Here is a 228678-nt window from a genome sequence, read left to right on the forward strand (position 1 = left end):
ATCTGTGAAATGAGGATGAAGATAGCAGACTTCCTTACCCTCATTTTACCGATAAGGAGAATTAGGTTCCAAGAGGCACCAGACTTGCTGGAGGTGCCCAGTCCCAACTTGTGCTGTCCTACTGTCCCTGCCCCACACTCTCAGAGGCGTGGCCTTTCCTGTGTGGGAATCCTGACTCCCTCTCTGGGATGGGAACTTCCCCAGCCATCCCAAATGGCTGGGTCACATGGTCTTTTCCCCCTCTGCCTGCCACCCTGGCTCTCTTCTCTCCACCTGCTAAACTCATCCAGGGGAGTCAGGCCCCTGGCCAGCCCCAGTGCCCCCACTTGTAGGCATGGTGACTCTGAGCAAGCCACCTACCCTCTCTGGGCCCCCATTTCTTCATCCACGTAACGGGGACAACAGTTCCCACCTCATATGCTTGGCACACCCAATCCCTGACCCACTGTGAGCACACAGGCAATGTCAGCTGTCTTTGTCTTCACCCAGCTCAAATTTGGACTTCTTAGGGGGCTGCCTGGGTGCCTCCCTAGGACTAAGTTTCTCTGGGCTCCTACAGCCCAGTCCCTACAGCTTATCACTTTAGGTCCTAACTGTCGGCCACCATGTCTCTATCCCACACTATCGTAGACTCTTGTGTACTAGCCTTTGTGACATCTGCTGTGTCTGTCAGAGACTGCTATACATCAGGTGCTCAGTTAAGGACTGGTGAACGAATGAATGAATGAATGACGCCTCTGTTGTGCTGAATTTATTGGCTGTACTTTCCACCCTATCAGGCTAGGAGGAATCCAGGTGCTGTTCCTGCTGTGATTTCTTCCACCAGCTCTGTACACAGCTCCCATTTATTGAGCACTTACTATGTGCCAGGCATCGAGATAAGCATTTCCCAGCGCTATCTTGCTCATACCTTTCGGTCACCCTCTAGGGTGGGTTTTCTGTTGGAATCACCATTTCACAAATAAGGAATCAGGCTCTACTGGAGGAGGGGGAGCACCTATATTGGCTGGTCCAAGGTCCACAGCCTTTCCACCCAGGTGAGGGTGGCTGGGTAGAGCCCAGAAGAGTAGGAAACTGTCACCCCTTCTGGAATTTGCCTCTGTCCAGTCCCTCCTTGCAGAACTTCTCTCCTCCCTGGAAGACCCAGAACCTCTCTCATACTCCTCAGTCACCTTTTTAAGTTCTGCCAACTTATAGACGTTAGAGTTCTGAGTTCCGCTCTCAAGCCTTGGACTGAACTGAGTGGGGTTGTAGTTTATTGAGCCTATCTGTCATATTTCCAACCCCTCTCATTTCCCGTCCATGAGGGCTAACCCATCACGGGCTCCCGCATGCTGGGAAGGGCAAGGAGGCCAACCAGGATGCCACATTCTCCTGGGTACAATGACTGGGCTGGGGCATGTGATGCTGGCTGGATCAATCGGAGCCCTTCCTGGGACCATCAATACAGCTAGTAGGGACCACTGGCCTTTCCTTCTGGAGAGCGAGTTGACAGAATGTGAACCTGTGAGCATCTTTCCTGGGGCTGGAGATGGTCCACCTGCCATGGGAGAGAAGGAGGTCCATTCTTTTTTTTTTTTTTTTTTAAGATTTTATTTATTTATTTGATAGAAATTACAAGTAAGCAGAGAGGCAGGCAGAGAGAGGAGGAAGCAGGCTCCCTGCTGAGCAGAGAGCCCGATGCGGGACTCGATCCCAGGACCCTGAGATCATGACCTGAGCCGAAGGCAGCGGCTTAACCCACTGAGCCACCCAGGCGCCCAAGGAGGTCCATTCTTCAAGACAGACAGAAACAAACAAAACTGACTGATGGGGTGCGACATCATTAGGAACCCAGGATCCAACAGTGCCTGAAACTGACACACGCTTTGAAACTTAAAGGTAAAGGACCCACTTCATTCTCAATCTCTCCTTTTCCTTTAAAATTTTCCCCCTTGGGACGCCTGGGTGGCTCAGTTGGTTAAGCAGCTGCCTTCGGCTCAGGTCATGACCCCAGCGTCCTGGGATCGAGTCCCACGTTGGGCTCCTTGCTCAGCAAGGGAGCCTGCTTCCCTCAGCCTCTGCCTGCCATTCTGTCTGCCTGTGCTCGTGCTCTCTCTCGCGCGCGCTCTCTCTCTCAGACAAATAAATAAATCTTAAAAAAAAAAAAATTTCCCCCTTAACTTGGTTTGAATTGAGTTTGGGTCACTTAGAACCAAAGATTCTTAATACAGTATTCTCTTCTCTCTCTCTAATTTCTCATGGATGATGTTGGATTTTATCTACTCCCACATCTGGGGGTCTGGCACAGATGGCTCTTGAAGAAATGGATGTCTCACATGTACCCTAAAAGTGACCTCCCCCTGCTCCTTTCCTAGGTTCCAGAGACAGAAAATCCAGTTGTCCTTACCTTCTCTCCTTCAAATTGTTCTGCCCTACGTCCTGCTGTTCTGCTTCGGAAAGTTCCTTGCCATCCGTCCCCCTCTCCTGCCCCCTTGCCCTTGCCTTGGTTCACATCACCTTTAACTCACTGCAACAGCTTCAATCCATCCTCTCTTTCCTCTTCGTTTTATCCATCCTCCATCCTTGTTGCCACAGTGATCTCACTGTGAACCCACAGAACCCACAGCTGACCACACGACTCCCCGGCTTCGAACCCTGCAAGCCTCCCCATCAACCCCAGTACAAGGTCAAGCTCCCTGCAGTGACATTGGAAGCCCTGCCCAATTATCTTCACCCTGCACCCCTCTCTTCTCCCCATCCAGCACTTCTGACACATTTCATGCCCTTCCCTGAACACGTTACATCCTTTCTTGTCCCCAGATTTTCTCCTGGAACTGTCTCTGCTTGGAATGTGCCTCCCCTTCTCCCCACCGGAACTACAACCATTCTTCAGAGAGTCTTCTCAAGACCGACTCCCCTGAGAAGTCCTCTTCCCTGTATCCTTCCCAGGGGGTGGGAGGTCCACTCCCCCCACCTTCAGAGCCCCCATGACTCCTTTACCTCTTGGCTAACTAGACCATGAACTAGACCATGAACCGCCTGAGGGTGGATCTCTCTCCTTCTCATCTCGCTGATGAGGCAGGATGCGGTGCCCTCTGCCAGAGAAGGTGAATGCCAGGTGGCCCTTCTCTTGCGGATCCTTGGAAGCTCACTGGCTAAATCTAGTTTGGTTCTTGATTAATCCTTGACCCTTTAGGACAAAGAGGCACCTGGAAAAAATCATAATTTCAGTTCTTTTCACGTGGACAGCACTTCAGAATTTACAAAGTGTTTCTGGGTTTCTCATTTGGTCTTTACATCCCTATGGAGTGTCGGGGGAGGTGCTATTAACCCCATTTCACAATGGAAAACTTGATTTAGTTAAGGACAGAACCCACCCCCAGTCTTGGGCAAGTCTGAGGGCCTCTTAGGGTCTCTCAGACCCTCAGACTTTCCCATCCAAGCCCTCCCCGACCTCCCCATTTCCCAGATGAGGGCTGTGAAGCACGGAAGGCCAGCGTCCCTGGGTAAGAAGAGAGAATGCGGCTTCTGTATAGGGCTAACAACACCAAGGACCACGACGACAGGTACTGTCCTTATTGTGCACAAGTGTTCTAGGCGCTTCGCTAGCATTACGGGCTCATGAGGAAGAGTTCATCATTCTCATTTTATAAACGAGGAAACTGAGGCACGGAGCAGTTGAGAATTGCCTCTCTTAGGGTCTTCCTGAGGTCCGGGTATTTGGTCCAGCGCTTACTTTCACATCACTTTCCCCGTCTCACCAGCCCGACGCCAGGAGGGCACAAGGCCTTCCGACTCCCCTAAGCGCGGGCCAGGAGCGCAGCTAGAGCAGGAGGGGCGCGGGGGAGGCGCGCGGTGGGGAGGCGAGATGGGGCCGCGAGTGCGCGTGCGCGCCACCTCCCCCGCGGGCCGCGCGGGCCCCGCTTCCCGCAGCGGAACGCGCCAGGTGCGCGCCGGTGGCCGCGGCGCGGCGGCTGTGCCCGCGTGGGCGCGGGCGAGGGACCCGGGCGGGTGGCGCCCCACGCCCATCCTCCCTCCCGCCCGCCCTTTCTCCCGTGGCTGGTGGCAGGTGAGTGGGTGTCGAGGAACCGCCAGGCAGCCGAGAAAACAGGACGCCGCAGAAATCAGATTACTCACCTGCAGCTGCGACTACCCCGCGCTAATAAAAGCTGAGCTTCCTGTTGTTTCTTTATTACCACCCTCTGCCTTCCCCAGCCCCAGCCCAGCTCCCAGCTGCAGCCAGGGCCCTAACCGATGGCCAGAAACCAGTAGCTTCAGGGTCCAGGACCACTCGGCTGCCTGAAATTCCACCGTGTGCGCGGCGCGTGGTTGGTTTAAGGGTTGCCCCCAGAGAGGCCCTTGGTCACCTGCGCGAATCACCTGGGATGCTGGTTCACCAAACAGGTCCCCAGACACTGCTTTGCACCTGCTGATTCTGAATCTCTGCAGTTAGGGCCCAAGAGTCTGCAAATTCGTACTAGTCTCTGGTGATCTGTTTGAGGGCTCAAGTCTGAGACCCACACAGATCAATGTCATAGGTTCACGTGTCCTGGGTTTTTCTTGACTACCACCCGCAAGTTAGGGATGAATCCTATCCCCTGTATTGGCTAAGGAAGTCCCTGACCCCAGGGCCTCTGCTCATCTGTTACATGGGTATGAAAATAATACCGACTTCTTGGACTGAAACAGGCTCAAATGAGATACTATGCTTTGCAGGATTCCTGGTGGTGGTTCCTGAAGTTTACAGTCCCAGCAGGAATAAAAACTGATCTAATATGCTGAGGACCTGGATGGGGGGGGGGGCAGGGAAAACGGGAGCTCTAGAGGAGACATGGGAAGGGCCATAATTCACTCCAGGTACATTGGGAAAGAAAAGCACTTCATTGTGGAGCTCCTCCAAAGTTGCATCCTACCGTGCTGGGAAAATGTTCCTGCCCACAGCACTGACAACCCCTGATGGCTAGATCTGGTGGCTTCTTGGGTGCCTCTCTGTGATCTCTGACTTCGGGGTTGGCCACACCCTTCTTCAATCCCTCGCCTCGCTCAGCTTCAGGAAAACCCCGTGTTCCTACTGTTCTCCCACCTCACCCTCAGCTCTTCTCCTCTCTCCCCAGCTCCTCCTCCTCCTGCCCCTAGGATCACGAGCACCTTGCACTACTGCGTGCCCTCCATACTCTTCCTGGATAACCTCACCCACTCCCAGTTACCTTCTCCACGCTGAGCTCTGCTTGAGCGCCCAGGTGCAGTAAATGCTGTATATCCTCACGTCTCCACTTAGTGCCCCCTCTACACCCCAAATCAACTCAACCAACTCTGGAGGCATCATCTTGCTTTTCCCTCCGACCTCCTTGGCCTTCTGGGTTCCTGTCTCAGGGTATCACATCTGGATATTATCCCAGGTGAGTTCTCTCCTTTGCCCCCATACACGGTCTTCCAGTCCAATTAGGTTTGCCTTCCCAGTTGTTCTAGAATATGTCCTTTCCCCTCCTCCTGTCCCTGTGCACTCCAGACCTGCTAGTTCAGGACTCTATAATAATCTCTCACCTGGATTATTTTAACAGCCTCTTAAACAGACTTCCCGGTTCTGGTCTAAGCCCCTCACTTTAGCCCAGATGGATCTTTCGGAGACAAGAATGCAGTCTCTGCCTTGCCTCCAACTTTCTGTCACCCATGGGAGCTGTCAATAGTCAGTGCAAACTTCTCCTCCCATTCAATGCTCCGGGGGCAGAGTGAAACACTCCTCTCCACTCAGCGATTTGTACAAACAGGGATATTTACTGAGCTCTTGCTAAGTGCTCAGTACCAAGGCGAGCCGCCTATCTCTAGAGCTTTAACTGAGCCTCATAGCATTGCCAAGAGTGTTATTCCTGGATTTACAGATGAGAAAACTGAGGACAAGAGAGGTTGGGTAACTTGCCCAGTAGCTGGGCATTCATACCCAGGCCTTTCTGGTTCCAAAGAGCTGGTCCTCTTCACTGCTCTGCCTTGAGCTACCTCTTCCTAATTGGATCATGTTCTCTCTTTTTGCGTCTTCTCTTGTGTCTGAGAGGGTGCCTGGCATATGGCAGATGCCCGTGGAATGAATGAACAACTCTATCAACATTTCCATTTGATCCATATAACAACTTTAGGAACTACAGAAGTTCTCAATTTTTGTTACTATGTAATATTTGATGATTACAAAAAAAAATGTGTGTTGAGTGTCTGGTTTATGAATATAAGCATCTGTGGACCCACTGCCCAACTTAAGAATTAGCACTTCACCAGCACCTTTGAGGCCCCCTGTTCTGTTCTCCTAGTTCTGTTCCCTGCCTCCCTCCAGAAGTGAACACAGTATGGAATTTTGTGGTCACAGTTCACTTGCTTTGAAAAAAAAAAATAGTGTCCTCATATGGGGGTGGATCCTATACAACATACTGTTTCGTTTGCTTTTTTACCTTTATGTGAATAGTACAACCCATAGGCATTTCTCTGTGGCTTGATTTTTTTCAAGGTCACTGTGTTTCTCAATATATGACCTTGCATTTCAGCTGTCATTGATTCATTTTTCTCCACTGCCTAGTACTCCATCATCTACATGGATTTCCATTACTTCATCTACCCTCTAGTCAATGGGCATGTAGGGTGCCTCTTGTTTTCTAATATGTATCTCCTGGTGCAGGCACACCTGAGTTTCTCTAGCCTTCATGCCTAAGATTTAAATCGTGGGTCATCAAGTATGCACGTTATTAGCTTTACAACTGCTGCCAAATTGTTTTCCTAAGTGCTGGTCCCAATGAACACTCTTCCCTTTATCTACACAGTGAAGGAGAGTTCCAGTTGCTCCACATCCTCACCAATACCCACGATTAGACTCCTTCGTTGTTCCTAATAGGTCAGTCTTCATTTGCATTTCCCTAATCAGATGAAACATTTTTTATTTGTTCATTTTTCATCCTGGCTTCTTTTTCAGTAAATTGCCTGTTCAAGCCTTTTGCCCACTTTCCAACTAGGTTGTTAGGTTTTTCTTTGTACTTTGAGGCATTCTTAGGGAGATTTTGTGTTTCTGTTTCTTTTCTTTTTTCTTTAAATAAACTCCATGCCCAATGTGGGGCTCAAACTTGCAACTCTGAGATCAAGAGTTGCATGCTGTACTGATCGAGCCAGCCAGACACTTGTGTTTTTATTTCATAATAGAGTTAGGATCGGTGACCCAAGTTCACAGGAGACAGAGCTGGATCCCAAACCCACATTCCAAGGGCCTTTGTACCAATCCCTCTACCTCTTCTTCCTTCATTCATTCCTGAAATGTCCACTGATGCTCTTCTCAGTAAATACTGAAGAGGGAGCAGAGTCGTGGTTCAGAGTGTAGACTCTGGAGCTCCCCTGGCTGGATTTTAATATTTTCTCTGCCACTCACTAACTGTGTCTTTCGGTAAATTTCTAACCAGTCTGTTCCTTAGTTTCTTCATCTATAAATTAAGAATGATACTAATACTACCTCTTCTATAGGGTTGATGTGTGGGGATTGAGTGAATTAATTTAAATGAAAGTTTTTAGGACAATGTCCGGCACAGTCAGTACTGAATAAATAACCAGAACATGCCATGCACTATGCTAGCAGCGTACTTGTTCTGGGGACATGAGGGTGGAATGACAGACAAGGATCCTGCCCTCATGGAACCCACTGTTCCACAGAAGGAAATGGACACAAAATAAATAACGTAATGTGTCTTGTGATAAGGGCAAGGAAGAAAACCACAAGGTGACAAAACCAAGTGACCACGTACTGAGTCAGCTGGGTGGTCATGCAGGGAAAGCCCCCCTGTAGGAGGTGACACTTAGGATGAGGCACAGAGGATGAGAAAGAGGTCATGCAGGGAAAGCCCCCTGTAGGAGGTAACACTTAGGACGAAGCATGGAGGATAAGAAAGTCACCCAGGCAAAGAGCAGAGAGGAGAGTAGTCCAGCAGCTGGAAGGGCACATGCAAATGCCCTGAGGCAGGAAGCACTTGGCATGCTCAAGAGACTGCAAGGAGAGAAGCAAGGCTGGACCCAAATAAGCAAGTTGCTGATGGGCAGGAGAAAAGGGCAGGAAAACCACCCAGGGGCAGAGTCTGGATTTTACTCTAAGTATAGAGGAAGGTTTTAAACAGTGAAGTGTTATGATATGATTTATGTTTTTAAAAGATCACTACAACTGTTGTGTGAAGATCAACTATCTATGAATTCATCTAAATACTTCTTGTAGCCACTAGTATTTTTAGCCAGTACCCCCTCTGTGCAAAGCAAAACTTCCCCTTATTGGTCTTAAATTTACTGCTCTCGGGTTTCAAGGGGAGCCCCCTTCTGCCTTGTCTCATAGGGTTACCAGCCCCAGTCAGTCTCTGCTCAAGATATTTTACAGAAGGGGTGAGAGGATGGTCCCCCAGGTGGCATCTTACCTGTGCTGTGATGTTTGCCTACCTGTCCAATGAGAGTGGCCACTCAGAGAGGCTGGAAGGAGGAAGTGAGAGGTAGCTTGGCAGCACTGTGAGGCCAGTGCAGGCTGTGGCTACTAAGATGATGATGGCAGGGGCGATGGGATTTCTGCTGCTTGATCTTGGGTGAGTCATTGAACGTCTCTACCCTGAGCTGGGAAATAAGATGAAATAATGATGTTGTGAAGTAAACTTGTGAAATAAGAGTGTTACACCAGATGATGCCACCGTATGCACGAATCACTATTAGGGATTTACACTCCCATCCTGCTCTGTAGGCACAGATACCTTGACAGGGACATGACCTCACAGGACCTGCCCCCAGTTGGCCCCAGATCCCCCACTCCAAGCAGAGTGTGGGCTCTCACCATGCCCAGTGTGATCCAGGCTTTCAAAGGTGTTTCAGAGTGTGTGGCCCTAAATACAAGCCAACATAATCATCTGGTGGTCTACAGAAGCCACGGCTATCTGCGCAACCCCGGGGAAAGAACCTGCGCTATCCACTGTCCACCGAAGGATGACCCTGCTACCTTTTGCATTGGGAAAACAGAAGCAATCAGAAGGAAACTTCCCCTGGCTCCCACCTCACCCTGTGCTCACCTGCCAGTGTCTGGGCCAGTTCTCTGCCTCTCCCTGTTGCAAGGAGCCCTCTTGTATGCTTCCAAGACCACCCCTACCGCAAGGGCACCATACTGCCTCCTCTCTTGCCTCCAGAGCTCATCCAGCAATTCCTCCTGCATCTCCTGCAGCAACAGGTTTCCTTCTCTCCTGCTGGCTCTTTCCCATCAGCACATAATCATGCTGTCATTCTCCCAGTCTTAACATGCGCGCGCGCACACAGGCACACACACAGTGGCTCTTTGGCTTTCCCTCTACAGTAGAAGTTCTCCAAGAGTTTTCCGATTGACAATCTTAATTGCTTGTCCCCTTCTTTCTTCAGTACCTTTTAGTTAGGCTTTCATCCACTCTGACCCATTGAAAGTGCTCTTGTCAAGGTCATTGATGATTTCATGCTGCCCGATGCAATGGTCAATGCCCAGTCCTCATCAGCAGCATCTGACGAGGTGACTGAGCTCTCCTAGTTGAACACATCCTCCCTGAATCTTGACCTTCCTCTCTCAGTTCCCCTTGCATCTCTTGGGACCCATTTCCATTCTCCTTCTCCTTCATCTTCCCAATCTCCATGTACTGGCATTCCCTGGAAGTTGGCCCTTGGTCCTCTCCACTTCCCCAGCTCATTCCAGGGTGTTCCCCTCTGGTCCTGAGGCTTTATACACATCCTGATGATGATGATTGTTGATTTGTTTCTCCAACCCAGACCTTCCCAATCAACTCTAGAATCACACATCCCTGCTCAGCTATTTAACAAGAAACCCAAACTCAATATAGCCCAACAGAAGTCTTAATTTTTACCCCCAAACCTGATCCTCTCTTGGTCTTCCCACCTCAGCGAAAGGCAACTCCATCCCTCCTATGGCTTGGGGTGGGTCATCTCTGACCCCTCTCTCTCACACTCACACCTGACCTGGCACAAATACCTCCAGCCCTACCTTCAACAGGTGTTCAGAATCTGATGCTCTCTGCCTTGATGCTACCACTCTGAGTCACCATCTTCTCTTGCCCGGATCTGTGTAAAGCCTTCTGGTGGGATTCCTTTCTTTTGCCCTTGTTCCCCGCTTCACCTTCTATTCTCCATACAGTAGCCAGCAGGATCTTTTAAAAACATAAGTCAAACTACTTCCATCCTCTTTTCAAATGAATGCTCCAATGGCTCCCTTGTCACTTTAAGAGCATCTGGGCACCTTCCCATGACCTAGGAGGTGCTACCTGAGCTGGGCATGTCCCTCCTCACCTACTCTCCTCCTGCTTTTCTTTCCCTCCCTTCAGCCACTCTGGCATCCCTGCTGATCTTGGAGGAGCCAAATATAATCATGCCTCAGGGCTTTTGCACTTGCTCTCCCCTCTGCTAAAGGAGACTACTCTGGATCCATCTGCAGGGTTCACTTCTGCTCATCATTAAGGAGGTTTCCCTGGCCACTCCCCAAAAAGAAGCACCCCATTCTCCCTCTGTCACTTTTGCCACTTTCTAGACCCTCTTCTGCTTTCCTTTACTTCCTGGCATTCATCACCATCAAAGGACATTCTGAGCATTGTTAAAAATTTGCTTATCATATCTCCCCATTAGAATGTCAGTTTCCACAAAGGCAGGGACTTTGTTTCACACTCTACTGTATTACCCAGAACAGTTCCTGCACCATAGTAGGTGCTGAGGAAATATACATGAAATGCATTCAAGTGTTCGAATAACTGAGAAGTTATTTTTTTATATCCACGGTGGCATCTTCCCTAAAGGATTTTCAAGCATTTGCTGATTCAACAAACATTTTATGGGGTATTTTATCTATGTGTCCACTTTAAAGCCTACCCTGCCTGCTAAGATGAATTTCCCCTAAATTCTCTGTACCGTGCCCTTCCCTAGGCTCAGCCATAAGATGCAACAGTCATACATTCCACATTTGTTTGTTGAGCATCTATTATGTGTCAGCTATTGTGCTAGGTTCTAAAATTCAAAAAGTTGGATCAAAATAAGATAATCTTTAGAGAGATGAAAATAAATAACTTAAATACACAATTCCCCTAAGAGTAAAAGTATTGGTGAGGATGTGGTAATTGGAGAGTCTGGTGCCTTATCCATTGTAAATGGGCACAACCTTTGTGGATGGCTTGTCATTTTGCTACTGAATCTCCGGTCTAGGAATTACCTTCAGAATGTTACCACCCAAAGACAGAAAGACACAGGGATTGTCACTGAACTTTTTTTTCCCCGTGATCGTGAAAAATTGGAAACACCAATGCCCCATCATAGGAGGCTGGTTATGAAAAGAATGATAGATTCATCTAACTGATACTAAGGGACCATTAAATATGATTCTGTGCAAGGATATTTAGTAAAACTTGGAAAGATATTTGCAATATATGATCATTATAAGTGAAAAACTTTAAAAAACCAGATTGCAGAACAACATGTAAAGTGTGACGTCATTCTTATATATACACATTTGTATCTGTTTAGATCACAAAGAAGCTCAGAAATAGGGCCCCCACATGTTTAAAATGTGGTGGTTTCAATTGCTGAATTGAGGTGATGGGTGTATGGGTGTTTACATGCTACTCTTTCAACTTTTTTGTCTGTTTGAAAAAAATCTTACACTATAAAGTTGAAAGAAAATGTGGTTATTTTTGAGTAGAGTAATTTGGGGAGGGTTTTTTAAAAATTTCTTTGTACTTTATGTATTTAATTTAAATTCCTATAATGAGCCTCTACCCTTTTTTTTTTTAAGTAGGCTCTATGCCCAGCATGAAGCCCATTGTGGGGCTTGAACCCACAACCCTGAGATCAAGGCCTGAGCTGAGATCAAGAGTCAGATGCCTAACTGCCGGAGCCAGGCACCCTAACGACCACTTTTACAAAAATAATTAAGTGATTTCAAATTAAAATAGAGCCCTTGTTACACAAAATGTTTAAATCAGTTTTGTTGGGGCTCCTGGGTGGCTTAGTCATTAAGTGCCTGCCTTCGGCTCAGGTCATGGTACTGGGGTCCTGGGATCAAGTTCCGCATCGGACTCCCTGCTCAGTGGGGCACCTGCTTCTCCCTCTCCCTCTCACCCTACTCCTGCTCTCTCTCTCTCAAATAAAATAAATAAAATCTTAAAAAAAAAAAAAAAAGAATAGTTGCCCTGAGAGATTATAAAAAAGGGCAGGGGGAGGAAGACAATGCAGACGCCTGGGAATGGAGAATTGGGTACATTAATTGTGGTAGTCATACAAATACTGTGCTACTGTTTAAAAAGGTGATACAGAAAAGATATTTGTAGTACTTTGATAAGTTAAAAAACAGGCCATAAAACAGTTTATACAGTATTAACCTGTTTTTGAAAAAAAACAGCATATAATTCCCGCCCCTAGAAAAAACTGGAAACATCCACGCCAAAATGTAGCAGTGGTTTTCCTTGGGAAATGGCATTGCAGGTGGTTTCCTCCTTCCTTTTGCTTATTTGTATGTCATAAATCAGTTTTGTCCAATAGAACGTTCCGCAGTGATGGAAATGATCTGTATCTGTTCTGTCTAGTAGGGCAGCGCCTAGCCACATGTGGCTCCGGAGCACTTGCAATGTGGCTAGCGAGTCTGAAGAGTGGAATTTTACATTTTACTTAACTGTGTTTATTTATTTTTAAACAATTTTTTTTTTAAGATTTGATTTATTTATTTGACAGAGGGAGAGAGATCACAAGTAGGCAGAGCAGCAGGCAGAGAGAGACAGGGAAGCAGGCTCCCCGCTGAGTAGAGCGCCCCCATGTGGGGCTCTGATCCCAGGACCCTGAGATCATGACCTGAGCGGAAGGCAGAGGCTTAACTGAGCCACCCAGGCGCCCCAATCATGTTTAATATAAATGTGAATGGCCGTGTGTACAAAGTAGTTACTTACTGCATTGAGCATTGAGGTTTGAATTGTTTACAGAGAACACACAGTGGCTTTGCAAAGAGGGGGGGAAAAAAGAGCTTTTCTTTCTTTTTTCTTGTTTGTTTATTTATTCTGCTACTTGTCGAACTCCTTGGAGATCTCCAGAAGAGGCGCACGGAGCGTCAGGGCTTTGCAAACTGTGAAGTGCTGTACTCAGGAGTGCTGCCGTCGGCGACTCTTCTTATCCAGCCCCTTTTTCGCCCTTCCCTCCTGGGCTCTGAGATGGAGCTCAGGCTAGAGACAGCATCTCTGGGTGGTCTCTGGAATCGGGGAGGGTGTCTGGGGTCTGTTTGCCCCCCCCCCCCCCGCCAGGAAGAAAGCATTCATTCACACATTCATACATTCAACAGTCATTGGGAGCCCTCCCTCTCCTGGCCAGGCACCACTCTAGCACAGGGGACAGTGGCACAATGACACATGCATCTGCTCCTGTGGAGATGGCGTGGGACAGGCGGGGGAGATACGGAGTGAAAAATCACGGGGCTGGGACAGGGAGGCCTGCCTGGCTTTGTGCCCTCCGCTCGGCCTCCTCGGGGCACAGCACTTAATCTCCCTAAGCCTTCACTTCTCTTCTATAAAAGCCAGAAAAGAGGGACACTGCCCTGCGGAAGCACAGTGTTGACCAGAGCTGGGAAAGAGCATTACAAAGGCTTGCAGAGATGTTCATGGCCAGAGAATGTGCTTTCCTGGGGAAACAACTGGATAGTGAGAGCCAGTCCGATGCCTACCACAGATATTATTTTGGATTCTTTAAGCATAGTTAATGTATCGGGCGCCTGGGTGGCTCAGTGGTTAAGCCGCTGCCTTCGGCTCAGGTCATGATCTCAGGGTCCTGGGATCGAGTCCCGCATCGGGCTCTCTGCTCAGCAGGGAGCCTGCTTCCTCCTCTCTCTCTCTCTCTGCCTGCCTCTCTGCCTACTTGTGATTTCTCTCTGTCAAATAAATAAATAAAATCTTTAAAAAAAAAAAAAAGCATAGTTAATGTATCAACCTTAGGGGCGCCTGGGTGACTCATTTGGTTAAGCGTCTGCCTTTGGCTCAGGTCGTCATCCCAGGGTCCTGGGATCAAGTCTCGTATTGGGATCCCTTGCTCAGCCTGCTTCTGCTTCTGCCTCTGCCTCCCACTCCCCCTGCTCATGCTCTCTCTCTCTGACAAATAAATAAAATCTTAAAAAAAAAAAATAGGGGTGCCTGGGTGGCTCAGTGGGTTAAAGCCTCTGCCTTTGGCTCGAGTCATGATCTCAGGGTCCTGGGATTGAGCCCCACATCGGGCTTTTTGCTCAGCTGGGACCCTACCTCCCCTCTCTCTCTGCCTGCCTCTCAGTCTGTGTGATCTCTCTCTGTCAAATAAATACATAAAATCTTAAAAAAAAAAAAAGAAAAAGAAAAAAGAAAAACCTATCAACCTTAGGAAGAACAGAAGAAGATGTAGTCATCCACCCATGAGATGTCTGCTCCAGGTCAAGCGGGAATCGGGGTTCTGTCTGGAAACACAGACCTGTATTACCATCCTCCCCTTGGGATCTTGGCAAGAGAGCAGAGGGGACACATAAGGAAACAGGCAAACTCCACTCGGCCGTCCCACTGGTATATGCTGGGTCACTAGGGACACAATGGAACAAGACAGCCTCTGCTCTCAGGAAGCTTCCAAAGGAAGCCAGGAGGCAGCTGTTCATCAAATAGCCACTCAAATATATAATTACAAACTGTGATAAGGGTTACGGGGAGGAAGCAGAGTGCTAGGAAGGCATGTCATGGGACATCTTGATTTAATGGGAGTAGGAGGGTCAGAGATGCTGTCTCGGAGGAGAGCAGGCTCTGAAGGGGCTTCATAGGGGGTGACGGGGTGGGGACAGAGGGCTTGGGTGGGAGGCAGATGAGCACTCCTGAGGCCAGTGTGGCTGGAACCCATAGGCAGAAGGAACGGGGTCTGCCACACGGCTGGGTCCGCCAGACCAAGCTCGGACCGATGAACCGTGGCAGGGGAGGGGCGGGGAGCACAGTTGTTCATTCTGGGATGAATGCTGAAGGGGCAGGATGGAGGTGGGGAGGGCACAATGCTGCTGAAGTAAGGGGGTGGCAGCGGGAGGCAGAGACGGGGGAGAGATTTGGGAGCTGTTTGGAGACTTGGCATTGGATTCGCCCCGGGGACGTGGCAAGAGGGGTCCCAGTGTGGTGAGTTCTGTGAAGGAGGTCTGATTAAAACTGACTCGAGGGGTGCATCTCTGCGGGGCTGTGCAAGGGGCTGCAGCGCCCCCGGTGGAGACAAAGGGGAAAGACAGTCTCCGCAGTCAGTCTCCGCTAAGACCGTCCTCTGTGTGCCTGGGGAGCTCGCAGAGAAATGGAACTGAGATTTGTTGAGCCCTGGCTGTGTGCCAGGCCCTATTCCAAGGGCTGCACCTTCATCGCCTGATTTAATCCCCACAACAATCCTAGGACATAGGTGCTATTACAACTCCCATTTTACAGAGGAGGAAACTGAGGGTCAAAGAGGCATTGAGGCTGTGAGGTGAATCCCAGCCAGGCTGAGCCCAGTCCCGCCTTTTCGCCGTGGTGTCATACTCTTGTGTCATGCTCTTGTGGTTTGCAGTGACAAGAGCCCGGAGGAGCTGGAAAAGGTGGGAGGGGTGAGGCGGAGGCTGGAGAGATGGGTTCCCCGAACACTGATGGATGATGGGCTGCCCTCGTCAGGTTAGGGGGTCTGGACTTGGCTGTGGCAGAATGAGTAGCACACTCTTAGGGTGGAGGTGATGAGGTCAGATAGGCTTTTTTTGGAGAACTCACTCTGGGACCAGGGAGACCAGATGGGGGGATGGAATTCCAGAGGGGATGAGACTAAGGCAGGGCATGGGGGCGCCCAGGGAAGGGGCCACCGCAACAGTGAGGGGCAGGCTGTGAGACGAACAGCGGGGCTCCGCGCGGCAGGGATGGACTCCAGCCAGACAGGGTGGCTGGCCGGCAGGATTTGAGGGACGAGGATTCAAACTTGGGTCACAGGAGGATGTTGTGTATTTTATTCGTGCATAGAGCAAACTTTTACCAAGTACCTACTAAACGCCAGGTTCAGAGCAAAGTACTGAGAACCCAGAGAAAAAAGATGAAATTGGTAGGAAGCCAAGAAGGGAGGGGGGAAATGCAAGAAGAGAAGAAGGGAGGAGGGGGAGACAATGATGACTTTGGTTGGGGAGGTACTGAGTTGGAGGGGTGGGGGACAGCTATGGGACAACATCCAAGGGGCATTGGGTCAGGGGTCTGGGCCTCGGGAGAGAGGCGCATTTGAGATACAGGATTTAGAAAATCAAGTCTTGAGGACAATTTGTTAAATTTACTGAACATCATTGATCTGTACACTTAAAATGAGCTGATTTTTATTGCATGAATTATATCCCAATTAAGTTAAAAAATGCAACTAGGAAAAAAGCCCAACAAGTCTCAAAAGTCATGAAAACAGGGAGGGGGTGAACATTCCAGAAGGAAGGCAGAGGGCAGGAGTGAAGGCCTGGGGACAGGATGGGGCAGGGGTGGGGTGAGGGGTGTAACATGGTGTGACTGAATTCGGGCAGCTGTGAAGGAAGTGCCTTGCTCACAGGCTACTGAGCACTGGCCCCCTGCAGGTGGTGCGGGAGCCTCTACTTCTTAGACTGAATCAATCCTCTGGATAACCCCAGAAACATGATGCCATCCTCATTTTACAGTTGGGGAAACTAAGGTTCAGAGAGGTTAAACAAGTTACCCAAAGTCACCTTGCCTTCCTTAAAGGAGTAGAATCTGTTCAGTCCAGGTCTGTTGGTTCCGAAGTTTGGGCTTTTAATTAACTCTGGACTAAGTTTTGCCACATAGAACAAATGCCCCATCGGAGAAGACGCAGGTAGTGGGGCTGGATCCTGGGAGCCCGCTGCCAAGAGACCTGGGGTCGAGACACAGGCGCTACAATGGCGCCATCTGCTGGTCCAGGTGTGGAGCTTGGCCGGCGATGGGCAGTGCTCATTCCCCAACTTGGCACAATTCTCTTTTTCTTCCCCTCTCAACACTGCTTCCTCCCACTAGGCCTGAGAGCTAGTAGACAGCGATTATTGTCTGGCCTCAATTTACCAATGAGGACACCAAGGCTGAGAGAGGAGAAGATGACTAGAGAAGTAGAGGAGAACCCAGGATTCAAGTCCATGTCCATGAGATGCTCTCCACATCCTAGGGAGAGCCCCACAGTGTCCCCGAGGGCATCCGGGGGCATCTAGGTCAAGTCCCTCTCTTCCTGCTTTACTGATGGGAAGACAGCTTCAGGCAGTTGCCTGACCTATCAAGGTGTGTCTCTGTGTGGGGGTTTGGCTTACAGAGGTTACTTCTGGATCGACAGGTGATGTCCTAGGTTCTCAGGCTGGGCAGAAGCCCTGTCCCCTCTTTCCCCCGGGAACCTAAGCCAGGCAACATTGCTCTTTGGAGAAATGATTGTCCTTTCTCCTTCCATAACCCCTCAGGTATTGTGAGTCTCAGGTTCAAGAAGGAGGGGGGGGAAGGGGAAAAAAAAAAAAAAAGAGGCCCAGGGAGAAGGGAGGACAATGAGTTGGGAGACAGAGAGGCAGGACCCCTGCAAAAGGGGAGAGAGAGTGGGGCCAGAGCAAGGCCAAGATGGGTGATAAGGACAGACACGATCCTAAGCTGAGTCACCACCACTGAGGGACAGGCACTGAGGCACGTACTTCACAGAGCTAGGACCCTTAACTGTCTCAATGATTCCGACAGACAGGAAGGATTATTACCCTCGTTTACAGGTGAGGAGCAAAATGAGGGAATTTGAATAATGTACTCAAGGTCACATGCAAGTAGATATGAAACTGGCATCTAAACCCAGGAAGCAAGACTCCCAGGAGAGAGGGAATGATGGAAAGCAGAGAGAAAGGGGCAACAAGGTATTGGAACAGAGATCAGACTGGGTGTGGGGCTGCAGCAAAGGGGTCCTGCTGCCGGGGGGGGGGGTCTTGTCCTTGAGTATATGTGTGTGTGTGTGTGTGTGTGTATGTGTCATGGGGAGGGAGAGGGTCTGAGAATCTCTTGTCATGTCTTGGTAACAGCCATGGTAAATTGCTGGGCTGTGGCTGAGCAGACCAGGGTTGGTGAGGGGCCTTTCTTGTGCCCCACATTTCTGGGTTGACTCAGAGTCATCCTTCCTGACTCGGCTGAGAAGTCACCTCCCCTGGGAAGCTGCCCAGGGGATGGTTCAGGCCTGCCTCTCTCTGTCCCTCAGTGGCCCTGGCTCAGACAGGAATCAGGTAAGTCTGGTTTTCTGACCCCTTCTCCTGGATCTCCTGGGAGGTGGGCACTGAGCCCAGACCAAGGGGACAGGAAGGAAGAAGACAGGCAGCGTGTCCCCCCACCTCCTCCAACTGCTGTCCCACGTGGTTGGGCTCCTCTTGTCCCACTGTCTCCTTCTCCAGGAGCCAAGGGGGGTAAGTAAACCATCCCAGGACAGCCAGGCCAGACCACCCCACCAGGCACCTGGCTAGGCCCTGCCACTGGACACCCCCCTCAACACCGTCACCCTCAGCATCCCCGGGAACAGGGCTAGCAGAAATAGGAAACTCCCCCACAGCTCCCCTACCCCCATCCGCAGGCCTCATCCAGAAGCAGGGCTTGGAAATAGTGACACAGGGGAAGAGGGCATGGGAGCGCCTCAGGAGGACTCTGCTACTTACCCGGCAGAGATATGTGAGGCTCAGCATCCTCATACGGAAAGGTGGTAATACTAGTAGCTATTCCAGAATTTTCTGTGAAAGTTACACAAAGTTCTGGAATGTAGTTGAGTGTCTAGGAAATGGTAGATGCCACCACTACCAGTACAAAACAGTGAAGAGTCCGCCTTCATATTTCATCCCTCGCTAACATCTATACTGCATGTTTACTGAGCACTTACTATACGCCAGATCGCGTTCATAGCCCTTCACCTGCACCAAGTCATTTAAGCCCTACTACCCTCTTGTGCCTGACTGAGAGCAAAGATAGGGGGTCCCAGGCACGGCCGGGAAGGGGTGGAGCTGGGGTTTGACCCAGACTTCTGGCTCTGGAGTCGGTATTCCTCGCCACTCTGCCACATACTTGTATCGTCGGGCTGTCAGCAGTTTTCATGTGACTCTGTCATTGGGAATGATCATCATTCTCACCTCGTTGTTATTTGTCCGGTTCAGCATTTGCTGGTCACTCACTGGTGCCAGACCCTGTGGTGGGATAGAAAAGGAGGCAGCAGAGAGCTCCCTGTCTGGTTCTGGCAGAGGACAGACACTTTAAGAAAACCCACCCTAGCAAGTGATTGGTTCTATGGTAGGGCCTCCATGAGGCACAGAAGAGGGAGAGGTAAACCCTAGAACGGATGACCAAAAGCAGAAGGATCAGCTGAAAGAGAATGAATGTTTGCAAGCTGAACAGGGTCTTGAAGGATGAATAGGAGTTTGACAGGCAAAGAGGGAGAAAGAGCATTCCAGAGGGAAGGAGCAGCAGGTGCTTCTCCCTCTGTCTGCCACTCCCCTTGCTTGCTCTGTCTGTCTCCCAAATAAATTTTTAAATTTTTTTTAAAAAGTTATTAATAACTTCAGGACAGTGACAACAAGACATTAAATAGGCACTGAGCCCTTCTGAGTATGGAATGGGGCAGGTCACCTGCCCAGAAAGCTGACCCTACAACCACCCATTATCCACACTGGAAACCCGACTGCTGTCTTTGCCTCTTCTTCCCCACGACCCCATACATGGAGTCCTGTGGATTCAAGCTCATTAAATGGCTGCCCCTTCTTCACCCCAAATGCCATGCCTCTGATCTAGGCAGCACTTCTCACCCCTGGACAACAGCTGATCCAGCTTCCAGACTTGCCTGCTCTCGCCCATTTTCCCCTTTGCAGCCAGACAGAGCTTCCTGCAGGCCAACCCGACCCCAGCACCTCCCAGCCACCTCCAATGGCACCTGCAATGGATTGAACTGTGTTTCTCCCCAAGTTCACGTGGTAAAGCCCTAAGCCCCAATGTGACTGTATTTGGAAATAGGGCCTTGAAGAGGTAATTGAGATTAAATGAGGTCACAGGGTGGAGTCCTGATCTGATTGGACTTGTGTCCTTATAGGAAGAGAAAACAGTGACCTGGCCCCGCCCTCTGCCCAACGCAGGCACAGAGGACACAACACCATGTGAGGACCCAGGACAAAGGTGACCATCTACGGGCCAGGAAGAAACCATCACCAGAAACTGAATCTGTTGCCACCTTGACCTTGGGCTTTTGGCCTCCAGAACTCTAAGACAATTAATTTCTGTTTTTTAAGCTATGGAACTGGTGGTATTTTGTTATAGCAGCCTGAGTGGACCAATATTGTTCCCCACTCCCTGAGCTCTGTCCCTGGTCGTTGTGGCCCTGTGTGGTTGGGACCTATCTCTCTGGGTATTGCCAGAACATCTTTCCTGTCTCTGGTGCTCCCCAAGCTCTCTCTCCCTTGGCTCTTCCACACGTTCTTCTCCTGCCTGGGGACTGTCCTCTCCACGTCTTCAACTGGCCAACTCCAGTCCAGCTTGGAAATGAAACCTCCCTGACATTCCCCATGCCTGCACAATCAAGGTAGGGCCCCTCTTCCCTGCCCTCACAGCCCCTCCAGGCTCCCTCTCTCGTCTGTTGCACTTGTTCCTCAGGTCATTGTACATTTTGGGCTTCTCTTACCTGTTGTTCAGGAGCTCCGTGAGGACAGGGACCGTATTCCCCAGCAACTGCTGTTCCCACAACTTCTTATCCCTGACATCCCTCCCAGAAAACTTGAAGCCAAAGAACAGGGCTAAAGGAGCAGGGCCAAGGGTGCCAGGAGAGAGTTCGGTTAACTTTGCACTCTCCCTCTTCCCAGGGAGAATTTCAACCGTGTCTTTTTGGACTGGGTAATTCATTTACTCACTCAACAAACAACCACTGCTCTCCCAGGAAGGGCGGGGCCCGGGGTGGGGTGCTGGATGCTGCAGAGAAGGTGCGTGGGTCCCTACCAGGAGACACACAGACACAGACATCACACTATACTGAAAGAGGGTCTCCCTGGTAAGTCAGGAGAAAGAAAGGACTCCGATCAGACAAGCCTGTATTTGCATCCAGGCTTCGGTCTTCATTAGTCGGCGATCCTGGGCAATCCACATGCCCCACTTTTTTTTTTTTTACCTTGAAAATGACCCTGACATCCACCTGTATGGATGAGCCGTTCTCAGACTTCCTGAGACTCCTGTACACTGTTGAGCATTATTGAAGCCCCTACAGATCTTTTGTTTATGTGCGTTATTTCAGTATTTACCATACTGAAAATGAGAACTAAGACATGCTAAAACCCTGAGAACACACATACATTCCATTTCCCATCAGAGTAATGACATAATCTTGCCCCAGGACCTGTGCTCGACCAGAAGAGTTAGAAACAAAATCCTAGATCCCAGCTCCAACTTTATGAAGAAGCAGAAACCACCTTTAAAAAAAAAAAAAAAATTAGGGGCGCCTGGGTGGCTCGGTGGGTTAAGCCGCTGCCTTCGGCTCAGGTCATGATCTCAGGGTCCTGGGATCGAGTCCCGCATCGGGCTCTCTGCTCAGCAGGGAGCCCGCTTCCCTCTCTCTCTCTCTCTCTCTGCCTGCCTCTCTGCCTACTTGTGATCTCTCTCTGTCAAATAAATAAATAAAATCTTTAAAAAAAAATTAGAGGGGTGCCTGGGAGGGTGTCATTTGAGTGTCTAACTCTTGATTTCAGCTCAGGTCACAGTCTCAGGGTTCTGAGATGGAGCCCTGAGTAGGGCTCTGAGCCCAGCACGGAGTCTGCCTGTCCCTCTCCCTCTGCTCCTCCTCTCGCTTGTGCTCTTTCTCCCTCTCTCTCTCAAATAAATATATCAAATCTTTTTTTTAAAGATTTTTATTTATTTATTTTACAGAGAGAGAGAGAGAGAGAGAGAGATCACAAGTAGGCAGAGAGGAAGGCAGAGAGAAAAGGGGAAGCAGGCTCCCTGCTGAGCAGAGAGTCCGATGCGGGGCTCCATCCCAGGAACCTGCTGAGATCATGACCCAAGCCAAAGGCAGTGGCCCAACCCACTGAGCCACCCAGGTGCCCCAATATCAAATCTTTAAAAAAAATTGTTTTAGGGGCACCTGACTGGCTCAGTCAGTAGAGCCCGCATCTCTCTCTCTTTTTTTAAAATATATTTTACTTAAATGTAAAATTTACTTGACTTAACATATAGTATATTATTAGTTTCAGAGGTAGAGTTCAGTGACTCATCAGGAATATATAACAAACAGTGTTCATTACCCTACATGCCCTACTTAGTGCCAGTCACCCAGTTACCGCCCCTCCAGCACCCCCCCCCCCCATCAACCCTTGAGCCTGTGACTCTTGCCTTAGGGTTGTAACTCAAGCCCCACAGCAGGCAAAGAGACTATTAAAAAAAATTTTTTTTAATCAGCATTACAGGGGCACCTGGGTGGCTCAGTCGTTAAGCGTCTGCCTTTGGCTCAGGTCATGATCCCAGGGTCCTGGTATGGAGCCCCGCATCGGGCTCCCTGCTTGGTGGGGAACCTGCTTCTCTCCCTCTGCTACTGCCCCTGCTTGTGTTTCCTCTCTCGCTGTGTCTCTCTCTGTCAAATAAATAAATAAAAATCTTTAAAAAACAAAATAAAGCCAGCATTACAGATAGACGGGATGGTGTACAACTGATAAACTGTGGGAATAATTTCTCCTTTAGTTGATACGTAACAGCCGCCCTAAACCCTGCAAGTGTCCCCAGCATCCCTGTAGCATCAGCCCACCACCGAGACCCTCTCATTGTCATAAATAATTCTAGAAAGAATACCCCCATAATTGTACCACCTTTTGGTAAATACGTAGAATTGAATTGAATAAAAAGAATGCATATTCTAAGGTTTCAGATTCAGATTTTCAAAATGCCCTGTAGAAAGTATATGTTGACTGAAACTCACAGCAACGAAGTATGAAAGTGGCCATTTTTCCATGTCTTCTCCAACGTTTTTGTTTTTGTTTTTGTTTTTTAATTTATTTGACAGAGATCACAAGTAGGCAGAGAGAGAGAGAGAGGAGGAAGCAGGCTCCCTGCAGAGCAGAGAGCCCAATGCGGGACTCGATCCCAGGACCCTGGGATCATGACCCGAGCCGAGGGCAGAGGCTTTAACCCACTGAGCCACCCAGGTGCCCCTTCAACATTTTTTTTGTAGTTTTTGTTGTTTTTGCTCAAAAACCTGAAAGGTAAAAAATGGTACATTGCTTCAATGTGCTTTTCTTTCATTCCTCAAAATGCTGAATGTTCTTTTTTGGTTTATTGGCTATTTGCCTATTTGTGCTTTGGTAGGGCCTCTTTTTCCTGTTTTATAACAGACCTTTGAATATGAAGGTGATGGAAATGCAAAGGAAACATTTGGATTCCAGAACGGGTCTGGGGACTGTTTTTCCCTCTCCTATTCCCTTTAATGCTTTCCACGGAGTTAAGAATGATTTTTACTCATTCTGGAAAGGCTTTTCATAAGAGAAATCTTAAGACAGAGAACAGAAGATGCTGAGATTACAAGGGCTTTTTATTGTAGAGGATTTTCCTCTCCAATCTACCCTTTCCCGCTTCGAGCTGTAGAAAGGTTGCTGTGTTCTTTGTAGCCAGAAAAACTGAATCATACCTCATGTGATCTTTCTGGCTTGCTTTACTCTCTGGGCCAAGTAGGTCCCCACCCAGGAAACCTCCTCACTCACAAGCTGTGCTTCTGCAGAGAAGACCCCACTTATTGTCATCTTACAAACCCTGATGCACCATGTCTCTGCCACTCACCAGCTGTGTGTCCTTGCATGATCCCCTAACCTCTCTGTGCCTCAGCTCCCTCTGAAATGGGGAAAGCATTACCTCTCAAGCGTTTTTGTGAAGATTAGATAAAGTAATCTCTGTAAGGCATTGGCCGCGGTATAGGTGCTCAAGAAGCATCCATCACACTAATAACTGATGATGGTTTTCCTTTCAGTTTGTTATTGGTGTCTATGTGTGAGGGGTGTCCTTGTTTAGCTTTTGCTTTCAGCTGAAAACTCACTCAACTTTTCAGAACAATAATAAACCAAGCTCTTTTGCCTTAACCCACATGGGTTTGAAGCTTTTGACGACAAGCAATAGAAATTAACTAGAGCTCAGGCACCTGGGTGGCTCAGTTGTTTGGGCGACTGCTTTCAGCTCGGGTCCTGATCCCATGGTCCTGGGGTTGGGCCTGCACTGGGATCCCTGCTTGGCAGAGGGCCTGCTTCTCCCTCTCCCACTCTCCCTGCTTGTGTTTCTTCTCTCACTGTGTGTGTCTCTCTCTGTCAATTAATAAATAAAATCTTGAAAAAAAAAAAGAAATTAACTAGAGGTTAACAGAAAAGAAGGAGGGGCACCCTCCTCCTGGGTGGCTCAGTCATTAAGTGTCTACCTTCAGCTCAGGTCATGATCCCAGCGTCCTGGGATCGCCCCACACCAGGCTCCTCACTGATCAGGGAGCCTGATTTTCCCTCTTTTCCCTCTCCCTCTGCTACTCCCTCTGCTAGTGCTCTCTCTCTCTCTGTCAAATAAATAGAATTAAAAAAAAACACATAAAAGAGGGAAGTGGGGAGAATTTCTTACAAAGACTCAGTGGCGTCTCAAAGATTCCAAGAGCTGCTGAAATGGGGATTTTTCTCCCTGTTTCTCCCCGAAGGTCTGATGTGTTTCCCTCTCCTTGTCTCCCTGTCTTGCTCTAGACTGGCTTTCTCCCCCAGTATAGCCATCACCAAATGCTTCTCTCCGTTATAGTCTCTACCGCAGGTAGAGACCCACTAACTGACCCTAGATCCTCAAACCAGGATCTGGTTAGAAAGATTTTGATTGGCCCAGATTTGGCCACATCCAATCAGATGCTGTCCCTTAAATACATAGTAAGTAACTGCCAGAGGGCCAATGAGTTCACCAAAGTTCCTCTTTATAGCAGAGCCAGCTCAGAAGCTTAGGCTTTGAGAGGGATTAGGAGAGAGGTGACCAGAAATTGAATCCAGAGCTCCCAGAATTGCCCCCAGAAGGTCAGACCTTAAAAGACCTTCATGCGGGACGCCTGGGTGGCTCAGTTGGTTAAGCAGCTGCCCTCGGCTCAGGTCATGATCCCAGCGTCCTGGGATCGAGTCCCATATCGGGCTCCTTACTCCACAGGGAGCCTGCTTCTCTGTCTGACTCTGCCTTCCACTCTGTCTGCCTGTGCTCGCTCTCGCTTGCTGTCTCTGACAAATAAATAAAATCTTTAAAAAAAAAAAAAAAGACCTTCATGCATTACCTTGTTTAACCTTTGTCCACATTTTATAGAGAAGGAACAAGGCCCAGAGGTATGTGTTTGTCTGAGGCAGTCCAGCAGTGACTGAGCTGGAACCAGAGCTCCTGGCACTAGGGCCCCATCTCTAGGTTTCAGAAGACCAGACTTGATTTCTCCAAGAGCAGTGCTGTCTGGTAGAAATTTCTGTAATAATGGAAATGTTTCATGTCCATGCTGTTCAAAATGGCCGCTCTTGAGCTTGTCACTTGTGGACATTGAAGTTGAGGAACTGAATTTTAAGTTTTATTTAATTTTAATTAATCTATATTTAAACCACCACATGTGGGTAGTGACTCCTGTATTGGACAGGATAGTCCTACAACCTGAAGTCTTCTGATCTCTCGGGAAAGGAGTAGACATCAAATCCCCACTAGTTGAAGAATCAAAAGATAACAACAGAGAATTCATGTGAGAAGATACATGGAGAAAACTATTACTTTGTAAAAGTATATAGTAATTATGGAAATCTAAAACAAAATTGCCTTAAGCTCTCTCCTTTTTGCCTGTCAAACTGGTGAAAATAATTAACAGCTGTAAATTATACCATCTAATCTCCCAACAACCTTGTGAAATAATAATTTTGAGTGTTCTCAGAATGCCTGGGCCAATCATGCCTCCGCCCTTTATGACCTGTGTGTTCCCGAATAAACAACTTAGCCTTCATTTCCTTGTCTGTTACTAATATGACTATCTACATGAGAGAGTGTTTTCTAGGGGCAAATGGACAACTGCATGCAGAGGGCTCAGCACAGTACCTGGCACGTGATACATACTCAGTACATGTGAGCAGGGATTGTTATCTCCATTTTACATGTGGCTCAGGGAGGGCAACCAGCTTGCTCCAAATTGCCCACCTGTTAAGGGTTGAGGCCAAGATTCACACTGAGGGGTCTCTGTCTCCAAAGCCTTCCTCTGGGCTGTTTCTTTACATGGCTCAGGATCCATTAGCACTCTCCCTTCTGCCCCCACTCATCCCTTTCTTATTCCCCTGCCTCTAGAATGCTGGTGACTCTGTGGGGTCTCTAGATTCTGGTTGTCTCTCAGACCGAGCTCCCGAGCACCCCTCCATGCATTGGGAACCTCCTGAACTATACACACTGGGGAGGGGGCGGCTGCTGCAGACCTGCTGGTGTGGGGAGGGAGCTCCCTCCTTCCATCCTGCAAGAAGAGGCTGGCCTGGTGAGAAAGAAGAGGAGGCAGAAGCCAGGGGAACGAACCATGAACTGGCAGAGCTGAATCACCAGGTCTTTGGATCCTGAAACCAGTTTCCTTCCCAACGCTCCACAGATACTCAGAATCAGAAGCTGAACGACCAGGGATGGTGATAAACACAACGATCCCAAGGGCCTCACTTTACCTCTTATAACTTGTGGGACTTACAGCTAAGGAAGTATCAACACACCCAGATGCCAAATAATGAGTGACAAACAAAGCTTAGACGAAGGTGAAATTAGCTTCAGGATCCCACCACTCACAGATCATTTCTCTGCCACCACCTGTGTCGGAAGAGGGAGGGCCAGGGGTGGGGCAGTGGGATCAGCTCAGTGCTGTGCTAATAGCCCCCCAGCTGCCCCCCTGTCCCACCTAACTGTTGCCCAGGTTCTAAGAGCAGGTTACCCTGTGGTTTGTGGTTAGAGCGCCCCCGTGTGTTTCCACTGTGTCATAAGTTCTTGGAAGGAGCCTTTATCAGTATCATCGAGATTTACCAGTGAGGGGCTTATCTCCTTGAATCACCACCACAACAAGAAGCTGGTGGACATCCACACCCGGAGGGGCTAAAGGACCACTGAATGAATGGGAGTGGCGTGGCCAGGACTCTGATCCGATTGGGTCAGCCTTCTCAGAAGCCCGCTCTTTCCGCCACCTTCCCTTTCACCGAACGGGTCTCCAGGCACAGGGTTCCAGAACCTCTGGAGGCTGCCAGGACGGTACTGGCCTCAGTCCAGTAGCTTGTCCTCAGTTCTGGGGCCAGCCCTTCCCTGTGGGAGACTGCCCGCCCTCCAGTCCCTGCTCATCTTCTTCCCAGGTCCTACCCTAAATATTCATTTAGCAAGCCAGGGCTGGAGGCTGGGACCACGGAGATGAGTAGGGTCGGACTTACAGCCTTCCCTCAGGCATGAGTTCACTGAGAGGCAGCGCTGGGCTCTGGTGGAGACTCTGGGGTCAGACAACTTGAGTCCTGCTACTTTCTCCCCAGCGGACCTGCTCCAGACCCTCAACGCCCTCATCGCTCAGGTGGAATTAGCGGTCGCATAAAGGTGACAGTAGTACAGGAGTTGGGCCCTGAAGGCGGTAGCAGTCATTCTGCATCATTCACCAAACTCAGGGTTTGCCATGGGTCAGGCCGTATGCAGGCGGCTGGAGACAGGGATAAATCCATGCGGTCTGTGATGCCCAGGCAGGACCAAGAGGCACCGATGTGAAAGGCTAGAGCTCTGACCCCCTTGCTCCATCTCTCCCAACCCTTTCCTAGACGCCTCCCTCCCACAAACACACACAGGCCCGAATACCCAGGGACAGCAAGTCTGGGGACCACCTCCCACCCCAGGCCCATCTTTGACCCTTCCTAATGGTCACTTAGGGCCACCCTTCCTAGGGCCACTTCCTAATGCCCAGCCTGGTACTAGGGGTGGTGGTGGGGTATCAATCAGCATCTGAAAGCCCAAAGGAGCCTCATTTCGGTGGGCAGCAGGCTCACCCTCCTCCCAGGCTGGAGGGGGAGAGTCCACCCCCTGTGAGATGGGTGCTGGGTTCTTCCCATGCATCCCAGGGCCAGCAGGCCAACAGGAACAAGGGACCTAAGGGGCGGGCTGGAAAACTTGTCTGTAAAAGGGGGTGGGGCGCAGTGCTGTGTTGGTCTGTTCTAGGTGGGAGGAGGTACGGAGGAGCTTCTCCTGGCTCTGGAGGTAGGCACATTCTCCTTGGGGCTGTCGGAGGGACCAGAGCATCCGCAGGTGTGAGGTGTTGAAGAGACCCCCCTCTCCGCCCTCCTGGCCACCTGTTTTCTTCTCTTGCCTCACCCTCTGCTGTTTGGGCTGACCCAGTCCCAAGGAAGAGAAGTGATAGTGGGCAATTCATGCCCCAAGAATGCCTGTCCTCTCTCTGAGCAACTCCCAGCATGGGCAAAGAGAAGACCCACATCAACATTATGGTCATCGACCACGTGGATTCGAGCAAGTCCACCAAGACAGGGCATCTCATCTACAAATGTGATGGCATTGACAAGAGGACCGTCGACAGGTTTGAGAAGGAGACTTCAGAGGTGAGGCTGCTCTGCCTGCGCCTCCCCACCCCTCCTTCCTAGCCTTGGATTCCCTCGGAGGGACTCCTCCTGGTGGGGGTGGTGAACGCTTACCTCCGCTGAGCACCTGCTGGGCTGGTAGGCGCTTTCCCTCTCAATCGTGCCAGGCAGGTGCTGTGGTTGCCATCTTCTAGGTGAGACAAATGAGGCTCAGAAGGGTTAAGTAACTTACCTGAGGATGGTGCCAAGATTTAAATCCCAGTGTGACACAGATGCCATGCCATATCTCAGGAGCTAAAGCTGCCATTTAGAAGCAGGGAAAGGATTTATTTTCCATGCATCTACCATGGACCTTAGGGTAGCCCCCATGGATACAGGGTTAAAGGCAAGCCTTGCCCCCAGAAACTCCTGGCCACGCACCCTTCCATCACACAGTAAGCTCTGTAACAGCATGGGTGTTGTAGGAGCCCAGGTCATGGACAATGAGCATGTTTAGAGAAGCCTTGAAGGACTCCCAAAGGAAGGGATCTCTTCTGAGCCTTGGGGAAATGGGGTAGGTGTCTGTGACCACAAGGCGATTGGAACAGCAGGTGTTGAGCATCTGAGATAGAGTCATTGCCTGGTAGGACAGGAGACGTGGGCCTTGAATGTCCTGCCAAAGAGCCTGGTCACTTTCCCTGCAGCAACTAAAGGGTTTTAGGCATGGGAGTGATGGGAATCAGGCAAGATCTTTTTAGGAAGAGCACACTGCTGCAGCATGGGGAGAACAGGCTAAATGGCCCAATGCTAGGGGCTGGGAAGCAGGTCAGGAGGTTGTTGCCATCGACCACAGGAGTGAGGACGGTGGCCTGGGCTCAGGCAGCAGCAATGGGCATGGAGAGTAATGGGTGGAACCCAAGGATGTGGAGGTGGGGAATCCACAGAACTTAGGAGTTAGCTGTAGAGGAGGGGGTAAGGGAAGAAGAAGAGTTGAGGGTGGCTTCCAAGTTTCCAGCTTTGGCAATTGGAAAGTCAGTGACTACCAGCGGCAGAGCTGATCTGGAGTCCGAACAGGTCTGCTCTAGACGTGGGAAATCTGAGGTGTCCACGGGGCTTTCTGTGCTCACATCCAGGAGGGCAGCTGAATATTGAAGTCTGGAGCTCAAGACGGAAACCCAGGCTAGAGACTAAACCATGGGAGTGAGCTGGAAAGAATGAGGGACAGAGCCCTGGGATGGGCAGAGCAAGAGCCCATGCAGGGGAAGGAGGAGGGAGAGCCAGGGAGGGGAGTGAGAGATCTTAGAGTTGGTGAACCATCAGACAAGACCGGAGTAGTCTGTAGAACCAGCTGCTGCAGAGATAGAAATAGGACAGAGGAGAAAAAGCAACAGGTCATAAATCAGTGCCATCAGCTGGCTTCCTCGGATACAGTCAGAATTGTTGTGGGGGCGCTTATGTGGCAGGGGCTGCCAAGGAAATCGTTAGAACCGTGAGAAAGAGACTGGTCCCTAGCCAATGTGGTAGAAGCCTAGCCATTTGCTATGGAAAAACAAATGAATTGATGTGGTTCTCAAACTTTCGGGTCTCAGGAACCCTCTGCATTCTTAAAGGCACCCCAATGAGTTTGTTTATGTAAATTAGATCTATATATTTATGATATTCAAAATTGAAACTGAGGTTTAAAAATGCTTCATTCGTTTAAAAATAGTAGTAATAAACTTCTTGTATTAATGTAAATGTGACACTTTTTTATGTATGAAAAATAACTGTTTTTCAAAACAAAGAATCTTGGGAGGGTGACGTTTTTGCTGATATCTTTAATGTCTGGCTTAATAGAAGACAGCTGGATTCTCATCTGTTTCTGCAATCAACCTGTTGTGATTTCACTTGTCATTTAGCCTCTAGAAAACACCATTGCATAAAGATGAGAAAATGAGAGAGGGAAAAGGCAAATAATGTCTTAGCATTATTAAAACAGCTTTGACCATGCAAACCCTAAAAGGTTTTGGCGTCCCTGACCACTCTTTGATAGCTGCTTATCTAATGGACTTCATAAAATAGAAGTTCCTACAGTAGCATAAGTTAGGACATGTGGGTTCTATTTCTATCTTTCAAACTAATTAGTTTTCTTAAGGAAGCCACCTGGTCTCCAGTCTTTCCTTTTCTCCACTCTTCCCTCTAATTAGAGCCAAAATGAACAGAACCTCAGGACCCCGGAGCTGGCAAGTGGTAGAGTATACCCGAGACCAGCATGTTAACTTGAATATGCTACCAGCTTCTGGTAGCCTTTTACCAGGGCTGAAAGCAGCTCAAATTCCCCAGGCTGCCATGGTTAATTATCAGTCATAGATACCACTTAACTAACATAGGGTAGGGGTTAAGATTTTTGAACTTGAGTCTGATGCTTTGCGGTTCAAATCCTGACGCCGCCGTTGTTTATTAATCCTATGATCTTGGGTGAGTCAGTTAATTTCTCTGTTTCTTCATCTGCAAGATAAGGGTAATACTTCACTAAGTTGTTGTGAGATTAAATGAGCTAACCCACGTTAAGTGCTTAAAACAGCTCCAAGTTCAGGGTCAGCATTACTTACGTGTTTGCGATTACTGATGTGAGGGCTTGCTGACCTTGTGCCAGGTCCGCATGCCTGCCTAGGCACTTTATCATTTGGCCCTGGGTCGCTGTGACTCTCAAACCAGCTCTGAAAGAGAAACTTAATTATACAAGTAATAAATTCTATTGTTTGAAAAATTCAAAGGTCTCTCCGTACACTGCCCTGTTCCCATCCCTTTGACTCTCAACTCATTTTGGAACTTCCTTCTTGGTTGATGGGGCAGCTTTGGATCTAGGGGTGACCCTAGGCCTTTCCCTCTTATTCCAGGCCCAGGTGGGAAAGGCTCTTTCAAGTATGCCTGGGTGCTGGACAAGCTGAAGGCAGAGTGGGGACGTGGCAACACCATTGACATCTCCCGTGGAAGTTTGAGACCAGAAAATTCTACATCACCATCATCAATGCCCAAGGTCACTGTGACTCCATCAAGAACATGATCACAGGCACCTCTGTCATCTTGGCTCTGAGTCGTCTTGGCTGTGCTTCAGGGATGGGCAGTGTCATCTTGGCTCTGCTTTGGGGGTGGGCAGTGGGTGTCCCACCAGAGACATCTTGGCTCTGCTTCGGGGGTGGGCAGTGGGTGTCCCTGGCCAAGTCTGAGTTGGGCCTTCTCCCCTCTGTCACTTGGGCCAGGCAGACTGCGCTGTGCTGATTATGGCAAGCAGTGTAGGTGGATTTGAGTCTGACATTTCCAAGAATGGGCAGACCCATGAGCATGTACTCCTGGCTTACAAGCTGAGTGTGAAGCAGCTCATTGTGGCAGTCAATAAGATGGACATCATGGAGCCTCCTTATAGTAGCGCACGCTTTAAGGAGATCAACAAGGAGGTGAACGCCTATATCAAGAAGATCGGTTACAACTCTGAAGCTGTCACCTTTGTGCCCATCTCAGGCTGGTATGGGGACAACATGATAGAACCCAGCACCAAGGTGAGAACTGACTGGGATGGGATTAATCAAATGCAACCTTCCCAAATCTTTGAATGTCTTTGAGAATTTATAGCATGCTAATGGGCCAATCACCGTGAATTATCCCCATTTTACAGATGAACAGAGGTTACTCAAGACTACACAACTAGTAAGCATAGAGCTGCATTGTGCAATGTGGCATTTAGTTACATGGGGTTATTAAGTTTTTTTTTTTAAGATTTTATTTATTTATTTGAGAGTGAGTGAGAGAACACAAGTGGGGGAGGGGAGGGATGGAGGAGAGGGAGAAGCAGACTCCCCACTGAGCAGGGAGACTGATGCAGGGCTTGATCCCAGGACCTTGGAATTATGACCTGAGCTGAAGGCAGACAATTAACTGAGCCACCCAGATATTAACTTTAATAATTTAAGTAGCATAAAATCATTTCAGTTCCTTAGTTGTATTAGCTATATTTCAAGGGCAGCACAACCACATGTGGCTGCCATATTGGACAGTGAAGTTACAAAATATTTCCATCATTGCAGAAAGTTCTGTTGAGCAGTCCTGGCAAAGTATGGAATTCTAGTCCATGCTCACAGCATCTACTTCTCTAGTCAAGTTGGGAAGTGTCAGGGCAATATAAGTGTGTCTAAGATAGAGTCACTGTGCTCATGGATCCCAGAGTCTAGCAGGGTTTAAAATTATTAAATGAGTGTCTCCCTACAAAGGAAGTCTATCTCCGGCATCAGACCTGGGGTCAAACCCCAGCTTTCTCCCTTGCCCACAATAAGGAATTAATATTCTTAATATTAATTCCTAATGGACTCACTTCATGGGACTGTGAGAATTAAATGAGATCAGCTCATGCATACAGTTAGTGCTCAAATACTAGCTGCTATCCCTTCCTACTTTACTGCCTAAAGCCTACCTTTTCCACAACTGTCTTGAGGGTTCTTAGCTTTTTCTTCCACGTTTACATAGCATAATCTTTTTCTGAAGATAAAAGTAATGTCTAACATTTTTACAATGACCCTTTCATGCAGATATGAAGCATAAACTTCATGGCTTATAGATAACCTAGTTTTCATGCAGTTCTTTCTAGATATCCACAGCTGGACTAAAACTGTATGTAATTTTCTATAAAACTCCTTATTTTTTAAAATTTCCTTTTCCATTTAAACATGTTGAGTACTTAGTGGGTGTTTTATGTTGTAGATCACAGAGGTGCATTAGACTGTGTGGTCATACCCTTTATTAAGGGAAAATGGTATTGAGAGATTACTATGTGCCACACACCAGACTAAACACTTTACATGCACATAACCCTGTAAAGAAGGCATTTTATTCCTATGTAAAATAAGAGAACTTGGACACAGTGTAGTTAACTAGTAGCCCAAGGTCACCAGCTTCTAAGAATATTGTTTCTAGTTTCATTAAAAACTGCCATAAGCATCTTCATAAATAAATCCTTGCATGTGTCCTCAACTTAATTAGAATAAGTTTCAAGTGAAACAAAGGGTAGGCATTATCTTCAAGTCTTCTGACACATACTGCCCAATTGTCCTTAGGAGAGATTAGAGTTATCACTGGGCAGTGTGTTTCTTTGGGTGGTACGGTGGTATTTGCATACTGGACACTGTCCTTGGTGCTGAAGGTGTGGTCGCAAACAAGATGACACGGTGCTGGGACACTAAAGGTCTTCTGGGGATGGTGGTAATGCAGTGGATGATGACAAGTGCTAAGAAAAAGGTAAGGGTGAGGGAGGCATGGTATGATCTGTTCCTCTATATTGGGTGGTGAAGGGGGCGGTGGGGGGCTCTTCTAAGCAACAGTAGAACTGAAACCTGAAGCTCTGATGCCCATTTCCTCATTTCCTACGTATTACCACATAGTTCAGCTAGTGAAATAGGGGATTTCATTCTTTGTACCTTTGGGTATTTATTAGGCATCTAGTATGTTCTAAAGGATTTTATTTATTCATCTGACAGAGAGAGAGACTGTACGTGCTTAGGCACGGGGAGAGGCAGAGGGAGAAGGAGAAGTAAGCTCCCCCCTAGAACAGGAAGCCTGATGTGGAGCTTGATCCCAGGGTCATGACTGAACTGAAGGCAGATACTCAAACCGACTGAGCCACCCAGGCGCCATATCTAGTATGTTCTAGATGCTAAAAGAACAAAATATGCAGTCAGTGGACTGCATAGTAGATTTAGGGTTTAGCCTCCACTTCCAAGAAATACCTGTGACATCAGAGACCTCAGTTTTCCCATTTTTAAGATGGGGATAATGCTGACCTCATAGACTTAGTTAGGCCTCTGAGTTGGCATAGAGCCAAGTTAGTTGTTAAGTTCCTCAAACTAACAGAAGAGCTTATCTTCATCAATGAGGCTGGTGTTTGAGCGGGAAGTTGGCCCATAGAAAGGTGTCAACTGGAATCCCAGTTAATCCATATCTGAAGGCAAAGATGATATCTCTGGTGAGCTTTGGCCAAGGTTTTTAGAGAAGCAAATATGGTATCTACTTAAAAGGCCTGTATACAATGCACTGTCATCCTTAAGGTCATCCTTCTAGAAGGACTTATGCTCAATAATGTTGCCCTTGCCTAAGATGTTGGGGAATAACTAGTCTTTAGAAGGTATAAATGTTAGAGTATTTGAGTCTTGTTTGTATTCTCATTCCTGAGTCTTACTTAACTGTACTGCATGTTTTCTCTGCTCCTCCTGTATAACGAGCAGATGAAATGAGACCCAAGGGCTAATCAGATTCAAGGAATCTCTGCTTCCTAAAAATATTGGCTCCAGTGAGGAGCAAAACCTGTAAGATTTAGAGTAACGGCCACCATTTAGTGGGTGTATAGTACATGTCGAACATTGTGCTTGGTGGATTGTGTGTGGTCTTTTGTGCCTTTACTTGAGCCTGCAAGGTAAGTGGTGATATCTGTTTCATAGATGAGGAAGCTGAAGCTCAGAATGTATTAAAAATTGCTTGAGGTCCCATGTTTAATACACGTTGGCACCTGGAACAGGTTCCCTCAAGCTAAGCAAGCTGCACATTTGGTGGCTTTTTCAGATGTCCTGGTTTAAAGGCTGGAAGATCATCAGGAAGGAAGGAAACATGGTGGGCATGACACTGCTAGAAACACTGGACTCCATCATGGCCCCTGCCCAGCCTACAGATAAGCCCCTGTGGCTGCCTCTGTAGGATGTATACAAGATTGGGGGTGAGTATATGTTATATGGGGGTGCTTGGGGTTGGGAGCTCACTGAAGTCTGGCTGCTGACAGCTCTGGTTGCTTTGTCCCCCTGACCCCCAGGCATCAGCACCTTGCCCATGGTGTGGGTGGAAACAGGCTTCCTCAAGCCAGGCATGGTGGTGACCTTTGCCCTCTGCAATATCACCACAGAGGTCAAGTGTGTAAAGATGCACCACGAGGCCCTGGCTGAGGTCCTGCCTGGAGATAATGTGGGCTTCAATGTGAGGAATGTGTCAGTGAAGGACATCGGGCAGGGCTACGTTGTGTGAGACAGTAAGAATGACCCACCCTTGGAAGTAATGAGGCTCATCTCCCAGGTGAGGAGGCCCATTTAAGGGGTGTCACCTGAGATAGTCACACTGTCCTATGAGCAGAATGATTCACTGGGTCATTCAGGAAGTGAGCACTGACCAGCAGTGTAGGTAGAGTCAGACTGTCCAGGTTAGAATCCTGACTATAACTTCTTTGTCACTTTGCCCTTAAACAAAACAATGCAGTTCAATTTCTTGTTTATTTCCACAGTATGGTCTTAAAGACTTAAAGTAGTCAATTTCAAATCAGGTGGATTAGAATCACCTGGGATGCAACTCAAAAATGCAGATTCCTAACATTTTCCCCAGTGGTTCCGGGGAGTGATTTAGTAGACATGGGTGGAAACTGGGAATCTGTATGTTAGAGCTCTCGGGTGTTTCTTTGGCCCAGAGTTAGAATGTGGAGGCTGTCCTGAATGCAACGCCTGGCACATTCTTGCTTCTGAAGGTGGAGGTTGGCACTATCTCGCAGTGACTTTGGGAGCATTACACGAGGTGATGATAGGTAAAACAGCTGACCTCGGGCCAACAGGTCACCTAACAAGTTAGTTAGTTGCTACTGTAATGCATTTTTCTAAATGGCCGGGAAAAGTAGTACATAAATAACATGTATGTGTGTGGGTTTCAGTATCACTCATCCCCAGCTCTGCCACTTCCTGCTATTTCATCATGGGTAAATTATCCAGGCCCTGTGCTAAGCCAATTAAATTAGAATGCATGAGACACGCTTAGCACAGAACTTGGTATACTCTACAAATGTTCAAATGCTCACTGTAATTTAAAGTGTGTCCAAGATGGGACACCTGGGTGGCTCAGTCAGTTGAGCATCTGCCTTCAGCTCAGGTCATGATACCAGGGTCCTGGGGTCTAGAGTCCCATATCAGCAGGAAGCCTGCTTCTCTCTCTGCCTGCCTCTTCTCCTGCTGGTGCACTTTTTCACTTTCTCATAGATAGATAGATACATACATACATACATACATACATACATACATACATACATAGTGTTCCAGGTGCCTGACCTCTTAGCTGGTTAGGACTACCTCGCCTGGAGGATGCTGGGCTGACACCCTCCCGGCTCCCATCCCACCATGGGTTCCAGATGATCACTCTCAACCACCCTGAGAGCATGGCAGCTGGCTGCTCACCAGTTCTGGACTGCCACATGGCTCACATTTGCAGACCTAAGGGAGAAGACTGCCGGTGCTCGGGCAAGAAGCTGGAAGACAATCCCAAAGCCCTGAAGTCTGGAGACTCGGCCATCATTCAGGTGATTCCAGGAAAGCCCATGTGTGTGGAAAGCTTCTCAGAGTACCTGCCCCTTGGTAAGCACCTTGGACAGCACTTGGACCCTAGGAGCTGCCTCTTCCTCCTCCTGGAGCCAGGGAACCAACGTGTCACTCCCAAGCCAGGTTGCAGAACCTGGTCAGAAGGACCAGAGTTCCAGATTAGAAGGGGGAAAAAAATAAAGAAAAAAGAAAAAAAAAAAAAAGGAAAGTGGCTTGCCTAGGGTGACACAGCAAGGCAGGGCCACTTTAGAGACTTGTTACTCAAAGTGTGGTGGGTGGACCAGCAGCACGGGCATCCCCTGGGAGGGGGTTAGAAGTGGAGAACCTCAGGCACCATCCAGACCTGCTGAATTCAAATCTTCAGCTTCACAAGATCCCCAGGTAACTGGGATGCACATCAGTTTGAGAAACCCTGATTTAGAGGAAGTTAATAAAGCAGAAATTAGGAAGGATTTTCCTTTTTCCTTCTTATTCAGTGTAGTGGTTTTCAAACCTGGGGGATAATCAGAACCACTGATGGACCCTATTAAACCCAGAGGCTCAGACCCTGAGAGATTCAGCTGGTCAAGGCTGCAGCCTACGAGTCTGTTTCAAGTATATTATGCGTGGCTAGGTTTGAACAATTAACTTAGAATGTTCTGAATTCAAATATATAGAGAGTAGGCAATTTTACCTAGTGCCTGCTCTGTGCTAGAAGATATTTGTAAACAAACAAGTCCTTGCCATCAGGGCCTCCCAGTTAATGGGGAAGGGGGTGAATTTCAAAAGGCTAATTTTAGAGGCGGGCCACAGAAGTTGCCACATGAATCTTGCAAAGCTGGTTTAGTTCTTTCTACTTCTGCCAAAAATACTATGAGGTTGAAGCCAGATGCCAAAGCCTTGCCCTCCATAACCTGAAATCAGAGGAGCATTCAGGAACCTCTAGGAGAAGCAATTGCCAGGTTCACAGTTGAATGCATATGAGATCCATCATATGGGTGGTTGTGATGGTCACAGAGAAGGTGCTAGCAGCTTGGAGGCTGGGAGTATTAGTATTAGCATGTGGTGGGTGCACTAAAAGCAGTTTTCCCTGTGACCTTTACATATGGAAGTAGGACAGTCCAGTGGCTAAAAATGCAAGTACTGGTGTGAGACTTTCTGGGTTTTCAACCATCACAGCAAAGTGACCTTCTACTTCTTTGCCCCAGTTTCCCCAAGTGTAAAATAGATATAATGAGATCTACGAGTTGCTGAAGTTAATGCACTCCTATGTGTAATTCAGAGTATCACTCACTTGACCTCCTGTGCCAGTGTCCTATAGCTCATGTGCTGGTAGTATTCTCCACCTGTTTTTTCATGCCCTGTGTCCTAGGTCGCTTCCCTGTGCATGACATGAGGCAAACAGTGGCTGTTGGGGTCATCAAGGCTGTGGAGAAAAAAGCAGTGACTGGTGGTAAAGTCACCAAATCTGCTATGAAAGCGGCCAGGAAGTGAGCAGTGAGCCACAGCTGGAAAAGAACAGCTCAAGGAGAAGCCTTAGACTTACTCTTCTCTTGCCTGAATGGTCTTAAATCTGCCTTGTTAATGCACTTTTCTTTTTGCTGATGAGTTTGAGGCATGGGAATAAAGCACAGCAAGACTTTTTGCTTCTGCCTCTGCTGACCTTGATGTTGTAAGCAAGGAGGAAGAAGGTGGGGTACTCAGTCTAATGCTACCCCTCATCTTCCTTCTGGTGCCTGACTGGTGCAAGAACCAGAGAGCTAGGGTCACAGGAAGGAACAGGTGTAAAGGGGAAAGTCTAGGGCAGCTTTTGGCCCAGGCCAAGTTCATCAGTTCCTAGATGAACACCAAGACTCTGGTGTTAAACTGCCTAATTTAAATAGTATCTATAAAAGTTACTGATCCTTTTGTGTGCTATGCTTATCTTTAAAACAGGAAAACAACAGTATCTTCCTCCACAGGGATGCTGAAGTTTGAGTGAACTGGCACCAGCTGGGCATGGTAATCAGCTACTCTCATTCACATGGTGTGGACACTAGAGGCAAGTGAGCATTATTACAGGAAATTTCCGTTGCAGAAAAGTTGAGAGGAAGGGAATGAGCCTGAGATTTATAGGATGAGCTGTTTTATATTTCCTAGGTATATATTTCCCTCATAACTTCAGTTTAACAATTTGAGTCACAAAGTTGCAAGAGGCCATTTCACCCAGATTCCCCAAATCTTATTTACCACTTTTTCCCTGATTTGAAAGTAAGCTGAAGACACGATGGCCATTTACAACAAACACTGTAAATCCAACAATATTCTCTGATATAACCAAGGTCAAGTAATTAGAATGAAGATACTAAATTAACATGGGTACACCTCTGAAATCTGCAGACTTGATTCAGACTTTGTCAATTATTCCAAAAACATGCTTTATAGCAAAAGAAAATCCAGGATCGTGTGTTGTATTCAGCAGTCTTGTCTCTTTCTTCCAAGTTTTGGGGCAGCCCCTCCCTTGGCTCTGTTCCTCCCAGAGGTTTGTTTGAGGCCTGAGATCTCGACCCTGGCTAGTGACTGGCTGCCTGATGGAGGAAGCTCGAAGGTGCAGGTTGGGAGAAGGTGGATATCTCTTTGCTCTCCTCCACCAGCCCAGCTTTCCAGAAGTTCCTTGCATCCCTACTGGATGAAACCAGAAGAGCCTGAGGGGCTTTTACCTCCCCTGTAGCAGTGGGAGAAGGGAATTATGGCAGAAGCGAGAGGCTTGCCTCCTTTTCCACCAAAGCCCTTTGCCCATTTATTCTTGTTAGAGAAACTGGCAGATTCAATACCAAGTTCTCCCCGGGATGAGGGTCCTGCTGCTGAGGATTAGCATAAACCAGAAAGCCCTATTATTGTTTGCCACTGGAGCCTGACAGAAACTAATCTGCAAGCCATTTCTGTGCGTGCAGGATGACTGTTGATTATAAACCATATCTAACACTTTTTGGCGGGGTGGAGGTAAAGGGTTGCTTGAATACAGTGAGTTTATATTTAGAGTAACCCTTCTTGTGGGCGTCTGGGTGGCTCAGTGGGTTAAAGCCTCTGTCTTCGGCTCAGGTCATGATCTCAGGGTCCTGGGATCCAGCCAGATCCTGCTGGCTCTGCTCAGCAGGGAGTCTGCCTCCTTCTCTCTCTGCCTCTCTGCCTAAAAAAAAAAAAAAAAAAAAGTAACCCTTCTTGCGAGCTTAACTTTGTACTCTACACAATTTTCACCACAATCTTCTATAATATAGGTACCCATATTAAAGCCGAGAAAAACCGAGGCTGAACGAGGTCTAATTAGTAATCTGCTCTGGGTCGTGTAGCCAAGACATGAGCAAACTGTCTCCACAGCTCAGGCCTCTTAAGCCAACCCTGTTCTCACTGTATAAATTCCATTTATTTACAATGTTACTGAATAAATTATATGCATTACAGTTTGCACAACTGACTTCACGTAGTCCTGGAAGTCTCATCACTCCAAGAACCACAAGGTTCGGAGACTGTGGGAAGGAAGGGCGCCCACGAGACCGAAGTTCAAGGAAAAGCCGGCTCAGGGAGCTTTAAAAGAGAATTTTTGGAAAGCCGGGGTCCCGGTGGTCCGCGAGGGTGGCTCGCGGTCGTGGGCGGCTGCCACCAGACCGAGTCCTACAGTACGCCGCGCCGCTCCCGCCCCTCTTCCTCCGCCGCAGCTCTCCGGGTATCCGGGGGAAAGAGCCCGCCTCCCGACCCATAAGGCCCTGGGCCGGAAGCTTCACTTTCTCTTCCTGTTCTCCACCATGGCGGTGAGTAGCTGAGGCCTGGGTTTGCTTCCCTTCATCCGCCTTCATCCGCGGCGGACCGAGGCCGCGGGAGCTGCCTCGTCCGCGGCCTGAGAAGAAGGGAGCCCGTAGGGCTGGCCGTGCCGAAACTGGCAGAGCCGTGCGGGCCGAGGGCGCGGAGCTGAACCCTGTGGTTTCCCCTCCCTCCCTCTTAGGAGCGGGCTCAGGGCAGCCGCTGGGAGGGCTCAGAAGCTCGGCCCGTCGGCTGCAGGACGGGCCAGGGGAGCGAACGAAGTGGCTGGCGCACGGTGTGCAGACCTGTTAACGGTCCCGGGAACTTGAGACGTGCCGGGTGCTAGGGAGCCTCAGCCTGTTGCCTCAGGTTGGGGAAGGCGCTAGCCTCCTGCCGCGGCCGGCCGGCTGCTTCGGGATGGAATGGGGGAGGTCGCACAACCACGTGTTTCCTGTTTCCCCGGAGTTTAAACTCTGTTTGCGCCCGGGTCGGCCGGATAGTGCGGACGCGCTCCGACACCCTACACGCTGAGCTCCTTGGGGTTCCTCTTCTCCCTGTAGCTTTAACTCCCGATACCTATCCTAAGTTTTTGTTAGCCCGTTCTGTGCATGAAGGAGGGAAGCCAGTCCCGAGCTGACTTCTGCCGTGGTGCCTCCCACACGGACACCGTGATACTTTCTAAACTCTTAGGGCTTTGGAAGTAGGTATGCTGTGTATACAGACGCTGGGCGCGCGGCCGTCCGGGGTCGGGTGGTGTGTTGACTGCCCCGCTTCCCTTGTTGCAGCAGGATCAAGGTGAAAAGGAGAACCCCATGCGGGAACTTCGCATCCGCAAGCTCTGCCTCAACATCTGCGTGGGGGAGAGTGGAGACAGACTGACCCGGGCAGCCAAGGTGTTGGAGCAGCTCACAGGCCAGACCCCCGTGTTCTCCAAAGGTGAGTGGTGACAGCTGGGGGAGAGGACCGGAGTCTCGGTATGCCTGCATGTTTACTGATTGACCTGGCGTCCAGCCGCTTTAGTGCCCATTTTGAAAGTGACAGTTGGTGTCCCTTAAAAGCATCAGGATGGGGTTTGTTGTTGGAATACCAGGTTTTTAAGTTAGTAGAAATTAAGGGAGGACTAGTCCCAAGTAGAGATTCTTCCAAGGAAAGTTGGAAAAGTTAGAAAGGTTGGGAATGTCGTAAATAGTATTTGGCTTGATATACATTTGGAATTTATAAGCTCCATTAAGGACAGAGCTGTGTACCTCCACAGGCTGCGTGCAGATCCTGGCTCCATCATTTGCTGGTCTGACTTTGGCCTTTCTGGGTCTTACCTTCCTTATTTATCTAGAGGGGATGATAACACGTAATAAGATTGTGAAGGATCAAACGGATTCTTTGAAGTGCCTGCCATATACAAATTCAGTGTAGACATTAGCGTTGTTTTGTTGCTTTTTTGGTTTTTTGAAGTTCTGTTGCTTTATGGTAGTGGAATACGGCAAGTTCTTGGGTTCAGATCCTGTCTTTTATTACCAACTGTGATTTGGGGCAAGTTAACCTCCCAGAACCTCATATCTGTAATATGAGGACAACCTTAGAATAACGCTTTAGAGAATCTTAGGTGTTTTCATTCATGTTTTATTTTCTTTAGAACACAGTCATCCTGTTTCTTTCTAGAGGCCTGTTCTGGCTGTGAACTTGGCCCATCCTGAGACTTAGACATTATGACTTCAAGCATTTTTTTATTTTTTAAGATTTTATTTATTTATTTGACAGAGCACAAGCAGGGAGAGTGCAGGGAGAGGGAGAAGCAGGCTCCCCGCCGAGCAGGGAGCCCAAAGCAGGACTCTGTCCCAGGACCCTGGGATCATGACCTGAGCCAAAGGTAGAAAGAGCTTGACTGACAGGCACCCAAGCGTTTCCTTTGAGCTCTTAATTGCCTAAGTATGACTGAGGAATTGGGAGTTGAAAAATATGTTTTCTGTGTTATGGAAGAAACAAGATGTGGGTGACACTGGTTGGAATGCCATCACTTGGGATGTGGGTAGATATTTAATGTTTCTTGGGAGTTATGGAGATGATGTTCCAGGGAAGAGGTGAGTGCAGTTGGAGTGTGATACCTGACTCCTTGTTTCCCCCTGCCTGCAGCTAGATACACGGTTAGATCCTTTGGTATCAGGAGAAATGAAAAGATTGCTGTCCACTGCACAGTCCGTGGGGCCAAGGCAGAAGAAATCCTGGAGAAAGGTCTAAAGGTGAGGCTGATCTCATCCTGGGATAATAATAGAGTGTTGACTTAACAAGTAGATAGTTATGGTGGTGGTGGTTATACTTTATGTACTGTCTTTGGTGCCTTGGCTTTTTAATTTTTATTTTATTATTTTTTAATCTCTAAAGGGTGTTTCCTGCACTCAGCAAGATTTAAACTGTTTTTCATGATTTCTCTGGATTTTTCCATGGCTTTTAGATGTTTGGAAAGTTCTATGACATCCATCGTTGGGATGTGATTTGGTGTCTTGGGGAAATGATGAGATTCTGTTTAGGATCCATTATACTAAATTGCATCTCTGGGGTCCTGAGTGTTGAGGTCTAAGCTAGTAATGTGGGTTTATTTGAGATGACAATGAGTGTGATTGCTGCATTTTTCTCCTTAGGTTCGAGAGTATGAGTTAAGAAAAAATAACTTCTCTGATACTGGAAACTTTGGCTTTGGGATCCAGGAGCACATCGATCTGGGTATCAAGTATGACCCAAGCATTGGGATCTACGGCCTGGACTTCTATGTGGTACGAATATTTAGTCTTCTCTACTCCTGATCTGTGAGGAGAGTGGGATCTGCTACTCCTTTATTTTGTGCGTGCTGCCTTGATGTTGGATCGAAGCCTGGAGTGTTGTCTGCCTTTGTGTTCTGCCCCTTGGGAAGATGTGCCTCATTTGTGGCAGGTGGCAGGATGCAGCACTGAGTAGATAAGCAAGATCCTGCTATCACGAAGCTTATGTCTGGGATCTAGCAAGCACCAGTGTGGCTAAGAGGTGGAAGGAAGAACTGTTCCACCCACTGAATTGAAAATTGGAGAGTTTGGTGCTGTATGTGGCGTGTGGATTGGCTGTACGGAGGCTGCTCCTTTCCCAGCTCCTTCCCTTAGACCTTGGGGGTAGCGTGTGTTCCATCCAGAGGACGTAGATGTGAGTTGGGTGAGGTGTCTGTCTGCTCAGTCAGGATAGGGATTTCAATGTAGAAATGACCATTTGTGTTACTGCATCATGTTTGCCCAGTTGTAAAGCCATGCAGCAAAAACCGGAAGTCCTGGCTAGTGTGGAACCGAGTCATGGCAGCACCCTCACATAGGGTTTGAGAACAGCAAGCCTTTAAGAAGCACTTTTGAGCTGAAGCAGAAGAGAAGAATAACTATTTCTTTGTGCTTCTCAGAATCTTAAGTTTTCTGTAATGCACATATTACAGTAAGCCCCCCCCCTTTTAAAATGTTACTTTTATAATGTGCTTTGGAGACTGGGGAGCAGTGATGGAGACTCCTCAGCTCCTGTCGGAAGTTGGGCAGGGAAGTGGGGGGTACTGCAAGTTCCAGCCTCCAAAGCAGACCTCTAGTGTTGTATGTTGTCCAGGATGCTGGTAACTGGTTTATTAGACCCTGAGATCATGGGTCTCTTGTTCCGGAAATCATTGGGCCACCAGGTGACTCTTGATGATCAATCTCCAATGTGTGAGTCTTGTCCGTCTACTCTTGACTGTGAGCTGGCTAGGTGACTGTTGGTTATTCCTGGGACAGGTGCTGGGTAGGCCAGGTTTCAGCATCGCAGACAAGAAGCGCAGGACAGGCTGCATTGGGGCCAAACACAGAATCAGCAAAGAGGAGGCCATGCGCTGGTTCCAGCAGAAGGTAAAGCTGATTTATCTCAGGTGAACTGGTGGAATGTGGTGTTGGTGAATGGAGTTGGGATTTGGGGGTGCAAAATCTAGCACCATTTGGTGGGTAGTTTCTTTAAAGATAAAGTATTTGGGCACCTTGGCAAATGTGGGCTTCCAGGGTTGGCGGTTCGGACACCCCAAATCAGGGTTTCTCCCCACCCCCACATATATAGATATCTGGAAGGGGAGGAATAGGTCTTTAATAGGAGCCCCCTTTCTTCAAGGTGTGGTGCAGTTTAGCACAGTGTAGCAGTTGTTAAAACTGGCCAGTTTCCTGCTTAGTTCAGAAGGGATGTGGGGTTCAGAGCTGAATTTATGTATCAGATGTGAGTTCTCAAATGTTAGCCATTGATGCCATCTTTGCTGTTGCCTCCTGTTGTGAAAAAATAAAATTTCTTCTCTTTCAGTATGATGGGATCATCCTTCCTGGCAAATAAATTCCCGTTTCTATCCAAAAGGCCAATAAAAACTTTTCAGTGAAATGTATATTACTGTTGTGTGTTCTGTGAAAGGAGCCTGGCCATATTCAAGTCCCTGGACCTCCAGCCACTTAAAGCTTCGATGGGAATAGCTGGTAACGACCCTGTTGTCCTCTGGATGCCAGTGTTTCCTGGCAGATCGAAGCGTGAGCTTCGCAGCGTTTCCTGTGCTCCCCACACTCTTGTCGTTAGGCTGTGGCGGTGCGGTAGTCACATGGAAACTGATTGTAGAGGAGGGGAGGGTATGGATATAGTGCTGGGGTTTGAATGTAGCGCTTTGGTTAAAGGTGGGGTACAGTGTTCCCATGTTGCAGGAGGCTCCCTTCTATTTAGTAATTCTGTTCTTCACTAGAGATTATACCAGCACTTGTGTCTGAGGAAGGGAATTTTACAGGCTTCAGCGTGTCATGTTTGGGATTAAATTTTGATTTAACTGTTCAGATTCCGTTTTCCTTTAAAATGAGAATGTATAGGATTGTTGAAGCAAAAATAAGCTTAGAAGAGCATGCTGTTTGAGGCAGATTTCCTGGATTTGATTCCTGTCCTCTTTATCTGCTGTGCTACCTTAAGCAAGTCCATCTCTGCCCCAGTTTCTCATCTGTATCATGGAGACTAGTGATAGCCCTCAGAAGGTTAAATAGTTTAATACTTACAGAATTCTTAGACTTGTGCCAGGCATGTAGGGCTCAAAAGGGGCTAATTTTGTGGGCTAATTTAGTATATGAGAAATGTTACCCTTAATAGTTAGCTCTTCCTCTGGTGTGAAAGTAAAACTTCTTGTCTTTTCCTTGTCACTGAACCAGTGACATTCAAAAGTCACCATTTCTCTGGCCATTGGACACAGTGCTTGGCTGATGGTTCATAGTTTTCCATTTAGGGTTTACATTTTGAACACCTTTTAATTCAGTTCAATAATTTACTCACTTGTGACTAATGAGTTCAGTTTTTCTCAAGCGGCCTTTTCACTGCCATTAAATGGTTCTCTAATTTCTTGCCTGCCTTTGTAGTTACTTTAAAACCCAGAAATCTCTTTGGTGTGCCTTCATTGTTATGGAAATATGACATTTCTGTCTTTGTGATAATGAAGTCTTACCCAGAGAGGTCAGATACAGTTGGTTAAAGGGGAGAATTATAAAATGTATTACCATATACTTTGTGTTTCACTTAAAATATTAGCATGCATTCACTTTCCAGTCTGACTGTAGGGCCAGCACTATCACATTATAAACAGAGTGAAACTTGTGTGGGAGTGATTCTTGTGGTTCAGCTTCATGGCAGGAGGGGGTACTTGACTTGTCTTAACTTCTGTAATTACAGTAACAACTACAACTGGAATATACACGTGAGAACAAATTGTTGGTGAATATATATAACTTCTGCCGGCAGGTGCTAGCTGCCTTGGGGAGTCAGTATATTGTGCAGAGCAGGTAGCATTATGCTCATTTTGTTTAAAGCATTTCAGAAGTAAGTGTAGAAAGTGAATGACCCTTTACTACTGCTGCAGCCATTTGTTGTTATCTGTATCTTTTTCTGTTTGGGTTCCTATTTAATATGAACCTCCCTATCCTTCATTTGGTCCTGCCATGTCATGTATTCAGTTGAGTTGACTCCCCTCCCCCACCTTTAAAAAATATTTTATTTATTTATTTGACAGAGACCGCAAGAACAAGAGCACAAGCAGGGTGAGTGGGAGAGGGAAAGCAGGCTTCCTGCGGAGCAGGGAGCCCAGTGTGTGGCTCAATCCCAGGACCCTGGGATCATGACCTGAGCTGAAGGCAGATGCTTAAAGACTGAGCCACCCAGGTGCCCCTGACTCCCCATTTTTAAAAATTAAACTCCCTGGGCTCCTGGCCTAGTAGAAAAAGGAACTCTTGGGAGTTTGGTGATCTGACTGGGTTTCAGCCCTACCTCTCAGTGATAGTCTGGGTGAGTCCTGAAACATGTTGGAGCCTGGAACAAATGGGAGACTTCCCTAACCACTTCAGAGGGGTCAGGGCCAGGAAAGCTTGCCTCCTGTCCTGGTTAGAAGCATGACTTCCAAACATTTCACATTGGTTTCTAAAGGACATTCGTTTTGAGTTTACATCCATTCACTTGCTGCTAAGTGGATACAGTCCCCTGGGGTTTAGCTAAAATTCTTGGGCCTCACCTCAGGTCTACTGAATTAGAATCTGCCTTTCTAATGAGATCCATAGGTAATTGTGTGCACACACTAATGCCTAAAAACTACCTACATACTAGTGCTAAAACAGGGAGGGAAGACCTAATACCCATGGAGATTTCTTTAATAAATTTAGTTTTGTGAAGTTCTTGCTGTGTGGCTGTTTTTCTCATTACTTCAGCATTATCCATGAAAAAACTTAGATCAGTGTTAGGTCACCCTCTGCCCCCATGTCACATGGTTGTCTTCAGAATACAGTAGTGCTCCAGCAGGCATCTATTCCAGTACCAGGCCCAGAAAATACTGGATGCTACTTTGCTGAGTGAATGTTCTAGTTCCTCAACTATCCTCTATGACAGTGTTCTCAGTCTGGGGCAATAATCTGTCCCGATCCTGGGGTATTTAAAATTTTTTTTGTGATGTCTTTCAATTTTTTCTTTAACTAGGGCTGCTGTTTGTATTAGTGCCTATAGGTCAGGGGTGTCAAACATTTTAGGATTCAGGATAATAACGCAAGTAGTGAGTCGCTGTGTGCGTGGGTACAGGATGGTCACTGATACTCGAGCAGGTAATGAGATGGGGCCAGCTAGCTGTGCGAAGGCTTGGAGGGAACCAGTGTGGTTGACAAACGGCCAGGAGATTATAACTGGAGAGCAAGGGTGGAAGTCCAGAGTAGATCAGATCAGGCTAGTGAGAGGCCACATCACAACCTGCCATTACTGCTTCTGCAGTAAGATAGATTTTTAAAGGAAATGGGGAAACTACTTAAGTTGTACCAGGTGCTTGGCATTTTCACCCGCAGAGGATGGGCAAAGGGGAGATCAATCCAGGTAAGAGTAGTCTAGGGTTCTTTTTAAAGATGGGATCCAATATTTTTCAGAATAGTGTGTGTACATGGATATGTTACTATTTTGAGCTGGTTGGTAGGAAATACCAATCCGTAGGACTGTGTGCCCAGTAACTAAGATACGTGATGATCGCAGGTGTAGGGACAGTAGGTGCTCCTCCTCTATGAGAAACACTAGTTAGCAAACAGAGCTGTACTTTGTAGGCTTTTTTTTTTTTTTTAAGATTTTATTTATTTGACAGATTACAAGTAGGCAGAAAGGCAGGTAGAGAGAGAGGAAGGGAAGCAAACTCCCTGCCAAGCAGAGTCCGATGAGGGACTTGATCCCAGGACCCTGGGTTCATGACCTGAGCCGAAGGCAGGGGCTTTAACCCACTGAGCCACCCAGGCACCCCCAAGATATAATTTTAATTTGTGTTTTTTTCCTCTTAAGTATATTCTCGTGTCATTATGGCGGCTTTATAATACACCATCTTTTAGAGGTATGGGATATACTGCGTTATCTGTGTGGCCAGCACTGAATATCCGAGTGAGTTCTGTAGTACTGCCTCGTGCCCCAATACAAGCTCTTGTTTTGGCCCTCTGTGCAGTATCTGTGAGGTCCTTGCATACTATCTTGAAGTTATCTGATGGTGTGGTGTTGAAAGAACACTAAGCTGGAGAGACGTCATCTGTGTTCTGTTTTCTGCTTTGCTTGCCTTGTTAGCATCATGACCCAAAGACAAGAACAAAAAAAATTGCAAGCCATCTGGCCCTCCAGAGCAGACTGACCTGCTAGATTTTGTCTGAGACTTTATGAACTTTTTATCTTCTGATTTTGTGCTTTTGCCTTTTGGTGCAGTTTAACCACCTGCTAGGTACAGTCTGTTAAAGTCCACATGTTGGTTGAGGTGCTCCAGCCAACTCGTAGGTGAGGACAACAGTGAGTAGTAGGCTGCCAGTGGCTGAGTCCTAAGGGGTTAAGGCCCAGGCTTTCCAGGTGAGTGACCAGGTCAGGGCCCAGGAACCACCCACGGATAGTTTAAGCTGCCATTCACTAGGGACCTAACTGGTGCCTGGGGGTAGAGAACCACTTGCAAGCAGCTTGTTATGGAAACCACAGTGTGTGGTTGTCAGGGGGGAATCCAGAGTAACGCGCCTGGGGCACCACCAGGAGGACGGAACTTCACTCTGCTCCAGGTGCAGGAAGGCTCAGGAAATAGATGCAGAGGTTTGTGTTTTCACAAATCCGAACAAAAATGAGGAGTTGTGATTGTATCAGTTGAGGACCTTATATAATTTGATTTTAAGGTGTTACATAATTGTATGTATCACTATTAATTTAATTGGCTTTTAGATAAATTATGTCCACAGTTAACCTGGGGTGTGAAAGTAGCTTGGAAGGCAAAGGCATTCAAAGTGCTGTTCTAGACCTCCCTCAGTTACCCTGTTGAATGTGCTTTGATAGCAAGACTTTTAACCCTTTAATACCATGGTGACTGCCTCTGAAAGTGTTTTCCTATAGTGTATTTCTGGTTTTTTGCTTTTAGAGATTGGTTCTGCTTAAACGTGGTATATCATGGTGTGTAAGGGCACAGAATTTGGAATTAAAGCATCTCAGCTGTTGTTTTTGTTTTTGTTTTTAGATTTGTATTTATTTGAGAGAGAATGAGCAAGCACAAGTGGGTGGAGTGGCAGAGGGAGAAACAGACTCCCTCCTGGGATCATGACCCGAGCCACAGGCAGATGCTTAATGAACTGAGCCACCCTGGTGCCCCTAAGCATCTCCAATACCATGTAGGTCCCTGATGTATAGCATAGGCTCCTTTCCCATGAAGAACCCCACTAGCTGCCAGCTGGTGTCTCCTCTACCTCTACTGATAGCAGATAGATTACACAATGGTTGTTGGGCCCATGAGAGGTCATGGAGGCAAACTCCAGGGGAGGGTTCTGCTTTCTTGGATGTCAGTCAGGATTCTTTCTGACAGGCACCGATTAACTTATTTCATTTTCATGGCACTGTGAGGTGCTAACAGTGATTAAGACACAGAGAAAGGCACAGAGGAGGAAATGAATTGTCCAAAGTCACGGTGGTGGTAATGGAGCCATTCTTCAAAGGCAGGGCTGTGGGTTTGAGCCCATGTTGGGTGTAGAGATTACTTAAAAAGAAAAATTTAGGGGCGCCTGGGTGGCTCAGTGGGTTAAAGCCTCTGCCTTCGGCTCAGGTCATGATCCCAGGGTCCTGGGATCGAGCCCCACATCGGGCTCTCTGCTCCGCGGGGAGCCTGCTTCCTCCTCTTCTCTGCCTGCCTCAGCCTACTTGTAATCTCTGCCTGTCAAATAAATAAATAAAATCTGGAAAAAAAAAAAAAAGAAGAAAAATTAAAAAAAAGAAGAACTGGGTTTTGGGAGTGATGGCAACTTGGAGAGGGACCACTTACAGTTTCCTGTTTGTTCAGTTCAGGATTTCTGTCTCTTGACATTCATTCAACATGTGCTTGAGCGCTTACCTAAAAAAGCACAGCCTTGAACCAAACAGATACAGTCTGCTGCTAAGTGGACAAAAAGTCCCATGTCCCTCCTACCTCCCCAGCTTCTCAGGTAGAAAAGAAATCCACTGCCCTGTTATAAATAGCAAAATAGGATTCCTGCCCAATATGACAGAGTGATGCTAACTGTGCTTTTCCAGGTCATCCCCTACTGCCACCACAAAAAGGAGGGTTGGATTTGTTCCTCCTGAGGGCATTCCATACTGTACCCTAGCCCCCAATATTGAAAAGCTCTGGGGGAGTTGGGTCTTGTGGACAGGTTTGAGTTCACAGAACACAGTAGTCCACATGTGGTCTAGGGCCATCTGCATCAGTTACCTGTTAAAAATACATATTCCTGAACTGTACTCGGAAACTTGAACTTATTGGGGCTCAGAAATTCACATTTTTATTACATAGAAAGTTAAGGTTCATTTTTCTCTCAACAGCAGTGGCTTGCCAATATTTTTTAACCACAGTCCTCTTAAGAACTAAATGTATTTTGTGTTACCACTGTACATGCACTCACCATTGAAAAAATGGTTTAAGGAATGATAACCCTTACTGTACGCCATGCATCCGCATTTTTAGTCTGTGTGTAATTTTTTCCTAATGCTGGTTCTAACCCATTAAATCTGCGGTCTGAAAAACATTGTTCTGCGATGTAGTCAGTCATGTCTCAATAACAAAGCTAGAACTTCTTAGTTAGGAGAGCCCTCAGAGGGGCACCTGGGTGGCTCAGTGGGTTAAGCCTCTGCCTTCTGCTCAGGTCATGATCTCAGGGTCCTGGGATCAAGCCCCCCATTGGGCTCTCTGCTCAGTGGGGAGCCTGCTTCCCCCTCTCTCTCTGCTTGCGTCTCTGCCTACTTGTGATCTCTCTCTCTTTGTCAAATAAATAAAATATTGGAGGGAGGGAAAGCCCCCAGGTCATCTGATCCAGTAGTCCCTAAGACTTAATCCTTCACCCATACTGGACTGTTAAAATCACCTGAGACGTTCATTTAAAGTATAGAGTCTGGGCCCCAAACCCAGAAAGCTTAGAGAACCCAAGAATCTACTTTTGGCAAGTTTCCTAGATGATTTGTATGCACGGCCAGATCTGAAGAGTCTAGGATACAATTCTTGTTCTCGAAGTCCCTCTGGTGTCCCTCTGGCAAAGGATTTGAATTTGCCTGTCTGTGCTGTATAGAGGGCAAATTTGTCTGTCTCTGCTGTATATAGTATCTTCAGGTTACTTGGGAAATCCTCTTATTTGGGACTCCTGGGTGGCTCAGGACCAGTTAAGGCTCAGGTTGGTTAATAAGAGTCTGCCTTCGGCTCAGGTCATGATCCAGGGTCTGGGATCAAGCCCTGGGTCAGGCTCCCTGCTCAGCAGAGAGTTGGCTTCTCCCTCTGCCCCTCCCAGGCCACCTCCCCAACTTGTTCATGCTCCCTCTCTTTCTGTCTAATAAAATCATTTTTTTTTAAAAGGAAATACTATTTAATACAGGTCCTGAAAGAACCTGTTGCTACTGACCCTACAGGCTTGCACGCTTATTATATTACTTTCTAGTGTGCTAAAATAAATCCGTAACTGTCTAAAAAAAGTGCCCTTCTAAAGTCATTTATTTTTTTTTAAAGATTTTATTTATTTGACAGAGATTACAATTAGACAGAGAGAGAAGAGGAAGCAGGCTCCCTGCTGAGTGGAGAGCCCGATGTGGGGCTCGATCCCAGGACTCTGGGATCATGACAGAAGGCAGGCTTTAACCCACTGAGCCACCCAGGTGCCCCTAAAGTCATTTATTGAATAATTTTTTGAGTGCCTCCTCTGTGCTCGGCACTGTTTAAGGTTCTTAGGATACATTAATGAACAGAGACAAAGATCCCTGCCTTTGTGCTTACATTCTAAAGGAGAGATGGACAATAAACAAGACATGGGTTGCGATGTGGCTCAGCCTCTGTGTAGGCAGCGCTGTGTACCCTGCAGCAAAGAGGGAAAGCCATTTGTTTTCAATATCTTCATCCAGTGTAGGGGTGCCTAGGTGGTTCAGTTGTTAAGCAGCTGCCTTTGGTTCAGGTCATGATCCCAGGGTCCTGGGATCAAGCTCTGCATGGGGCTCCCTGCTCTGCAGGAAGCCTACCTCTCCCTCTCCCACTCCCTCTGCTTGTGTTCCCGCTCTCACTATGTCTCTCACTGTCAAATAAATTAACAAAATCTTCAAAAAAATTTTTAATCCAGTGTAAAAATCACACATCTGAGGAGATGGAACAGGTCAAGTGAAAGTTGGAGAGTTTCCTAGCTTTACAAAGCACCGTAGCCCTGGATTTACATGATCAGCAGTTATCTGACGGTCCTTTTTCCCAGTACACTTTATTTCATGTTTTGGAGGCAGTTACGTAGAAGTATACATTTGGAGAATTCTCAAAAGTCTTCTATCCCTCCAGAATATCAGGAGTTCTCTATAGATATGATAGGCTTTGTTCTATAATTTTTAAGGCTATATTTTTCTCATGTTATCAAAGTGGAAACAACAAATGAAGTCATCGAGTGTAGTTCTGAAAAGCAGTTACAGGCCAGGGAGCTTAGCTTGAGACACATTAACCTAGTACCCTGGTCTAGTCTTTCAAAGCATTTGCCACTGATTAGAGAATATTTGGAAGACGAGTCAGTTTGAGGGTTTATATTTTAAGAGAGAAGTTGACATATTAGAGTAAGATCCAAGGAGGGTCTCCAGGTAAAAAGTATAAAAGGTGTCTAGACCATCTGAAATCTTAAATAAGCCTCATTCACCTAAACTAGAGACACATAATTGTACAGACTGGTGGCTTCTGCCAAGACTGACTCCTACTGGGCTGTAATAGCAGTTAGAACTAAGATAAAGTGACCTTAAATTCAGACCTGCCATGTACTGTTGAACTTGAGCTTATGCATTGACCTCTTTGAGCTTCAGTTTTCTTGTCCAAAAAAGTGGAGAAAATACTGTTGCACAAGATCATTGAGAACTAAATAAGACCATTCCTGTATAGTGTCTGCCATATAGTAGGTCCCCAACAAGTATCAGCAACTTTTTTTTTTAAGGTAAACATTTTTTAAAAGATTTTATGTGTGTATGTGTGTATGTATGTATGTATTTGAGAGAACAGGCACACACGAATAAAGGGGAGGAGGAGAGGGGAGAGGGAGAAGCAGACTCCCTGCTGAGCAGGGAACCTTATGCAAGGCTCCATCCCAGAACCCCCAGATCATGACCTGAGCCAAAAGCAGACAGTTAACAGACTGAGCCACCCAGGCGCCCTGCATCAGCAACTTCTAAACAACCTTTGTTTAGAACCAAATTCAATCAAATAGAACGGAGCAGATATCATCAGTCTCGTTACTCGTCTCACAAATGTTTGTCAAAGGCTGCTATGTTTCAGGCACTGTTTAATCTCTGGGTGTACATACTCTTGTGGAGCTTACATTTAGTAAACAAATGTATAACATCAAACAACCATGAAGTGGTATGAAATGTAACTCGGTAGAGAATGATGGAAGGTGTTCGGAAGTTAGGGGAGTTACATTCCAGCGGAAGAAGGACGAGAAGGAGGCAGCCTTGTGAATCTCCAAGGGCAGCGCTAATTCTCGATTGGGTAACTAACAGAGATCTTGCCATGAGAAAGGACTTGGCTGCTTTGAGAAACAGCAAGAAGGCCAGTATGCTAAGCACAGCAAGAGAGTGAGAGAAAGGAAGGAAAAGAGGCTGTGGTTGAAAAGACTTCAGAGGGCACTGGGGTGACTCAGTCAGTTAAGCGTCTGCCTTCATTCAGCTCAGGTCATGATGCCGGGATCCTGGGATTGAGCACTATGGCAGGCTCCCTGCTCAGCAGGGAACCTACTTCTGCCTCTGCCTCTGCCTGCCGCGCTCCTTCTGTTTGTGCTGCCTGTCAAGTAAATAAATAAAATCTTAAAAAAAAAAAAGAAAGAAAAGACAAGACTTTGGATTTGTTGTGTGGCGGAAGGGTGGCAGAGGGTGGTCTGGAAAGGGGATTGAAGAAGTCTGATGTAGGTTCCCCTGCTGTGGCGTTTCATCAGCTACCTTTTTTCTTTAACTTTTTATTACTGATTTAAGTTTATTTATTTTAGCAAGCTCTTCCCCCAAGGGGGACCTTGAACTCACAGCCCGAAACCAAGAGCTGTGTGCTCCTTTATCTGAGTCTGCCAGGCACCCCTTTAACTTTTTATTTTGGAATAATTTTAGACTTACAGAGTTGCAAAAAGTAGAAGTCATACACATACAAATAAGTTCGACAAAAATGAGGAGGATGTATCAATGTTAGAATCCTGATGTGATGTAATACTATAATTTTGCAAACCATTTCCACTGGGGAAAGCTGGGAAAAATATACATTTTCTTATGACTGTGTGTGAGTCTGCAATTAACTCCATAGAATTTTCAATTAAAAAATAGTAGAGGGATGCCTGGGTGGCTCAGTGGGTTAAGACTCTGTGTTCTGCTCAGGTCATGATCTCAGGGTCCTGGGATCGAGCCCCGCATCGGGCTCTCTGCTCAGCAAGGAGCCTGCTTCCCCCACTCTCTCTGCCTGCCTCTCTGCCCACTTGTGATCTCTCTCTCTGTCAAATTTAAAAAAAAAAAAAGAGAGAGAGAGCAGTGCTACTTAGTGATTGAGTTGGTTAAGCATCCGACTCTAGATTTCGGCTCAGGTCAGGATCTCAGGGTCTCTAGATTGAGCCAATCGTCATGATGCATGTTTTTCCAAGATTAGCAGTGAGGACCGCAGGCTTTGAGGGCAGAGGATGGATTGGAGACCCTTCAGCGAGTGTGAGGGACTTCAGCTTGGTAGTGGTGCAGCTGTGGTGAGTAGGGAAGGATTCTAGGTGTTTCATTCTGCATCTACCTGAAGATGATTGACAGGATTTGTTGATGAATCAGATTGGATAAAGGGACCCTGGAGAGAGGATGACATCAAGATTGGCACCTAGGTTCTTGGTTTAAACAGTTGGGTGACTGCCGAGCCAGTTCCCAGTGAAGGCCTACAAAAGGAGCAGGTGTAAAGAGAGAAATCAAGAGTTTGGTTTTAGACACATTATATTTGAGATGTCTATATGAAGATGTCAGGTAAGCAGTTACAAGTGGAGGAAGTTAGTATAAAGTTGGGAGTTACCAGAATACAAAATGAATTCATTTATGCATTGTGCATAGCAAAGCGCTTCTCACACCATTAGCAGGCTTGCAAATTTCCTAGCGCTTATAAAACATGGATCCCGGACCTCCCAAGGATTCTGATTCAGTAGATTTGCCGTGGGGTTGAGAATCTGCATTTCACAGGTGATGGTCTTCCAAACATACTCTGAGTAGAACTTGATGTCCTTTCCCCCTGTGTATTCAGTTTTTCCTTCCTGTCTCTCAAAGAAGCAAAATACCATGCATTGTAGGACAAATGATTGAAAGTCATATGCCTCAGTAATGATCATTTCTGAGCTGGGTCTCATTTACTTGATCTTGCCTAAAATCACAACATGAATGAAGGGCAGAGTCGGAATTTGAACCCAGATCTTTTGAATGCTTTTCATTATAACCCACTGCCATATGCAGCCTTTGTAACCTGAGACAACTCCTCCAGCTCTCCATCTGCTTCCTGCCAGGCTTGAAAGAGAACCTGTGAGGAAGTGCCACGCAAAGTCCAGCATGGCGCATCCTTGAGGTGTTCTTGTCGTCATCGTTTCAGATGTGTTCAGTGTTTGTCAGCGTGCCTAACATTTTTGACCTGAGAATAGTAAGGACCAGTTCACCTCTAATTGTGGGCTCAGCCTCCGTGGAGAGAACACATGGTGTATAATGAGCTCCTCTGTGCCAGAATACGTTCCTTTGGTCTCTGTTTTAGAAGTTGCCTCATGGTGATCAAAACCATAAAGGCTTTCAAATAGGGCTTATCATGCCGGCCAGCTGAGCACACATGATGTGTGTAGTGGCTCTTAGAAAAGGAGATAAGGGAGAACCAGCATTGACAGCACCTCCTTTGTTCCAGGCTGTTTACATATTTGAGATAATCTTTAAAATTGCACTATGAATTGTATAATATTCCCATTTTACAGATGACGAAAGACAGGCTCAGAGTCACTACCAGGAAGCGGGGGAGCCTGAATTCTAAGCTCATTCCTCTGACTCAAAAAACAGCTTTCACATTATGCCCTGTTGCCTCAAGAAGAAAAGAGAGGCTAAGATACTTGAACTCCCTTTTATATGATTCCTTCTAAAAGCTTTAAGACCAGAGGGAGGGTGAGCCCCACAAAAAGGCATGGAAGCTTTAAAAAAATAAAAACAAAAACTGGAACAAAACGGACCCCCTTGTGGGCACCGTCTTTGGTGTGGCGCCCTCTGGGACAGAAAACCTGTCAGGGACCTCTGCCCCTTATCTTCTGTTTCCATCTGCTTCAGGCTTCCCCTGCCCCCAAATCAGCCAAGTTGCCTTTTGTTCATTCACTGAACAAACACTGATTGAAGCACCGGCTCATGCTGGTCCCAGAAGACAGACATGGTCCCTCTCCTCAAGGGGCTAAAGGCTGTGGCGGAGGAAGGGAGCCAGGAGAGTAGAAGAACAGGATAAAAAAAACAACCTATATTAATCATAGAATTACCATTTGATCCAGCAATTCCACTTCCACATATAGATACAGAAAAATTGAAAGCAAGGGAACAGAACTCTTCACGCCCATGTTCGTGGCAGCACTATCCACAATCGTTAACAGGTGGTAGCAGCCCAAGTACCCATCGACGGATGAGTATATAAACACATGTCGCACATCCACAGCGACAGAACAGTATTCAGCCTTAAGAGGGAGCGAGAAAATAAGATAAAGCAAAATTCTGACACGTTACAAGTTGGAGGAACGTTGAAGGCATTGTGCCATGTGAAACAAGCTGGTGACAAAAGGACAAGTATTGTATGATTCCACGTATATGAGGTCCCTAGTCAGATTCACAGAGACAGTAGGACATTGTCCCCAGGAGCTGAGGGGAGGGCACAATGGGGACTTACTGTCTCATGGGTGTTGCGTTTCAGTTTGGGATGGTGGAAAAGTCCTGGAGATGGCTAGAGGTGCTGGTCCCTTGACCATGAATGTACTTAATGCCACTGAACTGGACCCTTAAAAATGGCGAAAATGGTTAATTTTATGTTGTGTCTATTTTGCCAGGAGAAAGGTAAAAAAAAAAAAACAGTAAAAATAAAAAGTAATACATTTGGGACTCTGTCTTTTTTTTTTTTAAGATTTTATTTATTTATTTGACAGAGAGAGATCACAGTAGGCAGAGAGGCAGGCAGAGAGAGGGGAAGGGAAGCAGGCTCCCTGCTGAGCATGGACCCTGAGATCTCAGGACCCTGAGATCATGACCTGAGCCGAAGGCAGCGGCTTAACCCACTGAGCCACCCAGGCGCCCTTGGGACTCTGTCTTGAAAAAAATGAAAAGTTACAAAAATAGATTCATCTTCTGTTAACCACAAAAAGTCACCCAGATGGTCATATGATGGTTATCATGGTAAGGGCCAGAGAGGGCTACCTGGACCTGGAAGAGAAGATAGCAGGTAAAGCTGCTCTAGTTAGTGGGGTGGGGGAAACAGAAGGGCTTCCTCAAGAGAATGGTATTTAAACTAAGCCCTAAAAGAGATTGGTGGTAGAGGGGTGGGTATGTGTGGAGGACACACCCTTGCAGACAGAAGGAACAGCAAGGGAAGGCCAGGCAGGAGCAGGGAAGGCCCTTGGTGCAGTTGGGGACTCCCAAGGTCTGTGCAGAGGAGCACAGGAGGAGGCGGAGTGGGGAGGGCACATTGGGTTTGCAGGGCCTTGCAAAGCATGTTAGGTTCCTCCCAGGAGCAGATGAAGTCCCCTGAAAAGTTTGAGCATGGGGTTTCTATTTCTAATTTGCAAGCCCACGACTCAGTTGAGATTAAGCAGGAGGGGAAGTAAATTAATGTTATCAAGGGATTCCTCCGTATCTGCTAGCTGCTTGACCTACCATTCAGCTGTCGCTAAGCGTAACACGTGGCACAGAGGAGGTACTCAGTAATGATCTGAATGGTTGGCTTTACAGATGAGACTTGGGGAGGCAAAACCATTTGACCCATGACAGTGCTGTGTGTGAGCTCTTGGGCTCTGTGCGTTACAGGGTCCTTCCCTGGACCCCCTTTAGGAGCTGTGTACCTCCCTACAGGGTGAGAAAGCCAAGTGGTCCAGAAATTGTGCCAACCCAGAGCCCATACCTCTTCCAGACCATACTCTAAGTGCCAAAAAGCCACCTTTCCTTGCTCAAATAGCCTCAGCCCTCTTCCAGAGTCTCCTCTGTGTGTCTTTCCTCCCAAGAACGCTAGTTTGTGTCCCCCTGGGCCCAAGGGGTACCAAAGGGGCAGTTGTTTGGGGGAGTGTGACTTTGGTTTTGTGGCTGAAATGGCCCCACAGGTGAGCCTGAGGCCCTCGTGCAGGACAGAGCCTCAGGCAATGTACTAGTCTCCTAGTGTTACTGTAAAAAATTATCACAGAGGTAACCACATTTCTGGGGGTCAGAACACTGAAGTGGGGCTCAGTGGGCTGCCATCCAGGTGCTGGCAGAGCTCTGCCCCTTCCCGAAGGCTCTATAGAAGAGTCCATATACTTGCCTTTTCCAGTGATTTCTTTTGCCTCAGCTCTCTCCCTTGTTAGGATCCTTGTGATGGCATTGGGCCGACCCAGATAACCCAGGACCATCTCCCTATCTCCAGGTTGGGTGATTAGCAATCTTAATTCCTCTTTGCTGTGTGAAATAACAGATTCATAGTCCTCAGGGCTTTGGCTGTGGATACCTTGGGCAAAGGGCACGTTATCCTGCCTACCACAGGTGGGAAGAGAAGTGGCTAGGTTAGGGACTAATTTTCTTTGCGCCATCATAATCCCAACAACTCGGAGAAGTCCAGATTTAAACCTAGCCTTCCAGGTCATTATGAAGGTAAATTTTATTAAAGTAGCAGAATAGAATAGAAGCTATATGTAATGGTTTGTTAGTTTATAATTTTTAGCTCTTCGGACATACGGAGTATGGGCCTCCATTTGTCCCTGCATATAGTAGGGGAGCCCTAACCCAAAGTCACATAATAAGTGTATGAGTTAGAACACAGACTTCACCACGCAAGAAGGAAGGTAACAGGTTGCTACCACTGCTCTACTCTGTTGTTGTTGTTTTAGCAATTTGTTTATTTGAGAAAGAGAGCACAAGCAAGGGCAGTGGGAGAGGGACAAGCAGACTCCCCACCGAGCAGGGAGCTCTCAATTCCAGGACCCTGGAATCATGATCCGAGCCAAAGGCAGATGCTTAACCGACTGAGCCACCCAGGTGCGCCTGTTTTTCTCAGTTGTAATACTGTGTTTCTCTCCCTGCCTCCCTGGTGGTCACAGGGCTGCCTGTTTTTGAAACTCCCATCCCGAATTCGGCTTCACGAAGCTTCTGAGGCTGCAATTCTCCTCTAACTCATTTCCATTCTGCTCATCCCTTGCTCATACCATTTATTGCCCCCCTGGGAGTACATCTTCTACAGACCCAAGAGTTGGTACCTCCATGGGGCATCGGGAGATGATTTAGTCACTCTCCCTGTCCCCAAGGAGCTCTCAGGATAGTGAGGGCACCAGACAGTGAAATGGACAGCAATGACAGTAGGTACAGTGGCAAGTGTGATGATCATCAGGGCAGATCCAGGGCTGGGGTTAGGTCAAGCCTTTTCAGAGGAAGTGGTTCTCAAGCTGAGTCTTAAGTAGGCCAGGAGGCTGAGGGGTGGAATTTGGGTTGAGACAATGGCATGTTCATAGGCTGCAGAAGTGCAAGTTTCAGGTCATGATCACAGAACAGAGTGAGAGGTAAGAGGAGGCAGAAATAAGGCTCAGAATACTAAGAGCTGGATTGCCCTTGATAAACCATAGGCCTAAGTGTTACTCTTCGCTTAGCGTCTGTGCCAGCAGATTCTCTGGTACATGGCAGGTGCTTAATATTTGCTGAGGGCTGCCTGGGTGGCTCAGTCAGTTAAGTGTCTGCTTTTGGCTCAGGTCATGATCCAGAGTCTGATGGAGTCCCACATGGGGCTCCTTGCTCAGGGGGGGAGTCTGCTTCTCCCTCTGCCTGCCACTCCCTCTCTGTCTGTGCTCTCTGACAAATAAATAAATAAAATCTTCTTTATATATATTTTATTTATTTATTTGAGAGAGTGAGTGAGAGCGCACAAGCAGGGGGAGCAGCAGAGGGGGAGGGAGAAGCAGGCTCCCCACCAACCAGGGAGACAGATATGGGGCTCAGTCCCCAGACCCTGGGATCATGACCTGAGCTAAAGGCAGACGCTTAACCAACTGAGCCATCCAGATGCCCCATAAATAAAATCTTAAAAAAAAAAAAAATACATATGTGCTGAAAGATTGAATGACATGGAGTCCCTGAAAACCATGGGAAGGAAGCTGTGATCTATACCATGGATCCCGGTGGTTCTCAACCCTGGCTGCACGTTAGAATCACCTGGGAGGAGGTTTTACAAAACTAAAAATCTGGACCCACCCCAAACCAGTTTAGTCTGAGTCTCAGCATATGGGGACTTGGTTCCTTGGGGTCATCTGAAAAACTCCCTAGGTGATTCTAATGTGTAGCCGGGACCGAGAATCAGGACTGCAGGCCATAGGGAAGGGTTTTACCCAAAACCAGATTTGTATGTTAAAATTGCTCTGAAATGACAGCTCTATGGGAAATGAATGGGGCTGGGGGCCAAGGTGGTGGTTGTTGAGAGGTTATTTTGGTGATCCAGGTGAGAGAGGATAAGAGCCTCAACTCAAGGATTTGGAGAGAGGCTAGGAAGATAGAGTCAGCAGGATCTGGTGGCTGGGGGTGGGGGGTTGGGTAAGAATCTAGGACAGGCCACTGACATCAGGCTTGGGCAATTTAGGTGAATAATGTTAAGTGTGATTTAACATTGAGTGACTGTTAAGCTCTAGGCTTTTCCTAATCTCTTTCCTCTTGCCTCAGGCCTTGAGTATAGCTCCAGCCACTTCCTTTTCTTCTTCACCATTGTCACTACCCATCCTGTCCACTTGAGGCGAGGGGATGACACTTCTTCCACAAAATCCTGCTCACAGGGAGCAATCCCTAGCTCCTCTCCTCCATGCCATCCCTAAGACACACTCTGGGCCTCTTTTCTTTAAAAAATTAATAAGGGGGAAGCAAGGGAGAAGTTTTCCCCCTATTGTCATCTAAGCAAACCTCATGCAAGAACATTTGGAAAATACTGGGGAAAAAAGTCTAATCCGTTCAGACCCATGTAATCCAGTCGCCGCCCTTGTTCTGGTGTGTTTCCTGCACCCCTCCCCCGTTTCACTACACATAGATGATTCTGTTTTGCTCCTTTTATAGTTGTAATCATACTGGTGAAACTGAACTGATTACAAAAATGACAAGGCAGCCGTAGGGAGGCAGCTTGAGTGTGGTGCAGAGAAAGCAACGGAGAGCTATACCCGGTGGAGACAGGAGCGTGGGAAGCAGGCTCTCGTATGTTGTTGGTGGGAATGAATGTACGTCGATAGCCTTTCTGGGGGGAAACTTGAGAGCGTCTATCAAAATCTTATATAGGCATGACCTTGACCCCATAATTCTGCTTGGAATTATCCTACAGAAATAAATGTTCAAGTGTACACAAATTCAGGTGAACAGGGTGTTTACTATATCATTTAATAAAATAAGAAGAAACGGGAGACAACCTAAGTGCTTATAAGGAGCTAAGTTAAATAATTCACCGTATTTCCACTGAGATGGACCGATGCCGATATGGAAAGTGCTCCGTGGTGTGTTACGGCAGACAGCCCGCTGCAGGTTGGTATGCGGTGTCCCCTTTTAGTAGTAAAAGCAAACACAAAGTGTTTCTGTCTTGAAAGGCAGGCACTGACCTGTGAGCAGTGGTGATCCCGAAGACTGAACTGGTGAGACTTGGGAGGCAGGGACGTGATCCCCCGAAGCTCCAGAAACCTGCTCATGTAGCCCTGAGATTTGGGCTCTACAGGGAGGCCTTGTGGCTCAGCCCCATTCTTCTTACTAGCTCTGTGACCTTTGACAAGTCATTGCCTTTCTGTGGCTTCATTTTCTCTTAAGTCAAATAAAGATCATGATTGTCCCCATCTTACAGAGTTGAAGTGAGAATTAAATGATGTAATTCTTGCACAGCTCCTAACAGGGTTTAAACCCTAAATCAGATTCCTGAGTTTGCATCCCAGCTTTGCAATTCATTGAGCAATTTTTTCACTTCTCTGAGCCTTGGTTTCCTGCAAAGTTGTAAGGATTTGGGATAATAGTAAGTAAATATCTCGCTGAAGAAGTTGTCTCTGGCTCCAATTCCTGGGCCCGTTGCAGAATTGGTAATCCCAGTTTCTGGATTCTGTCCCCGAGAGTGGATCCCATTAAATCTCCAGTCAAGGGGCAGCACAATTCACTGATTTCAGAGCTCAAAGTAACTGAAGTGGGCCCAGCAGCCCCAGTGCCAGAGGCTGAGGGACTAGTGGGGATGCGGTGAGAAGGCAGACTTCTGCCGCTACTCAGCTCCGGCACATACCTGGTGGAGACTGGCCCAAGACCTGCCAGATTTTACCATTTTTGGAGAGAAGTTGTGAAATTCTCTGATTTTTCCTCTTGGCAAATGTTGATATTGTAAACTCAGTGAGGGCAAACAAAACATGGCGGCCAGTTGTACGTAGCCCTCGAGCTTCCTGTTTGCCATCTCCACTCTAGCTTTCCTGTGTTGGTGCTGGCAAAATAGTGACCGAGTGCCTGCTCTCCCCGTGCTCCTTCGGTGCCTGCTCACGTTCACCGTCCCGTCACCTCAGGTCTGCCAGCCTGCCATTCCCATCAGGTACTGACTCACGTTGGGCTCGAAATAGCATTTCATTGTGGCTTTAATTTGCATTTCCTGGATTACTGCTACGATCGATCATCTTTTTTTATGTATCTGTAGGTGTTTCTTCTTCCTCAGTAGAATTTTTGTTTTGAGTCCTTGGCTTGTCTTCTAGCTGCTGATAGATTCAGAGCTTCCCTCATGGAATTTTTCTTTTGAATAACATCACACCTGCTAGACGGGACTCCTTGTGTAGGTTGGGGTCTGTCTGTCCCTCTTAGGACACCCAGCACCAAACACAGTCGCTGCGGCAGAGTAGGGACTCACTAAAGAGTTGAATGAATCAAGTGCTATTTCTTTTTGTTTGTTTTTTAAGATTTTATTTATTTGTCAGAGAGTGAAAGAGCACAGGCAGGAGCGGCAGAGGGAGAAGCAGGCTCCCTGCTGAGCAAGAAGCCAGATGCGGGACTTGATCCTAGGACCCTGGGATCATGACCTGAGCCAAAGGCAGCTGCCCAATGGACTAACCCACCCAGGCGCCCTCAAGGGCTATTTCAAGAGCATGATATTTCTTTCTTTATTTTGCTGTTCTTGACACAAGTATTATTGATTTAGCTATCAACTTATTCGACAAGTATAACTCCTCTGCTTTGAGGAGAAAACAGACTGAGAAGGACTTATCTGTGTCTTGCCCGTTAAGACCAGAAAGTAAAAAGAGGAACTGACCACCGCTAAGGGAGCTGTGATTCTTTTAGGTGATTAGGGAAGTATCTTTTGAAAGGAGTATTGGCACTTGAGAGAGGACAAGATTGGATCTCTGATAATTATTAGCATAGAAACTATCCTAACAGGAGCCTGAGGATAATAAGGCTGAGAGGTGAGTGCTCCCTCAGGAGTTGGTGTTTCCCATTAACACCCGGAATTGAATGTGCCCCTTTCCCCACCACACAGAGGGTTCTCCCTCCTTCATCGCTCAGGCAGAGTGAAGCCTTGTCTGTGGTGAAGTAGAAAAGACATTGTTTTCACAGCCAGAGACCTGGGTTCCATTGCCAGTGGTTTCTGTTAACTCACCAAGCCTCAGTTTCTTTTTCTGTAAAGTGGGGACAGTAATAACCTGACTCATGAGACTGTCCTTTGAATGAGAAAACAAAACAACAACAACAAAAGAGAAAGCATATAAAGCATTCACTTATGTTAATAATACTATGTCTCGGGGCGCCTGGGTGGCTCAGTGGGTTTAAAGCCTCTGCCTTCGGGTCAGGTCATGATCTTGGGTTCCTGGGATCGAGCCTCGCATCGGGCTCTGTGCTCACTGGGGAGCCTGCTTCCACCTCTCTCTGCCTGCCTCTCTGCCTACTTGTGATCTCTGTCCAATAAATAAATAAATCTTTTAAAAAATAATAATAATACTATGTCTCCCGTTTGATTTTTCCTGGTGTTGTTACTGTAACTAGTATTCCCTCATTCCAGGTCAGCGGGACCTCTTACCTGGCAGGGAGGAATCTAGGCCCATGGGTGACTCTGAATCAGCCAACCTGTCTTAGGCATCTCTGTTCCCCTGAGTGGTCTTCCAATATTTGATTTGCTGATCAAGCCTGGTCTCTGTGGTGGCAGTTTCTCTGATTCTTGGTTACATACATAACAACTTCTCTAGAGAGTACGTTCCTTGAGGGCTGCAGGGCGGTCACGCTGGTTTGAACACAGTGGTTCTGTATGGCTGGAGGTCATGCTGGTTTGAACATGGTGGTTCTGTGTTCTGTGTGGCTGGTTTTGCACCTGTGCTCAGATGACCTGCTTTCTGTTTTTAAGGTAGAAGAATAGGCCCTCTCACAATACCACTGGAAGTAGCCGTGGATGTGTTTATCAATTTCAGGGTGTCTTGGTCAAGATTGAAGCAAAGGGGAAGTACCCCGTGAGCACTGCCTTTTCCCTTGGCTCTCCTTCATTTACTCTCCATGCAAGCCATGCTTCCGTTTCCTCCACTACTGCAGATTCTGTCAGAACCCCAGTGCCTTTATACCTGCTGCTGTCTCTCCGGGAGTGTTCTTCCACTCATTCTCCCCCTGGCAAATTCCTTCCATCTCATCCTTCAAGAGCTAGATTAAATGGTCCCTCTCTGAAGCCTCCTTTGGCCCTCCACTGCAGTTAGCCCTCTCTTCCTGGTCCATATTCATTCATTCCCTTACTCAGTTAACTACAGCTTAGCCGAGGGTCTGTTGTGTGCTAGGGAGAGGCTATTGGACTCAACTAAAAAACAAACAAAAACAAAAACCCCAGTTCTTGCCCCAAAGAAGTTCACAGGCTAGCAGGAGAGACTGATGCAAACATGGGAACAGAGAAGCTGACCGTGTTAGGGAAGGACTGACGAGGAGCACCACAGCAGCCTTGGGGGACCGACGGCAGGGAGGTTTCCTGAAGGTGGCGGCCTGAGCCTTAAGAGTGTGTGGGTGTGCAAGTGGAGGGACTGGCTCGGGCAGAGGCACAGAGAAAAGAAATAGTGTAGAGTCCCGCATCGGGCTCCCTGCTCAGTGGGGAGTCTGCTTCTCCCTCTCCCTCCCCCTGCTCATCCTCTCTCTCTCAAATAAATAAATAAAAGCTTTAAAAAGAAAAAAAAAAGGAAACTTTATGTCAAGATGGAAAAAAAGTATAAATCATTTGACAGAAAAAGAAGCTCTGAAAACAAAACTCTTGCTAGGTCGTTTTGCCTGCCGTGCTCTGCCTAAAAGTTGTCCCCCCCCCCCCCCCAAGAGAGGTCTCTACTGTCGTTAGAGAAGTTTGCCGCTGGAAAGTCTGAGAGAGTGGACATCATTTAAGAGCCCAAGAAAGACCATGGCAGGGATTTTGAGGAGAGGATGGAATTGAGAAACATTTGGGAATGAAAATCACTGTGTTTAATGAGATGTGGTAGGAGAGAAAAGGGGAATCAAGAATGGCTTTCAGGGGCGCCTGGGTGGCTCAGTGGGGTAAAGCCTCTGCCTTTGGCTCAGTTCATGATCTCAAGGTCCTGGGATCGAGCCCCGCATCAGCCTCTCTGCTCAGCGGGGAGTCTGCTTCCCTTCCTCTCTCTCTGCCTGCCTCTCTGCCTGCTTGTGATCTCTGTCTGTCAAATAAATAAATAAAATATATTTTTTTAATGGCTTTCAAATGTCTAGCCTGGAAGACTGAAGGTAGATGGTGGTTCCAGCTGTAGATGTGGTGAAACGCAAATTTAGAAGGGGGTGGGTGGATAAGGTCACTTCTGTACATCTTGCAGTTGAGATACCCAACAACAGCAGGGTGAGGTTTTGGAACAGAGCTATTGGGTACAGACAGTCCTGGAAGCTGACAGTGTAAGCCCTCTGGTAGAGTAGCTAGGGTGGCTGTGCTTTGCTACAGATCCTCCCAGCCCGAGAACAGGTCTCTGCTCTCCCCTGCAGAGGAGTGTTGGAGTTTCCAGGGGGCAATGGTGCTCTTAGTCATCTCTGCCTCAAGCGCTCTTAGGAGGAGAAGGGCGAGGAGGGGAGGTTTAAGGAGAAGATGGCAGTTTCCACCTTGAATCTGCTGAGTCACAGGGCCATGCAGGGGGACATCCAGGAGGAAATGCCCATCCCAACAAATTCAGAACTCCATCCGGGCACTCTAAAGTTTGAGACTAAACCTATAGATTTGAGAATGACCCGCCTATAGAGAGTGGTAGAAACCCTGAGAGAGGTTGAGAACACCCGGACTATAGTATGAAAAAAGTAGCAGGCCCAGTACTACACCCAGAGGAACTACATCATTTAAGGGACAGAAGTGGTGGGAAAGGAGACCATTAAGGAGACAGAGAAGGAACAGAAGCAGGAGAGAGAAGTGTCATGGGAGCCCATAGCGTGGCGTTTCCCAGAGAGGAGAAATCCCCAATGTCAGCTGTATGTAGCAGAGAGGTCCGCCACCAGAACAACAGCTTGCAACTGGGGTTTTACTGGCGACCTTAGAAAAGTTGTTTCCAGTAGAGTGGTGAGAATAGAAACCAGCATTTATACAGCATTGAGGAGAGGAACAAGCCTGGACAAATGTTGACTGTATTTTAGGGGAGGTATAATGTACCTTTCTTACGTATTCATTCAATATTTATTGACTGCTGTGTGCCAGGCACTATTCTAGGTGGTAATGCAGTGAACACAAGACCCTGCTTTTATGGAACTTATATTCTAAGGGTAGAGAAAGAGAAACACTATATACAAGTATACCAGGTGGATGTAAGTTTTTTGAAAATAGTGACAGATGTGTGTGTGCGTCTTTGCATGTGCTATTTTATATAGGGTGATTAGATAAGGTTTCTGATTGAGGGGCTTTTTTTTCCCCCCTAAAGATTTTATTTATTTATTTGGCAGAGAGAGAGAGAGAGAGACCACAAGCAGGGGGAACAGCAGGCAAAGGGAGAGGGAGAAGCAGATTCCTTGCTGAACAGGGAGCCTGATGTGGGGCTCGATCTTGATCTTAGGACCCAGGGATCATGACCTAAGCCAAAGGCAGATACTTAACCAACTGAGCCAACCCGGTGCCCCAATCGAGTGACTTTATTTATTTTTTTGAGTGACTTTTTAAAAAAATATATTTTGTTTATTTATTTGACAAACAGAGATCACAAGTAGGCAGAGAGGCAGGCAGGGGGGCAGGAAGCAGGCTCCCCGCTGAGCAGGGAGCCCGATGGGGGGCTCCATCCCAGGACTCCAGGACCATGACCCAAGCCAAAAGCAGTGGCCTTTACCCACTGAGCCACCCAAGTGCCCCTTGAGTGACTTTTAAAAGGGATTGAGGAGTTTGTTTTAAAGGACAATATCTGATTAATTGTAGTCCTTAACTCTTGGCACATTGTCTACAGTGTTAAAATACTTAATTTATAGGTCTTAACACTCTCCTACCTTGAATCCTCAAAAGGTTACAGTAAAATACAAATTCCTTGCCATGGCCTCTAAGACCTTCCTAATCTGCCTTCCTCATCAAAATGCATCTCCTCCTTCCCATTCCACTCCAGCATACTTACCAAATCTAAATTCATTGATTGAATGAATGAAGTGTGTCAGTTGGATGGTGTCTTCCCAGGTGGCTTCTCTCACAACGGGCAGTGAGGTCAAAGAGCTTGAGCCTTGTTGCAGGACAAACATGGCTTTGACGCCTGACATTGCGGCTTACACGTTCTGTGACCTTTTGTAGGTCTAAATCCATAGTTTTCTCATCTGTGAAATGGAGAGTGCATGAGATCTGTTGTAGGAATAAGGATAAAGTTAATAGTTCATGCAAATTGTTTAGCATAATACCTGGCATTTTGCAAGTGCCAAGAATTTGGATTTTTATCATCATCATCGTTGCCGTCGCTTTGATCAGCTCTCCTCAGTTAACTGATAAGGAACCAGGGCTGGCCAGGGGCAGGGAGTGAGTCAGGGATGGAGGAGAGGTGACCAGCATTAGGTATTCAGACACGTAGGCAGGCCAGGGTAGGCTTTGGAGCTAAGCAGAGCCCATGTGGGGTTTGTCATTTACCACGTTCGAGCTAGTTGCTCAGCCTCTTGGAGCCTTGCCTGCTCCCTCCTGAAGAAGCCTCACAAGATTGCTGGCAGGTGGCGGGTGTAAGAGTAACACAGAGCTGGGCCCACCCACCTAGAAGGCAAGGAGCAGATCTCCCAGCCCCACCCTGCCGTGGCAGCAGTGGTGCTGCCTTCTTAATCTCTACTTAACCCAGTGGGTTTTATTTATTTATAATTTAATCAATCCAGACTTAATCCAGTCAGTGAGTGTTCCTCCTTCCTCACCGCCTGCCCTCCTCCCCTTTCTCTCTGTAGTGTCGGGCCCTGGCAGTTCCAGGCTCACTGCCTTTGGTGTACATATTTTTGAACAACTTCCTTCCAAGGGCATTTTCAGCAAAGACTGCAACCACATTCTGAGTTCCGGGGGCTGAGGGCACAGGTGCACTTACATTTCCTAAGCACCAGTGTCCTCTTCTGTGAAATGTATCGTGAGGATTAATAAAGATGACATTATTGGTCGATAGTTCTCTGCCAGGTATGTTCATACACAATCTCAATCTACAAGACGGTGGTGCTGGGAGGTGAAGCTTGCATGCCGCTCTGTCAGTATTCACTGAGTGCCTACTGTGCTCTAAGTACTGTTTCAGCCACAGCAATGCCTCATGGAATTTACACAATGGGAAGAGATTATAAACACATGAAGCCCTAAATTAGGTAATTTCAAATTGCGATAAATGCTCTAACAAAAATCAAGAGCTAAGAAGAGGCATTTAGGCTACTACCTAGATACAGTTTATATAAATTCATACTGTATAAAAATATCAAACTATATACATGTTAATTTAAATTTTTTAGGGTAGTTTCTTTTCCTGGGAAATACAGAGTCTCCGCGGACTGCTCTCCAAGGCCATTACAGAATGCTGCTCAGCCCTCGTAGACAGAGAGCCTCGGAGAGTTTCTGGGCCTGGTATTCTTACATTGTTAGTGGAGGGTTTAATCCACCTTCAAGGCAGTCTGTGAGAGGTGTGGATTTCCAGTCTTAGACCATTTCCTGGAGGGGGCTCTCCACTTGCATTGCTGTATTTGAGGAAGGCAGATCCAGCCTGTGAAACCAAGAAAGATGCCATCCCGAAGTACATAACCAGCTGAGCATGTTCGAAGGATGTGGAACAAAGATGAATGTAGTCAATTCAGAAAAAAATGAGCCATTGGGGAAGAAAACAGTGGCTACAGCTGTGCAGAATGAAACTGCCCAGATGGAGGGTTTTATATTCTCCTTTATGGCAGAATGCAATATTCTCTTAACCAAAGCAATGAATTTCCCCCAATAATTGCTCCTTTAAAAAAAAGGGGGGGGACCCTACTGTATACCAGTTGCTTAACATAACACATTAATAAACTTCACACGAAATATATAAAGTAGGAGGAAACAGTCTCTGCCAATGTAGGGAACCTGACCGGGAGCCACTGTTAGCACTTCTAGAGTTGGGAACTGGGGCTCAGGTTGTCACCGAGCGTCACCCCTCCATCCTTTACACTCACCATCCAGCCAACCTCAGATGCTGCTTCCCTAGTAAGATAGAGTGGCAGGACCCAGAACAGGAGAGGTGCAAGGGGGAGCCCTCCATCCATCAGTCGTCCTCCCTCAACACACGGTTCAGCCCATGGAACCTCCCCTAACCATTCCATGAAAAGCAAGGACTCCTCTCTGCTGTTGAGGACAAGATATTTGGGTGTTTTTGTTTGTGTATTTGTTTTTCAGTGTTTTAAATGACTCCAGTACCAGTCAGCCCGAAATTGCTCTTTTCCAAAATTAAAATACCTTTAAGTTATTTTCATGATGGGGCACCTGGCTGGCTCAGTTGGTGGAGCATATGACTCTGGATATTGGGGTTGTAAGTTCAAGCCCCACGTTGAGTGTACAGAGGACTTAAAAATAATAAAATCTTTAAAAAAATCTATTTTCATTATAAAAGCAGACCCTACGTGTTGCAAAAACTCAAAGTGTGCCTAGCAGAAGATTCCCATCTTTCTCCCACAGTATAACCTTAAATTGCCTTCTGGGCAGAATAAGATGGGTCTTTTAATTCCTCTCACGGGGGATCTATAGTATAGGTAAGAGAGCTAGGGAGTCCCCCAAAAGTTTTCAGATAATAATCTGGGCTGGTCTTAGTTTAATAATAATTAGTTCAGTTTTCAACAAACCTTCATGGAATGTCACCTGTGTGTTGGGTGTTGCTGATCTAAGATGGACAAAATAGCCTCTGACTTTAGGGAACTCATTCTGGGTTTGTTTGTTTGTTTTTTTTTTTTAAGATTTTATTTATTTATTTGACAGAGATTACAAGTAGGCAGAGAGACAGGCAGAGAGAGAGGAGGAAGCAAGCTCCCTGCTGAGTGGAGAGCTCAATGTGGGGCTCGATCCCAGGACCCTGGGATCAGAACCCAAGCTGAAGGCAGAGGCTTTAACCCACTGAGCCACCCAGGCGCCCCTCATTCTGGTGTTCAACACCCTGTATAAACCAAGGATTGCAATGGTAATCCCTAGTGAACATATGCAGAATACCATTTTTAGGACGGGTTCAAAACTTTCTCTTTAATCAGAATGACACATAATTTACTAACCAGAGAAGTATTGATATATTCAAGCACAAGAGTTCTTTACTTTGCAGGTAAGCCTGGCCTGGGCTGACACAGACGGGGCAGAGGAGTGGGGTGCGCCCTCCCCAGTCATCCCTAGCAGCATGCATTGTTTCTTTTCAGTCTGGTTGTTGAGATCTCCCTAGGTAACATGCGCAAAATGTTCCATGTGCTCCAAGTATATGCCAGGTCGGTTAGTCAGCAATTCTGCTTCAAGAATCGGCCTGGTTTTTTTTTTTTTTTTCGTTACACCAAAGGTACATTTTCAAAATGGAAGGAATTTAAAATATAAAAGCATTTGCTGTGGAAAAGAGGGAGACTCAAGGACCGGGACCAGAATCCAAGTCTCCTCACACCGAATTTGATGTCTTTTCTGTTACACCCCACGATTGAGTCTTAGGGCATCAAGTGGGTGGTCATTAATCTTGTATGGACTTTTTATCCAGTATTGATTATATCATCTCTGTTGTGCTGTGCAGCAGATTTAATACTGAACAGGTTGGTCACTGCACTTGAGAAACAGAAGAATCAGTTGATTCTGAAAGGGGTCAGTTGCAGAGGGAGGGATGCCAGGCTGAGGGGTGGGAGCACAGCTGGGAGGGCTTCTCCGCATAGTGAGTGAATGAAAGCTCATTCGAAGAAACTATATATGTATATATAGAGAGTGCCTACTATATATATATATATTTCCCCCCCCCCCTCCTTTGCCCATAACTAGGATCTGGAAGAATCTCTGGGCTTTTTCCCTCATTGGGCTAGAGGGTGAGAGGTCAGGCTAAGTACATTGCCAAGTTGCTGCTGGAGATTGGATTAGGATCTAATCTGATCTAATTAATCCAGATGTAATCAATGCTGACATTTTTAGTTTTCAACTGTTTCCTTGTTTTTTTACCAGTAATTATAGTATTATTTAATGCTTCTAGGATGATGTCTTGGGCTGGTGTGATTCGGGCCCGAGGAAACAGTCATTCATCTGTTCACTCAAGATGTTTTTATTTGGCACCTATGTACCGACACTATTCTGGGGGAAAGTGAGACACATAGACACAGGCGGTCACTATTATCTCACGCAGCTAGGCTGTTTGACTTTTAACAAATTCCTTTCTCCTTCTGGCCCTCAATATCAGAGATGGGCCAATTCAGAGATGGGCCCTCACAGTGGACCTAAACCATTTAGATTCAAATTCCAAGTTCATCTCTTTCCCGTTGGGTGACCACATACAGGTTAATTGGGGCTCCGGAGCCTGTTTCCTCATCTGTAAGACGGGGACAACAGAACTCATCTCACCCTGCGCTCAGGGTGAAATAAGACAGCCCAGCCACTGGCGCTCCGTGCGCTCCGCCCGGGTGGTCGCTGCGGTTCCCCTCGGCCCGCTCCCTGCGGGCTGGCGGACCCCAGACCCGCTGACAGGTGGGGGGCAGGGCGTGGCGAGGGCAGGACTGATAGAGCCAGTGTCCGGCGCGGGGGCCGCATTCGGTCTTGACCGCGGCGAGGTCCGCTCGGCGTGAGCTCCGAGCGCCGAGGACCGAAGCTGCGCGGTCCGGCGGCGGCTAGCGCGGAGCCGGCGCGCCCGCACCACGCGTCCCAGCTCCTCGCGAGCGGCCGCGGAGAACCCGGTCCCCCACCCTCCGACACCCGCCTCCCCTGGCCCTGGGGGCGGGGCCTGCAGCCGGTCGCCCCCTCCCTCTCCCGCGCCCCGCGCCCCCCGCCCCGCCCCGCCGCCGCCGAGGCCCGGAAGGGGCCAGTCGCTTCCGTCTCCGCCGGGGATGCACGGAGGGCGGAGCTGCGGCCCGAGGACGCGACGCGAGCCCAGTTCCGGCGAGGAGGCCGCGCCAGTGACAGCGATGGCGGCGGAGTCGGCGCTCCAAGTTGTGGAGAAGCTGCAGGCGCGCCTGGCCGCGAACCCGGACCCGAAGAAGGTGAGAGAGTGCGCAGCGCGGAGCGGGCCGGGCGTTGGCCGCGGCGCGGCCCCCTAACGGTCGCGGGCCCGGGCGCGGCCCCTTCCCGACTGGCCGGGGCCGCGGGGGCTCGGACCCGGAGCCAGGCCCCGCCGGGCTGCGGCCTGGGTCGGCAAGTTCGCGGCCATGGGCCGCTGCCCGCGCGGGGCCGGGGGGCGGGGGGCTCCCGGCGGGCCCGGGATGGGGGCGCCCGCGGGCTCCCGGCGGCTGCGGCGCGCCCCGTGCGGACGCGGCGGGCCTCCCGGGCCCCCGGAGCCGCTCCCTCGGCGTCCCGGGCCAGCTGCTTCCCGCGGGCGAGCCCGCTGGAGCTGGTCCTCGCCCTGCGAGCGACGCGCCTGCTGGCTTAGTGTCTTCGGATGTTCGTCCGAGGAGAGGGAGCGGGGTTCTGCTGTGCTCCGGTGGAGTCTAGGCTCGGAGTGCGGTCCTGCGTCTCGGAGAGACGTTTTTAGGGCTTTCCGACTTGATCGCGGAACGTGGACCTTTTCGCTTTCTCAGTAGATCCCTTTCAGAACAAAACAGAATAAACCTCACGTCCCCTAGCTGTACGTACACCTTAAAACTTGGGTTGCAGTCGGAACAACCAAAACAAAAAAGGTTAGAAGTTGCAGTTCGACTTCCTTTCGGCCTTGATAGAAAGGTAAGAGCTACCTTTTCTCGTTGCTGCGAGTGATGGGCAACCATTTTTAATTGTACTCCAATTTTTTTTTTTTTAACTGTTTTTGTTAAGTTGAACGCTTTCCTCTTCCTTCCCGACTTTGTTTTATCCAGCTTCTCGGTGTCTGGATGTTAAGAATTTTTTCTTTTATCGAAATACACTGGTGAAAACACTTAGGTGTTAGACATTCTCTGGGAGCACTCTGGCTCAGTGTGCACTTGGGAGAGAGTTGGATCTCTGAGCCCCAGCGTGCCTTCTGAAGAGGAAGTAATGGAGGGAGCCAGACGAGGTGAAGCGGCGGTGAGATTTGAGTTCTCATCCATTTACCAGACATGGACGTTTTTTTGCTCCATCTGTTTAAACAGCTCACTCACCTCTTCCTAGAACCCAAGTCAGAGGGGGAAGGCCAGGCTTATAGGAAGTGCTCCGTTGATATTAATCACCAATCTTTACAGGGTTTTTGTTTGTTTCCTGAAGGGCTCCTTTCTCTCTTCACCTTGTTCCCAGCCTGTCATAGATGAGGTTTTCCCACTCCACTTCTAAAGGCTGTGCAAAGCATCTCACCATCAGGCCACTTTTTAACTCTTCTCGTGTATAACTAGAGCCACTTCTTCAGGAAGCCATTTTAGTTTTAAATCTGAAAACTTAAATACTTTTCATTCTTTGTTATATATTTCATTGCAGCTCCAGTACCTAGTAGCCAGACACATTTACAAGTTTCTTTTTACAATAACCCTTTGTGGAATCTAATAAATGGTTATTACTTTTTTTCTAAAAGATTTTATTTATCAGAGAGAAAGTGAGAGAGAGAGAAAGCCTGCACAAGCAGGGGGAACAGCAGGCAGAGCAGGCAGAGGAAAAAGCAGGCTCCCTGGAGAGTGAGGAGCCCAATTCAGGACTTGATCCCAGGCCCCTAGGATCATGACCTAAGCTGAAGGCATTCGCTTAAATGACTGAGCCACCCAGCATCCCAGTGGTCATTATTTTTGAGCACTGGTTGGTTTTCCTTAACACTGTAGGTTTGTGACTGATTTTTAAAACCTTAAAGCAGTATTATGTTCTACTCCCTCCCCTACCAGTCTGGTCTTTAATACTATAAGTTAAAAAAAAAAAGAAAAGGATCAGGTAGTATCTATAGTCATTTTCCCATTACAGTTTAAATTTTGAAGTAGTCTTTCTAGTAATTGATGTGCATGAGATTTCAAATTAGGAAAAGGTTCGTTGGGATTTCATCCTACTTGAATTATTAGTGATCATTATGACTGCTTGGGCTTTCACTTGCCAGGGAGCAAATCCTCCTAAACTTCTGGTTTTGCGCTATAAAGATGAGAAAATGTTGGGAGATCGTTTTTGCAAAGAGCACAGTAGTTGACATTCAGAAGTGAGCTAACTGCAGAGGGAAAACTGCAAGCTGGCACACCGGCTTTCTTCTCAGCCTTGTTTTAACCCAACAAGCTCCCACAGGTTGTTCTTGAAATTACAAGATGATTATATGGCAGTAATGAATTTGCAACTAACTCGTGATTTCAAACCATTATTAGCCAAAGGGTTGATTCCAGACCTATGTTTGTGGATTTCCTTGCATTAAGTGTCAGCATTTAACTGTGGCTTTGTTTTAGCTCGAAGTCCATCAATGATCTGGACTTACTTGGGGAAAAGGTATCAGACCAGGGTCACTTGGCTCCTACTCTTTAATTGGAAACCAGTTTTTATGGGTGGTAGAGTTACTTGCCCTGTGTTATATTTTGAATGTGAAAACTAGGAGGAACACAGTTTGATAGCAAGTGGAGAACAAGGGGTCAACATTAGGAACATCTTTTGCTCTTTGGGTTGAAGGAGTGCAAAGGACACGTGAGATTCCTGAGCATGTACCATGCCAGTGTTTGGCATTTCTCAATGAGCTGTTAGCAGTTCTTGCAAACTCTGCAGTTGGTCCCTCGGTTTGATAACAGCAAGTTCCCACTTACCTGAGGATGCGCACAGTGCTTTTACCTTGTTATTGCTTTGTACTTTCTTGAACCTCTTTGAAAATAGAGAGGCTCTGAAGCCCTTTTTCTCTTATGTTGTGCTAAGTCACTTTGAAATCTCTAGGGTTTTAGTTTTGTCTGCTTTCAAGTCCCCCTCACTAACTTAAAGCAAAGTAGAAAGGCAGCATTTATGTTTCCAATTAGTGTTGGGCTTTGAGATGAACACTTCCTCCATGACTTTTGGCCCCTCCTTAAATGCTGGCTTTGTAGAGGTCCTGGGACAGAGTCCCATGGTGACCTCCTTTACTCTGTGGACTCTAAACCATCCAGCAGTGTAATACTGAGGAAGAGCTCCTCTGCTTTGTTTCCAGGCACATGAGCTCCTGTTCTATTTTCTTTTCCTGTTTTCTAAGGATAGTGTTGTGCTGGATGTTTCTCCCATCTTTGTAGTTCATGCTGTTGTGGACACACCTGACTTACTAACTCATTCGTCAAGTTACCAAACCTTACTGGGCTTTTTCAATATCTGAAGTGGGGAGAAAAATATCCACTTTATCGAATTGGCTAATGAGGATGACATAAGGTAACGCATGTAAGTCACAGACACACAGTAGTCACAAATAGTTCACAGACACACAGTAGGTAGTCTATAAATGCCTTCCAGGGAATGGCATTAGCGGAATCAGCCATTTTTAACCTTTACAGTGATCCTAAATTTTCCTCTAAGAAAAGGAATTGGCGTTCATTTTTGCACCCATAGCTTGAGTGACAAGAAACACATACATTTTATCCTGAGTTGGTTGGTGGTGGTGATCAGATTTGAAGTGGAGGATAATTTTCATTCAGCTATGAAGGTGAAACTCCCTGGATATACTACTTGGCTTCTCATTTGTTCCCAGCCAAACGAGATTATCACTTGTGATCCAATTGCTCTGCGTAGAGATGAAGTTCAGTAATTATTGAAGTAGAATGACCAGAAAAACATATTTGCTACTCCACCTAATAGCAATATGGCATACTAATTATAGCCCAGGCTGCACATGGCAAAAGAACAGATCTTGTTATCTAGTGCCTTAAATGTGAAAGTAGTCACAGTTAATCTGTTTTGAACTATTTGTACTTTGCACCACTCCTTGAATGGTAAGTATGTTTCTACACATGTAAACATTTCCTGAAAAGAGGCATAGCCAGTCCATTGGGTAGGAATGGAGTAAGTAGGAATTAGCTGGGGACTGTCTGGGTGATGATCAAGGGTAGACATTTGAAGAGCTCACAGTTGATAAATGAAATGATTAATAATCATGTATTTAAAAAAAAAAAACAGGGGTGCCTGGGTGGCTCAGTGGGTTAAGCCACTGCCTTCGGCTCAGGTCATGATCTCGGGGTCCTGGGATCGAGTCCCACATAGGGCTCTCTGCTTAGCAGGGAGCCTGCTTCCTCCTCTCTCTCTCTCTGCCTGCCTCTCTGCCTACTTGTGATCTCTCTCTGTCAAATAAATAAATAAAATCTTTAAAAAAAAAAAAAAAAAAAAAAACAACTTTAGTGAACTTTTCTAGTGTTCCAGGCACTATGGCCAAGGACTGCACGTGGTTTGTCTCTGAATCCTCACAGCTTGTAAAGTTGTAAAGAGACAGGATCATTTCCTATTTTGCAGATGAAGTAACTGAGGTTCAAGCTGGTTAATGATTTGCACAAAATCACCAGCAGGGAGATGACAGGACCAAACTGAAGCCTGTCTCTGACTCCGGAACTCTGTTTCAACAGCTCTGCACTCCTGATTTTGACCTAGTTTTACGACTCTAGAAAGGAAATGTGGCCAATCCCAGATCACTTTTCTAATCTACCCAGACATTTTGTGTTCACAATTTGTACCAGCAAACCTCTGATTCCGCCAACTTGAAATTGGTCTTGAAATTCCCACTTGTATCAAAAAAATAAAAACAAAAACAAACCCCAATTCTGTTAAACTGTGACTCTTTCTGGAAACAGGACACCCCTTTTCCTAGAGAAACCGCTTCTCCTTTTCACAGGTGATTTCCCTAAATTAACATGTTTCTCAGAAATTCTGTCTCATCTGGAGCAATGATAGTTGTTGATGACTTTTATTAGAGTTGGTAGCTTTGGGTCTCTAAGTCCTACCTCCCCTCACCCCTCACCCTCCATACCCTCCCCGATGTTACATAGTAGTTGAAAGCGGGGAATCTAAAGCCACAGACCTGAGGACCTCTGGCCCTTCTTGCATCCTGGGGCAAGTAACTTAACTTCTCTGAGCCTGTTTTCATGCTTGTAAAATAGAGATAATAATCATACTTATTACTGTACAACACACAGAACCCAGTAAGCACTTAACCATCGTATTATTTGTTCCAGTGAATGATTATGAGGTTATAGAAATTAACATTTATTTTATTCTCTCTGCAGCTCTTGAAATATTTGAAGAAACTCTCCACCTTGCCTATTACAGTAGACATTCTTGCGGTAAGAATTGTTAGATATTATATAACTATATTCCATCCCCCTCCCACTGGAGAGATTGTACAATAAGTTTAAAAGCATGGGCTTTGAAAGCGAAAGAAACCAGACACCAGACAAACCATTGTATGGTTCTATTTAGGTGAAATGTCCAGAATAGGCAGATCCATAGACGGATGGTAAGGGGTGGGGGAAGTGGGGAGGAACAGCATTTCTTTTTAGGGTTATGGAAATGTTCTGGAATTAGTAGTCATCGTTGTGCAATATTGTGTCTTGGAAACCAATAAACTATATACTTTAAAAAGGTTAAAGTGAGCTTTGCACAGTGACGGTATTACAGCCAATGAGGTTTATCTACGGTGTGGTTACTGCTAATTGAAAATAAAATGGTTAAAATGATGAATTTTATCTTAAAATTTTAAAAAAATTTAGCTTTGGCATCAACTAGTCCTGGATTCAGATCCAAGTTCTATGACTTTAGGCTGTTCTTCCATGTCAAACAGACCAGATTCCTGCCTCACAGAGTTACTGTGAGGACTCGTGAGATTTGTATGCAGAAGCTCTCTGATCAGTGCCTGACACCTGCTGGAATCACTCTTGTTATTTATTGTTATAGTTGTAGAAGTGTTTTAGTATACTGTTTTCCACTTCTGAGGTTGGTGTGCTTTGCTACTGTGTGTCATTAGAGGTTTGAGGCGTAAACACAAAGTAATTTTGTACTAAGACTTGCAAGGTATGTTTTAGGAAGGAGTTTCTCCAGGCAAGGGGCCTTATTTCCTTAGAAAGTTGTTGAGTGAAGTTCTACAACCCTGTAACAATTCTTTTGTCAAATCTGCAGGAGACCGGAGTTGGGAAAACAGTAAATAGCTTGCGAAAACACGAGCATGTTGGAAGTTTCGCCAGGGATCTGGTGGCCCAGTGGAAGAAACTGGTTCCTGTGGAACGGTGAGAACAGTATTCTGTAGGTTTGTTCAACTTCATGATTAAATCTGGTACTTGGAGTGTTTATAGACCCTTCTTATTTAAAATATTTATTTTGGGGGTGTCTGGGTGGCTCAGTCCGTTAAGTGTCTGACTCTTGGTTTCGGCTCAGGTCATGCTCTCAGGGTCCTGGGATTGAGCCCCATGTCTTTCCAGCTCTGTGTTCAGCGCGAGTCTGCTGGAGATCATCTCCCTCTCCTCCCTCTGCTCCACCCCTGCTCATGCTCTCTCACTCTCTCTAAAACATAAAATCTTTAAAAACAAATAAATAAAATATTTATTTTGCCTTGATTATAAAAGTAATCAGGGATCATTACAGGATTTTAAAAAATACAAAAAAATAGGAATTAGAATAATAATTTCTTACAGTTCTGCCATCCAAACATAAGCATTATTAACATTTTGATATGTTTCTTTCTACCTTCTTTTTATTTATTTTTAATTAAATTTATTTTTTTAAGATTTTTATTTATTTGAGAGAGCAGAGAGCTGGATTTGGGGCTTGATCTAGAACCCCAGGGATCATGACCTGAGCTGAAGGGAGGCGCTAAATCTACTGAGCCACTCAGGCCCCCTACCCTCTTTGTAAAAGACATTTTTATATAGTTGTGAACAAACTATATAAACAACCACTCCTTTTTTTAGGTAACAAGTTAAATATGTCCCCATGTTGAAATTCTCTTTTTCCAGTTTTTTTAAAAGATTCTATTTATTTGAGAGAGCATGAGCAGGGGCAGAGGGACAAGCAGACTTCTTGCTGAGCAGAGAGCCCCATACAGAGCTTGATACCAGGACCCTGGAATCATGGTCTCAGCCCAAGGCAGACATTTAACTAACTGAGTCACCAAGGCTCCTCTGTGTTGAAAATTTTTTAAACATTTTTCATGTCCTCAAGATATTTGATCTTGGGGCACCTGGGTGGCTCAGTTGTTAAGCATCTGCCTTAGGCTCAAGTCGTGGTCCCAGGGTCCTGGGATCAAGCTCTGCATCGGGCTCCCTGCTTCCCCCTCTCCCACTCCCACTGCTTGTGTTCCCTTTCTCACTGTGTCTGTCTCTGTCAAATAAATAAAATCTTAAGGGGAAAAAAAAAAAAAAAAGATATTCGATCCTTTTGTCCTGCAGTTAAATGCATCATTTTCTGTTTTTTTAATTATTTGAGTTTTCCCAGTCTCAAACCTTAGTTGAGTATCTTTGAGCAGGATCCATTCATCCTCTTCCCAAGACCTTGTTTCTAACTCTGCGTCCTTTTCATCTCTTTTTGTGAGTTCAGGTTCTGTGACTTTGTCCTCTGAACAAGGATTACACCAGACAGATTTATGTCTGCTCTGTTTACTTTTTTTTTTTTTTAATTGTAGAAACACTGAGCCTGATGAACAGGACTTTGAGAAGAGCCATTCCCGAAAGCGCCCCAGGGAAGCAGTTCAGAAGGAGGAAGAGATAGAGGGAGACGACCAGGAAAACTGGAAAGCCTCCAGTAGCCAATCCTATAGCCCTGATCACAGGCAGAAAAAACACAGAAAACTCTCAGAACCCGAGAGAACTCACAAAGTGTCCCACGTTCCAGAGAGGAGAGATGAGAGAAAGAGGTGCCACAGAGTGTCACCGGTTTATTCTTCAGACCACGAATCTTCTGATTATGGCCATGTTCAGTCCCCTCCATCGTCTGCCAGTCCCCATCAGATGACCATGGACCATTACAGATCCTTGGAGGAGGACCACGAGCCCTTTGTTCCACACCAGAAACCTGGGAAAGGCCATAGTAATGCCTTTCAGGACAGACTGGGGATTAGTCAGGACCGACACGTGGGGGATTCCCACGGGAAAGGGGCCGTGAGTCAGAACAAGGAGCACAGATCTTCTAAGGAAAAACGTCCAGTGGATGCTAGGGGAGATGGAAAGTTCTCTTTGAGCAAAGAGAAATCACACAAGGCCGTCTCCAGAGAGGAAAACCGAAGGCCACTCTCCGGGGATAGCACAAAGGAGAAGCCGCCCTCCGGCGGAGGCAAGAAAGAGAAGGAGAAGGAGGGCAGCTCCAAGAAGAAGTTTTTCCCACCCTTGGAAGTTGCCTCAGACAACCACCTGAAAAACAAGCCAAAGCACAAAGATGCTGAGAAAACCAAAACGGACAAAAACAAGCAGAGTCTCGACAGCTTAGACATAGGAAAGGGGGTGGGAGACCCGCTGCCCAAGACGAAAGACCGGATTTCTAACAACCTAAAGACTTCAGAAGGGAAAGTAAAGTCTTCTCATTCAGACAGAAAGTCTGTGGGCTCCCTCGCCAAGGTCGAGGAGGCAGAGATGGAGGATGAATTTGAGCAGCCTACTATGTCTTTTGAGTCATACCTCAGCTATGACCAGCCCCGGAAGAAAAAGAAAAAGATTGTGAAAACTTCAGCCACCACTCCTGGAGAAAAAGGACTAAAAAAAAATGATTCGAAAAGCACGAATAAAAACTTGGACTCAGTTCAGAAATTACCTAAAGTGAATGAAAACAAGTCAGAGAAACTTCAGCCAGCTGGAGCCAATTCAGCCAAGCTGAAAAAGGTAAGCCCTTCGGCCACTTGGGGGCGTCCCAGCTGGAGCATCTGGCCCTGTAGAGCTCCCAGGACCTATCCTGCCTCTGTTCAGCTTGGCTGGCTTTTACGCGGCTTGTTGAATTTCAGTTTCCAGGCCTCTCTGGCAGGGCAGCTAGCCGCCAAGGTGCGTATTTCCTGCATTTGTTCTATCATGCTGGGCCTGTCTCTCCACTTCTGCCTTCCGTGGTATCAGACCTAGTAGGCAGCCCCTCTCCAGCCTGGGTCTGCTTGTGAAGTTGTCTGCCTCGTCTGCACGGCTGGGAATGGGCTGTAAGGCAGAGAGCTGTGCTCTTAAATAGGGGCTGTCCACTCACTGGTCTTGTCTTTGCAGGTCCCCATGGACGCCTTGCCAGTGTTGCCAGACCTCCCATTACCCATGATACAGGCCAATTACCGGCCACTTCCTACCCTGGAACTGATGTCCTCCTTCCCGCCAAAGCGAAAAGGTTAATCTTCTGCATCCTTCTTTAACCGGAAAAAGATTTTAACAATTTATTCACGATATCCTAAGATTTTGGTGCACTTAATAGCCTCCCCGGCTCTGGAGTTTGATGGCTTGGGTTTAAATCCCAGCTCTGGCTTCTACAGGTTCTATGAACTGGGGTAATAATTTCCTTAGACTTCAGTTTCATGTGCTAGGAGTGGGCACGGTAATGGTACCTGCCTCACAAGTCTCTTCAGTGGGTTAAAAGTGATGATGCTGGTAAAGCTCTTAACTTGGGTTTTCCCACATTTGGTAAATCTTAGCTGCACTGTTACTAGCTGCCCTTTATTCTATTACGTTCTGTATGAGCTTTTTATCTTAAAAAAAAAAAAAGTTCTGAGCACAAGAATTAGAAGCCACCTAAGTATGCCTCAGCAAGAGACAATCACTATAGTTCATCCACACAGTGGCCTCCTCTATAGCTGTGATAAGTGTGGACAGACTTTGTCTGATAAAGGATGATTTCTAGAATACGGTAAATGAAAGAACAAGGAGAGTGGGTGTTATTGGTGAAAATGGAATAAAATGCACATTTGTTTATTTTTTCACTGACTTGGAGGAATACACAAAACTGGTAGCATTGGTTGCCTTTGAGAAAGGGCACTGGGAAGCCGTGGAAGGGCGAGAGAGAGAGCTCTCCCTGCAGAGCTCAGTGCCCTTTGTAACGTGCAGTCCTGTCTTCCTTGCCCTGTAGCGCTGTCTTCACCCCAGGAAGAGGAGGAAGCTGGATTCACTGGACGAAGAATGAATTCTAAGATGCAGGTGTATTCTGGCTCCAAATGTGCCTATCTCCCCAAAATGATGACCTTGCACCAGCAATGCATCCGGGTACTTAAGAACAACATCGATTGTAAGTCACCTGCTTTTGTCCTGCTCTTAAATACATTGTGGCACTGGGACCTCACCATTGGGTTGCTTGGCCAATATTCAACACTTTCATCTTTGATTCTCTGCAGCAATCTTTGAAGTGGGTGGTGTCCCGTATTCTGTTCTTGAACCTGTTTTGGAGCGGTGTACGCCTGATCAGCTATACCGCATAGAGGAGTACAACCACGTGAGTATCCTGTTTGGGACAGGGAAGGCCATTTTCTGGCCCGTGTCTCCAGAACTAGCCTCGCCTCCGAGTCTGCAGTGGGTGTAGGGCAGGCAGCAGTGGTGGTTTCACTGTTCTGGGCAGGCTGGTTTGCCTGCGGGCAACATGCATATTTTTAGCACCTGCTCCTGGCATCCAATCAAGATGGGCTTCAAAAGGAGCAGAGAAACACTGCCCACCCTTCCCTTGCTCAGTCACAGAGGGCAGGGGAGAATTTGGGCAGCACAGCCTTGGGAGCCAGGGCAAGGACAGAGCTTTGTGAACCAGGGACAGGCGTCTGGTGAATATAAAAGCACAGGGACACCTGGTGCCTCAGTTGGTTGAGCAGCCGACTCTTAATTGCAGCGCACATTATGATCTCAGGGATGTGAGCTCGAGCCCCATGTCGGGCTCTGTGCTACACATGGAGCCTGCTTGAGATTCTCTATCTGCCTCTGTCCCCTTCCCTCCCAACTTTAAAAAAAAAAGAAGAAAGAAAACACAGATTTGCTAGGAGTCTCCTAGAGACATCCCGGTGTGACCCAATGTCTTTCTGACTGTGCTGGGACACAGTCATTTGGTTGCTTTAGGGGGCTGTCTCCAGTTCTAGGGCTCATTTTGGATGTGTCATCATCTCAGTCCTCCCTGTCATGGTTTCCTAAAGGAATTGTCTTCTCTCACCCCACAGCCCCCAAAAGCAGCCAGTATAGCACCTCACATTTAACAGTTCTTAAATACGGTGATTTTTTTTTTTTTCTAGAACCATGGTTTATTTTAATACAACACTACTACTGTGAAGACCAAAAAACCATGAGGAAGGTGGTCACCCCGAAGTGATTAAGATGGAAAAGGGCTGTGTCAGAGTGCTTGCATATAAATGATGCCCTGGTTCTGATTTTAGGTATTAATTGAAGAAACAGATCAATTATGGAAAGTTCATTGTCACCGAGACTTTAAGGAAGAAAGGCCTGAAGAGTATGAGTCATGGCGGGAGATGTACCTGCGGCTTCAGGATGCCCGGGAGCAGCGGCTGCGAGTGCTGACCAAGAATATCAGATCTGCACATGCCAATAAGCCCAAAGGTGATGGGCGAGGGGACCCTGGCAGGGCGGGGCGGGCTGGTGAAACATGGAGCCCTGGGCTCCTGTTGACCGCGGGGCCTTAGCAGGCCGGGCTGAGGTAGCCTCCAGGTCCTAAATCTGTCTTGCTCGTGCAGAAATAGGGCAGGGATAAGCTGTATTTTCTGCCACCACACATACTATCTAGAGGGATTTTCAGGGTTAATAATCCCCTGGCTTTGGGGGCACCTGAAGAGCCTTTATCTCTTAATAGCATAGATCAGTAAAACCACAGCAGCATCTCCACTCAAAAAGGAGGTACTGATGTCCCTATTTCTCATCAGGCCGACAAGCAAAGATGGCCTTTGTCAACTCTGTGGCCAAACCGCCTCGTGATGTTCGACGGAGACAGGAGAAGTTTGGAACTGGAGGAGCAGCTGTGCCTGAGAAAATTAGGTAAGCTCTTGGCAGCTTTCAAGTTTCTGTGTGCTCGGGGGAAAAGAGCCCAGGACCTTGTCATTCGGCCCTACAAGGCAGTCCACGGGCAGGAAGTGATTCATTTTGGGGGTGAGAGCATGGCCTTGCGGAGTGGATTTTGGAGGCCGACCTTGGCCAGCTCAGCCCTTGACACTGCCCGCCGTCCCCACCTTCCCCCCAACCTCGGCCCACCCCAGGCCTGTGACTGCAGTGTTGGCCAGTAATTATTCCTGCTGCTCAGCGGGTTATGATGAAATGGAGATCAGGACCTGGCTTCTGGGAGACACGCCCTTGGGCTTTCCCTTTCTCCATTTAAACTGGTTGGCTCAGTCATTGGAGCATACGACCCCTGATCTCGGGGTCATGGACTTGGTAGAGATTACTTGAAAACAAAAGTAACAAGAGTAGAGCATGCTGCTGCGAGACTGCATGAGCTCAGTCGCACTAGCACTTTCAGATGGATGCCGCCCTCTCCGTGCCACCATCAGAAGCTGGGGCACGCGGGTTGGCTGCACAAAGCCAGCGGATGGGGTCTTCCTCAGACAGGCCAGCCCCAGGCTGCTGGTGCGGAGGGCAGATTTCTCACACTTGGGCCTAACCCGCTGGTGCTGTGTTGCAGGATCAAGCCGGCCCCGTACCCCTCGGGGAACAGCCATGCCCCGTCGGCCAGCGGCAGCGGCAGCAACTTCAGTACCAGCCCTGAGGAGCCGGCCTACGACGGCCCGAGCACCAGCGGGGCCCACTTGGCTCCCGTGCTCAGCACTGTTTCCTACGATCCTAGGAAGCCGACTGTGAAGAGTAAGTAACTCGGGCTTCATGCTCAGGGATCTCAGAACCGCTGTTTGAGGCTTTTGGGGTCCCGGCCGCTGCATCCTGCTCTGCGTGCTCAACAGGGCGAGGCTCTGCCCGCAGCTTCTCTAAATGGTGGTGCCTCCTTCCCCCGCTCTGTGCCTGATGCACGAGTAGCTTCCCGATAGCGATCTTAGTGAATATTCATTTTGGCACTCTGCCTTTTTTTTTTTTCCTTAAACCAGAACATAAGTCTGTTCACCAGGCAGTAACGTGGGGTTTATAACCACTACTGTTAACTGCTGAACGACCCTCTTTCTGGAGGGTGTATGACCTATAACCCCCAGCTTCCAAATATTTATTTTTTATATCTAGTTGCATGTATTTTGTGTTTTATTAAGTGTGTTATTACCATAGACTATGTCCAGTACTCTAAGGGGGGTTTCCTCCCCTAAAAGCAGGCTTGTGTATTCACACCAGCGTCCCGGGGCGGGTAGAGGTCCTGGCGTGAGCTTTGGCTGTGCTCCGGTGAATCACTTAGGAGGGCATGCCAGCGTCCTTAGGTGGGCTCTACCTTGAGCTCCTCTCGGACCTGTTGTTGCCCTGGGTGGAGGTGACTGAGAGGGCTGCCTTTTGCTGGTTTGGGTGTTGGTGAGGCAGAGTGAAATTATGTCTGAGAACGGCCGTGAGAGTCAGGAGGCAGTGAATCCCAGTTCTGCCGCCTACTGCACAAGCCAGGGCTTGCTGAAGTGGTCGCAGGTAGAGCTGGGGATGGTTTCGGGTCCGGTGGGCGCTCTGGAAGCCGAGCTCTGTGCTGCTCTTCTGCTGTGCTGGGAGAGGAGAACCTCGTACCCCTTGTCCGCTGGTGCAGAGCCGGGAGCGGCAGGGCTTGGCCTTGACAGTGTGTGTCTAAACTATTTCTCTTCTCACAGAAATTGCCCCAATGATGGCCAAGACGATTAAAGCTTTCAAGAACAGGTTCTCTCGACGATAAACTGAGGACTCGCCTGGGAGACGAAACTGGCGGGGAGGAGTACCAGGACAGTGGGGGTTGGGAATGGAACTTCCACAGGAGACCAGGGTCCTTTGCTTGGAGGCACCATTTGGTCTCGGAACCCGGCCCGACCTGCAGGTGTTGCCCCTGTGCGCGCCGCAGCCACTGCCTCCTGGCCTGGAGAACACTTCAGAATTCTGAAGAAGATGTGAAGCCTCAGTCTTACTGAGGATTTTAAGGTCAATTATACTTTTGTTGTTAATTAGCTTCTTTGTAAACTATAAGACATAGTTTTAATTAATAAATATTGCCCCCAGATTGTATTTATATTACCCCAGTATTTTTTTTTCTTTTTTCTTTTTTCTTTTTTTTTTTTTAGATCCTCTACCATACACTTAGCCTTTTATTTTCAGGGTCCTTTATTATTAGATTAAAAACCTAGTGAAAGCCATTCCCCTGTCCCAGATCAGCCTCCCTACGTGGACTCTGGTCCAGAGGGAGGGCTGGGCGTCCTCAGAGCCTGTGTGGTGCCTGCTGCACAGAGGGCCAAGAGTGGGTCCTGGGCTGCCTGTCCTGGAGGGGCGCCTCGATATAGAGACCGGAAGTGTTCAAGGCCGACCCCTCACCTCTGAGGCCCTTCTCAGTGTTGCTTTGAGTTCCTATGCAGGTGCATCTCTTTCTTCTTCATGAAATAGTATTTATTAAAGGAGGTTATTTGTAAAGGTCTAGAGTCTTTTCCCTATCCTTTTTGCCAGTTCCCACTTTTTAGAGGCTCACTAGAGGACACAGAGCCTTGGGGGATCGATTTGCACAGAACCCCAACATTTTTACGATTTACAATTTCTGATTCAAAACTTTAGGGACTTTTTTTTTCCTCCCCTGTTTTTCCTTCTCCCCCCAGCAGGGGGAGCACACATGGCAGGGCTTTCTGTGCCCCTACCCTCCATTCAACTAAGTCTAAGAAGCCAGCACTTTAATCTCCTGTTCCCTGTGAACTGCTAGCAGAAGTGAGTGGTTTTAAAAGTTGTAATGCTGTGTTCAAAATTGGTTTTGTTTTGCCTTTCTTTAAAAGATAAGATCATGTGATGGAAAGAGCACAAGAATTCGCTATGTTTTGCAGAGAACTTTGCAGATGAAGCGCTCTCTACTTTTTAAGTGTTTAAGCCAGAATTTGAGGCGGGGGAACAGCCAGTTTAGGGAAAGTATCTGAGCTATAGTATCAGGACGGGGGAGAACCGCAAGGACACCCACTAGGTTTGGGAAGGGAGGCTCACTTGCAAGCTGACACAGGAGCAAGATCAGCCCTTAGGAGGGCAGCGTCAGTGCCCTTCTCGGCTGGGGATGAGCACCAGTCTCGTAGGAACCCACTTGGTTGTGACCCAGGGGGATAGATGTGCTATATACACTTGAGGTGCCTGTCCTTAAGATGCCTAAGCGGTAGGCGGAGGGCATGGTTCACAGGATGGCCTCAGGAGCTTGGCAGTGAGTCCCTTTGACCAGCTCCCTCACAGCCCAGAACAGGGAGTCCACTGCTTTTAACCGTCCCGCAGACCTCAGGCTGGTTGAAGATTCCAGAGCGAGCAGAGACGCTGTGCGGCCAAAGCTGCAGTGTCGGGTGTGCGTGGTGCACAGGCTGCCTGTCCCAGCAGGACACGAGTAGTGCCGTGTTTTCATCTGCTGTGTTTCTGAATTGGGTAAAACACTCTCTCTCCTGCTTGTCTGTCTTACCATTGACCCCCAGCCCTGGCCCGCTCCGCAAAACTGGTATCAGGAAGCCTCTTCCCTAAAGCCAAGTGAACATCTGAGCCGGGGCCAGACAGCTGTGGCCTGGAATAGCTCCCTGCGGGTGTCCACCAGCTCGAATTTGTCTCTTAGCTGTGTGTTCAAGTCTTTGTCATTGAAACCAGTTTTTCCTACTGCAGATTCAGTTGTGCAGGATCTCATCTCCTTTATTAGGAGTTTTTAGGCAGGGAGGGAAGGAAGGACACATTTGTTCGTGCCACCATCGCCGCCCATTTTTAGCACATACAGGTTTTTTGATCTGCCCTGTTCGCTTAGAGCCAGATCTTTCCCTCCTCCCCCTCCGAGCGTGTCTGCATCAGGGATGTGACTTGGTGAGAAGAGTAAGGAGGGCAGAGGAAAAGCCGAATTTCTGAGCAACCTTCTCACCTGGTTATTGAAGTGGCTGCAGAGCAGACACACAGGACGATGTTGAACCTTTGGTCTCATTTGTGAAAACGTGTGCAATTGTTTTCCTGTGCTACACTACATACAGATCACCAAATGACAAATTAACCCTTTGTGATCCTTGGTGTAATGAGCAGTTTCTTTGGGGCTTTCTCTTTCTGGGAAGTGGGAGGGAAAGGAGCAAGGTATCATCCTGCTCTTCATTTGTATTTTGGTCCCAAAATGTAAATACAATTTTCTATGTTACTTTTTTGTGGTAACTACCAAGATGAATATTTTAATTAGATAAGTTATATGAAAAGGAAGGAAAACTCCATGTCTAAATAAAAAACAAAAACAAAAAACCCCATACTGTGGTTTTTTTCCTTTCTCCCTTACTGTGTCTGCGAATAGCAGTTGGTCACCAAGAGTCTGGTTCCTGAGTTGTGTGGCAGAGAGCTTAATCCCTAGACGGGGCTATGTAAAGGATGTTGGATTTCTGTAGCGAAGTGGGACTGGGGATGGGAGTTCTGGGGTCGGGGGGCGGGGACCCTTGAGCAAAGGGAGGAACCTCAGATGACAAGTACCTCCTGAGACTGAGACATTAACCCTGTATTACAAGCAGAAGCTGGGGCTCGGGGGAGATCATGCAGCCCACCTGCAGCAAAGGAAAAGGCGAGAAACCCAGGTTTCTGGCTGCAGAGTGGGTACCACTCCACCTGTCAGTGCCTCGGGCATGTGAAGGACCAAGGGGAGTCTCCTCTGTCTTCAGGGACTTCCCAATGAGAGCATAATGACAACCGATGCAGAAAGGTCACGTCAGCAAGAACTTCAGGCCCTGCCCATTGGCCCTGGCTAGCAGGACCCTCAGCCTCTGGCTAGTGGAGCCCAGGGCTGGGTGCAGCCTCTGCATACATTGCATCGTATCTTTTTTTCTTTTAAGAGTGAGATCACTAGCCTGGGAGGGGTGGTAGGCGAGAGGGAGGATCTTAAGCAGACTCCATGCTGAGCAGGGAGCCCAACATGGGGCACCATATCACCACCTTGGGATCAGGATTTGAGCCATAACCAAGAGTAGACGCTCAACTGGCGCCCCTGTGTTGGATTGGATCTTCCATCAAACCGACATCATCTCCCAGAAGCACATTTTTATTATCCTTCTCTCCTCAAGAGGGCATTCTTGGGGTATGGCCTTAACTTTCCCCAACCTTTGCTGGATCGAATGCTCACTGTAAGAAGTTACCATGCATTTGAAGTAAATTACGGAACGTGGTATCTGATGGATGATTTTCCCGGAGTTTGTAAGTTAGCACCTTGTTCTTTACTCATTAATTCAACATTTGCTGAGCCAGAACCTGGATGAGACTTGGAGATACAGAGAAGCACACCCGTCCAGCAGGCAGTTAGGTAAGAGTAGCCACCCAACACGTGGCAGATACCCTCAAACTCCCCTACATTGTCTCAGTGATCATAGTGATCTTTCCAGGTAGGTGGTCACGGCCCCATTTTTAAAACAAAACAAGAACGCATGCAAGCTCACAGTTGGTGAGCAAGGTGCTGTGTACTGGCCGGACTCCCAAGCACAGGTGGTCAGTCACATTTAACCATCTATACAATCACACACACCCGCGTTAGGCCAAACCCCAATGCCAAAAAACACCCTAATTGTTGCGAACAGTGATTTCTTCTCTCTGCTGCACGTAACTAATGCCAAGAACAACCCTCTGGCTGGCACATCACCTTGACAGATGCCCCCTTCACAGACACTCTCCCCTCGGGTTCCACATCCACTCGGGTCTCTTGATTCTTTGCCCAAATGGTGAAACGGGCAGTCTGTCTTCACACGCCCCCAGACTTCTCTTTCTGTGATGCCTACTGTCTCAACCCCTTTCAGAATCCTCTATGGAAAGGGCAAGCCACTGAAAATTTTATATAGCTACACCCGTGTTTCTCAAGTATAGAATTTCTGGAGTTGGGGCCCTAACGTGCACATTGAAAAAGATGAAAAATTTAAAAAACCCAAGCAATTCTTAAAATGTACATTAAAAAGTTTGAGAACTGCTCTGGCTCGTTGGCTGCAGATAGTTTATAAGCTCTTTCCAGCTGACCCATGGGTCAGAGCTGGGAAGTTTGCACATTCCATGACACAGCCCACACTTTGCCCCCGTCCTGTGTCACTGAATCAGACAGACAGGGTCCCTGCATTCCTGGAGCTTCCATCTAGCAGAGGAGACAGTAATCAGATTACTGCACCAATCATTGTTTAAGATACAGATTTCTTTTGGGCCCCGCTGCAGAAATCTGTTCACATAGATCAGAGGTTGGATCTGGAAGTAAGTACTTTTCAAGTACTTCCCCAGTGATGAACAGCCTGGTTTGGAAATGTCTAGCATAGTGGAAAAACTATGCATGAGCTTTGAAGAGAGGTCCAGGTTCGAATCCCAACTCTGCCATCCTTTAGCTTTGTGACACCTATTGGACTTTGTTTCCTTGCCTGTAAAATGGGCATAATGACACCTCACGGGAATTCATGTAAGGATTCAATGAGAGAAAGGGAACTCAATATTATTTTTTTATTATTATTATTTTTTAATAAGAACTGGTTTGTTTTTTTGTTTTTGAAGATTTTGTTTATTTATTTGACAGAGACACAGTGAGAGAGGGAACACAAGCAGTGGGAGTGGGAGAGGGAGAAGCAGGCTTCCTGCCAAGCAGGGAGCCCGATGTGGGGCTTGATCCCAGGACCCTGGGATCACAACCCTAGCCGAAGGAGGCTGCTTAATGACTGAGCAACCCAGGTGCCCCTCAATATTATTTTTAAATGTTCTTCCTTCATTCTCTTGAAACGCGGAATGAAAGGAAAAGCTTTATTTCCTATTGATAGAAATTGAAGCTTTAGGGTCACAAGCTGAGCACTAACTTCGAGGTCAGCAAGTCCTTCCTGATAACTGAAACCCTAGTCTGTGCTGCCCCAGAGAGGGTTATTCGACTTTTCTATTTTTGGATTTCTATCTGTTCTTTCAGATCCCTTAAACTATAGCCCCGAACAACCACAGGAACAGCAGAGACTCTTCCTAATTCCTTCTTATCTCAGGAATCACAAACTCATATGCCAGGAGTTTGGTATAAGATAATAGTGGGGGTGAACAGAAACAGGAAGTGAAAGCTATTTACCTAGATCCCCCATTGTCTCAAAGTAGAAGGAAGGCAGGGCCCAGTGCTGTCACATCTTTAGAATTTTTTTTAAAAAGACAGAAATAGGGCACCTGGGTGGCTCAGTGGGTTAAGCCGCTGCCTTCGGCTCGGGTCATGATCTCAGGGTCCTGGGATCGAGTCCCGCGTCAGGCTCTCTGCTCGGCAGGGAGTCTGCTTCCTCCCCTCTCTCTCTCTGCCTGCCTCTGCCTACTTGTGATCGCTCTCTGTAAAATAAATAAATAAAAATCTTTTTAAAAAAAAAAAGACAGAAATATAGAATTCTTTTTTTTTTAAGATTTTATTTATTGGGGCGCCTGTGTGGCTCAGTCATTAAGTGTCTGCCTTCTGAGGTCATGATGCCAGTTTCCTGGGATCGAGCCACATCAGGCTCCCTGCTTGGTGGGAAGCCTGGTTCTCCCTCTCCCACTCCCTCTGCTTGTGTTCCCTTCTCACTCACTCTCCCTCTCTATCAAATAAAAACAATTAAAATTTTAAAAATAATAAAGATTTTATTTATGTGTATGAGACAGAGAGTGTAAGCAGGGGGAGGGGCAGAGGGAGAAGCAGGCTCCCCACTGAGCAGAGAGCCCAACTAGGGGCTCTATCCCAGGACCCTGGGCTGGTGACCTAAGCCGAAGGCAGATTCTAAAGTGACTGGGCCACCCAAGTGCCCCCGGAAATCTAGACTTCTTTGTAAAATTTCCCAGCTCTTAAAGTCCTGGGCCACAAATATATGAAACAGATCAGGAAACCTATATGAAGTGGATAATTCTCTGGGTGTGTGTGTGTGTGTAAACTTGCCAAAATTGGCTCCTAATGAGATGTCAAGTCGAAACAGAGCCGTTACAGAAGAAACAGGGAAAGTAATTGTAGAGCCTCCCAGGTGGATGGTTTCATAGAGAAATTCTTCCCACCTTAAAGTCAGATAATACCAAGGCCACTTAAACTATTCCAAGCCAAACCAAAGGAAGGAAAATGCTATTGAAGTTAGTATAACACCAACATGGAAACTGGATGAAAACTGAACAACAAAAAAATTACAGACCAATCTTATTTAGGAATATTGATGTGACTATCCTAAGTATTAGCAGAATCTAACAGAATATTAAAATAAATAGGGGCCCCTGGGTGGTTCATTCAGTTAAGCGTCTGACTCTTAGCTTCTGCACAGGTCGTGATCGCATGGATCTAGCTCACGTCGGGCTCTGCACTCAGCGTGGACTCTGCTTTGGATTCTCCCTTTCCCTCATGCTCATTCTCTCTCTCTCTCAAATAAATAAATAAAAACTTCAAAATAAATAAACAAATAAAACAAAGAAATCATGCCGAAATGGGGTCTGCTTCAGACTGGCAGGATACTCAGACTGTTAGGCAAGGCTGGAGGTCATTCCCAACTTTTGCCCCTAACAAGACACTTGGCAAAAAAACGTTAAATATCCCACAGCACCAGGACAGCCTCCCAAAGCAAAATATTATCAGCCCCCAAATGTCCATAGTACTGAGGATGGGGAACCCTGGACTTGGTCATGTTGTAGTAACAACTCCCAAATTTCGGTGGCTCCAAATGACAGGGTCTATTTCTCACATTAGGTGTCCTTTGTGGGTCTGATGGGGCTCTGTTTTATCCTTTCTCAGGGACCCAGGCAAAGGAGGACACTACCTGTGCTGCTACGTTTTTCAGGACACGTGAAGAATATTGCACAGGCCGCTAAGCTACGTCCAGAAGTGACAGCCACCATTTCCACCATGTTTCACTGACTGTGCCGAAATTCAAGGAGATAAGGAAGTACAACCCCTCCATGTGCCTGGACATAGAGAACTGGAAATATTTGCTAGCAGCATCAAAGACTCCCAAAGCAATTACAACAGCCCTGGACCCCCAGGTAATCTACAAAGCCACTCAGCTTCAAATCCCACACTTCCTAGCTGTGTGTCCTCAAGCAAGTCCCTTGACCTCTCTGTGTCTCTGTTTCTTCCTCCAAAAATGAGGAAAATACATCAGCCCTGCAGAACTATTATACAACAATGTAATGAGTTAAAACATATAAAGTGCCAAAGACAGTGCCTGGCACATAGAAAGCGCTCAGGACATGTTAGCCAGCATGTTGATGATGAATAAGGTGATGTACCCCACACGGAATGGGCATCTAGTAAAGGACTGTTGTTATGACTGAAGCTTTGAGGGAAATGAATGTCCAAAGTAACCCCACTGGTTAAGTACAGCCTGGTGGTTAAAAGCCTGAGCTCTGGGGTCTCACCTTGGCACTCAGAAATACTCAGTAATGGTAATTACTATTTGGAGAAGGTTCAGTGTGGTTAAGAGTACAGACAGCCTGAGTTTAAGTCCTGGTTCCAATATTCATCAGCTGTGTGACCTTGGGCAAGTGGCTAAGCCTCTCTGAGCTCCAGTTTTATCATCTATAAAATGAGGATCATAATAGGACACCTGCAATTATGAAGTTTAAAACACAATATAAGTAAAGCCCTAGGGACCTTGCGGCCAAGTGTTTGGCATATTATCAGTGCCATGTGGTTATTAGAGATTATTTTACCACATTCTCAGATTGCCACACAGAGGCAACCAAAAGAAAAATGGTTCTCTCCTTCCAGCCTAATTAAGATGGGTGAGAAGGTACAAATTTAGCAGTCCTTGAACCACAGAAATATTCCCAATGAACCAAAGAATGAGAGAAAGAAAAAAATTGGAAACTTTTCCTACCTACACCACAGAGTCCTAGAAGTTAGTGAGAATTTCCATCTGTTCTCAGTCACCCCTGCAGCACAGGAATTCAAGAGAAGGGACAGGTAGAGTAAGCCCAGTAAGCAGAGGCAAAAGGGCATTATTCCCAAATCAGAGCTAAATTACTCTGCAACTGCTGGTTTCGGCCCAAAGCCAGCCCTTTGAAGCAATTGCAGTTTTCCCACTCAACCAGACAGAGGCGCTAAGCCAAAGTCTTGTTCATAGCAACTGTGAGTGACTTTTTAACTTTTTTCCTACTGAGTTCCATTTTCCAAGCATGATCTCACATTACCCTGATAGTAAAACCCTACAGAATTTATTATTATTTATTATTATTATTATTGCCATTTTAGGTATGACAAATCTGAGGAGAGTAACTAAGCAACTTGCCCAGTAGGCCATACCTAATATTTGCAGGACTGGGGTAAAAGTACACACCTTGGAGGCATACTTAAAAAGCTATAAATGGGGGCATCTGGGTGGCTCAGTGGGTTAAGCCTCTGCCTTCGACTCAGGTCATGATCTCAGGGTCCTGGGATGGAGCCCCGCATCGGGCTCTCTGCTCAGCAGGGAGCCTGCTTCCCCCTCTCTCTCTGCCTGACTCTCTGCCTACTTGTGATCTCTCTCTCGATCTCTCTCTGTCAAATTAAAAAAAAAAAATCTTTAAAAAAAGTTATAAATGAGGGGCGCCTGGGTGGCTCAGTCAATTAAGCGTCTGCCTTCAGCTCAGGTCATGATCCCAGGGCGCTCCCTCCTCAGTAAGGAGTCTGCTTCTCCCTCTCCTTCTACCCCTTCCCCTACTGGTGTTCTCAGTCTCTCTCTCAAATAAATAAAATCTTTTTAAAAAGTTACAAATGGATTTCATGAGCTGTTAAATGAAATACAGTCTATTCGGCTACCTTGAAAAATAAACCTTCACAATGACCTGGAAGGCCACATTCAAATTTCTTGGCTTCTCAGAGCTCTGCTCTAGAGGGTGGTGGAAGGAAGAAAAGCAGGACGATAGCCCCATGCCCCCTTTTCTCCATGCCCCTAACTGCATTCCTCTGCAAGGGGCCTTGTGCACAAGTGTGCGGATGTCCTAACCTATATGCTCACTTTCTGTTCTAAGATTCTAAAACTGAAAGGGTCCATCAGGTCTCCAGCACAGTGACTCACAGAAGAGCCACAACAAAGCACAACATCATCACATTTCAGAGGACCAGGGACCAAGAGAAAAGCTTAAAAGCTTCCAGAAAGGGAGCAGGAGGGGGACACCCATGCAAAGAATCAGGAATCAGAATGGCAGTGTACTTCTCAAAGCTAGAAGAAAACAGCAATATCTTCAAATTTCGAGATGAATTTTATCTTCACTTAAATTACGAATTAAGTATAAGAGAAAACGAAAGACATTGTCAATGGTCACTTAGCATGGATGGTAGTGTCGTGGCCAGCCTTTAATGAGTTCTATCTCCTGCTATTTGTACCCTGACACAGGTTCTTCACACTTTGAATATGGCTGAACTGTGGAACCATGCGATATCTGGGAATTGACAATATGTGATTTCTAAGCTAGCACATAAAACACGTGGTTTCTTCCTTTCTCTCTCTGCTTTGGTGAACGCCAGCTATTATGTCCTAAGGACACTCAAGCAGTCCTAGGGAGAGGTGTGTATGACAAACAAAGTGAAGCCTCCAGTCAACAGCCTGAACCAACTTGCCAGCCATGTGAGTGCCCCATCTTGGAAGTGGATCCTCCAGCCCCAGTTAAGCCTTGAAAGACTGTAGGCTTGTGAGAGAACTGGGCCAGAACCACCCAGCTAAACCATTCCCAAATTCCCGGCTCAGAGAGACTGAGATAAATACTAACTTGTTTTGCTGTTATGTGTCGGAGTAATGGGTTACATAACAGAAGATAATTAATACAGATATATTGGGGAGGAGGGGAAAGGAGCCACAGGATTTTGTAGTTCTCTCAGTCAAAAGGTGTAGTCAATACCTCTACCCTTAAGTTTGGATTGGGCCATGAAACTTGTTTCGGCTGATGGCACATTAGCAAAAATTACAGGAGAAGAGGGTTAAAAAGTGCACATGCAATTGGGTCTTCCATCTCTCGTTGCTAGAACTCTGTAACTGCCACCACGTGACTAAGCTCAGGTGGCCTGCTAGAGGCGTATAGCCCCGCTGCCTCAGTGGACAGCCGACATCAACCAGACAGGTGAGTAGGGCCTTTCCAAATTACCCAGTCCAAGCCAAACTTCCCCAGAAAAAAACTGCCCAGGTAATCTACAGAATCATGAGTATAATGCCTGGAACCTAGTACTCAACAAATCAGTAAAGGATGAGAGTGATGAAAATGACAGGAAAGAAGCCAAAAGTGAGTAGTTGTTTTGGGTAAGGCCTGTGTTAGTCCTGCAGTGGGGCATGGTCTTTCCAACGAAAGGCTTCTGTCATCCAATTAAACAAATATTTGCCAAGTGTTTACTATGTGCCAGACTCCTAGCCTGAAACTGCGATTGCAAAGTAGAAATAATCTGTGACATTGTACTGTTCTGAACCAGAACCAAGCTTGCCTATTTCACAAAGAATTGAACTAGGACATCAAAATATTTTAAGTAGGCTCCACGCCTAGTGTGGAGCTGGAACTCAGAACTCTGAGATTAAGAATCGCATGTTCTACTGATTGAGCCAGCCAGGCACCGCAGACATCAAAATATTTTTTAGCAGAACTTAACCAGATGGATATCTTTTTGTTGTATTTTGCCAGCCCCCAGTCTTGTCTGGGCACTCCAGACAAGAGCCAGGCATGAACGGCAACGGGATATCCAGAGTATCCCATAACTCTCTCTACATCCTGGGTCTTTCCCCCTCCCCCCCAGCAGTAAGAACACAGTCTGCTGTGAATCCAAAATCATTTCAATTCTAAACACTGGCTTCCAATTCTTTTGACTTCAACCCACAACATGAAAAACACTTTACATTGCACCTGAGTACACAAACCCCAAACTGGAACCAAAATTCTATAAATTGTGTGATATATTCTGAATTTTTAAGTTATACACTATTTTATTTTTTTTTAATGTTAGTCACAGCAGTCTAAATGGGTTTTAAGACCCATTAATGGGTCACAGTTTTTGAAAAAACTGCTCTGATATGTCACATGGCAAGGGGATTTAAAGGTCATCTAGCCCGATCTTTGCACTTTACAGTGGTAAACTGAGACTCAGAGAGGTTGAGTCACTTGCCAAAGTCCACATGGCTAGGAAATCCGCGGTTCTTAGATTTGAACCAAGATCTGACTCAGCCATTGAAATTTTACCATGTGTCAGCCACTGTGAAGAGTTAAATTCATGATCTCATGTAATACTCACTGTGATCCTATAACATGTTATCATTCCCACTTTACAGACGAGGAAACGAAGTCTCGGGATGGGGAAAATGACTTATTGAGAGCGTCACAGTGTTAGTAGCAGACCCAGGACTTGTCTCCAGATCCGGTCGTCGTTCGTGAAGCCTGCTCTCGACCGCTAAGCCCACTATGAAGAGAGTGGTTATGAGAGTGAGTCTGTGAGCTTTACAAGCCTGCTGGTGCACATGTGAAGCGGCGATAACGTTTTGCTCCCAACCCTCCGAACCTTATCACTGCTCACGCTTTCCTCGACCAACTCCCAACTTTGGTGGCAAAAGAGCACAGACTTTAGCCTAATGAGAGGAGGAACCGAATCCCAACCCCGTCATTTACTCGGAACGGGAGCCTAATCTCTCTGAGCTGCAGTTTCCACACCTGAGCAGCGGGGAGAGCCATACCATCCCCCTCCAGGTCTGACGCTCTGGCACCTGCAAGCGCTTGTCAAGCGTCAAACCTCCTCCGAGTCCCGCCCCCTTTCTCTCCGGGCGCATGCGTCGCACAGGGGCGCCTTTTACGACGCGGCGGCCGCGGCGCGCTTGGCGGCCGGAGCGGAGTGGGGTGAGCGCTGTGCGGGAGGCGGTGGCGGCGGCGGGGCAGAGGGGACGCGCGGGCGGCGGCGTCGCCATGTCGCACGGCCACAGCCACGGCGGGGGCGGCTGTCGCTGCGCCGCCGAGCGGGAAGAGCCGCCCGAACAGCGCGGCCTGGCTTACGGCCTCTACCTGCGCATCGACCTGGAGCGGCTGCAGTGCCTCAACGAGAGTCGGGAGGGCAGCGGCCGCGGTGTCTTCAAGCCGTGGGAGGAGCGGACCGACCGCTCCAAGGTGGGCCTTCCGGGGCCTGGGGCGGGCTGGCGAGGCGGGGACCCGCGCGGGGCCTCCCGTCTTCTCTGTCGGCCTCAGTGCTGCTGTTAAAAATAACGACAGCCCGCTTGCCAAGCGCTTTCCCGTGCCCGTCACCTGCCCTGCCCCTGGGAAGAAAACAGGGTCGAGTCTCCCCATTTTGCAGATAGAGGAACTGAGGCCCAGAGAGGGGAAGGGGCGCTTTGGCTTTACACAGTCAGTATTCTCTTCCAGAGCTTCAGGAGGTGGCGGAGGATGGCCGTGAGGGCGTTTTCCCAACTGTTTTGACTGCTAGTCCCAGTGACTGCCTAATCATATCACCTGATGCAGACCAAAGACAGGCTAGGCGGAAGAAGCGTGCTATCCGTTCTAGAGCATTTACCACTGTGGGGTCACAGAGCCGTTTGAACGCTCTGGCATGGATTTTTACACACGATTTCAGAAGGCTAGTTGGGTCTGGAAGTTCATTCAGGGGTTCCCTATTGAAGAACCCTCCCAGAGGATGGTCTATAGACTATTCACTTACTAGCATCAAGTTAATAAGTGCTGGAACACCCAGGGAGGTTGACTATTGGCCTTGAACTCCAGTCATAGAACAGGGTGGAAGACGCCTGAAATTGTAGGCTCTCAGCAAATATTTGTTGCTTTCTCCTCCCCACTCCCCGTCCCCTCCAGTTTGTTGAAAGTGATGCAGATGAAGAGCTTCTGTTTAATATTCCGTAAGTATCTCCTTGGTGTTTGCCTCAGGCTAGATAGTTTATAACCAGTTGTCTTCTCAGGATTCATTCATTGGTTGTGTCAACGGCACACATCTGTTTCTAGAGATGGGAGAAATTACAGTGTGGTGGGTTTGAGGAGGAAAGCATAAAGATATATCTGTTGAAAGATAACTGAGGAGTCAAGGTAAATATCTTAGAACTGCAGAATGCCAGAGGCAGACAGGATCTTAGAAATGTTCTGGTACAAGTCTGACACATGAGTTAAACTGAAGCCCAGAAAGGGGAAGGGTCTTGTCCAGGGTCACATAGCTACACAAAAGTTCATACCCAGGTTGACAACTTCTTTTGCATTCTGGCAGATTTACAGGCAATGTCAAGCTCAAAGGCATCATTATAATGGGAGAGGACGATGACTCACACCCCTCTGAGATGAGACTGTAAGTGGTGAGGGCTCAGGCCCTCAGGAAGCTCCTAGTTCTCTTTTTTCTCTGGTAGCACTTTATTCCAGAATGACACACTTTTTTCTTTTTACTGGGTTAAATATCTCCCTCCCCCCAAATCTTGGTCTTGTTCTGTATCAGAATACACTTACCTCTTCCTGATTTAACGACTTTTTTAGATTAACCATCTTTAGGGCCAGTAGCTTGTGTACTTGCTGTGACACCATTCATCGAGAGAGCATCCATTAAAGGCCAACTGTTGATGACTTTCCTGTTTTCTTAGTAACCCAGCTGCAGATCTCAATGATCTTTGTGGTTTCTACGCTTGGGCTTAGTTTCCAAATTTACTCGTGTTATTTCACACGGTTAAAATCTTAGCATGTGTTTTCGTTGACACGGAATTACTTCTCCATCTGCATGTGCATGTCCTGTAGTTAGCAAAGTTCTGTAAACCTCTTGTAACACTGGATCTGCTGCTACCAGGGTTAGTACTCCATTTTTGACAGCTTGCCTTAGTCCGGCATAGCCTTCCTAAAAGTAGGGGGAAACATTTTTGACTGGTAGAGAAAGAAATACCAGAAGAACTTTATACATAAAAAATTTTTTTTTCCTGAAAAATTGGTCAATTTAAGTGAGAAATTTAAGAAATTGATACTGTTTTTGAAAGTTAGAAACATGAATTTGAAACCAAACCCACATATTTAATCATTTTAAGGAAACAGTACGTTTGAGTTGATGGTTTTGGAGACGTGTTTACTGGGGAGATGGATAGACTTGAGAAAACTAGAAGTCTGTGTTGCTTTGTGGTGAAGAGTGGGCTCTGGAATAAACTGCTTGGGTTCAAATTCTGGCTGTACCACTGGTGAGCTGCATGACTTTGGGGCATTCCTTCTCTTTATCTCAGTGCTCTCATATGTAAAATGACAGTAGTAATAGTGTGAACCTCTTAAGACTGTGGAGATGATTGATACATAACATGTAAAGAGCTTATATAGTAAGTCCAGAACATAATAAATGTCCAGTTATGGTAGGGCAGGTACAAATACTTAAATAGTCCTTGGTTCTGAGCACTTTACATATATTATACTTTACCAGATCTAAGGTGTCATTCATTGTAATTCTCTTACATGCCATTAATTTTTAAAAATTTGCTTATTCAACTGTGACATGCCACTGACACATCTAGAAAGGTTAAGTTGGTATTTAATGAAATTTAAACACAGACGAGGTGTTAGAGGATTTTAAGGAATTATTGTTAATTGTTAATTTTTGTAAAATGGTATCATTTTAAGAGTGGTATTTTAAGAAGTTCTTACTTTTTGGAAATAAATACTAAAGGGACGCCTGGGTGGCTCAGTCATTGAGCGTCTGCCTTTGGCTTGGGTCGTGGTCCCAGGGTCCTGGGATCGAGCCCCACCTTGGCTCCCTGCTCAGCGGGAAGCCTGCTTCTCCCTCTCCCACTCCCCCTGCTTGTGTTCCCTCTCTTGCTGTGTGTTCTCTCTCTCTCTCTCTTTTTTTAAAGATTTTATTTATTTATTTGACAGAGCTCACAAGTACGCAGAGCAGCAGGCAGAGAGAAGGGGGGAAGCAGATTCCCTGCTAAGCAGAGCACCCAACATGGGGCTCAGTCCCAGGACCCTGAGATCATGATCTGAGCCAAAGGCAGAGGCTCAACCCATTGAGCCACCTAGGCGCCCCAGCTGTGTTTCTCTCTGTCAAATAAATAATAAATAAAATCTTTTAAGAAAAAAAAAAAAAAAGAAATACATGAGTGAAATGTTTGGGATTGCTTTAAATTATCAAGCACAAACAAAATGAGGGTGATAGGAAATAGAGATAATGTTGATTATTGAAGCTGAGTGATAAATAAATGGATATTCATTGTATTTTTCTCTCTGCTTCTGTATATATTTGAAATTTTCCATTGTCAAATTTTAAAGTGTACATATCTTAGAATTTAGTTTAATCTCATCATTGTATGCAATATGTACTATCACTATTCCCACTTTCTAAGTGAGGAAACAGATACAGAGAGGTTAAATCACTTCCCCAAAATTACACAGCTGGTAAGTGACAGAGCCACGCTTTAAACCTAGAAGTCTGGCTCCAGAGACACTGCTTTTAACTACAGTGCTACACTGCCTGTCATAATGCTACTCATAAATGTTCACTGTTATTATTCTGTGCATCATTCTTAGAAACACTTTGAAGCAAACATTTGGTTTCTGAAATTACATGTGTTTTGCTGCCCCTAATGTCTAGGCCCCTCCTGTGTGGGTGTGTTAATAAAACACTGTAGAGATGGTGGGGGTGTGGCTTAGGTCTTTAGAATCTGTGAGTTATGGAGGAGACAGCTGTTTCTTAGATATTTCTTTGAAAAACCTTTTTCTTCACTAGCAGTTTTACTTGACTTTCCAAAGCTCGTTGTGAGTTGGCAGACTTTTGTGCTCTTTCCAAAATGGAAACCCCCAAATTTTATTTTTTTTAAAGAACTGTAAGAGGACTCAATATATAGGGTAATTTTGAACACAAAAATTGCTCGAGGGTTAAGTTACCTGCTCTTACCTCTTAACTTTGTTTAATAGGTTTCTGCCAAAAGTATTTTTTCTCCCATGAGTAAGCTGTTTTATTTAACCTCCTCAGCTTGGTCTGAATATGCTGAGTTGCTGATTCTCTCCATGCATTTGCTGCACGTGACCTGGTTTGAGCCTCCTCTTTGTGTGTTGCTTCTCATGTGATCTTAACCCACTCAAAGATGCCACTGGCTTATGTTGCAGTTCTCAGCTCTTTTCTTGTTGGTTTAAAGATATTTGTGTATAAATGCCAGTAAAATGCCATTCCTAAAATTTGATCTCCTTTTGATAAAACTGAAGGCAGTTGAGTCAATAAGGAGTTTTTGAAAAACTGAAAAATATGCACAGTATGTTAAGGCACGTTTCTTGATTTTTCTTTTCTTCCCTTTTCTTTCTCAGGTACAAAAACATTCCACAGATGTCCTTTGATGATACAGACAGGGAGCCAGATCAGACCTTTAGTCTGAATCGGGATCTTACGGGAGAATTAGAGTATGCTACAAAGTAAGCACTTGGCCTGGCTCCACTCTCTGGCGTCTCCTGAGGAACAGCAGGTGTTCATTTGCAGTGAACATATATGCATTAGCACTTACTGAGCTTACAGTTTAATTTTGGCCTATTTCCTGCTTTCTTAGCATGAGAAATGAGTTCAAACAGTGGAGGAAACTTGATCCTTAGCTTGGTTAATTTTTGGCAGAGATAGAGTGCTATCCATAGACTTGTTAAACTTGTAAGCTGACAGATCTGAGTGATCTCCTCGGGCGGTCTTGGGAAAGATGGTTTCAGAATTCTTCTTTGCATAGTGGGTTTACAGTAGGCCACGTTACCCAAGTCCACCTTACGTCTTCACTGGTTCTTTTTCCTAATGGGAAGGTTGGTGAGATCAACACCGAACTTGGGTTAGAAGCCTTGCCTGGTCAGATAGCATTTCTCATTCCTGCTCCTTGAGGGCAGGGCAGTGTTGACTCATTTTTCTATTCCTATTGCTTGGAGCAGGACTGGTTAAGATGCTCAGGCAGTTTCCACTGAATCATTTCTTGTCCAGAAGAGAAGAATGATACATAAGAGTCCAAATGTTCTCCAACATTTACCTGGGTTTTAACCACAAATTGGAGCTGAAATTGTTGTTTTTGTCCTGGTGGTGAGATAGTCATTGAATTTTAATCTGTGTCTTCTCTATCCATTCCTTTCATACTCTAGAATTTCTCGTTTTTCAAACGTCTATCATCTCTCAATTCATATTTCAAAAAACTTTGGAGCTGATACCACAAAGGTCTTCTATATTGGTCTGAGAGGAGAATGGACTGAGGTAAGAAGGGGTGGGAAGCATACCTAACCTCCCCCCCCCGCCACCCTGCACATATGTACATACATTTGATTACATCTGTTTGCTGTGATATGGACACTCTAAGGAAAGGAAAAAAGAGCAAATGAGATACCACTTGCTCTCAATCTGTGTATAATTTTTCTTGGTTTCGTTTCTGTAAACAGTCCATCTCTTTTGATAGGCCATAGGTATTTTTAAGGGAATTGAATTAATAAAGTTGATATCAATTCATTTTTTTCACTTTGAGATTCTTTTCTTCATTGACATTTTTGATAACTTTTCTTGTTTCAGGTACCCAGAGATAAGATAATAAACAAGATAGATAAGGTCCTCTTCTCTCATGATGGCACTGTAATAGTGGGGGAATAAATCTTTTGAGTTATGGGGTGAATTATTGATAGTGATCTTTGCAGTCTCCCTAGGCTAAAAGTTTCAGAAGGGGAAGAGATGACTTCCAGAAATGAACCTGAATAAGGACTACTCCAGTGTGTGGTCTGGGAAATGACCAGCTGACCCAGACTCCCTTTTCTTGCAGCTTCGCCGACATGAGGTGACCATCTGCAATTACGAAGCATCAGCCAACCCAGCAGACCACAGGGTCCATCAGGTTACCCCACAGACACACTTCATTTCCTAAGACTGGCCAGGGCTCCCACAGAGGCGCTGTGTCGGTGAAGATGTACAGCATCCTGTTGGGGAGGACAGAGAGAGAAGGTTCCAGAGAGAGTTGGTGCCACAGCCTCTGCCAAGCTTTGTCTTTGGGGCTTGCTGCAGAAACCTGGCTGATGGAAGAAGCCCACGCCACCGGAGAGGGTAGTGTGGGTGCTGAGGACAATCGTGGTTCTCTAGGGCCTAGAAATTGAGTCTTGGGCTGATCGGCATCTGGCAGTCTTTGGGTAATGTCTGCCTTTCCAGTCAGTGTGGCCACGGGATCCCAAGTGTCTTGTTGCTTTGTGGCAGGATTTTTGTGTGACTTGTTTTTTTAAAAAATGGAAACTATTTCCTGGGCTCCAGTAAACTTTCTGAAGCCCTCAGCATTGTGTTTCTGTTAGCCATCAGGAGGGTCTCCAGCTAGAAATACTTGTCCCTGCTTGCTCCTTCTTCCTGTCAGTGTTCAGCATTCTTGTCAAGTTGCCCAGCTTGGAGTTGTCTGTCATGTACTAGTGTCCCATGGTTAGAGCTAGAAGAGCAGGAATCGCCTGATGATGCTTAATAGCTTGAGGAGGTCTTTTTCCTTACTGCCTAGGTAAGCAGTCTGGGGAGAGCATGGGCATCATTTCTGTGTGAGTTACCCTGGTTGGATAAGATTGGGACTTAGGTAAGATTCCCCTTGGGACATCCTTAATGTTTATTAGCTTCTAACTAGTGTCGTAAGCGCAATGCCCGATATTGGAGATCTCAGTTCTTCTGTTCATGGGTTTTTATTCACCATAACTAATAAGCTTCCTAATAAATCTTTGCCAGACTTAATGTTTGTATATTCTTTTGATTTCTTGGTAGTACTGATGAAACTTTTACTTTACTGGGAACTTTGACATTTTCTGTTGTTGTTTTGTACTAAGTAGGTTTTAGTGCCACAATTTAAGACTAGATCATTTTCTCCAGGAAAGGTACAGTGGACTAAAAACACTCCTACACCCCACCCCCACTCCCCTACACTTTGTAAAGAGGAAGGTGAGGTTACAAACCATGGTCCAGTTCTCATGAGAGGAAGTAACTTGTGGAGTGACATTTACAAAACAAGGGAGAACAGATTCTGGAGCTCACCAGAAGAAATGAGAGCAAGGAAAGTAAGTGAGCAGCGTTTGCGGACCCGACTGGACTTAAATTTTGTAAGTCAAGACAGCAACTGGAGACAGTTTAAGTATCTAAAATGAGGGGATTTGAGATGGTCAGTATTCTCTTCCTTCGCAGAAAAAGAAACAGTGAATAATGGTAATTAGTGTTGAATCTCATCCTCTTGAGAGAATTCCTCTGAAGTGTTGGCCCACACTATTTCTCCAGCCTGTCCAAGGGAAAGCCTGCCACCACCAAGCTTTGTCAAGCCTCAAGATTTCTAAAACGTAACCTGAAATCAACCAGAGTGCAAATACAATTCTTGATTCTCTAAGGGTCCCATTCCTCAGCCACAGCCTCTTTATTTCAGTTGGATCATTTTGGAGATTAAAAAAAAAATAGACTATGTTTTACAATTTGGAGTAGGAGGAACGTCTTAGAGCAGACTATCCCTTCATTAGTTCCACTAATTAAAGCCTAATTGTAGGCAGGCCCTAGGATTGGGCTTCTGAATTTGAAACTTCACTCTGAAGAATTTGTACGAAGTGCCCCAGGGTCCCAGGCAATTGGGGGTGCAGGAGGAATTGTTTGCTCTTCTATAAGCAGACATAGCAGAGCTCCTGGAGCAGGGGGTGGGTGGCTGGCAATTACGTGGTCTGGGCACACTCATCCTTTTCTGACATCCAGTCTGGTTCTTCGGCTTGTTGCAGTCCTCAGGACTCAAAAGATTTCCTGTTCAAAATCCTGGTATTTTAGGCTCTGTTTTTGTGACCTGTTGAGCAATTCAGACAAACTGCCTCTCAGTCTGGAAAAGTACTTGGAGTTCCCAAGTTTGCTGTTTTCTTTCAGTTCAAGAAAACTACTGTAGGTTACACTGGGAGAGTGAGTCCTAAGCTACCTAGGTAGCAGCATCCCTCATTTCCTGTTTGTAGGTGCCCACATGTTCTCTTAGGGACATAGCCCTTCAACCCAGTTAGCTGCCCTTTCCAGCCTTTCTGTGGCCCCGGAGCCCATTTCCACTTTATCAGTGTATCAAGGGACAAAATGAAGCCCTTTTGTTCTTAACAACGGGAGCTCATTGACGGTATTCTGTGCCTTGTCCACAAGGCATTGCTTGTTGAGGGCAGAGCTAAGACACGCTTCCTGTCCAGCTGTCCTGATGTGATCTCTGTTGTTTTCCCAGGGTTCTTTTTAGTCATTAAGTCCTCAGGCTGTAATTTTACAGTGTATAAAGCATTTCCACTCGGCCTCATTTGAGCCTAACAGTAAAGCTGTGAAGTAGGCAGGGTGGTGTTTATCACCGTGTTACAGGTCAGCAAGCCGGCGCAGACAGGCAGCATTACAGTGTCATCCTGAAATTGCTGTTTTCTTCCCCTCCCTGAGCGTCGGTTTCCTCATCTTTAGAATAAGAGTGGAGGCCGAGATGGCCACTAAGGATGTCTTCAGTGCACGATGCCCTCCATCCAGTGTATGACCCATCCGAAACTATGCCAGTGTAAGCGCTGGCTCTCCTTCCGCATAGCTCTCCTTCAGGAGGCGCATGGGCGGTGGTAGCAGGCGGGAATTACCGACGCGCTGCCTAGAACCTGCCGGGGACTCGGTGGCTTCATTACGGGGAGTGGCCCCACCGTACCCAACATGGCAGCTCCTATCTGGCGGATCGCCGACGCCCACTTCCGGGTTCCGTACCGCTGGCCAGGCTACTTCCGGCAGCGCGATGGCTGGGTTCCCGGGACTCGAACGGAAGTTCCGGCGGGGGCGGCCGAGGGGGAAGAGTGTGTGTCTGTGCAGGAGAAAGAGGAGAATCGCCCGAGAGGTCTCGAAACCCCCAGGGAGTGGAGGTACCCTTGTCCGGGGCCAGCCGACAGAGGGAGGGCGAGGGGAGGAGACCGGACCTCCGCGGGGGTCCTAGCGAGTGGGGAGGCGACCGCGGTTGTGAGGGATGGGGGTGGGGAGTGAAGTGCGAAGAGGCGCTGGCCGGTCTTGGGGACTTTGCGGGTAGAGAGGGGCAAGAAGGCGTCCGGTTAGGATGGGACGGACTTAGGGTCGGAAGTGGAAGATCCCATTGTGGGGCTGGGGCTCCCCGGGGTCAAAAGTAGAACACCCCTTTGTGGGCAGAAGAGAGGGTCCTGGCTCAGGGTAGAAAATGTCACTGTAGGGAGGGAGCGACCGTTGGTCAGAACAGTCGTTCCTAGTGTGGAGAGTGGGAGCCCTTGGCTTAGGGTGGAAGTAGTTACTGTGGGGAGCTCCCTTCCCTGTTCAGGGGAAAAGACATCACTTTGAGAAGGGGGACCCTGGGGTGAGAGGTGGAAGTGTCCCAGCAAGGAAGGAAGGGGATCCCAGCTTAGGGTGAAAGGTGCATCCCTGTGTGGGAAGAAGACCCCAGGGTCAGAGGTGAGGGATCCCACATGGAGAGGCACATTTGGGGTCAGAGATGGAAGGTTGAAGCTGTGGGAAGGGTGGGGGGCTGGACACCACTGGGAAGGTAGGTGCCTAGGGGCAGGCAGCTTCTGGGGACTTTGGAGGATGCTAAGGATGCGGAGAAGCCCACCAGCCTCACATTCTTTTGTGTGCTTGGGAGTCCCGGAGCATGGTCAAACTGGGGGACCTGGTTGGATTCAGTGGGCAGTAGCAGGTAGCACCATTCAGTGGGGCGTGGGGCACCAGTTACGGGGTGGGTAGTGGATGGGAGTCTGTGCCTCGTTCTGGGGACATGGGCAGCCCCGGGGGCTTTAGGAATGGCTGAGCCAGAAAGTGCTTGTGAAGGCCGGGTGGGGGCTGGATGTGGGGGGGGGGGTTGGAGAAAATATGTGTGTGGGGGGATGTTGGAGGTAGGGTCTGAAAGCATACTTTCTGGCATTTTACTCCCCTTCGTTTTCAAATAGGGCTGGGAGTTGGGGAGGAGGGAACCCGGGGCTCTATTAGATGATCAGAGAACAGGAAGGAGGGAGTTAGTGGGGGGACCACGACAGCAGGGGATGCCCTGGCTCCCCTCCCCCACGCCCCTCAGCCCTCCCTCTGCCCCTCTGGATCCCCTGCAAGCTTAGGCTATGTGGTGGGCCAGAACCAGGGGCACTAGGGTGGCTTCTTCTGCTTTTCACCCCTGGAAGGGAGGCAAACTTCCTACTTGCTCTGGCCTGAGACTTTTTGCTTGCCTTGCCTTGCCTGTCTTTTCTTGGTGCACCCTGGAACAGAACCTAGGGTGTTACGGGGCACTGACAGTCTGAGTGGGCCCTTGGTTTGAGGCTCTTCTCCTGTATCAGGAGTCTCTCCCCACTGCCTGGTCCTGCTCTTGACCGCTCCCCTGAATTTGCACAGGCCCCAGCCGTGGAGCCTGCAGTGTATGTGTGGTAACACCATGTCTGTGCCCCTGCTCACCGATGCTGCCACCGTGTCTGGAGCTGAGCGGGAAACGGCTGCGGTAAGGCCCCCCACCCGCAACCGCCCTCAGCAGCCCCCAGCCCGGCTGGGGAAACTGGCTGGAAGGGGTGTGGGGAAAAATGGAGGTGATACAGTTGAGAAGGGAGCAAACTGAAGCCAGGGGTGACGGGTTAATAGCCTGTTTGGCTGCTGCCACAGTTCCCCCCAGGTCCTTGGGGGCGCGGGGGGGGGCGAAGTTGGAGGACTGCGGGGAAATGAGAGCAGGATGGTGACTGCCCTCTTCCACCTCCCCATGTCTGACCCTTTTTCAGGTTATTTTTTTACATGGACTTGGAGACACAGGGTGAGTGACCTGGAGAGGGAGGGGGCACTTCCTTGGGAAGGTGGAGAAGGGCCCAATGGGCAGGATTGGGGGGGGGGTCTGCACCCTCCCTCTCTCCCTCCCCACATCGGTACCGTTTTCCCCTTCCTACAGGCACAGCTGGGCTGACGCCCTCTCCACCATCCGGCTCCCTCACGTCAAGTACATCTGTCCCCATGCGTGAGTGTCACCCCAGCAAGGAAGGAGCTGAGGCTGGGGATCAGCGGGGGGTGGTCCTGTGGTCTCAGGCCTGTTCTCTCCTGCCAGCTGCATCCTGCGGTCTGGGCCCAGGGCAGTTAGAGGTGCCATTCTCAGCCTTCACTCCCATGGAGCTTGGAGCCCCAGCCCCCAGCCCTAGGCCCTCCTAGAGCAGGGATCTCCTAGACCCAGGAGATCCTGGGCCCCTTCCCCAAGTACTCACCCACTGAGCTGGAACCCCCCGTCACACGAATGTCAGGCTCTGCTGCTCTGCTGGTGCCCCAGCCACAGCCTCCAGCCCCACGTGGCAGGTTGCCTGGCAACACCTTAAACACAGGCCTTGCCTGTTGGGAGGGGCCCCCAGGGGCTACTCTGCCCCCTCCTGGCTCTCTGCTGTGGCTTTCTCATCCCTTCTGCACATCATGGCCCTTCTTGCTGCCCCTCCCCAGACCCCGGATTCCTGTGACCCTCAACATGAAGATGGTGATGCCCTCCTGGTGAGTTGGTGGGGGTGTTGTGCGGGGCGCCGGGGAGAAAGGATGGGAGCGGAGAGAGCCGCAGGGGGCTGGCCAGGGCCTTCCAGGAGCCAACACCTCTCTCCTCCCCCAGGTTTGACCTGATGGGGCTGAGTCCAGATGCCCCTGAGGACGAGGCTGGCATCAAGAAGGCAGCAGAGAACAGTAAGGCCCCGGCCCCTCCTCACCACCCGCCCTCCTCTCTCCACACCGCCCCCCCCCAAGAAAGCTTTGGGCAGTGTCCGGCTCCCTTCCTCGGGCCCCCCAGCAGCTTTTCCCCTACCCAGTCATGTCCCCTCCCCCAGTCAAGGCCTTGATTGAGCACGAGATGAAGAATGGGATCCCTGCTAATCGAATCGTCCTGGGAGGCTTTTCACAGGTGAGGGGAGACAGAGGGGGTGGGAGGGGGGAGGGGGGAGGTGGGCTGTGCCCTCATGACCTTTCATTCTCTCCTCCCTCCAGGGTGGGGCCCTGTCCCTCTACACGGCCCTTACCTGTCCCCACCCTCTGGCTGGCATTGTCGCATTGAGCTGTTGGCTGCCTCTGCACCGGGCCTTCCCCCAGGTGAGTGTCTCCACGACCCCACTTCTGACCGTTGAGGCTCCTGTGGCTTGGGAGTTGTGCCGAAGCATTGGCTTTGCCCTGGAGGTCCTGTCTGGCCCACAGGCAGCCAATGGCAGTGCCAAGGACCTGGCCATCCTTCAGTGTCATGGGGAGCTGGACCCCATGGTTCCAGTACGGTTTGGGGCCCTGACGGCTGAGAAGCTCCGGTCTGTTGTCACACCTGCCAGGGTCCAGTTCAAGACTTACCCAGGTGTCATGCACAGCTCTTGTCCTCAGGTCAGTGATGAGGGGCCCCTTCCTGCTCCTAGCCCTCTCTCCCCGCTCCAGCTGGGAGCCTCTCACAATCCCTCCTCACCCCCAGGAGATGGCAGCTGTGAAGGAGTTTCTTGAGAAGCTGCTGCCTCCTGTCTAACCAGAGGCGCTGGCCCCCAGCGCAGTCCCCCAGCTCCTGGGGGGCCCAGCACGCGCAGCACCATCTTGGATCTGAGCCGGTCGAGCCCGTCCCCACCATCCCTGACCTGTCCTCTTTCCATAGGCCTCTGGGGCAGGTGGGCTGAGGCCCGGCCAGGCCTTCCTTCCTGGCCTCAGCCTCCCGGCTCTCTGCAGCAGGGGGTGGGCTGCCCTCTTCTCCCGTGTCCCCGGAGGCAGCCCCCCTCCTGGCAGCAGTATTGGGTAGGGCTGTAGGCAGCGGGAGAAAGGGGCCCAGCCGCTGACCCACTCACTCAGGACCTCACTCACTAGCCCCGCTTTGGGCCCCCTCCTGTGACCTCAGGGTTTGGCCCATGGGGCCCTCCCAGGCCCCACCTACCACTCCACCCCCAAGTGATTCTGCCCAGATAATCGTGCGTCTCCTCCTCCTCTCCAGCTGCTTCTCAATCATGAATGTGTCCGTGGCCCTGGGCCCCTGTGCTGCTCTGGGCTACCTGCCCCTGCGCAGGGGTATTGGTGAGGGGGCAGAGTCCTTTGAAGGGGGCCTTCCCTTAGCCTCCCCAATGTGGGGGCTGGGCCCTGCCCCCCCCTTACCCTGCTCCCCCGCAGGCCTGGAGCCTGCAGGGCTGGACTGAGGCTCAAGGTCTCCCCCAGCTGTCCCACCCCACGTTGTCCCCACTCTAGCGCCGGGGGCCGGTGGGGGAGGAGTTGTGTCTCGTCTTCTGTCTCCATGTGGTTTTGGGTGTTTTTCTTGTTGTGTCCTGGATTCCGATAAAATTAAATTGCTTCAACTCTCAGGCTGGATGGTTCTGTCCGAGGGGTAGGGACTGATTGTGTGTAAGAATCTCAGCGTTAGAAACTTTTATTTTAAATACTTCGGAAAGCTCTTTCAGAGCAGTATAAATTAGTGCCTGCCTTGGGCCCCCTGCTCCCCCATTCACTTCTGGTGGTCCCGATGGGTTCCTGGACCCTGCTGTAGAGAAGAGTTTCGGACCCCCCAAGCTCCTGATCAGTGGAACCCTTGGCCTCATGCCTGGTAGGCTGAGAAGGCCCAGCTGGGGTTTGAGGTAGGGGAGGCTGAGGCCCCTGGGTTCCCACCAGAGGCTGGAGAGCAGGCGCTTGTCCTTTCCCTTCCTGGTGCATGGCAGGGGAGGGTCTCAGGCCTGCGCACCGAAGCCTGAAGGATTCTGCTTCTGCCAGCGCCACAGATCTTCACCTGTGATGGGGGGAGGTGGAGTGAGGGTCCACACTGGAATGCAGGACCCCCCATCTTGGGCAGCCCAGGGTGGGCCTGCTCAGACCCAGGCAGCCCCTGCCCTGCCCCTGACTCCCTCCCAGGGGTCAAGCCAGCACCCAGAGTCAGGGGTCGAGGCAGAAACTCACACATCCTGTCCAGCCCTAAGACTGCTGTCCAGCCCAGCTCCTTGAGGGCCAGGCTGGGGTTGGCGTAACAGGCAGCCACATCGCCTTCCCGCCGTGCCACCACCTTGTACGGGATCTGGGAGAGAGGAGGCAGCTAGAGCTTAGCTGAGCTGGCCCTGGGAAGGGCCTGGGTCGCTCTGGAAGCCGGGGTAGGGGGTGCCAACGTGGGGCTGGAGTACAGCCGGCCTACCTTCCGGCCAGAAGCCTTCTCCATGGCCTGGACCATCTGTAGCACTGAATAGCCCGTGCCTGTGCCCAGGTTGTAGATCTGCCCAGGAGAGAAGGAGTGGTGGAGCGGGTCGGACCAACTGCCCTCTCTGGACCCCGTCTCCCTCTCCAGACGAGCTTCTCCCTTTCTCCCTACCCGACAGCCGCACTGTTCCTTCAGCTTCCTCAAGGCCGCGATGTGGCCCTTGGCCAGATCCACAACATGGATGTAATCCCGGACACCTGCAGAGAGGTGGTTGGGTGTGGGGGGTGTTCAGTACCATGTCTGTCAGCCCTCCCTCTCCCCCCCCCGCTCCCACTCCTGGGTCCTCCTGGTCCTCGGCTCACCTGTACCATCCTCCGTGTTGTAGTCGCTGCCAAAGACATTCAGTACCTCCCGGCGCCCGATCGCCACCTGGAGTGGAGATCAAGTCAGCTAATCCCAGGCCCTGGGCACCAGCTGCACCCTTCAATCCTAGCCCTGCCCCGCCCCCGCCCTTCCCCCTTACCTGGGAGACATAGGGCATGAGGTTGTTGGGGATGCCCTGGGGATCCTCGCCAATGCAGCCCGAGGCATGGGCACCTATGGGGTTGAAGTACCGCAGCAGCACTGCATTCCAGGTCTGCGGGACACAGGTCAGGGGCCGTGTGGGGGCAGAGTGAGGGTGCAGGCCGCGTGCAGGCGCAATCCCAAGCTCTTTACCTGCACCCCCAGCACCCCAGCCATGCCTGATCTCTATCCCTGGAAAGTAGCTGGGTCCACCTGCCCAGGGCCAGGACATGGGGCGAGTCACTGCAGCTCCTGGAGTCCTCCCTCCTGGGTGGGTGATGCTCAGGATCCCACCCTCAGCTTCCCAGGATGCCTGGAGTCCGTGAGTGGAGCCAGGGCTGGGTCAAGGAGGGCCCTCACCTTGTCTGCCCGGCACAGGTCCCGGATCATTTCCTCGATGAAGAACTTAGACTTGCCGTAGGGGTTGGTGCAGCCACCCGTGGGGTGGGCCTCATCCAGGGGCAGGTACTGTGGGTTCCCGTACACGGTGGCCGAGCTGCTGAACACCAGGTTCTTCACCCCGTGGGCCCTCATGACCTGGCCACGGAGGGGAGGTGTCAGTGGCCTTTGCCTGGCACATTATTTCCACCCCACCCCTTCCTCCTTCACAGGGGAGAGGAGAGGGGCTGAGGTTTGGGCATTCCTGTTTACAGATGGTGAAACTGGGGCGGAAAGGTAGGGAGAGGTGGAGAGACCTGTCTAAAATGGTACAGCTTGGGCCCCGCCTGACTGTCCCCTCGAGGCCCCTCATCCAGTGTCTGGTCCTGCCTGCCCGGGTGGGAGCCTGGTTCCTCCCCGTGTCTGTGACCTTGCCGCTTGTCTCACCTCCAAGAGCTGGATGCTTCCAGTCAGGTTAACTTTGTAATAATCCAGAGGCTTCTGCACGGACTCTCCCACTGCCTTGAGGCCCGCAAAGTGGATGACTGCCGTAAAGCTGTGCTGCAGGGGTGAAGCCAGGGTCAGAGGTCGCTGCATAGGCCTGGCCCTTGGCAGTGCCCCCTCCCTGCCTTCCAAGCACCTACCTTCTTAAAGAGACGCTGTAGGGCTGCCTGGTCCAAGATGTCCATCTCCTCAAACTCCACAGAGCGGCCTGTAAGCGCTTGAACCCGCTGCAGGCTCTCAGGCATGGAGCCCCTTCCTGGTTGAGCACAAGGGTGCCATCAGAGGAGGACATGGGTCCTGGGCTCCCCAGTGATGAGGGAGACCCACACCCATAGGAGGTGGTGTGGAACCCACTGTTTTCCTTCCATCCCCGCCTGAAGCCCGAGCCCCCGCTCCTGTGCTCACCGCGGATGGCGTTGTGGAAGTTGTCGATGACCACGGGCAAATAGCCGGCCTCCAGCAGCTCCAGCACGGTGTGACTGCCGATGTAGCCAGCCCCGCCCGTCACCAGCACCTTCTCCGCCATTGTACCTGGCCCAGAACACAGTGTCAGAGGGGGCCGAGACTGCCCGCTTGGGGCCTCCGGCTCATAGCGGAGGGCATTGGCAGGGTGTCCTGGTGAACAGCGCGGCTCTGGAATCGGCCCCGCTCCACATCTGGCTGCAGGCCTTGGAGCTCACTTACTCTCTCCTGGCCTCACTTTCTAGCTCTAGAAGCTGAGCTTGTAATTGTACAAACGTGATGTGGTACGTGCCTTGAAAGGCCTGGCACAACGGGTGGGGAGACATGTGCGGGCACCACAAGTTCTACTCCCAATTTACCTGGGACTGAGAGGATGAAACCCAAAGCCTCCAAAGTGTCTGGGGACTAGGCAGTCCTGGCCAGAAGTAAACATGGCAGCAGCACTGCGCCTCCCAAGAGCCCAGTAGGAGGTTCTGCCTTCTCCGATTCAGGCCTTCCAGTCCTTCTGCCATCACTAGGTGCAAACTGGCCAGTGATTAATACTGCCTGCTCTAGGCAGGGCCCCAGACTCCCTCTCCAACAGTCAGCTGGGAGGAAGCAGGAAATATACCAAATGGCCCCAGGGTGGGGTGCTTTGCCAGGCAGGCAAAGCCCAACTCTGGGGCTGCAGCACCAAGGTCCGGGAATGGGCCCCACCCCAGGTCAATCAGGCTGGCTCGGCCTCTACCAATGCATGCCAGGGCCAGCTGGGTCACTGCCCGCTAGGAGCTAACGATCCCATCCAACTTTGGGCCCCACGGAGACAGGCAGTGTAGACGTGGCCCTGGTTCTGAATCCACTGCCAGGTGTGCACCTCCGCCCTGAACAAACTCTGCGGGCGGGTGGGAGGGTGTGGGGGGAGGAGGTTCCAGACACTCAGGTCTTTCATTCGGAGTGGCCTGGCCCGCAGCCGCCTTCCTCCTGGCTGCCTCAATCCCCCCTCTGGGCTTATCCACTCCCACACTCTTAACAGCGGTTGCTGCGTGCCAGACTCTGTACCGGGCACTTCTGCATTATTTTCTTGGATTCCCTTAACATCCTGATGAGCCAGGTGTGACGGCTGGCACTTCACCAAGAAGGACACTAAGGTCAGAAAGGTTAAGTAATTTGCCTGAGGACACACAGCTGTGATAGCCCGGCTAGAATCCGGATCTCCACGCTCACAACTCGCTAATCTCGCGCCAAGCGGTTTACCCTTCCCCCTCACCACTGCTTTCAGTTGGACTTTGCTCCGGACGCCGAGGCCGCCCCTACCCCCACCCCACCGTGCGGAAACCCTAGAAGTGGTCGCGGATGGGGTAGCAGGAGGCGGAAAGGCTGGTGAGGCCAGCCTCGCCCCGGACCAGCGGGGTGACCTCGGTCGACTGTCGCCGCCTTGGCTTTCCCAGTTTGCAAAATGGAGGGGAGGAGGCGGTGAGCGTCGGTCTGGGATTTGGGCCGTGGCTCCGAGGGGGCCGAGCTCGGAGTCCCCGGGTCGGGAATGAATGAACCCGTGCCGCCCCAGCCAAGGCAGCGGGAACTGAAAGCTGCAGGAGCCTGCCCTAGTAGGACTCTACCCAGGATGCGGCCCGGATCCCTGAAGCCCTCCCTCGCTCTCCGCAGACCACCCAGTCCTTCGCGAGCCCGCCAGGCCTCCCACCCATTCGCCTAGCGAACCTGCTCCAAACCGCGCGCGCCCCGCTCTGCCTCCAGCGGCGCCGCCTCCCGCGCCCCGCGTCCGGGTCCCTTTAAGAGCCGACGGCCCACCTGGCCCCGCCCCCTCCACGCCCCCAAGGAAACGTGTCACCGGGGAGCGCGCTACCGGGCGCCGGGAAGGACCAAAGGCGCTGTGGTATCAAGGCGCCTGCGCGGCGAGGCTCGGTTCAGGGGCGAGGGGCGGGGCGGACGAGCCCTGCTCTGCAGGAAATCAGCGACCGCGAGCCCCAGAGGCCGTCAGGGGCGGCGCTGACCGAAGGAAGCTAGTTCTGGGAGGTCTGGTTGCACCCTCCCCCGGCCTCCTCCCCGCGAGGCCGGGAAGGCTCTGCGGGCAAGGGAGAGATCGCGCTGCCGACTGCGCTCAGCCCCCACACGAACCGCCGGGGATGGTAGGTGTGTCCGCCTCCCGCCTCCCAGAGTCGGCTAGAAAATGAGGCGGTGCTTCGGTTTCAAGGAAAGGTGGGGCCAAGTGATGGCATCCTGATGAGCCGCCGTCGGAGCCCGGCCCGGAGTCCTGCAGGGACAGACGGCAGCGCCCACACCCGCACCCCCCTGCCCACAGAGCCAGGAGCCTCGGCAACCACCTCTCCAGGGTGTTCCGGCGAGGCCAGAGCGGGCCCGAAGCCATGGGTTTGCAGTCATTAGGAATTCCGGAGTCAGGGGGGGAACGGAGAAGCTCCAGAGACCTGCAGACTAGTTCCAGGTGTACACGTTCCTCTCAGAATGCCCTGCTGTGGAGAGGTTTTGTTCCCCACCGGTCTCCCCGTTCCTGCGCACACAACTGCACAACACAGACTGGTACACGCTTTTATGCCATTAGACCTTTAATTACACAAGCTGTGCTCTGAAATCATGTTCAGAGCGGGCCTTTTCCAAAGACACTGGCGTTGGCAGGTGGTCACCAGAGCAGTTCAGCCTTCACCCCTTCTGCAAATGTCCTCTGTCAGCTTGGGGAAAAACTCCTCCAGGCCCCTCTGTCCTCCGAAGTCAGCGATGGCCCCAGAGCCACAGCAGGGTCAGGCTGTGTAGCTTGCTGACGGACCTCACCCAGAGATGGGGCCCGAGCACCAGGGAACTGGGCATTCAACTCCTGGGCCGGGGCTCATGGGGCAGGGAGACCCACAGCCCTCCAGGCTTCTCATTCAGACTAGAGTTTGGCAAGGAGGGCCAGAGGCCAAGCAGCTCCTGTCCCTTGCCTCCCTTTTGCAGGAGACCTATGTGGGGACCTGCTAGGGAGGGGCCCGCTCCGGTCGATTTCATTCCCATTTCCACATGCCCTTTCCTGAATCATTCACGAGTGCCCCTATTCCCAAAGAGTCCCCCAAAGGGGCTTACAGCTTACAGGTAGCCTGAGCCACTTTGGAGCTGGTTTTTCTGTTCAGGGCTTGGCAGATAAAGGTCCCAGCTTCCAGGAGCTTCTGGAGGTTCACACCCTTCGAGAAACAAGAGGATGCTCTAGGTTATGCCATGCCTGCAGTGTCCAGGGAGACCTTGGACTGGACCCAAAACCAGTACTGAGAGAGTAATGGTGAAGACAGATGGGTTCTTGTTCCTCTTGTGCTGGGACAGCCTCTCCTTGCAAGGCTGCAGCCTTCTGCCATCTGCGGTGACCCCCCCCAGGATCCCCCTCTGTAAGATGTCTCCGTCTGTGGAATGGTTTCTACTGCTGCCACCAGGGCAGGGATCTTGCCAGTCTTGTTCCATCCCCGTCTCCAGCGCCCAGCGCAGGGCCCGGCCCGCAGCAGTCAGCAAGTGCGGACTGAAGTGATAAAGACCGCCAGGTAAAGCGAGCCAGGAGGGAAGCACCAACTGAAAGGACCATCCCAAAAATCTGTCCGTGCCAGGAGCTCCCATGTACTGGTGTGTACCATGCGCTCAGCTCTGGGCTGGGCACTCTGCACTTTCCTACCTAGTCATTGCAGCCCCATGAGAGAGGTGCTGCCAGCATTCAGATTTCTTAGGTCCTGGGAGGTGAAATCATTTGTCAGGTCACACAGCTCGTGAGTGGAGGACCAGGTTTTAAACCAAGATCCATCTGGTCCCAAAGCTCAGACGCGGTACTCCTTCCAACCCACCACTGAGGGTCCTCACTGACTCTGACAGAGCCCTGGGGAGGGCTGTCTCCTTCTCCTGCCCTCTTTGTGGAATGAAACAGAGGTCCAGAGGGAACTGATTCAGGTCACGGATGTGGCCCTTCCCTACACCTTGGTGCCTCCTCTGCTACCTCTTAACTCTCCTCGCTATCAGCAAAAAAACCTCAACAAAACAATCCGCTTCTGGGACGCCTGGGTGGCTCAGTTGGTTAAGCAGCTGCCTTCAGCTCAGGTCATGATCCCAGCATCCTGGGATCGAGTCCCACATCGGGCTCCTTGCTCAGCAGGGAGCCTGCTTCTCCCTCTGCCTCTGCCTGCCATTCTGTCTGCCTGTGCTCGCTCTCTCTGATAAATAAAATCTTTAAAAAAAAAAAAAAAAAAACCAAAAAACCCCAATCCGCTTCTGTCCTCGGACTTCAAGGAGAGTTCTAGTCATTTCAGGGCTGTTGCCACCAGGGGGCAGGCGAGCTCACCGTGTGAATGCCTAAGCCAGACAGCATGTAGACGAGGTCCTCAGTGGCCAAGTTTCCGGATGCCCCCTGTGCATAGGGACAGCCTCCGAGTCCTGCCACAGAAGAGTCCACGACACTCACTCCCATCTGGAAACACAAGGATGGTGAAACATGGGTGTCATTGTGGGGACAAGAGTCTACAAAGCCAGGAGGTCCTTGCAAACCTCCCAATCAACTGCAGCCTGAAATTCCACTGAGTTACTCCTTCCTTTGGCTAAGGAGTCTATTTATTTTTTAATTAATTAATTAATTAATTTAAAGATTTTATTTCTTTGACAGAGAGAGACACAGAAAGAGTAGGAACACAGGCAGGGGGAGAGGGAGAAGCAGGCTTCCCGCTGAGCAGGGAGCCTGACACTGGGCTCTGTCCTAGGACCCTGGGATCATGACCTGAGCCAAAGGCAGATGCTTAACGACTGAGTCACCAAGGTGTCCCTCAATGGTTCTTTTCAGTTCCTAAAACAGTGTGAGTCTCCTTTGTGGACAGTTTCCTCTGCCAGGGTTATCTTCCCTGGTTCCTTTCATGCTCAATTCCTGACCCTGAAACGTCTCCCCAGGTCCTTCCTGATCGCAAACCTAAAGGAAGCACTACCCTTGGTTCAGATTTCAGGCCTCTATTGTTTCCTGTGATTCATTTACCCCCCACCACCCCCACCTAAGTAAGGCTGCTCTCACTTCAAGTTGGGCCTCTAACCCCAGGCGGCCTATCCCTTTTCCCCAGCCAGGGCAGCCCACTTTCCTAATGACATTTCCCTTTCTCCTCTCCCCTCAAACCTCTCACAGACCTTAATCTGGACAGCTACAATGGAGAAAACAAAGTTACAGAGTCATGTGGCTTAGAGACCTGAGCCTCTAGGAGATAACTTAATATTAAAAAAAACAAAAAACAAAAAAAAAAACAACCAACCAACCAAAAAAGGAAAAAAAAAACTCTAAGAACAAAGACGGCCCAGGACTGCTTTAGCAAACCTAAAGGCCACAGGCCAGACTTCAACCAATGTGACAGGAAGGTCAGATACAAGACAAACACAGCCTGTGGTCAGACACAGAACTTTCCTTCTAAGGGGTGGCCAGTTCACAGAATCCTCCTTCCTAGCCCACAAGGAGCAAAACTCGAGGGTAACCCAATCTGAAGCCTCAGTTCAATCTTTGGGGAGCAGCACCCCTGCAGTGACCTCTGCTGCCTCTCTGCCTCACCTCCCCTGCCCATTCCCTAAGCGCATGTGCAGTCACAACACTTGGTGGGCCTGGGGGTGTGTCCTCCCCAAACCCCACCTCAGCCTTTCAGCCCAGGGCTGCCTAGTCAGCTTCCTGTTCCCCCTTTTCCAACTGCTTTTCTTCCTCACATCCTCCAGGCCTCACTCAGGTCTCTCGTGGCAAATCCACTCTGACCACCCCAGCTGGGACGGAGGCCATCCTTAGTCACGTGCTTCCTTCCTGCAAGTGACCTGTCCTAACACATGAGGATTACCACGGAACTCCCTTGACTGTCCCCCTCACACACCCGTACAGGCCAGGGTCACATGTCCGTGTCCTCTGTGGCCGCCCAGGGCCTGGCATACAAGTATCCGTGAGTGCTCACTGAAAGAACCCGGGAGCCTAGCTGGCCTGCCACTATGTCCTCCTGGAGGACGGACACGCACCTTTCTCCTCGGACCCACCTTACCTGCAGGGCCACCAAGGTGTTGGCCAGGGCCTGGCCATAGGTGTCATGGCAGTGGACAGCTAGGGCAGCCACGGGCACCTCGTGCATGACCGCAGACAGCATGTCCTTCATGATCCCAGGAGTGCCCACACCGATGGTGTCCCCCAGGGAGATCTCGTAGCAGCCCATCGAGTACATCTTCTTGGTGACCTGGGGGAGCAAGCAAGCAAGCACTTGGAGGACATCAGATTCCTCAAGCCAAGTGTCCAAGACCTCAGAAGCAGAGGTCCTGGGCAGGACATCTCCCTGTCTGAAACGCTAAATTCCTGTCCGATCGTAGGCTGCTTACAAGTTTGAGTGGGGACGAAAACCCCTCTCTACTCACTAGGAAGCAGAGATGGAAGGACCAGAGCTGGCCCTGCAAGCCCGAGCTCTCCTCCCACCCGCTCCTACCGCCGCGGCCTCTGACTTCACGTGCCACCTCCACACCCTGCGTCAGAGCCAACAACTGGAATCAGGAACACGGACTCCTCTCACAGAACTGTCTTCAGTAAGATCTGCGACCTCGTGGGTCTGAGCAGCTATTTTCAACAGAAGTACCTGTTTAAATTTTTAGAAGCTCATCTGCAAATCCCTGAAATCCCTGAGAAACCAGTGCAACGTGTGCCCCTCTCGAGGAGATGCTGCCCCACACGGCGCTGCCACAAGTGGACGGTGCGACAGGGCAGGGACGCAGAGGACACTCAGCACGGGCCTGCCAGGCACATGGGACTGGCGAGCACCCCACCGCCCGGGCAGCAGACTGAGGACAGCGGGTGGAGGCAAAGGCCACAGCGAAGCGGGGGGGGGGGCCTCTGGAGTGACACACGCTGGGGCCCCAACCCAGTTCGGCTGCTCCTTGGCTGGGGCGGGGGTGCTTGGAGCTTCCATCTCTCCTTCCAAGAAGCAGTGGCGAGGCTTTGCGCAGCGGCAGGGAAGGCTGGCGGGACGGGAGGCTGGGACAGGGGCAGAGCGGCCACTCTCAGGGAGCACTGCTATCTCCTTGATGCTCCCTGCTATGCCGGAAGGGCGGGTGTGTGTGTGTGTGTTTCCTCGCTTGAGAAACGGACTAACAATAACACCAAATTTGCACAGTAACTTTGACAACGAAGGGGCATATGTCCTTGGGTTGCTCAGACCCTGTTCCCACACTGTGCTCTCCTCAGTGCTGACTTGGTTCCCGTTTGGAGGACAGCGAGGGTGAGGAACTTCTGGGAGCCTGGGCAGGGAGCCCCTCCACGGATCACCTCAACTATCACCTGTCCACTGACCAGACGGCAAACTGAGTCAGAGGCTTCCAGGCTGGGGCAGAGGGTAGGGCTTCAAGCGCACTAGGAGGTGGGCCTCCAGGAGCAAGTGCTGGGCGGTGCTCCCAGAGGGGTGCAATGAAGGAGCTGCGGGAACGAATGACATCAGTGACCCACCAGGAACAGGTGGTGAGGGGAACCTCACAAGCAGGCAAGGCAGACAACCCTTGGAAAACCCCTGGCCCGATATACACACACCTCAGCTACTTTGGCCGGGGAGATCTTCCCTTCATAGGGGCATCCAAGCACACAGGAGACATACCTGCGGGAGGACAGGGGAGGGATGGTGTCAGGGCCCCAGAGCTCCCAGGCCCGCAGGGCTGACCTGGGTAGCTGTCTGACAGTCATCTCTGAGATGCAGCAAGGTCAAATGCCCCCGGAAAAGGGAGATTCCTTCGGGGTGGGGGGCAGCGCATGGGGGGCCAGGAGGGGGCGGCGGAGAGCCAGGGCAGGGAAGGGATGGGCCTCCTCTGCTGCTTGCTGGGGAAGCTGGGGTTGCACAGGCCTGAGGAGAGAAGCCAGCCGAAGAGGGCAGTGAGCAGGCATCAGAGCCGCAGGGCGTTGAGACCAAGCAGAACATGTGCCGCAAGGTAGCTGGGTCCCCTACTCCCGTACTCCGTGGTCCCAGGAGGGGACCCCGGACAGATGAAACCAAGCAGGAACAAAAGGGCTGGGCTGGCCTGAGGGCCAAGGATCGGCTGCTCCAGTGAGCTGCCCGAAGATTCACACTCATTTATTCGACAGATACTGAGAGAGCTGCCCACTACGTGCCCGGCACTGGGTCATGCAGTGAAAAGACGGACAAGGTCCCTACGCTCATGGAGGTTACTTCCAGTTAGCGAGCGAGCTGGTGAAAGGGCAACCGAAGGAACGGGTGAGATGATCCCAGAGAGATGTGCCACGAAGGGAAGAACGGCGGCGCGGCGGGAGCCAGGAGAGGCTGGCCGTAGCCAGGGTGGCCCAGGAAGACCTCCGGCCCTGACACGGGAGCCAAGAGGTGAGCAGGCGGCAGGAGCCACCGGGAGAGCGTCCCGGGCAGAGAGCAGAGCAGCGTGGAGCCCAGGATGTAGAGAGGATGTGCTCAAGCTCAGAAGGACGGAAGAGCTGGGCACAGCCAGCCAGCGACAGAGAACACAGCACGTGGCTGGACAGGAGGGCGCAGGCCGATCACGGCGCCCCGCGGCTGTGGGAAGGAGTTTGGATCTTTGGATCTTGGTGGGCTTCTGTTCCCACCTGCCCTGTTGGAGCTAAGGCCCCACTGAGACCTCTTAGAGTTTGGCAAACTCTTCAGCATGTGAGAAGCAACACAGATCTTGTCTGGATACATCATTTTGGGCCCAAAGATCTCAGAGTGTTTTCCCAACTTCCTTCTCCTCCTTGTTCTGCAGTCACTGCTGAGCAAGGAGATGGGAGATGCTGATAACGAGCACAGGCTTGGAGTCAGGGAGACCCCATGGGCCCCTGCTTCCCCACGCACCCCCCCCCCCCAAAGCCACCTACCCCTTGCTTCCCCAGTGCCCTGGCGTGCTGGCCCTGCACTGCGGGAGGGAGCCCACCATGAACTGTGGCACGTGGGCTCTGCCCTCACAGGGTGCGGGGTCCATCGGGAGTGGGAGGCAGGGAAAAAGCTAACATGAAGCCAAGTGCTCTGTCAGAGGATATCTGGGGGCCCTGAGAGCCCAACGAGGGGTACTAACACCAGCTGAGGCCAGAAAAAGCTTCCCGGAGAAGCCAGAGGATGAGCAGAGTTAGCCTGGACAAGTAGGATGTAGGACAGGAGAGGACTAAGTCTATGGAAAGCACATGCAAAGGTCCAGAGGTAAGAGTGGGAGCATGGAAGTAAGGACTGAAGTTCCAGTCAGGCTGGAATGCAGCGAGCTGAGAAGGCAGGGCTGGATAGTTAGCAGCAGTGGACAACGAGGCTGCAGACAAAGGCAGTGTCTCGGAAGCCAAGTGGGAAGTCCAGGGAGCATCACTGACAGGTTTTAACCAGGGAGTGAGGTGATCACACGTGCACTTTCTGAAAGAGCACGCTGGCTGCAGTGTAGACAGTGTATGACCTCACAGCCGACTCTTCGGCCTTCCTGAGCCGGTTCTGTCCTCTGGAAGCAGGGACCATGGGGTCACAGTCAGATAACACAGGGACGATGCCTAGCACTCTGGCGTGAAAGATGTGATGCTGGAGACCTAGAAGCCGAGAGGGCTCCTCAGACCTGTGTGATTGGGGGTGCTGGAGCTGGGATTCATCTGACCTCCACAGACTCCAGGGAGTGTCCTTTCCTGCTGGATTCCTCTGGGGAACAGACCCCAAAACCAGGTTTGGAGAAAGCACTTGCCAGGATTTCTTCTGACCACATCTACTCGAGGAGAGATGTCAAGGTGTAGAGTGTAGGCAGCCTGTGCTCAGGATAAGGAGTTTGTAGGGGGAAGGTGGCTTGAGTCAGAGCCTGGCCACCTTTCCAGAATGGTTCTGAGGAGAAGGCAGGCGGCACTGACATGGAGTGACTCACCCACGCACGGGGATACCGGCGGCCCGAGCCGCCCTCAGGATCTCGTCAGATCGCTGTAAACTCTCCTCAATGGAGCAATTGGTGTTCTTCTTGGTGAACAGCTCTGAGGCAGCAACAAAGACCGTCACCTCCTTGGCTCCAGCGGCAATCTGCCAATAGCCGGGTGAATTCCTTTCAGTTTTTTTTCTCTTTGAGGAACACCAGCGTTGGCAAAGTGGCAAAAGCCCTTGTCTTACAGTGAATTTTATAACACACAAATATCATGAGTTGAACTGTGACCACCCCCCACCAAAAGAAGGTCTGTAGAAGTCCTAATCCCCAGTACCTCAGAATGTGGCCTTATTTGGAAATAGGGTAGGTGTAGCAGTAATTGGTTAAAATGAGGTCATAGTGGTCGTGACTCCAATAGGAATGGCATCCTTCTAAGATGGAGGCTGTGTGAGGACACAGGTGGGATGGGAGTGAGGTGAGCGAGGGCTGCCGGTCTTCACCAGAAGCTAGGACAGCCACGTCCTCCCAGCCCCCAGGAGGGAACAGTGGTATGTGGAGGAACCAAGTACCCCTAGGGTTTCAGACTTTGTGCCACCACAGCTGTGAGAGAACACATTTCTGTTGTTCTAAGGCACCTAAGCTTTTGGTATTTTCTTATGGCAGCCCTAGGAATGAAAACAGTGAATTCTAGCCCCATCAAAGAAACACAACCACCCTGAGCCTTCCCCCAGGGCCCAGCACGGCTGCTGTCATCACTGTCCTGGATGTCACTCTTAAGAACAGCTTTCTGGGGCGCCTGGGTGGCTGTGGATTGGAGCCTCTGCCTTCGGCTCAGATCATGATCCCAGGGTCTTGGGATTAAGCCCCGCATCGGGCTCTCTGCCTGCTTCCTCCATCTCTGCCTGCTTCTCTGCCTACTTGTGTTCTCTGTCAAATAAATAAATAAGATCTTTAAAAAAAAAAAAAAAAAAAAAACAAACAGCTTTCTGGGGCGCCTGCGTGGCTCAGTGGGTTAAACCTCTCCTTCAGCTCAGGTCATGATCTCAGGGTCCTGGGATCGAGCCCCACATCGGGCTCTCTGCTCAGCAGGGATCTCTGCCTGCCTCTGGCTACTTGTGATCACCTCTCTGTCAAATAAATAAATAAAATCTTTTTAAAAATTATATATATATATATAGAGAGAGAGAGAACAGCTTTATGCCTAAATTCAGAATCAGCATCCCCAGTGACATTCTTGTCCAACACTCCAGGAAAGATGGCAGATACCAGCAACCACTGTGGGGAGCACGATCTTCTCTAAAGAGAAAATGGATAATGACAACAAGAGCTAATATTTACTAAGCACTTACTTTCTTCAAGCCTCTTGTTAAGTAATAAGGGTGCATTCTAGCCTCTGAAATCCTTCCAGCATTAGGTACTATGATCAGCCCTAATTTACAGGCATAATCTGAGGCTCAGAGAGGTTAAACAGCTGGTCAAGGTCAGAGAGCTGGGGGTGGCAGGGCCAGGACTGCCTTGGGTCTGTCTGACAGCGCTCATCACTACCAGAGGCAAGCCCTTCACACAGATGGCCCAAGACAGGGACTAGGCCCAGCGACAAGACAGGGACCAACATCATCAATCTCATTTCAGGGGCCCCCCGCCATCAAGCAAGTCTCTTACCGCTGCCTGGAAGCCTTTGATATTCGGGGTCAGGACTGGGTAGTTGATGCCAGGAAATTTCTGGATGCCCTTCAAAACTTCAGCATTGTCAGCCATCTGGGAGCCAAAGGAGACATTACCAGGTCACTGTCAAGGCAGGCAGAGAGCACAGGTAGAAAAAGTGTTTCTATCACACAATCTCTGTTGTCTAGAAGCCCTGGAGGAGTCCTTTTGCAGAGCTGGGTCTCTCCAGTGCTTCTCTCCAGTACTCTTTGTTTGACTGCTGATGGGCCCAGGGCTCCTTGGTGCAAGTAAGTCCCCCAATTTCTCCTACGGCTAATACTAACAGCTTCTCACAAGCGGTGACAACACTACCAGCCATTTACCAAGAAACTCTGTTACTTAATGCTCAGCTGAAACAAGATCTCTCTTTCCACTTGATTGTTTCTGTGAACCAGGAGTCATCTGTCTCTCCCTTTTACAAACACAGACGCCACATCTCTAGACAGGACTAGAGATTCTAGACTTCGAGAGCCAGAAGAGGCTTGAGAGGCCACCCTAAGCTTGGAGAGGGGAAGATCTCACCAAGGTCCCCAAGCAAGTCAGGGCCAAAGCCAAGATGGAATCCAAGCCTCCTGCCTTCCGGGTGATGGTCTTCTGCTGCCCATGCTTACAGAAGTCACGAGAGCAAGCCAGAGGTCTGGAGCCCTATGTTCCCAACATCTACGTTCTTCCAGGGCAACTGCAAAACTTCACATCTGTCTCATCTGAGAAACGATTACTGAGGGCTGGGGCTCACCTGGGGCACCCACTTGGGGGACACAAAGCTGGTGGCTTCTATAACGGGGAGTCCTGCTTCAGAAAGCATGTCTATCAGCTTGATTTTTGTAGAAGTAGATACGATATTCTGTGATGGAGAAAGAAACACCAGAAAAGACGGGTCAGCAAAAGTGGGAACCAAATGGCCTCAGCCACAGTGCCTGTTAGTCCAAAGCTGGCTACAGCATGCACTTCGCTATCTCTACTTTCAGACACAAGCACGAATCCACGTGTAATTCAGGCCAACAGGTGGGGGACAGCTTCAAGTTCTACAGATAGTATTTTGCAGGGGAGGCAGCTTCTCGCCTGAAGAGGACTAAATGTGTACATGGAAACAATAGTTTTGTATCATAAAGCCTTTTTCTTAACTGTTTCTTGATTTATGACCCCATCGTAAACCAACTGAGAGCCATGTGCCGTGGCCTGATAGGGCAGTGATGACTAACCCTCTGTCTGGGTCCTGTTCCGTCTCCGAACTCGCACCAGACCTGATCCTCCCATGGTTGGCCTCCCGCTTCTCTCTCTCCCTCCCCCACCATGCCTAGTTGCTCATTAGATTCTACGGTTCTCTCTTTCCAAATCTACTACCATTCCTCCCTGTATGTTATGGCATGGTCTCACTCTACCAATTCATCCCACACAAGAATCTTTCTAAAACAGTCTCCATTGTTTCAGTCTCCTGCTCAAAAGCCTTCCATGGCTCCCTAGTGCTTACAGGATTAGATAAAAAAAATTCCAAGAACTCAGTCTTTCTCACCAGGCCTTTTCACACCAACCCCATCAATTTCTCTCCCATTACTTTACCTTAATCCATCCCATAAGTAATTTCTGGAGCCCTCCATGTTCCAGGCATGGTGCTAGGTGCTAGGGATACAGCAGTGGGCAGAACAGACACGATTCTGCCCTCACAGAACTTTTAGTTTATTGTTATCAATAAGTTCTCACTACTGAAGCTACGCCTTCCAAAAAAAAAGAAAAAGCTTTTCCGATTGAAAAAATAATGCACAATTATTTCAGAAAACATGCCCCAAACAAACAAAAACATCCTTAAAATCTCCCAGAGATAACACTATTTACATCATAATGTGACTTTCTAGATCTGTGCAGTCCAATATATTAGACACTAGCCATAAGTGGCTATTTAAATTTACATGAATTTAAATTACATAAAAACAAAATTTCAGTTTCCCCGCTACAGCAGTCACATTTCAAGTGCTCAAAACCCACGTGTCCAAGACAGATCACATCTAGAACATTTCCATCTTCACAGAAAGTGCTACTGGACAGCATTGTTCTAGATCCTTCTCTAGGTGGATGTTCCCACAGATGTATAAGCTTTTTGTTTTACATAGAAGTGCAAGATTAAAGAAAATGCCTATGATTTTATAATCTGTTTAGTCACTTAACATACTCCTATATTAGTACAGCTTCCTAATCCATTTAATGAAGTCATTAAAGTATATTTGAGCTAACTTTCTCCACACTGAGCACTGAGGCTGTTTCCAACTATTTTATTACAACAAGGTTGTGAGGAGCATCTCCAAGGCTAAGTCTTTGCATGTGGCCTTCATGACATCCTTTGGTAAGTCCCCTCATGCGGAATTAGAATTGCCAGGTGAAAGGCATGCCCTTACCTTCCGTCTACTCTCCTGTGGCCTTTCCCATCTGCCCTGCCGCACGGACCGGGCAACACCACACCTGATATGCCACCGTCTTAGACTGCTGTACTGTCACCCCACCCCACCTGGCCTCCTCAACCTCTCGACTTTGCTTGGCGTCAGCTGGGGCAATCCGATCTGGCACAGCTCTGTCCACCCCTCTGCGCCCACCACAGGCAACTCTCACTGCTCGAAAAACCTCTTTTGGTTGATTTCCATCTTTACCTTTTCATTCTGTAGTCCATCTCGGGCACCAACTTCCACAATTTTCACTCGCTTTGGGAAAGTACCCAGAGAAGAGGTGCTGACCTTTGGTTTAAAAGAGGAAAAACAAAAAGGGTTGGGAGAAGATTGTCACAATTCTCCAAGGAGACAAATCTAAAAGAAGGGACCCCTCTTCACTGAGATAGGACGCAGCATCTCTCATTTGGATGGTTTTAGAAGGAAAAACGTAAAGAACAAAAGCATTTCACTGAGGAATGGGCACAAGATCCCTGCTCCTAGTACTGGCCCATTTCCAACGGCCCGTCTGCCAGCTGAGCATGTAGGTTGTTTCCTACACAAACCTATTTGCACCTCCCCAAACAGAACTGTTTAAATTCCGTCTGGCTTCATGCTTTCTCAGTAAAAAGCAACACATGTATTCCATTGCTTAAGCCAGAAACCTGACTCATCCCTTTACCCCACTCCCCGTGGGCTAGAAGGTTCTTATCATTTGGTTCCTGCTGATCTCAGTGAACTCATGACTTGTTTCTACTGCCCCACATCTCCCAGTGAACTCCTTACTTGTCCTGACTCCCTCATATTCCCCTCCCCACCCCACCCCCAGTAGAGGGTCCCTATACTGCAGCCCCAGTGGCCTTCCTCCCACAGCAGGGCCCCAAGGCTTACTACTCCCTCCGCCCAGAATGCTCTTCCGCATCTGGCTCCTTCTCATCGTTCAGCCAGATGGGCCTCCTCTGACTGCCCTTTGTAAAGCTGCCGATCCCCTGACCCTCAACATTTTCTATTTCAAAACTCTAATTCCCGGGGCGCCTGGGTGGCTTAGTCGGTTAAGCGTCCGACTCGTGATTTCAGCTCAGGTCATGGTCTCAGGGTTGTGAGACTGAGCCCTGCATTAGGCTCTGCCCTGGGTATGGAGCCTGCTTGAGATTCCCTCTCCAGGAATAGCAAATAAATGCATGAAGGGCATATCCACCCCGGGGGAAGGAGGAGGACTTGTTCTGTAACAGTCACAGGCTGGGTGATGGCAAAGAGTACGTCTGGGGAGAGAGGACACCAACAGCTGAAGACAGTTTAAAAAAAAAAAGGCTTTTCCACTTAGAGTCTGCCCCAAATCCTCTCCACCTTACCCCCAAGCAATATGAAGCTTCTTTTCCCTCTTTCCTCTGTTCTTAATATTGTAACTCTTCAAATGAACTATGCTTTACCAGATTTAACCTGGTAAATCTGGCAGGATAAACATACTGCAGTGGGGCAAGGGGAGAAGTGCACTCGGTAATCTATTAAGGATCCCAAACACCTGAAACCCTCAAGGAAGGAAGCGCTCCCTGCTACAGATCAGCTGGAACTTGAACAACTCACCTGAACTGGCCTTGCCTTCAGCCAGCAAAACTTCCTAGAGACTAAAGTGACGAGCCATTGAATTGCATGAAGTCACCAGGCTACGTTGGAAGGTCCCTGCCAGTTGAATGTCCCTACAACAGGGTTGTTCAGCCTTTGCTGATACACTGCCCTAAGTTGATCCCATTGGAATGTGAGCTGCATGACACTTTGTTTTATCCATTGCTGTAATTCTAAGGCCCTGGGACATAACAGGGGCTTGAGAGATAACTGCTGGATGTTGTTGAAAGCATGCAAGACCTGCTTCCAAGCTCCTTTTACGAAAACAGAACAAACTTAATTCCACGTCCTTTGGGGCACCTGGGTGTCTTGATCGTTAAGCGTCTTCCTTCAGCTCAGGTCATGATCTCAGGGTCCTGGGACTGAGCCCAGCATCAAGCTCTCTGCTTGGCAAGAAGCCTGCTTCTCTCTCTCCCACTCCCCCTGCTTCTGTTCCCTCTCTCACTGTGTCTCTGTCAAATAAATAAAATCTGGAAAAAAAAAAAAATTCCATCTCCTTCCCCATAACAACTCTTCACATAAAAATAAAACAATCACATTTATTAAGCACTTAATATTTGCCAGGCACTCGTACGAGCCTTTGACACATTAACCTTTATCAACCTCTCAAGCTTATTCGGTAGAACTATTACAATCTCCATTTCACTGTGAAAAATATGAAGCCCAGAGATTGAGTAACTTTCCCAAGATCACATGGTTAGCTGGGCAAGAGTCATTATCTGAACCTGGCAGTGTTGATCTACAGCGCTAGCTCTTAACCCCTGGGCCACATTGCCTCTGCCACCTTTCTGCCCTTGATACCCTCCCCCGCCACCACCAGTATTCTCTTGTCTTGGTTAAACACCCAGTTCATTCCCTCGGTATAGCCCTGCTCAGAGAGTATCTCCTCTAACCACAGAAGTCCAGGGCCAAGCCTCCTGAGCTATGGCCTATCTATACCAACAGCTAATACCAACTAAAGCCTAGTGCTAACTTCAGGATCTGTACCTCATTTAGTACCTACATGGCAGGGACTATCATTATCTAACCTCATACAGGAAGAAACAGTCTCAGAAAGATTCTCCAAAATCACACAGCTAGCAAGTGAAGTCTGGCTTGAACCATCTGTTTCTGACACCAAGCCTCTGCTAGTAACCCCACGGCAGATCTATGACCTCATTACACCAGGAATTTTTTCAAAGCATATTAATATCCACCATCTCACGTAATTTTCTTAGTCTTCCAAGTTGGAAGTACCATCTTTATTTTACACATTAATGATCGGTAGGGGTGGGTGGCCTAGTAGACAGTAAAGTGGCTTTCTGAGGGGCCCACTTGTGAAGATGGTGTGATCTCCCCACTACACACTTAGACTCCTTCTAAATCAAAGCAAAATTAATGCACCTCATTTATCACTTACTATGAGCTAAAGCAATGTCAAATTGCTTCCCTTAACCTCTACAGAACTCAGATAATGTTTACCCATGTTACAGACGAGCAAACTGAGGTTTAGAGAGCAAACAACGGTCATGCGACCTAGAAAGTGGCAGAACCACTGGGAAACCACAGCTTCAACTTTAGCCAAAACCATTTATTTCTTCAACCCCTCGTTCAACTAGGTCTCTTACACTTCCCCTCCAGTCACTGAGCATTGGTGGGGGAAACATCAGGATCCAACATGCCCAGAGTACAATTCCAAGGCAATCAGTCGCACATGGTCCTAAGTCCCCAAACGCAGCAAGAGCTGGAAAAGCAGGCAGAGGGAGAGGGAGGACCTCGCTTTTTCCACTCGGAACTGGAAGATTATATGTATCACTTCTGAGGAGCTTGGAGAGCTCAGAGGGAGAAGGTGCCAGGGTGGCCGGGAAGAGCCTTAGGCGGAATCAGGGCACCTGGGATGGCGCCCCAGGTCTCCACGACCCGAGCAAGTCGTTCCCCATCTCTGGTCCTCACTCTCCTCATGTCCCTCAAGAAATGTGGGCGGGACAAAGATCGAGACTCCAAGGCCCTCCCGACAGTGGCCTGGGCAACTGCCCGGCTTCGCCTCTCAGAGCGCTGCCACCACGGGCCAGGGCCCCGACCCCGACTGTCACGGTGCCTGTAGGGCCACCCTTCGGCGGGCCGGGGCACTTACAGCCCGGAGAGACGCTAAGCCCACCAGTCTCCGCGGCAGCGCGTTCCTCATGGTCGCCATCTTGGCCCAGCTTCCCCCGTCGCCCCCAGCTGAGTCCCACGTGACCGCCGACAGCCGGGTGGGCGTGCCCCGCGTTTGGGGGCGGCGCTTCTGGAGTGACGTAAAGACGCCCTGCGAGGGCTGTTTCCAGCTTCTAGGAGGTTTTCATTCCATTTGGGCAGTTTTTTTTTTCATCCATTATGTTTTTTCTGAGTGCTTTCTACTTGCCATGGCAAAGTGAGGCTAGGACTATGAAAATGAACAAGAAATAATCAAGGGGTTTAGAGTTCGGGAGCTCTGGGAAGACATATTAATAATCACACAATTAGTTGCATAATTACTACCTTTCGCAATAAAAGACGGAGCATTTTGCCATGCGCTGTTCTGAGTTCTTCGGCCGTGTTAACTCTTCCATCACGTCCATCACGATCTCCAGGATTTACATGCAGGCAGTCGACGGGAGGGAGAGGAAGAGCGCGCGCGCGCTCTAGTGAGCGAGAGACATCCTTTGATTTCATCCTTTTAAAATGGATAAGATTTTATGCAGATAAAGAAGACACAAGAAGAACTTTCCAGAGAACATAACATATGCCAAGACCCTGAGGCAAAGCAATTGAATGCTTAGAGCAGTGTTTTTCAACCATGTTGTACCCCATTAACTGGTTATAACATTAATCTAATGGGTGCCAACTTAAAAAAAAAAAAAGCATTGGAGTGTACTGTGTAAGTAATAAAGTTAAGTATTGCTTTGCAAATCTTGTTTGTTGTTATATATGTCAACCAGATTGCAATGTAGGCTTACTGTAGGCTGCAATTAGAAATGTTTGGGGGAAAAATTGTTTTAGGAAGATGGAAAGAAGGCCAGAATGACTGCAGAGCTGCGAGGGAGTAGGGACAGACTTTCCACTAAGATGGGAGAGATTGACAGGGACCATACCACCGACTTTGGAGAACACATAGCAATTCATTTAATGGATTTTAAACAAAGAGATGATCAAATTTGCATTTCGTGATTAGTCACTGTGGCTTCTGGGTGGGTGGATATCCAAATGTTAAGTACACTGACTGGCATTCTTAGGGGAGCAGAGAGGGTACTGTCCCTGCCTCCAGGGGGCTCAGATTTTAGCTATGGAGAGAACAAAACCTGGTAAGTGTTCTGTTTTGCTTCTGCAGCACCCAAAATTCCCTCCGTCATAACAGACCTGTACTCACAGAATTCTCAAACCTCCAGCTAGAGGACTGAACATGACCCAAAACTACTAGCATGACATTTATTTCAAAATATTTATGTGTGATGTTCATGACTATAATTTTTGACTTTCAAGAATTGCACAGTGAAGGGGCACCTGGGTGGTTCAGTGGGTTTAGCCTCTGCCTTCAGCTCAGGTCGTGATCTCGGGGTCCTGGGATCAAGTCCCGCATCGGGCTCTCTGTTTTGCAGGGAGCCTGCTTCCTCCTCTCTCTCTCTCTCTCTGCCTGCCTCTTTGCCTGCTTGGTCTCTCTCTGTCAAACAAATAAATAAAATCTTAAAAAAAAAAAAAAAAAAGAATTGCACAGTGAAAACTACAAACACTTCCTGAAGTTAAAAAGACAGGAATTAGGGGCAGCTGGGGGCTCGGTCAGTTAAGTGTCTGCCTTTGGTTCAAGTCATGATCTTGGGGTCCTGGGATGGAGCCCTGCATTGGGCTCCCTGCCTAGCAGGTAGTCTGCTTCTCCCTCTCCCTGTGTTCTTCCCCCTTGTGCTGGAGCACACCCTCTCTCTCTGACAGGACCCTGGGATCATAACCCAAGCCGAAGGCAGATGCTTAACTGACTGAGCCACCCAGGCCTCCCTAAAGGAGATTTTTAAGTATCTCTGCACCCAGTGTGGGACTGGAACTTATGACCCTGAAATCAAGAGTCGCATGCTCTTCTGAGCCAGCCAAGTGCCACTCTATTCCTAGTTTCTTGAGCATATGTATTACAAAAAGGTGTTGAATTTTGTCAAATGTGTTTCTGCTACAGTGTTTTTTTTCCCTTCATTTTGTTAATGTGGTTTATTACAATGATTGATTTCTGTATCTTGAACCATCCTTGCATCCCATGAATAAATCCCACTTGGTGATGGTGTGTAATACTTTGAATATGTTGCTGATTTTGGTTTGCTAGTATTTTGTGGAAGAGTTCTGCATCAATGATGATAAGGGATGTTGGTCTGTAGTCTTCTGGTAGTGTCTTTGTCTGGATTTGGTGCCAGGCTAATGATGGCCTCATAGAGTAAGTTAGGAAGTTTTCTCTCCTCTTTACTTTTCTGGAAATGTTAGTTCTTTAAATATTTAGTAGAATTCACCAAAGAAGCTAAGAACCAAAGAAGGTTCCAGGGCTTTTCTTTGTCAGGAGATCTTAAAATTACTGATTTGATCTCCTTACTTGTTCTACGTCTATTCAGGTTTTCTATTTCTTTGTGATTTAGTCTTGGTAGGTTTTGTGTTTTAGAAAATTTCTCAGTTCATCTAGTTACCCAATTTGTTGGAGTACAGCTGCTCTGTAGTGCTCCCATAATCCTTTTCATTTCTGTAGAACTCATAGTAGTGTCCCATTTTCATTTTTATTTTAGTAATTTGGATCTTTTTCCTCAGTCCAACTTAGCTATGGGTTTGTCATTTTGCTGATCTTTTCGAAAAACCAACTTTATCTTCTCTGTTGTTTTTCTCTATTTTGTTTATCTTTGCTCTAACGTGGTTTTTCTTCAATCTTCTTTCAATTCCTCAGACTCAGTAATTTACATTGTCCTATCCTCTGGTACAATATTCTTTCTTCTGCCTACTCAAATCTGCCTTTGAATCCCTCTGGGGAATTTCTCATTTCAATTGTACTTTTCAGCTCCAAAATTGTGTTATGTGTGTGGTTTCTTCTTAGATTATCTATCTAGCCATTTCTTCATAGATCTGTTTCATTCATACATCATTTTCTTGACTTCCCCACAGCTTCCTTTACTTTTCTGAGTATCTTTAAGGCAGCTGTTTTAAGGTCTGTCTAGTTTATCTGCCACCAGGTCTTTTTCAGGGGCTTGTTTCAGTTTCTGTTGATTCACTCTTTTCTTTTGAATGGGCCATGTTTTCCTGTATCTCTTTGTGCCTTGTGATTTCTTTGCGGACATCTGGACATTGGACTCTAATAATGTGGTAACTCTGGAAGTCAGATACCTCCTCCCTCTACCCACTTCCCAGGACTTGCTGGGTTTTTTTTATTTTTGCATTTTGATTGTTGTCGGTCTCTTGGCTACAGATGAGCCAGAGGTATAAACTTAGGCTCTTTTCTGAGCCTTTCCGTGGGCATGTGGTCATTTTCTAATTTTCCTCATACATGCAGTTGTTTTTGAATGTCCTAATTTTTAATGTCTGGCTCCCAAAAGGGGGAATATTTGAATGGGGGGGTATCAGTCCCTTAAATCCACTGGAAATCACTTCAGCCAGAGGCAGGGCTTGCGCCGTGGGAGAGGTCCAACAACAGTTGCCCACCCCTTTGCCTGTACTTCTGTGATCAGAAGCAGCAATCAGAGATCAGAGCTCAAAACTCAAATCCCAGATATTTGGACAACAGCGTCCTTTTTGCCCATGTTGACTCCCACAGGCTGTGTGTAAGTTGCTCCAGGAACATGTTCATCACTGCCAGCTCCATGGCTGTGGCTGGGGGATAGGTAGGTGGATTGACCCAAACCACAATTTACCATCTGAATCTTCCTCTGGAACTGGAGCCTTGGGAGACTCCGGACTTGTACAAGAGTTCCACCAGATTCTGCCAGTGTTAACTGTTGTCGAGGTCAGGAGACAGATTCCTGGTGCCCACTCACTGCCATCTTCCCAGAATCCTCCCTAAGGACTTCATCTCACAAAGCTCAGTACATTGTGGTCTCAGTATTATCCTAAGTATTTCCTAATTCCTTGTATGGTGCCCTCATTGATCAGTGACTTATTCTGAAGTGTGTTTTAAAATTTCCAAATATATAGATTTTTTTCCTTCAAGTTTTTATATTTTTATGGTCCTTTAATTATGTTGCAGATACACCCATCTGTATGATAGTGCTCCTTTGGTATTTACATTTGTAAATATTCCATGTGCTTGAGAAAAACAAATATTCCTCAAATGTTGGGTAAAGATTTATAAATATATCTATTAAATAAAAAAGAAAGAGAAAATCTGATTATATCTGTAATAATCAAAGGGGCTGAACTAGTAGCCAACTCAAAAGGATGGTACTAGAAGTGAGAAGCAGAAACACCAAAGGAATTATGTTCTTTGTTTGGCATTAAGGAGACTTGACAAGTCCTTTGGGTTTTGTTTTTTGTCTTTAACAGAAACAAAGCTTTTCATAAGCAGTCCTTAAGAAACTGGGAGAAGAAAACTACAACATGCTTTTTGGTAGAAATGATTTGACATAAAAATTTATTTATTGGATCATATTTTAAAAAGCAGGGCAGAATCACATTCATTTTCTTCAAAATACCACTGTAAACAGACTGATTTTCTGAGTCCCTACTTTGCTTTGGAAACTTCCAAAGGGCTGATCACTAGCAGCTCTAGCAAAGCTTTTCCTTCCCTTCCAGGCTCTCCTCCTCTGAGGGGTGCTGGGGACAACTGATGTTAAGTACACAGCAAATGGCTGAGCTTGCCAAATCCTTTCTACTTCTTTCCATAGGCAGTAGGGTGACTTGGCTCATTCCTTAATCTGAAGTCATTGATTAAGGAGACAGGTTTCAAACACAGAGAATGGAATGAAGTTTCTGGGGTAGATAATTTCCCAGGTTAGGAACAGAAGGATGAATTCAGAGCTTAACCGGTTAGTGCCTCCTGCTGATCAGGGAGAGGTATACTAGCAATGGATCTCAGATTCTCTGATCCACTGAGACATCAGTATAATGCACTCAGTTCCTTTGATTAAAATGTGTTGGAAAAACCATCTCTGAGTAGAGAAGTAGTTTATTACAATGCTGGTGCTATAAGAGGAAAACCAAAGCAGCAAAGAGGAGGCAGTTCTGCCTGAACTCCCAACGATCAATGCACTCCTGTCATCTTTATAGTCCAGCCAAACTCAATTGGCAGAGTGAAGAGTGGCAGCTGAGGCAGGTAAATGAGCAGACCTTCTTCCGGATCTGTGGACCACTTCAGATCTTTTTGGATCCCCAGCATCGTTATCTGCAGAAAGCAAAAGGGAACGGAGAAGACATCAGCGCACTGAGTACAGAATATGGCTGGAACGTGATGGGAGGCGGTCCCACTGGGGCAGGGCGGATGATCTAGAAGGGGCGGGTGCAATACAGGGGAGACCTGGGGCAGGAAGGAAGAAGTAGAAAAGACCTCCAGTTCCTTTAGGAAAGGTGCCTCTCGGAACAGACTGGCTGAGGCTCCTCACCTGTGTAGTCGAGGTAGTTACAGGGGATGCAAGGTTTAAGACTCCGTTTTCTGGCCAGTGCAGGAAAATGGCATAAACTGCTGATTCTCTTGAGGTATACCTGGGAAAAAAGAAACATCAATGTCAGAAACACCTGGCTTGAGAGCCTGACACAAAGCCTCATGTAGTCCCCCTTCAATTGGCTACCGACCCCAACGCCTTGAGTTTGTCAGTGCCCTAGGAAGTGCGCTAACTCACTACCTATGGAGCTCTGGGGGAAGAAGGCAGCCCGGTAAGACTCTTTCTGGGGACTGCTTAAGTTTTCTTTAAACATCTTTAACGCTTATGCTAGTTATCGCATACTGAAGCCATGGGCCTTTTAATTCAAATCTTTTTTTTCAACTCCAAATCCATGGGAAAATGGCAGAGGCTCCAATAAAATGTGCAGTGAAGAGGGATTTGTTCCGGGAGTTCGCCGTGCACAGACAAGAGGGTGAAAATCCCTAAACAGGAGTTCAGCCCAAATGTTAAGATGAACGTGTTTCCCCGGATGCAAAGAGCTTCGTCCGCTGGTATCACAGGCGCAGAGGCCTTTCACCGAGCACTTTGCACACGCCTGGTGCTCTGCTCGGCGCTTCCTGTAAATTACACTTCATAACCACCACAGGAAGCTAAGTATCATAACCCTATTTCAGACTGTAACACACAGGCCCAAGGTCAAATAACTAGGTCCACAAAGCCAAGTTTGAATCACGACTTCTCCGTGAGTTGGGTCTGTGATCCTAGGCGAGGAAGAGCGCTGCTCTGGGTCCCTCTTCTCACTTGGAACATGGGGATTATTAACAGTATCCATTCGTGTGACTGTTGAGGGGATTCAGTGAGTGGAAAGAATCTGGACTGGAGCCTTACACATTGAAGGTGCCGTGCAAGCGTCGGCTAGTACCATGTTGGAGAGGCAGGGTAACAAGGTCAAGTATATTCTCAGATACTTGGTAGCTCCTCCTGTCAGCAAGTCACCAGACCTCTCACTTGTCAAAGATACCCTGGTGGCTTAAGGCATAAATTGGGGTACAAATTTACTAGCAAAAGCGCAGCTTTGGGGTTTCCTCCTGACAGCTTCTACCCTGGCTTGTAACACTGTGGACTGAGGCGGCGCCAGCCAGGGAGGGGCTGTCGTCCTGGTCCCGTACGCGACAGGGGGCGAGCTCACCACACAGACGTCGTGTTCTTTTCCAGTTGTATCCTCCATGGTTTAGAGGAATAGATCGCCTCCCCATTGACGCTCAGCCACTTCCCCACAGCAAAAAGCCTTTCTTGGAAGATGGGAACAATCAGTCCATCTTTAGTTGCTCCAATGTTAAGAAGGTAGTTGCCTCCCAGGCTCACGGTCTGCACCAGTTCCTGGAGAGAGAACAATGGAATCCCAGCATCGGGTGCCAAGTCCAGCAGGACACTTAGAGCCCACAGGTATGAAGAAAAAGAATAAGAATCTGGGGCACATTCTCTCCTTTGGTGAACAGCCTTTATCCTTCTGAAAAGTCTGTTTTTTGTCATCATGAAAGCAGGACAGGCTTATATGAGAAAACTGAAAATCCTGCTACCAAGTGGAGAAATGTATTAATTCGAATTCCATGGACTGATCACCGGCCTACACTTCCCCCAGTGCGGCACACAGTGGGATGGGCCAGGTGGCGGCTGCACAGAGTGTGATCAGAGAAGCTGAGAAGTAGGAGGAGAGAGTATGCGGATCAGAGGAGAGAGGTTGGGAGTGGGTGCCAGGGAGACTTGGGGAACACGGAAGAGGATGCAGAATTTGGAACACTGTATAAAATGGGCGACATAAATGTATATGCTGTCCCTTTGGGAAAACATGCTGTAAAGGGATATATTCTTCAAGGCTTCTGGAGTGGTGTGGTGTGCCTGGTGTGTACATGCATGTGTGTGCACGTGCGTGTGTTTGCTGTGACCTTGAAGAGGTATGCTTCAAATGGACCCAGAAAAATTACATTCAGAAAATTTAAAAAAGAATGTATTGGAGTAACCCAAAGACACCACACCATCGACTTTTGATATTCCCTCTGGTCTTTTCTCTGTGCGATGGAAATACATTTTATACAGTTGTGATAATTTGTAACTTACTTTTTCACTCAAACCCTATGCATTGACTTATATTGCATTCATAAAAATTTTAATGGTTAAGAAAAATCCCCAGATCTACTTAAATATCCCTTTATGGCTGCAAGAAATTAAAACAACCCACATATCCAACTGCAAAAAATTCTGAGAAGAACATCTCTATATGTAAGACTTTCTTCTGTAATTATAATTATTTCCTTAGGACAGGTGTTTTTTGTTTGTTTTTTTTTTTCAATTTAATATTTATTTATTTGAGGGGGATGGATAGTGGGGGAGAGGGAGAGAGAGAGAGAATCCCAAGTAGATTCCACACTGAGCACGGATTCTGATGTGGGGTTCAGTCTCACAATTCCAAGATCACGATCTGAGCCGAAACCAAGAGTTGGATGTTTAACCAACTAAGCCACCCAGATTCCCCAGGACAGGTGTCTATGGTTATGTTCAATGACCCCAGAGGGTTCTATCGACCTGCACTTCCATCCAGAGTGCTCCCAACACTCTTAGTTAGAAGGGTAATTTGAGACAGTAGTTAACAAGTAACTCACAGGTGCTCTTACCGAAATGATTTCACATTCACTTGCAATGTCCCCCATCACCATGTTCCGACGAAAGCCCCAGGAGAGCTTGTCTATGGAGGTACACATTTCCCACTTGTGATCTGGCAAGCTCTCTGGCTTGAATTTATCTTGACAGTTGTAGTATCCTCCATGGTGACAGGAAGAGTTCTGACCCCACCGGTCATTTACCACTACCTGTTCCTAAAAGAAGAGAGTACTGGGTCATCTGGGGGTAAAACCATTTAATTTACTTACGTAATGCATGTTGATAAGTTGTGTTTGGGAACATAAGGAATGGACTTGGTCTAGAACCGTTCTCAATTGAGGGCTATTGTGCTCGAGAGACTTTTGTCAAAGTCTAGAGACACTTTGGTTGCCACGGTGGGGGTGCTACTGCCATCTAGTGGTAGAGGCGAGGCATGCTGTTAAATGTCAGGACGAACAAGACAGCCCCCTCACAGCAAAATATCCAGCCCCAAATGTCCATTGTGCTGAGGCTGAGAAACCCTGGTCAAGCCACATGTAATGTCAGAGCTGGAAGAGCCTCTTTGAAAGATCATCCGGTAAACTATTTCTTCTATTAAAGGAGAAATGGGGAGGACAAGACATGCCCAAGGTCATACCCCTGGGCAGTTTCAGGAAGCTGACAGTGAATCAGGTATGTGAACCTGACTGCTTTCCACTGCATGGCCCTGACTTTTTCCCAGGTAAAGAAAAGTCAGGAAACATTTTCTTTCCTTCAAATCTTGGCTGAACTACGAGAAATCATAATGCAGAATATCTTTTTTTTAAGATTTTTAAAAACTTGAGACAGAACACAAGCAGGGAGAGCAGTAGGCAGAGGGAGCAGCAGACACCCCGCTGAGCAGGGAGCCCCATGCGGGGCTTGATCCTGGGATCCTCGGATTGTGATCCAAGGCTAAGGCAGACACGTAGCCAACTGAGCCACCCAGGTGCCCCCCATAATATCTTAAGGTTAATGATGAACACTTCTATGATTCTTGTACTGGGGTATCAAGGGGAATAAAATTGCTCTTACCCTTAGAGATCCAGCAAAGACTGGCTGAGTAGACAATATGACATCACATCAGAGTTATTTATCTAACTTAAATGGGGAACACTGATCCCGGTGGGTAGGATCCAGGTGTGATGTCACCTAATCTACCATGGATGTAAGAGAAATGAAATTCCCACTTAAGGGGGAGATAAGCTGCATAACCAGCACAGATAGATGAGGGCATAAATAGTTGCATCTTATTCCCATCATTTAATTGTATAGGTTTTGTATATTAATTTTGGGGGATGTTTTTCTCATTTATAATGTTTGCATGCTTAATATTTATTTTACTTTCTCTAACTCTCTCGGACTTCTACATACTGCTTCTATTCTATTACTTAAATTTAACAAGCTTTAAACCTCTGTTGTCGAAATCAAGAATTAAAGGAGAGAAAGAAAGCTTATACTAAGGAAGGCGAGGAAAAGAATTAAAGGAGAAACCTTTAACATCCATGAAATCCCCAGGTCCCTACCACCTCCATGTTGCCACTAGGATTTATTATTGTTGCTGTTATCACTGTTATTACTCTGGATCCTGGCTTCTTACTCTTTCTTTTCTCATAACAGGTTCATAAGAGAGAAGTCGTACAATCACGTGCCTTGACTGGGCTATCATTGTAGAGCCAAGAAAGAAACTCCGTAGAGTTCCAGTAAGTATCAGGACATTCCCACTCTCCATCAGACCAAATCAAGTCAGGTTGGTATCTGGAAGACACGCGATTAGGACAACGTCTGTTATCTGAATCTATTCACAGTAAAGTGTCATGGATCTATTTTGTAACAAATACTTTTAAGATTTTCTCTCATTGTGAAAGTGCCATATAATTACCATGGTCCAGACAATGCGGAAAAGTAAAGAGACAAAACAACAACCATAGCTCTGTTAATGTCACTCACAGAACCGCTGTTTAGTACACATTATTTTGGAACATTTCCTCCTAATCTTTTTTCAGTGTCTTCTGAAAAAAACAGGGTTGTAATCAGCACATAAGTGATTTGGTTCCCTTGCAGCAACTAATTCCAATGAAAAGAGTCCAGAACTCTTTTCTGTGCTCCAGAAGTACAGACTTAAGGTTTCTGCATTTAAGATGCATTAACAAGTCAGGAAATGACAGAGGTTGGCGAGGATGTGGAGAAAGGGGAACCCTCCTACACTGTTGGTAGGAATGCAAGCTGGTGCAACCACTCTAGTAAACAGCATGGAGGTTCCTCAAAGAGTTAAAAATAGAGCTACCCTATGACCCAGCAATCGCACTACTGGGTCTTTAGCCTAAAGATATAAATGCAGGGATCCAAAGGGGCACGTGTACCCAAATGTTTATAGCAGCAATGTCCACAACAGCCAAAATATAGAAAATAAAGATGTGGCACACACATGTGCGCACAGACACACACACACACACAGGACTATTACTCAGCTATCAAAAAGAATGAAATATTTCCATTTGCAAAGATGCAGATGGAACTAGAGTGTATTATGCTAAGTGAAATAAATCAGTCACAGAGACAAATACCAGATGATTTCACTCATATGTGGAATTTAAGAAACAAAACACTAAGAACATAGGGGAAGGGAAGCAAAAATAAAATGAGATCAAAACAGAGAGAGAGGCAAACTGTAAGAGACTCCTAACTCTAGGGAACAAACTGAGGGGGGCTCGAGGGCAGATGGGTGGGTGGATGGGGTCCCTGGCTGAGGGGCATGAAGGAGGGCACGTGATGGGATGAGCACTGGGTGTTCTATGCAACTGATGAGTCACTAAACTACCGTGAACCTAATAATACCTTACTTACTAAGTTCAATTTAAATTAAAAAAATTATCTGTCTTTCATTTAAAAAAAATTTTTTTTTTAAGAGCTTGAACTATTCCAGGAAATGCACTTGTTTTGGACAATGCCCAAAGCTTCCACTACAAAGGATCTCTAGAGTCCCCCTGAGCCACACAGCCACAGCTTCCACATATTCCACTCTGACCTCTACGTGGCGTGTGTGAGTGTGTGCGTGTGCACGCACGTGCATTCAGACACACCCATAAGGTAAGCATAATTATTCCCACTTAGAGCGCAAGAACTGGAGGCTCAACAGGGCAATCTGTTTTAGGTGACAAAACTTCCAAGTAACAGGAGCTGGAACTCAAATGCACATCTGCTGATGCCTGGTCCTAGGCTGTCTTCTGTAATCAGGACGGCACACAGATTCTAAGGAAAAGAATGCCTGTCTAAGAGGCAAGTATAATGCAGACGGGCTGTGTTTTACTGTCAACGAGAAACTGTGCGAGTCCCTCTCTACTCAGCACCTCCCTAGTTTTCACAGCACCACTGTGGTGTATGTCATACGCATTTCACAGATAAAGAAACTGCGATCTCGATAGATTGGGGGGGGGGGTATTCAAGGCCACACAGCCAGCAAGAAAAAGAAGTGGATTTCAGATCCAGTTCTGTCTGTCTCCAAGCCTCTGCTGGTGTCTTAGGACCTACTGTTTCCTTAGGGAAGTCATCTGGATGCAAGGAACTTTGTTTGGTTCTGGTCTAAAATGAGAGTCCAGGCAGAGGTGGCTGCCCCTAGAGCTTTAAAGATCCACCCTCCTGGGTGCGCCAGCCCCCTTTGCAAGAAGGGCAAACCAGAAATAAAGCACAGTGAAGACTAGTGATGAGTCCCAATGTGAAAGTGATCATTTTAAGAAAAATAACGGTAACAGCATCCTTATTCTGTACCAGGCAAGATGACAAGTGTTTTTCACATGTCATTCTGAGCCCTGTATTGAAAGCATTTCCTTTAAAACCGGTGAGTAACAAAAGCCAGATCCCAAATCCAGTGCAAGGTCCTTGGGGGGTCATGTTGCCTCTCTCCAAGGTCCTGACAAAGAAACCAGCATGCAAGGAGGGACTAAAGTCTTGACTTTAAAACTTAAAAACCCCCATCCTCGGTCTGTTTCAATCTATAAAAGCAATATGACCACATTATGGGAGTTTTGAATAGTAGGAAGAAAAAATATTTTCCGTCTTAATGCAAACCACTATTTTCATTTTGACATCTTATAGATTTTTTTTTCCACATTCCTTCCTTTTCCCCTTCTCCCCTAACTTAACAGTATCCTATAGGAAGTTCTGATTTCATTAATAAAAGTCATAAGGACAAAAACTTTTTTTTTTTTACCTGTTAACAAGGTCATATAGTTCTGGCATTGTTTTTGCACGGACAAAATACTGTGTTTTGAAGCCATTTTTCTTATCAAGTAGGTAGAGTGGGTGGAACCATTCTAAAAGTGAGTGGTAGAGTCCATAACGTATATTCCTTAAATAGAAAAACAGAACAGCAAATGTCCATCAAACAAAGAAAAAAATAATGTTGTTTAAGAAAAATCAACATGTGGCAGCACTTTTACATCTCAGTGAAACTTACCAGTAAGGGCATGCAGGGGCAAGGGGGACCGCAAACCATTTCCTTAAATTACCTCTTATCGTTAACTTAAACAAAGTTACTGGGTTTTTGATCACACTCAGGACTACTTTTTATATTTAAGTACCTTAGCACCGAATGCCATTTTTTGGAAAAATTTTATTTATTTGAGAGAGAGAGAGCAGGAGAGAGCACAAGCAGTGGGGGAGGAAAAATGGGGGAAGCAGACACCCCACTGAGCAGAGAGCCTCATTCAGGGCTCCATCCCAGGACCCTGAAATCATGACCTGAGCCAAAGGCAGACACTTAACTCACTGAGCCACCCAGGTGCCCCTCAAATGTCATTTAAGCCATTTTTTATCTATGTCAGTTATCTCAGTAATGACACATGGTCCTTTTAAAAAACGGTTTTCTCTGTCAACTGTAAGAATACATATTGTAGAGATACTAGGAAACTGAAAAAAGTATAAAGACTAAAACATCCCAAATCTTAATCACAACATTTTAGAAAATCACAACATTTTCTATGTAGCTGAAATTAATGAACGTGGGTTTATTGTTTCATTTATTTAAGATCTGCTAACAGTTCTTAACATTAAAATGTCAAGAATTCTCAACCAAAATGAAAGAGTCCAAGTGACCTATTTTCGTACACAATGAACTTGTTTTGAGTTATGAATGGTGAGTGTCACAGAAAGGCCTTACTGCAGTGGGAAGTAAGGATCACATTGCAATAGCACAGATAAGACAGAAAGAATCCGAGTTAGCTATTTCATCATATGACTCCGGGACTAAATAGATACAAAGAAGGTAAAAATCAAGGATGGTAAAGTCCAATCTGATCGACATCTGACTTTTATAGCAGGACTGTTTTCTTTGCAGGACTTTGCGCACCGCACTGGGAAACTGAATACTGAGCAGGTCTCCAAAGACAGCAAACTCTTTCTTTATGGGCCATGTAGCATTTTTAGGCTTTTTAGGCCTTGCGTCTCTAGTCCAACTCTGAAACTGTAACTTGAAAGCACCCATAGACACAACACATAAATGAGTGGGCGTAACTGTGTTCCAATCAAATGTTACCTATACAAACAAGTAGCTGGCCTACTCCTTAAACAGTGCATCAAGTTTACCAAATCACAACAGAGCTGAGATGGGGTAAGGTACAAATACCACCTTTCCTCTCTGTAGACAATCACACCCAGAACTGTAGGGGCCAAAACCAGAATAACTGGGTTCAAATCCCGCCTCTGCCACTTCCAAGCTATTTGATCTTGGCAAGTTACTTCTTATTAAGTGGCATATATTTGGGAACATTACTTAGAATCGTCTAAGTGGCTCCTTACCTCACTTTCTGGCTCCCTTAACTGCTGCCTTTGTCAGCTCCCTCTTGACCGAGCAGTCACCCAAACTTTCTAGCTGCAGGTGCACAGCTAAGGGGGACACAAAGATGACAGAGCCAGTCCTTCGTCAGACCCTGGAAAAGGCCTCAAATTGGAAGGCCTTCCAGAAAGAATCCTTTGCAGAATGCAAACAAAGCACTGTGGGCTACGTTGGGTATCCCTCACCTAAACAGGACCATGAATTTCTCTGATGATGTCACCTTTGGTCACCTGTAAAGTGTCAAGCATCAAACACTGCTAATTCAAATGCCAGAGCCTTTTAGGTTTACTCACTACACGCAAACTTAGAAAACACACAAGAGCAAAGAGGAATGAGAGGTGAAAAGAGATGACAGATTAACGATCTGTAGATACTTACCTCTTCCGGAGGGCTTTTCCCAACTCACCAACCAAATCACGATGGGGACCCACATCCTTAGAGTTCCAGTTCCAAGACACAGGGCTTGGCCAATTTGTGAAGCCTTCGTGGTGTTTTGTCGTCAGGACTACATACCTGTGGACAGCAAAGAAAGCAGGTGGTGGGCCACAAGCATGAGCTTACCCAGCATGCCCCACGCTTTTAGAAAAGGCTGCAAGAACTTGACCACAGGAAATGTACTTGCCTGAGTGACTGTGCTGGTGATCCACAGGGAGATGCTGCGGGCACATCTCCCCGTGGATACTGCTCTAGGGATGGAAGCAAACTTAAGGAAGCCAGCATCCCCAGCCAAGGAGGAGGCCCAGAGGGAAGGAAGGAGTAGATAAGAAAAAGAAGTGGCCCTTAGCTCTCTTGTTCTGGAAATAGCAGATGACAGAAAAGCAAAAGAAAAGGTCACATGAACTGCCTTCTCATTTACAGAGGTGACCAGGACCAAAAGAGCTGGGGAGAAAAGTGCAGTGTTGAAATAACACTCAACATTTCATTTGCTTGTACAGCAGAAAAACTGATGATACCTGCACATGATCATTTAATCACTGGCTGGTGTGGGGAGTTCCAAGACTTAGAGGGCCAGATAGTACTTCAGCCTTCGAGGGCTCCATTCCTCTCTGTGGCATATTCTTTTTCTTTTTTAACCTTTTTAAAATGTAAAGATCGTTTTCATCTCATGGAATTTACGGGAACGGGCAGAGGACCTCTCTCTCTCTGGCCATGGTTTGCAGACCCCTGGTATGGTGAAAGGAACCTTTGGCTTGGAGTCTTGAGATTTGGGTGTAGGACATTAGTTCCCTTCCTCCATCTGGGCTTGTCATCTGGGCCACAGAATAAGGGGTCTGGACAAAGTTCTCCAAGATTTCAATTTTTATTTGTAAACTAGGGATCTCTAAGGCTCCTATTAGACAGTGACCACCACATGTGTTCATTTGACGCTTATATTTCCATATATTTATCGGCACACACTAAACGTCAGCTGTAAATTTTCTTCAGTACAAGGTCCAAGGGAAATGAAAACCCAGGAGGTGACTGAGGAGACAAGGTAAGGACGGAAGACTGTTCTAAGCCAGGAGCTCCTTGCCTCCATCTTACCCTCCTCCAACCCACTTCCTTCCTGGCCGCCAAGCTATTTCTTCTAGAAGCTGAGGGTAACCATTCTTTGACTTCACGCATGGCAACATACCACCCTCCAGGATTAGTCCTTCGGTATTGGCTCCAGCCTTCAACAGCCTCTCCCTTCCCCATTTCAGCACGCCACACTTTCACTTCTCTGAACCCTCCACACTCAAAGCTCTGACAGCTCTCAAAATAGCTCAAACGTCTCTTGAGCACTCTCTGTGTGCAAGGCACAGAGAAGGCAGGTGAGTGGGAATCAGTCCCGTTGTCCAAATACACTGCGCACCAGAACTCTCTTTCCCTCCCTTTTCCGCTGGGAGATGTTAAAGCTGAAAGGAACTAACACAATCCCTTTCTATCATCATGGAAGGAGGCTGCAGGGAGGTGACAAAATGCCAGACCACAGGATGAAAATTCTGGAATCCTGATTGTCCTGATGACCTGGAAGGGACATTAGGTATCACCCAGCTCGATCTTCTCGATATACAGGCGTAGCCACCGAGGGCTGTCCAGCCCACGGCCTTTCAGAAAACCTTTATTTTCTTCTAATCCTCAAGCAGACACGCCTCCTCCGCGTGACCCGGCGTGCCACATTCAATTCTGCATCCTTCAGGAGGCAAATCACTGGACCCGGGGGCTCAGGAAGTCAGACCGGCAGCTGAGCGACCCCGGGAGAGTCGGCGCGCCCCCGCGCCACCCCCGCACCCCCCCCCCCCGCTCGGTTCCCACCTGCCTAACGTCAGCCCGAGCCGGGAACGGGGCTCCGCCGGGCTCCGCGGCGACACTCACTTGGCCCCGGACGCCTGGAAGAGGTCGGTCCAGGCTTCCGGGTGGAAGAAGCGCGCCGTGAACTGCGGCCCGAAGTCCGCGTAGCTGAAGCCGGGCGGGTAGTTGTCGCTCATGAACTGCTCGTACTGCGGCAGCCCCTCGCCCTTCCAGTGCCACCAGAACCACTCGCTGCCCCAGGCCGGTACCGAGAACACGCCCCAGTGCACGAACACCCCGAACTTGGCCTTGTCGAACCAGTCCGGCAGCGGCCGGGAGTCCAGACTCTGCCAGTCCGGGGTGTAGCGGCGCGGACGCTGGACCCCGCGCACGGACGCCGCTCGGAGCAGCAGCACCAGCAGCACCAGCAGCGGCCCGGGACCCACTGGCCTCGACTTCATGTCGGAAGCCAGGTCGCTGCCTCCAAGCCTACGCGGCCGCCTCTTAACGCGCAGGTACGCGGCGCGCGGTTCCGCCCACTCTCACTAATGATTGGCTCGGAAGGGAAAAGGGGCGTGTCAACCCAGGCTGCTTGGCGACTGTCCTCCCCTCCGGATCGGCCGTTCCTGCAGCGCCCCCTGGCGCTCAAACGGAGAAAGACACAAAGTGTCGTTGACCGCGCTCCGCGGGACGGACGAATGAATGCTGGGGAAGGGACATCACAGCCGGGTTCAGTCGTGAGAGTATGGGAGCCCCAGTGCGTGCCGAGCGCTGAGAGTAGTCCATTTTGGCATTGGGAGCCATAGGGGACTTCTTGAACTGTAGTAAAGAAGAGCAAGCCGGGAGGCAGGAATACCAGATGGGAAGGCATCGTGATAGCCCTAGCAGAAATATGGGGTGGAGGTATAGGGAGAGGAAGTATTACCAGGGAAGAGGAAGGAGAAAGGTGGACACTGAATAAGGAAGAGCCTCTGTGATCATTTTGTCTGTCTTGTATTTATTGAGCTTGCTTTGGGGATTCTGAGGCAATACAGAGAGCTTAATGTCTTATTGGGAAAATAAGACCCTTTGGCTGCCCCCAAAGGAACGTTTTTCGAGTAAGCAGGGTGAGAAATTGAGAGCCGCAGGTCAAAGAAGTTCCCATGTCAACCTTCTGTGGTAGGGAGGTCACCGGTTGCTTTACAATTTGTATGCTGTGTGCTCAAACAGGTCATCAGGTGGGGAAGGTCTAATGACCCCACGTGGCACACAGTCAGTCCCCACCTATCAGTGAGAGAACTGCAGCATATCAGAGTTTGAAGGGACTTTGGAGATCGTGGATGCTATCCCTTTCCCTACTCTTCCCATTTTACAGAGGAGGAAACTGAGGCCCAGGGAGGGAACTGGAGTCGCCCAAGATCACACTGCTCATTTGAGCAGGGATAGGAGGAGAATCCAGGTATCCTGGTAGGGAATCTGTACCTCTGAACAAGCCGCTCCTCTCTCACACCCTGGGAGGGGCAGGGACCTGTGTTGACAGAACCAAGCACTTTCTCATTCCAGGAGCTGCAAGGAAACACAGTAGCTTTTGCTGATTGAACAGCTGTTTTATCTCTAGTGTTTTCTCTGCAAGATTATATTGAAATAGTGCCCAGAACAGTAAGCACTGACACCTCAAAAAACCAAACCAAGACAAAACCCATTTTGTTTGCACACATCTTCTCGTGATCAGAGTGAGTAATGGTCTTTGGTGTTAGAGAACTCATCATGGGGAGGATAAAATGGGACACTATGGCCTTCGCAGCTCCTTATTCTCATAACCAACACGTAAATCTGCAGGGACAAGCAAGAGACATGACGACAGAGTGGACAAAGCTGGAAGTTGGGAAACCTGCATTTCTAGCACTGGATACCATCTTGTTGGGTCGTCTTGGGCAAGTCTTGTCCACTGAATGGGCCCGTTCCATCATCCAAACATCGCGGGCAGCTCTCTCTTGCATCTAGGGCCCTCCTTCTCTGCTTGCTCTCCTCCTCCATAAACTAGTTCTTTACTTAGGGCAGAAATGAAGCGTGGATGTGAAAAGAGAGAGGTAGAAAGTGATGAAGTGCATTTAATTCAATGATTTTTTAAACTCTAGTTTTATTCCTTAAACATTAAATATTTACTGATTTATTCTAGGAACTTAAGCATTTTCTTTGCTAAAGGGAGAAAAGACCCTGCCAACGAATAAAGAAAGGTATGTCCAAACTTTAAGGAGTCACAAGTTTACCTTAAAAACTCATGCCATGTCTTTGCCTTACAAAAAGATAGGTATCTGGATTAAAATGAAATTTGATGTTCCAAAGTGCTTTTCAGGAGCAGTTTTGTTCCACAGATGTTGACCAGCACTCTTAAGACTCTGTGCTTTTGGGCACCTGGGTGGCTTGTTTGGTTAAGTGTCTGCACTGGGCTCAGGTCATGATCCCTGGGTCCTGGGATGGAGTCCTGGGATCCAGTCCTGTAAGGGGCTCCATGCTTAGTGGGGAGTCTGCTTCTCCCTCTGCCTCTCCCCACTCCCCTGCCCACTTGTGCACAGGCTCTCTCTCTCTCTCTCTCTCTTGCTCTCAAAGAAAAAAAAATCTTAAAAAAAAGACTATGCTCTTATGAAGAATAGCCAAATTATGGAAAGAGCCCAAGTGTCCCATTGACTGATGAATGGTTAAAGATGTGGGGAGGTGGAAATAAATATATATATAAATATAAATTTATATAAAAATTTATCTTTATATATATTTATATATTTATTTATATTTATATTATATATGTGTGCATATATATGTATATACATATATATATATTATGATTAGGGAACAAACAAGAAGAACATATGGGAAGAGGTAAAAAAGTGGGATGGAAGCAAACCATAAAAGATTCTTAACAAGAGAACAAACAGGGTTGACGGAGGGAAGGGGTTGGGTGAAGGGCTAAATGGGTGATAGATAAGTATTAAGGAGGGCACTCGTCACTTTGAACACTAGAATTAACTAGAATTTAAATAAAAATTTAGGGAAAAAAAAGGCTCTATGCTGGATTGTCCAGAGAACTGGGGACCAAGACTTGAACATGGAGGTCATCTCATGGGGGAAGACTAGCCAGTGACTGCCACTTAATACAGTCCATGATATGGACTGTAATCGAGGGGTTTACTTTGTCCTTGGGGGACTGTATTGAGTTGAATAATGTCCCCCCAGATTTCAGGTACACTCGGAACCAGTGAATGTTTCCTTATTTGGAAATAGTCTTTGTAGATGTAATTTGTTCAATTAGGATGAGGTCATACAGGATTAGAATGTGTCTTAATCCAAAGATTGACATCCTTGAAAGAAGACACCAAGAGATAAGGTGAAGAGAGGAGGGTCATATGAAGGCAGAGATTGAAGTTATGTTGCTACAAGCCAAAGAACTTCAGGAGCTGCCAAAGGTTGGAAGAAGCAAGGAAAGATACTCCCTTAAACCTTTGCAGGGAACATAGCCCTGGTGATGCCTTGATTTTGGACTTCTAGCTTCCAGAAGCTTCCATGAAAGAGTAAGTTTCTGTTGTTTAAAGCCACTTGGTGGAAAAAAAGTTTTTTTAAGATTTTTATTTTTAAGTACTCCCTCCACCCAACGTGGGGGTCGAACTCACAACCATGAGATAAAAAATAACACATTCCACCAACTGAGGCAGCCAGGAACCCCAAGAAATTGATACAGGACATAAAATGAAGTATATTGAGAAATAACATTGAGTTAAGATTGCAGCAATCTGATGTTATAGAAATCGAGTATTATTCCTAATCAAGCAGAAATTGACTAAACTAGGCCAAGAGGTTAGTGGTAAAGGGCGGCAGGCTTTGGAAACTCCAGCTTTGGGTATATATCAGCAGTGTGATCTCAGGCGAGTGATTTTTTTTTTTTTTTAAGATTTTATTTATTTATTTGACAGAGAGAGATCACAAGTAGGCAGAGAGCTAGGCATAGAGAGAAGGGGAAGCCGACTCCCTGCTGAGCAGAGAGCCCGATGCGGGGCTCGATCCCAGGACACTGAGATCATGACCTGAGCCGAAGGCAGCGGCCTAATCCACTGAGCCACCCAGGCGCCCCAGGCGAGTGATTTTTGCCTCTTAAATGTTTCCTTATCAAAAAAATATGAAGGTACCAAGACTCTAAAATACTTCATTTGAAAGCACTTATCCCAGTGTGTGGCACATAGTAAAGATTCAATAAAGACCAGCTGGCATTTATGACCAGAGCACATAGTAGGTCTACCGTACCTAAATTTGCCTCAATTAATCCCTATCACATGACCTTGATGATTTCCTTCATTGTACCACCAGTAATTATCTTCTTTAGTGGCTGTCTTCCCACCAAAATGTAGAATGTAAACCCCATTAGACAGGGGGAGAACCTATCTAATTTATGGCGCACAACCAGGACTTAGCACAAAGGCTGGCATGTATTTGTGAGATGGGTGCATGAGTGAATAGACAGTGGGCACCTTGTCTTGCAAACAGACAATGGAACTGAACTGAGGGGCAACTGGGAACGATTTGGGGTTTTATAAAATCTTAGTGAATGCCTTCCTTTTTCTTGGAGTTAGACTGAGCCATTGCCTGCTTCCAGTGGAAGGACTTCAGAGGGGCCACAAAATTCTCTGAAAATTCTGTGTCAGCCAGTCCCAGCCTCCCTTGTATTTCCCAGGGACCTAGGAGGTCACAGTGGCTGTGAGTGGAGATTATCAGGGAGTCAAGTGGGGTCATTGCCCTAATAACAAGATTCCTTGAACTGGAGGCTTGTCAATTACCTATGAAAGAGGTAGGATCAACACCCTTGGTCCTCATTATATCAAATTTTTTGGTCCTCAGTAGGAAAGGGTGACCAGAGAGTGGGGTCTTTTATAGCCTTAGAACCAAGGAAGTCCCAACAATCAAGCAAGAACAGGGTTGGCCAGCCATCCCATTTGACATCTTGAGATCCTGGGAAAATAATCCATTCATCTTCTCAGATGTCCTCTGAGTCCCTCATTGCTGAGCCTGAAGGCTCCATCTGGCTCCCGCGCTCTCTGGAGGATGCAAGCTCTAAGCCCTCTTGTTAGGGGAGGTTCTCCTAACCTGAACGTGCACTGAGCCTCCTCAAGCCTTTTGCCCACTTTGCCACTCCTCACAGGGCTTAGGTATTCAACAGTCTGCATGCAAACAGGTATGGCCAGGTTACCTGCCAGGGTCAGTGCCATCAGTCATCCGCGAAAAGGGGTAAGTGTGCAAGCCTCTGGGGCCTGGATCAAGTAAGACAATAGAGTCAAGGCTGCTCCTCCAGGGAGTGAAATGACTCTGATTCAGCTTGTTTAAAACTGTGAAAACTCATCAGCATTCAGAGCAGTTTAGTCCTCTAGAATCAGACCACGGGGTGATTTTTACATCAGCCTCTGTCTCAGTGACTGAGGACCTTGGGACTTCTTTGTTTCCTTCAAGTCCGAGTCTCCTCAGATGTTTCCTCCAGTGGGCCAGCCAGTGGTGGGCAGAAGAGCGGATCTCCCCACTCCGCAGGGCATAGATGATGGGGTTGATCATGGAGTTGACAAGGCAGAGCAAGGAGAAGAAGGCAAAGACCTTCTTGACCTGGTCGCTTAGGGTGGTGGTCAGACTGTAGACCATGAGGGCCAGTACCGGGAGCCAGCATATGAAAAGCACGGCCAGCACCACCCCCAGGGTCTTGGCCAACCTCACATCAAGCCTCATTCGCACCATTCCTGGCATCTGCCTGTCCTGGTGTTCAGCCAAGCTGGCTACATGCTGATGGGCTTTCCAGAGGACATGCCCATATGTGTAGATGATGCCAGAGAAGAGGAAAGCAATGAACAGGAGCCAGCCCAGCAGATAGTCATTGGGGATCAGGGGGAATAGCTCAGAGCAGGGACTGGGGCAGCAAGTCCATCCCATAAGGGGCAGGTAGGAGACCAATGCTGAGAGGACCCACATGATGCCCAAGGTTGCCAGTGCCCTCCCACGGGTGAGTAGGATTTTGTATGTAGGTGGATGGCACAGACAGAGGTAGCGGTCAATGGCAGTCAGTAGTAGACTGCCCACAGAGGCTGTGAAATTCATAGTCACGCTGCCAATCTTCAGTAGGAAGACAGCCTTGGAATCCATGTCATGGAAGACATGGAACTCCACAAAGTTGCAAGCAAAGATCACACTGGCAAGGAAGTCAGCCACCGCCAAGCTGCTGATGAACAGGTATGAGGGCTTCCTGCGGAGCCGGTGGGAGGACAGGATCAGGCAGAGCACAGCCAGGTTCTCCAGGGCACTTAGCAGGGCAAGAGAGGTGCACAGCACGGCAACAGCTATCCTTTGGGAACTGTTCAGGACCATGTACTCTTTCATGGGGTCTAAATCCAAGCCATCCTTACAGCCATTGGCTGCCTCCATCACCCAGCGTCTCTCCATGAGGTGGGTCCCTTGGCTCCTGCTGGGCTTGTCAAGAAGCCTTTGCTGTAGTACAATGAGAAGAAGAAAGGAGTCTTTTTCAATCAGGCAATAATGACTTCACACAGTCAATATAGCTCTAGACCAACCCTTTACCTGTGTTGAGGAATCACATCTTGAAATAGCAATTTACATTTTGTTCCTTTATATTTTGCCCTCTTTCCATTCTACTGGGTCACTAGATCTGTACCGGTTGCCTTAGGAAAGGTATGTGGGAATTCAAGATGCAGAAGTGGCCTGTGAGGTTTTCAGTCTTTTGTTTCCAAAAAGACCAATCCTGAGACTTCCCTTTAAAAGAGAAATCTTCAAGGGCCAATAACTAAGAGATCAAAACCAAGAAAAAATGGAATCCAGAATACTAAGATGGAGGGGATTTTTCCATTGGTTTTCTGTTCTGTTTTTGTTTATTTGTTTGTTTGTTTGTTTGTCTGTTTTGGTAAGTAAGATGCTGAGGTTTTAACAACAAAGACAAAACTTTGTTGTCACATCAGCAGCGTTGCCAGGTAAAATATAAGAATCCAGATAAACCTGAATGTCAGATAATTAATCTTTTTTTTTATAAGTATGTTTTAAATATTGAGAAACACCAAACCAGAGCACCCAAATATCACATGGGAAATCATTAGATACTATTAGAAAGCAAACTTGAAATTTCTCCAGAGGAATATACCTTCTAGCCAGGGTACATGAGTTTCCCAAATGAAGGGACCCATGGGATTTGAACTCCCAACGTAAAATAACAAAATATGTAAGGATATGTGAATAAGAGTTCTCAGGAATGTCAGTAGAATGAGACTTTCAAGGACTTCAGTCATTCTTGGGAATACGATTAATATAATTAAACCATAAGGAATCAAAACCATGAGTACATAATGGAAGACTGCCTAGGCAGATTGAAAAAGAATCAAGTAGAATATCTGGAATTCTGGAAGTGAAAAACAAAGTCTTTGAAATAAGAACCCTTAAAGGTAGGTGAAAGAACAGAATAGATTAGTTGGAAAGCATTGATCCCGAAGGTAGATCTGGACATTTCTGAAAATGCAGCACAAAGAGACAAAGAGATGGGGCAGATGAAAGAGAGGCTAAGGACTGAATGAAAAGTCCTAGAATATATCTAACTGGAGTTTCAGAAGGGAAGAATAGAAGTGGGGGTGGGCATTGCGGAGGTCATAGAAGGGGCTGCGGAGAGTGGAGAATTGTCCAGAATTCTCCTTATCCTCCTCAGATGCAGAAATCACAGTGCACTACAAGCAGAATTTATTAATTTATTTACTTATATGTTTATATATTTATGACTTTCATTTATTTATTTGAGAGACAGCGAGAGAGAAAGCATGAGAGAGTACAAGCAGGGAGAGGGAGAAGCAGGCTGCGTATGCAGCAGGGAGCCTGATGTGGGGCTCCATCCCAGGACCAGGGACCACGACCTGAGCTGAAGGCAACCCCTTAACTGGCTGAGCCACCCAGGTACTCCTATTATTTATTTTTTTAAAAAGTTTTTATTTACTTGAGAGAGAGAGAGAGAGAGAGAGAACATAAGCTGGGGAGAAGGGCAGAGAGAGAGAGAGGAAGAAGCAGGCTCCCTGCTAAGCAGGGAGCTTGTCCCACGGCTTGATCCCATGACAAGATGGGACCTGAGTAAAAGGCAGATATGCTAACCAACTGAGCCACCTAGGCGCCCCTACAAGCAGGATTTTAAAAACAAATTAATTCCATATTCACATATATCATCATAAAACTTCAGAACAATGAAAGACGAAGAGAAAAAATTAAAAGCAATCAGAGAGAAAGGACACAATACTAGCAAATGAATCATAATGAAACTTAAATGCAGATTTTCCAATAACAACAAAAGCCAGAAGAAAGGAGGGGGGGCGCTAAACTCTAACTCAAACTAAAGAAATAAAGTCAAGTTGTCCATGAACAGACGCTTCCTGAAGAAACATCTAAAAGGTATGCCATCAGCAGAAGGAAATTCTTCACAGAGGGAAGAACAGAGAGGCAAGAAGGAATTGTGAACAGATATGTTTCTAAATGTATGAGCAAATGAAAACAAATGTCTGTATAAAGCAGTAAGAATAGGGGCGCCTGGGTGGCTCAGTGGGTTAAAGCCTCTGCCTTCGGCTCAAGTCATGATTTCAGGGTCCTGGGATGGAACCCTGCATGGGACCGACTCTGCTCAGCAGGGAGCCTGCTTCCCCTGCCCCCGCCCTGCCTACTTGTGATCTCTGTCAAATAAATAAATAAAATTTTAAGAAAAGCAATAATAATAAAGCTAATGATTGATTTGGAGGGTATAAAAACAAAATGGAAGTAAAATTGTGAATCACAGTATTATAAGCCAAGAAAGAGATGGAGTTGAAGCTTTATTTAGACTATTTAGGCTTTTAAAAATCAAGCATTGAATTCCTGAGTATAAAATCAGCCAGCCACTCCGCACAACCCCGGTACAGCAGCTCTTTCTGCCAATGGGTCCTGTCCCTGTGCTTTAATAAACCACCATTTTCCACCAAAAAGAAAAAAAAATCAAGCATCATCTCTTACCTGCTGGTTGACTTTGATAGTTTACTAACTGGGCTTCATGCTTTTAACCAGACCCATCTTTAATCTAATTTCGACACAGCAGCAGGAGTGACCCCTTTAAAATACTTCAGATCATGCAACTTCTCTGTTCGAAACCTTGCACAGGGACCATTCCATTCAGTGCAAAAGCCAAACAAGGTGCTTACAGTGGCCTAGAAGGCTTTAAGTGTTCTGGCCCCATTACCTCTCTGATCTCCCTCGTGTCATGCTTTGCTTGGTCAACCAGCTTTAGCCACACTGGCTGCCTGATGGGTCCAACCCCCTGTCACAGGGCCTTTGCACTGGCTCTTCCCTCTGCCTGAGCCCTCTTTCTCTAGATATATGCTTGACTCAGGCTCTCACTTTTTTCAAGTCTTGGCTCAAGTTTTTTACCTTTTCAATGACAGCTTTCCTACCACTCTAATACAGTAACTCACCTCATCCTTCTGCTCTTCTGGTCTCCCTAACTCTGCTCTGTCCCCACCCCCCCATATCACTTACCATCTTTTTTTTTTTAATTTAAATTTTAATTTTCTTAAAGATTTTATTTATTCATTCGATAGAGATTACAAGTAGACAGAGAGGCAGGCAGAGAGAGAGGAGGAAGCAGGCTCCCCGAGGAGCAGAGAACCCAATGCGGGACTCAATCCCAGGACCCTGGGATCATGACCTGAGCTGAAGGCAGAGGCTTTAACCCACTGAGCCACCCAGGCGCCCCCACTTACCATCTTCTAACATATACCCTACATCACTTACCAATTTATTTTGTTTTATTGTTTATTGTCTGTTTGTTCCACTAGAATTTAAATTCTGTGAGGTCAAGGAACTATTTTGTCCACCGATTCAAGGTCTTTGAGGTACTCAATAAATACTTGTAGGCTTGAGATGAAATGAGATTGAATAGCAACTGATTCTAGCATTCTTTTCTCAGAAGCTGATCAATTAAGCAGACAACATACTAATTAATAGAATGTATAAGATTTGAATATGCAATTAACAACCTGATTTAAATAGTCCTATATGGAACTCAACACCCAATAACTGGAGAATACACATTGATTTCAAGTAAAGGTGGACATTTATCAAAACTGACTGAGTCTTGGGTGAAAAGTAGATTTCAACAAATTTAAAATAATCTGTAACATATAAATCATGTACTCTAACCACAGTGCAATTTGTTAAAAAATCAAGAACTTAGGGGCACCTGGGTGGCTCAGTGGGTTAAACCTCTGCCTTCGGCTCAAGTCATGGTCTCAGGGTCCTGGGATGGAGCCCCGCATCGGGCTCTCTGCTCAGTAGGGAGTCTGCTTCTCCCTCTCCCTCTGCCTGCCTCTCTGCCTACTTGTGATCTCTCTCTCTCTCTCTGTCAAAAAACAAAATAATCTTTTTTTAAAAAATCAAGAACTTAAACATATAACTAACAAACTTCATAAGTACGAAGCATTAAAAATAGACTCCTGAGTAATTCTTGAGTCAAAGAATCCGAAAGGGAATTAGGAAATACTTAGAATTGTAACATTAAAACCTGTGGGTTCTATCTGCGCAGCACCGAAAAGGAAATGTATAGCCCTTTGTGCTCATATTAGAGAAGAAAAAAGACAAATGTCCTAAACATCACAAAATTAGAAAAAGAACAACTGTAAATACAAAGAAGGCAGAAGACAGAAATCATAAGACCAGAAATTAATGACATAGGAAAGCAAAGGAGACTAGAAAAAACTGGAAAGACTGAAGCCAGTTTTTTGAAAAGATAATAAAACAGGCAAACCTCACATTAGATTTCTGAAGAAAAAAAGAGAACCCAGACAGAAGAATAAAGACATGAACAAGGAATGGTCGATGATCCTTTGAAAAGATATCTACCCTCAGTAGCAACCACAAAAATGCAAGTTTCCCTCATACCGGACTGGTAAAAAATTCAACCTTTCTATGACAGAGTGTTGGAGAAGGCGCGGACCAACGAGGACTTCCAGCGCCTCCAGGGGAGGGGGGCAAGTTGGCACAACCACTTTGGAGAGCAACTCTGCGAAATCTGGTTTGGTCCATGTGACTGGGCGCTTGGATGCATCAGCTCCTGGGAATGTGCTCCTGAGGGACCCTGACACGTGTGACCGATGACACAGGACTGTAAGAGTATACATTTCCTTCTCTTGTTCCTTATTTATTTATTTAATAATGTGGCAACTAGGAAATTGTAAACGACAGGTATTTCCTTCATGTCTTTAGGGGAATGGCGCTAGCCCAAGCCAAGGTGGTGTACTGCTCCTGGAGAGCCAGCGCAGGGCACCCTGCTCAGCAGCCATTGCCGGAAGCCCCTCCTGGCTCCCCTACTCCCCAAGATCCTCTGCCATTTCCCAGATTGTTCTACTTTCTTGCACCTTTGCCCACACCTTCCCACTAAGGTTCCTTTCTCTTTCTTTACCCTACTTCAGAACTCATCTTTCAACCCGTAAAGATTTCCCTGATGCCCTGTCACACAGGAAGCTCGCAGCCCTACTCTGCTTTAGTTTGTAACCAGTTCCGCACTAGGCTTTTCTCCAACCAGATTAATAACGGAACTAACCAACGTTTGTATGGAATTTAAATTCTACAGAATAATTTCCACAGCCACAATCTAATATAATCCGTATAACTTTATAATATAAAACTTATGGGTATTGGAGTGCCTGGCTGGTTCAGTCAGTATAGCCTGTGACTCGATCTCAGGGTTGGAAGTTCGAGCCCCACAGGGGACATGGAGCTCAAAAATAAAGGGTGCCTGCGTGGTTTAGTCGGTTAAGCAGCAGATTCTTGACTTCAGCTCAGGTCATGATCTTGGGGTCCTAGGATCTAGCTCCAGGTCGGGCTTCTTACTCAGCACAGTCTGCTTGAGATTCTCTTGCTCCTTCTCTCTCTGCCTCTCCCTGCCCTGAGTCATGTTCTCTCTCTCCAAATAAATAAAATAAAAATTATGGGTATTGTTATTTCACAGAGACATTAAACCACTTGGCAGAGGCCCCACAGCTTGTCAAGGTCAGAGACTGGGTCTCCATTATTTCTGGGTCTTCAGTGCATTGTACATGCCTACACACAGTAGGTGCTCAAAAACTCCCTATGGAATGAACCCATTTGGATGGAAAGGGGCTGCCTCAAATGGAGTGGGCCCCAAGTAGGAGTGTAAGGAGAGCAGCACATCCTGTAGCTTGAAATTCCAGCCTGGCTGCATTGTTCAAGATACCAAATGCCTCGGGTTTCCCATTTCTCATCTGTAAGATGGGTTTTGTGAAGGTTTAAGTAAGTTAATACGATACCTGTGCTTATTATTATTATTCCGAGCATCTTCAAATGAGGATAATTCATCTACTGTGTGTGGTTGTTAAGAATAACATGCCTGACACATCTGAAGAGCTCAATAAATGGCAGCCCTTATTATAATCCCGTATTTTAAAATTTAAAAAAAAGGGGCACCTGGGTGGCTCAGTGGGTTAAAGCCTCTGCCTTCAGCTCAGGTCATGATCCCAGGGTCTGGAGATCGAGCCCTCCAGACCTCTGCTCTGCGGGGAGCCTGCTTCCCACCCCCCAACCCCGCCGCCTACTTGTGATCTCTGTCTTTCAAATAAATAAATAAAATCTTAAAAAAAAAGATTGTATTGATTTATTTGGCCGAGAGATCGAGAGAGTGAGCGTACAAGCAGGGGGAACAGTAGAGGGAGAAGGAGAAGCAGGCTTCCCCCTGAGCAGGGAGCCCAATGTTGGGCTTGATCCCAGGTCCCTGGGATCATGACCCGAACTGAAGGCAAATACTTAACTGACTGAGCCACCCAGGTGCCCCTGTTTTTAAAAATTTTAAGAGAGCAGAACAATTTTTACAATTGATGGAACCCCTGTTCCTAAGTCAGGTAAAATCTGTGTTCATATCACCTTTGCCCTCTCTTCAAGGCAGTCTGAAGAGGAGATCAAAAACCTCTCATCTAATTCAGCTCCATCATTTCAGCATTGAGAAAACAGTCCAGGGGTAGGGATGTAATGTCCTGAGCTCACCCAACCAAAGGGCAGCGCAGCTGGAACTAGATTTCATATCCCAAATCACAAGACGAGACCCTTGGTCTGGAGGCGCAGAGATGACCCTGTGCACAGAAGCTGTGAAGGGGCATTTGCCTGGGACAGAGAGCAGGTGCTCAGTGTTGCCAGAACCACACCAGAGCTGAGACAGGAAACGGTGCCAGCTTCGTTCTCGGCACTGGTCACGAATGAGTGACAGTGCAAGGCTTTCTCAGTTCCCATGTCCCCACCCTGCCACTTTGGGAAGCTTCCTCCCTGCACCCTATTGCCTCAGCCAAACTCCCCCATCCCCGTATTTCCCTTAGGAAACAGTCCCCCTCTCATCAGAGAATGGCTTACCCCACGCAGAGTCCAGCCTAGAAGAGCGAGGCCGGTGTGGTGGTTGCCGGCATGCTGAGCTTCACCCAGGTCTGGTCTGGCCACTGTCCTGTGGTATCGTCCAAATTAGATAAGGGCAGGAAACGCAGGCCTTTGGATGGGGGGGGCCTAACAAGACAACATCCGACTGCAACAGGATGCGGAGAGCAACAGGAAACCCAGCTCCCTGCCTGGTTCCCCTGTGGGCAGATAGAAAAACCTTCTGGAATCAGAGTGTCTGACTCCTAGATGGGCCTCCTTCCCAGGGCAAGGACGGGCATCTGAGTGCCCAGCACGGAGGGAGACTCTGCAGGGCCACTAGTTCCACCCTTTGCCATGGCTGGTCATGTGACTCTGGGCAAGTCCCTTCAACTTTCTGAGCCCCTTTTCTCACATATGAAATGACAAGGACAATACCTGTCCCAGTCTCTTTGGAAAAAGCTATTGGCGGATGGCTTCTACCGAGGCTTTTTCACTGGGTCCACTGTGATAGGGTCTCCATCCTTTCCAAGCATGTGTAAGACTTTACACCTGTGCATTTGTCAGGGGAAAGCGTTCATGTTTTTTACCCCATGTCCGGGGAGTTCCAAATCGTAAGAAGGACGGAGGCAGACAAAACCATTTCGTGACTGACTCTGTACAAAAGGACAATTGAAAGAGAATCGATCCACCAACCAAGTGCCACCCCGCCTTAAAACAAGCCAAAGCCTCAGAACTACCTGACAAGCTTTGGTCAGATAGCATGTTGGTGCTCGGCAGCTAAGCCGCAGCCTGCAGCCTGCTTAGGCTGAGTGGGTGGGAAGAGAACCTTCAGGTGAGGGGGTGGTGGTGGGAAGGTGCAGGGAGTTGCCCCTGGGGGGTTTTTCCACCTGAACTGAAAGTACGAAGTGAAAATGAATGCCATGCTAACAACTGCCCCCGCGTTCCTAGTGTTTAAAGCCAGGGACAACCTGTGAGGTGAAAAGAATGTGACTCTCTGACTGTGGTCACTACACCTACAGTGAAAAGCTGAGATTAGAGGCCAAGAGCCAGCATTTTTCTCTCTGACTGGGAGTGGGGGGTGGGGTGGGTGGGTGCCGTCCTGGGGTCCAGTTCCTGTTCTGCTACTGAGCGTCTTTGGATAGCTCCCTTCTCCTTTTTGGGTCTTTCTTTTTTCATCTATCTTTCTTTCTTTTTTTCTTTCTTCCTTTCTTCTTTCTTTCTCTCACTCTTTTTTTTTTTTTAATTTTATTTATTTATTTGACAGAGAGAGAGATCACAAGTAGGCAGTAGGCAGAGAGGCAGGCAGAGAGAGAGAGGAGGAAGCAGGCTCCCCGCTGAGCAGAGAACCCGATGCGGGGGCTCGATCCAAGGCCCCTGGGATCATGACCTGAGCCGAAGGCAGAGGCTTAAGCCACTGAGCCACCCAGGCGCCCCTCTTTCATTCTTTTTAAAAAAAGATTTTATTTATTTATTTGGCACAGAGAGAGATCACAAGCAAGGGGAGATCACAGCTGTAGGAAGGGACTCATGGGGGCTTCCTTCCACATTCCTTCTCCCAGTTCCCCTTGGTGTTTGACAGCACTTGGCTGCAGGTTGTAAGGAAGTTCTCTGGAGTTTCGGGCTGTAGGCTATTGTCCTTTGCCCAAATCTTATCTATTTTTTTCAGGTCCTAAATCAAGGCCACCTTCTCCAGGAAGTCTTCTCTGATTTCTCCCAGTCCCTCCAGGTGGATCAAACTCATTGAGTCCTGCTGCATGGATCACTGTCTACCTTCTATTCTTTGTAAAAATCTGTTTGACCTGCAGAGGCAGAGGGAAAGGGAGAGGCAGGTTCCCTGCTGAACAGGGAGCTCGACCTGGGGCTCTATCCTAGGACCCTGGAATCATGACCTGAGCTGAAAGCAGTTGCTTACCTGACTGAACCACCCAGGCGCCCCTCTTTTCTCATCTTTAAAGCAGGTGGGTAGACTGGGTGATTTTTTAAGTCTCCTCCGGGATATTCACCACATCGAATCCCAGTGTTGCAGGTTTTGCAACCAGACCTCTCTGGATTGGAATCCAGCTCTCTACTTTATGGGCTGTGTGACATTGGGCAAGTTACTTCATCTTTTTGGGCCTCTGTCTCATTCATTTGTAAACGGGAGAAATACCACCCTTATCACATTGTTGTGCAGATTAAGTAACAGAAGTTTACTAAACTTGGGGCACTGTGCCTGGCTCCCAGCACATGTCCAGTGAAAGGCAGGAAGTGACTTCATTGAGTTAGTTTATAGGATTTTACAGGATTCTGTGCTTCAGTCTTGTCTGACCTACATCTGAGAGCTGAGGCAGATGAAAATCTCTCTGTTTATTCTCAGCTGACACTTTGCCACCACGTGCCACCACGCTTTAAAAAAGCCATCACGTTTTTTTTTTAATTTTTTTATTTTTATTTATTTATTTTTTTTTTTAAAGATTTTATTTATTTATTTGACAGAGAGAAATCACAAGTAGATGGAGAGGCAGGCAGAGAGAGAGAGAGGGAAGCAGGCTCCCCGCTTAGCAGAGATCCCGATGCGGGCCTCGATCCCAGGACCCTGAGATCATGACCTGAGCCGAAGGCAGCGGCTTAACCCACTGAGCCACCCAGGCGCCCCATCACGTTTTTTAAAAACTTATTTGGAGGGGCCTGGCTGGCTCAGATGAAACAGCGTGTTACTCTTGATCTTGGGTTAGTGAGTTTGAACCCCACATCAGGTGTAGAAATTACTTAAATAAATAAAACTTAAAAAAAATAAAAATCTGTTTGACCTGCATGACCTTCTGGACCTGCTTCCCAGCAGGCTGGGCTCTTGTGCTGTGTCCAGCTGTAGGAAGGGACTCATGGGGGCTTCCTTCCACATTCCTTCTCCCAGTTCCCCTTGGTGTTTGACAGCACTTGGCTGCAGGTTGTAAGGAAGTTCTCTGGAGTTTCGGGCCGTAGGCTATTGTCCTTTGCCCAAATCTTATCTATTTTTTTCAGGTCCTTGATCAAGGCCACCTTCTCCAGGAAGTCTTCTCTGATTTCTCCCAGTCCCTCCAGGTGGATCAAACTCATTGAGTCCTGCTGCATGGATCACTGTCTACCTTCTATTCTTTGTATCAATAATATATGTCTCATCTTGTTTCCTGGACTGTGAGCTTCTAGATTTGAGAGTAGAATCTGGGCGAGAGAGTGATGACATCTTTGTATTCTAGTTCCCCTCACACTGAAACAAAATTCTTTTAATGACAGGTTCCAAGCTAATCTAAGCAGCCCTTATGGAGATGGAAGTCAGCCCTGAGAAGGGAGACAATTAGATGGCCCTTGAGCCTCTACTCTCTCTTCCCAAATCATGACAGACATTGCCCATTGGTCCCAGTTCCTCATCCCGAGCCTCACCATGAGCTCCTCACCATAGCACTGCTTGCCCAGGGAACCAGATTTCTGGAAAGACTGGAAACCACAAACAGCAGGTCAAAAGCAGAAAGTGAATCGAAAGACTAGCAACTGTCCTTGCTCTTGACCTTGTACTCTTGACCTTGTAAATAGACAACTATGGTAGTCATCCGAGGGGTGGGGGAACAGCATGTGGGTGAAGGAACCTAAAATCCCTTCTGGGGTGTAAGTCCAGGAGAAGTTTATTGATGCAAGGCAAAATGTGGAAATTGTCCTAGGGGAGAGAAGCAAAGGGCTGCCCAGACCGATTGATTGAGTGATTGATTTCTAAGATTTGTATTTATTTGACAGAGAGAGAGAGCAAGCAAGCACAAGCAGGGGAGCAGCAGAGGGAATGGGAGAGGCACACTCTTCACTGAGCAGGGACCCAGATGCGGGGCTCAATCCCAGGACCCTGAGATCATGACCTGAGCTGAAGGCAGATGCTTAACAACTGAGCCACACAGGCACCCCCAAGGCTGATTTCTTTAGTACTTTCTCTTTGGATTTCCAGCACTGGAGCACAAGGCCTGGCATAAAGCAGGCACTTAGATATTTTAAAATCAACTTATTTAATAAATGAATAAATGAATGAATGAATGAATGAACAAATGTAAGCTGGGGAAAAAAGCAGTCTTTTTCAGAGAGATTCTGTGTTTTCTTTTCCCTCAGCTGCCAGGAAGCTCAGAACTAAATCCGATGTAAACCTGCAGTCCTGAGTCATTCAAGGTTGGTTCCTGATTCATTTCTTCTTCTTCTTTTTTAAAAGTGGTTTCTAATGTTTTGCTTTTATTTCCACTGCCCTAATTCATAATATAGGCCACCTCCAGTCCTTTAAGGAAAGAATTTGTAATTTATAGAATTGGCACAAAGGATCATCATTAAGGCCATTCTTAAATATCTAGTGGTTGGCAAAGAAACTCATGCCCCACGTGTGGAGCTAGAAGATTCCATCCCAAGTCGGCTGTCCACCCACCATTCGCCATTCCCATCCAGGAGTCTGTGGGGCCACCGCCTGCTGTCTCGACACTCATTCTCCCTGGACCTTCCTTCCTCATCTATCTGTATCAGCTCCAGCCTCTCTCCTGGGAGGAATTAAGCTAAATGGTGCCTGAGGCCTCTTTCCACTGCAGCAAAGATTAAGGGCCAAGGTTTTGGAATGAAACATTGCTGGCTTCACATCCCAGCCCTGTGTGTGGGCTGTGTGACCTGGGGGGCCAGTTTCTCAAATTCTCTGAGCCTCAGTTTCTTCATCTGTGGCTGGGGACATGATTACTACCTGCATTGTTGATGTGCAGATTACATAATGATTTAAAACAATTAAGCAATCGCGTAGGTTTCTGAGTGAGCTGTAGTGTGTTTGTGTGTGACACGGTGGAAAGAAAAGGGTCCCAGGTTAGGAATGGGACGCTCAGGGTTGGAGCCTGGCTCTGACACCAGATGGTTCTAGGGCGTAGTCACTTTCTCTCCCTCTGCCCTGCACTGCCGTCTGCAAAGAGGATCAGGGCCTAACGATGATGAAGCTTGGCACTGGACCAGCACTCTCCGCACATTATCTCATTCAAACCTCCAAACAACCCTGCAAAGCTGGTATAATTATTTTCCATATTTTACAGATGAGGAAATTGGGGCCCAGAGATTTAAGAAACTTGCTGGGGGCCCCAGGAACCCGCAGTCTTGTTCATTCCTCTGAAGCCCCAGGGTCCATCCTGTTATTTTACATTCTTTAATTCTTCGTAATCAACTAACTGATCTGAAATCTCCCCACAGGACAGTTTGGTTGAGTCTTTTCAAATATCTTCTTCCTTTTTTCAGCTACCTTATACTCCAGCAACGTACCTTTTAAGGAATGAACTACTAATGCCCATATCGTATTTGACAGTTTGCATAATTTTCCCCACTGTTATCTGAGGCAGGTAGCATTTCTTGAGCAAACAAGTTCAGAGAAGCCATGTCACACAAAATTTACAGCAAGTGACGGGCAGAACTAGGACTTGAGCCCTTGTGCTTTGACAAAGTCAGGTTCGTAATGGGACAGGAGCTAATGCAGGACCCTGCCGAGGGTGATGGTTCTAACAACAGACACAGGCCATCTTTGGTCTTTAGCCCCAGGGGCAATTTGCATCATTTCTCTTTCTGGCTTTTTCCTCTATTGACCAATTTCATTCAGTAATGCCTCCCTGGCTACATTAGTGGGTCTAAATTTTAGTCTTATCCCCACCAACCTGGTGGAGTCCTCATCTCCTCACCTCCAAGGATTTGCCAGTGAGGCTCTTGGGCTTTGGAGTTAGACAGACCTGACTTCCAGTCCTGGCACCACCAAACGTTAGCTCTATGCCCTCAGATGAAGTCACTACTTTATTCACTTGTTTTCCTCATCTGTAAAATGGGAGTAAACAAACAGCGCACTCTTCATTGGTGGTGGTGAGGCACAAGAATTAATTGAGATAGCATCATGCTTAATACGGTGCCTGAAACACAGTGAGCCCTCCACTGATGGCAGATTATATATATATATATATATATGTAAAATATACAGTAGCCAGACAATATATATAAAATACGTATGCATATTACAGCTTTCTTCTGACTTCCGCAAGTTCTTTGCTAACTGGCACTGAATGAGAGTGACTATGGCTTCTCTGTCATGCCCTTGGGCTGATGAAGGGGGTCAAGGAGAAAGGCTGAGAGTCATGAAGGGGGATGGGACAGTGTTAGGAGAACAGAGGGAAAAGATCATGTTTCCATTCAGGATGTTTGGTGTTGAGTGAACGGGAATGAAAGGGGAAGTGCCGGGGAGTCTGACGGATTATTAACCAGGCTGGGAAAAGGAAGTCAGCACCTGTCAGCCTGCAGTCCAGACAAGAGCCCTGGGCCAAGGAGACAGGTTCCAGTCTCGGATGGAACTGAAGGCTGTGTAACCTCAGACCAAGGTGGTGGTGGGGGGGGCGCCATTCGGTTGCAGACGAGCTGGCGTGAGAAAGCCAGCTCAGGAAAGCCTGGAGCAGCGGTTCTCAAACTCTGCTATCTCAGCACCCCTTTACCCTCCTAAAAGTTACCCAGATTCTAAAGGGCTCTCATTGAGGTAGGTTCCATCTTTTACTATGTACTGTATTAGAAGATAAAATTGAAAACTTAAAAAATGTATTGAAGATACCTATTACACGCTAATTGAGATAACATATTTCTCATGAGAATGTCTTTGGGGGAACCTCTTAACGGTCTGGGCAGTTGGATTTTCATCTCTGCTTCTGCGTTCAGCCCATGGCCATATGTCACTGTGGTTAAAGTAGGTGAAGAAAATGAATTCGTCACTGTCCTGTCATACTTCTTTTGTGGCGGGCACTCTAAGAGGTATTTTACCCACATAGTCTCCTTTATCTTGTAAATTGCACTTTTGGATAGATTGTCTCATCCACTCCCCCCACGTTTTTCTAAAAGGGAGAGGTGGGTAGGAGGGGCAAAGGGGTGGGATGGAGGGAGAGAATCCCAAGCAGGCTCCATTTCCAGCACAGAGCCTGACACAGGGCTTAATCTCGTGACCCTGCGATCATGACCTGAGCCAAAATCAAGAGCCAGACGCTGAACCCACTGAGCTACCCAGGCACCGCTTTCCCTGTTTTAAGATGAGAAGCTGAGGCTTAGCTAGATGGATTTAGCCAAGGTGGTGCAGCTTGCAGGTGGCAGAGTCAGAACTCAGTCCTAGGCCATGATGCTGGTGGCCGGCCTGGAGGGAGGGGCATCTTTCCCATACTTTGGGCAACAATCTCTTCCCTCTCCTTTTCCTCCTTTCCTCCCTGGACTGTTTGCTCCAGCCAGGGCCGCCAGCGCCTCCGTTAGCTGCCAGGATCTCAGCGCCAAGAGAGCAGGTGTTCGTTGTCTGTTTCGGTCACTACTGTGTCTCAAGTGCCTGGCACCCAGCCTGGCACATGGTAGCTACTCGGTAAATATTTGCCGAATGAATTGGTTGAAGGACTTCTTGCCGATACTTGTGAAAATCCTGAAGGAGGGTGACCTTCTTCAAGATTTCCAAAGGCGACACAATGGATCTCTTTACAGGGGGAAAGAAGGCCGACGGAGTGTGTATCAGCGAGAAGGGCATCTCATGCTTAGCATTTCGGAAGTGATTCCCAAAGGCTCAATGGCGAGAGGACTTAGGACAAACCTTTCGGAGCCTCACCTACCCTGCTGTAAACGGGGGAGGGTGGGATCGTGGGCGACTGCACCTTAATACATGCCACTTGCTGTGTACCAAGCATGGCTTTGCCTGTGATCTTGGCTAATCCTCACAAGAAGCAAGGGAAGGCAGTGCTGTTATCCTTGCCTCTGTTTTGCAGACAAGGCGACCAACGCACATAGAGACGAAGTGACTTGCCTGAGGTCCTACAGAAGGGCAGAGCCCAATTTGAACCCAGGCTCAGACCTGTAATCATCAGACCTTCTGCTCCCGGTTGCTCAGCTGGCTTCTGCAGCCTTCTCCTGGGGACCTCTATCCTTTCTGGGGGGCTCCTTGAAATTCCGTGAGTAGCATAAGGTCCCCTGCTTCCTGCCTCACCAGATCCCAGGGTTCAGAGGGTCTCAGGATGGGCTGTCTGGTGACGTGTGTCTTAGTTCTGTCCCAACAGGGAGCTCCCCTGTGATTCAGGGCTCCCATTCTCTGCCCTTCTCCTTCATCTTTATAATAGGAATTAAAAGGCCTCTACCTCTCTTTCAAAGAAAACCTGCTACAGAAAAGTTTGAAGGCTCAGTCACTGTAAAGTCTAAATGACTGATCACGGCGCGTGGATCTCCGTGACCCTGAGGGTGGCCGGCTACGTGTGAAAGCTTGGTTATCCGTCATTGGAAAGGGTGTGGTGTGTGTGTGTGTGTGTGTTTAAAGATATTATTTATTTATTTGGGAGAGAGAGAAAGAGAGTGCAAGTGGGAGGTGAGGTGAGGGCAGAGAGAGAGGGAGAAGCAGACTCCCCACCGAGCAGAGAGCCCAGTGCAGGGCTGGATCCCAGGACCCTGAGTTCAGCACCTGAGCCAAAGGCAGACACTTAACTGACTAAGCCACCCAGGCGCCCCAGTTAGGGAACATTGCTAAAATCATACCTGGAGATGGCTGGTCACCCCTTCTGACCATGAAGTGCTCTTTGTAGGGCAAACAAGACCTTAAAACCATGATGACGAGGACTTTTTATGGGGCTTCTCTATACAGCAGAGAATAGGCTGTATTCCCGAGTGGCGGACACTGGGAATCATGAGCCGTTCCCCCAGCCTCCTTGAGTTCTTCCTGGCTCCCCGGATCCTAAAGGGCAGGGTCCCTACCCTAACTTTGATTCTGGTTCTTTCTAGTTGCCGCAGTGGGGTTTGCGATTCGGACTGGTTCTCCCAGCAGGTAGGAGTGGTGACAGAGCAGGCCAGTTCTTGAAACAGCAGTGAGCATGACAGTAATAGGAAGTAACACTGAGTGAGCGCTTGTTGTATACCGTGTGCTGGACACCGTTCTGTGCACTTGACATATTAACTCATATATTCTGCATGACAAGCCAACCAGGGCACTGGAAGTAGTCCCATTTTATAATTGAGGAAACTGGGACCTGCGAGGGGGCTGATGCACAGGCTTGAGGCCACTGACGTCTGGGTGGTGACAGAGTGGTTAGAGGTCACAGAGAAGCTGAATGCAGGCTGATGAGTGAATTAAATCTGGAGTGGGCCATCAGGCCATGGAGAGATGGGGAGAAGTCAGAGACGGGCCAGACCTCGGGGGAGGTGATGTTCACACACACTCCGCCTACCCCTTTGTGATAGAGCGAATAATGTGCAAGTGCGTATCTGCTTGCTTTGGGGCCTGGGGTGGTGAAGAGGAAGGCATGTTCTCATTTCTGGCCTGGAATTTGGGATCAGACCCAGTGTACTGATTCCCTTGGTACATAACGTGCAAGAAGACCTGGGTTTCCATCTCCTGCTTCCGTAAAGGGAGGTGATAAACAGATAAGGATCAATGGAGGCTAAGAAGGAAACTTACAGGGGCACCTGGGTGGCTCAGTCAGTTCAGTGTCTGACTTCGGCTCAGGTCATGATCTGAGGGTCCTGGGATCAAACCCGGTGTCCGGCTCTGTGCTCAGTGTGGAGTTTGCTTCTCCCTCTCCCCCAGCCTCTCCCTTGCTCATTCGCTCTCTCTGTGTCAAATAAATAAATAAAATCTAAAAAAAAAAAAAAAAAAAAAAGAGGAGGAATATATAGACAGAGGTTTAAAAGGCAGCCCCAAGTCATAGCTGTGAGTTCTGCTGCTGCCTCTCTTATTAGATCTGTGGTCTCTTGGGCAAATGGCCTCACCTCCCGGAGCCTCAGTGTCCTCATCTGTAAAAAGAGGATAATGAAAGTTTCTCCACTCAGGGCCGTTGTGAGGAGTAAATGGAGAAGGCGGCACATTGCAGATGCGTAGCACAGTGCCTCGCTGGCACTCAGTCTACCCTCAGTAAATGTTAACCATTATGTCTCTTGTCTATGTGCTGGGCTCTCTGAGGATCGTGCCCCAAACAGAAAGAGTAAAATAAAATAGAATGAGGGGGTCAGACTGGATTGTGTCTAGTCTCTTGTGACTCAGGAACTGTTTCACAGTAATATATCATGTTAGAAACCCCAATGGGAATTAGTTGGGCCATTTATTTTTATTTTTATTTATTTATTTGTCAGAGAGAGAGAGGGAGAGCATGAACACAGGCAGACAGAATGGCAGGCAGAGGCAGAGGGAGAAGCAGACTCCCCGCCGAGCAAGGAGCCCGATGTGGGACTCGATCCCAGGACGCTGGGATCACGACCTGAGCCGAAGGCAGCTGCTTAACCAACTGAGCCACCCAGGCGTCCCAGTTGGGCCATTTCTTGATTTTGTATGGCCCGTGAAGAAGGAAGTGATTTTAAGTCAAATGTACTATTTTCAATAAGAGAATCGGTTCAAAATTTTCCCTCGCATTTATTTTAAACCATTTATAATACATGCATGATGTGTGAAGAGCAATTCTGACTTCTCTTCACTTTCCAAGGGGCACCTGTTTTTTATCTCTGTACACTCGGGATGGAAGAGATGGCCTGGTGGGTGAACACATTTTGAAGTGATGTTTTATTGGGGGACCAAATGGACATTAAAGTAGGCTGAGATATAACAAGAGAAGGGAAATCATTTTCGGGACTGGAGGGTTTGAATTCTGACATGTGACACTTAGACAGCTGATTTGGACCTTTTTAGAAGAATCTTAAGCAAGAGAAAATAGATCTCAGGTCCCTGTTGGCAAGCATCTCCCTGCATGTCCCCTGCAAGTGGAGATCACCTTTAAGCCTGACACAGGCGAAGACAGAGCACATGTTATTTTCTCTTTCTCTTTTTAAAAAGATTTTATTTATTTATTTGGCAGACGGAGATCACAAGTAGGCAGAGAGGCAGGCAGAGAGAGAGAGAGAGAGAGAGAGATGGGGAAGCAGGCTCCCCGCTGAGCAGAGAGCCTGATGCGGAACTTGATTCCAGGACCCTGAGATCATGACCTGAGCCGAAGGCAGAGGCTTAACCCACTGAGCCACGCAGGCGCCCTTCTCTTTTTAACACTTTTCAGAATTTCAGGATGTGCAGTAATTTCCCTGGTAAGCTATATAAGAAATGTGATCAGATAAACACAATTTAAGGCTTGAGGTAAATTTGCAGGGAAGAGATCAACTTTCTTCTCCTTATTTCCTTGTGTTTCTGACATCAGAGTTCCTTTTGCATCATGTCTTTAATCTGGTTCATTAAGGGTGTAAATTAAATAATAAATGATGAAGAAAAAGATCAACCTAAAACTGTATATCAATGGCCAAATGATAAACATCCTGGTTGGAAGAAATTAGATCATCATTTGTTTGATCACTGCTAACTTCTGCTTTTTTTTTTTTTTTTAAAGATTTTATTTATTTATTTGACAGAGAGAGATCACAAGTAGGCAGAGAGGCAGGCAGAGAGAGAGAGGAGGAAGCAGGCTCCCTGCTGAGCAGAGAGCCCGATGCGGGACTCGATCCCAGGACCCTGAGATCATGACCTGAGCTGAAGGCAGCGGCTTAACCCACTGAGCCACCCAGGCGCCCCTAACTTCTGCTTTTGATTCTTCTGTTTATCTTAAGAAGCTCTCACACTGAGAAAAATACCTTTTAAGTAGCAAAATAATTACTCACTAATTTTTTTTAAAAAAATGGAACCAAGCTTCATGACCTTCTAATGGTGTGAACCTTCTGGAACACCTCCCTTCCTGTTAGGCAAAGCTGGTGGAAAATAATGAAAACACAGATCTGGGTTTGCGGCTTGTCTCTGCCATTTACCTGCTGTGACTGAGCGTTGGTGATCTCATCTGCCAAGTGGGTACCATTAAGATAGGACTCATGTGAAGTCTTGGAGAAGGTCCGTGAAATACCTTGCACCCCCTCCCGGTTCTCAGCAGGCTCCGTCCCCTGCTTTTAGCTCCGTCAGATACCCCCAGGACCCAGACAGATCCACGAAGAGTGTGGATCTGCTGTCTAGCAGAGGCAACACCGTGAAGGCAGCTGTGGTTCTCAGAGGAACTTTGGGGTGGCCCCAACCCCCCAGGGAGAGAAGAGCAGAGGGGAGAGGGGAGTTGTGGTGGGAGGGGCTGCCTCTGATTCACTATGTGAGTAGAAGACTGAGGGGCTCCCCTGTAGGGATAGGAGCGGGTGGGGGAGGAGATGAGAGGCAGCAAAGCCCACAGGACATCTGACCCAACCCATTTCTGCCCAGAGGTTTCACCAACATGCTTCCAGTTTGGATGGGATCCCAGCAACCTTCTTTCCCACACTTGGCCCTAATGACCCTGGGGGGGATCCTGCCCTTCTGGTCTACCCCACTGATCTGTCCTTTTCTTTCCTTGACCTTTGGGGGTCTTCACTGCATGGGGGTGGGGCAGGACACAGCCCATGCTCTGTGGACCCCCTCTCTCCCGAGGAGATGGAGGGAACAGGGAATAATGGGTCTTAAATTCTTTTCTGAGCTTAGCTGGAAGGGGGCTGATGGTTCCTCGGGGCTGCGAGGGACCACAGCGCTTTCAAGGAGCTCTCGGAGCAGGGTCCCTCGCTGGTTCTTATGGCAATAGAGCCGGTTTTGTGTTCAGACAGCCCGGGGCTTGACGCTTGGCTTTGCCATTTACCACCAGCTGAATGACCTTAGGCAAGGTCTCAATCCTGCGTGAGCTTCAGTTTCTCACCTCTCAGATGTGGGTACTGACGGTGTAGCTCTCTCAGGGCTGCTGTGAGCGCCGGGCAAGAGAAGGCAGCAGAGCTAACAGAGCTACCGCACGTAGTGAACACTTTGAGGCAGGATGGTAATGTTGGGCTTCATTTTTGGAGCTGGAGAAACTACAGGTTAGAAAGATGACGTGAGGGGCACCTGGGTGGCTCAGTCAGTTAAGTGTCTGTCTTCGGCTCAGGTCATGATCCCGGGGTCCTGCGATCGAGTCCTCCATCCGGCTCCCTGCTCAGCAGGGGAGTGTGCTTCTCCCTCTGCTTCTCACCTCATTTGTGCTCTCTCTCTCTCAAATAAATAAAATCTTTAAAAAAAATAGGGGGGGGGGTGATGCGGCTCATCTCAGGCCACCTGACCTATCAGTGAGGAGGACTTGGGTACAGCTGCTGGTCTCCCTTCAAAAAGCAGCCTCGGTGTCTCCCAGCCAAGGGACGTTTTACAAGGGTTGAGGTAGAAAGCAGAAACTGTGTGAAGAGATCCCTTTTTTCTGTTCTTTGTGAAAGCCCGAGTTCAGTGAGAAAGTGAAGCTGGGGTCCCAGGTGGGTGGGGAGAAGACCCTCTATCTGTGATCCAAAGCCAAGGACACAGGAGAGGTGGTCCCCGGGTCCCGGGTCCCTTGAGTTTTCACATCCTGGGCTCTGCTGTCTTAGGGAGATCGTGGGGCCTCTGGGTGAAGTTACTGGGTGGTAACCCAATCCAAGGCACAGTGGTTTCAAGTTGTGGCAAAGAATCTGGACTCCAGGCACATGAGGGAAGCGGACAGGCTGGACTTCAGGGATCCAACCCCTTTGGACAACAGGCATCCATCATAGGAGAAGCCAGGGCAGCATGAAGACCAGGTGCCGCCCTTGTTCCGTGCTCTGTATGAGCCCCTAGGATTCGGTGGGCAATGCTGGCAAGGGAGAGAAGCTAACTACACACTGAGACCCCTTTTCTGACCGTCTGGTAGAGTGAGAGCTCTGAGTCCTACTGAATGTGCTTTAATGAGAAAGACTCAAAGAACATTCCGTGTACATCTGAGAGCTCAGGGTAAGAGTAACAGGTGCAACAAAGATGGGGAGGGAAGGCAGGAGACACACTGGAGGGCTCTGCTCAGCTGAGCCGTGCTACCATTTTGCCCACCTTAGCCACCTGCTCTCAACCCACCAAAAGATGAAGTGGTTCTTTGGTAGAAATTGATGCTAGGGCCAGCGTCGTTGGGGTCCTGCCTCTCAGGGTCTGCCCCAATTCCTTTTGTGCCCCTTCTCTGCCTCAGTCCTGGCCTTTGTGTCCTCAAGGTGTCTACCTGCCACCCATTCGAGGGAAAAAGAGCCTGCAGCCCCCTCCTCCTTAGCTCTACTCCCCAGGAGCAGCAGATGGTGTGACGATCCGAATTGCCACCTTCAAGCCATTTGCTGATCCCGGGGTTCTCAGCCAGTGTCGCCACAGCCAGCCCTCCCCACAGGCCCATGAGTGCTGGTCTTGGGCCCTTGCTCTCTCAGAAGAGCAAGCTGAGTGGGAAGGAGGGGGGCGGATTTTCCTGAGGCCGTGGAGTTACCAGAGCTGAGAGTCACCTGGGTGCTGGCTTGCTACAGACCCTTGGCCTCCCCGGGGTCTAGTGTGGCGCTAACACACTCTTGAGCCACCCTGGTCAGGCTGTCGGCGTAGAGGTGACTACCTCCTTCTGTGAGTGCTGATTCGTGGTCCTGTCCAAGGGTGAGGACCGCACAGCCCCGAGCCTTCCTGTGAGTGGTCCTCACACACCTTAGGAGTCCTCCCCATAGGGGATCAGTTTTCCCGCCCCTGGACAGACCCCCCGCCCTCCCAGCTTCTGACATCCCTGGGGAGAAGGGGTAAAGGAGGAACACAGGTTTCACAAAACACACAGGTTCTCTGAAATGAGGAAGAGGCCCCCAAATAAAACAACAACAGAAAGTTACTCACTGTGGTCTGTGGCTGAGCTTCCAGGCCCCGCCGGGCACTGAGGAGTCCTGGTGGTTGTGTGTCTGGGAGCTGCCCTGGGTCCCAGTCAGAGCTCCTGTTCTCAGCCACCCAAGTTGGCTTTCTCTCGCGTTTACTCTTTCTCACAGATGAGTGAGCATGAGGAGGTCTGGCCTTCCGTCCTCGTCACCACTTCCCCTCTGGGTCCCCGGTGCCACAGCTTTTTTGTCCCTGTAATTGAGCTATTTCTCACAAGGAACCCTGGTCAGGGTGGGGCATAGGTATAGGCCCTGGAGTCCTCTAATCCAACGTAGCTGTTAGGACCTTGAGCAATTCACTCAATCTTCCTAAACCTTAGTTTCTTCTTCTGCAAAATGGAGGTACAGCATCAGCCTTACACAGATCACCTGGAAGGACATTCCATTCCAATCCCTCCTGCCTATCAGATCAGAGCTTTGAAATCCAGTGCCTATAGGCACCCGCCAGATAACAGAACTGGGTGAAGGGTGCTGGTATGGGACGACAGAGAGTTGTGGGGGGCCCTGGGGGGCCGGGGACACATGACCCAGTCAACGGCAGCTGGCCTCTCTCACCAAGGGCCTGGCCTTGCTGCATGGGAATGCAGACCCAAGGGCCAGTTGTCCCACGCATTTGGAACATGTGCCCCATTTTCCAAGAGAGAATAGAAATCCTGACTTTTATGTAAAAATGGCTTCCAATTTTCAAATGTTGACCACAAAGTCAAATCTTTTAAAAAATGCTATGTGAGTCCAAACCAACCCCATTTTTCATTTCTATTTGCCGGGCCACAGGCTGCCTGAAGGCAGGGATTGTGTCCCTAATGCCCAGTCCCCGGCTTAGTAAGTATTCAGGTACCTGGTACTGAGAAAGGGTTTTCCATCCTATTCTCAGGGAGAAGATTGATTGATTCAAGTTTTTACTTAAATTCTAGCTAGTTAACCTACAGTGTCATATTAGTTTCAGGTGAACCGTCAGTGCTCATCATTAGGAGTTCCGACTACCCATCACCCATATCCCATACCCCATATCCCCGCCCATGTCCCCTCCAGCAACCCACAGTGTGTCCTCTGTAGTTAAGAGTCTGTTTTATGGTTTATCGGATAGGTAAAATGAGAATCTACTTCTTCCTAGGGGTACAGAGATGAGTCTGATAAAGTTCCTGCCCTCCCCAATGAATGGCAATTGATTATTTCATCCGATATTTTTACTTACGACCCCCACATCCCAGACCCCAAGGAATGGACCTGGGCCAGTGGTTCTCAGGAAGGGAGATTCTGCCCCTGAGGCAGAGAGCGGCCAGATTCAGCAAGTAAAAATATGGGATGACAGTATCTGACATACACAGGCTGAAACGTTATTTGTTGTTTCTCTGAAATTGACATTTAACTGAGCATTCTGTATTTTCTCCAGCAACCTTACACAGAGGGCACATCTGGCAACGTCTGAAGATGGCACAGCTGGGATGGTTCTACTGACCTCCAGGGAGTGGAGGCAGAGGATGCTAGACAACAAAGACTAAGGGGGAGCAAACATCAGGAATCTGGGTAATAGTGGGGTCTCAGCCACTGCCCGGCTGTGGGTTCACTTCCTTTGTCTAGTCCGTATTTTCCCATTCCTAAAATGAGGAAGTTGGAGTTAATTGGTGTTTCTATAACTTCCTTATGCATTGGAATCACCCAGAGGGCTTGTTAACACACAGATTGCTGCTCCTCCCACCCTAGGCTCCCGGCTGAAGTTGGCTTGGGCGGGGAGATGTCTGAGAATCTGCCTTCCTAACAAGTTTCCAGGGGATGTTGTTGGTCCTTGGACACATCCTGGGTGGCCCGGATGAGACGGTGGGTAAAGGCCCTTCTTGCAGGCTTGGTCCAGGATCTCTGGATTCCCCAGGTACCCTGCGCAGGGCTGATGGGACCCACACAGGAAGTCTCTTTTCTCTTTTCCCAGAGAGGGAGGGTGCATCTGGAGGGGGAGGACCCAGGAGCTGATCTTCTCCAGCTGGTTTTTCCAGTGGGGACAGCCAGCCTCACCAGCCCATGTTCTGTGAGACTCTGCCATCTACTGGAGGCATCAATCTCATGCTGGGCCTCAGGCAGGGCTGTATCCAGCGCCCAACGGAGGGAGAAGTATTCAGATGGCATCTCTCCCAGCAGGCCCTGGGGAAGCAATCATTAACATCTGGGTCATCTGGCTCCTTTAGGTGACTCTGTTTCCCATACAGATGCTGGTGCCTGAATTAACCTAGGAACGTGAAAACAGCGTTCACTTGCAAGCCTGTGGGATAAGTTTTGACCAAACTGTTATTCATTTCGCTTTTAAAGGCCTGACGTCCAGTTACTTTAATTTACTAAACACAAATGTTGGTGGTGATTTTTATATGGGAAAAGATTGTGTTATCTTTACAAAGTTTTACTATAAGTACTCTTCTGGGGGGTTGCATACGGCACATTTAAATTGTGGTGACTCACTTATCAAACTAAGAAAAAAACCCCATACCAATAGCACATCAGCAAGCATGTGCTGAGACAGACACGCGCATACATTTAGTGGGAGTGTGACCTGAAAGAAAGGAAGCTGACACTGGGTTTTCCAGTGTAGGATGGAGGTTTGAGTACAGGTTTTGGAAGTGGTCTAGACCAAGGCTTCATTGTTGGCCCTGGGTAGAAGCTATGTTACATGGGACAAAGCACTTTCTTTTTCTGGTCTTAATTTTTTCAACCGGAAATGAGGATCTTGAATACGGTGGATATTTCTCAAGCTTTATTTTTTTCTTACTGTTAACTTTTTAAAAAAGATTTTTATTTATTTATTTGAGAGAGAAAAAGCATAAGTGGGGGGAGGGTTAGAGGGAGAAGCAGACTTCCTGCTGAATGCGGAGCCCCAGGAAGAAGCTCCATCCCAGGACCCCGGGATCATGACCTGAGCCAAAGTCAGACACTTTAACCGACTGAGCCACCCAGGCACCCGATGATTCTGAAACTTTAACTTCATCAGAATCAGCAGGACGGCTGGAAGAGCTCACAGTCTAGAGATGCAGATTTGACAAGACCAGGTGGGCCTCACAGTCTATGTTTCTTTCTTTTTTTTTTTTTTTTAAGATTTTGTTTATTTATTTGATAGAGATTACAAGTAGTCAGAGAGACAGGCAGGGAGAGAGGAGGAAGCAGGCTCCCCGCCAAGAAAAGAGCCCAATGTGGGGCTCGATCCCAGGACCCTGAGACCATGACCTGAGCTGGAGGCAGAGGCTTTAACCCACTGAGCCACCCAGGCACCCCACAGTCCATGTTTCTTAACCAGCTCCCTTGTCACCTGTGTGACAACTGGGTCAAATGCGCCCCTGCAAGCCTTAGCTTCCTCACCTGAGAATCTTCAAAGGGTGATCGCAGGTATTAGGTGAGACAACACTGCACAAAGCTTTTGTTGCTCTTATGAATATTAAACATGCTCATAGCATTTGAAACAGTAATTAACTTGCAGAAATCTATTTTAAGAAATTAATCATATGATCAAAGGTGATCAAAGATGGCTACCTTGGTATTATTTATGATAGTGAGAACCAGGAAGCATTCTAAGCACCCAATAATAGAGGTGTTATTTAATAAATTATGGTAATTGATGTGCTGAAGTGTAATTGTAGCTGTTAGAAAGGAAGTTTTTAAAAAAAAATCACAATCACTTTGGAAAATGCTCACAATATAATACTAAGAGAAAAGAGCAAAAGGCTTGGATATTATTAGACGATATCCACATGTTAAAAAAATGAAGAGGTGCTCAACAGGGCAGGGGTGGGAGGTAGGGATTTGGGGTAGGGGTGAGGCCTCTTCCCCTCTCCCCTCTAGATTTGAGCCACTGGGGTCTGGGGCCTTATTTCAGTTCCTCAAAGATGCCCTACTTTCTCCATCAACAGAGTCTTTTGCTGTTCCCTCAACTAGAAATCGCTTCCCTCCTAATTCATCATTCAGATGTCAGCTGCAGTGCCATTGCCTCCCCTGGGAGGCCCTCCCTGACTACCCAGGCAAGGTCAAGCCCCACAGTCGTAAACATGTCTTACATTATAGTTCTTGTCCTTCCCTTTCAGATGACCGTCCACCCCATCACAGCACAGTCACAGTCATCATCACAGCACATCATAGTCACTGCTGTATCCTCTGCACCTGGCTGTCATGCCTGGCACCTAGTACATGCTCAATAAAGTTTTGTGACCAAGTCAACTTAGGTGAAGTCACTCAAGTTTTATTTGGAAGCAAATTGGAATCAGGAGAAGACTTGGTTAGCATCATCATGTTAATCCTTAGGCAATGCTATCCTCAAGCTCCACAGACCTTGGGCAAGTCCTTTCCCCTCACTGGGTCTTAGTCTCCTCTAAAAGATGAGATGATTGGGTTTCTAATAGTGGCAGTTAGATTTTAGCTTTAGTGCCGAGTCTGGTGTGTTAACCCGACCATAGGGTCGAGAAGAATTCTGAAGCTGAGTATGAGCTCAGTAGGAAAATGTCTCTGATCAATTAAGGTGGTCTGCAGTGGCTAAGACAGGTCGCAGTAGTCTGCAGGCCAGGTTTTAGCATCCTTGGAATGTAATTCTTAAGGTGTTGGGGGGTGGGGTCAGTGTTTAAACCCTTGAAGAGGCTGAAGGATCTGCTAAAATTTAAGGCCAGTATTGCAAACACAGCTTTGTGCAGGGGCAGGTGGAGAGCTGTTTGTGACTTCAGAGCCAAGGCTGGCGGTCGAGCCCTGGCCTCTCTCAGCTCTGCTCACTGCTCCTTGTGGGAACGGGCTCAAGTGGCCACACTATAGGACTTCTCAAAAGGAGTGGAATTCCTTGATTTTGTAATCGAATAGAGTGAGGCTCTGGCATTTCCCTTGGGACCCATTTGCTTCCCCTTCCTGCCCCTCCCAGTGAGGATAGCTGGAAACTTCTAGATGAATACCCACACATCCCCTCTGCAGGAGTACCTCCTCTTTTCCAAGGCATAGCCTTTGTGTTTCAGAAGATGGAAATGTGTGACTTCACGTCCCTCCCCAGCTCCCCTTGAAATCCCTCAGACTCAGCCTTGGTTAGCTGTGAGGGTTTTTCTCTGATTATGAAAGTAAATAGCAGTAATGGAGGATGTCCACAGAGGGAGATGTCAATTACAAAAGAGAAGACCCTGAATGAGACAGGGAGCGAGGATCTATTCTACTATCTAATCTACTATTTTTGTAGATTAAGAACACCCACTCCTAGAAAGCAGTGCAGCATAGTTTGCAAGGATACATTAAAGTCAAGGAGACTTAGGGATCCAAGAGGTAACACAGAGGGGCTACCTGTGGTGTGGGAGGGAGGAAAGGGGAGAAAAGAAATTCAGTACATTAGTAAATTGATGCAGGAGAGGGGCCTTGCCCAGAGTGCAATGACGATGAGCTACAGACGGAAGGGGTCTGCTTAAGACTAAACTCAGGGGCACCTGGGTGGCTCAGTGGGTTAAAGCCTCTGCCTTCAGCTCTAGGTCATGATCTCAGGGTCCTGGGATCGAGCCCCACATGGGGCTCTCTGCTTAGCAGAGGAGCCTGCATCCCTTCGTCTCTCTCTGCCTGCCTCTCTGCCTACTTGTGATCTCTGTCTGTCAAATAAATAAATAAAATCTTAAAAAAAAAAATAGAATAAACTCACCCAAGGGTCTCCCAGAACAAGCAATAATTTTCAAGAAAGACATTTTTGAAATTCAGGAAAATACAAAAATTGCCCCCAGAACCTGCTGCAGGGAGGAGGTGGCCATCACTGACCTTTCGCGGTGTTTCCCTCTAGGCTGCCTCGCATCCAGGCCAGAGTTGTTGAGGGACTCAGCATGCCCATCGGGGCCCTGGGGACAGAGGAGAGAGGACAGTTGAAGAGATACCTTATGGGATGATCAACAGAACTGGACTTTGGAGCTAAACTTTGGGTTTGGGTGCCCAACCCCTGCAAGGGAGTATTTCAGTCTGTTCTTTCTCCTTGTGGCCTGCTCAGCCCCAGCAGTAAACAGCCCATATGCTATAAATAGCACTGTGGGCTGGGGTGCGCTCAGATCTGAGACTTGAAGCATTCATTAATAGCCTGGGCGCTCATGACCGAGCTCAGACAATTGTTCAAGCATAGGTGGGGTAGCACCCCAGTTCCAAGATAGCACTCCGCTGGGGCATCTTCAGTAACAGAACGCTGGGTTTGGATTTTTGAGAAGCAGGATAATAGGCATCTGGGGTCTAAACACAGATGGACCTGGGCCTCTATTCCCAGTTCTGCCTGAGAACAGCTATGTGACCTGGGGCAAGGGACTTGGTTTCCTTAAGTCTCGGTTTTCCTAACTACTAATACTACCTAACTTTTATACGCAAAAATTGGAAAGCATCATATAAATATCAGGGACAAGTGGAAACACAGAGAGAGATGTTGTTGCTGACAAAGACTCTGATGGAACTTTAGCTGGGCTCCTCATCTCTCACCTTTGATGTCCAAGTCCTTGGCCTCCCTTCAACAAGAACCCCGTTAGGCTGGCTTAGAGTGTCCCTATGGTGGAGGTCTTCTGTGAGTGACTTTCTGTCCACTGACGCTTTACCTCGTTCTTTGGCAGTGAATCCCTAGCTATCTGTGCTATGCTGGGAGTAGAGCCCCATGTCTCTCCCCTATTGCAGTATTCAGTAAAGTCTTCCCTACTGGGATGCCTGTGTGGCTCAGTCAGTTAAGCTCTGCCTTCAGCTCAGGTCAGGATCCCCGGGTCCTGGGATCGAGTCCTATAGGGGGCTCCCTGCTCAGTGGGAAGTCTGTTTCTCCCTCTCCTCCTGCTGCTCTCCCTGCTTTGTGTGCTCTCTCTGACAAACACATTTTTTTTTTAAAAGTCTTCCGTATTGTTTATTTTTCATTTTTCAAAAAATATTTTATTTATGCTTAAGAGAGAGAGAGAGAAAACACGAGCATGAGAATCCTGGTACAGCCACTCTGGAGAACAGTATGGAGGTTCCTCAAAAAGTTAAAAATAGAATTGCTATGTGATTCATCAATTGCACCAGGAGATGTTTACCCAAAGAATACAAAAATACTAATTCAAAGGGATACAAGCACCCCGATACTTACAGCAGCATTATCTATAGTAGCCAAACTATGGGAACAGCTCAAATGTCTGATGAATGGATAAAGAAGATGTGGTATATATATAGACAGTATATAGATGTGATATATATTGTCTATATATATATACCACATCTTCTCAGCCATGAAAAAGAATAAAGTCTTGCCATGTGCGGTGATGTGGATGGAGCTAGAGTATTACGTACGCTAAGTGAAATAAATCAGAGAAAGACAAGTGTCATTTCACTCATATATGGAATTTAAGAAACAAAACAAAGAAGAAGAGGTAAAAAAGAGAGGGGGGCAGAGACAGAGAGAGAGGGAGAGGCAAATAAACTCTTAACTCTAGGGAACAGACTGATGGGTACCAGAGGGGAGTTGGGTGGGGGGGACAGGGAAACAGGAGATGAGGATTAAGGGGGGTACTTGTGGTGAGCACAGGCTGATGTAGGGAAGTGATGTAGCAATCTCTGCGCTGTACACCTGAAATAATATTATGCTGTATGATAACTAACTGGAATTTAAATAAAAATCATAAAAAAAAAAAAAAGTGGAATGTCCTTGGGAGGGTAAAACTAATAGAGGCCAGAGTGTTGAAGAGTCGAGTGGGGCTCTATCCCAGGACTCTGGGATCATGACCTGAGCTGAAAGCAGAGGCTTTAACCCACTGAGCCAGTTTTTAACTCTTTTTAAGTGTAATCTATGACAAATTCATTTTACATCACGACCCAGTCCACTTCTGTCACTTACATACTGTACATAAAATCGCAATGTCAATTTCAGGAAATGGTAATAATCCTTACGATGTGGGAAACCCTCTGACAGTTTCATTTCTATCTTACTTCTACTCTATTCTACTTCAGTTTTAAAAAATGCTCTTTGTAGCCAAAGAAATAATTTTGACACCCACCGAAGGGTCACGATCTGAAATTTGCAAACCACTCATTAGAGGGCTTCCCTCCGTCTGAACTGGAGGCTGCCCATGTATTCCTGTCTCCACATCTGCTGTTCTGCCAGCCCTCAGGCCCATCCCTCCTGTTTGATCTTGACTCCTCCAGGCCTAACCCAAGTCCTTCTCCCACAGAGTCTTCTCTGCCACAGCACCAGTCCCACTTCTCCGATCTGGTTCATTTTTCGTAAAGGGTCCTACCTACCTATTGCGTACTCAGGTGTTTCCACCTGTGCTTGGGACAGGGGAGGAGTCAAAAATACCAAAGACACATTCAGAGTCCAGGTGTTGAGCTGGAGAGCGCAAGATGCATGGAATAGAGATGGTGGGAAGACAGCTAATGAGGGGGTGACAACCCCTGGGGGGGGGGTTACCCTCTTTTCACTCCCCAACTGCACTCCTGCCTGAAAGAATTCAGGGGAGTGGAAGATCAGGAGACAGAGGGTTGGGGACAAAATGAGCCACTAGGCTGGGGGAAGAGCAGGAAGAACTGTCCCCTGAACAAAGAGGGGCCTGCATCCGAGGTTCCAGTGCAGGGGTCAAGGGAAATGGGTCAGAGGGAGGCGCTTCCTGCCGCCTGGCTGGCTGTGCGCCTGGTGATTAAGCAACCCAGGGTGGGGTGGGGGAGTCAGCAGCTGCTGTTTCCACTCTGGACAGAGGCCAAATCATCCAGTTGGCTGAATACTCCTGACCCAGAGTTGGCTCGAGAAGTATGGATCGGTTTATCGTGAGCCTTCCAGGAAAACAAAGTTATTTCATGGTATTGAATTGTCAGCTGAACCGTGGCAAATACTCTCCCCTTGACCAAGCTCTCTTCAGGCTCCCCTGAAGGTCTCAGGCCCTCACTTTGGGATTTCTGTGCTCATTCCTGCCTTGTTGAGTTGTAGCAAGAATCTCCTTAGATCAGGATAACCAGAATCCCTCCTCACTCCTGCTGTTTCTTTGTTATTTTTATCCGTGGGGTCCCACCCTCCCACCCCTTATCACCTTCTGTAAGTGTTGTGAATAATTCTCTTTAACAATAGCTTGCAAGACTGTCAACAAGCAGGGGGTGTGGGGAATCCTTGGCTGGAAGAGGAAGGAACAGTGCATGGCATGAGGGACCAAGTTCTAGTTCTGACTTGGCCTTGTCGTGGCCATTTGATTTTGGACAAGTCTAGACCTTAGCTCCCTCTTCCCATAAAATTAGAGAATGGAATGGAGTATTCAGGTCTCACCTTCTGTCGGTACTTAAATGCGCATGGAGTGTAGGAGAGGAAAATTATAATAATCACCACATGGTGAGCTGTGTACCAGGCACAGAGCTAGACTCATCACAGATGTTTTCTCATCTCATTTTCACAACACTTAGCAGTCAGGATCTTTGTTATGTGTGCGATGTTATACATGGAAACATAGCATAGTATTCTATTCTATATCTGGAGCTCTGTACTTTGGGTAAGCCCTTTGTGCCCTGGACTTTTGCCTTTGGATGGTTCCACAGGCCAGGAGGCAAAGCTTCTCCCACCTCACCCCAGAATTCCCTATCTCCCGGTCTTTCCAGAGCACTCATCATCTGAAACCCACTATATATTTCACTTATTGGCGTATTTGTCTGTTTCTCCTCCTTGAAATAACCCCCGCCCCCCCTCCCCGCCCACCACGGGCCCGCCCCAGGGCAGGGAGGCCCAGGGCAGGGATCTGTGTCTGTTTTGATCACTACTACACCCCGGTGCCTAGAACAGTGTTTGGTATGTAATAGGTGTTCAGCTACCATTTGCTGAATGAAGAAATGAACAAATGAAGTAGCTGAGTCAGAGGGAAGTTAAATAAGTAACCCAGTGTAATCCACCCAGCAAGGGGCCACACTGAGATTCAGACCCAGAACCAAGATGACCTTGGACTCAGCCCACTTAACCTCTATCTCATAACTGCCTCATTCATTCTGAGACTGTTTACTGAGGTCCTAATTCCTGTTTGGCCCTGTTTTAGGTGCTGGGGGATACACCAGTGACCCAAATAGACTAAAATCCTTGCCCTGCTCACGTCTGGAAACCCTCCTGTGTGAAAAGAGGGTTGGGGAGGTGTACGCCAGGTCTGAGGCCCCTTGACATACTGGCAGTAGACAGGACTGATGAGGGAGCAGGAGGCTGGCTGAAAACGGAGCAGGGGCTGGCACCTTGCACCCCCTCTCCACCCACTCCCCTTGGTAATATGTGTGACATTTCACAGGTACCCCTGACTGCCCTAAAAGAAGAGCAAATGGTTATCTTGCAGAGATCACAGTCCTGCAAGGCAGGAGTCTCTCTTGGTTTACAAATGTCCTTGAGATTTACTACAAAGAAGTTGCCTTATCAATAGCCCAATTTCCAAAGACACATAACTCAGTTCCTCAAGCCCTAACGTCACCCTCCCCTCCATAAAAAACTGAAGGAGATGGAGGTAGGAGGAAAAGTAAATAAAGTTAAATTTCTTTTAAGACCTAAATCTCACTAACAAGGACGTTTGATAGCAGGAATGTAACATTCCACCAGGAGACTCCCAATTGTCTTTATGTTAGTGCCTCATTAGAAGGAAAGTGGCCTTGGCTTGATAGTAACCAGGCCTTCCATATCCTGACAGTCTTCTTTATCCCAATAGCCCTTCTGAACAGCCCTTTGTCCTCACCTACCCAGCTCCTGTGTATATAACCAGCCACTCCTCACAACCCGGGGCAGCAGCATCTCCGTCTGCCCACGGGTCCTGTCCCCGTGCTTTAATAAACCACCATTTTGCACCAAAGATGTCTTAAGAATTCTTTCTTTAGTCGTCAGCTCCGAACCTCACCCCACCGAACCTGACTTAGGTTCTGGGACTTCATCAGGACTAGTTGCTCAAAGTCTGGATACTACTGTCAAAGCTCCTTAAAGGCAAGACCCAATGTCTTTATTTGCCCCTGCACTGCATCCAGCCCAGCTCCAGGCATTGAACTGGGCCTCCGGGATAAAAATGGGGACAGTGTGGGTTCCCTTTTTAAACTGAAGCACGAAGGCAATTACACCTACTTCTAAAAACATAACAAAAACAAGAACAGCTTTTAAGACCAAGTTTAAAAACATTCTCGACATTTCTGAAACACTTTTAACCCAAGCTTTCTATCCTGGGCTTTAAAACACAACCCAATGTTTTCCTTCTGAGGGTTTGCAAATGTGGTCACAAAAGAAGGGGAGGACGAGAAGCAAAGAGTCTTTGTGACTCCCTCAGACACCCCCTGACACATTTCCCAGACTGGGAAGGAGGCCTTCCATCACAAGAGGCAGAATCTGACTGGGGAGGGGTGGGGGTGGGGTTATTTGAAAGCAGAATTCTCTCAGGCCAAGAAGTTCTGTGGAAACTTGTTTTCACAGAGTTCTCTTGTGTGTGGCCTGACCCAGAAATTCTGGGGAAGTTCAGGCGAAATTTGATGTTTTGAAGCAGCTGCCCATGAAATCAGTTCCAGAGGCTTCCCTCAAGCTGAGGTCCTACTTCTAGAAGCCTAGAGAATCTAAATAGTTTTCCAGGGTAGCAAGATGGGAAATTCTTCAGCATGTCTGTGTTAACGAGTTTTTTACCCACTTTTCCACAGTGGGTAGCAATTTCCATAACATGCTAACTCTGAACCAAAATAGGATTTCTTAAATTCATTTGACTAGTGCTAAATACAGCTAAAAGAGTTCATTTTACTCATGAGCAGTCATCTGAGATTTAACCAGTCGTAAATGTAAGCTCTAATTATAACTAATAACATTTTATATTCATCTGAAATATTGAAGCGGCAGAGTGTGCGTGGGTAGTAAGGACAACACTTACGAGCATAGCATTGGATTTGGACAGGTTGGGTCTGAGTCCCAGCTCCACCATTTATAGCCTTAGACCTGCAGGTAAAATGATTTAATCTCTCTCAACTTCAATCCTTTCTAGTAAAAATTAGGTATAATAAGAGTTCCAGATTCCCAGGGTTATTGTCAGGATGAAATGAGTATGTATACATATCACTTAAGTATGAAGTCCTCAGTAAACGTTAGCTATTGTAGTAGGCAGCCCCTAAAAGGGCTCCCAATAATCTTTGCCTCCTGGTACTCCCAACCTTTGTGTGACCTCCTCCTCTTGACTGTGGGCCAGACTCAGTGATTAGCTTCTAACAAACATTATATAGCAAAAGCGATGAGGTGTTAGGCACTCAGAAGAGCCAAAACAAACTTGAAAACAAAAGAGCAGAGTTGGAGGTCTCACCTTTCCTGATTTCCACACTTGCTACCAATCTATGGGATTCAAAACGACGTGACACCAGCATAAAGATAGATCTGCACATCAGCGGAATTGAATAGAGAGCCCAGAAATAAAATCTTCACGTGTAAGGTCAACTGATTTTCAACAAGAGTGCCAAGACCACTCAGCAGGAGAGGGGCAATCTTTTCCACACGTGGTGCTGGGAAAATGGGAGATCCACACACAGGAGGATGAAGTTGGACTCTCGTCCTATACCACAGATGGAAAAAAACCACAAATGGATAGAGACCTCATCATAAGAGCTAAAACTCTTAGGAAAACTTGGAATAAGAGCTTTACCACGTTAGATTTGGCAATGATTTGTTGGATTCTGACACCAAAGGCACAAACAATGGAAGAAAAAATAGACAAATTGGAATTCATAAAAACTAAAAAATTCTGTGCATCAAATGACACTATTAATAGGATGAAAGGCAATGCAAGGCCCTTAGGTGCTCACTGCCTGCTCCAGGGTCCTTCTGAGGACATAGCGGCCACAGGACTGTGGGATATCCCAGTAGATCCTGATTGCATTTCTATTGGATTTTAGGGATAGGTAAGCAGATACATCATCTCTTATTTCAGACCAGAGAGGTTGATTTTTGTTGTTATGAATGTCCATTTGCCAGGGTAGGAATGTAGAATCATTCTATTTTCTCTCTCTGATGTTGATGACTCATGGAACTTCACGTAAGTGGAATCAAACAGTATTTATTTTTTCGTGATTGGTGTACTTCACTTAGCATCATGTCCTCAAGTTTTCTCCATGTTGTAACATATATCAAGACGTCCTGCCTTTTTAAGGCTGAATAATATCACATTATATATTTATATACACCACATTTTGTTTATCCATTCGTGAATGTATACTTGGTTGTTTCCACAAATAAACTGTTGTGAATAATGTTGCTGAGAATGAATATCTGTACAAGACCCCATTTCAATTTGCTTGCTAGGTGTCTACCTAGCAGTGACATTGATGGTTCATATGGTAAATCTATTTTTAATTTTTTCCAGAACCACTGTGTTATTTCCCACAGTGGCCATATCAATTTACTTTCCCACCAGCAATGCACAAAGTTTCCAATGTTACCACATCCTTGCCAAAACTTTTTATTTTCTGCTTTTTGTTTTTGTTTTTATAATAGTCATCCTAATGGTTGTCAAGTGATATCTCATTGTGGTTTTCATGTGTATTTCCCTAATGATCAGTTATGATGAACATCTTTTCAAGTGTTCATCGGCCATCTGTATTTTTTGGAGAAATATCTGTTCATATCCTCTGTCCATTTCTGAACTAGGTTGTCCTGTTGTTGATTTTTCAGAGTTCTTTATATATTCTGGATATGAAGCCCTTATCTGATATATAATTCGCAAATATTTCCTCCTGTTCCATAGGTTGCCTTTTCACTCTACTGATATTGTCCTTTGATGCACAGAAGCTTTTAGGTTTCATGAAGTCCAGTTTGCCTATTTTTTCTTTTGTTATCTGTGCCTTTTTTCTAAAGATTTTATTTATTTAGAGAGAGTGAGTGGGGAAGGGGCAGAGGGAGAGAGAGAATCTCAAGGAGATTCCACGCTGAGCATGGAGCCCCACATGGGGCTCAAGCCCATGACTCCGATATCATGACCTGAGCCAACATCAAGAGTCAGAAGCTCAACTCACTGAGCCTTTGATGTCAGAATCCAACAAATCATTGCCAAATCTAACGTGGTGAGCTTTTATTCCCAGTTTTCCTAAGAGTTTTAGCTCTTTTGTTTAACTCTATCTATCTATGGGGTTATTTTTTGTCTATGGTATAGGATGAGAGTCCAACTTCATTCTCCTGTATGTGGATCTCCAGTTTTCCCAGAACCATGTGCGGAAAAGATTGTCCTTCCCCTGCTGAGTTGTCTTGGCACCCTTGTTGAAAATCAGTTGACCTTACACATGAGGATTTCTTTCTTTCTTTTTTTTTTAAGATTTTTTATTTGTTTATTTGACAGACAGAGATCAAAAGTAGGCAGAGAGGCTGGCAGAAAGGGAGAGGGAAGCAGGCTCCCCGCCGAACAGAAAGCCCGATGTGGGGCTCGATCCCAGGACCCTGGGACCATGACCCGAGCTGAAGGCAGAGGCTTTTAACCCACTGTGCCACCCAGGTGCCCCTGAAGATTTATTTCTATTCCGTTGATGTGTAGATCTATCTCTATGTTGGTATCAATATTGTTTTGAATCCTGTAGATTTGTAATAAGTGTTGAAATCAGAAAGTATGAGACTCCAACTTTGTTCTTCTGCTTTTATTGAAAAATTGTTTTAGCTGTTCAGGGTTTTTGAAATTCCTAAGTTTTAGGAGGGATCTTTCTATTTCTGAAAAAAAAAAAAAAAAAAAAAAAAAGTCTTTGGGAGTTTGATAACAATTGCATTGAATCTATAGATCACTTTGGGCAGTATTAACATTTAAACAATATTAAATCTTTCAATCTATGAACACGATATCTTTCCATTCATTTTTGTCTTCTTTAATTTTGCAGTTTTCATTATATGTCTTTCACCTCCTTGGTTAACTTAATTACTAAGTATTTCATTCTTTTTAGTGCTATTATAAATGGAGTTGTTTTCTTAATTTCCCTTTCATATTTTCATTGTAACTGTAGAGAAGTGCAATTGATTTTTGAGGGTTGCCTTTGTATTCTGCTACTTTTCCAAATTTATTTATTAGTTCCAGTAGATGTTTGATGGAAACCTTAGGGTTTTCTTAAATATTTATTTATTTATTTGACAGAGATATGGAGTACAAGTAGGCAGAGAGGGAGGCAGAGGAAGAGGGAGAGGGAGAAGCAGACTCTCCACTGAGCAGGGAGCCCAATGCGGGACTCAATTCCAGGATCCTGGGATCATGACCTGAGCCGAAGGCAGCCGCTCAACCAACTGATCCACCCAGGGAACCCTAGGATTTTCTATATATAAGATCATATCATCTGTGAGCAGAGGTAATTTTACTTCTTCCTTTTCAATTTAGATGTTATTTATTTATTTTGCCTAATTGCTCTGCCTAGGACTTGTAGGACTATGTTTAATAGAAATGGTGAAAGTGAACATCCTTGCCTTGTTCTTGCTTTTAGGGGAAAAGTTTTCATCTTTCACATTGAATATGATGTTTGCTGTGGGTTTTTCAGATATGACTGTCATTATGTTAAAAATAGTTTACTTCTATTCCTAGTTTGTTGAGTATTTTTATTATGAAAAATTGTTGAATTCTGTCAGTTTTTTCTGCACCAGTTGAGATGATCATGTGTTTTTCTTTCATTCTGTTAATATGGTGTATTACCTTGATTGATTTTTGTATGTTGAACCATCCTTGCATTCCCGGAATAAATGCCACTTGGTCATGGTATATAATTGGTTCACTATGCTATTGGATTCAATTTGATAGTATTTTGTTGAAAGCTTTTATAGAAATGTTCATAAGGAAAATTGGTCTGCCGTTTTCCTATCCTGCAGTGTCATTTTCTGGATTTGAAATCAGAATAGTAAAGGATGAGTTAGGACTTGTTCCCTCCTTTTCTTTTTTTTTCTTTTTTTTTGAAAAGTTTGAGAATGATGGGTGTTAGTTTTTGAATATTGGTAGAATTTACCAGTGAAGCCATTAGGTGGAGGGCTTTCCTTTCTCAAGAGTTTCAGTCTCCTGATTAAATCTCCTTACTAGTTATAAGTGTAATCAGATTTTCTATTTCTTCATGATTTAGTCTCGGTAGATTTTCTACCTTGAGGGATGTTTCCATTTTATCTGGGTGATACAATTTCTTGGAGTACAAGTGTTCATAGTTTTCTCATAATCTTTTTATTTTTGTAAAATTTGTTAGTGAGGTCCTCACTTTCATTCCTGATTTTAGTCATTTGAGTATTTTTTTTTAAGTCAATCTGTTAGAAGTTTGTCAATTTCATTGATTTTTCTTTTCAAAGATATAACTTTTGGTTTCATTGATTTTTCTCTCTCTCCCTCTTTTTTTTTAATTCTCTATTTCACTTATCTCTGCTCTAATCTCTATTATTTCCTTTCTTCTGCTAGGTGTGGGTTTAGTTTGTTCTTTATTTTCTTAAGTTGTAAAGTTACATGGTTGTTTTGAGATCTGTCTTGTTTTTTTTAATGTGTTTGTATATAAAGCTTTCCCCCTTAGCACCACTTTCAGTGGGTCCCAAAAGTTTTGGTAAGTTGTACTTCCATAGTCATTCAACTTTAAGTATTTTTTAATTTCCCATATGATATATTCTTTGACCCACTTGTTGTTTAAGAGTGTGTTGTTCAGCTGTCATCGCCACATGTACAGTTAGTGTTGTAGTGGGAGGGTGAATCAGAAGGTATAAACCATCTCCAGACCTTTTGCAAGAAGCCTACATGGTATTAACACTGAATTTAAACTTGCCATAGTATATAAACTATATTAATTATGTGTTTTGCATAAAATTGCCAAAACACAGTGATGGTATATGATGGTATAGGACCTTGAAAAAAAAATCTATATTGTGCTTTTCCTCTGTGAATGGGAAAGCCATTTTTAGTGGATGACTGCCATTTGACGACTCAGTTGGATGTATAGCTAAATCTTGCATCATGCTGTACTGATGTGTATTATTGCTAGTAGTTGTTTATGGCAATGAAGAGTTTATTTTTAAAAAATCTGTTATGGGGGCATCTGGGTGGCTCAGTGGGTTAAAGCCTCTGCCTTCGGCTCCGGTCATGATCTCAGGATCCTGGGATAGAGCCCCACATCAGGCTCTCTGCTCAGCAGGGAGCCTGCTTCCTCCTCTCTCTCTGCCTGCCTCTCTGCCTACTTGTGATCTCTGTCTGTCAAATAAATAAACAAAATCTTTAAAAAAAATATGTTATGTACAGTTGAAACACATTTTGCATTTGCTAAAAAAAAGTGTGTTAATTTCTACAGTTTGGATCATTTTCCAGTTTTCCTTCTGTTATGGACTTCTAACCTCATCCTGCTGTGGTCAGAGAAGATACTTTGAATGATGCCTGTATTATTAAGTCTATTGAAATATTGAGATTTAACTTGTGACCTAAAAGATGGTCTATCCCGGAGAATGTCCCGTGTGCATTTGGGAAGAAAATATATGCTGTAGTTGTGTAGAGTATGCTCTACATATTTATTAGATCTGGTTCGTTTACTATATTGTTCAAATCCTCTATTTCTTTACTCATCTTCCATCTGGTTGTTCTATCCATTATTGAGAGTGTGGTATTAAGTCTCAAATGATTATTATTGAAATGTCTTTTTCCCCTCAGTTCTCTCAATTTTTGGCTCACACATTTAATGATCTGTTACTACTTTCATAAACAACTTCCCCTTTTCCTCTTCCTCCTCTTCTTCCATTTCCTTCTTCTTTGTCAAGATTTTATTTTTTAAGTCATCTCTATACCCACTGAGGGTCTTGAACTCACAATCCAGACATCTAGAATTACATGTTTTACTGACTGAACCAGCCAGTGCTACAAACTTCTTCTTTTTAAAGATTTATTTATTTATTTGAGAGAGAGAGAGAGTAGGGGGAGGGTCATAGGGAGAGAATCTCAAGCAGACTCCACACTGAGGGGGGGGGCTCAATCTCATGACCCACGAGATCACGAATTGAGTTTAAACCAAGAATCAGATTTTTAACTGACTGAGCCATCCAGGTGTCCCTGTCCTTCTCTTACATACACTCAAGGTTGATAATTCTTCTCCAGCCAGTGGACAAAACATTCATTATCATGGTGAGGTGACCTTTTTGCCTATTCCTAGGGAAGGGTGACATTTAACCAGTATGTTTCTGATGGCCCTATTGGCGGTCTAATGTTGATTAATCAAATGTCTGATTGGATGTTGTGTATAATAAACTAGTTGATATTTTCTTTTTTTTAAGATTATTTATTTATTTATTTGAGAGAGAGACAGTGAGAGAGATCATGAGCGAGGAGAAGGTCAGAGAGAGAAGCAGACTCCCGGTAGAGCTGGGAGCCCGATGTGGGACTCGATCCCGGAACTCCGGGATCATGACCTGAGCCGAAGGCAGTCGTCTAACCAACTGAGCCACCCAGGTGTCCCAACTAGTTGATATTTTCATTACCACCCTTTTCTAGGGTGATAAAATCCTGTGGTCACTTTAAATTTAAAAAAAAATATTTAAATTTCAGTTAATTAACAATGTAGTACTAGTTTCAGGGGTAGAATTTAATGATTCATCAGTTGTATGTAACACCCAGAGCTCATTACATCAAGTGCCCTCTTTAATTCCCATCACCCAACTACCCCATCCCCCTACCCCACCTCCAGCAACCCTCAGTTTGTTCCCTAGAGTTATGAGCTTCTTATGGTTTGTATCCTTTTCTGTTTTTTATCTTATTTTTCCTTCCCTTCCCCTATGTTCATCTGTTTTGTTTCTTAAGTTCCAGATATGAGTGAAGTCATATGGTATTCGTCTTTCTCTGACTTATTTCGCTTGCATTACACCCTTTAGCTCCATCCACTTGGTTGCAAATGGCAAGATTTCATTCTTTTTGAAGGCTGAGTAATAGTCCAGTGTGTGTGTGTGTGTGTGTACCATATCTTTTTTTATCCATCTATCCATTGATGGAGACCTGGGCTCTTTGTATATTTTGGCAGTTGTGGACATTGTTGCTATAAACATTGGTGTGCATGTGCCCCTTCATACCACTATGTTTGTGTCCTTTGGATAAATACCTAGTAGAGCAATTACTGGGTTGTAGGGTAGTTGTATTTTTAACTTTTTGAGGAAACTCCATACAGTTTTCCAGAGTGAATGCACCAGTTTGCATTCCCACTGACAGTGTAAAAAGGGCCCCCTTTCACTGTGTCCTTGATGACTTTCATTGTTTCCTGACTTGTTAATTTCAGCCATTCTGACTGGTGTGTGGTGGTATCTCATTGTGGTTTTGATTTGTATTTCTCTGATGCCAAGTGGTATTGAGCATTTTTTCATGTGTCTGTTGGCCATTTGTATGTCTTCTTCAGAGAAATGCTTGTTCATGTCTTCTGCCCATTTCTTGACTGGATTATTTGTTTTTTGGGTGTTGAGTTTGCTAAGTTCTTTATAGATTTTGGATATGTCAAATAAATTTTATTTTTATTTTTATTTTATTTTATTTTTTAAAAAGACTTTATGTATTTGGGAGAGAGAAAGTGAAAGACAGAGCATGAATGGAGAGGGAGGGCCACAGGGAGAGGGAGAAGCAGATTCCTCACTGAGCAGGAAACCTGATGCGGGGCTCAATCTCAGGACCTAGGTGCCCCACGTCATTTTAAATCTTTTTTTTTTTTTTAAATTTTTAAATTTTTTATTTTTTTATTTTTATTATTTTTATTTTTATTTATTTATTTATTTATTTTTTAAAGATTTTATTTATTTATTTGTCAGAGAGACAGCAATTTATTTGTCAGAGAGACAGCAAGCGAGAGCGAGCATAGGCAGACAGAGAGGCAGGCAGAGTCAGAGGGAGAAGCAGACTCCCTGCGGAGCAAGGAGCCCGATGTGGGACTCGATCCCAGGACGCTGGGATCATGACCTGAGCCGAAGGCAGCTGCTTAACCAACTGAGCCACCCAGGCGTCCCTATTTTTTTTATTTTTTATAAACATATACTTTTATCCCCAGGGGTACAGGTCCGTGAATCACCAGGTCCACACACCCTACAGCGTCATATTAAATCTTAAACTCAATTTTGATTTGGTGATTACACTGGGTCAGCCCAGATAGTAATCACGACTCTAAAGTGACTGACAGTTGGATGCTCTGCTCTTCCTTATTCTGCCTTTCACAGCTGGCTCGTTTTTGACATCTCTGGGATTGTAGTCAGGGAAGAAGGGTGAAGAAGAGCAAAAAAGTTCCTTCTGGACCCCAAATCTTGTCAGATGGCTTTGGGTTTTCCTAGCTGCCTTTCTACCATGGGCACTTTGGGGGGGTTCTTCAGTAACTCCTCCTCGTGAGTTTACCTGGTTGCAATTTCTTCACAGGGGGCAGTGTTCCCCCTTTAGGCTCACTGCTGCAGGACCTCCTTCATTTTCTACCTCTTCATGGTATCCTTTTAGGGCAGGATCCCCACTTGTAGGCAGGCACCTTCGTGGGCAGGATGCCTTTTTTTTAAAAAACCCATATAGGAAGGAATATAAATGCTCTGGGATTTCTTTGCTTTTTTTTTTTCCCCCTAAAAGGCATTAAGAAATATGTGCAAGTTTCTTGGGCTGCTGATAGCCTGGAAACATGGCTACCTCCCATCCCACAACAAGCCATATTCTGAGCTCTTCCTAGGAATATGGGCCCTGGAGAGTCCAGCAGAGGGGCCACGAGCAGAGGTTCTGGTATCACACTGACCCATGTTGGAGTTCTCTGTGTGTGACTTTGGGCAAATCACTTAACCTATTTCTCTGAGCTTTGGTTTTATCATCTGTTAAATGTGGATAGAAATAGTACTGACCCCTGTAGGGTTATTGTGAGAATTTAATAAGATTAATGCATATAGGGCATCTGAGTGCTCAATCAAGCGTCTACCTTTGGCTCAGGTCATGCATGATTCCAGCTTCCTGGGATCAGGCCAGGCCTCAGGCTCCTGGCTCAGCAGGGAGCCTGCTTCTCCCTCTGCCCCTCCCCCTGCTCATGCTCGCTCTCTCGCTCTCTCTCTCTCCATCACTCTCTCTCAAACAAATAAAAATCTTTTTAAAAAAGACAATGCATATAAATTGTGTAGCATAGTGTCTTGCTCTTAACAAAGTGCTCGATACTTAATACTATTATCTAATGAGGGGCACATTTAGAATATGCAAAAGATCACACCTTTGGATCCTACAAGTTAATGGTTATAACAAAATAAAATAAAGAGATATCAGTTAGAGGCAAGGAGATGACATAAAAATTCAGCCCTGGGGAACCGGAGTCAAGAGATCAGGCTGTCCTTGGGCAGGTTGCTTCTCTCCATGCCCTAGAAGCTATGGTTTTCATGGAGACAGCCTTGGTGCCTGCTTTTCACACGAAGGGGAGTCGCTCCATGGAGTCCAGTAGGCCAAGCACTTTAATCATCTATGAAAACTATGCCAGTCTGTGCATTTTTTCTGTTGTGGCAAAACCCAATCTCTTCTGCCACAGAAGCTTAACTCATGGTTTCTTCCCAAACCCAAGCAGTCAGCCAGAGGGCAAACACTGGCCTGCGTGAGTCAGTGGAAAAGTCCAGACATTTGTCAAGTGGATAGCTATGGAGGTTGTCAGCTGTGATGAGTAAGTAGATCTTTTTTTTTTAAAGATTATTTATTTATTTATTTGACAGACAGAGATCACAAGATCTCTCCTCCAGAGATCACTGCCTCTAGAGAGGCAGGCAGAGACAGAAGGGGGAAGCAGGCTCCCAGCTGAGCAGACAGCCCGATATGGGGCTCCATCCCAGGACCCTGGGATCATGACCTGAGCCAAAGGCTCAGGCATGAAGCAGAGGCAGAGGCAGAGGCTTTAACCCACTGAGCCGCCCAGGCGCCCAGAGTAAGTAGATCTTACTAGCATCAAGCTTCCCTGAAAAAGAGCTGGCCCACAGGCATATTTCTTAAAACTGGGAGCAATACATAACTTGTGGTCCATAAAACAAAACTTTTAAAATTCTTTTGACTAATTCATTCCTACATTAATTCACCCTCTCCTCTGACAGATCATGTCAGAGAAGCAGCTATAAATAACCAGGAGGGAGAATAGTATCTGTAGATCCAGAAGCCTGAGACTTGACTTTGAAGCCCTAATGGTGGGTGTGTAAATCAAAAGTCCTAACCTATAAAGTTACCGTGGTAGTTTTACCTCTAGGAATTTATTTAAGGGAAGTTTATTTAAGAAAAGGAAGATTTATCTATAAGGATATTCAGCTCAGCGTGTATAGCAAATAACTGGAAGCAACAGTTGGGGATGGTGAAATTAATGACAGATAAGCCATAACATAACATACCGTTAGTGGGGGCACCTGGGTGGCTTAGTGGGTTAAGCCTCTGCCTTCACCTCAGGTCATGGTGTCAGGGTCCTGGGATCGAGACCTGCATCAGGCTCTCTGCTTGGCAGGGAGTCTGCTTTCCCCTCTCTCTCTGCCTGCCTCTCTGCCTACTTGTAATCTCTCTCTCTCTCTCTCTCTCTCTGTCAAATAAATAAATAAAATCTTTTTAAAAAATACCATTAGTGATGTAGGTATGTAGGTATATATACACAGAAACAGGTTCACAGTATACTGAGTTTAAATCATGAAAAATAAGAACCAGGGATCAAAAGAATATGTATCATTTATTATCATTACCATTTTTATGAAAATGAAACCCCCCAAACTCAGTAATTGAGGGCTTTCTTAGCACTTGCTCTAAAGACTTCAAAGATGTTGATTTGTTTAATCCTTACACTGTTAGGTGCTGGTATTATCCCCATTTGACAGATGAAGAAATTAACATGCTGAAAGGTTGAAAAGCCTGCCGATACCATATGCTAGTGAGCTGCAGAGCTGAGACCCACGGCAGGCTCTGGGGTCTGTGCTCTTCCCACCACACATTGCCTCTCAGTATGGAAAAAAGACAGGAAGGACATTCCCTCAAAACCTCGTCTCTAGGAGGTAAGACTTGGAGTGATTTTTGTTGTTGTTTTGGGGGTTGTTGTTGACCTGCTTTTTCTATGGTTAATACATGCACATATGTAAAAGACACACTCCAATAAAAATGTTAAAGATAGAAGATCTTAACCGGATAAGCCTCTCTGAGCCTCAGTTTCTCCACCCATAGAATGATAATAGTGCTGATCCTGTAGAACTAATGCCAGGATTGAGTGTAATAATGGATGTAGAAAAATCCTATTGTAGATTTGGAATATGTTAAAAATGTGAGGTTTTACAATGGAGTAAGAGAAAAATGTCTACAGAAATTCAGCGACTGTGAGAAAACACAGTGGGAGTTTGAGTTGGCTTCTTCTCTCATTGGATTCTCTTTAGAGCCTTCCATGATTCCTAAAGATAGTGCATCTCTTCTTCCTGCCATGAGTGTGAGTAGCTGGGAGACAGGTATAGTCATGGTCTTAATAGAATTAGATGGCTCCCATGTTCCACTATTTTTTTCGGTGAGTATTAAGTGTTCCAGATTTCCTTTGGTTATCAATCTGGTTGCCAGCATGAACCTGTTTGGATTGTTCTTCCCACGGTTGTCGCCCATCTTTCTGTCCACACAGCTTCTGACCTGAAGTACTGAGAGCTCAGACGTTGGAGCGGGCCAAGAAATGGAGAGCTTGGATCAACAGACTAGCAAGGAAACTGAGGGTGGACTCTGGGTGTCTACCTGGGTGACGAACACTTTCAAAAACTGATCTAGGGCGCCTGGGTGGCTCAGTGGGTTAAGCCGCTGCCTTCGGCTCAGGTCATGATCTCAGGGTCCTGGGATCGAGTCCCGCATTGGGCTCTCTGCTCAGCAGGGAGCCTGCTTCCTCCTCTCTCTCTCTGCCTGCCTCTCTGCCTACTTGTGATCTCTCTCTGTCAAATAAATAATAAATAAAATCTTTAAAAAAAAAAAAACTGATCTAAAATAACTCTGGGTGCTCATTTTTTTTGCTGGTTGTTTGGTATAATGACTACCTTTGAGGATTACAGAGGACAGACCAGGTCCTCTTCATATATACTCTCCCACATTAGGGGAAAAACTTAAGAGCCGTAGTTCTCAACACAGAGTGAGCTGTGTAGGGGAAGCGAAACCTTATTTCTACCTTCTTAGGGTCTCTGGCCTGAGAATTAAACTGACAGAGGACATTAGCAGGAGAAAAGCACACAGATATATTTCTTTCTTTTTTTTTTTAAAGATTTTATTTATTTATTTGACAGAGATCACAAGTAGGTGGAGAGGCGGGCAGAGAGAGGAGGAAGCAGGCTCCCAGCTGAGCAGAGAGCCCGATGATGATGATGATGATGAAGATGATGATGATGATGAGGCGGCGATGATGCTGCAGGGCTCGATCCCAGGACCCTGAGATCATGACCTGAGCTGAAGGCAGAGGCTTTAACCCACTGACCCATCCAGATGCCCCAAGCACACAGATATATTTCTAAATTTTAAGTGATGAGGACATGCAGACCCAAAGTCATGGCAAAGCCTAAATGCTTTTATAATAGGTTGAATAAAAGATACAATTGTGGAAAAGTAACTAAAATATGTGGGGAGTCTAAAGGAAGGTAAGAGTTATTTTAACCAGGTCTGTTTGTAGGGAATTCTCTTGGCTTCCGCCCCCATCTCTGATGGTAAGAATCTTTCTCTCCGGATGTAGGAGGACATCTTTCACATGGGAATATTCTTTTTTGTTTTCAGGAAGAAAAAGGAAGGGGAGGTCAGAGTGACCTTTTGCACCTGCTGTTTTTCAAGTGTTTTTAGTTCAAAATAAGCCTTCTGCCACCCTTTAGCTGGGGTTGGAGCATCAAAGCAGCCATCCTCAAAGATCCTGATTCTGGGGTGGCAGTCCATGCTTCAGAATCCTTTAAAGGTCCCGGAGGTTGAGAAGCCCTGGGTCAGAGTCACAGGAAGTGTGGGAGTTTAGCATTGACTTCCTGTACCCTATTTAGTGATTACACCGAATTGGCTGTAATGGCCGAGGACTGATTTGCAAAGGCTTGGGAATGTATGAGCAACTGGGGAACGCGCGGCAGATGCTTCCCCAGGAAACACATTCAGGTTGTGTTGAAGGGTGTGTGTGTGTGTTTCGATACCAGTCTGGCAACAAGATTAGAGCCGCAAGGCACATCAAAACATCAGACAGGTGTTCTACTTTGCTTTCTTGGCAAGTTCCAAGAACTTGCTTCTCCTGACTGAAATTAGCCAGCAACTGACGGGCCTGCCAATATTCAAAGTTGTACTCTGAATTTACAGATCAATAACCAAACCAGCCTGAGTTACAAACTGGGAGGTGCGTGATCCAGCCTGAAAGCCAGTGGGTCCGACTAAAGAGACACGCTTGAAAGGTGTGGCAAACCTGTGTGATTGCCTCACTACCTTGCCACTCATGGGGTTTAAAGTACGAGAATCAGCCTGCAACTTGCCAATCCTGCAAAGCCAGACTCTCTGAAACACCTTTTTGTCCCACTTGTACTTACACATTAGGTAGGTAAACTTGATGTAAAAGATTCTGTTGATTTTGGCTCCCACTGGTATGTCATTCAAAATGCATCCTCCTGGGAGAGGATTTTAGGGGGTGTGCAAATCCCTTTCCTTTTCCCTCCATTCCAGGGAGCCCAGGTTCAATGTTTGTAACCCGAACTCTGTAGCAATGTAAGCAGGTTAATTTTTGTGTTGACAATTGGCATTGTCTGACTTTGACTCTCAGGGGAAGAACTGAGGAAATGAATCTCTCCAGATACCCCGCTTTCTTCTCTGATAAATTGTCAAGGGAAGAGCCTTTGAGTTCTTTTACTGCTGGGATGGAGCCTCTTTCACTACTGTAGCCCCAGGGCTTGGCAGAGTGCCTGCCGCAAAGAAGGCACCAGATAAATCTTGGTTAAATAAATGTTTTGTATTAAACACCCACACATTTATTATGAGTTTGGCTCCCAGCATGGGTAGCTGATTTATATCCTGAGAGCTGTTTCTTTGTATCACCACTTTCCTTTTTGAACAGAGAACCACTAATTGCATTGTGTTGGTGGCCCTGACTTTGCAGACCGGCAGGGAGGGGCTAGGCAGAGGCTGCATCGGATGTCCTGAAGAGGGTGTGTTTTTGGCCCCTGCTGCCCAGTTCTGAGTGTTACCAGCGCTTGGTAAATATTAATGAAGGTTGAGGCTGGAGCTGTATTGGGAGGCTGCTGGGAGTCTCGGACATAGTAAAGGCTTTAAGAGGGCTCTCCTGAGAGCAGCCAGACTCTGACCCGGCAGAAATGGAGGTTTCATACCACCCTAGCAGCTTTGCCGGTCCCGTCGACAGCCATTCAGCGTGGGCTCTGGGCAGAGGACCTTTCAGGCACTGGGGAAGACAGAGGGGACTCAGACACAAATGCTTCAGGGGGACACAGAGCACGGGCTCTGAAGACTTAGCTTGTAGCTCTCAGCTTTAAATTTTATGGGCCTCACATTTTTCATCTGCACAGTAGAGATCAAAATCGCTGTGTGTTGAAAATCGTGTGTATTGATAACTGTCCAAAATACTACCCGTGTGTTTACACAGGTAAGACTCAGAGAGCAGGGTGACTGAATTCTGTAATACAATTTGGAGCTAGTGAAGTGGGTTCTGTTTGTTTGTTGTTTTTGTTTTGGGTGCCTGTGTGGCTCAGTCTGTTAAGTGTGGGCCTCCTGATTTGGGCTCAGGTCATGATCTCAGGGTCATGAGATCGAGCACCGTATTGGGCTCACATGGGGTGTGGAGGCTACTCTTCAGTTTCTCTCTCCCTCTCCACCCCCCCCCCCCCAATAAATAAATAGTAACACAATCAAATTGGTGTAGGGAGGAAGGAGGATGGGGAGGGAGTGTAGTGGAGATGAATTTGATTGATATTTGGATGATATGAATAAAAAAGAATTAGACCTACCAAATGGGAGATGATATTTGCAAACGACATATCAGATAAAGGGCTAGTGTCCAAGATCTAGAAAGAACTTACCAAACTCAACACCCCCAAAACAAATAATCTAGTTCAACAATGGGCAGAAGACAAGAACAGACATTTCTCCAAAGAGGACATAAAAATGACCATCAAACACATGACAAAATGCTCAGTATCACTCAGCATCATGGAAATACAAATCAAAACCACAATGAGATACCATCTCACACTGATCAGAATGGCTAACATTAACAAGTCAGGAAACAACAAATGTTGGTGAGGATGCAGAGAAAGAAGAACCCTCTTACCCTGCCGGTGGGAACGCAAGCTGGTACAGCCACTTTGGAGAACAGTGTGGAGATTCCTTAAGAAGTTAAAAATACGGGCGCCTAGGTAGCTCAGAGGGTTAAAGCCTCTGCCTCCGGCTCAGGTCATGATTTCAGAGTCCTGAGATCGAGCCCCACGCTAGGCTCTCTGCTCAGCAGGGAGCCTGCCTCCCCTTTCTCTCTGCCTGCCTCTCTGCCTACTTGTGGTTTCTGTCAAATAAATAAATAAAATCTTAAAAAAAAAGAAGTTAAAAATAAATATGACTCAGCAATTGCACTACTAGATACCACAAAGATATAAATGTAGTGATCTGAAGGGGCACATGCACCCCAATGTTTACAGCAGCAATGTCCCCGATAGCCAAACTGTGGAAAGGGCCCAGATACCCAGTGACAGATGAATGGTAAGAAGATGTGGGGTGTGTGTGTGATGAAATATTACTCAGCCACCAAAAAGGATGAACTCTTATCATTTACATCATTGTAGGTGGAACTAGAGGGTATTATGCTGAGCAAAATAAGTCAATCAGAGAAAGAAAAAAAATTTTTTTAAAGATTTTATTTATTTATTTGACAGACAGAAATCACAAGTAGGCAGAGAGGCAGGCAGAGAGAGAGAGGAGGAAGCAGACTCCCTGCTGAGCAGAGAGCCCAATGCGGGACTCGATCCCAGGACCCTGAGATCATGACCTGAGCCTAAGGCAGCGGCTTAACCCACTGAGCCACCCAGGCGCCCGAGAAAGACAATTTCATATGATTTCATATGTGGAATATAAGAAACAGCACAGAGGATCATAGGGGAAGGGAGGGAAAACTGAATGGGAAGAAATCAGAGAGGGAGACAAACCATGGGAGACTCTTAACTATAGGAAACCAACAAGGTTGTTGGAGGGGAGATGGGAGGGAATGGGGCAACTGGGTGATGGGTATTCAGGAGGTTATGTGACGTGAGGAGCACTGGGTGTTATATGAAACTGATGAATAACTGGACTCTGCATATAAATTAATGAGGTACTATATGTTGGCTAATTGAATTTGAGTAAAAAAGAAACATTTAGAGATATAAAATACACTTTCATACAAGTATCCAACCAGATAGAATATGTAAAATGCAGTGATAAACACTTGGCACTTCATAAATCTTTGCTATTAAAAAAAGAATTAGAAAAAAAATGCTCAGACTAAAACCACACCGTTATATTAAAAAAAAAAAAATTCACAGTAAGGGCCTTTTCCGAAGTTAAAGTCTTGAACTCATTAATTAAATACAGCCTGGCTACTATCTGATGTCTAAGCCCGCTTCCGGAGTTTTTAGGAAACAGATTACATTTTCAGTAAGCTAGCAGATGCTTATTATACACATCTTATTTGATTATAATATGATTAGCACCAGAAAGCCCCATGCTCAAAAATATATCTTCTATAAATTTCACCAAATTAATTTGATTAACAAACTTCTCTTGTAAAGTTCAGTCGCTTAAGGAAGGTTTTTTTTTTTTTTTTTTTTTTAAATGAAAGAAAACATAAGTTCCGTGGCCAGAAAGACACAGAAGTGGGGGATGATGGAAGCAAAAAACTGCAGGTTAAATAACGAATGATGTGGGACCTATAAACAGTATATATGAATTCTGCAGTGAACACGTTCCACGTTCATAGAATTTTGCGTTCTCTTTTAAAACACTCATTTTGGGTCGCTTATCCATTTACCTCAAAGTTGTTGTCCTTTCCCTCTTCCCTACACCTCGCCGGCATCATCACCGAGCTACAGCTTTACTCCCCCTCCCCACTTTCTACTGGGCGGAAAGGGGAATCAGGGAGCCCCGGTTCTTTCAACAAACTTTTCTTGCGCACTTACAATGTACGAGACACTGTGTTCAGAAAACTAAAACCCGGCCTCGCCCCTTGAGGGTGCGGTGGTCCTGGTGGGGAAGAGGGGTGACAAATAGGGACAGCAGCAGTTACCATGCGAGGCGACTTAGGGCTCTCACTCAAGTTAAGGACACACAGGGGGCACTGACTGACTTGATCCGCGCATGTGTGGGAAGTTTTGGGGCTGGGGTCGGGGACACCAGAGGGAACCGCGAGCTTTGGGGGTTGCAATGAAGTTCTCGCGACCGAGGATGATGAGAGGAGCGTCCGGAGCAAAGTGCGCAGAGGCCAGGCCTCGGGAGGCAACTTTGGCGCACATCTTTCGGCTTTAAAAACTGGTCACGCGGCCCAGCGAACCCAAGTCGGGAACCGAGGCCGCTTGGGTAAAGCCCCCGGGGGGGCTGGGGACCAGTCAGGGTCTCTCCGTGCCGCAGGACCCGCGCGCCGAGCGCCCGGGCTATCGCCCCTTCCCGGGCGCCGAGCGTGCGTGGGCAAGACGGGCCCGGGGGGTCGCGGGCGCCGCCGCACCCAGCGGGGCCGGGGGCAGCGGGGCCGGCGCGTCCGGGGACCGGCTGGCCGTGGGCACGACCGCAGCAGTTGTTCCCGACATGCTCCTCTCGGGGAGGATTTCAAACCTTGGGTGGTAAGCTCGCCTCCCTCGCCCCCGCCGGCCCCAGCAACAGGCGGTGGCGCGCCTATCATTGGCCAGGTGGCGCGTCGGCCGCTGTTGATTGGCCGCCGGGCCTCCCGGCCCCGCTTCGGCGCTCGTCGCCACCTCCATTTTGTCGGTAGAGGCGGAAGGAGGAGGTCGGGTCGGGGCGCAGAGGTGGTCAGCAGCTAGCTCCTCGGTGCCCGTGGGCTTTGTTCGTTCCGTGCCTCGTCTCTCCCTGGAAAGGGAGGGGGGCTTCGACGCCGAGCAGGAGCCGCCGCCGTCCGAGTTTGAAGTCGGTGAGTGGCAGCGGCGCCGCGGGAGCGGCCATGTTGGCGGCCGCACTCCCCATTGTTGGGGGAAGGAGGCGAGGGGAGGCGAGATCCCGGAAACCGCGTCGGGCGCGGGGAGCCGGGGAGCACCCCAGCCGGGCTCGAGAACAGTGGGCTTTTCGGAAGCCAGGCCCCGTCGGAAGACCCGAACTTTCTGGGCTCGCGCGGTGAATGACTCAGGGGCTGTTAAAATAAGTGTGCAAGGCCCTTAACCCTTCCACAAAGAGGGCGTATTTGTTTGGTAAATGATTTCTTGGGATAGTAAATGAAACCCCGGATGTATAATGCTCACTGTAAAGAGGAATTCTTGGGTATATTTTAGATGAAAATCGGCTTAGGTTATGGCCTGTGAAAACTTCCAAAATGGGGAGGAGTTGAGAGTTCATAACTAAAGGAGACACTTTTTATGACGTAGACGTGTTGGGAGAGGAGGCTTTTCGAAAAAGGATACGCGCTGTGTCGCAAGATGGGAAATTTCGAAAAAGATTTTTAAAACGTCTCTTTAGAAAACTGATTTTTAGCCCGTTTCTTGGGATGGCTGTAAAAGCTAATGGTTCCCCGGTTTGAACGTTTTAGTGACAAAATCCGTGTGAGACTTTGAAAACTTCCCCCGGGGGAAAAAAAAACACCTTGTTGTGGCACTTGGGACTCCTGTCTCCACCCCCCCCCCCCGTCCCCAATTCCTGGATCGCAAGGCCGAGAAGAGTTCTTAAAGACGACAGTTACCAGATTATTTTCCATCTTATTAGTTCAGGAAGTAGCCATTCTTAACTGTATTTCCATACGTAGTAAATAGAAGCGATCACTTTCCCCTTGTTTTTTGAATTGAAGTAATGAAGTAATCTTTTCTTTTCTAGCTAGGACTTCTCTCAGACTTGTGTGCTGAGGAGACTCAGATGTTGGCCTCAGCTCCTAGGCTGAACTCAGCAGATTGGCCCATGAAAACTTCTGTATTGAGACAAAGGAAAGGATCCAGCAGAAAGCAACATCTATTATCCTGGGCTTGGCAGCAAGGAAGGGGACAGGTAGTGGAAATCCTGCAATCCGAAAAACAGACTGAAAGGTATAAAATTATTTTTATAAGTTTACAAGGATGTCTTATCCTTTTGACCTTAACCAATTGTCTTTTTCACGTGATTATTCACATTTGCAGATAAGCTTTCTTAAGAAGGTAATAAAGGCTATGCACATAATTAAGTGTGAACATCCGGTGAAGTTATTAAAGCAGTTGGATAGCAGTTTTGAGTCTTTCCAAAATGATTTCTGGAGTTACAAGTTGGGGCTACAGAACTTTCCTAAATTTTTGAACTTCTCTTACTGGAATTTTGCTAAGTATTTTATTTCCATTTACTTGTAGGTGACAAAGAAGCTGAAGATGGGTGGCGGAGAGAGGTACAACATTCCAGCCCCTCAATCAAGAAACGTTAGTAAGAACCAGCAACAGCTTAATAGACAGAAGACCAAGGATCAGAATTCCCAAATGAAGATTGTTCATAAGAAAAAAGAAAGAGGACATACTTACACCTCATCAGCAGCTGCACGGCAGGCCATGCAAAATGGGGGGAAAAACAAAAATTTTCCAAATAATCAAAACTGGAACTCTAGCTTATCAAGTCCTAGCTTACTTTTTAAGTCTCAAACTAATCAAAACTATGCTGGAGCCAAGTTTAGTGAGCCACCATCACCAAGTGTTCTTCCTAAACCACCAAGCCACTGGGTTCCAGTCTCCTTTAATCCTTCTGATAAGGAGATAATGACATTTCAACTTAAAACCTTACTTAAAGTGCAGGTATAAAATAAGATAAAATACTAATGTTTAAATTTAGTTATATTTCAGGGTAGTTGTCCATTGTTTCACGCCAAATTCACTAGGGAATTAATCTATTTGTAAAACTGCTAATGTAGAAAATATAATTAGACTTCATCTTACCTATGTTACATGTTATGTGCACTGTGAAGTAATGGTAGTATCAGTGCAACTTAAAATTAACTAAATTATTGATAATTGTACATTGATATGGTGTTTTCAACTGTGTAACTCTTAAACCTGTCAAATTTAGATTTGGGGAATGGTAATCAACTTTTCTTGTTTGTTGGGCAGAAATAACTAAGCGTTATCGTTCATGGTTCAGATTTACTTGTTGAAAGCTAGTCAATCTGCTTATGAGCACCCAAGTTAAAATACATGTAAGGATTGAAAGGTAGTTGAATATTTGACAGTTTGAAGTCCTATAAACATCCAAACCAGTAATATGCCAACAACCTGATGCACTGCCAAAAAATGTGAATTTTTTTAGCGAATAGTTGGATTTTAGTGAACTGTATGCTGGTGAATGTGGAAAGGGCACTAGAGGCTTTCCAATTTAGAATGAGACCATATACCCAGTGGCCATTTCTTTCATGCAGTAGGTCTGCTAACTAATGCACCAAAACCCGTTTTTACAGAAACAGTATTTGGTGGTTACTGAGTAGCTTTCAGAATACATTTTTATACTATAGCACTGCATAAGCTCTTCTGACAGTGATCTGGTCTCAAAATCATTCCCTATAAAACTTAAAAGTGGGGAGCTATATAATGTGAAAGTTTTAAGTACCTAGGAAAGAGCCATGTAAATATATGTAATAAACTTGTAGCATATGTAAAGTTTTGTTGGCATTTATCCTACAAAAATAGAATATTTTAGTATGAATTTGCTGAATGTAAGACCATGGACTCTGTTTTTATACTATGGCCTGATTTTAAAGGTCCAAAATAATTTGTTTTTAAAGTTTGCCCTTGTGCTAAAGTGCCAGTGTATGTATAATTGATCTGGTTGTAAACTATATTTCAAAGTAAATCCTAGTGTAATAAGTTTTATATAACTGTAAAGGTTTTAAGCTGCTAAAACACTTCCTATTTTTAAGAGATGTGAAATGCAGTATGGGACTGTTTAATTTTTTCTTCCTTAAGCCCAAAGATTAACTATTAAAGGGTCCCTCCAACTTTAAAGATTCATTCTGGCTTTCAGTAACTTTTGTAATCTATAACAAATATAGTGTAGTGTTTGTCAGTATATATATTTTTTGTTACTAGTCTAAGTGCAACCCAGGGGACCATTTATGCAAAAGATGTAATTTCTTGCATAATAACCTTGATAACGTGTTTTACCTAAATATAACAGCTAACACAGTAAATTACAAACGTGTGTGGGAGAGTCAATTTAAAATTTGATTTTAAGTGCCCTATTCCAATTTGGCAACTTTTTGACCTTTTAAAGCAGAAGGGCCAAGCTGTAGTTCTCCAATGAACTGAGATGAGGTGATACTGCGCAAGTCAAATAATGCTAACTTATATTCAAGTTTACATAGTACTTAATGTACATATGTGAATTTAGCATGAAATTAAAAAATAAAATTGCTTCTTCCCCCCCAATGGCTAAATTGTATTTCATAAAAAATTGTTATGACTATCTTTAACATTTACTCTTAGAATGCACATAAATTAACCCAACTGAAAAATGGAAGGACATTTGGTTTATAAGAGGCCACCAATGTGCTGACTGATACACTGTATTATGACCTGCCCATCCCCAGCAGATTTAACTGTAAAAGGCCACAGAATACTTCATGGAAACTAAGCTTCTGATTCATCAAGTCAAATACAGCAGGACTAATTACCTGCCTCTCTTCTTCTACATTCTAAGGTGATTGAGGTTTATAGAAAACAAAAGTTCCTCCCAAGTTGTAAGACCCTTGCAATTTGTCTGCTATATATAAAAGCATAATTTACACCAGGGATCTTTGGGACGTGGGGGAAGGCATCACAAGAGCCACATTTGCTAAGTGAGAGGGGTAGCTTCAACTAGTTCAATAGGTGAACCCCAGGGCAAGGCCATTACTTTATCATGCAAATAAGGAGGTAACTAATTTGGAGAAAATAAAAATCGGAGTCTTCATTTTTCTTCCTGTTCCATTCCCAGTGTAAAGTCTATGAACAATGCCAAGGATTGTTATATTACTTAACTGCACTGGGATTTCACTGGATTTAATAGTCTGCAGCCCAGGCATGTTAGTTTTGGACTTCTTATGTATGAGGTTTTTGGTCTGGGATTGACTCATATGGCCAGTCTTCAGACTTGAGGATGGAGTACCAAAGGCTTTTACCTAATCATAAAGTTTTCAATAGCTAAGGATAATTATCAGATCTCATTCCTCAATAACTAATAGTTTTGGTTAATCTACAGGATTTTCCCAAACTACTTAACTTGAGAGAACCATAAAGTTATTACAGGGAACCAACCTCTATCCTCTAAGGCTGAAGGCATCAGCCGCAGCATGAGCCTATAGTCAGTGTTAGAATTTTGTCATTATCTTTTTGATGGCAGTGTAGAGTATGATGGGAGTCTGGGTACATCACCTATCCTTACACTTAATTTCTGGTTAAGTTCTATTCTTCCCCAAAGCAAGCACAAAGGGTTTGGATTAAGTTTTCTAGTTTCTTTAATTGCATTCTCATTGGCAGTTACTCTGTAAAACAGGAGGAAGAGAACATCTCTAAAGCCTCTTACACAAATGAAGAAAGCCTACCCAGCCATAAACATGGAAGGCAGAGCTAAACCTAAGGAAAAACAAAACAAAACAAAACAAAAAAAACCCCAAAATTTTTGGCTCCTAGACCAGTTTATTTCACTCTAGCATTCAAAGAGATGGGATCTACAAAATACTAGACACAAAGGCTTTTTTACTTCATTACAAACTACTCTGTCAGTTATCAATGAAAGGAATTTACATGCCTTGCTTTTTATTCCAAATAGAGTCCGGACTTCAATAGGGTGAAACAACTGTTAGGAATACATAAACACAATGCAATAAACATAACCAACACTGTTGGAGGGGGGGGGGGTGGGCAGAGGAAAAAGAAACCAGGAGAAGGAAACTTTCCTATAGCAACTACTGACATCTTAACAGATGTCAGTAGTTGAATGACAGACAACAAATAGGCTGCTTACTTCATTTATCAATGAGAGCAGTTTACTCCTAAAAAGCTCTGACCTCCTGGTAGAAATGCTGTTAAGATATTCCTCAGCTGTCACTGTGTTGTCTTAAGTCATAGCCTCCCTTTTTCAAAGTATCTCAGGATTTTGTAAACAAGGATATGGTCAAAAACCAATACAAGATTGAAATTTGGAAAGCCAGGATAGAGAGCCTGAGTCACAATAGCTGTGTCATCTCATGTTGTATTTAACCTCTTTTTCATCCAGAAAGATTACAAACAAAATACTTTTTGATACTATATCTTTTTTCATTATTCTATTAATTCTTCCTTCCATGTGAACTCTATATTCCATTATATTACTTTTGTTATAAAAAAATTCCCATTTTATTACAAAAAAAAAAAAAAGGGGTGGGGGCACAAAACAGTAAAGAGGAACCATCAAATGAAAAAACCATGAATAACCTGGGATCTGCCACTTAATTGCTGTGTGATGTTAAGCAAGTTTGAAAACATTTTTTTAACCAAATGGGGGTAAAAATACCTCCCTTTCTTATTTCCCAGTTATGTGTATTCTGCAATATTTTGAAAATTTTTTTATAAATTAAAGGCTTAAACACTTCCATATTTTTAGATGAATAACTTTACATAAAAGGCTTAAAATATGCGGCAGAAATTTGACAAAAATCAAATGTGAGTGATGGAAGAATAAACATATAAACAAACTTCATATCCTAATAAGGAACTAAGGAATCCAAAACATTTTTGTGATACTATAAAAGTTATTTATTCACTATACACAGAACATGTCCCCTATAAAATGTACATGTAAATCACTAAAAAGTATAATCTGGTGAACATTTTCTCAATTACAGAACATACTAAATCAGCTGGGATAACAGCTCTCTGTCTGCCTCAAAATAATCTAATTATAGCACCCAGAGTCTCCTTTATATCTATTGCAAAGTTAAATACTTATTTTGGGGATTATTTCCTAATGTGTTTGAGGAGGCAGAGTTAACAATTTAATATGACTCTAGTATATTACAGTCACTGCACAATAAATCAGTTTATTACAGATTAAAACATTTTTTCATTATTTGTATTAATGGGATGCAAACAAATACTGGATACTTTTAAATGGCAGATAACCACAAAAATTATCTTTGATAGTATTCTGGGTTTTATAATTACATTAAGATACGAATGGTGTAAAAGAGTTATGAATACGCCTCAAATGAGGTCACACTGTAATGATTCACTAGATTGTGCTCAGTAGACATTTATTCAGTAAGTGAATTTTCTCCCCAATTACCCAGTACAATTTTTGCCCACAGTTAAGGGCTCAGTAAATAAATGTTTGCTGAATATACTGACTTAGGACCGAGGTGAGAAGAGATGGACCCTCTTAGCTAGATGTCAAGTATTATAATCGGAATTTATCTGGGAGAGTGTAAGGAAGATGTAAACTGCACATGGCATACAAGTAAATAAACTCAGATGCCAACAAAGCAAATCATTAAGCAGAAAAACACTGGCACTGGAATAAACAACGGTAAGATTTGCCAATAGCAAAAATGAAACTGATTTTAAGAGATAACCAAGAAAAAGTTTATATTGGACCATACCCTTTCTCACCCAATTCAGTTTGAGACAGACCAATAGAGGCACTGTAAGAGACTATGGCTGTCTTCCTTGATATTCAGACATCCTAGTTTCCAGTAATTTATTACGGACCTGTTACCCATGAATCAATATAAACCTATTCAGATTTAGGGATTAGTTTTCCACAAGTACAAAGTTGAATTTCCTTTTATTTGTCCTAAAATGCTTACTTTCAAACTTGAAGGGACTTCAATTATTCCATGTAGTTTCGATAACATTCTTTTATCTTTTCAGACCAGAGTCAAAATATTCGTACAGTATTCATACTGCAGCACCTTCCACCCACCCTTTGGTCGCTTGAACTGCCCTTCTTTGGTTCTTTTTCCGCTTTCTCAGATCTTTCTTGAAGTGTAGTAAGCAGAACTGTACTGGGTATTCCAGCTGCAGTTTGGTCTTAAATAAAAGAAGGATGTTTGTCAGTTTGGTTTTCTTTATTCTTCTCTGTGGTATACAGGATTTTGTTAGTTGAACTGGATGTAGCAGCTTACTGGGCCAAATTTTCAAGAGAATAGTACAATAGTTCCCAGGTCTTTTTCCCTGGGTTGTAAACTTAACAGCTCATACTCTATGTAGCACCTTTCCTTTCTCACTGAAGCATTATCTGTCATTTTTCTTCTTGCTTACTTGGCTTCAAAACAAAACAAAACAAAACAAAATGCAGAGATCTTAAGTAAAAGAGAGGTGAAGTGTCAGTCTTCACTTGAGTCTTCATATGATCTGCTCTAATACTGACAACAGTGCCAGACACAGCAGATATCCACAGCTGTGAACTATGTAGCCCAAAATTAAAGCACTGTGCAAGGATCCTCATCAAGTATGAATAGGATCCTAACTATCATGGTTCAACTATAATTTAGTCCTTTCGAAGTGGTTAGGTATGTCACTTTAGAAATAACTATAAAGTTCTCAAAAAAAATTAAGGTGAGTCATATTAAGTGACATAAGTATAAAAATGAAATCATCAGGCCTTCTGTTTCTAACACAAAGACTGAGAGCAATTTCAATGGGCTCTCTCCTCAGTATACTTTCATCAAAACACAGTCCATTAAAAACAAATCAGTAAGGACCAGGCCTGAGCTCAAATTTTAGATCTGCCTTTATAGCCTTTTCTTTATGCCTCAATTTCCTCACCTATGATATGGGGTAAACCAAAGTATTTCTCTCCTAGGGTTTTGTGAAAAGTAAATGAGTTAACGCATTAAATTTTAGGACTGTGTCTGGCACATCATAAATACTAACTATCAGCTATAACTGTTGTCATTATAAAGCAGCTAGAATTCAAACCATAAAATACCTAAACCAGTTCCCCGAAGTGGTTATCACTTAGTATATTAAACTGCTCACTGACATTCAATTCAAAAGTATTTTAAATCAAGCCATAAATAAAAGGCCCAATTCATCTTGTTTAGGACGGGAAGAGCAGAATTAACGGTCCATCCAATAATGAAAATATAAATTTACAATTAGCGGACTCAAATTTCATTTTAATACTTATCTTAATTCTACCAGTAATTTCTATGTTATTTAACCCCAAGGGGCTTAATAAGCAATCATGAAACAACTCTGACATCACATAAGGAATTTTAAAGTAGTATATAAAAGATGTACCTTTCTGGCAAGTTCTATCATTTCCAAAGAAAAGTTGTGCCTAGTGCAACACTGATTAAAAATATTCCTAAATCTACAAAGAATTGTTTCCATTGTTATTTTAGAATCTCATCCAAAACTATAATAATTCCAGTTAATCATTATTTCCTTCATTTTGTTTTTATTATAGCATGTTTGCTTAATTTACAGCAAGCAGAAAATAAGCTGGGTCTTGTTTTGATCCAAACATTGATGTTTTAAAGGTTGTACACAATATTTGTTAAAAAGAACATATAAAAATACCTTTTTAGAAGCTTCTATAAGAAAGAAAATACAAAGTTTAACCCCACAACTTTCCTCTTTGCTAGAACTGCAAACTACTGCTACAGTTTTAAATAGACTTTTTGTTGTTTAAACTATACATCCAGGAAAATCTAAAAAATTAAAGAAACGTGCATATAAATGATTGCATAGCAGAACATGAACATTAACTGCAAACAGTAAAGAAATGAAAGTTAGAAATACTATCAAATATACAAAGGTTCTAGAATCAATCCTTTAAACACATTCCACAAACAGTATTTAAAAACCATCTTTTTTGTTCTTTACAGGCAAGGCCTATATTACTAAAACCAAAATTGGAAAAAAGTAATCCTCTAAAAGGAATCGTTTCTCCACAATATTTCTTACTTATACCTGCAAGCAAGCAATCTAAAATTTTTAAAGATGCTAGCTTTTATTCTGAAATGAGATTGGACAAGTCCCTCTTATTGCCCCCCCAAACGATCTCTCAGAGAAACGCTAGAAATTATAAACGATTAGGGTCTTGTTTTCTTTTTTAGTCAGGTACTGCCAGGTACTACATTGAAAATCAAACTCAGAGATGGGACTCTTTAATTCTTTTTCCAAAATATTTTAAATTTCATGGCACCACAGATCACCTAGAATGGGAGTGTTCTCTTTCAACTTGCCTCACCTGAAATTAGCTGATGTGTGAAGAACAAGTCTCTTCATAAAGTGGGAGGCAAATTTTGATACAAATGCACAGACCAAGTGCTATAAGCATCAAAATTCAGTTTACACTACGCATATGCATGAACAAAATCTACTCTGAAACAATTTACTTGCTGCTTTTTAACAGCAGTTAAGAAAACTAAGCAGTATCACCAACAATGCTCCTTGAAGTTGAGAGGAACTACTTGAGAGCATTTTTTTCCCTTAAAATTATTTCTGCCATTATTGACTTGCTTAAATTTTAAGGTGAGTTCTTCTGATGTTTATATGTTTCAAATCTTCACAGAAACCAGAAAAAAGCAGTGAAGGCTCCATGTTTCAGTTAAAAACTCAATCTTCCCCCAAATGCTACTTAACCCAGTTGGCATCATTCCCCAAGACAGTGGGGTTAACAAAAGAACTATTCCACGCTCTGTCATAAATTAACTATTATCACGGGCCTAGACATCTTAACAAGACAAAAAGGTCCACCCTGAACCTACATGTGTCTGATCAGTCAGTGTTGTACTGTAGCTACAACTTCACTTTTGTATCATTCTATCTTATTAGCAAGCTACATTTCTAGGTTAACAGTTCTACCAAATATGGTTATGAAAGTTTATTTTTAATAAGACAATGTTGCAAATTATGGTCAACCAACATCTTTCCACCAATACTTCAAGCATAAAAAATGAGAATCTTTACAAAAATATACAGAGACACCACAAATTGGTAGCTGCCCGTAACATTAAACAAACTGGACTCTTAAGAGTGGCTTCTCAACAGCATATCATTTTAATTATAACCATTTGCCTGGTACAGGGAAAACTGACAAGTGTTTTTTAAGCATCATTGCAACATTGTATTCCTGATAATTTAAGTAAACCAAACTATGAGTAAATGAATGATACATGCCTAAAAATATCAAGGTTTATACTATCAGTGGCCACTGGACTTAGGACTAGTCCAAGACCTTGATCTAGATTTTGACCTAGACCTAGATTGTGATCTTGACTGAGATTTGGATCTAGGTGGTTCTTTTTTCCTTGATTCCTTTTCATATCTTGAGCCAGACTTATAATGTGTTTTGGAATCTGTTTTAGAGGTGCCTCTAGTTTTGGTGTGAGATGCAGACCTAGAACGTGATTTAGCCTTCATTTCTTTCTTGGGCTGGGACTTGGACCGTGATCTTGAATTGGATTTAGATCTTGAAAAAGATCGATTTCGGTGTTTGAATCTTTCAAAACAGAGGAGAGATACAATTAGAGTAAAAATTAGATTCTATATTAATCAAATTTGTTATTTTTAGAGCAAAAGTTCACTCTGAAATTGAAAAACATAGAAGTCTTTTTCAAAGCAAAGTTATTTACCTATCATTGTCGGAATGGCTTCTGCTACGCCGTGGTCTTCCAGCCGGTCTACTGCTAAAAAGTACATCAGAAAGAGCAAACAGTGACAAATGTCTATTTACAGTCTTCTAAAGTTTCTAATTAAAAAAAGTGAGCCATAAAACTTTTTAAATGAAGCACTAAAATATTTTTAGTTTCAATGAAGCATACAATGTATATAATTAAAGTGTACAGAAAGATAAAATTAAATGCTAACAAACATTTATCTTTTCTGACAGATTACTGTACTACACATCACACTTACTTTCTAGGACTATAAGATCTTCTATAGTTGTAATCAAAGGACCGGCTTCTTGATCTTCTTCTTTCATAACTCCGGCTTCTAGAACGTCTGTATCTGTCATAATCATCATAGCGTGAAGAGCTGTACACATTCCTCCCTTCCTTGGCTTTCATTTGATTTGGAGCTAATGATATACATAGAACAAATATTTAGAGACATTAAAACCTAGTATTCTAAGTCTTTAAATTACAGGAAAAATTTCTGTCTTCCCTTATACCCCCGAATTGTGTCAAGATCAATTGTGACTGTTAGTCTTAGAAAGGGCATTTGTTTTTTAGGGTGTCTATCAGAATATTGTTTTCTGTTAAAAATGATACTCTCAATTACCTTCCCAACTATTTTTTGTCAGAGACTTTTTCACCATCTAGCTTGTTGTCCAAAAATATGCCAATTATTTCAACATTAAAAAAATTCACATTTTTAAGATTTTCAAATTAAAACATGACACTGAGCCATATGCTAATTTGGAAGTATTCTGTGTGGTTTTCATTTATTAGGAACATAATTAACAATGACAAAACACTTATTGGTGGCCTAGGAACAGTATTTTAGTATTAAAATGCAGGGCTATATGGTTAAAAGGTTCTGAGAGATCACAATAAAAGTGGAAAAGAGCACTTATTGGATGCCTCAGACATACCTGCATCCCTGGACAGTCCTGAATTCCTGTTATCTTATTCAAGTCTATGAAGTGATACTGCAAGTTTATGTGTTTATATAAATACCACAGCAAACACCCAAGAACCAGAGAATTACTGGCAGCTAGTGTCAACTTCCATGTTCCTTCTCTCTTCAGCAGCTATTTTCATCTCTATCTTTTAGTATCTTGCCCAAGGTAACAGAATGGTTGAGCCCCGGCCTACCAGACTCCAAAGCCTATTCTCCCGCATCATTAGTATGTGGCTAACACCTGGTGTTTACTCACATAATAAAAACCACAGACTAATATAAAACCAATTCTAGGTTTAGCCTGTAATCTTTCTCAGGTTAATTCTATCTGTTCATTTCCAGAGTCAAGCAGTCAAATACCCAATTATAACTTGAAGATCTTTATGAAGAGAAATGGCTGAATAGACCCAAGAGTTTCCAAATTATTTCCCTTTTAATTCCATCCCCAATTATTAAAAACATGGTACAGCAGACTGTATAAATCCACATTCTTGTAAGTCCAAACACATTTCAGGCATTCGAACTTTCTGCAAAGTATGTGAGAACTCTTTCTAGATTTTGAACAGATAGACAAATTGTGAATACTTCCAAAAAGAGGTATTAGTGCACTGTTTAAAAATGACATACTATATATAAACATGTATTAAGCATAAGAGTACTTACTCTTCCGATCCCCCTGTGCAAACTGTATTTCAATTTGGCGTCCGCAAATCCATTTTCTGTCCAAATTATGTAAAGCGTCTTCGGCATCCCGGACATCCTCAAATGTGCTAAATGTTAAGGGGCTTGGGAAGTTTTGCATACTTTGATAACAAATGAACGTTTGGATGGTAGGTCTGGAACAATTCAGTCTCTCATTATTCTAGAAAATCATCCAGACCTCACCTACTCAGGTTGGTTGATTCAGCTATAGACACTTCATAGCATTAAAGCACTTGTGATTTCCTACAGTATACATGTGAAAACACGTGTGATTACATATTATAAAGTTATTAAAATAAGATTGGTTATAGCTGAACTACCAAGTAATCCTATCAAAAGTTTTCTTCCTGAGTTTCAAGTTTTACAGAAGCAAAAAAGAAAAACAAATGTCAGTTCTATGTTGTATACTAAAACAAAAATTTCTGAAAATAAAACCAAAACTGTTTTTCATATTTTTGTTTCAAAGGAAAAAAAGAAAATGCCAATAGTTCTTGTGTAAGCAAGCAGAATATACCTTACCTTACAAGAGATAAAACATGAACTTCAAGTTTATTTTGCTGTTTCTCTCTGCTCTATCTGTCACTACTATTTCATGTAGCTGTCTTCCTTATACCATACGGGAAGACTAGTATGCTATCCACTTGTGGATATCAAAACAGAATCAAGCATTAAATACTGAAGATATCACTATACCAAAAGCATATTACACCCATGCATAGACCATAAAAGCATGCGGTCAAGAAATAACAGACCATTTCTAAAGATTCCTGGACTGGAAAGCCCTAACCATATGTACTAAACATACAGCTCCCTGCAAAGAAGTGGGTCTGGCACTGGTTTTAAACTTGAGAATTTCAAGATAACATTTATAAATCTGACAGAGGAACTACTGGTACTGGTTTTTGATTGGAGAGGCGGTTGTCTTGCCCGCCCTCTTCCCTCACTGTCAGCAATTAACTATGAGAACTCTAGGCTTTTACAAAGTTAATTCTGCCCAAATTCAGCTCCTCTCCTAAAACCACCATTCTGATGAAGCCAAGCAAATATTCAGAGCAGTGGTTGATATAAAAGCTTTGAAAAGGGATTAAGTTTGAGTGTAGATTTTAATTCTATCCTAAAAATCACTCTTGCAACTTGTCCATTTTTTTCTCAAATTTGGGAGACAAGAGTACAGATCTTGAGCTGATTAAAAAACACCCTCAAAGAGCCACACTTTCTTCAAGACTGATACCACGGTTTATTCCAGGTATTAAAAGGTCTGCCTGACCAGATTTCTTATTTTTTGTTTTGAAAGGAATTAAAAACAATAGCAAGTTCCCAGCTCTCTCTTCCTGAAGCTACTACGTATATGTTAATGAAAGACAGGTTTCCCCAAGTCCTACATCATTGGGGCGTTTTTCAATATGAAAAGGCAAAGGCTGATGGGGAGTTTAGAACCTTGAGTGCTGTAAACTGAACACCCCTCAAGGTTAATGTAGATGGGCTTTAAAATATTAAAAGTTCACTTAATGGTATACTACTTACTATGCCAGAAGACAGAATATAATTTACTTTTTAGAGGATTAAAATTAAAAGATGTAAAAACTACTGAGATTAACTCATTCTCTGGATCTACCCTCAAAAACAGACCTAGGCTGGACGAATTAGGGCAAAGTTCTACTATATGTGTTAAGAGAAGGTTAACTAGGAATAGGGTCAAGTATCACTTGGATGCTAGTTATAGAGAAATTTGTACTCGGTATCTTTGCAAAATCCTGAGACCTACTCACTTTCAACTATTTTAAGACCACGGAAAGACTGTATAAGAAGTATATGATTCTCCTTTAGATGACAACTCTCCTCTGGCCCAAGTACTACATACTCTTGAGTCAAACTACTGTTGATCTTGATTCCCAGGCCACCCCAAACCAGGTAAAATCAGGTCAACATTGTAAGCCAGAAAGCATCACTTTTTTTTTTTTTTTTTAAAAAGCAAGCCAAATATAGCTCTTATCCTCTCTGTAACAGAGCTTTGCAACCAATTCCCCCAAATATAGCTCTTATCCTCTCTGTAACAGAGCTTTGCAACCAATTCCCCCAACTGTCCTTATCACTACCTTTCCTGAAGTAGCAGCTTTCAACATTTCCCCTAGATCTTACTAGGACCCCTCTTAAGTTTCAAGAGACCCACTGAATTTAATCAGTAACAATTTTTCCTTGCCGGATGCCCACAGCCCAAACCTTTGCTGTCTCACTGAATAAGTAATGTCACCTAAAACTCTGGGTCAGGGAATGACTTTCTGTAGATCCTGATTAGGCACCCATACAAAGGATAAGGCCTTCTGCAATCCACTCAGTGCTAACTGAGGGTATGTGCTAAAGCAGTGCAGGGACCAGCAGGCTTCACAGAGCTAAGTTTAGAAGTCTGGAGTATGTGTACACCCCCCCACCCACAGCCACTTTAAAATCTATAAACAGGTAGTTATGTCCAGTGGATTTGACCTTACAAGACCACCAGAGATTGTTTCTAGTTAGTTCCCAGTGCTAGCACCTCTCTCCCCTTTAAGCATGGCTCTATGGAGTCGGCTTGACCCCAGAACCTCATGCTATTCCAAAGAGCACTGCCTTCTACCATTGGATCTGACCATCTGGTCCGAAACAGAAATATGCCGGCTTTAAGCTTAACAACATAATATCCTGGTACACTTTAACTTGACAAGCTGAGAGAGTGCATTTATACAAGACCACAATCACAATATCAAAGGCCCACATAAATCAACTTACAGGTTTTGTCACTAGACCAAACCAGAATAGTTTTGAAAATTAACTGCTTACAAAACATTAATAAATAAATAAATAAATAAAAAGGAAAATAGTTATTCTGTAGGATACATCAGGTATGACTCCTTTAATCTTGGCCATCATTCAACTTCATCTTGACCTTTAACTCTTTAAGTGCTTGTCAGAAGGACTTGTCATGAGATGCTTGGCCAAATATGACAGATGGCTTTATCTTTAACTTTGAAAAACAACCTTTTCCCCCTTTTGTAGATAAAGCGAGGCTTTGTCTCCCATTAGGCTTGTCCTTCTTCCAGCTTTTCTTTAATTTTTCTTTTCCCAAACTCTCCCTTCTCTTCAAGCCTGATCCTTAAGAGGTCTTTGGCTTGTCTACTTGCCTTAAGTGTTGAACTCTACTCTAAAGGTTCTTTCATGCTTTCTCTTTGGGGTCGCCATAACTGTACAGCTTTACATTCTCTGAGGTAACAACAGAGGACAGCAAATTAGGGGACAATATTAAAGAAGTTTACCTCATTGTTATACAATTTGTTTTTGATCAAGTGATTCAAATTAACAGACAACACCAAACTTTAATTGCTAAGCACAAGAACATATTAACTTTTAATTTGACTTACATTAAAGGTGGTAGCAACGAGAGTGTATTCAAATTTAAATCACATTTTATCATCATTGATTTGAGTTTCAGCATCATGAATGGGAATTTAAGTATTTTACTATTTTTGGATTAACTTTAAGAAATAGTTAAGAGCAATGTGTGAGTCAATTAATTTTCAAAAATTTGAAGACATTAAACATTAGAGGACAAAAGTAAACTACTTTTTAGATGTTACCTCTTACATAAACTTGAATTTCAAACTTCAACACCCCTCACTAATCAGCCATCTGAAGAAAGGATATTGAACATAAGCAAATCCTCTTGGACGGCGCGTGTAGAAATCAAGTGGAACATACACATCAACTATAGGACCATAACGACCAAATTCTCGTCGTAAATCTTCGGACCTAAAACATCATAAAAAAAAAAACCCCAATTTTTACGTTCACTTCTTTAAAAAAATTTCTTTGTAAGAAACAGGTAACTTTCTGTAATCTGTCAATTAATGACAGGGAATGTGTTGTATCCCTGGGTGACCAGAAACAGACAAGCTTTCTAAATCTCAACATCAAGAGCCAACTTTCAAAGCACAGGAGAAATAACCAGGCAACCTATCTTTTCGAAAAAGGAATGCTAAGATCCAAGATTTTTGGAAGATAATGCAGTTTGTAATAAAATCTATTACTTTACATTAACAACAGTTAAAGACATCTAAGGAAATTTGATCACAAATTTATCTAGTTTCTAATCACACCTTTAATTTTTCATAAAAGGCATAGTAGTATTAGATTGCATATACTAATGTTTTACTTTTACAGGATCAAATCAACATTAGTACTCTGAATACCAAGCACTTTTATCCTAAAATTTTAGCTACAGGTTTAGGCACCTAGTAGGAGGTAGATAAAGATTTGAAAAACAGAAGTCACATATATATATAATTCCTTAAATGGAAGGTCAAAACAACAAGGGAAAATTTTTCTAGATGCTAGAACACGAATTACTTTCCTACTTAAAAGTTAGGACGGTAAAATGTAAATCGCACAAGGCTACCAAAATAAATTTGACTGTACGGGGGTTAGAGTGATTGTGTGAAACATAACGTCTCTTCTAGTGATATGATCTCTTCCAAGAAATTCTGACGGCAACTACAAGCAATTAAGACAATTGGTGAGAACAAAGGCACGGTCTGGATTAATCCAATTTAGCTTATTAACATCCGAATGGTAGAGACTTCCTAAGACTCATTTCTCAAAGGGCGACCAGTTATTTCCGGGAAATGAGAGGAACTAGTTCGCACCTTCTAACTGGAACAATTTTATCTACCAATTTTTGACATTCCTTCTCTCCAAACATCTCCAACGTTTCAAAAATCAGAACTATAGCACAACAACAACAAAAAAGGGTTGCAAATGCTTCGCCATACACGCCCATCTCCCGATCCCGTTATTTCCTTGCAATTCTTTAGCCAAAAAACCCAAAAAATCCCAAAACATAAAACCCCTGGGGCGAGGGGGCGTGTACCCCAAAGAACGTGAACTTCAAATCAATGGGGAATGGATGTTCGGCCGCGGCGGGGGCTGGACGTGCCGAGAGGAAACGGGGAGGAAGGGGCTCTGAAGTGCGGAGGGGGAGGGGGGCCGAAGCCCAGCCACGCGGCCCGCGTGCCCCGCGGCGGCCTGGGAGGACCAGGATTGCCGCCCTCGCTCCCCCGCGGCGGTTGAGCCGGCGCCGCGGCCTAGCTGGGGCCCGAAAGCCCGCGCGGAACCCGCCATCTTCGCTTTCCCCTCCCCCGGCCCAGCGCGCTGCCGCCGCCGCCGCACGGGTCCTCCCCAAGAGCCTGCGGCCTCCCCGGGTAGGCCCAGGGTCCCTCCTCTGTACACACCTGGTGTCGTCGGCCACATTCCTTACGAACAGAGACGTGTTGGGGGGGCGCAGGTAGCGGGACATGACGGCGATGGGAGTCTCCCTCGGCAGGGGCACTAACGGGCTCAATAAACCGTCCGCGGATGCGGCGGCGGATCGTCAGACACTCTCAGCCAGAGGGCTCCGCTACGAAACCTCCTCTTCTCGCGAGACTTCACTCCCGCCTCCACCCCCGCCGAGCTGGGCTCAACGCCGAGACCGGCAACGGTTCTTTCCCGCGAGATCGCCGGGCGTGCGCCTGCGCAGGCGGGCGGCGGGGGTCTACGTGCCGCAGCCTCGTTCCCATTCATTGGCTTTTTGCGCGGCCTCTTCCCCTCCCCCAAGCCCGCGCTTTCTTTCTTTAGTGCTTTATTTTCCCGCCCTTTTCTGCCTTGCCCGGGTATTCCCCTTGCTGCCCATCCAAGACAGGAAGCAGACGTTTTAACCCTTACGCCGAACTTTTACACTTATTGCTACCCAGAGTTTTAAATATTAGAGACCGCCATATGATTTCCTGTCTCGGCCAAGTTAGGCCCTGGCTTTTTTTAGATCGCTGACCAGCGAGGGAAGAATTTGCAGCCTCTGGTACTGAGTGTGAAAGGAAAGGAGGCGTGTGTCCTTGCCAAGGGGTGGGCCTGCCTCCCCGGGGCTTTGTGCACATCGTGGAAGCATTACCTGAGGACCTGTGCGGGGGCTGCCCGCGCTCAAACCCTACTCGGTCATTTTCTCCACCTGTCCATCCTATTTCCTTCTGATTAAAGGCCGCTCTCAATCTTTCGATTGGAACCCAGACCTCCCATTTTAATTTCCATAGTCATCCACACCTGTTCTTTGTTGCCAACGGCCTATGTTGCAAACGGTCCTTCCAAAGTTTGGGTCTCAGAACCTCTTAACGCTCTTACAAATTATGGAAGACGCCAAAGAGTTCTGCTTATGTGGGTTACAGCTGTTAATACTTACTGAACTAGAATTTAAAATGGAGAAAGTTTTAGGTCGTAATAACACACAAGCTCACATTCCACTATCCTTCATCACACGTCATGGAGCCTCTGGGAAGCTCCGCTCTATATTTGTGAGAGACTACCCATGAAAAAGCAAATAATATTTATTATAGTTTTGACCCCTTGAAAGGGTCCTAGGGACCCTAACCAGACCACAGATTAAGAATCATTCCCTGGTCTATCAGATTCAACTTTTGGAGATGAGGGATCACCTACTGAAATGCCTCTGGCATATAGCACAATACCAAACAGATAGCAGGGACCCAAGCACTGTTAATTTAAATGAGCTTTTATTTTATAAAGGGCCATAAAAGCATTATTTTGCATTGGTCAGCATCAAGCAATTACATAACTTGACACCTGTGGTGATGGTCTGTTGTGCTCTGTAGCAGAGCTGTTGTTTTTCTTTTTTAAAGATTTTTATTTATTTATTTGACAGAGATCACAAGTAGGCAGAGAGGAAGGTAGAGAGAGAGGAGGAAGCAGGCTCCCCGAGGAGCAGAGAGCCTGATGCGGGGCTCAATCCCAGGACTCTGGGATCATGACCTGAGCCAAAGGCAGAGGCTTTAACCCACTGAGCCACCCAGGTGCCCCCAGAGCTGTTGTTTTTCTATGTTTATGTTTTCCAAGAAGCTTTGCACACAATTTAGAAAAACATTTATTAATTACCCATATGTGTCAGACATTGTGCTAGATGCTGGAAATTCAGTGATGAAAAGCATGAAACAGGTTTTCATAGAAAAATTAGCAAATAACAACTGAAGTGATTGTGGATTTGTGATATAAGACAGTAATACAAAAAGTTAAAAAAATTTTTTTTTCTTAAAACAGAAGGTTGTAGGTGCCTGCTCAGCAGGGAGCCTGTTCCTCTCTTTCTGCCTGTCTCTCTGCCTACTTGTGATCTCTCTCTGTCAAATAAGTAAGTAAATAAATAAAAATCTTTAAAACAAACAAACAAAACTAGAAGTTTGTGTAGGTTGTGTAAGAGGAACTTGCTGAGCACTCTCCCTCCTCTTGAGTTAGACATTTTTTAGTGGCTGGAAAACAGCCTTCTATAGATTACTTTAAGAGATGGAGGAAATTTATACAGGGGGTACTTCAGCCACTCAGTTTAGTGTGTGTAAAGGTTTATAAATAGACTCTGCCCTCCAAATGTTAATAGGATTGGTTACATAATCTCTGGGGCCCATGGCAAAATAAAAAATTATGAAGATGGCAGTAGCCAAACACTGCAGTAGCCAAGTGCAGGGTAGTTTGGAGTGTGGTGGCCCATGTAACCCGCACAGGTGGCATGCTCATGAAGTCCATTCTAAATGTTAGCAATTACTGTTCTTACTCATAATGATTGAGAAATAAAAGGAAAAGTGAGGCACAAATATTTACTAACTGGAATTGCTTTCTGCTTCACATACCAAATGCCCCTGTGATCTTTTGTGCTTTAGGATCCCAGAGCCTTGAAAAAGACAATATTGGTTGGGCGGGGGGTGGGCACTGGGTGGCTCAGTGGGTTAAAGCCTCTGCCTTCGGCTCCGGTCATGATGTCAGGGTCCTGGGATTGAGCCCCACATCGGGCTCTCTGCCTGCTTTGGGCTCTCTGCTCGGCAGGGAGCCTGCTTCCTCCTCTCTCTCTGCCTGCCTCTCTGCCTACTTGTGATCTCTGTCTGTCAAATAAATAAATAAAATCTTTAAAAAAAGAGATGATATTGGGAAAAATAGAAGGAGTGAGCATCTTTTAGCCAGCTGCAGCTTTACCAAATTATAGATGTGGTGCAGGTGGGAGAGCAAGAAGCTATACAGAGGAACTATGGAAGCAGAACACTCCCTCATCAAAGTGCTGCCCAGAGTGGTTAAGAGAGGTACATTTCACTCTGAGCACAATACCAGGGCTGGTAATTTTCCCCAAGGCCAAATGTTCATCTCTGAGAAAGGTCTGTAGGTACTGCATCTCCTCGTAAAGAAATTATGTTTCATTGGCATTTATGTCAGAAAACCACTTTCCTTGGATAGTATGCTCAGAACCACACAAAGACCAAAATGTAAAATACACAACTATGAATTTCCTTGATCCTGAAACAGCTTTTTTTTTTTTTTTTTAAATTTATGTGCCGTAGCACAGACATCGTGCCTGAGTGAGCTGTGCTACTTGCTAGAGGGAGACTCAGTGATGCAAATTCTGTGCGTTAAAACCTAGGACTTCTGAGCCTGTCTCCATAAGCAGAACCGAAAGTTTGAGCTATATATCAAGATTAATTTTTCTGGTACAACTGTTTAATTCAGGCAGTTGTCACAGACAGTGCTCAGCACTGTGTCTCTGTCTATGGGCAAACAATCAATTAGGAGCATGCTTTTTAAGTTTATTTAATAAGACACGCCTGATGTTTCCTATAAGGCTTTTCACTAATGAGTAGGCAACAGGCCAACTTCTCTGGACTGAGGAGGACTTAGCTTAGACATTTCTTACTTGTGAATTGGAAATTTTGCAGCACAAACATAATATACACATTATCAATTTACTTGTGTTCAAGGTTCTTTTAACCTCTGGCTCTCGCTAGTCCTGCTCGGTGGGTAAATTCACTGTGAATGCACACATCTGTTCATTATATTCCTTAGATGATCTATTAGCACAAAAACTGCTATCTTGAATTTGCTTAAGGTAAAATCACTTGTTCCATCTTGGCATCACTTTATTGTCTTAAAGTAACATTTTCCTTAGTTATAAATGTCCAGTGTTTATTTTTAAAATTTCGGAAATAAAACTATAAAGAAAACAAATATCACCTGTGATCCTACTACTCAGAACTAATTACTATTAAACCTTTATGTATTTCTATGCTTTTGTGTAATTGTTAAAACTGGAATCATACTGTACATATAGTTTTATAATGTGTTCTTTCCCCACCAAATATTTTATAAAGAATATCTTCCCTAGTCATTAAATAGTTTTAATAAATGTAGATTTTTTTTTAAAAAGATGTATTTGAGA

General features: G+C 46.5%; 11 protein-coding genes and 3 long non-coding RNA genes across 31 annotated transcripts; 8 read left to right on the forward strand and 6 right to left on the reverse strand.

The window, feature by feature from the left end:
• The first annotated feature begins 15097 nt into the window (after window positions 1–15097).
• LOC309842129 lies at window positions 15098–20522 on the forward strand. The gene is made up of 4 exons (XR_014299512.1): window positions 15098–15140; window positions 17735–17872; window positions 19853–19954; window positions 20071–20522. It is a non-coding gene; the product is annotated as an uncharacterized lncRNA (long non-coding RNA).
• Window positions 20523–28432: 7910 nt separating this feature from the next.
• On the forward strand, window positions 28433–38373 carry LOC309842520 (elongation factor 1-alpha, somatic form-like; the record flags this gene model as incomplete). Its single annotated transcript, XM_082686711.1, has 6 exons — window positions 28433–28576; window positions 31777–32073; window positions 35252–35270; window positions 35364–35568; window positions 36794–36936; window positions 38252–38373. The coding sequence occupies 6 exons, from the start codon at window positions 28433–28435 to the stop codon at window positions 38371–38373; spliced, it is 930 nt and encodes a 309-aa protein (XP_082542837.1).
• Window positions 38374–40361: 1988 nt separating this feature from the next.
• Window positions 40362–45052, forward strand: RPL11 (ribosomal protein L11). Of its 5 annotated transcripts, none has more exons than XM_082684678.1 (7): window positions 40362–40417; window positions 40529–40667; window positions 41445–41592; window positions 42787–42893; window positions 43293–43424; window positions 44427–44537; window positions 44974–45052. In XM_082684678.1, exons 2-7 carry the CDS (start codon window positions 40662–40664, stop codon window positions 45001–45003), a joined length of 534 nt encoding a protein of 177 aa, XP_082540804.1. In that variant the 5' UTR covers window positions 40362–40417; window positions 40529–40661; the 3' UTR covers window positions 45004–45052. The 5 variants fall into 5 exon arrangements, with proteins under 5 accessions (XP_082540804.1, XP_082540803.1, XP_082540807.1 ...); XM_082684677.1 differs by having other exon boundaries at window positions 40365–40417; window positions 41442–41592; XM_082684680.1 differs by lacking the exons at window positions 40362–40417; window positions 40529–40667 and adding exons at window positions 40859–41025; window positions 41243–41360 and having other exon boundaries at window positions 41442–41592.
• Window positions 45053–52897: 7845 nt separating this feature from the next.
• LOC309841562 lies at window positions 52898–110444 on the reverse strand. Its single transcript, XR_014299192.1, has 4 exons — window positions 110362–110444; window positions 98486–98650; window positions 68430–68622; window positions 52898–55574 (listed from the first exon to the last, which is right to left on the reverse strand). It is a non-coding gene; the product is annotated as an uncharacterized lncRNA (long non-coding RNA).
• On the forward strand, window positions 73257–89522 carry ELOA (elongin A). The gene is made up of 11 exons (XM_082684664.1): window positions 73257–73470; window positions 78553–78609; window positions 79442–79548; window positions 80940–82128; window positions 82492–82606; window positions 83339–83494; window positions 83601–83698; window positions 84618–84798; window positions 85119–85230; window positions 85871–86049; window positions 86973–89522. The coding sequence occupies exons 1-11, from the start codon at window positions 73318–73320 to the stop codon at window positions 87032–87034; spliced, it is 2409 nt and encodes an 802-aa protein (XP_082540790.1). The 5' UTR covers window positions 73257–73317; the 3' UTR covers window positions 87035–89522.
• Window positions 99027–105892, forward strand: PITHD1 (PITH domain containing 1). Its single transcript, XM_082684676.1, has 6 exons — window positions 99027–99345; window positions 100039–100082; window positions 100442–100519; window positions 103495–103599; window positions 104296–104404; window positions 104958–105892. Exons 1-6 carry the CDS (start codon window positions 99148–99150, stop codon window positions 105057–105059), a joined length of 636 nt encoding a protein of 211 aa, XP_082540802.1. The 5' UTR covers window positions 99027–99147; the 3' UTR covers window positions 105060–105892.
• LYPLA2 (lysophospholipase 2) lies at window positions 105992–112443 on the forward strand. Its single transcript, XM_082684675.1, has 10 exons — window positions 105992–108039; window positions 109517–109619; window positions 109891–109922; window positions 110055–110120; window positions 110588–110635; window positions 110748–110818; window positions 110959–111032; window positions 111116–111217; window positions 111320–111493; window positions 111579–112443. Exons 1-10 carry the CDS (start codon window positions 107837–107839, stop codon window positions 111627–111629), a joined length of 924 nt encoding a protein of 307 aa, XP_082540801.1. The 5' UTR covers window positions 105992–107836; the 3' UTR covers window positions 111630–112443.
• Window positions 112444–112492: 49 nt separating this feature from the next.
• GALE (UDP-galactose-4-epimerase) lies at window positions 112493–117328 on the reverse strand. The gene is made up of 11 exons (XM_082684665.1): window positions 116865–117328; window positions 115113–115238; window positions 114848–114963; window positions 114651–114764; window positions 114186–114362; window positions 113785–113898; window positions 113624–113690; window positions 113433–113518; window positions 113259–113336; window positions 113030–113144; window positions 112493–112862 (listed from the first exon to the last, which is right to left on the reverse strand). The coding sequence occupies exons 2-11, from the start codon at window positions 115231–115233 to the stop codon at window positions 112804–112806; spliced, it is 1047 nt and encodes a 348-aa protein (XP_082540791.1). The 5' UTR covers window positions 115234–115238; window positions 116865–117328; the 3' UTR covers window positions 112493–112803.
• A 381-nt stretch (window positions 117329–117709) lies between these two features.
• On the reverse strand, window positions 117710–132967 carry HMGCL (3-hydroxy-3-methylglutaryl-CoA lyase). Of its 3 annotated transcripts, XM_082684667.1 has the most exons (10): window positions 132855–132967; window positions 129344–129427; window positions 127441–127548; window positions 126663–126758; window positions 125010–125158; window positions 122698–122761; window positions 121175–121363; window positions 119470–119595; window positions 118246–118336; window positions 117710–117830 (listed from the first exon to the last, which is right to left on the reverse strand). In XM_082684667.1, coding segments are annotated over exons 1-10 (969 nt in total). In that variant the 5' UTR covers window positions 132915–132967; the 3' UTR covers window positions 117710–117828. The 3 variants fall into 3 exon arrangements, with proteins under 3 accessions (XP_082540793.1, XP_082540792.1, XP_082540794.1); XM_082684666.1 differs by lacking the exon at window positions 117710–117830 and having other exon boundaries at window positions 118103–118336; XM_082684668.1 differs by lacking the exons at window positions 117710–117830; window positions 126663–126758 and having other exon boundaries at window positions 118103–118336.
• Window positions 132968–137288: 4321 nt separating this feature from the next.
• FUCA1 (alpha-L-fucosidase 1) lies at window positions 137289–149594 on the reverse strand. The gene is made up of 8 exons (XM_082687604.1): window positions 149132–149594; window positions 147173–147307; window positions 145172–145309; window positions 142614–142719; window positions 140958–141158; window positions 139475–139665; window positions 138286–138385; window positions 137289–138068 (listed from the first exon to the last, which is right to left on the reverse strand). The coding sequence occupies exons 1-8, from the start codon at window positions 149506–149508 to the stop codon at window positions 137928–137930; spliced, it is 1389 nt and encodes a 462-aa protein (XP_082543730.1). The 5' UTR covers window positions 149509–149594; the 3' UTR covers window positions 137289–137927.
• A 433-nt stretch (window positions 149595–150027) lies between these two features.
• Window positions 150028–183091, reverse strand: CNR2 (cannabinoid receptor 2). Of its 6 annotated transcripts, XM_082687608.1 has the most exons (5): window positions 182870–183091; window positions 177093–177320; window positions 162908–163021; window positions 162473–162560; window positions 152952–155536 (listed from the first exon to the last, which is right to left on the reverse strand). In XM_082687608.1, exon 5 carries the CDS (start codon window positions 155489–155491, stop codon window positions 154409–154411), a length of 1083 nt encoding a protein of 360 aa, XP_082543734.1. In that variant the 5' UTR covers window positions 155492–155536; window positions 162473–162560; window positions 162908–163021; window positions 177093–177320; window positions 182870–183091; the 3' UTR covers window positions 152952–154408. The 6 variants fall into 6 exon arrangements, 5 of the variants coding, with proteins under 5 accessions (XP_082543734.1, XP_082543731.1, XP_082543733.1 ...); XM_082687605.1 differs by lacking the exon at window positions 162908–163021; XM_082687607.1 differs by lacking the exon at window positions 182870–183091 and having other exon boundaries at window positions 162473–162690; window positions 177093–177396.
• On the forward strand, window positions 150406–167235 carry LOC309842807. Its single transcript, XR_014299782.1, has 6 exons — window positions 150406–150485; window positions 151206–151263; window positions 160029–160219; window positions 164139–164430; window positions 166580–166636; window positions 166727–167235. It is a non-coding gene; the product is annotated as an uncharacterized lncRNA (long non-coding RNA).
• A 23219-nt stretch (window positions 183092–206310) lies between the features above and the next one.
• PNRC2 (proline rich nuclear receptor coactivator 2) lies at window positions 206311–210548 on the forward strand. The gene is made up of 3 exons (XM_082686097.1): window positions 206311–207103; window positions 207994–208199; window positions 208494–210548. Exon 3 carries the CDS (start codon window positions 208512–208514, stop codon window positions 208929–208931), a length of 420 nt encoding a protein of 139 aa, XP_082542223.1. The 5' UTR covers window positions 206311–207103; window positions 207994–208199; window positions 208494–208511; the 3' UTR covers window positions 208932–210548.
• A 1228-nt stretch (window positions 210549–211776) lies between these two features.
• Window positions 211777–224875, reverse strand: SRSF10 (serine and arginine rich splicing factor 10). 7 transcript variants are annotated; one of them, XM_082686089.1, is made up of 6 exons: window positions 224675–224875; window positions 223090–223196; window positions 219378–219479; window positions 218007–218169; window positions 217724–217777; window positions 211777–214166 (listed from the first exon to the last, which is right to left on the reverse strand). In XM_082686089.1, exons 1-6 carry the CDS (start codon window positions 224737–224739, stop codon window positions 214106–214108), a joined length of 552 nt encoding a protein of 183 aa, XP_082542215.1. In that variant the 5' UTR covers window positions 224740–224875; the 3' UTR covers window positions 211777–214105. The 7 variants fall into 7 exon arrangements, with proteins under 7 accessions (XP_082542215.1, XP_082542216.1, XP_082542214.1 ...); XM_082686090.1 differs by having other exon boundaries at window positions 212871–214166; window positions 217724–217774; XM_082686088.1 differs by having other exon boundaries at window positions 212871–217590; window positions 217724–217774.
• Between the last annotated feature and the right edge of the window lie 3803 nt (window positions 224876–228678).

The sequence above is a fragment of the Mustela nivalis genome (assembly GCF_964662115.1).
Source record: "Mustela nivalis genome assembly, chromosome: 10".
NCBI lineage: Eukaryota > Metazoa > Chordata > Mammalia > Carnivora > Mustelidae > Mustela > Mustela nivalis.

Coding starts and splice junctions, on each gene's coding strand:
- HMGCL (XM_082684666.1), bottom strand. CDS start 132,914: ATGGCGACCATGAGGAACGCGCTGCCGCGGAGACTGGTGGGCTTAGCG. Junction 125,159..126,662: donor TCAAAGGCTTCCAGGCAGCG/GTAAGAGACTTG, acceptor GGCTATTGGCAG/ATTGCCGCTGGAGCCAAGGA. Junction 118,337..119,469: donor CTGGCTTAGGCATTCACACG/GTGAGCTCGCCT, acceptor TGTTTCTCGAAG/GGTGTGAACCTCCAGAAGCT.
- RPL11 (XM_082684677.1), top strand. Junction 42,894..43,292: donor TCCTGGAGAAAGGTCTAAAG/GTGAGGCTGATC, acceptor TTTTCTCCTTAG/GTTCGAGAGTATGAGTTAAG. Junction 43,425..44,426: donor ACGGCCTGGACTTCTATGTG/GTACGAATATTT, acceptor TTCCTGGGACAG/GTGCTGGGTAGGCCAGGTTT.
- GALE (XM_082684665.1), bottom strand. CDS start 115,233: ATGGCGGAGAAGGTGCTGGTGACGGGCGGGGCTGGCTACATCGGCAGT. Junction 114,765..114,847: donor TACAGCGTCTCTTTAAGAAG/GTAGGTGCTTGG, acceptor TCACCCCTGCAG/CACAGCTTTACGGCAGTCAT. Junction 112,863..113,029: donor CTTAGGGCTGGACAGGATGT/GTGAGTTTCTGC, acceptor CCCCCATCACAG/GTGAAGATCTGTGGCGCTGG.
- ELOA (XM_082684664.1), top strand. CDS start 73,318: ATGCACGGAGGGCGGAGCTGCGGCCCGAGGACGCGACGCGAGCCCAGT. Junction 78,610..79,441: donor TTACAGTAGACATTCTTGCG/GTAAGAATTGTT, acceptor TCAAATCTGCAG/GAGACCGGAGTTGGGAAAAC. Junction 82,607..83,338: donor CTTCCCGCCAAAGCGAAAAG/GTTAATCTTCTG, acceptor CTTGCCCTGTAG/CGCTGTCTTCACCCCAGGAA.
- LYPLA2 (XM_082684675.1), top strand. CDS start 107,837: ATGGCAGCTCCTATCTGGCGGATCGCCGACGCCCACTTCCGGGTTCCG. Junction 110,121..110,587: donor AAGTACATCTGTCCCCATGC/GTGAGTGTCACC, acceptor GCCCCTCCCCAG/ACCCCGGATTCCTGTGACCC. Junction 110,636..110,747: donor AAGATGGTGATGCCCTCCTG/GTGAGTTGGTGG, acceptor CTCCTCCCCCAG/GTTTGACCTGATGGGGCTGA.
- FUCA1 (XM_082687604.1), bottom strand. CDS start 149,508: ATGAAGTCGAGGCCAGTGGGTCCCGGGCCGCTGCTGGTGCTGCTGGTG. Junction 145,310..147,172: donor GGAAAAGCCCTCCGGAAGAG/GTAAGTATCTAC, acceptor TTTCTATTTAAG/GAATATACGTTATGGACTCT. Junction 138,069..138,285: donor TAACTACCTCGACTACACAG/GTGAGGAGCCTC, acceptor TGCTTTCTGCAG/ATAACGATGCTGGGGATCCA.
- CNR2 (XM_082687605.1), bottom strand. CDS start 155,491: ATGGAGAGACGCTGGGTGATGGAGGCAGCCAATGGCTGTAAGGATGGC.
- PITHD1 (XM_082684676.1), top strand. CDS start 99,148: ATGTCGCACGGCCACAGCCACGGCGGGGGCGGCTGTCGCTGCGCCGCC. Junction 99,346..100,038: donor AGCGGACCGACCGCTCCAAG/GTGGGCCTTCCG, acceptor CGTCCCCTCCAG/TTTGTTGAAAGTGATGCAGA. Junction 103,600..104,295: donor GAATTAGAGTATGCTACAAA/GTAAGCACTTGG, acceptor TTCATACTCTAG/AATTTCTCGTTTTTCAAACG.
- PNRC2 (XM_082686097.1), top strand. CDS start 208,512: ATGGGTGGCGGAGAGAGGTACAACATTCCAGCCCCTCAATCAAGAAAC.
- SRSF10 (XM_082686087.1), bottom strand. CDS start 224,739: ATGTCCCGCTACCTGCGCCCCCCCAACACGTCTCTGTTCGTAAGGAAT. Junction 218,170..219,377: donor TGCACAGGGGGATCGGAAGA/GTAAGTACTCTT, acceptor GTATATCATTAG/CTCCAAATCAAATGAAAGCC. Junction 217,778..218,006: donor AGATCTTATAGTCCTAGAAA/GTAAGTGTGATG, acceptor TGTACTTTTTAG/CAGTAGACCGGCTGGAAGAC.